We start from the raw sequence: 288,358 nt of genomic DNA on the forward strand, positions 1-288,358 counted from the left end.
TGTGCTAATTGGTCTGTTGGTCTGTCTATCATGATGTGTGTGTTGTGATGTGTGTTTGAATATCATGACAGTCATCTGACCTATTATTTCCCTCTGGGGCTTGGTATCACATTTTGGGTGCAATCTCCTGCGGCTGCCTGGATGGGGATTCTTGGCGGGCAGGGGAACTTGATTTAGCAGGAGGCAAAATATCAGTTTCCTGGCAGCTGGATGAACTCTGCAATTAAGTTAGAACATAGAACATTACAGCACAGTACAGGCCCTTCGGCCCTCGATGTTACACCGACCTGCGAAACCACTCTAAAGCCCATCTACACTATTCCCTTATTGTCCATTCCTATCCAATGACCATTTGAATGTCCTTAGTGTTGGCGAGTCCACTACTGTTGCAGGCAGGGCATTCCACGCCCTTACTACTCTCTGAGTAAAGAACCTACCTCTGACATCTGTCTTATATCTATCTCCCCTCAATTTAAAGCTATGTCCCCTCGTGCTAGACATCACCATCCGAGGAAAAAGGCTCTCACTGTCCACCTTATCCAATCCTCTGATCATCTTGCATGCCTCAATTAAGTCACCTCTTAACCTTCTTCTCTCTAACGAAAACAGCCTCAAGTCCCTCAGCCTTTCCTCATCAGACCTTCCCTCCATACAAGGCAACATTCTGGTAAATCTCCTCTGCACCCTTTCCAATGCTTCCACATAATGCGGCAACCAGAAGTGCACGCAATACTCCAAATGCGGCCGCACCAGAGTTTTGTACAGCTGCAACATGACCTCATGGCTCCGAAACTCAATCCCTCTACCAATAAAAGCTAACACACTGTACGCCTCCTTAACAACCCTCTCAACCTTGGTGGCAACGTTCAGGGATCTATGTACATGGACACCAAGATCTCTCTGCTCATCCACACTGCCAAGAATCTTACCATTAGCCCAGTACTCTGTCTTCCTGTTATTCCTTCCAAAATGAATCACCTCACACTTTTCTGCATTAAACTCCATTTGCCACTTCTCAGCCCAGCGCTGCAGCTTATCTATGTCCCTCTGTAACTTGTAACATCCTTCCGCACTGTCCACAACTCCACCGTCATCTGCAAATTTACTCACTCATCCTTCTACGCCCTCCTCCAGGTCACTTATAAAAATGACAATCAGCAGTGGCCCCAAAACAGATCCTTGTGCTGCACCACTAGTAACTGGACTCCAGTCTGAACATTTCCCATCAACCACCACCCTTTGTCTTCTTCTAGCTAGCCAATTTCTGATCCAAACTGCTGAATCACCCTGAATCCCATGCCTCTGTATTTTCTGCAGTAGCCTACCATGGGGAACCTTATCAAACGCTTTACTGAAATCAATATACACCACATCAACTGCTTTACCCTCATCTATCTGTTTGGTCACCTTCTCAAAGAACTCAATAAGGTTTGTGAGGCACGACCTATCCTTCACAAAACCGTGTTGACTATCTCTAATCAAATTATTCCTTTCCAGATGATTATACATCCTATCTCTTGTAAACCTTTCCAAGATTTTGCCCACAACAGACGTAAGGCTCACTGGTCTATAGTTACCAGGGTTGTCTCTGCTCCCCTTCTTGAACAAGGGGACAACATTTGCTATCCTCCAGTCTTCTGGCACTATTCCTGTAGACAAAGATGACTTAAAGATCAAAGCCAAAGGCTCAGCAATCTCCTCCCTAGCTTCCCAGAGAATCCTAGGATAAATCCCATCTGGCCCAGGGGACTTATCTATTTTCACACTTTCTAGAATTGCTAACACCTCCTCCTTATGAACCTCAAGCCCTTCTAGTCTAGTAGCCTGAATCTCAGTATTCTCCTCGACAACATTGTCTTTTTCCTGTGTGAATACTGATGAAAAATATTCATTTAGCACCTCTCCTATCTCCTCGGACTCCAAGCACAACTTCCTGCTACTGTCCTTGACTGGCCCTACTCTTACCCTAGTCATTCATTTATTCCTGACATATCTATAGAAAGCTTTTGGGTTATCCTTGATCCTATCTGCGAAAGACTTCTCATGTCCCCTCCTGGCTTTTCTTAGCTCTCTCTTTAGGTCCTTCCTAGCTAACTTGTAACTCTCGAGCGCCTTAACTGAACCTTCATGTCTCATCTTTATATAAGCCTCCTTCTTCCTCTTGACAAGCGTTTCAAATGCTTTAGTAAACCACAGTTCCCTTGCTCGACCACTTCCTCCCTGCCTGACAGGTACATACTTATCAAGGACACGCAGTAGCTGTTCCTTGAACAAGCTCCACATTTCCATTGTGCCCATCCCCTGCAGTTTTCCTCTCCATCCGATGCATCCTAAGTCATGCCTCATCGCATCATAATTGCCTTTCCCTCAGATATAACTCTTGCCCTGCGGTATATACCTATCCCTTTCCATCACTAAAGTAAGCGTAATCGAATTGTGGTCACTATCACCGAAGTGCTCACCTACCTCCAAATCTAACATCTGTCCTGGTTCATTATCCAGTACCAAATCCAATATGGCCTTGCCTCTCGTTGGCCTATCTACATACTGTTTCAAGAAACCCTCCTGCACACATTGGACAAAAACGGACCCATCTAAAGTACTCGAACCATAGCGTTTCCAGTCAATATTTGGAAAGTTAAAGTTCCCCCATAACAACTACCCTGTTGCTTTCGCTCCTATCCAGAATCATCTTTGCAATCCTTTCCTCTACATCTGTGGAACGTTTCGGAGGCCTATAGAAAACCCCGAACAGGGTGACCTCTCCTTTCCAGTTTCTAACCTCAGCCCATACTACCTCAGTAGACGAGTCCTCATCAAACGTCCTTTCTGCCACCGTAATACTGTCCTTGACCAACAATGCCACCCCTCCCCCTCTTTTACCACCTTCCCAAGTTGTCGGAACTCTAAAGGCGAGTCGAGCTTCCTGATGTTGTATGCTCTTTTGAATGCATTTGCATCTCATGCATGCTTGTTAAAAGGCCACCTCACCAGAATTAAATGCTCCCTCCCAATTAAGTTCTCCACAAGCAAGAAACCCATGGGTTCAGATTCGCGTACCTGGTGAGGGAGCCTTCTTCCTGGACTTTGGAGTGAGCAGCTGCTGCTTTGTTCTTCTTGAGTACCACTTGTAAATGTCAGCCTCTACAGGTTCATAGCTGCTGCAAAACGGCGTCGCAAGTGGACAGGGTGGTGAAGCAAGCATTCAGCATGCTTGGTTTCATTGGCCAGAACATTGAATACAGGAGTTGGGATGTCTTGCTGAAGTTGTACAAGGCACTAGTAAGGCACACTTGGAATACTGTGCACAGTTCTGTTCACTATTAAACGAGAAAGAGTGCAGAAAAGATTTACTAGGATGCTACCGAGACTTGATGGTTTCAGTTATAAGGAGAGGCTGGATAGATTGGGACTTTTTTCCCTGGAGTGTAGGAGGCTTTGGGGTGATCTGATAGAGGTCTAGAAAATAGTGAGCGGCATAGATAAGGTTGATAGTCGATATCTTTTCCCAAAAGGTAGGGGAGTCTAAAACGAGAGGGCATAGGTTTAACGTGAGAGGGGAGAGATACAAAAGAGACCAGAGGGGAAACTTCTTCACACAGAGGGTGGTGAGCATCTGAAACAAGCCGAAGGGCCGCTGCCGGCCGCTGCGAGTTGGCGCATGCGCTGGACTGCCAGCGTGATCTGGTGCATGCGCAGGGGGTTTTCTTCTCCGCGCCGTCCATCGTGGAGCCTTACAGAGGCCGGCGCTGAGGGAAAGAGTGCCCCCATGGCACCGGCCCGCCCGCAGAACGGTGGGCCCCGATCGTGGGTCAGGCCACCGTGGGCCCCCCCTCCCCCCGAGGACCCCGCTAACCGCCCTCCCAAGCCAGATCCCGCCGTGATGGACCATGCCCATTTCACGCCGGTGGGACTGGCCGAAAATGGGCGGCCGCTCGACCCATCCGGGCCCGGAGAATTGCCAGGGGGGCCGATGCCAACGGCCTCCGACCGGGGCGGCGTGATCCCCACCCCCGCCTGAAAACCGGCGCTGGAGAATTCGGCAGCCGATGGCGGGGCGGGATTCTCGCCGCCCCCCCCCCCCCCGGCGATTCTCCCACCTGGCGGGGGGCCGGAGAATCCCGCCCTGTGATTCCAAATAAACCTGTTGGACTTTAACCTGATGTTGTAAGACTTCTTACTCTATCCTTGATAAGGTGATGAAGAAGGCAAAAAATTCTCCATGTGAGATCTCCCAAAGACTGAAGTCAACTGCACACAAACTTCTCACCCTACACTCAATCTCTCTTACAATCAATGGCAATTTGCCTGTTGCCTCACTTGCAGCCTTCACTTGCATGTTTGCTCAATATTAAATTAGAACAAGGACAGCCAGGAACAATTGGACATCCATCCAGCAGCGGGAGTGTTGAATAAGGAAAGATTGAGAAGTCTGGATCTGAATTCCCTAGAATTCACTCAGTTCCAGTCAAAAGATGATGATGGCAGCATGCAGAGCTGCTCCTGACCAAGTTTCTTGATGCTGCGAATAAGATGTGGGGCAGCGTGTTTATCCAAGGAGGTCAGAGAACCAGCAGCAGGATCAGCAATGCTGCCTGGGAGGCAGCTGCAGTGAGTGCGGGCAGCTTGACCAAGAGGACCGCCCACCAATGTCAGAAGAAGACGAACAATCCCCAACCAGCTGCATGAATACGTTACCACCTCCTGGCATCAGTTCTGCCTGCCACCCCTCAAATTCACAAACCCCGCCCTCCTCCCCTCATTAATCGACTGGCTGACACCTCCCACCCTCCCACCCTCCGATTCAAGCTTGTTCCTCAGAACCCCCTGGCCCCCATCAGCACAACCCCTTCATGTCTAGTGCGCTGCCACACATGCACCCTGCTATAGACCTCCCTGACCCATCAAGCATACAGCTCACAATGTTCCCGCAGGAAAAGATAGCCCATAATAAGAGGGAAAGGCTGAAGATGGGGGGAGGAGTCCCAGAGATACGAGTTCTCGCCCCCATGAGGAATGGGCTCTGGAGATCACGGGGTTGCCCAAGGAGAGAGCAGTAACCGACAGCGAGCCTGCGTGTGAGAGGTGATAACCCACTGCCCCTTCACCCAGATGACCTGTCTCAATTGAATTGTTGATGCCCCACAAAATTAACCTATCCCTTTTAATGATCACATGCCCATTGTCTTACAGGCTTTCCATCTGAGGAGGCTGGACCTTCAAGAGTCATAACCACCTCCCCTCCCTCCCCGCCCCACCACCACCCAAGAGACCTCCTCGGAGGAGAGTTCCGAGGATAACAGCTGTCACCAGCACAGAGACACACACCTCAGTGGACGACATTAGGAGACGCTCGGAGACACTATGTGGTGAGCACCAAACAGTTGCTGATGCACATTAGATGGAGATAGAAACATCCAAGGGAGACAGCACTCTGAGATCCCAGGACATAGCTGGGTCCCAGCCAGATGTCGAGCCACTGGACAAGGATTACCTTGAGTCGATACAGATGATAGGCCAGAGCCATGAGATTCCGGTGGGAATTTCAGCAATGTTCCAGTGACTGCAAGGCCGATAGGACAGTTCCAAAGCTTTCAGATGCAGGAGATGGTGCCGGCAATTTGTGGCACCTAGTCCAATACTGCTAGGGTGGCGACCGCAGTGGAAAACCTGGAGCACGAAGTACGCGTCTTCATAGAATCATAGAATTTACAGTGCAGAAGGAGGCCATTTGGCCCATCGAGTCTGCACCGGCTCTTTGAAAGACCACCCTACCCAAGCCCACACCTCCACCCTATCCCTACAACCCAGTTACCCCACCCAACACTAAGGGCAATTTTGGACACTAAGGACAATTTATCATGGCCAATCCACCTAACCTGCACATCTTTGGACTGTGGGAGGAAACCGGAGCACCTGGAGTAAACCCACGCACACACGTGGTGATCTGAGAACGTGCAAACTCCGCACAGACAGTGACCCAAGCCAGGAATCGAACCTGGGACCCTGGGGCTGTGAAGCAATTGTGCTAACCACCATGCTACCGTGCTGCCCACATCTTGAGTGATGGTGTCCAAGACATGATCAGATGACCATGGCTGAGGGCTTCAACATCATGTCCCAGTCACCGAGGGATATGTCCCAGATGCAGGTGGATATTGCCAAGGCACTCCAGCGTGGCCAAGTCACTGAGCCCATCGCTGACGGTGCCGGCACTATTGTGCCTCCAGATGACTAAGAACCTGCTGGAGCTCACTCCAGCCACCCCTCCATTCCATGGAGTCACCCAGCATGCTACCGGCACCCCTAGGGAGGAGGAAGCATTGGAGCCCAACCTGGGACCTCCCACCAAGGAAATTACAATGACCTCCAGCACTTCTGAATCCCCCCCTCCTGACACTGACGCATCTCAAGCGCAGCGGGCAGAACAGGGTGGTATGATGACGCCTGTAACACCAGTAAGTCTGCCGGGGCCCAACGGCTCTAGGCCCTCCAAAGGGCATCCAACAAGGACCCCAAAGGCCACAGGACGTGAAAAGCAGCAGGCTGACTCCACCTCTGATGTGCATCCTGGGGACACACCTAGATGAAGCAGTACACCACAAAAGATCAAAAAGAGTGAGGAGATTTGAGTGGCTGGCCACTGGCGAGGTCACTGTCTGTAGCTCAGGAGAATGGAAATATGTCACAGTAAAATGTTCACTGTTAAAACATTTCACAACTGATACATGTGAATCCTCTGTCACTTTAATCTTTCCAGTGGACCTGCTTGCACCCCTATCCCCCCCCCCACCCCCTCACTCCCTGGCACAGTGGCCTAAGATCAAAAGACCCCAATGCGGACTCCGTCATGAGGATGTGTGTGAAAGACAGGACTCGGACTTTATCAGATCCTGAGGAGCACCAGTGCTTTCCTCACAGTGAGTGATCGTCACTCTCCTGCCTTGTATAGTGACCCGCTGGCAGTGCCAATACAGGCCCATCACCCTGGAGTGATGTTACAGACTCTTGGAGGGGGGACACAGTGGTTGGGGGGAGGGGAGGAGTTGGGGGGGGGGTAGCGGAGGAGTTGGGGGGAAGAATTGTGGGGTGGAGATGGGGTGGGGAGGTGTTGAGATGACGGGCACAGCCTGGTCCTAGGTGATTCTGGAGATGATGAGGGTCTCCCTGGTCCTCCTGGCATTTTGTATCCCCGTTGCAGACTATCCTCAATCGGAAAACTCAGGCACCAGTCAACAGCCATTTCTCCTGACCAGGACTGCAAAAGGATGCAGTATAATTGTGTAGAACCTGTCAAACAACATGTGATTAGACCATCACCTTTGACACCCATACCAGTGTTTGAGGAACCATTTAGTCGGGAATTGGTAGACTGCGTAGGACCATTGCCTAAAATGAAGGCAGGGTATCAGTACATTGTTACCATCATGGTTATGACAACCTGATTTCTGGAAGCCATACCTTGAAGAGAATCCTGAACTAATAATAAGAATAATCGCTTATTGTCACAAGTAGGCTTCAATGAAGTTACTGTGAAAAGCCCCTAGTCGCCCCATCCAGCGCCTGTTCGGGGAGGCTGGTACGGAAATTGAACCCGCGCTGCTGCCTTGTTCTGCATTACAAGCCAGCTGTTTAGCCCACTGTGCTAAACACGCCCCAGGACTCTTAAGTCTCTTTGTGCTTCTGATTTCCAAAGCCGTTCCCTATTTAGAAAATAGACAAAGCCTCTTCTTCGTACTAAGTGCATTACCTCACACTTTAACACATTGTATTCCATCTGTCACTTCTTTGCCCACTCTCCTAGCCTGTCCAGGTCCTTCTGCAGCCTCTCTGCTTCCTCAACACTACCTGTCCCTCTACATACCTTGTAACATCTGCAAACTTAACAATGCCGTCAGTTCTTTCTTCCAGATCATTCATGTACATCATGAATAGCTGTGGTCCCAACACTGACTCCACGGAACACCACTAGTCACCAGCTGATTCTGGCTAGGCAAGTTCTTGACTAATAAAGCCTTATGTTCGCTCGCTCTCGCTGCCTCTCTGTGGATTGAACGTCTTTTTTGCCCACAAGTCTAGAATGTTCCAAGTCAGTTCGGAATGTCAGTGAGCAGGTGTTAATTTGTGACAGTGCTGTGTACTGTGCCCTAGCCCCTAATGCAATCCTAGGTGCTGCATCCGTGCCCACTTAACAGGTGTCTACTTTCTGACCTTACTTGCCCTAATGCTCCTTCTAGGTGGTCAGCCAGACGGTACATCGGAAGTGGAGGTGGCCTGCTGCGTAAACCACTGTGTGACGTGGGTCCCCTATGGTTACCATCTTCTGAAGCGACCGAGCCTAGATGGGCCTGGCAGTCTTCCGGGTGACACAGGGGTGTGGTGCCACCCTGTTCTTCCCACTGCCCATCGGATGCATCAGGGATAGTTGGTGGTGGATTCAGAGGTGCTGTGGTGCTCCGGCACCTCCCTTCAGGTGTCACCGACATGGATTCCATCACCTCCTCCTCCCTCGGAGTGCCTGATGGCCCCCGGGCTACTCCATTGGACAGGGGTTGGGGCCGGAGCAAGCTCCGGGGGCTCCTCAGCCACCTGGCACTGCCAGCCCTGGAGGGCCACTCTTAACTTGACCAGGGTCTCCACGCTCACGGCCATGGAGCACAGGGACTGTGCCACATCCCTCTGGGACTGTGCCAAGTCGCTCAGGGACCGTGTGGGGGTGGTGAGGGGAGGGGGTGACTCAAATGCCACAGGGACATTGCAACGCATTGGGGGCTCACTTCGTTGTCTCATGCCAACATCCGAATCCTAGACTACAGACTCAACTATCCCGCCGACCAGGTCCGATGTCCTCTACTCCGCATCTTCGTGGCTGGAATGAGAGTGCGTTGGAGAGTGGAGTGAATATTTGCAGCTGCAACTTGTCAGGCTCTCCAGTGGCTATCCTGACCACTGGGAATCCAATGCTGGCACGTGGTGCTAGTGCTGTACCATTAACGCGTCCTGAATTGCTCCGGGACCGGCGCTGCCATCAGTGCCGTGGAACATCCGTCATTCAGTCCCGGAATCGGCCCTTAGTCTCCCAAACGGAGAACCAGCCCAAGTTCTTTCATTCTCTTCTGCTTCCCTAGCCCCTCATTTACTCACCACCTCTCCCTACCCCCTCAGTGCTCGATGCTTTATATCAGTTGCTCTCCCAAAATCCTTTCTTCATTCCTCCACTAACACCTTTCACTTACCACCATTCAGCGACTGCGTTGCAGATGGCGTGGATCTGGGCACAGCGAGTGAATCACGCGAGAACCCCAAGTCAGGCTCCACGCTGGGCGCTGGGCTGATAGAGAATCACCCAACTCACTCTGCTGGCGTGGTCTCGCCCTCACTGGGTGTGATTGGCCATGTCTGCTTTCCACAAATGTGGGCCAGGCATAACGGCACCTCAGGTGGTCTCGCAGACCATTAGAGACCCAGGTTGGTCAGGGACAGGGAAGAGTGGTACCCTGGCACCCCCCCTGGCACTAAGGCACCTTTGCATACCCAGCCTAGACCCTGGGTGGCACTGCCAAGGCAACATGGCATAGCCAGTGTGCCATGCTCAGGGTGCCCAGGTAACAGGTTGTTACTGCCAGGGTTCGGACTTGGTGGGGAGAGGCTCCCAGGGGTCTTGACAAGTTTGGAGGTTGTGAAGGGGAGGCCCAAGAGTGGGGGGGAAGGAGACTTGAAAGGGGGAGGGTGTAGAGATTAAGGCCGTGGTTCAAAATGGCACCCCAATCTGTGAGGAGCCGGTAATCGAATAAAATGTGTCCTCGGTGTGGAGAAACCCCCAGAGACCCAAAAATCCAGCAAAGTGCCAGTGAATAGCAAGGTGAATCTTGGCTCTGCGGCCCCAAGAAACTCCCTGCCAAGTCCGCTGAATGGCTCCCTCTTATTCTCCCTGAATTATCCTGCAATACATCCCACTTCCTCAGTCTCCTAAACTACTCCCAAATCATCACAAAGTCAATACTCCCCCTCAAACACTTACAACCAACAACATCATATTCCCTTCATATCTTGCAAACACTAGATTCTCACCACCTCAGATTTCCCACGAGCAAGATGATGGGAGGTCCAATTACAATTAATGGGTTTATGTCAGGAATCCAGCCCTCATGTTTCAGACATCGCATTTCAAAGTACTTAATAATAGGGAGAAAAACAATTCCCTGCTGGTGTTTCAATCAAACAAGAGTGAAGCAATAACAGTGATGAACAGGACAAAGAGATTTACAAATAACTACCAATTTCTACAAGCCTCCCTCAGCATTTAACCTTGAATTGACCTCATAATGTGCCCATTTAGACCACTTTCTTACAGAATCTACTGCAGCAATAATTGTCTGCACCATGAGAATTTCACAAGAACTGATTTAGAAGCCCTTTATCACTAACCACTTGCTTTACCGTTACTTCATTTGGCCTCTTGTCACTACGTCACTGCCAAACCTCTGAAATGATTTTGACATTTTTCAGGCAGTGTTTGGAGCCGATTACCCCTTTCCAGCAGCGAAGAGGCAGATGTGATTTTGAGGCCTGCTCTTCAGTTGAATTTAGCAGGTGTGGTCCGAGTGTCAAACAGATGTCCACATGAAGTTCGCCGCTCTTTAGCTTCATGAAAGACAGCCGGCTGGGAGACTGGCAGAGACCTCAAGGTAAGCTTCTAGAAGGCGGGGATTTGACGCCAATTTTGGGCGATGCCAAGCGGCCAGTTGTCCAAGTATTTTTCTGAAACCCACAGGAGTGTGGAAAAGTGGAGCGGCATGGGGCGCAGTGGATAGCACTGGGACTGCGGCGCTGAGGACCCGGGTTTGAATCCCGGCCCTGGGTCGCTGTCCGTGTGGAGTTTGCACATTCTCCCCGTGTCTGCGTGGGTTTCACACCCCAAAACCCAAAGATGGGCAGGTTAGGTGGATTGCCTTGCTAAATTATCCCTTAATTGGAAAAAAATATATAATTGGGTACACTAAATTTTAAAAAAAAAGGAATGTGGGAAAGTGGCTGGCCTCTTATTTCAGTCAGGTGCTTCAGCCTTTTTTTTTCTCCCAATGTCAAATTTTACATAGATACATAGAAAATAGGAGCAGGGGGAGGCCATTCAGCCCTTCGAGCCTGCTCCGCCATTCATCATGGCTGATCATCAAGTTCAACACCCTGATCCTGTCTTCCCCCCATATCCCTTGATCCCTTTAGCCCCAAGAGCTGTATCTAATTATTTCTTGAAACTTCACAGTGTTTTGGCCCCAACTACTTTCTGTGGTAGCGAATTCCACAGATTCACCATTCTCAGGGTTGTCGTGTTGGGTGCTCTGCTACACAGACGAACCAACACGGTTGCAGATGGTACAACTCTGTTTTATTACTAACAATAACAACATTTGTAAACTGGCTACTGTGGTTCGTTCATTACCCTCTAACCTGTGGACCTAGCCCTAACACTATGTTGGAGAGGCACTCAGCACATGGTGAATGTCTGAGTGGCTTGCTGTGAGCTCTGTGCCCTGAGCTGTCTCCTGCTGGAATGAGCGGGAAGTGTCGTGTTCCCCGTTTTATAGTGTGTATGCTCTTGCTTGTGATTGGCTGTGATGCTGTGTGTGTATTGATTGGTCCGTTGATCTGTCCATCAGTATGTATGATGTGGAGATGCCGGCGTTGGACTGGGGTGAGCACAGTACGAAGTCTTACAACACCAGGTTAAAGTCCAACAGGTTTGTTTCGATGTCACTAGCTTTCGGAGCGCTGCTCCTTCCTCAGGTGAATGAAGAGGTCTCCTCTTCTCATCAGTATGTATGTATGTTTGCACCATGATGTTTATCTGAATATCATGACAAAGGAATTTCTCCTCAATGTGATGTTCCTTGTGGAGTCCCTCAAGGTGACTAAAAGCCATAGTGATGACAAAGGACTTCAAGCTATGTAATTCAAACAAGTATTTACATTACTTTAAGTAATTCACACACCTTCCTAAGTAACAGCTAAGAAAAGAACAGTTTTAAATCTATGCTACAGAAATCTATAATGTCTCTCTAATACAACTAACACCCTATTTCAACTCTTCACTAACACCTTCTCCAACACCTTCTCCCAGAGAAGGAGGCACACTGGGCGGGATTCTCTGATCCTGAGGCTAAGTGTCGCGTTTCCCAATGGCGTCAACATGGCCTCAGCATCAGCAATTCTGGCCCCTACAGGGGAGCAGCACAGCACTGGAGCGACCCACGCCGCTCCAGCTGCCGATCCCGGTGTCAACCGGGCGCCGCAGGGTCCGCGCATGCGCAGTGGCACCGGCGCCAATGCACACATGCGCAGTGGCACCCTTCTCCGCACCGGCCCCCGAGGCAACATGGTTTATGGCTACGGGCCGGCGCAGAAGAAAGGAGGTCCCCAGCCCGAGAGACCTGGACATAATAAACCTACCTCCTGTACTATGATATTTGAGTCGCACGTGAGCTCATAGTATTAATAGCCGATATCACATCTGAGTATAACTATTAAACAGTAAAATGAGTCAGGTTTTGCAATATGTAAACTTGGCATACCTGCCTTTCTGGCTTCTGAACACTAGGTGATGTTGTTACACTTCATATTCCTACGTTTGCACTTCCTGATCTGAAGTATCTTTTCCCTGGTTTGCAAACTTTTATTTTTACTTTCTTACTTCTGCAAATTGATTCTAATTTTCTGTACCATTTGCTCAGTCATTTGCCATATCCTCTACTCCCCATTGCCTCCAACATTTGTTCTCTCTGGTGTTATCTGCAGCTATTCTAATGTCCTACCTATTGGTCCTGCTTTAGCACACACCAGGCTCTGCATCCTGCCAATGCAGCCTAGCTCATTCACTAACTGCTCGCTTAGTCGAGCTGACAAAACCAACTTTTACCCCTTTAAAGTGCCTGTGACATATCTGCTGACTTTCAGGAGAATTGACCGGTAAAACTTAATTTTTAATAACTAAAAAATTAAAATATTATAGTCACTTGACATGATTTTGGAAAACAATCCCCAGAAACGGACCTATCTTTTCAAGATAGGTCTTTGAACACTTGCTTTGCTAACCACAGACAGGCACTGAATTTTCCAATTTGTATGCTAATTACTGCGCTGGCCGCAATGGTGAGTTTTCATGGCGTGTCATTTATGACAGAGCTTATTAAACATTCGAGCATGGGAAACAAACCAGATCGCTGGCAGATTGGCCTGCCACACCATGACCTCACAGCCACCTCCCCAGGATGCCATTTGAAAAGCACATTCGCGCACACCTATATCACTCTATGCAATCTGGTTAAGATTGGGGCTGATGTGTACTCCCAGCTCATCTGCTTTCAGGAACGATAAAGGTCTGGTGTAGAAGGAGAGATCATAGAATTTACAGTGCAGAAGGAGGCCATTCGGCCCATCGAGAGATGTTGAAACAGGTAAAGAAGGTAGAGTGGAATTCCCTAATGTACTCTCCAATGGGTCAGCTATGAGTCCATTCTCATATGCGATCCTGTGTGCCAATTGCATTTGAGTTTTTAAAATTCTTTCATGGGATGTGTCGCTGGGAGAGGCCATCCTTTATTGCCCATCCCTAATTGCCCTTGAGGGGCATTTAAGAGGCAACCACATCGCTTTGGATCTGGAGTAAGCCAGACCAGGTAAGGATGGTAAGGACTGTCATGATATTCAGGTGAACATCATAGCACATACATACATACATAATGATGGACAGATCAACGGACCAATCAACACACACAACACGGCAGCCAATCACAGACAAGAGCATACACAGTACAAAACAGGGAACACGACACTTCCTGGGCACTCGAGCAGGAGACGGCTCAGGTCACAGACCTCATTGCCAGCCACTCAGACATTCACCATGTGCTGAGTACCAGAGTTTACTATGTTAATAGTTGATTGAAATAAAACTGCGTTGTACCATTCGCAACCGTGTTGGTTCGTCTGTGTATCAGAGTACCCAACACTTCAAGGACGGCAGATTTCCTTCCCTAAAGGACATTAGTGAACAACAATCAATAATGGTGCCATGAGCATCATTAGACTTTTTATTCCAGTGTTTTAAAATTCAAATTTCACCATCTGCCATGCTGGGTTGCCAGAGCATTGGCGGGTGCCTCTGGATTACTAGTCTAGTGACAATACCACTGCGCCACTGCCACCCCTTCCCCGTGCACATGTGACAGGCTCACCAATAATTGTGAGGACCTTTCCACATCAATGTGCCGAGGCTATGCCCTTCTCAACCACCTTATGTTCATGCTAATAATGCCTACATCCGTGAGAGTGTATTCCCTTTCATTTCTCCTTCCAGCAGCTGGAAGGCTCTATTCACAGTGTAGCGATGCAGTGCTCTGTGTAGCTTGACCTCAACACTCACCAAGGTCAGTGATGGTGTTTGCAAATGGTAAGATGTTGCACTCAGTGGAGTCTTAGTGCAAGCCGTGGAAGTGCATATGGTGGATTGAACCTATGCTGAGGAAAGTCTTTGGGTAGAAGTGAGGATATAGTGAGTGTGACGTGCGCTTTTTATTATCAATTAAATTCATGATGGTTTCATGATATTTGAACCTTCTGCAGATCCCCAGGGACAGCCATGATGGCGGACTGTAATTGCTGAAGAGGAGGTATTGAAATGTGTCATAGTCACACAGTCATGCAGTACTGAGCAGGCCTTTCAGCCCATCAGGTCTGTACTGACAAAAGCACACTAAATCTACACTAATCCTACTTTCCAGCACTTGCTTGTCACATAGTCTTGAATGTTATGACATTCCAAATGCTCATCCATGTACTTTTTAAAGGTTGTGAGGTTTCCCTCCTCTATTACCCTCCCAGGCAGTGCATTCCAGACTCCCACCACCCTCTGGGTGAAAAATGCTTTCCTCAAATCTCCTGCCCCTCACCTTATATTAAGTCCCCTCGTTATTGACCCTTCAACTAAGGGGAACAGCTGCTTCCTATCTAGCCTGCCCATACCCCTCATAATCCTATAGACTTCAATCAGGTTCCCCCTCGGCCTTCTCTGCTCTAAAGAAAACAACCTGAGTCTATCCAGTCTCTCTTCATAGCTCAAATGTTCCATCCCAGGCACTATCCTGCTGAATATCTTCTGCACCCTCTCCAGTGCAATCACATCCTTCCTATAGGGAGGTGACCAGAACTGCACACAGTACTCCAGCTGAGGCCTAATCAAAGTTTGTACAGCTCTTTCATAACTTCCTGATCTTTTAATCTATGTCACGACTGATAAAGGCAAGTCTCTTGTATGCCTTCTTAACTGCCCTATTAACTTGTCCAGTCGCCTTCAGGGATCTGTCGACAAGCACCCAAGATCTTCCTGTTCGTTTGAGCTTCCTCGTGTCTTGACATTCATTGAGTACTCCCTTCTCTTGTTATTCCTTCCAAAGTGTATCACCTCTCACCTTTCAGGGTTAAATTCCATGGCACTGATCTACCCATCTGACCAATCCATTTATATCTTCCTGCAGACCTTCTTCCTCACTATTGACCACTATGCCAATCTTCTTGTCATCCACAAACTTACTTATCATCCCCCCCCATATTCTCATCTATATTTTTTATATATATCACTTTAGCACAGTGGTTAGCACTGCTGCCTCACAACACCAGGGACCCGGGTTCGATTCCGGCCTTGGGTGACTGTGGAGGTTGCACATTTTCCCCTATCTGTGTGGGCTTCCTCCGGGTCCAAAAATGTGCAGATTAGGTGGATTGGCCAGGATCAATGTGCTGGGTTACGGGGATAGGGCAGGGACGTGGGTCTAGGTAGGGTGCTGTTTCGGAGGGTTGATTCAGACTCGATGGGTCAAATGATCTCCTTCTGCACTGTAGGGATTCTATGATCACAAACTATAAGGGACCTAGAACTGATCCCTGTGGTATGCTGCTGGATATTAATGTGGCAGGCAACCTTTACAGACCCGTCATCCTCAGGTGTTTCCCATCCATCAAAAGGTGAGGATGAAGGCAGGCAAGAATCCCTAATTGTGAGTCTCAGGTGTCAATGAGAACAAGGAGAGATGGAGGATGTAGACATGTCTAAATAGTTCCACGGAAACATGAATTTCATCCTTGGCAGTCTTGGCCTGAGTAATGCATATCAGTCGGATCCTTGAAGTGACAGAGAGAGTTGCACAGATACTGCTGTTGGATCTTATGGAGCAGCGTGGTGCCATTCGAGGCATGAAATGATGAGTTCACCAAGGATAGTAGGCCAGCTGCTGCTTATTATGGGTGGCATTGCGGCCGGGATGCATTAAGAGATGGTGGAAAAGGCAGCGTCTGTCTCCAGGACAATCTAATCCAGCTGGCACCCATGTCAAGAAGCACATCTCCCGAGGTCTCACCATTCTTCACAGCTTCAGAACTATGTGAGCCTCATGTATAAGCACTCACAATCGGAGTGAAGTGAGAGGCTGAAAAGGAATAGCCGCGATGGTGTTCATGTGGGCCTATGATAGTTGACACTAGTCCAAGAGGATAATCACTATTGTTCATCCTCCTCCTCCTGGAACCTGGTGGCTATGAGGAACTCTGCATGCCTACCTCATCTGGCCCTTGCTATGGCCACTTTGCCTGTAACCTCAGCTTCCTCAGCATTACCACCCTCACCCCCTTCATTGTTCTCCTCATCGGAGGAGACCTACAGCTCTTCCATCTCGGCATCTGGCAGCTCCTCCTTCCTCTTTACACCGCCAGTTTGTGAAGCATGCATCAAGCCACAGTGATCTGTAATGCCCTCTGGGGACGTGCTGCTGTGACCCGCCAGGTATGTCCAGCCATTGGAGTCGCATTTTTACAATGCTTGTGCTGTGCTCTTCCATTATTCAGTAGTGGCATGACCATTATTATACCTTCTCTCTGAGGCAGTTTGTGGCCTCCAGATGGACATCGTCAGCCATGATCTTTGCGGGTAACACTTGCCCCTGAAGATCCAACCCTGGATGATGTGTTAACCAGTGAAGATATCCGCAATTTGCAATCTGCTTAAGATATAGGAATTGTGGAAAGTTTCCGGGAAACCTTGCACAAATCCCCAGGATGTGCTTGTTGTGGTTGCACATCAGCTGCACATTTAGCGTGTGGAAGCCCATCCTATTGATGTATTGGAGTGATTGCTGTCAGGAAGACCATGGAGCCATGTGAGTGCAGTCGATGCTACCCTGCACCTGTGGAAAGCAGAAAGTGCTTGATCTGTCGCAAAGTGCACATATTTGTGGGCCTTGGCAAAGAGAACATCTGTTACCAACTGGATGCACAGAATCACAGAACAATACAGTGCAGAAGAGGCCCTTCATCCCACTGAGTCTGCACCGACACATGAAAAATACCTGGCCTACCTACCTAATCTCATTTGCCAGCACTTGATCCTTTGCCTTGAATGTTCTTCTGTGCCAACTTGTCAGACCCTCCTCGGTATAAAGTATCCCAAAGGGCTTTATTTTCACTCTGGTGAGGCAGGATTGAGTCCAACCTGATGAGCCTGATGACCCAAAGAAATAAATGGTGACAAATTCTTCCTCTTGTACCACATCACAAATTAATCAGCAGGCCATTGCAACATTAAGAAAACAATTTAAAAGCAAACCCGGCAGATTTGAGGGTGCAATGCATATGCAATCATTACCTTATCATCCCAGGTGACATTTTCAAATTGATGGGCATCTCTGACAGGACTGGGCTTCTGTCTCCATGCACCCTTGACCCCAGAAAACTGTATGTGCCCTGGGATCATTGGCATGCTGGAGGTAGTTTCTCTGGTCTCCACTGGGGAATTATTTCACTGTCACAGATACACAGCAGCTGCCAAGCTACCTGACAAGTGACATTTTTTTCTGAAACGGATTTCTTCTGCTGAGTGGAACCTGGGCATGGTTGTGTTCAGAGATTACTTGCACAGATTTCTTCATGATTGTTCCTTTTGAGACAGCATGCCACCCGTGACAATATTTCACCCCGATGCCAATATTTCGCCCACGACGCTGGCTTCACGAAAACTGAGCACACGTGCCCCTTTCCTCTGGGGTCTGGTAGTGTGCTCAGTGTCAATCACCTATCCAAACTATTCCAACCAGTGGATACAGGACAGGTGTCCAAGTTGTCAGGATGGTTACCATCCTCCTTGCTTTCATCCTACTCGAGATCAGCTTTTTAGTTTACGTCATGTTGAGGGTCATATCCTGGTCCTTGCATAAATAAAGTGGTGCACAGGAAGCCATCCTAACAGCTTCGGTATGTCAGCTTGGAAGTTTAAGCTAAAACTTTGGAGAGGTTAAAGTGTTTAAAAATTATTTTTGTGGAGGGAGAGAGCAAATCTGATATTAGGCAGAAAATACCTGTCCATTCAAGACCCCAATTTTTTACACACCAGCCATTGAACAATGGCCATCGAGGCTTAATGACTGTCCCTGTGTGAGGTTTGAACTGGACAAATGGCGCCACACGAAATGGGGAATCTTACCAGAATTTGGTGAAGTCTCAGGATTTCACAGAAAGCTGGTGTGGAACTCTTCACTTACACACATCAGTTTTCTCTCCAGATCTTGACCCAGTGAGTGGGCGTGGTTTACGCTATCACTCTGGCGGGGCAAAGACTCTTAGAGCAAGGAATTGGCTCCACACAGATCGGGGCCCCATCTTTAAAGGGCGCCCCGACCAGTGCTGCCATGGGAACCAGGCCACAAGCAATCCAAAGATTTCTTACTGCTCTTCCATCTCCTAATATTGTGCATCAGGGCGGCTGTCGTTCTCACCCCCATCTTCGGCTTTCATACCCGGCAAACCACTCCCTCCCTGCCCACATTCACTCCTGGGAACATCCCTCTAATCCCAGGGGCTATACTTACCTCGGCGCCCCCAGAGGGATCCCCTCGAGAGTCTCAGGCCTGGCCCAACCTTTTGCAAAGATGTGGCGAGGGGGCATCATATGGTTGGAGAGGGGCATCTAATGACATTTAAATGAAGTGCAATTTATTCAGATGAGGTTCACGCCTTTTGTGAGCCTGAATCTCGTGACGCCGCCAACGAGGAGTGGGGAACATTGGGAATTGCGATTTTTTTCCGACGAGGGCGTTTCCGATTCTCGGAAGATTTTCCACCAATCCCACAAGCAAATACAAATGATCAGGTAAATTTGAATTAAGTGACTTCAGGATAAAGTATAAACATAATCGATTGGCATTTATCACCGCAGAAAATATTCACACCTGTGTTGTGGGTTCCCTCTCTGGTCGATGATGCTGATGGAATTCTCATCACCTCCGTCACCCTCTCTGCATTAAATATCTTGGGCTGAATTCTCCGCCGTTGGGATGCTCCATTTTGCCGGCAGCCTGGGGTTTCCCCACGGCGTGGGGCTGCCCCACAATGGAAAACCCCATTGACCAGCCGGTGGGATGGAGAATCCCGAAGGTGCGTTGAACCAGAAATCTGACGCGGCGGGATGGAGAATCCCACCCCTTGTTTGTAGACATATTTAAAGCCATATTTAAAAATCAGGGGAATTAGGGGCTGGATTCTACGATTCTGAGGCTGTGTCCCCACGTTGGCGTGGAAACGGTGGCGTTCTACGACAGAACAAAATGTCACAAAATGGCCACCGATCCTGCGTTTGGCTGGGGGCTAGTATGCCGGCAGTGTAGAGCACCCGGCTCTCGCTGCCGATACGGCCCAGAGAATTGCCGGGTGTGTGGCCGCGCATGCGCACGACGGCAGCCTGCGCCGTGCAACCTGGCGGCCGCCGCTCGCGGACCCGGAGCGCGGAATAGTCCCCCCTTCGGCCGGCTTGCACGTCCTGGACCTCCCCTTCCCCCCACAGTGCCCCCAGCTCCTGATGAAGTCCCCCTTCCGCCCGTGGATCGGCCCTCCCCCGACTGTGGCGGCGCTGGACTGAGTCCGCAGCCGTCACGCCGAGTTCCCAATGGATGAGACCACGTCCCGACAACGTCGGGAACTCAGCCGGTCAGGGGCGGAGCATCGGGCAGTGTCCTGAGACCGTCAATATGTGGTGCGGCGTACTCTCCGAGTATGCTGCTTTGGAGGGGGCGGAGCATCGCGAAAGTGGCGCCGCCCCCGATTTGGTCGGGAACTTTGATTCTCCAGCCGATCGCTGATCGCGATTTCGGCGTGGGCGACCGGAGAATCCAGCCGTAGATGTCGGCAAACAAGGACAGCTGAGATTCAGAAGACAATTTTCTGTTTTAATGTTATCATAGAAAATATGTTGTTGATTTCTATTTCTGCAGCTTAGCAATGACTGAGGAGACAAGCTGAACATTTCTCTTTTAAAAGCAGCCTTATGGTTTCATAATGTTAATTCGCTATTTAAAAAAAATGCGCTCCCAGCACTTTAGCATTCTTTTGAATTGATTCTCCCTGCCCTCCAGCACTTCATCCAACTAGCCATTCATCATAAGTAAGCACGGAATCCAAGAATTTGCAGGCTATTTTTATCAGTGACCAAATGACCACAGAGAAATAGTAAAAATTGCTGAGACAAAACATGATTTGTGTTCTTTGTGCGAAAGATCTGGCTATTCGGGGTTAAATCAGTGCAGGTTTCCTCCCAATCACGGTCCAGTTACCCATGTTGGAAAGGCCCTGGAATGCGCCAGGCAGAATGTAATGTCTTACCATCACCCACTGACGAGCTTCACACAGGAGAGCATTCACACAGTGCCTAAAACCCATGAAACCGTCACAGGAAGTGTGCTAATATCCTCAGGGAACAAGAGTAAACTGGATAAACAAAACAGTTAATGCTATAATGGCAGTGTGTGAAGGACGGGCTGAGCCTCTGAATAAAGTATCAGGTAGCTGACAGCGATAATGGGCCTGTTTTATTAAGATTCCTACACACCTTCAATCGCCATGAAGCATTGCGTCATGATGTAGGGTTGAAGGAGTTGCGTCTCTACACAGTGACATGCTCTAATTGTGAGCAAAGCCACAATAAATAGAATATGAAAGGTAAGACTGTTCATATATAAAATATGGATGATCTGACAATATAAATATACCATGAATATTAACTTGGGCAAATCAGGCATTGTTTTAGTATTCAGTAAACTAGTTTTCAGTTGCCATAATGTTTCATGTTTTGCTTGGGTTTTGACAAAACACTGAAAAGTACACAGCAAGGTGGTTCAAACTGCATAGGGAATAGAGCCCAGGAGCAGCACACCTTTTACTCTCATGCCTTATTTCAAATTATGCTAATCTATCACAAGGAATTTTAACAAGGGGAAAATGTTATTGGGCTCCTCTATTTTTCATGACTCAATCCCCACCACTTTTTCATCATATCGCTCAATAACATCTCGCTCCAAAATTACAAGCGTGATTTGGCGGCCTCGTCGCACCTGACATGCTGCTTGAGATTTACGATACTGAAAGTGCCTCGCGAGATTAAACTGAATCTCCCGAGACATCACGATCCGGATCTCGCCCTCACTGGGCATGATCCGGATGGACATATTTAAATGCGCCATTAGACTCATTCAAATATGTGTTTGTGGGATTCTCCCGGTGCCTGGGACCTAATGGCCGCACCTGGAAGGCCTCATCAGGGTGCCGTTTAGTACTGGTTTCCACAAACATGGACTGGTCATAATGGAACCTGAGGGGGCGGTTTCCAGGCCATTAATGATGCCCAGATGGTCGGGGACAAGGCAGGGTGGCACCCTGGCACTTCCTCTGGCACCCAAGTCCCTTAGCACTGCTTGCCTGGCAACCTTGGCAGTGCACCTTGGTATCCTGACACTACCAGGGTGGCAGTGCCAGCGATCGGGCCCGGGAGGGCCTACACAAGTAGAGGGAGTTCCCGGCGGCCTTCCCAAGGTTGGGGAGGGGCCAAGGGGGGGGGGGGGTTAAAAATGGGGGAAGGAGGAAGGCGGAAGGGAAGGGGATGAAAATCGGGGCAGCCAGCCACAATGGTGCCCTGATATGCGAGGAGCCTTTCCTTCTGGGCTTGCCAGCAGGAAGTGCGGCCTCGGAGGAGAGAAAGTCCCCGAAGCCAATAAAAAAATGGGAAGTGCCGCAGGGTTTCTCAGCTCAGCAGCCCGACATCCAAGTCATTCCTTGGATCCATTGATTCTGTTAACAATAGTGCCATTATCTTATCATTTATTCCATAGCCCTCTTACTCTGAGTAAATATTGTTCGTCTGCCCTCCTTATCGGGGATATGAGGGAAGGCGGGATCAGGCTTTTGAGTTGGATGATCAGCATGATCATAATGAATTGTGGAGGGGGCTCGAAGAGCTGAATGCTCGCAACCCTCTCCTTTTTTCTATGGCGGCGATTTGACCATCACATTGCGCCCAGTGCCGATCAGGGTGCACCGGTTAATTAGCGGGAAAGGCCAAAATCAAGATTCGCTTTGGGAATGAATCAGTTTGCAATCTAATAGGACTCTTCTCCATGACGAGTTCTGGATCTCTCCCAAATAATTAACTCAAATTTGCATTCATTTCCATCTCATTAGCGAGATTGAAGCCGAATGCAACAGCCTCCTGGGAATTAATTGGCTCCCCAACAAGAAATCACGTGGGCGCCATTTAATATACGTTTTTAAATAGGTGAAGCTGGCACAGTGGCTGTTGAGGGGAAGTGAGGAGGTGCGTAGCAATTTCCATTGTCCGGCATGCAGCTTGAGGGCTGCTGCCCCAGTGCTCAGGCGGGGGTACGCTTCAGATGGGTTGGGCTTGTTTGAGGGGCTGAAGTGTTGCAGGTCAGAGGTCACTCATGGACCTGGGGGGGGGTGGGTTAAGGGCCATCTGTTAGGCTTTCAAGCCATCTTGAAATATTAAATATTAAATATTGTGCATGCCATAACAGGGGCAACTACAGCTGCTGCCTATCTATCCACCAAGCACTTCCAGCACAGAGCCCTGCTCATGGTTCTATGCTGAAGACTCTAACTCCCTTTGTCTGTGAGCAGCCTCTAGCTTCACAGTCAATGAGGAATTGATCTTGCCAGTTGTGAGAGCTTCCAAAGAGCTCAAGTGTCTCTTCATGGGCACATGCCATGTCTCAGACGATGTTTAGTGTATCGCATTTCAATCAAACTTTGTTGCCTGACCATGCCTGAAAACTAGAAGTGTCAGCACCATAGAGGCAGCAATCAACAATGACACGCTCAAGAGCTGGGCTTCAACACTGTGGATCCTCTCATGACCAAAGGGTAATTATGTAGTCAGGGTGTGCACCTGAGCCTGGTCGCCCTGATGTTCCCTGCAGCAGTCTGGGGTCTGGCATCCAGGGGCCCCTGATGTGCCCAGGGGTGAGTGTGTGCAGAGCGAGGTTCTCCAGCACAACTGGCTCGGTGGATGGCACTCTGAGAGAAGGTGGGACATGCAAGGGTGGAGAAGGCTTGGGGGTTTGATGGTCATGGGGTGGAAGCCCTAACTGACTGTCAGTCTCTCTCCTCCTCCAATTCCTCACAGATATAACAATATGGCTGGTGTTATCAGTCCCGCAGAACCTGACGTCGTGGTGCTGGTAGCAGCCAGGTGGTCAGATGCCAGAGAAGGCAGCTACGACGACGCAGGCTGGGGGCGGCACCCAATGTGCAGGGAGCTGCCGCACACCTTGAAGACCCGGCTGCCCATCAGGCCGAGGAGGAACCCCGAGAAGGGGCCAGCGATGGCCCAAGGTGTACAGGCATTGTTGGTCTTTTGATGGGATGATGGACGGCATATGCCGCAGGGGACTCCATCTCAATAAAGAGACAGTGCAGCTGAACCCTCACGGACGCAGCACCCCATGGAGGAGGAGGACACCCACTGCTGATGCTGTGAAGGTCACCACAGCCTGAACCTTTATGCAACTGGATCATTGCAGTGATCGAGTAGGAACTTGTGCAACATATCACAAGCTACAGTCCACAAGTGCAGCCGTGAGGTCACAGATGCTCTGTAAGTCTAAATGTGAAGGGAATCAGCTTGCAAGTGATCATAGATGCCGATGTCCTAACCTGGAACATTTCAGACCTCCTGACTGGATCAGGCAATTACACAAGTTGCACAGTCATAGCTCCACCCCGGCCCTCTGGCAATTTATTCTAGGCTCCCAACGACATTCTCTGCAAAGAAATTTTTCCTAACTCCTTTTTTCCAACCCTTCAATGACAACTTAGATTGATGTCTCCCTGATAGTTGACTCTATTCACCGTATCAAAACCTTTCCGAGTTTATGAAATTTCATCTTATCCACCTTTGTTCCAGTCGAAGTGGGCCCCAATATGAAACTCTCCTTATAGCTGTGGTTTCTCTGGCATCACCTTGGTGTAATACTTCAGGTGAATGTAGCAATAAAGTGGATGAGTTGGGCATGGCAGCTGAAGTTTCAGCCATTGTTGATCAAAGGTTGTGCACGCAGTAGCCCAGGGATGGAGCCATATGTCGGGGGTCTGCTTTAAAAAGAAGCGCGATCCAGTGACAGAACTCCTGAGTACGCAGTGGAGATGGCCTCCACAAATATGCTATGAATGGAAACTAAGTTTTAAAAGTCCACTACCTACATATAAAACTTAAAGGAAATTTGAAGTCATGATGCAAATCCTGTCAAAATGCTTCCAGTTTCTAGACCATGTCCTGGAGCACGTAACAGATCAGGCAAGATTTTCAGAAACAAGATTGTAAGTGAAGGTGGTAAAAATAACCTTGGCTTCTGGAATGGTAAGACTACTCCCATAATACTGTAGGTGTGGTGAACCACTGTAATAGGAGATGTAAGGTAGGACCTGCACTACAGGTTCGCCGGTAGCTCCTGCCGGCTGGCTCCGCACACGCAGAACTGTATAAATATGCATGACCTCCAGTGCCCTGCCATTTCGCCAGCTGCAGCAGGAGGCCACGCATCTGTAATAAAGCCACAGTTGTACCCAACTTTAGTCTTTGTGCAATTGATCGTGCATCAATTTATTACAGTCAGATTTTCAACAGAATGAATATCAGAATTAAGCCCGATTGCCTGCAGCTGGATCCGCACTCGCCCGACGCCAGAAAAGACTTTACTCACTGGCTAGCATGTTTTGAGGCTTACATCAACGCGGCGGACCCCAACCCAACGGAGGCTCAGAAGATACATGTCCTGTACTCCAGACTGAGCTCCAGTGTGTTTCCGTTGATTGAAGATGCCACGAATTACACAAAAGCAATGGAACTCCTCAAAGAACACTACGCGCAGAAGACGAACATGCTCTTCACCAGGCATGTACTTGCCATCCGCTCAGAACTACCTGGTGAGTCCATCGAAGACTTCTGCCGGGCACTAATTCCACTTGTCCGGGACTGTGACTGTCAGGCTGTCACGGCCGCCGAACACTCGAATCTCCTCCTGCGCGATGCCTTCGTGACAGGGATTGTGTCGGACCGCATCCGAGAACGATTACTGGAAGGGGCCACGCTCGAACTGGCGGAGATGAAAACCTTGGTGCTCTCCATGACGGTCACATCCTGTAACGTACAATCATACCTCTCCCGCCACGCTGCCCACCCTTCTACTCCTTCCTACCCCTTCTGGACCCCACCAATGACCTCCACAGCCAGGGCCCTGCCTTCCCAATACGCCTGCGCCGCACGCCACCCTGGGGGTCCCCGCTGCTACTTCTGCGGTCAGCAGAAGCACCCGCGCCAACACTGCCCGGCCCGCACTAATATTTGTAAAGCCTGCAGTAAAAAGGGCCACTTCGCGGCTGTGTGCCAGGCCCGCGCAGTCACTGCGATCGCGCCCGCTATCATCCTCTCCCCCACGCCAGACGCACAATGGGTGCCGCCATCTTGTTCCCCTTCGGCCACGTGCGCCTCATGGGCGCCGCCATTTTGTCCCGACTCCGCAATGTGCGCATCATGGGCGCCGCTATCTTGTCCCGACCCCGCAATGTGCGCACCATGGGCGCCGCCATCTTGTCCCCCACAGGGTCTCCGGACATCCCGACTTCGGAATCGCACACGCTCGCCACCCGAAGCATCCAATGGATACCCGCAGCTCGCTTCGATGACACTGGACCAATCTCGTCCGCACAACCTGGCCACCGCATCGACGACGGTTAAAATCAACGGCCACGCGACCTCGTGCCTGCTGGTGTCCGGGAGCACAGAAAGCTTTGTTCACCCAGATATGGTAAGGCGCTGCTCCCTCGCGGTCCACCCTGCCAATGAAAGGATCTCCCTAGCCTCCAGATCCCACTCCGTCCCGATCCGAGGCTTTTGTACAGTCACCCTCACGGTCCAGGGCGTAGAATTTTGTAACTTTCGCCTCTATGTCCTTCCTAATCTCTGCGCTGCACTCCTGTTGGGCCTGGACTTCCAGTGCAACCTTCAGAGCCTCACCCTCAAATTCGGCGGGCCTTTACCCCCGCTGACCGTTTGCGGCCTCGCGACACTCAAGGTCGATCCCCCTCGCTTTTTGCCAATCTAACTGTGGATTGCAAGCCCGTTGCCACTAGGAGAAGACGGTACATCACCCAGGACAAGACCTTCATCAGGTCCGAAGTCCAGCGGCTGCTTAAGGAGGGTATTATCGAGGCCAGCAACAGCCCCTGGAGAGCCCAAGTGGTAGTGGTTAAAACTGGGGAGAAACACAGGATGGTCGTGGACTACAGCCAGACCATCAATCGGTACACGCAGCTCAACGCGTACCCCCTCCCACGCATATTTGATACGGCCAATCAGATTGCGCAGTACAGGGTTCTCTCAACAATTGACCTGAAATCCGCCTACCACCAGCTCCCCATCCGGAAGTCGGACCGGCCATACACTGCCTTTGAGGCGGACGGTCACCTCTACCACTTCCTTAGGGTCCCTTTTGGTGTCACAAATGGGGTCTCGGTCTTCCAAAGAGCGATGGACCGAATGGTCGACCAGTGCGGTTTGCGGGCCACCTTTCCGTACTTAGATAATGTCACCATCTGCGGCCATGACCAGCAGGACCACGATGCCAACCTCGATAAATTCCTCCGCACTGCCACTCTTCTCAACCTGACCTACAACAAAGAAAAGTGTGTGTTCAACACGACCCGGTTAGTCATTCTCGGCTATCTGGTCCAAAACGGACATCTCGGGCCCGACCCCGAGCGCATGCGCCCCCTCATGGAACTTCCCCTCCCCCACTGCTCCAAGGCCCTCAAAGCTGCCTGGGGTTCTTTTCCTACTACGCTCAGTGAGTCCCAAACTATGCGGACAAGGCCCGCCCACTCATTCAGTCCATCCAATTCCCCCTTGCGGCCGAGGCACAACATACTTTCGCCCGCATCAGAACAGACATCGCCAAGGCCGGGATGCGCGCAGTGGACAAGTCACTGCCTTTCCAAGTAGAAAGCGACGCTTCAGACGTCGCCCTTGCTGCCACTCTAAACCAGGCAGGCAGACCCGTGGCATTCTTTTCCCGCATCCTTCATGCCTCTGAAATTCGACACTCATCCGTCGAAAAGGAGGCCCAAGCTATCGTTGAAGCTGTGCGGCATTGGAGGCTTTACCTGGCCGGTAAGAGGTTCACTCTCCTTACGGACCAACGGTCAGTAGTCCTCATGTTCAATAACACACAGCGGGGCAACATCAAAAATGATAAAATCTTGCGGTGGAGAATCGAGCTCTCCACCTATAATTACGAGATCTTGTATTGCCCCGGTAAACTCAGCGAGCCCCCAGACGCCCTCTCCCGAGGTACATGTGCCAGCGCACAAGTGGACCAACTCCGGGCCCTACACAACAACGTTTGTCACCCGGGAGTCACTCGATTGTACCATCTGGTCAAAGCTCGCAATCTGCCCTACTCCGTCGAGGAAGTAAGGACAGTCACCAGGGACTGCCAAGTCTGTGCAAGCCGCACTTCTACCGGCCGGATCGTGCGCGCCTGGTGAAGGCTTCCTGCCCCTTTGAACGCCTCAGCGTGGATTTCAAAGGGCCCCTCCCCTCCACCGACCGTAACACGTACATTCTCAGTGTGGTCGATGAGTACTTCAGATTCCCCTTCGCCATCCCATGCCCCGGTATGACGTCTGCCACCTTCACCAAGGCCCTCAGCACCATCTTCGCTCTGTTCGGTTTCCCCGCCTACATCCACAGTGACAGGGGATCCTCATTCATGAGCGATGAGCTGCGTCAGTTCCTGCTCAGCAGGAGTATAGCCTCCAACAGGATGACCAGCTACAACCCCCAGGGAAACGGGCAAGTAGAACGGGAGAATGGGACGGTTTGGAGGGCCATCCAGCTAGCCCTATGGTCCAGGAACCGCCCAGCCTCTCGCTGGCAGGAGGTCCTCCCTGACGCTCTGCACTCCATCTGATCACTATTGTGCACCGCCACTAATAACATACCCCATGAATATGTTTTTGCCTTCCCCAGGAAGTCCACATCCGGGGTGTCACTCCCGACTTGGCTCGCTGCTCCAGGACCGGTCCTTCTCCGTAGGCACGTCTGACTCCACAAGGCGGACCCCTTGGTGGACAGGGTTCACCTGCTCCACGCCAACCTTCAATATGCCTACGTTGAGTTCCCCGACGGCTGCCAAGATACCGTCTCACTCAGGGACCTGGCACCGTCAGGTTCCACCCCAACACCCCCGCCCCCCACCAATGCGCCCCCCCCCACCTCCCACAGAGCCGCCAATATTGACCCCACCAGACCACCCCCCCTCCCCTTTTCCGCACAAGAGGACGACGAGGACTTCGGCAGGCTCCCGGAGTTCCCCAATGACTGGCCAGCATCAGCACCGCCACCACCGCCATCGGTGCCACCTCCAGCACCTCCAGCACCGACTTCACCGCCACCGTTACGCCGCTCCCAACGAAGCACCAAAGCACCGGACCGGCTGAACCTTTGACAGACTCCGGACCGTCAACATGGACTTTTCTTTCCCTACCACTGTACATAATTGCACTAATTGTCTATAGTTTCACGTCACCCCCGCCGGACTCATTTTTAACAGGGGGTGAATGTGTTGAACCACTGTAATAGGAGATGTAAGGTAGGACCTGCACTACAGGTTCGCTGTTACCTCCTGGCTGGCTCCGCCCGCGGAGAACTGTATAAATATGTATGACTTCCAGTGCCCTACCATTTCGCCAGCTGCAGCAGGAAGCCACACATAGATCATAGAATCATAGAAGTTTACAGCATGGAAACAGGCCCTTCGGCCCAACCAGTCCATGCCGCCCAGATTTTACCATTAAGCTAGTCCCAGTTGCCCGCACTTGGCCCATAACCCTCTATACCCATCTTACCCATGTAACTATCTAAATGCTTTTTAAAAGACACAATTGTACCTGCCTCTACTACTACCTCTGGCAGCCCATTCCAGACACTCACTACCCTCTGAGTGAAGAAATTGCCCCTCTGGGCCCTTCTGAATCTCTCCCCTCTCACCTTAAACCTATGCCCTCTAGTTTTAGACTCCCCTACCTTTGGGAAAAGATGTTGACTATCTACCTTATCTATGCCCCTCATTATTTTATAGACCTCTATAAGTTCACCCCTAAGCCTCCTGCGCTCCAGGGAAAAAAGTCCCAGTCTATCCAGCCTCTCCTTATAACTCAAACCATCAAGTCCCAGCAACACCCTAGTAAATCTTTTCTGCACTCTTTCTAGTTTAATAATATCCTTTCTATAATAGGGTGACCAGAACTGCACACAGTATTCCAAGTGTGGCCGTACCAATGTCTTGTACAACTTCAACAAGGCGTCCCAACTCCTGTATTCAATGTTCTGACCAATGAAACCAAGCATGCCGAATGCCTTCTTCACCACCCTGTCCACCTGCGACTCCACCTTCAAGGAGCTATGAACCTGTACTCCTAGATCTCTTTGTTCTATAACTCTCCCCAACGCCATACCATTAACTGAGTAGGTCCTGGCCTGATTCGATCTGCCAAAATGCATCACTTCACATTTATCTAAATTAAACTCCATCTGCCATTCGTCGGCCCACTGGCCTAATTGATCAAGATCCCGTTGCAATCCTAGATAACCTTCTTCACTATCCACTGTGCCACCAATCTTGGTGTCATCTGCAAACTTACTAACCATGCCTCCTAAATTCTCATCCAAATCATTAATATAAATCACAAATAACAGTGGACCCAGCACCGATCCCTGAGGCACACCACTGGTCACAGGCCTCCAGTTTGAAAAACAACCCTCTACAACCACCCTCTGTCCTCTGTCGTCCAGCCAATTTTGAATCCAATTGGCAACCTCACCCTGGATCCCGTAAGCTTTAACCTTCTGCAACAACCTACCATGCGGTACCTTGTCAAAGGCTTTGCTAAAGTCCATGTAGACAACGTCTACTGCACTGCCCTCATCTACCTTCTTGGTCACCCCCTCAAAAAACTCAATCAAATTTGTGAGACATGATTTTCCACGCACAAAGCCATGCTGACTGCCCCGAATCAGTCCTTGCCTCTCTAAATGCTTGTAGATCCTGTCTCTCAGAATACCTTCTAGCAACTTACCTACTACAGACATTAGGCTCACCGGTCTGTAGTTCCCAGGCTTTTCCCTGCTGCCCTTCTTAAACAAGGGCACAACATTCGCCACTTTCCAATCTTCAGGCACCTCACCTGTGGCTGCCGATGATTCAAATTGGCTGCCGATGATTCAAATCTGACTGTAATAAAGCCACAGTTGTACCCAACTTTACTCTTTGTGCAATTGATCGTGCATCAGTAGGTCAGAGTTTATTGGACTGATTTGGTTTGCTTTCTTTATCATTATGGATGATGCTTTGAGGAGCAGCGGTAGCGTCCCTACCTCTGGACCAGAAGCCAGGTCCAACGCCAGGACTTATTGGAAGGAGCGTTCATAACGCCGTTCAACAGGTTGAACCACTTCCACTTTATTCCCCACAGGGAAAAAAGTACATGTGTGAAGATATATTAAAAGAAATTAACCCAACTGAGCCGGCGATTTGCCAGAGGTGGAAACGCATGGTTACATTGTTCCTTGAGGCAATAAAACATTGGTTGTATCCCACCAGCCTCCTCTGATGTCAGCGCGTGAGGGAATTAGCTGTCAGAAGAGGGTCACCTCACCCACAAAGTCAGCAATGTCGCAGGCACCCTCTGCGTTACACACTTACACTCAGAGCACCACGTAGAACACAGGGTTACGTTCCCTTGGAAGCAAAGTTGCAGGCACAAAGGATAGATACGGTGGTAAGAATGAAAACGAAAACCTTTTTTCTGTGAATATTAGTCAAGTTGGAATTTATCTATCGCCTGTGTGCTTTTTGAGTTGAAGCCGCAGATGCCCTTTTTATTGCATGAGAATTAATAGAATGGATGTTTCCCCAGGAGCTGTTGGAATTTAATGAAATTGGAGAGTATTGCAACACACTATAATGGGAGATCCACTAAATTAAGTTGCTGGAAGCAGTCTGCAATGAATTGCTGCATCATTTCTCTTGGCTGAGGGTAAAGGGGGAAAAAAACATTGCATTAGCACAGCTCAGTGAGCTGTGGCACCTCTGGCAAATCGCCGGCTCAGTTGGGTTAATTTATTTTAATATATCTTCACACATGTACTTTTTTCCCTGTGGGGAATAAAGTGGAAGTGGTTCAACCTGTTGAACCGCGTTATGAACGCTCCTTCCAATAAGTCCTGGCGTTGGACTTGAACCCGGTGCTTCTGGTCAGTGAGCTGTGCCAGTGAATCCTGGGAAATTAGACAGCAGCACATGCTCAGATTGTCTGCAATCCAGATTCAGTTCACATTGCATCTCAGCTGAAACCCAAGGTTTTCTGCAGATGAGAAGATCTTTAAAGTATTAAAAGATGGCAAAGACAGTCCAGTGGATAAATGCAATCAAGTTATTTTGATCCATGTGGTTTGTTTAATGTTTTACTTTGTTTAAACCCTTGGGTGCACATCCATTTCAGTGTCTGAGGAAAAACAGTGCATACATTTTCTTCAGAAAGTATTTTCAGCGATTTTTGGTGGGAAGGAAACTGCTAATACAGCACTTACTAATGACGAGGCTGTGAAATTATTTAATGTGAAGTAGTTTTATTGTAAATGTGGATATTGGTTGAGAGGTGACCTGATAGAGGTCTACAAGACTATGAGAGGCATGGATAGAGTGGATGGGCAGGCACTCTTTCCCAGGGCGGAGGGGTTAGTCACCAGGGGGCATAGGTTTAAGGTCCGTGGGGCAAAGTTTAGAGGAGATGTACGAGGCAGTTTTTTTACACAGCGGGTGGTGAGTGCCTGGAACGCGTTGTGGAAGCAGATACATTAACGGCATTCAAAAGGCCGATTCCGGGATCCCAGACCCACTGTCACGCTGTCTGATTATCTGGAGTGCTTTTGAAAGGTGTAGACTGGTTTGGGTCAAAAGCCTGCACTCTTGACCTGGCCGGCTCCATTGTGGAACTAGGCATATCCTACTCCTCTGTAATTTTCATGAAATAGGCCAGATTTTTTAAGTGTTGTGGTTCACGGTTCCTCAGTGAAGTTGTAAACTCTAATCTGCAGGAGAGGATATTTTAAAATGTGAGCTCCAAAAGGTTTTCCTCATGCCCCCTGTTACAACCTGCACGCAACAGGCATGCGGTTCATCCAGCTGGGGATGATTGTCCCCTTGTCCTGATTGGACCAGGAATTAACCAGCATTTGTACAATGGGTCGGCCTCTGTAGTAGCCGAGAGAAAGGATCCAGTAATGTGTAACTGGGCCCTATGTTTGTATCACTGAAAGCTGAATAAATATCTCCCTGTCAACTCGCGAGACTCCCCTTGTCATTACTATACTCCCATGTCAAAGTAATGCCACCCATTCACTCCCCATGCCCCCTCACGTCACTTATGCTAAGCTATGAGTACCCATCTCCCACACTCCCCATGGCCCTCGATGCCCCCATGCCAAGTTATGGCAGTCTACTCACCCTTATGGTGGTCTACACACCTTATGGTGGTCTATTCACCATATACTGTATAGAACCAAGAATCCTACAGTGGCAGTACGTCATTCATTCCATACTTTCCATTATGTTTCAAAAAAAGGTCATTTCACCACAGAACAATGTAAATGTCAGTAACCCAGATACTTTAAAATATCAGTAAGAGAAATGGCAAGCCCTTGAAGCTTTGTATAAATAAATATTGTGAAAATGACAGCAGAGATCAGAGAGCCAGAGCTGTCAATCAAGCTATGTTTTCCCTGGGGCTTAGGTTTCAACCAAGTGATGGATGCCTTCGCCAAGCACACATAATGCGGCATCATACATACATTGGTGAGATTACACCGAGGCCCCTTCTGCCTGCTTGGGTGGATGTAAAAGAATCCATAAACCATAAGACCATAAGACATAGGAGCAGAATTAGGCCACTCGGCCCATCAGGTCTGCTCCGCCATTCAATCATGGCTGATATTTTTCTCATCCCCATTCTCCTGCCTTCTCCCCATAACCCTCATCCCCTCATTAATCAAGAACCTCTCTATGTCTGTCTTAAAGAAACTCAGTGATTTAGCCTCCACAGCCTTCTGCGGCAAAATGTTCCCCAGATTCACCATCTTCTGGCTGAAGAAATTCCTCCTCATCTCTGTTTTAAAGGATCATCCCTTAATCTGAGATTGTGTCCTCTGGTTCTAGTTTTCCAACTAGTGGAAACATCCTCTCCACGTCCACTGTATCCAGGCTGCGCAGTATCCTGTAAGTTTCAATAAGATTCCCCCTCATCCTTCTAAACTCCAATGAGTACAGACCCAGAGTCCTCAACCATTCCCCATACAACAAGCTTTTCATTCCAGGAATCAGTCTTGTGAACTTCCTGTGGACCCATTCCAAGGTCAGCACATCCTTCCTTAGATATGGGGCCCAAAACTGCTCACAGTGACCAAATGGGGTCTGACTAGAGCCTTATACAGTCTTACTAGTACATCCCTGGTCTTGTATTCTAGCCCTCTCAACAGAGGGGAAATTAAGGCAATAAATGCTGGAGAGAGAAACAGAATGAATGTTTCGAGTCCGGTGTGGCTTTTGTTCAGAATAAATGCTGGCCTTGTCAGCAATGCCCACATTCCAAGGATGAATGAGAACCTTGTAATGAATGTAGAAATTTCAGATGTATTATATCCGACGTACTTGGTACAGTAAGGGTTAAAAGACAGGGTTAGTGCATGTGTGTGTGTGACTCCAGCAAACCTGCTTTAAAATAATCCTACTTTGAAAAGTTAGTAGCTGGGTGCAATTAAAACATCGTAATAAGCTTGGGAATATGGAATGTTGTTTTGATTACAGGGATTCTCTGTGGAGTTAATTAGATTTCACCTTGGTAAGATGATGCCATTACTGGGTGGAGCTAAGTCATCAGGCATTTTCCAGGGAAAGCAGGTCAGTGGCGTTCTATCTGAAGTTGTGACCAGAAGCCAAGCAGTTTCTCACTGCAGTTCAGTAAAAAGCTATGTCTGCAGACAGAAGAGTGATGTCGTTGGCAAGGTGACAGACCAGCCGATACAGCTTCGGAAGAAATACAGGCAGAGTTTTGGCATAGAACATAGAACGATACAGCGCAGTACAGGCCCTTCGGCCCACGATGTTGCACCGAAACAAAAGCCATCTAACCTACACTATGCCATTATCATCATTATGTTTATCCAATAAACTTTTAAATGCCCTCAATGTTGGCGAGTTCACTACTGTTGCAGGTAGGGCATTCCACGGCCTCACTACTCTTTGCGTAAAGAACCTACCTCTGACCTCTGTCCTATATCTATTACCCCTCAATTTAAAGCTATGTCCCCACGTGCCAGCCATTTCCATCCGCGGGAGAAGGCTCTCACTGTCCACCCTATCCAACCCCCTGATCATTTTGTATGCCTCTATTAAGTCTCCTCTTAACCTTCTTCTCTCCAACGAAAACAACCTCAAGTCCATCAGCCTTTCCTCACAAGATTTTCCCTCCATACCAGGCAACATCCTGGTAAATCTTCTCTGCACCCGCTCCAAAGCCTCCACGTCCTTCCTATAATGCGGTGACCAGAACTGTACGCAATACTCCAAATGCGGCCGTACCAGAGTTTTGTACAGCTGCAACATGACCTCCTGACTCCGGAACTCATTCCCTCTACCAATAAAGGCCAACACTCCATAGGCCTTCTTCACAACCCTATCAACCTGGGTGGCAACTTTCAGGAATCTATGTACATGGACACCTAGATCCCTCTGCTCATCCACACTTCCAAGAACTTTACCATTCGCCAAATATTTTGCATTCCTGTTATTCCTTCCAAAGTGAATCACCTCACACTTCTCTACATTAAACTCCATTTGCCACCTCTCAGCCCAGCTCTGCAGCTTATCTATATCCCTCTGTAACCTGCTACATCCTTCCACACTGTCGACAACACCACCGACTTTAGTATCGTCTGCAAATTTACTCACCCACCCTTCTGCGCCTTCCTCTAGGTCATTGATAAAAATGACAAACAGCAACGGCCCCAGAACAGATCCTTGTGGTACTCCACTTGTAACTGAACTCCATTCTGAACATTTCCCATCAACCACCACCCTCTGTCTTCTTTCAGCTAGCCAATTTCTGATCCACATCTCTAAATCACCCTCAATCCCCAGCCTCCGTATTTTCTGCAATAGCCTACCGTGGGGAACCTAATCAAATGCTTTGCTGAAATCCATATACACCACATCAACTGCTCTACCCTCGTCTACCTGTTCAGTCACCTTCTCAAAGAACTCGATAAGGTTTGTGAGGCATGACCTACCCTTCACAAAGCCATGCTGACTATCCCTGATCATATTATTCCTATCTAGATGATTACAAATCTTGTCTCTTATAATCCCCTCCAAGACTTTACCCACTACAGACGTGAGGCTCACCGGTCTATAGTTGCCGGAGTTGTCTCTGCTCTCCTTTTTGAACAAAGGGACCACATTTGCTATCCTCCAGTCCTCTGGCACTATTCCTGTCGTCAATGATGACATAAAAATCAAAGCCAAAGGTCCAGCAATCTCTTCCCTGGCCTCCCAGAGAATCCTAGGATAAATCCCATCAGGCCCCGGGGACTTATCTATTTTCAGCCTGTCCAGAATTGCCAACACCTCTTCCCTACGTACCTCAATGCCATCTATTCTAATAGCCTGGGTCTCAGCATTCTCCTCCACAACATTATCTTTTTCCGGAGTGAATACTGACGAAAAATATTCATTTAGTATCTCGCCTATCTCTTCAGACTCCACACACAACTTCCCATCCCTGTCCTTGACTGGTCCTACTCTTTCCCTAGTCATTCGCTTATTCCTGACATACCTATAGAAAGCTTTTGGGTTTTCCTTGATCCTACCTGCCAAGGAGTCAGATCTTGGGCGTGATTCTCCGTTGCCCGACGCTGATATCGTAATCGGCTTGATGGCGGAATCGGAGCCGGTGCCGGTTTGGCGCCAGTTTGCGAGTTTCCACCTCCTTCGAAATGGCATCATGGTGATGCGCGCCATGTGCAGTCGCAATACCGTTGGCACCTCATCAGCCGACCCACTCGCGATGCTCCATCCCCGATGGAGTTCCCGACGGTGCGGGACACGTGTCCTCACACAAATTGTGAACCCGACGCATCAGCTGTGTCCAGCGGCACCATATTTGGCCGGGATCCATGCCGCTGGCCTGGGAGGCTTCAGCGGGTTTGGGGGACTGGTGGGGGTGGCCAGGGGGTCGTGAATGGCGGGTCGGGTCAGCGCACGGCTGGCGCTATGTTGTACGGCGCGACTGCTGCAGGTCATCAGCCGTGTGCATACACAATCTGGGACCCGGCCATTCTCTGCCCGTTTCCTGCGGGAGTTTTGGTCGGTGCTGGTGCTAGCCTCTCACCGGTACCGGAATCGGTGAGGTGTTCGCGCTCATTTTTTTCAGTTAACGTCCCGTGGATTCTCCGTTCAAGCCGGCATTTAACTGCTGGAACGGAAAATCCCGCGCCTTGTCTTTAAAGCAGTGTCAAGAAATCTCTCTTTCTCAAAGAACATCTCAAAGCAAGTGCTCCTTATTGTCAGTGGTATTTAATGGTGGATTGAGAGTTGAGATAGTTTTTTTTCTTCTTGTTTGAATGGGAATAAAGATAGCAGTTAAGGGTATTGTATTCACTGTTTGAGTAGTATTCTTTAAGGGGTAATTGAAAGTTATCTTCTGGTGTGATGTTGAATATTTTAATACTGTGTTAGTAATAAAGTTTGTTCAATATACCATGTCCCTACAGCGAGGTATCCTTTCCTCACAGTCTTACAAAATTAAAATAAAATATTAGGGTTTCTGTCCAGTACCTTAGCCACTGTTGGGGTCCTGTTTGGGATCGTAATAAACTCTAACAAAGCATCATGAGACCAAATTGAAATGATTAGGATTTAATTGCCACATTATTGAAAGGCTATGTGATTATATATAATTATCTTTTTACAACTATATAAATATTATTAATACGGTAAGAAACCACAGTGGGCTACATTGAAAAGATAGGTAATAGTTTTGGCTGCCACACAATGTAAAGATTATTAAATATTATACAAGATATTCTCCATCACATTTTATTACGGGGGGGGGGGCTGGATGGGGGCAGTGGGCAGGGATTGAGCAATTTGGGGATCTCTTCATTCAGCAGAGTTTCCCAAGTCTGGAGGCTTTAGAGGAGGAGTTTGAGTTGCCGGATGGGAACAGGTTTCGGTACCTCCAGGTACGGGATTTTGTCCGCAGGCAGGTTCCAAGCTTTCCTCGCCTCCCCCTGAGGGGACTACAGGATAAGGTAATGCCAAAAACGGGAGTTGGGGAGGGGAGGGTCTCGGAAATATACAAGGAATTGATGGAGTGGGAAGGGGTCCCAATCGGGGAGGTGAAGAGAAAGTGGAAGAGTTGGGAGGGGAGTTGGAAGACGGACTATGGGAAAAGGCCTTGTGGTGAGTCAATTCATCCTCGTCGTGTGCCAGACTCAGTCTGATCCAGTTCAAGGTGGTCCATAAGACTCATGTGACTGTGGCCCGGATGAGTAGGTTTTTTGAGGAAGTGGAGGATAGATGCGGATGCTGTGGGGAAGTCCGGCGTATCATGTACATATGTTTGGGCGTGTCCGAAGTTGAGGGGAATCTGGCAGGGATTTGCGGACGTCATGTCAGAAGTCCTGGAAAGGAGGGTGACTCCGAGTCCAGAATTGCAATATTTTGGGTATCGGAAGATCCGGGGGCCCGGGAGGCCGATGTTCTGGCCTTCTCCTCCCTGGTGGCCCAGAGATGGATTTAGCTGGGATGGAGGGACTCGGAGCCTCCAAAGTTAGGAGTGTGGGTCAGCGACATGGCAGGGTTTCTCAGGCTGGAAAAGATTAAATTCGCCTTGAGAGGCTCGATTCAGGGATTCGCCCGGAGGTCATAGAATTTACAGTACAGAAGGAGGCCATTCAGCCCACCGAGTCTGCACCGGCTCTTGGAATGAGCACCCTACCCAAGGTCCACACCTCCACCCTATCCCCATAACCCAGTAACCCCACCCAACACTTAAGGGCAATTTTGGACACGAAGGGCAATTTTTTTTAGCATGGCCAATCCACCTAACCTGCACATCTTTGGACTGTGGGATGAAACCCACGCACACACGGGGAGGATGTGCAGACTCCGCACAGACAGTGACCCAATGCCGGAATCAAACCTGGGACCCTGGAGCTGTGAAGCAATTGTGCTATCCACAATGCTACCGTGGCAGCCGTTCATCGACCTCTTCAAGGAAAATTGAATGTCAGCAGCAAGGTGGTAGTGGAAAAGGGGGGGAAGTAAATGGGAGGCAAGGTAGTGTAAGACAAGGACAGGGAACTTTGTGTACGGGTAATTAGGAAGTAGGGCGGGGGTAGTAGGGGATATTATTTTTTATGTTTTTTGCTGTGTCGGTCCGCGCGATTGTTTAAGAAATGTTAAAGTGTTAAAACTGAGAAAATTACAAATACTTCGATAAAATATTTTCCAAAAAAATGATAATCTCCATCACTTTAAAAAGATTTAAAAAATTGTGACAGATGGAACTTAATGTTAGCAAGAATGAGGTTATCCAATTTGGACAAAAAAGGATAGAGCAGAGTACTTTCAAAATGGAAAAAGGTTAGGTACAATGGATATCCAATGAATTTTGGGGGTTCAGATGCATAGATCCTTAAAATTCCACAAACAAGAGCAGGAAATAATCAAAAAGGCGAATGGAATGCTAGCCTTTATATCCAGAGGATTGGAGTATAAAGCTGCAGCTATATAAAACCCTGCTTAGACCCCACTTGGAGTACTGTCAACAGTTCTGGGCACCACACCTTAGGAAGAGTATTTAAGTGCAATGTCTTCCTCGGAGCTCAGTGGTGAATCCTTTGGGTCACCAGCAACTCCTGTAGGTGGCACATCTGCAGGAGGTAGGCAAATGATCAGTACATGAAATCATCATGGTCACTGTATGCTTGGTGGGCTGAGGGGACAGTAGAAATCTGCTGCAGGGTGTGTCCTGCAATGGAGCTTCAATGAAATACTCCAATTCTCCCCCAGATTGGTCCTGACATTCGAAGCGCATCTTGAGCTGCCACATCGTCCTCTCCAACACCGCCGATGTGGAGGCATGAATCCTGTTGTCCCTCTCTGTGACCTCAGTTCTTGGATGACAAGATGGGGTCATCAGCTACCTTTATTCTTTGAATAGCCCTTGTCACCCAGGAGTCATCCATCCAATCATGCAGGAGCCATGAACAGCCTAGGTACCTGGGAGCACAAGATAAAAGAATTGTGTGAGCTCCCAAGGTAATGAGGACAAACTTGGAGAATCTGCTTCCTCTGATCACAGATGATCTGAACATTCATTGAATGGAACCCCTTTCTGCTACCAAAAGCTCCCGGTTCATCTGCTGGAACCTCGGTGGCCACGTGACTGAAAACTATTACACCCTGGATGTGGGGGAGAGGGGGGTTGGGGGGAGTGGTGGGGGTGTTCCCAGCCATCACTGTGAAGCCTCTGGCTCTCTCCATCTGGCTAGTAGTGGGTGAATGTGTGAACGTGGTCAAAGATAGCATCAATCATGAAATTGATGCAACTGTGTGCAACTGATTGAGACACACCGCACAGATTGCCCACTGAGCCTGGAAATGTACTGGAGGCATAGAAGCTGCAGGCGACTGTGACCTTCAAAGACACCAGTATGGTGCATCCGCCCACATGTTGGAGGTGATTTCCGGACCAGTCATGTGAAATATTTCTGTCACTGTATCCTCGGAGGGGGCAAAGTCTTATGAGGTACTGGACCTCGGATATCTAGGTAATTGAAATGCTGCCTTTACACTCTAGCCGCTGGGCAGTGGCATCTTTGAATGCAGGCCTGCCCACCTTGGCCAATCTGCACCAGCTGAGCCCGTGCTTCTCATCTTAATGGTCGCTGGGATGTTGCCTGCACAAATGTAAATTTTCATATGTAAATTTTTATGGTAAATGTAAATTTTTGAAATAGAAAATTGTAAGTTTCAACCCATTTAACCATCATTTATGAGCATCAGGCGCAGCATGGAACCTGCAATTGGGGAAGCTTTTCAATTTTTAATGTAACTTATACCTGCACCATGAAAATCCATCCCATGAAACAGAAAATGCAGACCGGGTCTCACTGAGGATAAATCTTTAAGAATGCTCACAGATTGCAATTGTACACTGGAAGAATTATTTGGATTGGATTGGATTTGTTTATTGTCACGTGAACAGACGTATGATGAAAAGCATTTTTCTGCGAGCAGCTCAACAGATTAAGTACATGGGAAGAAAAGGGAATAATAGAAAATACATAATAGGCAACACAAGGTCCACAATGTAACTACATAATGAAATGAAAATCACTTACTGTCACAAGTAGGCTTCAAACGAAGTTACTGTGAAAAGCCCCTAGTCGCCACATTCCAGCACCTGTTCGGGGAGGCTGTTATGGGATTGAACCATGCTACTGGCCTGCCTTGGTCTGCTTTCAAAGCCAGCGATTTAGCCCTGTGCAAAACATCAGATGAAGCATACAGGGGTGTAGTGTTAATCAGGTCAGTCCATAAGAGATTTGTTTAGGAGTCTGGTAACAGCGGGGAAGAAGCTGTTTTTGAGTCTGTTCGTGCGTGTTCAGAGACTTCTGTATCTCCTGCCCGATGGAAGAAGTTGTAAGAGTGAGTAAGCCGGGTGAGAGGGATCTTTGATTATGCTGCTCGCTTTCCCCAGGCAGCGGGAGGTGTAGATGGAGTTAATGGATGGAAGGCAGATTCGTGTGGTGGACTGGACGGTGTTCACGACTCTCTGAAGTTTCTTGCGGTCCTGGGCTGAGCAATTGCCAAACCCGGTGTGGTGAATGTATAGTACTAGTAATTCACCAGTGTATTAGTATCACGTTCTGCCATTGTGTTACAGCTATGTTATGTTGTTGACCTTGTGGGCTCCACCTGTGGGCCATTGTGTGGCTTCACCCACAGGGGGATATCTTGGGACATGTACGGGCTCTGCCCATGGCTCCTCCCCTTGAAAGGAAGTATAAAGAGCAGTTGACCTGTAGGTGGTTCACAGTATTGTACCAGTCGCAGGCAGGCACTGTTCTAAGCTGATTACTTCTACTCGTGTCTTTGAGTGAATTGATGGTCGCATCACCAGGCTGTGATGCAGCCAGATAGGATGCTTTCTATGGTGCACCTGTAAAGTTGTTAAGGGTTAATACGGACATGACAAGGCGCTGTTGTGCTTCCAGCACAACATACATTAAATAATAAAACATTTTATTTTCAGCTGCACTTAAATCTGGTCATATCGCTAAGTAATAACATGTTCATCTCACCCCCCCCCCCCCCCCCCCCCGCAAACCCCCTCCCGTCCCTTCAACCCCCTACCCTGAATTAGAGGAAGCTGAAATCCGAGAATTGAGGCATCGTCAGCCATTTGGATGCTGATTCATGAGGATGAAGGATTTCACGAACAAACATAAAAAGACCAAGTTGATTCGGGCGGAAAGAGGACATGCTGCATCTTCGCTCAATCAAGATACCACCAGATGTAAATTTAAGCACAAGTTCTAACATAATCAGACATTGCTGAGTTAAAAAAACCAGGATGACAACCAGAGACGGGAATTAGAGCTGATCCGCACACTCATTAGAGCTGCTGGCAAAACTACAAAATATTCCATTTGCAGCAGATTACTCTTCAAATTTGGTTGGTAAATATTGTCAGAGATAAAGATCTCAGAGCAGCTGTGACTGTTTCTCCTGGATAATCCACACATCATTAGGGGAAGCCAAAGGAAGATAAAACATTCAGGATTAGGTCATGAGGAAGAAACCTCTGAATACTGAAGTCAGATGAACTTGAAGAAGGGAACCAATTGCTAATCGCACAAATGTTTCCGCAACACAGTGGCATGGTCAAGGATGTTTGTTGGTGACATATTGCACCTTAACAGGAAGCATCAACCCTGTCTACATTTTCTTTTCCTCGCTGGCTCAGGGCACTCAGGCTTTCAATGGTGAGGCAATGGCGCAGTGGTATTGTCGCTGGACCAGTAAACCAGATACCCAGAGTAATGCTCTGGGGACCCGGTTCGAATCCCACCGTGGCAGTTGTTGAAATTTGAACTCAATATGAATCTGGAATTAAAATGTCTAATGCTGACCATGAAACCATTGTCCTTTAGGGAAAGAAATCTGCTGATCTGGCCTACATTCGACTCAAGACCCACAGCAAACTGGTTGACTTTTAAATGCCCTCAGCCCTCAGTTCAAGACCATTCGGGATGGGCAATAAATGCTGGCCCAGCCAGCGATGCAGACATCCCGCGGACGAATAGATCTAAAAATATGTGAGTTAACTCAGCTGCTCTGCAAGACTCTGTACCACACATTGAAGAGTACATACACCAAACCAGTGGAGGAAAAAGATTTTATTCAGCGACTATGTTCATGAATTTCTGTACTTGGGAATGCTTCCATCCCATTTCAAATTATCCATTTCCTGGTTGGTGCATATGTATGACAGAGCGTTATCTTCAAGATCCTCAGGCTCCATCAATTCACATTTGAGGCAGTTGTTATTTGACACAGCAGAGCTGTATGGTGATGGCTTACTTTCCTTGTGCTATTGGCGAACAGCAAATGAACAATGGCAGGCCTTCAAGACAAAGAAAGCTCAGTTACAAATTGCACAGATTCCAATAAGGAGGAGAGGTAGAGCAACCAAAACTGGAGCTTCCTGTTTTGCAAAGGAAATAAAGATTTTACCAAAAGGAAAATAGACTAATGACAACCAAAAACACCAGGTAGAACACAGAGAATGCAGGTGGAATTTGCAAAGCATACAAGAACAGCGAGAGAATATGAGAGCGGTTTGCAGGTGATAAGCAAGGAAACACAAAAATCTTTTCTACGCGTATAAAAAGTAACATTAAAGAAGGTGTGGTCAATTAGGAACAGAAAAGGAAATCTCGTTAAGGCAAAATACTATGATTGAGATACTGAATTTGAACGTCTTCACAAATGAAAAGTATGAAGCTAATTCATCGACATCAAGGACAGATATTGGATCAAAAATTTTAAAAATACATTAGAAGGAAAGTGCAAAATAGGCTGGCATCACTCCAAGTTAATCAGCCACTTGGTCCAGATGGGATGCTGCTGAGGAAAGCTCAGGGTGCAGATAGGGGAAGCTCTTGGCACAATCTTGAATCCTCCTTAGATATTGGACCCAGAGAATAGAAAATGTTACATCCCGATTCAAAAAATGGGAGGAGGATTAAACCTGGTAACTACAGATGAATCAGTCTAATATCAGTGATGATAAAACTAGGAGAGGGTATTGTCAAGGGCAAGATTTATTCTCGCTTGGAAATGCATGTGTTAATACGGAAAGCCAGAATGGATTTGTTAAAGACAAATTGTATGTAACTAAACTGAATGAGTTATTTAAAGAATTAACAGGGTCGATGAAGGTAGTATATCCTGTGAAAGTGAGCTTTCAAAAGACATTTGATAAAGTACTACAGAACATTACTACACTCAAAAAATAGAAATAGATGGAATTAAATAGACGTGGTAACTTGGGTATGTAACTGGCTAACGGATATGAGGCAGAGAGCATTAGTGGACTGTAACTTGAATAGAACTTTTCACAATATATATTAACAATTTGGAAGGAGGAATTGAAGGCACTGATGCTAAGTTTGCAGATGATACAAAGGTATGTAGAGGGAAAGGTAGTATTGAGGAACCAGGGGGGCTGCAGAAGAACTTGGACAGGCTAGGAGAGTGGGCAAAGAAGTGGCAGATTGAATACGATGTAGAAACGTGTACTTTGGGAGGAGGAATGGAAACATAGACTATTTCCTCAATGGGGAAATGCTTAGGAAATCAGAAGCACAAAGGGACTTGGGAGTCCTTGTTCAAGATTCTCTTAAGGATAAAGTGCAAGTTCAGTCGGCAGTTAGGAAGGGAAATGCAATGTTAGCATTCATGTTGAGAGGGCTAGAATACAAGAGGAGGGGATGTACTTCTGACGCTGTATAAGGCTCTGGTCAGACCCCATTTGGAGTATTGTGAGCAATTTTGGGCCCTATATCTCAGGAATGATGTGCTGGCCATGGAAAGGGTCAAGAGGAGGTTCAGAAGAATGATCCCTGGAATGAACAGCTTGTCATGTGAGGAGCAGTTGAGAACTCTGGATCTATACTTGATGGAGTTAAGAAGTATTATAACCTGCCTGCTTACCATTGGCTGGGGACTAATGACAATCCCACAATCCTGTGGGAGTATGAGCTTCCCCAATAAGGGGGGCAGAGAAACCATTAGTAAACTCCAAGTATAAATAAAGCTGGCCAGTTTGGAACCAGCAGGAAGGAGTGTGCAGCAAAGGAAGTTGCTGCTGCTGCAGTTATATATATATATATGTTATTGTAAATAAATGTTATTACTTTGTATCCTTAAAACTCGTGCTGGATTCTTCGTGGCCCTCACAAAACTGGCGACGAGGGTTAAAGTGAATAGCTGTCTACACTGCTGAAGCCCCCTCCCTGGATTTTTGTTGGGTACAGGTTGGAAGTTGTTTTCTGTTATACCATGCCTCTGTACGGACGTTTGGATGTTTTTGATGCTGCGCTGGAAAGCTGGAACCAGTACGCACAACGGATGCGTTACTATTTCCGGGCAAACAATATCACCGAAATCGAGCGCCAGGTGGTCATATTGCTCACTGCCTGCGGCCCGCATACGTTTGGGGTGATTAGGAGCCTTACGTACCCAGCTGCGCCGGACACCAAAACATTTGATGAACTTGTGAATAAGTGGGGCAACATTTTAACCCAACCCCGTCCACGATAGTCCAGCGTTACCGGTTTAATACCGCTGAGAGGACCCCTGGAGAATTCCTTGCCGACTTTTTATCCAGGCTACGCAGGATTGCGGAGTACTGTGACTACGGTGAGACCATGTCAGAAATGTTACGCGACCGTTTGGTTTGCGGTATTAACAATGCGGCCACCCAGAGAAAGTTGTTAGCTGAGCCAACATTGACTTTTCAACAGGCCATTCAAATAGTATTGTCCCGAGAGAGTGCAGAACTAGGAGTGCAGGAGCTACAGGGAATGGAAGTGCATGCCTTGGGGTGCAACCCCTTCCGTCTGAAAACGTCCCCCCGCACTCCTGCGGTACCTTGGGCGAGGCGACGTCCGGACCGACGCCAGTGGCCGTCGGACATTCCTCCCCGAAGGGAGCCTTCTCCAGAACCAATGGATGAGGAGCCATGTCCGTGTCAGACTTGTAGGCGCCGACCCTGTCGCGGACGCCGGTCCTGGGGGCGCCGTCGTTCTGACCGAAACTGGGACCAGCCCAGGGGCCGTACCTTCCATGTGGATGAACCTGCGGTAACTACTCCTGAGGACGTGGAGACGGAGGACGACTGACTGCAGCTGCATTGTGTGGCAGCTCCCCGTGTGGCCCCCATTAAGGTGACAGTATGGGTCAATGGTCACCCGCTTGAGATGGAGTTGGACACTGGCGCACCGGTCTCTGTGATCGCCCAGAGGACATTCGACCGCATCAAGCAGGGTATACAGACCCTTACATTAACCGACTCACAGGCCAGGTTGGTCACCTACACGGGGGAACCACTGGACATTGCAGGAACTACAATGACCCCTGTTGTTTATGGACGCCAGGAGGGGCGTTTCCCACTTATCATGGTGCGCGGCCACGGGCCCAGCCTGCTGGGTCAAGACTGGTTGCGCCATTTGTGGCTGCAATGGCAGCACATCCTCAAAACAGTTTCTGAAGGGTTGACTGAGGTGCTAGGATGATACCCAGATGTATTCCAGCCTGGTTTGGGGAAAATAAGAGGGGCCGTAGCCCGTATCCAAGTCGAACCAGGAGCCACGCCGCGCTATTTCCGGGCGCGCCCGGTGCCTTACGCCTTGCTCGAGAAGGTAGAAGGGGAGCTCACTCGTTTGGAGAGTTTGGGTATTATCAGGCCCGTCCGTTTTGCTGACTGGGCAGCACCAATTGTACCTGTAATGAAGCCAGATGCCACAGTTCGCTTGTGTGGCGACTATAAACTTACAGTGAATATGACTTCCCGACACAACCGATATCCAATGCCTCGCATAGAGGATCTCTACGCGAAGCTTGCAGGCGGACTCTCCTTCACAAAATTAGATATGAATCACGCCTACCTGCAGTTGGAGCTGGACATTGCCTCCCGACCATATGTAACGATTAATACACACCGGGGCCTGTATGAATATACATGGTTGCCCTTTGGAGTATCCTCTGCCTGCGCTATTTTTCAATGTGTTATGGAGGGCATTTTGAGAGGTTTACCACGTGTGGCTGTCTACCTAGATGACGTTTTGATTACAGGGACGTCGGAGCAGGAACATTTGGAAAATCTGGAGGCTGTCCTTAGACGCTTTTCGGAGGCTGGAGTCCGTTTACGTCGCACAAAGTGCGTATTTCAGGCAAAGGAAGTAGTCTACCTAGGTTATCGGGTGGACCGCGAAGGGTTGCACCCCGTCACAGAGAAGGTGCGTGCGATTCAACAGGCCCCCGCCTCGACTGACACTTCGCATCTTCGTTCTTTTCTCGGTCTCGTAAACTATTACGGGAAGTTCCTCCCCAATCTGGCAACTATGCTGGCCCCATTGCACCTTCTGCTAAAGAAAAATCACACCTGGGTTTGGGGTCAGCCGCAAGAAACTGCTTTCCGGCAGGTAAAGCAACAATTGTCGTCGTCTGGGTGACTAACCCACTATGATCCTGGAAAGACTTTGCTCGTCACATGTGATGCATCCCCGTATGGTATTGGGGCCGTCCTGTCCCACAAGATGGAGAACGGGGCCGAGCGACCGATAACTTTCACCTCCCGCACATTGACTGCAGCGGAGAAAAAGTACGCGCAGATCGAGAAGGAGGGCCTGGCAGTGGTTTTTGCGGTGAAACGCTTCCACCAGTACGTGTATGGCTGCCATTTCACTATCGTGACTGATCATAAGCCTCTGCTGGGACTTTTCAGGGAGGATAAGCCAATACCGCCCATGGCTTCCGCACGGATCCAGCGCTGGGCTTTGTTGCTTGCTGAATACGAGTATTCTCTGGAGCACAAACAAGGAACGCAGTTAGCAAATGCCGACGCACTGAGCCGATTGCCTTTACCGACCGCCCCCATGTCGACATCCACGACCGGTGAGGTGGTTGCAACCCTAAATTTTATGGGCACCTTGCCCGTCACGGCATCACAGATCCGTGAGTGGACCCAGACGGAGCCAGTCCTGTCAAAGGTTCGGCACATAGTCCTGTATGGTGGGCAGCATAGACAGCTCCCAGGCGAGTTGCGGGCATTTTCCTCCAAGCTGTCAGAATTCAGTGTGGAAGACGGCATCCTCTTGTGGGGGACGCGTGTGATTGTCCCGGAAAAAGGCCAGGAGCTGATACTAAGAGACTTGCACAATGGGCATCCAGGTGTGACCAAAATGAAAATGTTGGCCCGGAGTTATGTCTGGTGGCCAGGCCTCGACACCGATATTGAGAAGGTGGCCCAAAACTTCTCCATTTTCCAGGAGCATCAGAAGCTTCCGCCGGCCGCGCCCCTACATCACTGAGAATGGCCAGGGCGGCCTTGGGCACGCTTGCATGCAGATTTCGCAGGCCCTTTTCAAGGATCCATGTTCCTTCTATTAATTGACGCCCAGTCTAAATGGCTAGAGGTGCATAAGATGCAGGGGACAACGTCCTGCGCAACAATTGCATACAAAATGATCAGGGGGTTGGATAGGGTGGACAGTGAGAGCCTTCTCCCACGGATGGATATGGCTGGCACGAGGGGACATAACTTTAAACTGAGGGGTAATAGATATAGGACAGAGGTCAGAGGTAGGTTCTTTACGCAAAGAGTAGTGAGGCCGTGGAATGCCCTACCTGCTACAGTGGTGAACTCGCCAACATTGAGGGCATTTAAAAGTTTATTGGATAAACATATGGATGATAATGGCATAGTGTAGGTTGGATGGCTTTTGTTTCGGTGCAACATCGTGGGCCGAAGGGCCTGTACTGCGCTGTATTGTTCTATGTTCTATGTTCTAATTAAAACGATGCGTTTGTCTTTTAGTAGGCATGGCCTCCACAAAGTGCTGGTCATGGATAACGGCACTCCATTCACGAGTGAGGAGTTTGCGAGGTTCATGAAGATGAACGGCATCCGCCATATCCGCACTGCCCCTTACCACCCGGCTTCAAATGGGTTGGCAGAGCGCGCAGTGCAGACATTCAAAAGAGGCCTAAAGAAGCAGTCTTCCGGATCAATGGACACGAGACTGGCTCGCTTTTTGTTTACGTATAGGACCACCCCCCCATGCAGTGACTCGGGTAGCTCCCGCAGAAATCCTAATGGGCCGAAGACTTCGCACCCGCCTTAGTATGGTTTTCCCGGACATTGGTGCAAAAGTACGCCGCACACAAGAACGGCAGGGACAGGGATTTTCTCGGCATCGGCCGATTCGGCAGTTTGCGCCCGGTGACCCAGTGTTCGTTCGGAATTTTGCTGGTGGTGCCCAGTGGGTTTCTGGCGTAATCTTTCGCCAAACGGGTCCTATATCTTACCAAGTGCAAGCCCAGGGTCGTCTCCAGCACAAACATGTAGACCATGTTCGGTCCAGAAGATTATCCCCTCACCATATTCCCCCTTCCTCCATATCTCCTTCTCCCATATCCCCCTTCCCTCAAATCCCCCTTTCCTCCATATCCCCTTCCCCTATATCCCCCTTCCCCATATCCCCTTTCCCCCATATTCCATATCCCCATATCCCACCTTCCCCCATATCACCTATCCCCATATCCCCCTCACCCCATATCCCTTTCCCCCATATCCCCCTTTCCCCATATCCCTAGTTCCCCCATATCACCCTCCCAATATCACCCCTTCCCCATAACCCTCCTTCCACCATATCCCCCTTCCCCATATCCCCGTTCCCCATATCCTCCTTCCCCATATCCACTTCCATCTATATCCCCCTCCCCATATCCTCCTTCCCCCATATCCCCCCTTTCCCTATATTCCCTCTTCCCCGATATCCCCCTTCCCCATATCCCCCTCACCCTATATCCCCCAGATCCCCTTCCCCCACCCCCATATACCCCTTTCCCCATATCCCTTTCTCCCATATCCCCCCTACCCCATATCCCCAATAACCCCCTTCCACCATATCCCCTTCCATCTATGTCCCCCTCCCCATATCCCCCCTTTCCCTATATCTCCCCTTCCCCCATAATCCCCTTTCACCATATCCCCCTTCCCCCATATCCCCCTCCCCTTATATCCCCCATCCTCCATATCCCCCTTCCCCATATCCCCCCATCCTCCATATCCCCCTTCCCTTATATCCCCCTTCCCCATATACCCTTACCCCATATCCCCCTTACCCCATATCCCCCTCACCCCTTTCCCCCATATCCCCCCTTCCCCCATATCCATCCCTTCCCCAATAACCCCCCTTCCCCCATATCCCCATCCATCTATAGCGCCCCTTCCCCCATATCCCCTTCCCCATATCCCCTTCCCCATATTCCCGTTACCCCATATCCCCCCTCACCCCATATCCCCCTTCCCCATATCCATCCTTCCCCCATATCCCCCTTTTCCCCATTCTCCTCCTTCCACCATATCCCCCTCCCCATATCAATCCTTCCCCTATATCCCCCTTCCCCATATCCCTCCTTCCCCCATATCCACCTTCCCCCATATCCCCCTCACCCTATATCCCCCATCCCCATATCCCCTCCCCATATCCTCCTTCCCCATATCCACTTCCATCTATATCCAACCCTCCCCCATATCCCCTTCCCCATATCCATCCTTCCCCATATCCCCCTTTTCCCCGTTCCCCTCCTTCCGCCATATCCCCCTCCCCCATATCCCTCCTTCCCCCATATCCCCCTTCCCCATATCCCTCCTTCCCCATATCCCCCTCACCCCATATCCCCAGATCCCCTTCCCCATATCCCCCTTTCCACATATCACCTCTTCCCCAATAACCCCCCTTCCCCAATAACCCTCCTTCCCCCATATCCCCTTCCCCATATACCCCCTTCCCCCATATCCCCTTCCCCATATTCCCTTTACCCCATATCCCCCCTCACCCCATATCCCCCTTCCCCCATATCCCCCTCACCCCATATCCCCATCACCACATATCCCTTTCCCCATATCCCTCCTTCCCCGATATCCCCCTCCCTCTTATCCCTCCTTCCCCCATCCCCCATATTCCCATTACCCCATATCCCCCTCACCCCATTCCACCATATCCCCCTCACCCCATATCCCCCACTCCCTCCTTCCCCCAATTCCCTCCTCCCATATCCCCTTCCCCATATTCCCATTCCCCCATACCCCATATCCCCCCTCACCCCTTTCCCCCATATCCCCCCTTCCCCCATACCCATCCCTTCTCCAATAACCCCCCTTCCCCCATCCATCTATAGCCCCCCTTCCCCCATATCCCCTTCCCCATATCCCCTTCCCCATATTCCCGTTACCCCATATCCCCCTTACCCCATATCCATCCTTCCCCATATCCCCCTCACCCCATATCCCCCTTTTCCCCATTCCCCTCCTTCCACCATATCCCCCTCCCCATATCCCTCCTTCCCCCATATCCCCCTTCCCCATATCCCTCCTTCCCCCATATCCCCCTTCCCCCATATCCCCCCTCACCCTATATCCCCCATCCCCATATCCTCCTTCCCCATATCCACTTCCATCTATATCCACCCCTCCCCCATATCCCCTTCCCCCATATCCATCCTTTCCCATATCCCCCTTTTCCCCGTTCCCCTCCTTCCACCATATCCCCCTCCCCCATATCCCTCCTTCCCCATATCCCCTTCCCCATATCCCTCCTTCCCCATATCCCCCTCACCCCATATCCCCCAGATCCCCTTCCCCATATCCCCCTTTCCACATATCACCTCTTCCCCAATAACCCCCCTTCCCCTATGCCCCCCTTCCCCCATATCCCTTTCCCCATTGCCCCCATATCCCCCTTCCCCATATACCCCCTTCCCCCATATCCCCTTCCCCATATTCCCATTACCCCATATCCCCCCTCACCCCATATCCCCCTTCCCCATATCCCCCTCACCCCATATCCCCCATCACCACATATCCCTTTCCCCATATCCCCATCCTCCATATCCCTCCTTCCCCATATCCCCCTCCCCATATCCCTCCTTCCACCATCCCCCATATCCCCCTTCCCCATATTCCCATATCCCCCTCACCCCATTCCCCCATATCCCCCTCACCCCATATCCCCATTTCCTCCTTCCCCATTTCCCTCCTCCCATATCCCCCTTCCCCATATCCCTCTTCCCCCATATCCCCCCTCACCCCAGATCCCCCTCACCCCATATCCCTTTCCCCCATATCCCCTTTACCCCCTATCCCACGTATCCCCGTTCCCCATAACCCCCACCCCGATATCCCCCTTCCCCATATCCCCCTCACCCTATATCCCCCAGATCCCCTTCCCCCACCCCCATATCCCTCCTTCCCCATATCCCCCTTCCCCATATCCCTCCTTCCCCATATCCCCCTCACCCCATATCCCCCAGATCCCCTTCCCCAAATCCCCCTTTCCACATATCACCTCTTCCCCAATAACCCCCCTTCCCCTATGCCCTCCTTCCCCCATATCCCTTTCCCCATTTTCCCCATATACCCCTTCCCCATATACCCCCTTCCCCCATATCCCCTTCCCCATATTCCCATTACCCCATATCCCCCCTCACCCCATATCCCCCTCACCCCATAACCACATATCCCTTTCCCCATATCCCCATCCTCCATATCCCTCCTTCCCCCATATCCCCCTCCCCCATATCCCGCCTTCCCCCATCCCCCTTCCCCATATTCCCATTACCCCATATCCCCCTCACCCCATATCCCCCTCACCCCATATCCCCCTCACCCCATATCCCCAATTCCTCCTTCCCTATTTCCCTCCTCCCATATCCCCCTTCCCCATATCCCTCCTTCCCCCATATCCCCCCCACCCCATATCCCCCTCACCCCATATCCCCCTCACCCCATATCCCCAATTCCTCCTTCCCCATTTCCCTCCTCCCATATCCCCCTTCCCCATATCCCTCCTTCCCCCATATCCCCCCCACCCCATATCCCCCTTCCCCCATATCCCCCCTCACCCCATATCCCTTTCCCCCATATCCCCTTTACCCCCTATCCCCCGTATCCCCGTTCCCCATAACCCCCACCCCCATATCCCTCCTTCCCCCATTCCATTCCCCCATATCCCTCCTTCCCCCATATCCCCCTTCCCCCATATCCCTCCTTCCCCCATATCCCCCTATTCCGTTCCCCCATATCCCTCCTTCCCCCATATCCCTCCTTCCCCCATATCCCCCTTCTCCCCATTCCCCCACATCCTTCCTTCCCCCATATCCCCCTTTCTCATATCCCTCCTTCCCCCATATCCCCCCTCACCCCATATCCCCTTTCCTCCATATCCCCTTCCCCATATCCCCCCTCACCCCATATCCCTTTCCCCATATCCCCCTTCCCCCATATCCCCCCTCACTCCATATCCCCCTTTCCTCCATATCCCCTTCCCCATATCCCCCCTCACCCTATATCCCTTTCCCCCATATCCCCTTCCCCATATTCCCCTATTCCGTTCCCCCATATCCCCCTTCCCCATATCCCTCCTTCCCCCATATCACCCTTCTCCCCGTTCCCCCATATCCCCCGTTACCCCATATCCCCCCTCACCCCATATCCCCCTTCCCCCATATCCATCCTTCCCCCATATCCCCCTTTTCCCTGTTCCCCTCCTTCCACCATATCCCTCCTTCCCCCATATCCCCCTTCCCCATATCCCTCCTTCCCCCATATCCCCCTTCCCCCATATCCCCCCTCACCCTATATCCCCCATCCCCATATCCCCCTCCCCATATCCTTATTCCCCATATCCACTTCGATCTATATCCACCCCTCCCCATATCCCCTTCCCCCATATCCATCCTTCCCATATCCCCCTTTTCCCCGTTCCCCTCCTTCCACCATATCCCCCTCCCCCATATCCCTCCTTCCCCCATATCCCCCTCCCCCATATCCTTCCCCCATATTCCCATTACCCCATATCCCCCTCACCCCATATCCCCCAATCCCTCCTTCCCCCATTTCCCTCCTCCCATATCCCCTTCCCCATATTCCCATTCCCCCATACCCCCCTCACCCCTTTCCCACATATCCCCCCTTCCCCCATATCCATCCCTTCTCCAATAACCCCCTTCCCCCATCCATCTATAGCCCCCCTTCCCCCATATCCCCTTCCCCATATTCCCGTTACCCCATATCCCCCTTCCCCCATATCCATCCTTCCCCATATTCCCCTCACCCCATATCCCCTTTTCCCCGTTCCCCTCCTTCCACCATATCCCCCTCCCATATCCCTCCTTCCCCCATATCCCCCTTCCCCATATCCCTCCTTCCCCCATATCCCCCTTCCCCATATCCCCCCTCACCCTATATCCCCCATATCCTCCTTCCCCATATCCACTTCCATCTATATCCACCCCTCCCCCATATCCTCTTCCCCCATATCCATCCTTCCCCATATCTCCCTTTTCCCCGTTCCCCTCCTTCCACCATATCCCCCTCCCCCATATCCCTCCTTCCCCCATATCCCCTTCCCCATATCCCTCCTTCCCCATATCCCCCTCACCCCATATCCCCCAGATCCCCTTCCCCATATCCCCCTTTCCACATATCACCTCTTCCCCAATAACCCCCTTCCCCATATCCCTTTCCCCATTTCCCCCATACCCCTTCCCCATATACCCCCTTCCCCCATATCCCCTTCCCCATATTCCCATTACCCCATATCCCCCCTAACCCCATATCCCCCTTCCCCATATCCCCCTCACCCCATATCCCCCATCACCACATATCCCTTTCCCCATATCCCCATCCTCCATATCCCTCCTTCCCCATATCCCCCTCCCCCATATCCCTCCTTCCACCATCCCCCATATCCCCCTTCCCCATATTCCCATTACCCCATATCCCCCTCACCCCATATCCCCAATTCCTCCTTCCCCATTTCCCTCCTCCCATATCCTCCTTCCCCATATCCCTCCTTCCCCCATATCCCCCCTCACCCCATATCCCCCTTCCCCATATCCCCCCTCACCCCATATCCCGTTCCCCCATATCCCCTTTACCCCCTATCCCCGTTCCCCATAACCCTCCTTCCCCCATATCCCCCTATTCCGTTCCCCCATATCCGTCCTTCCCCCATATCCCCCTTCCCCATATCCCCCTATTCCGTTCCCCCATATCCCCCTTCCCCCATATCCCTCCTTCCCCCATATCCCCCTTCTCCCCGTTCCCCATATCCCTCCTTCCCCATATCCCTTTCCCCCATATCCCCCTCCCCTTCCATCCGTATCCCCCCTCCCCCCATATTCCCCTTCCCCCATATCCCTCCTTCCCCCATATCCCCCTCACCCCATATCCCCCAGATCCCCTTCCCCATTCCACATATCCCCTCTTACCCATATCTCCCTTCCCCAATCATCCCCCTTCCCCTATATCCCTTTCCCCATTTCCCCCCTCCCCCATATCCCCTTCCCCCATAATCCCTCCTTCCCCATAATCCCTTCCCCCATATCCTCCCTCACCCCATATCCCCTTCCCACATAACACCCATTCCCCCATATCCCCCCTTCCCCCATTTCACCCCTTCCCCCTTATCCCCATAGCCTCCCTTCTCCCACATCCCACCTTCCCCCATATCCCCCTTCCCCCAAATCCCCCCTTCCCCATATCCCCCTTCTCCACATGGGGAGGGGTTTATGGGGGAAGGGGGAACAGACCCGGTCCATCAGGCATACGATGCCCTCAGGACGTTCCAGGGCGGCCACGAGCCAGGGACAGACCCGGAGCACCAGGCGGATGCCGCCCACATCTAGTGCGGGTGCGGCGACGCTGGCGGATCACAACCAGCGACGAGGAGGGCATCCACAGGAACAGGCCTCCGTCGCAGCCGACCCAGGACACCGACGCACAGGACACCGACGCACAGGACACCGACGCACAGGACACCGACGCCCAGGACACTAACACACACGACACCCACATACAGTTGACGGATGGACTCCAGGGGACCCCGGACTTCGGGTCGGATGAGGAGCACGCCACTATGCCACTGCTATCTCCTATACCGTCCACCATCATAGAGACACTCACCTTGGTTGGCCACTTTAGTGATGAGGCATCTGGGACACTAACTGGTGCGCACAATACAGCCGTCCCGGTACAACAGGTGGAGGCAGGAGCAGCTGAGGGGCCGGGCGGTCGGAGGGCAGCCCAGCGCAGGTAACCATCTGCCGCCCAGATGGGTCCCGGGTTCCTGGAGTTACCACACCCACGCATAGACCCGATGCAGGCACGGACCAAGGGACGACCGAACGGGGTGACGGACGGCTAGCGGCAGCTGCAGACGAAGGTGGAGGAGTCCACCCGCATGCAGGAGCTGGTAGTGGTGCCGGTCATGCGTGCCACCCAGGCTGACACCGCATGGGTGGCGTCCGCGGTGGAGGCAATGGTGCGGCGGTGTCAGACATGGGTCGCAGTATGCAAGGTGTGGGGCTTTCCGTGCAGGCGGCGTCTGTGGCCCAGGTCATGGCTGCCCTCTCACAGGCAGCCCTGTGCCAGAGCCAGCAGCAGATTGCAGAGGCGCTCAACGCCGTGACCCAGTCTCAGAAGGCAATGGCCCAGTCTCTGCAGGCCATCGCTGAGGGCATCGGCGCCATTGCCCTAGGTGCTGGCTGGCGTCGCCCAGACACAGACAGGAATGGCCAACTCCCTGAGCTCCAGGGCTGCAAACTTGCAGACCCCTGTCGATACCAGCACGGGCCTCCAGGACTGGCAGCGCCAGGTGTCGGGGGGGGGGGGGGGCGTCGAGTGCTTGGTCCGTTCGCATCTCCGACCCATGTAGAGGCCTGGGGTCCATCGGGCACCCCGAGGGAGGAGGAGGTGCTGGGGCCCGTTGCGGGTCCCCCTGTAGAGTAGGTCCCAGAACACCGCGACACCTCAGACCCCCCCCCCCCCCCCCCTTCCGACCCAGGTGCATCTGGTGGGCAACGGGCAGGAAAGGCTGGCAGCTCGCCATCCCAGTTGCCCGAACCGCAGCCTGGCCCAGGAAACGGCCGCCGAAGGTGTCCCTAGTCACAGGGCAGGAATCACAGGAGTCCACCTCCAGTTCTGCTGTACCATCTGGGGAACCACCTAGACGTAGTCATAGGGCCCGTAAGGCCAGAAAATTAGACATTGAGTAAGTTGGCACGGGTGCAGGGCACAGATTAGTTCTGGGGCTAGGGCATGTGTATGAACTGCAAGGGCAGCACGGTAGCATTGTGGATAGCACAATTGCTTCACAGCTCCAGGGTCCCAGGTTCGATTCCGGCTTGGGTCACTGTCTGTGCGGAGTCTGCACATCCTCCCCGTGTGTGCGTGGGTTTCCTCCGGGTGCTCCGGTTTCCTCCCACAGTCCAAAGATGTGCAGGTTAGGTGGATTGACTATGCTAAATTGCCCTTAGTGTCCAAAATTGCCCATAGTGTTGGGTGGGGTTGCTGGGTTGTGAGGATAGTGTGGAGGAGCGGACCTTGGGTGGGGTGCTCTTTCCAAGAGCCGGTGCAGACTCGATGGGCCGAGTGGCCTTCTTCTGCACTGTAAATTCTATGAATCTATGAAACTGTCTGTTATTAAAATCACTTTCACACCTACAGAAGCTGCCTTTGTGCTCTGTCTGATGCGTGCGGGGGTGTGGTGTGAGGTGAGCGCCAGTGTGTGTGTGAGGGGTGATAGAACATCGGCCTCAGGTGAGTGTGCCCCCCCCCCCCACCCCCCCGGGTCGCCCTCGTCATCCCCCCGGGCAGAGGACGGGACCGTGCGCTGCAGTGTCACGGCTGCATGCAGGGATGGTCCGGGTGGAGGGTGGTACTGTGGCCATGGGTCAGACATTGTCCAACGTTGTAGAGCCCAGAGCTCATCGCAGGGCGGGTTGTCATCATCCTCCATGGCCTGTAATAGACACGTTTCCACCGGCGACCGTGTGAGCCCGGCCCGTTGTGCCTCAGGTGGATGTGCAATGGAGGGGTGGTTTGCCTGCGGGTGGGGTGAGGGTGGTTGGTGTTGGGTGGGTGGGGTGATTGGTGTTGGGTGGGTGGGGTAAGGATGATTGGTGTTGGGTGGGTGGGGTGAGGGTGGTAGGCTGGTGCCATGGTGTGCAGTCTGTGCCCATACTCGGCGTTCCCCACGCCCCCCCCAATCCGTGAACCGGGCGGCTATCAGCTTGTCCTGTGCCCGCTGGCCCAGCCGGTAACGGTGGGCAGCCTCCCATCCATGTCCACCCCGTCTGTCCTGACCATTGCCCCCATCCTCCTCATCTGGGGAGGTCTGCGCCTCGTCTTGCCGCTCCTCCCCTTCCCCCTCCTCTGCCTGCAGCACATCGCCCCTCTGCTGGGCTATGTTGTGCAGGACGCAGCAGACCACAACGATGCGGCCGACCGTCTCTGATGGGTACTGGAGGGCCCCTCCAGAGAGGTCCAGGCACCGGAAGCGCACCTTCAGCAGCCCAATGCACCTCTCTATCACATCCCTGGGCGCTGCATGGGCATCATTGTAACGGTTCTCTGCGTCGGTCTGTGGCCTCCGTATAGGCGTCATCAGCCACGACCGCAATGGGTAACCCCTGTCTCCCAGCAACCAGCCCCTCAGCCGAGGGGGGGAGGGCGTCCCTCGAACATGCTGGGGTTGAAAGATTGCGCCAATACGAATGAATCATGTACACTGCCCAGTACCGGGCGCAGATGTGCAGGATCCTCATGCGGTGGTCACAGACCACCTGTATGTTCATGAACACTTCCTATTCGTGAACACGGCCCTGTTATCCGCAGGTGGCTGCACGGCGACGTGCATCCCATCGATTGCCCCCGAGACCATTGGCATCCTGGCCACGGCAGCGAAGCCCGCTGCCCGGGCATTCTGGCTGGCCTGGCGCAGATAACTGGATGTAGCAGTCCGCAATGGCATATAGGGCGTCTGTCACTGCACGGATGCACCAATGCCTGCGAGATGCCGGACAGGTCTCCACTTGGCACCTGAAATGACCCCGTGGCGTAGAAGTTCAGGGCCTCCATAACCTTGACAGCCACGGGGAGAAGGTGTCCTCCCCCAGTGCCACGCGGTGCCAGGTTTGCCCTCAGGTGGCAGATAGAACAGTACAGCACACAACAGGCCCTTTGGCCCTCGATGTTGTGCCGAGCATTGTCCAAAACCAAGATCAAGCTATTCCACTCCCTGTCATTCTGGTGTGCTCCATGTCCCTATCCAATAACCACGTGAAAGTTCCTAAAGTGTCCGACTCCACTATCACAGCAGGCAGTCCATTCCACACCCGAACCACTCTCCGAGTAAAGAACCTACCTCGGACACCCCTCCTATATCTCCCACCCTGAATCTTATAGTTATGCCCCCTTGTAACAGCTACATCCACCCGAGGAAATAGGCTCTGAACGTGATGTGTGCCACGGTTGTCCGGCTCATCCGGAGTCTCCTCCTGCATGCCCAATCCGTGAGGTCCTGCGACAATGAGCGGGGCTGGCACACACGGGGCCGCATCGGGCGTCTCCATCGCCGTAGCACCACCACCGCCTCCTCCTCCTCCTGTCGTGCGGGCGGCCCTCCAGCCTGGGCGGCTGCCACCTGCCTCCCTGCGGCACGCTCCTCTGCGGCATCCTCCAAGCCTCCCGGGCACGCTCCTGCTCCAGCTCCCCCAGGGAAACATGTAGACGTGCGGCTCCCGCCACGGCAGCCAACATCGCTGGGTGATGACCAAACATAACGGCCAGCAGGACGACATGTCACCATTGCCAGCCAGGTACCATGGGCTGCATGGTCGCGACTGTTGCCAGCTGGCACATGGCCAGAAGGACACTCCCCCCCCCCGCCCTCCCCGGCACGCACTGTCCCCAAACCCACCCCCCCCTCCTCCCCGGCACGCACCCTCCACAACACCCCCCCCCCCCCTCTCCGCCCTGGCACGCACCCTCCCCAAACCACCCCCCCCTCTCCGCCCCGGCTCGCACCCTCCCCAAACCCCCCCTCTCCTCCCCGGCACGCACCCTCCCCAAACCCCCCCTTCCCTCCCCTCCCCAAACCCCTCCCCCCCTCCACGCACCCTCCCCAAACCCCCTCTCCTCCCCGGCACGTATCCTCCCCAAACCCCCCACTCCTCCCCGGCAAGCACCCTCCCTCCTCAACCCCCCCCCCCTCCTCCCCGCGCGCACCCTCCCCAAACCCCCCCCCTCCTCCCCGGCACGCACCCCCCCAACCCCCCCTCTCCTCCCCAACCCCCCCCTTCTCCTCCCCGGCACGCACCCTCCCCAACCCCCCCTCTCCTCCCCGGCACACACCCTCCCCAACCCCCCCCCCCTCCTCCCCGGCACACACCCTCCCCAACCCCCCCTCTCCTCCCCGGCACACACCCTCCCCAACCCCCCCCCCCCCTCCCCGGCACACACCCTCCCCAACACCCCCCCCTCCTCCCCGGCATGTACCCTCCCCAACCCCACACCTCTCCAGCACGCACCCTCTCCATTGCGCACCCTCCTCACCACCAGCCCCCCCCACCCCCTCTCCCAACAGCTCCTGCGATTCCCCCGCCCCCTGCGGCCGTGCCGTCACTTCTCCGGCGGCCGCCCCACGCCAACCCCTACCTTCCTGCTAGCCGGCGTCAACCATCATGACTGGTTGACGCCATTAAATAGGTGGTTTGATTTACGGCCCATCCGGCCCCTTAGCCCGTTGCGTCGCCCCGGTCCTCGCCATTCTCCGAGGCGTGCACACGATTCACGTCGACGGGATGTTTGGGAGGGCCGGAGAATATCGCGGGGCGGCCGGGTGGGATTTACACCGTCCCCCGGCGATTCTCTGACCCACCTGGCGGTTGAGCATAGTCTCTACACTATTTTATGAACTATTGAAAGAAGGTGGGCCGGAAGCTCTCGCCCGTCGGGGACACACATTTGGTGGGTCTGGAAGTGGGCTTGAAATTCCCAGTCACGGTTGTCTCCGGAGCATAATTTCACGACGGCTGGCCAATTAATAGGCATCCGCATGAAATGTGACCTGTGAAAGGCTGAGTGCTGCTGGGGAGGGTGAGGACCGATGCAATGTGCTCCCCCAGGGACAGCCGCTGTGGATCTGTATCAGGGAGCTGCTGACCCATGAAAAATAAAAAGTAGCGGAAAAATCTATGCAAAGAATATCTCGGCTACACATTCAAACATAAACCTCAGTCCCTAGGCACTGCTGAAACTTTTATTTCAGCTGGGAAAGTTTACCCTGCCCTGGATCGAGGTTGATGCTTAAACGTGTTGTCCACAGGGCCAATCGCCCCATCCATCGATCGTAAAGGCAGGTGGGTCACATGGAATAATCTTCAATTGGCCTTTAATGGGCTAAATTGCCTGCTTGATTGCCCATTGCTGCGCTTCTGACTCCTGCACATGCCTGCTGACTGAAATATTGCGTGGTTATGCTATGACGTCAGGATACGTGCCTAATGTTTTTTCACATGATGTCACATGTTTCATGGTCAGATACACATTCTCTGGAACACCGTGAAATTCTGACCATGCGGTTGCCTACTGCTTCTATTTTCTAAAGTATCTGAGAGTGATTGGCATTGTGGTTTCGCTTCTCCTGAAAAGCTGTATAAGAGTGCACTCATTAACAGTTTCAGATGATTTTATGGCTTGATTCATTATTAGTAAGTGCATGCCGGCCTAGATGCTGTGCTCATCCGTCATATACTCACTCTGCCAAGTGCCCACCCTACATCTGGGACCAATGCATAATGACATTGTCAAAACAGCTCTGGCTTTGTTGAATCATGCTATCTCTGATGTCCATCAAACTGATTTTCCTCCTGCATTTGTGAGTGTGTTCTGTACACAGTATTGCACATACTGAGGCCTTACTGTCCTCATTAGGTCATTGAGCCTTTTCTGGCATTGGGACCATTTCTTTCTGACCAGCTCAACACTGCTGACCTCCTTGGCCACCTCCTTCCAGAATGTGTGTCCAGCACAGCTTCCTCCTCTTGCCAGACGAAGGCATCAATCAGCTCCTCAAGTTGGTTGGAGACTACACGTTAGGAGGGCTCTGAGGGGCTCCTTGTCTTTGCCTTTCCCCTTGCTCTAATAGCGCAGACATCTCTGAAGGGAAGCATGGAACAACTAGCCAACTCTTCAATGCAAATAAGTGGGTAACCTGTTCAGGTTAAAAAAGAATGCCACCTCGGATTGGTACCAAGGTTTGAATCGTAGAATTTACAGTGCATAAGGCGGCCATTCAGCCCATCGAGTCTGCACCGGCCCTTGGAAAGAGCACCCTACCTAAGCCCATACCTCCACCCTATCCCTGTAACCACACTTAACCTTTTTTGTACACTAGGGGCAATTTAGATTAGTCAATCCACCTAACCTGCACATCTTTGGACTGTGGGAGGAAACCGGAGCACCGGAGGAAACCCACGCAGACACGGGGAGAAAGTGCAGACTCCGCACAGACAGTGACCCAAGCCAGGAATCGAATCTGGGACCCTGGAGCTGTGAAGCAATTGTGCTAACCAGTGTGCTACCGTGCTGCCCCAGAGCTCAAAAATAAAATGCGCTCACCTTTAGAAGCCTGCAAACCGTTCATTGACAAATTATCCTGCGGAGTTTGAAGCAACCCTCCATTTGCTGGGTCCCCTGACTGGCCCCCGGGCACACACAACAACCCGAGGCTGGTCATCTCACCTTCCAACACTGATTGGGCGGGTGATGGCTTCAGACCCTTGCCAGAAATTCACAAACCCCATTTGATATCTTATCAGGCACATTGCAAAGGCAGGCTGGGAGGGAACGAAGCCGGCAACTTCCAGGAGTGGAGCCTGCCTTCAGTGCCCCAGAGTATTATTCAGCCGAAGTCTTTAGTGAGCTGTGAGTTCAAGTTCAATTCTGGAGCGCTGGAAGGAATCAAATTTCACAGGCTGCAGGGGAGCAAAATGGTAAACTTTCTTTCACTGCATGGTGTTCTTCCCCCTTTAATAGCTGCTCCCAAACCCATGGGTTTCATACTTCACGTTGATTGATAAATGATTGCTAGATGTTATTTCTGGGGTGGTTTAAACCTGTTAGATCAGTGCTTTTCAAACTTTTTTTCCAGGGACCCATTTTTACCAACCGGCCAACCTTCGGGACTCACACCGGCCGACCTTCGCGACCAACGCCGGCCGACCTTCGCGGACCACGCCGGCTGACCTGCGCGACCCAGCATTTTCTCTTACCTTGTTTGCTGCTGACAAAAATGGAGGAAATGGTTTTGGGTCCCTTTGGCCCTCGTACACGCTCCTCCAATGGAACCGGTTGGATGAAGGTGAAGCCTTCCAGTGTCGGAAAGTATGTGGTCTCCATCTGTCCAAGGTTCTGCATTTTTTCCCTGTAAAGTTTTATCAAATATACCCCCCCCCCCGAACTTGTCAAAAAAAGCTGCGACCGTTTAAAAAAAAAAGTGGCCGCACTGCGCATGCGTGCCTGATCATTGGCGCACATGCGTATAGTTTTGCGCATGCGCACTGATGCACAATCAATTAATCTCGAGGCAAGGTGAGTCATAACTAATCGGCTTTAATGAGCTAGAACTGTACCCAGCAGCTTCGATACAGAAGGTGAAGGCTGCTGGGATGGCATTGGTTCTTATACTCCGCCTTTCAGGGCGGAGCTATGTACGTTAGCCAATGGTAGACTCCTAGGTCTAGCCAATGGGCATCCACCTCTCAGGTACTGCAATACCTGGTATTACCACACGCACCGATGAGCGGGTAAGGATGCGCAGTGCGGCCGCATTTTTTTTACATGTTGGCTGCCATATTGAAGGCCGCTTGCAGCAGGCGTTATTAACAGCCAGCTGCTGCGGCTGTTGCGCGCGGATTTGTGCGATCGGGAGCGCAGTGACGGACGGCTCCACGACCCTCCAGAAACCCGCCCCCCCACTCGCGGGTCGCACCCCCGGGTTTGACAATGCCTGTGTTAGATGTCTGTGTTACCTTCCCACTCCTTATCCTCAGTGGGTTCTGAAAGTGAATTTTTAGGTTTGAGTAGATTTGAATGATGAACCTTAGTGGGCAATCCCACACTAGCTGCAATTGAATGAACAAATGAATATTGCTTATTGTCACAAGTAGGCTTCAAATGAAAAGGCCCTAGTCTCCACATTCCGGCGCCTGTTCGGGGAGGCTGGTACGGTAGTTCCCACGTGCTGTTAATGAGTGCGGTTGTCTTAATATTGTCATAATATCCACTCATAAATGAGATGCAGACAGGCAGTGATTGACACACAGGATAACCAATGAACACACACGACACACATCAACCAATCACCAGACAGGACACCACCACTATAAAGCACACAGGGCATTAAGACTGTCCCTCTCTCTACAGGACACAGCTACTGAGATAGTTAGGGTGCACAAGCCAGTGAGCACTATCACCATGAGGTAGAGAGTTAGTCTGGTCAAGCCAGTCAGAGGTTATCAGTTAGATTGATAGAGTGTCAACTCACAGCAGACGATGTACAGCAATCAGGAAGTTCAATAAAACAGTGTTGGACCATCTCCTGTGTCAGAAGCCTGTTTCTAGTTTCACTTCATCCAGTTGCAGTCAACGTTGAACCAACTTACTTAATACATCATGGTACCAGAGTGCTATTAATCCTAACGAACCTATCTCGAGTGCATCTGCAACGACCAGCAAGCAGCCATCCAGCGGCATGGAAAGGATCCAGCCTTCTTCGCAACTCCGGATCTCCGGCAACCTCGGCGCCAACTGGAAAGCCTTCAAACAAAAGTTCCTCCTGTACATCGAGGCCTCCGATCTCGAGGCAGCATCGGATGCCAGAAAGATTGTGCTGTTCCTGTCGACTGCGGGGGATCACGCCATCCACATCTATAACTCGCTTACGTTTGCCGATGGCGAAGACAAGACAAAGTTCAAGACAGTTCTGCTGAAATTCGACAGCCACTGCGAAATTGAGGTGAATGAGAGCTTTGAACGGTACATCTTCCAACAGAGGCTTCAGGGTAAGGATGAACCTTTTCAATCCTTCTTGACCCATCTCCGCATCCTAGCGCAGTCATGTAATTATGACTCGACGACTGATTCCATGATCCTGGACCAGATGCTGATTCCAACGGACCCAGATGCTGACTGCTTCGAGTCTCCATATTGGGTGGGCATCATCACCACACGCGAGTTGGTCTCTACCGTGCCTTTCGATCCTCAGTGTGGATCCTGACGACGAGTGGTGTGCCGTCATCACAGTCATCCAGTCTCGCATCCGATTTAAATTGGACACTGGCGCGTCTGCAAACCTCACATCACAGTCGGGCCTCAACAGCATCCGACACCAACCTAGCATTCTTCCACCAGCCTGCCAGCTCCTTGACTACAACGGCAATGCCATAGCTGCCAGTGGGTCGTGTCAGCTAGCTGTCTCTCACAAGGCAATCATGGCGACGTTGAGATTCGAGATCGTCCGGCCTGACAAGGCATCCCTGCTCGGTGCTTGCGCATGCAAACTCCTAAATCTGGTACAGCGAGTTCATGCCATGTCCTCGACACCGGCGACGGCCTCGCCCAATGCGAATCTCCAGGCTGAGATAGACGACATTCTCACACAATACCACAGTATGTTTGATGGGATGGGCACGCTCCCATATCGCTACAAGATATTGCTCAAGCCTATTGCCACCCCAGTCATCCATGCACCACGCCGGGTGCCAGCTCCTCTCAAGGATCGTCTGAAAATGCAGCTACGAGAGCTCCAAGACAAGGGCATCATCTCAAAGGTCACGGAACCCACAGACTGGGTCAGCTCCATGGTCTGCATCAAGAAACCCTCTGGCGAACTCTGCATTTGCATTGATCCCAAAGACCTGAATCGCAACATCATGCGAGAGCACTACCCGATCCCGAAGCGAGAAGAATTGACCTGTGAGATGGCTCACGCCAAATTCGTTACCAAGCTGGACGCCTCCCGTGGCTTCTGGCAAATTCGGCTGAATGAGTCCAGTCGGAAATGAAATGAAATGAAAATCACTTATTGTCACAAGTAGGCTTCAAGTGAAGTTACTGTGAAGAGCCCCTAGTCGCCACATTCCGGCGCCTGTTCGGGGAGGCTATTACGGGAATCGAACCCTGCAGCTGACCTGCCTTGGTCTGCTTTAGCCCTGTGCTAAACAGCCCCTTGCATGTTTAACACTCCGTTCGGCAGGTATTGCTACAACTGCATGCCTTTTGGTATCATATCAGCTTCCGAAGTATTTCATTGCATAATGGAGCAAATGATGGAGGGCATCAAGGGGGTGCGAGTCTATGTGGACGATGTGATCATCTGGTCCACGACGCCCGAGAATCACATTGCTCGCCTCAAACGGGTTTTCCAGAGGATTCATGAAAATGGCCTCCAGCTCAACAGGGCCAAATGCTCGTTTGGGCGGTCGGCGATCAAGTTTTTAGGTGACCACATTTCACAGCAAGGTGTGCAACCTGATGCCGACAAGGTGCTGACAATCAATGCCAGGAAGACACCAGAGGACAAAAAGGTGGTCCTCCGCTTCCTCGGGATGGTACATTTTCTCAGAAAATTCATTCCCAACATGGCAACCCACACCACGGCCCTCCGGCATCTCGTTAAAAAGTCGACAGTGTTCCAGTGGCTTCCCGCACATCAAGCGGAGTGGCTTGAGCTGAAGGCGAAGCTCACCACAGCCCTAGTACTGGTGTTCTTTGATCCAACCAAGGATACCAAGATATCCACAGACGCAAGCCAGGACGGCATTGGGGCGGTGCTCCTCCAGCGAGACGGCCCTCGTCCTGGGCTCCAGTGACATATGCATCCAGGGCCATGACTCCGACCGAACAACGGTATGCCCAGATCGAAAAGGAGTGTCTGGGTCTCCTGACAGGAATAGTCAAGTTTCATGACTATGTATACGGTCTGCCGAAGTTCACGGTGGAAACAGACCACAGGCCTTTAGTCCACATAATCCAGAAGGATTTAAATGACATGACACCTCGGCTGCAGCGAATTCTTCTTCGTCTCTGCCGATATGACTTCGAACTCGTCTATACACTGGGCAAGGAGCTGATCATCGCGGATGCCCTATCTCGATCCATCACCATGCCGTGTGAACCGGGCGACTTCATTCGCCACATCGAGGCACACGTGCAGTTGTGTGCCAGCAGCCTCCCAGCCACTGATGAATGAGTTGTCCAGATACGTGAAGAAACTGCCAAAGATCTACTGCAGCGCATGATGCAACACCTTGCCCATGGCTGGCAAAAGGGGCAGTGCCCCCAGTTCTTCAACGTTAAGGACGAGTTAACGGTTGTCGAGGGGATCCTTCTTAAATTGGATAGAATCATCATTCCCCAAAGCATGCAAGCCATGGTGCTCAGACAGATCCACGAGGGCCACCTCGGGGTCGAAAAATGTCGATGCAGAGCTCGGCAGGCAGTTTACTGGCCTGGCATCAGACAGGACATTGCCACCACGGTCCTCAACTGCACAACATGCCAGAAGTTTCAACCAGCTCAGCCCAAGGAAACACTGCAATAGCTCGAGATCGTGACTTCTCCGTGGTCCAAGGTGGGAATAGACCTTTCACGCAAATGGGCGTGATTACATGCTCTTGGTCAACTACTTCTCCAGCTGGAAGTGGTGAAACTGTCGGACCTCACGTCCAAGTCGGTGATTAAAGCATGCAAAGAGACGTTTGCCAGGCACGGCATACCACTCACAGGCCCATGTTTCTACAGTCAAGAGTGGTCCGATATTGCACGATCCTACCACTTCAGTCACATCACATCCAGTCCCCATTACCCGCAATCAAACGGGAAGGCCGAAAAAGGGATCCATAGTGTCAAGTGGTTGCTGTGAAAGGCTGCAGACTCAGCCTCGGACTTCAACCTGGCGCTGTTGGCATACAGGGCAACCCCTCTGTCAGCTGGTTTGTCTCCGGCGCAGCTGCTCATGAACCGCAACCCGAGGACGACTGTTCCAGCCTCCATGTTCCAGACCGTGACCGCCTCACGGTGCTGCAGAAAGTGCAGCGATCCAGGGACCAGAGCAGATCATGTATGATGCTCATGCCAAGGATCTACCTGCGCTGGCTCCAGACGATGTTGTTCACGTCCAGTTGCCTGAGGGAGGTTGGTCAGCCCCAGCTATTGTTGTCAGGCAGGCTGCCCCCAGGTCCTTCGTTGTCCAAATGGCTGATGGCTCCATTCTACGGCGCAACAGGAGGGCGCTACAAAAAGTTGCCTGCCCACCGCCTGGCCGTACTTCTCTGCATGTCATCATGCCTCCTCCGGACATCTCGCACCACGAGGCTACCGATCTGGCACCGATCCTGCCTCTCCATGAGGCCACGAACATGGCAGCAATCATGCCTGTCCAAGTGCTGGCGACCCCACCTCCACCTCTGAGGCCATCGACAAGAATATGTCGCCCGCCACAAAGACTGAATCTATAGATTGGAACCCTGTAAATTTTGTTCAGTTTGCTCTGTATCTGCACGATAGACACCTTCCCATGTACATACGTTCATTCACTCAGCACTTGTATATAATCATGGATGTATATATATCGCAAATTTCCAAAATTTACTTCACAAAGGGAAGATGTCATAATATCCACTCATGTATATAATGAGATGCAGACAGGCAGTGATTGACACACAGGCTAACCAATGAATACACACGACGCAGAACAACCAATCACCAGACAGGACACCACCACTATAAAGCACACAGGGCATTAAGTCTCTCTCTCTCTCTCTACAGGACACAGCTACTGAGATAGTCAGGGTGCACAAGCCAGTGAGCACTATCACCATGAGATAGAGAGTTAGTCTGGTCAAGCCAGTAGGAGGTTATCAGTTCGATTGATAGAGTGTCAACTCACAGCAGACTATGTACAGCAATCAGGAAGTTCAATAAAACAGTGTTGGACCATCTTCTGTGTCAGAAGCCTGTTTCTAGTTTCACTGCATCCAGTTGCAGTCAACGTTGAACCAGCTTACTTAACACATCAATTATCTCCCCTTTTCCCTTTGTTTCAGGGATGGGTTCCCACAACCTGCTACACGTCCATTGAAACAGTTCGGCCGATGGTTTGTCTTTCTTCTGCTTTCTCCTTTGAGCTTTCTTCTGCTTCCTGTTCTGCCTTTTCACTATTATCCCATTTCCCATTGTTATCCAACTTTCTGTTCCTCCTGAATCTCTGGAGATGATTTGGCAAAGGTTTTTCTGCAATAAGGCATCTGTGGTTTAGCTCATCTGCCATGCTCGCAGCATCTCTCCCTCTAATTACTCTTTGTTCCTCAATAGTTTTTAAATATTTGTTCATGGGATGTGGTTTTTGCTGGCTAGGCCAGAATTTGTTGCCCATTTCCCTTGAGAAGGTAGTGGTGAGCTGCCTTCTTGAACCACTGCAGCCCATGTGGCGTAGGTACACCCACAGTGCTGTTAAGGATGAGACATTGTATTATTTAGGATGCTGTTTTATTACTCCAGTAAAATTATTTTGAGTATAGGCAGGATGGCGACACAGTGGTTCGCACTGCTGCCTCACAGCACCAGGGACCCGGGTTCAATTCCATCCCTGGGTGACTGTGGAGTTTGTATGTTCTCCCTGTGTCTGTGTGGGTTTCCTCCCACAGTCCAAAGATGTGAAAGTTAGGTGGATTAGACGACGCTAAATTGCCGCTTAATGTCCACCTTTGTACAGGGTAGGTGGATTAGCCATGATTGATACATGGGGTTATAGGGATAAGGTGGTGGAGTGGGCCTAGGTAGAGTACTCTCTCGGAGGGTCGGTACAGACCCAATGGGCTAAAAGGTCTCCTTGTGCACTGTGGGGATTCTATGATACTATGATTTTGTCTTTACAGGGTCCAATTTTAAAGATCTTATCCAGTAATCTCAAGCCTTGTGTTTCTCCCTCACAAACAAGTAGGTTTGGGCAGGCCGTGGTTCGGAATTTCTGGTGGGATGCCTCCGAGCTTGCATTTAAACCGGCAGTTTTCATTTGTTCGTCATGCAGAGCGCCCTCATCTGATCACATGGCACAAGCTTCATGAACCATTCCAACTAATTCACCCTGCAAGAGTAGAATCTGATTCCCTTTTGGCCATTTCAGTCTTTTTCTTTTGCAGTTCTCGCGAAGGGAATGAAGTAGGATTTGACTTCCTCTTCATTAAATTTGGGCACCAGCCATAAATCAAAACTTTGCTCTGAATCGGAATCCGAATTCCTGAGCACCCGCTGATGCGCGATCAATTGCACAAAGACGCAGATTGGGTACAACTATGGCTTTATTTCAGTCAGATGCGTGGCTGTGGTGAACCACTGTATTATGAGATGTAAGGTAGGACCTCCACTACAGGTTCGCCGGTAGCCCCTGCCGGTAGGCTCCGCCCACTAAGATCTGTATAAATATGCGTGACCTCCAGTGCCCTGCCATTTCGCCAGCTGCAGCAGGAGGCCATGCATCTGACTGCAATAAAGCCACAGTTGTACCCAATCTGCGTCTTTGTGCAATTGATTGCGCATCAGTAGCCTCCTGCTGCAGCTGGCGAAATGGCAGGGCAATGGAGGTCACGCATATTTATCCAGATCTTAGTGGGCGGAGCCAGCCGGCAGGAGCTACCGGCGAACCTGTAGTGCAGGTCCTACCTTACATCTCCTATTACAGTGGTTCACCACATTCACTCCCTGTTAAAAATGAATCCGGCGGGGGTGATGTGAAACTATATACACATACTGCAATTATGTACAGTGTTAAGAATGGGGAAAACAAGGAAGAAAAAAAAGAAAATTCCATGTTGACGGTCTGGAGTCCGTCCAAGGTTCAGACGATCCGGTGCTTTGGTGTTTCGTTGGGAGCGGCGTAACGGTGGCGGCGAAGTCGGTGCTGGCGGTGGTGGAGGTGGCACCGATGGTGGTGGTGGTGGTGCTGATGCTGGCCAGTCATCGGGGACCTCCGGGAGCGTGCCAAAATCCTCTTCGTCCTCTTGTGCGGGAAGGGGGGTGTAGGGGTTGGTCTGGTGGGGTCAATGTTGGCGGCGAGGTGGGAGCGCATGGGTGGGGGAGTGTGTTGGGGTGGAACCTGACGGTGCCAGGTCCCTGAGTGTGAACGTATCTTGGCGGCCGTCGGGGAACTCCACGTTGGCATATTGAGGGTTGGCATGGAGCAGGTGAATGTCGAGGAATAGACGCAATGGACGTCTCGGCACTCTACACCAGCATCCCCCATGACAACGGCATTGCTGCAACAGCCTCAGTACTCAACACCGACAACTGCCAATCTCCAGACGCAATTCTGCAACTCATCCGCTTCATTCTGGATCACAACGTCTTCACCTTCAACAACAAGTTCTTCATCCAGACGCATGGAACAGCCATGGGGACCAAATTTGCACCCCAATACGCCAACATCTTCATGCACAAGTTTGAACAGGACCTACTCACCGCACAGGACCTTCAACCGACGTTATACACCAGATAAATCAATGACATTTTTTTCCTTTGGATCCACGGCGAAGAATCACTGAAATGACTACACAATGACATTAATAAGTTCCATCCAACCATCAGACTCACCATGGACTACTCTCCAAAATCAGTTGCATTCTTGGACAAGCTCGGCTCCATCAAGGACGGTCACCTCAGCACTTTGATTTACCGCAAACCCACGGGTAACCTCACGATGCTCCACTTCTCCAGCTTCCACCCTAAACACATTAAAGAAGCCATCCCCTATGGACAAGCTCTCTGTATACACAGGATCTGCTCAGACGAGGAGGAGCGTAACAGACATCGGCAGACGTTGAAAGATGCCCTCGTACAAACGGGATATGGCACTCGAATCATCGATCGAAAGTTCCAACGCGCCACAGCGAAAAACCGCACCGACCTCCTCAGAAGACAAACATGGGACACAACCGACAGAGTACCCTTCGTCGTCCAGTACTTCCCCGGAGCGGAGAAACTACGACATCTTCTTCACAGCCTTCAACATGACATTGATGAAGATGAACATCTTACTAAGGTCATCCCCACACCCCTACGACTTGCCTTCAAACAACCGCGCAACCTCAAACCATTGTTTGCAGCAAACTACCCAGTCTTCAGAACAGTGACCACGACACCACACAACCCTGTCATGGCAATCTCTGCAAGATGTGCCAGATCATCGACATGGATACCACCATTACACGTGAGAATACCACCCACCAGGTACGCGGTATATACTCGTGCGACTCGGCCAACGTTGTCTACCTCATACGCTGCAGGAAAGGATGTCCCGAAGCGTGGTACATTGGCGAGACCATGCAGACGCTGCGACAACGAATGAACGGACATCACGCAACAATCACCAGGCAGGAATGTTCCCTTCCAGTCGGGGAACACTTTAGCAGTCAAGGGCATTCAGCCTCTGATCTCCGGGTAAGCGTTCTCCAAGGCGGCCTTCAGGACGCGCGACAACGCAGAATCGCCGAGCAGAAACCTATAGCCAGGTCCGCACACATGAGTGCGGCCTCAACCGGGACCTGAGATTCATGTCGCATTACATTCATCCCCCACCATCTGGCCTGCGAAATCCTACCAACTGTCCTGGCTTGATACAATTCACACCTCTTTAACCTGGGGTTACCCCATCTCTGGATCTGTAAAGATTTAATCACCTGCTAATGCTCGCATTCCTAGCATTGTTTGGCATCTTTGAATTTGTCTATATATGTGTTTCTGGAACAGACCTCTTCATTCACCTGAGGAAGGAGCAGCGCTCTGAAAGCTAGTGACATCGAAACAAACCTGTTGGACTTTAACCTGGTGTTGTAAGACTTCGTACTGTGCTCACCCCAGTCCAACGCCGGCATCTCCACATCGTAATTATAGGTGGAGAGCTCGAGTCACCACCGCAAGATTTTATCATTTTTGATCTTGCCCCGCTGTGTGTTATTGAACATGAAGACTACCGACTGTTGGTCAGTGAGGACAGTGAATCTCTTACCGGCCAGGTAATGCCTCCAATGCCGCACAGCTTCAACGATAGCTTGGGCCTCCTTTTCGACGGATGAGTGCCGAATTTCAGCGGCATGAAGGGTGCGGGAAAAGAATGCCACGGGTTTGCCTGCCTGGTTTAGAGTGGCGGCAAGAGTGACGTCTGAAGCGTCGCTTTCTACTTGAAAAGGCAGTAACTCGTCCACTGCGCGCATCCCGGCCTTGGCGATGTCTGCTCTGATGCGGGCAAAAGCGTGTTGTGCCTCAGCCGCGAGAGGGAATTGGTGGACTGAATGAGTGGGCGGGCCTTGTCCGCATAGTTTGGGACCCACTGGGCGTAGTAGGAAAAGAACCCCAGGCAGCGTTTGACAACCTTGGGGGAATGGGGGAGGGGAGGTTCCACGAGGGGGCGCATGCGGTCGGGGTCGGGCCCGAGAAGTCCGTTTTGGACCAGATAGCCGAGGATGGCTAACCGGGTCGTGCTGAACGCACACTTCTCTTTGTTGTAGGTCAGGTTGAGAAGAGTGGCAGTGCGGAGGAATTTATCGAGGTTGGCATAGTGGTCCTGCTGGTCATGGTTTATTGGATAAGCATATGGATGATAATGGCATAGTGTAGGTTAGATGGCTTTTGTTTCGGTGCAACATCGTGGGCCGAATGGCCTGTACTGCGCTGTATCGTTCTATGTTCTATGCTCTAATGCCGCAGATTATCTAAGGACAGAAAGATGGCCCGCAAACCATACTGGTCGCCCATTCGGTCCATTTCCCTTTGGAAGACCGAGACCCCGTTTATGATGCCAAAAGGGACCCTAAGGAAGTGATAGAGCCGACCGTCCGCCTCAAAGGCAGTGTATGGCCGGTCCGACTTCCGGATGGGGAGCTGGTGGTCGGCGGATTTCAGGTCAACTGTTGAGAAGACCCGGTACTGCGCAATCTGTTGACCATATCAGATATGCGTGGGAGGGGGTACGCGTTGAGCTGCGTGTACCGATTGATGGTCTGGCTGTAGCCCATGACCATCCTGTGTTTCTCCCCAGTTTTAACCACTACCACTTGGGCTCTCCAGGGGCTGTTGCTGGCCTCGATAATACCCTCCTTAAGCAGCCGCTGGACTTCGGACCTGATGAAGGTCTTGTCCTGGGTGCTGTACCGTCTGCTCCTGGTGGCAACGGGCTTGCAATCCGCAGTTAGATTGGCAAAGAGGGAAGGGGGGCCGCCTAATTTGAGGGTGAGGCTTTGGAGATTGCATTGGAAGTCCAGGCCCAACAAGAGTGCAGCGCAGAGATTGGGAAGGACCTAGAGGCGGAAGTTACTAACTTCTACGCCCTGGACAGTGAGGGTGACTGTACAGACGCCTCGGATCGGGACGGAGTGGGATCTGGAGGCTAGGGAGATCCTTTGATTGGCAGGATGGACCGCGAGAGAGCAGCGCTTTACCGTATCTGGGTGTACGAAGCTTTCGGTGCTCCCGGAGTCCAGCAGGCACGAGGTCACGTGGCTGTTGATTTTCACCATCGTCGACGCCGTGGCAATGTTGTGCGGGCGAGATTGGTCCAGCGTCATCGAAGCGAGCTACGGGTAGTCGTTGGATGCTTTGGATGGCGAGCGTGTGCGGTTCCGTTCTGGGACCCGGAGACCCTGTGGGGAACAAAATGGTGGCGCCCATGGTGCGCACATTGCGGGGTCGGGACAAGATGGCGGCGCCCATGGCCGAAGGGGGACAAGATGGCAGCACCCATTGGTCGCACATGGCCCCGGGAGCAGAAGATGGTGACTTCCATTGTGCATTTGGCGTGGGGGAGGTGCCGATAGCGGGCGCGATCCCAGCGACTGCGCGGGCCTGGCACACAGCCACGAAGTGGGCCTTCTTATTGCAGGATTTACAAACGGCAGTGCGGGCCGGGCAGTGTTGGCCGGGGTGCTTCTACTGACCGCAGAAATAGCAGCGGGGACCCCCGGGGTGTGCGGATCGGCATGCGGCGCAGGCGTATTGCGAAGGCAGGGCCCCAGCTGAGGAGGTCGTCGGCGGGGTCCAGGAGGGGTAGGAAGGGGTAGAAGGGTGGGCAGCACGGCGGGAGGGGTAAGACAGTACATTACGGGATGCAACCGTCATGGAGAGCGCCAAGGTTTGCGTCTCCGCTAGTTCGAGCGTGGCCCCTTCCAGTAATCATTCTCGGATGCGGTCCGTCGCAATCCCCGTCACAAAAGCATCGCTTGAGGAGATTAGCATGTTCAGCGGCCCTAACGGCCTGACAGTCACAGTCCCGGACAAATGGAATTACGGCTCCGCAGAAGTCTTCGATGGACTCACCAGGTAGTTGCAAGCGGGTGGCAAGTACATGCCTGGCGAAGAGCGTGTTCGTCTTCTGAGCATAGTGTTCTTTAAGGAGCGCCATTGCTTTCGCGTAATTCGAGGCGTCTTGGATCATCAGGAACACGCTGGAGCTCAGTCTGGAGTTCAGGACGTTTATCTTCTGAGCCTCCATTGGCGCGGGGTCCGCATCGTTGATGTAGGCCTCAAAACAGGCTAGTCAGTGAGTAAAGTCTTTTCTGGCGTCAGGCAAGTGCGGATCCAGCTGCAGGCGATCTGGTTTGATTCTGATATCCATTCTGTGGAAAAATCTGACTGCAATAAATTGATGCACAATCAATTGCACAAAGACGCAGATTGGGTACAACTGTGGCTTTATTGCAGTCAGATGCGTGGCCTCCTGCTGCAGCTGGCAAAATGGCAGGGCACTGGAGGTCACGCATATTTATACAGATCTTAGTGGGCGGAGCCAGCCAGCAGGGGCTACCGGCGAACCTGTAGTGCAGGTCCTACCTTACATCCCATAATACAGTGGTTCACCACACCCACACTGTTAAATTTCAGTTTCTCCTTTGTCAATTCAAACTGCCAAATCTCTCCCACTACAATTCCATCTCTCTCCTCTTTTTCATTTCTCTTTCCCGGTTTCTTTGATCTTTTTGTATTTGGAACTCCATTTCCCAGTTTCTCATGCCGATTTCCTCCTACATTTGTATTCCAGCTAGCTCTACTCTGTTATTTTCTGCTTGTTTTGATATCAAAGTGATGAGATAGAATTTGGATGGTTTCAGCTTTTCTTTCTTTGGGACTTGTGCCTACGCCCACCCCTGCTGCCTACAGCTCACAAGTGGTTGAATTGTTTTTGTTCATGGGAATGGGTGTCTCTGGCTGGGCCAGCATTTATTGCCCATCCCGGAGGGCATTAAAGAGTCAACCACATTGCTGTGGGTCTGGAGTCACAGATTTCCTTCCGTAATGGACATTAATGAACCAGGTGGGTTTTTACGACAATCGACAATGGTTTCTCCAATTAATAATCTTTTTTGTCACAAGTAGGCTTACATTATTTTGTGAGGGCTACAAAGAATCCAGCACGAGTTTGTAGAATAGAAAGAAATAACATTTATTTACAATTACATATATATAGAACAGCAGCAGTACACCCTTGCTGCTCACTCCTCTCTAGCTGGTTCCATACTGGCCAGGTCTATTTTTGCAGAGACCTGCTAATGATTTCTCCTCCCCCCTCATTGGGGAAGCTCATACTCCCTAAGGATTGTGGGATTGCCATTAGTTCCCAGCAAGTGGTAAACAGGCAGGTTATAACATATTAAGACTGCAATGAAGTTACTGTGAAAAGCCCCTAGTCGCCACATTCCGGCGCCTGTTCGGGTATCATAGAATCATAGAATTTACATTGTAGAAGGAGCCATTCGTCCCATCGAGCCTGCACCGGGCCTTGGAAAGAGCATCTTACCTAAGCCCACACCTCCACCCTATCCCCGTAACCTGACCTAACCTTTTTTGGACACCAAGGGCAATTTAGCATAGCCAATCCATCTTTGGACTGGTACACGGAGGGCGAATTCAAAATGGCCAATTCACCTAACAAGCACGTCTTTTGGGACTTGAGGGAGGAAACCGGAGCACCCGGAGGAAACCCACGCAGACACAGGGAGAACGTGCAGACCATGTCGCGCTCGAAACTTTCATTCACCTCTACGCTGCAGTGAGTGTCAAACTTGAGGAGGACCGTCTTGAACTTTGTTTTATTTTCATCATCCGCAAAGGTGAGAGAATTGTAAATGTGGATGGCATGGTCCCCGGCCGTGGATAGGAGGAGAGCAGTCTTCCTGATATCCGAGGCGTCCTCCCTGTCTGTGGCCTCAAGGAAGAGCTGGAAGCGTTGTTTGAATATCTTCCAGTTGGCCCCTAGGTTGCCGGCGATGCGGAGCGGCGGCGGCGGGCAGATGTTGTCCATGTTGCAGGATGACGGAATGCTGGCGGAAGGCAGATCACTTGCAGGTAGGTCTAAGAAGTGCTAATATCCCTCAACTCCTGGTATCATGTGGTGTTGGGCGCTCTGGATCCGTGGAACACATACAGGTCCCCAACACTTGAAATAGTGCAACACTATTTTATTGAGTCATTAACAGTTTAACATACTCTCACTGTGGGTTAACACGATACTAGCTTTAACTAAAGACCTTTGCCTTGTCCTAACCAGTCGATGCACTCAGCACATGGTGAATGTCTGTGCTGCAGGCTGTGAGCTCTGTGCTCCTAGCTAGCTGCTACTCAAATGAGCGGGAACTCTGATGCCCCCTGTCTTTATAGTGCATGTGCTCTAACTGGTGATTGGCTGCGGTGTTGTGTGTGTTGATTGGTCCCACGGTGTGTCTATCAGTGTGTGTGACTGCACCATGATATACTGGTGTATATTTTGACAAGGTGTTCTGGGTACATTTGAAGGCGGGGGCGGTTCTCCGATTCTGGGGAGGGTCGCTCCCCCATCCTAAGGGGGGGGTCGCCCCGATACTGGGGTGGGAGGGGGTCACCACAATGATAGTGTGGTGGGTGGTCAGGCCGGAGCCTGTGAAGGGGGTCGCGGCTGGTGCCACTGAAGGAGAGTGGGGACGGGCTGCACCGATACATGTGAGGGGGGGCAGCGATGCCTGTGAGGGGGGTGGAGTGCCCCGCTGTTTGCGAGGGGGATGCCCCGATATTAGCATTTTAAGGGCGGATGCCGTGATGCTGGGGGAGGGGGGTGGCGGGACCCAATGTCCATTGCGGGGGTGGGCTCGAATTGTACTTTGCGATTCGGCACCCTTTAAAAATGGCACCTGATCTCGCAGTCCCAGCTGTCCTGGCATTTTTAAGCCCTGCGCCATGCCGCAGGTCTGGCAGTTCCCCCTCCAGACTTCTCCTGCTCCCGGCGGTTATGGAACTCCATGAATCCTGCCCCGGCGCCAACACTAGTCTCCGGAATGGAGAATCCCGCCCATGGTCTTTAGCCTTGTGCGTAACCCGCTGCCTCGCAGGGTACACCACACCAAACCAACACCAACTTCTCCTTGCTAAAGGCCACCAGCATTCTTGCCAATTTTCCGCAATGTTCTGGTATATGCGGACACTGCTGCCTTCCCACCGCACTTCCTGATTCTCCTTGGCCCACCTTAGAACCCAATCCTTCGACCAATAGTTGTGAAAACACGTTATCACCACGTGCGTGGTTCATTTCCCCGTGGCTTCGCAAGAAGCGACCAGTGGGCCCGATCTAGCTCAATGAGGAGGGCCCTGATCTTCCTCCCCTGTCAGCTTCCTCAACTTCGACTCAAAGTATCCAATCGGCCTCGGATCCTCCACACCCTCAGATAGACCCATGAACCTCAGGTTCTGCTGCCTTTTCTATTCTCCAGTTCGTCAACCTTCGCTCTCAGGCCCTTATTTCTCTCCTCCACAGCTCAGCATCTAACGAGGCCAACTGATGACTGTTGTGATGTGCATCAATGTAAATGCATGTAGGCCAGCGAGACACTACAGGGAGCACTAGAAACATCCACACACGCACTCAGCCAATAGATCAGTTTGATAGGAGACGACCAATAGACATTCACTATAACAAGGAGGTGACACGACCACAGGGGGGCATTACACCACACACATGATCTGCCTCTTTCCAGTGGAGACAGTCAGTGAGTACAGACACAGAGTTGATTCAATATTATACCCACCACGTGGATTGCAGCAACTGGTTAGTCAGTCTGGGTAGCTATAGTAGGATTAACAGTAGTGTCGAACCCGAGTAATAGAAGTGTAAATAGTTTAATAAACTTGTTGAAGTTATCTCCACGTCTGAACCTTCCTTTGTCAAGTGCACCACAAGGGAGCCGCTTATGTTACACCTACAACATAACAAATCATGATACCAGGACTGGACTGTTTCAATCCACATAGCCATACCTCAGCGTACAGTGACAACCAGCAACGATACCCAGGCAAGATATTCGAGATCCGGGTTCCGCAGCAGCTCCAGTGTCACGGCGATCTCCACAAAAACTGGCGGGTATTCCGGCAAATGTTTGAACTCTTTCTGGTAGCAGCCGACCTAGAAGAAGTGGCTGATCCTGAAAAAACAGAGCTTCTCCTCACCATCGCCGGTGCCAGAGCAGAAGAAATCTTTAAAAAATTCAAGTTCACCAAGGGGCAAAACAGGAGCACCTTCCAGGCAGTCCGAGAACAAAGAACAAAGAAAAGTACATCACAGGAACAGGCCCTTCGGCCCTCCAAGCCCGTGCTGACCATGCTGCCCGACTAAACTACAATCTTCTACACTTCCTGGGTCCGTATCCCTCTATTCCCATCCTATTCATGGATGGGATGGGCCAAGATGCCCCTTAAATGTCACTATCGTCCCTGCTTCCACCACCTCCTCCGGTAGCGAGTTCCAGGCACCCACTACCCTCTGTGTAAAAAACTTGCGTCGTACATCTCCTCTAAACCTTGCCCCTCGCACCTTAAACCTATGCCCCCTAGTAATTGACCCCTCCTGGGCAAATTCGGCAAATACTGTGAGGAAAACACACTCCAACCAGCAAGAAAAGGTAAGAGAAGCGCCAGTACTCATCTTGAGGCCGAAATCCTGGAGTAGAGAACAATCTTGGTCGGCGGCCATCTTTCTATAGGGACTGCACTTGCGCAGTTGCGCGAGAAGCGCACAGAACGTGAATGTCCGTATGCGCATGCGCGAGAAGCCGCGCATTCGCAATCACGAAAACGGCCCCCAGTAAAGGAACCATGATCTGTGCATGCACAATCGCTTCCTACGAGCTACGTCACATGCATCATGATGTCAGAGGCCCAGGACCACGCCCATTTAAAGGGGAAACGTCCCAAATCAAAGGAAAAATCTTTTAAAGCCGTAGAGCAACCTTCCTTCACCTGGAATGACAGCACAATGCCTCAAATTGAACCAGGAAATGAAATGAACCTCCGAAGAACCCTGCAACAAGCAGTTACCTACGCCCAAACCGATGATTCCGTCCTTGAATACTTCGATACCGACCGTTACATTTTCTCTGGACCTCACGAGCCCAATGCCAGCACCGACGCAAACAGTGATGATATGGTCCTAGAAGACAATGACTCAGACGAACCTTTCACCTTGGGAGGCTACCCCAGTACCAAATCCGAACCACAACTAGACGTGCTGGACATTGGCGACCCCCGTACTGAATCCGACGCAGACGCGGATTCGTTCTTCGGATTTGAGGATCTTCAGCCCAGCGAATATGACATCCCAACTCGTGAGTGCAGGATGATGCTGCAGCCTGAAACCGAGAGACAGCGAGCGGTACAAGCCCACAGAGAGCGGCCTGCTGCCACACAGAGCGTGGTCCACGCACCGCTCAGGGTTCCCGACTCTACGAAAGAAGACATGCAAGATTCCACACCGCAGTCCTTGCATGAACAAGAAGTGACTCCAGTATCACAAGCCTCCGCAACGAGCTCGTGGACAGCCTCCACGATAGAAGCAATGCAGGACTCCGACGCACAGTCATAGAATCATAGAATTTACAGTGCAGAAGGAGGCCATTCGGCCCGTCGAGTCTGCACCGGCTCATAGAAAGAGCACCCCACCCAAGGTCCACACCTCCACCCTATCCCCATAACCCAGTAACCTCACCCAACACTAAGGGCAATCCTTGCAGGAACAAGACCATGAGGGTCTAGCAACCTCCTCTGACCAACTAGCGGCAGACGATGCAAGTCTGCCATGCTCAAGTAAACAGCAAGAAGACTATGACAGTCTACCACGCTCCAGTGCACAGCAGGACGACCATGACGGTCTATCATGCTACAGTGAAGAACAAAGCAACGATGACAGTCCAAGCCCAAATGAAGGACAACGGCAAGACAATGACAGTCCACCCACATTGTTTGTACCACCAGATGAAGACTCTGAGAATTTACCCAAACCAAGTGAACAACAAATCAGCTACTGAGGATCTACCCATGGTATGTGAAACAAGTGACGACAGCATCCCACTTCCCATGCAAGATGTTCAATGTGACAGACCTCAGCTAGTGTGCACAGAGGCACTCGACGATCACTGTGAGACCACTGGTGACTCCGGTGACACCACGATACTTCCACCCTCATTCGCTCGAACCTCTCCACAAGTCAATGCATTCCTGCATGTTCCGACTCAGCTGACTCCAGTGAACCTGCTAAGACGCCGGACGGGGAGCATCAACAAACCAACACTGACTCAGTTAAAACAGACCAGACTTCAGATGGGGAGCAAACAAACGCCGACTCTGATTCACGTAAGCTGGACTTTACTTCAGACAGGGGGTGCCGCAACCTCAGTGATGGCATGCTCAGGGTGACAGCAGATGCCTCAACGACAGGAGATGGATCACTTGACAATTACACTGGGTCAGTAATAACAAGCTGCGGCTACAGTCCAAGAGGAATATACCAATATTCACCACAGCTATATCCACACATTTTTTCCACACCAGCAGTGCAGCCAATGACAGCTCATGCTGGACAAACCCAGTATTCAGGCATGCAGCATCCAGCAGTCTATGCAGCATATTCTCAAACAGGCCAGCACTACGGATTGCCCACTAATGGAATCAAGACCGAAGGAGGACTACCGCAAGCGCAATCTGCACTACAGACTGGATACCTTAGTTACAGCCCAGGATTTGCTGTACCCCAGCCTGGCCAGACGGCAAATTCCTATCAGATGCAAGGTTCTAGTTTCACACCATCACCAGGTATTTATGCGAGCAGCAATTCTGTTTCCAATTCGACAAGCTTCAACGGTTCTCAGCAGGATCACCCTTCCTGCACAGCATGTGGCCAGAACCAGTATGTACAGTCTTATCCCACTTCAGCATATGGCACATCCATGACCTCGAATGATACTGTTGATGGTACCTCTTCAACGTCAACACCTTATCAGCTACAAGATGCTATCCGACAGCACCATCACAAACATCGAAAAAGAAAGGGACTCCAAATCAGACAGCGAAGTGATTTGACCACTTGGTTCCTGTGGCACAGGGACGTTGATGGCGTTCATAACCAAGAGAGACTTTTGACCATGATGATTGATGGCTTATGGACTCACACGAATGATTTGGACTTATTGTTTAATCATTGTTCCCATGACTTGTATATACCTTAACCTATCTACCTGTTTTTTGTTCAATTTTCTCAAAATGTGCAGAAAATATGTAACATATAAAAAAGGGGGGATGTGGTGATGTGCATCAATGTAAATGCACGTAGGCTAGCTAGACACTAGAGGGAGCACCAGAAACATCACACACACACACACTCAGCCAATAGATCAGTTAGATAGGAGACGACCAATAGACATTCACGATACACAAGGAGGTGACACGACCACAGGGGGGCATTACACCAACCCATATGTAAAGGACACCACACACATGATCTGCCTCTTTCCAGTGGAGACAGTCAGTGAGTACAGACACAGGGTTGATTCAATATTATACCCACCACGTGGATTGCGGCAACTGGTTAGTCAGTCTGGGTAGCTATAGTAGGGTTAGCAGTAGTGTCAAACCCGAGTAATAGAAATGTAACTAGTTTAATAAACGTGTTGAAGTTATCTCCACGTCTGAACCTTCCTTTGTCAAGTGCACCACAAGGAAGCCGCTTATGTTACACCTAGAACATAACAAATCAATGACTATGTCGTGACAGCGTCTCCTCCACCCCCACCAGCATCTCGCCACGCTGCTGCACTGACTCCAACATCTTTTCCAACACCTCCTTTATCGGCACAAAGTCCTCGTTCACCAACCTTCTGAGGGTCTCCATCATTTCCCTCCCATTCCTGTCAAAATGCTTGCCGAACTGTTTGTCAAATTCGACAGCCATCACCTCGACCAACTCATCTATCGTGATGGGTGTGGCTCCGCTTCATGAACTTGACTGCGCCATCTTAGCTCCCCCTGGGCTCCGCACCTTGCTAGGCTCTTCCGAAGGACTACTGCTCCTACCTTTCTTCATAATCTTCTTGCTTGTGCCTTTGGATGACCACATAATCTGGAATGGGACAGGTCTGTTCATCAATTACCCCTGGGGACCGGGTAAAAAGAGCCAACCCCAATACTAACTTAATAACTAGGGAACGTTACCACTTTGCCAAGCAGGCCTGGCATTGCTCCCTGGCACAAGTTGGCACTGCTGATGCTTGATGGGGTGAGAGGGAGTGAGATCCCCTGATGCTGATGGTGGTTGGGGTGCGGGTGAGAGCCCTGATGTAAATGGTGATGGAGGAGAGGTGGGGGAAGGGGGAGGGGCGGAGAGTCCCTGATGCTTGTGTGAGAGGGGGTCACCATATCCATTGGGGGGTGTTTGGGAGAGGGGGTTAATGTTATTTCCTGTGCTGAACGGGGCGGCCTGTTTTCTGTGGAGCCTGCCTTGCCGACTCTACCAGGCCCTGCCCTGCCGAAATGATCAGCCTAAAAACTTTGGAGCTGGATTTCCACAGCTATTCGTGTGACACCGAAAGCTGAAGACAGTTTATGACTGACAAAAAGCTGACTGACTGATTATGCCCAGAAAAAATCCTGATCCACGTTTGCCAGAGGTAAAGAAGGAAATTGATGGGCAGCACGGTGGCACAGTGGATAGCACTGCTGCCTCACGGCGCCGAGATCCCAGGTTCGATCCTGGCTCTGGGTCATTGTCCATGTGGAGTTTGCACATTCTCCCCATGTTTGCGTGGGTTTCACCCCCCACAACCCAAAGATGTGCATGTTAGGTGGATTGGCCACACTAAAGTGCCCCTTAATTGGAATAAAAATGAACTGGGTACTCTAAATTTATTAAAACAAAAAAAGAAGAAGGAAATTGATTCAATGTTGAAGGAGAGGATTATTTCACCTGTCACAGAACTAACAAGCTTGGGCTTGGTGTTGATCCAGTGCCAAAACCCAATGGATCTATCAGAACTTGCATTGACCTTACCCAGCTGGAGCAAGCAGATGAACATGTAATTCACTCCAAGGTGTATGGATAAGAGCTCAGCAAATTTGGGAAAGAGGTCAATCTTCACAAAGTTAGATTCAAGCATTGTTTTTGGCAACTACTCCTCGATGACGAGCCGATGTTGCTCAAAACCTTCATTGCACGGGTTGGGAGGTTTTCTTTCAACATCATGTCAATGCCAGACGGTTTTCAGAGAACACCCTGGAAGGACTGGACCAGAGTTGCATGTCAGAAGGATGATGTCGTTATCCATGGATCCATTCAGATAGAACATGACACTGGAGTGCGGGCTGGCGGGCTGCACTGCACCTGCAGGAAAACGGACTTTTCTTTTTGTTTTTATAAATTTATAGTACCCAATTCATTTTTTTTCCAATTAAGGGCCAATCCACCTACCCTGCGCATCTTTGGGTTGTGGGAGTGAGACCCACGCAGGCACGGGGTGAATGTGCAAACTCCACACTGATAGTGACCCGGAGCTGGGATCGAATCCGGGTCCTTGACGCCATGAATCAGCGGTGCTAACCACAGCTACAATGTGCCGCCCAGGAAACAGAGTTGATACGGCAATTGAAGAGTTTCCAATTCCTTGCAATGTGATTGAGCTCCCGCAAGTTGATACAGTCGTGGACAAGAATGGAACCAAGAGATTTTCTAATAAAGTTAAAAGTTTCCTTATCTCAGTACACTTGCTAATTATCCTGAGCCCAGGAATATTATACATTTCTGCTGGTAATATCCCATAATTAGCTGACAGAATTTTATCAATGTAATAAACCTGATTCACTTCCAGTTACTCTTTTGATTACCACGTGGATTTATTGGGTGGAATTTTCAGCTTAATCCTTGCTGGATTACGAGTGGATCGGGAACCCATTGAAATCTCCAGGGGGTTTCAACAAGATTTTTTTAACTGAGGTACACCATTGACTTGTTTCCAGATTCCCTGACCAACCAGGGCAGGCAGTGCCACACACTGGATCTGTCAAAGGAACAATCTGTTTTGGCTGTTTTATGCCCTTAAGCCATTTTTTAAAAATCCACGCTGACAATGACCTTCCTGTTGGATGGTTTTGTTAACCAGCCTTTTACACGGTATTTTAACAAGCCCTTTCTTCAAATCCAGACAGACAACATCCACCGCACTTGTCTTGGCAACCTACTCAATTACTTAATCAAAAAAAAATCAATTTGATGAGTCAAGACCTTCCTTTTATAAGTCTATGTTGGCTCTCCTTAATTAACTCAAACCTCACCAAGTGTCTGTTGATTTTTTTCCTTGATTATTTTGTCCCTTTGATGCACTATCTATTCACTAGACCCCACTGGAATCTATGTCACGTCTCTATCCGTTCAGACTAGGCAACTGGTCTTGGGCAAAAATCTGGCAGATGGAGTTTAATGTGGATAAATGTGAGGTTGTCCATTTTGGCCAAAATAATAGTCAGCCAAATTATTATCTAAATGGAAAGCAGATTCAAAATGCGCCTGGGTGGCTTTGTGTGAATCTCAGAAAGTTTTGAAGCAGGTACAAAATGTAATAAGAAAGGCAAATGGAATGTTCACATTTATTGCAAAATGACGGGAGTATGAAAGTAGAGAAGCGTTGTTGTAATTGTATAGGGTGTTGGTGAGGCCACATCTGGAGTATTGTGTCCAGTTTTGGTCTCCTTATTTGAGGAAGGATGGGGTGGCGTTGGAATCAGCTCAGAGGAGGTTCACCAGATTGATTCCAGGGATGAAAGGTTGACGTGGGGCAGCACGGTAGCATAGTGGTTAGCATTATGGCTTCAAAGCTCCAGGGTCCCAGGTTTGATTCCCGCTTGGGTCACTGTCTGTGCGGAGTCTGTGCATTCTCCCTGTGTCTGCTTGGGTTTTCTCCGGGTGCTCCGGTTTCCTCCCACAGTCCAAATGTGCAGGTTAGGTGGATTGGCCATGCTAAATTGCCCTTAGGTTACATGGGGTTGCTGGGTTGTGGGGATAGGGTGGAGGTGTTGACCTTGGGTAGGGTGCTCTTTCCAGGAGGCGGTGCACTCGCTGGGCCGAATGGCCTCCTTCTGCACTGTAAATTCTATGATACCTATGACGTATGAGGAAAGATTAAACAGTTTGGGCTTATACTCGCTGGAGTTTAGAAGGCTGAGAAGGATTCTGATGAAGGTATATAAAATAGTAAAAGGGATTGATAAAGTAAATTTAGACCAAATGTTCCCCCTTGTGGGGAAATCTAGAACAAGAAGTCGCAGATATAGGTTGAGAGGCGGTAGATTTGAGATGAGGAGGCACTACTTCTCGCAGAGGGTTGTGAATTTGTGCAATTCGCTTCCCCATAGTGCGTTGGAATCCGAATCATTAAATGGTTTCAAGAGGGAGATAGATATATTTCTGGTAGAATATGGGTTAAAGGGGTATGGGGCGGTGGCTTTGAGACCAGGAAGAGATCAGCCATGATCTGATTGAATGGAGGAGCAGGCTCGAAGGACTGAATTACTTATTTGTGCTCCTAATTCTTATGTTCCTATGTCTTTGCAGAGGTCAGCTCGGTTGTGTGTGTCATTACCTCCAAACAGCAATTGATCGACCACATTCTGTTTCTCAGGACTTACATCAGAAAACACACGAGCACTGACGTACAAGGTTTTCTTCAGTCGCTAGATTGAAACTTTGGAAGTAATTGCAATTAATCATGAGGAATGGATCACAATTTTATTTCCACATTTGATAAGTACTGTCTTACCATTGTGAGCTACGACCTTACCATGGCTTACCATCCTCTATAATCCTCTCTTTTATAACACACCAAATCTCCTGAATTAAGTTCTGTCTAAGATGATCTTGTGCGATACCTGAGAGCTTTGTGAATTTTATCTGAGACCTCAGCATTGATGAAAGCAAATCTCCTTGAATGTAAAGCATTTAAATGTGCAGAAAGCATGGATCTAATTGCAATGTCTAAATTTAAATTTAAATTTAAATCTAAATTTAAATCCAATATAGAGGGATACAGCACAAGGAAGTGCTGAGGGTTTTGGCAAAGGTTGGTATCATTTAAAAAAATAAATTTAGAGTACCCAAGTATTTTTTTTCCAATTAAGGGGCAATTTAGCGTGGCCAATCCACCTAACCAGCACATCTTTTGGGTTGTGGGGGTGAAACCCACGCAGACATGTGTCGTCTTTTAAAATCTTTCCTACTTCAAGACTGTGAGAAAAAACAACTTTACACCTTGGTTTCGATAAAACTAACTTCGTCTTTATTGACCAAAAATCTGCATGCAGATGGCTACAGGTTAGAGAGAGAGAGAGAGCTGTTAAGGTAAACCTGCTCATTCTTTCTCAAGCTCGCAAAGACATGGAGAAAACGTTCAATATTTATACAAAAACTGTATCATTTTACAAAAACAGACCTTGTTCAAAAATGTCAATACAGTCATAACTTCTGATCAAACATGTTGTCATGGAAAGACCCTGACTCGGCTTATTTGCAGTAGTTTTTAGAGGAAATAAGACGTGGTCCTATTTTGTTTTTCACCTCTGCCCTCATGATGCCTTGACGCAAATGGACCTAGGTCATGAGGAAGTTGTGTTATTAGGACATTCTTAGATCGTGGCTTTGTTATCAGGTTTTAACAAGGTCAGGCACTATCTTCCCTCTTCTGGCCTTGTATGATACAATTATGTGGATTCTTAGCTTTGTCTAGTTTGTCAGGGTCTGATCTTGGCACTTACCTGACACAGCTGTCTTACACTTGGTTACATAAGTTGGCTATTTTTCCCATCATGCTATTGCTGAGTTTGTACACTTTCACACAGGGGGAGAATGTGTAAACTCCACACAAAAAGTGACCCAGGGCCGGGATTCGAACCCCGGTCCTCAGCGCCTAAGCAGCAGTGCAACCACTGCACCACCGTGCTGCCCTAAAGGTTGGTATCATGACCACTTGGAACAGGCTTGGAGGGTCGAAGGGCCTGTTCCTGTGTTGTATTATTGTTTGTTCTTTGTCCCTCTCGTGCAGGAGGACAATCGCACAGAACAAAAAGCAATTTGGGATTTCTCCTTTTGACCGATTGTTAGGGATGATATTCTCCAATCATATGTAATGAATTATTTGCACAAGCCATCCATGACAGGGTAGTTTCTACATGCAATAATGACAGAAAGCCCTGGGAAAACTCAGGTCTTCAAAGGGCAGCATGGTAGCATTGTGGTAGCACAATTGCTTCACAGCTCCAGGGTCCCAGGTTCAATTCCCGGCTTGGGTCACTGTCTGTGCGGCGTCTGCACGTTCTCCCCGTGTCTGCGTGGGTTTCCTCCGGGTGCTCCGGTTTCCTCCCATAGTCCAAAGATGTGCAGGTTAGGTGGATTGGCCATGCTAAATTGCCCTTAGTGTCCAAAATTGCCCTTAGTGTTGGGTGGGGTTACTGGGTAATGGGGCTAGGTGGGGTTACTGGGTAATGGAGATAGGGTGGAGGTGTGGGCTTGGGTAGGGTGCTCTTTCCAAGAGCCAGTGCAGACCCGATGGGCCGAATGGCCTCCTTCTGCACGGTAAATTCTATGATGATTCTATGATGAAAAAGAGTCATGTCTGATCTTGAAATGTTACGCGGAATTCTCTGGCCATGTCCACCCGGCCGGCGACTTGAAAATCCCGCTTGAGGTCAATGGAATTTCTTATGTATTGGATTGTAAGTATTTGGTGCGGTAAGGGCTAAAACCTGGGTTAGAGTGTGTTTGACTGCTGCAGTCTGGTTTAAAAAAATCTCAGTTTGAAAGGCAAATGTATTGTATTCACTGTATTGAGTAGTATTGTTTAAGCGGTAATTGTAAGTTATTTTCCAGTGCGATGTCAATGATTTTAATACTGTGTTAGTAATAAAGTTTGTTTTAATATACCATATCCCTATTTCTTTATGGAATCACTCCTGGAGGGAGGTATCTTTTCCTCACAGTCCTACAAAATTAAAGTAAAATATTAGGGTTTCTGTCGTGCATCCTAGCCACTGTTAGGATCTGGTAAGTCTGGTTAATCAAATAAATGTTACACAATATTTCAGTGATTACTACACTATTCCTCTCTCATTGCTGAAAGGACATTCATCTGCAGTATTTATCACTATGGCGTCCATGTCTTCACACATCTCGGAACTCATCATTGGCAAATTCCCATCTGTCACAAGCTGCGTTGATGTCCTAAGTCTGGTCCCTATTCATTTCTCCCTGATTTTGTGCAAATATTACTGTAGAAAGATTAAATCTAATGCCAGGTCGATAAAAATCTGGAATGAAAATGGTTCTGTCTTTATGCCACACCTTTAAAGCAATGGCAACCACCCAATCATCATGGCAACCATTACAATCACATAAAAGCAGGGTGAGCAAATTGTCCATTCAACTTTAACACAATTTATATTTTTCTCTACCTAATTCTTAGCACCTGATGACAAGTGTCAGTGGGTGAATTCTCCACCTCCCCGACAGCGAGCCATCACTGGCAGTGGGATTTTCCATTCTGCCGCTGGATAATGGGATTTCCTATTGTAGCCACGCCATGCTGCCAGGAAACCCATGGGCGGGGTTGCGCTGCCGGCGGAACGGAGAATTCCACCAGTGGAGGATTCACCCCCAGGTTTTGTTGAACAGATACAATGATGCCCCGACTGGGTAAACTGCAAATCTACTGATTTTCCAAAAATAATTGCCTTAATATGCTCCATGTCAAGTTTCATATGTGTCATTTGTATAGAAGCATAGGTATTCCAGTAGAGACTACATCAGTACTTACTCCAGTTATTCTGTATGGAATATCAAGGGAGATTAGGGATGGGCAATAAATGCTGACCTAGCCAGCGATGCCCGCTTTCCATGAAAGAATAAAATAAATTCCAATCCTCCTTCGTGACCTAAATGTGTTTTCATATTGTTTAACCTTGTCGATATTCAGTAATCAAGGAAATATTTAAACCAATTTGTTCCACATTCTTTGAAATGCAAGCATATTCTAGTGCTGTACAGTTAAACAAGTCAACAACTAAAACAATTATCACAGGGCGAAAGCTCCCTGCGTTCAGTAAAATGCGTTTGTGTCCATCATACTTTCATCCTGTTCCTCAGAATTCTCTTAACCATGGTCTCATTACGAGGGCCTTGCCTCTCTGCTCTGGGCAGTTCATCACCCAATAGTAATTCGAGTCATGCTTGAAGCACCTATTAATAATCAATAACCTTTATTAGTGTCACAAGTAGTGTCACATTAACACTGCAATGAGGTTACTGTGAAATGCCCCTAGTCGCCACACTCCGGCGCCGGTTCGGGTATACAGAGGGAGAATTCAGAATGTCCAATTCACCTAACAAGTACGTATTTTGGGACTTGTGGGAGGAAACTGGAGCACCCGGAGGAAACCCACGCACACACGGGGAGAATGCGAAGACTCCGCACAGACAGCGACCCAAGCCGGGAATCGAACCTAGGACCCTGGTGTTGTGAAGCAACAGTGATAACCACTCTGCTATCGTGCCGCCCATTAACCCTTCCTTCGGCAGTCCTGTGATTCATTAGTTTACTATTAGTGTTCCAGTTCTGTCTTCTGCTGTAATATCCAGATCTACTAAAGCTTCTTTCACCCTCAGTCTGCCACTCTTCAGTCCTTGGTTGTATTGACGCGTGGACTATTTTGTAATCTTGTTTTCTCACGGACAAAACTGGCATTTATACAGAACTACAATGTGGTAAAACATCCCAAAGCACTTCACAGGGGCAACATCAGACTGAATTTAACACTGAGCTACAGGGAAAGGTATCAGAGCAAAGCAAAATTTTCCACACGCTGGAAATCTGAAAGAGAGACTTAAAATGATGGGAAAACTTAGCAAATCAGGCAGCATCCATAGAAAGTGGAGGTTTGTGTTTCTGTCTGATGACCTGACAACAGAAATTCTTCCAGCTTTGCTGAAAGGCCTTGAAAGATTAATATGGATATCACTATCCAGTGGGTGCTGCCTAATCTGCTGAGCACTTCCAGCAAGCTCTGCTTTTGCTGAAGAGATATTAGCGCAGGTGACTAAAAGCTCAGTCAAAGATGTATAGGTAGCCACCAATGGTGGAGCAGTGGAAATCAGGAGACGGACAAAAGATACACAAGAAAATATATATATATATATATATATATACACGTACGATAGCTTACATACACGATAATAAATTACAATCTATTACAATGTTTACATTTACACATTTGCAGAAAACGTATCAGTGGGAAGTACCTTCACTCAAGGCAAAGGATTGCAGATTCTGAATGTCTTGAAAACTTAAGCATGCATTGAATGAAGTGATGAGGCAATGCTGCACTCCGCCGAGGGGCAGGCAGTGGCTTAGTGGTATTGTCACTGGGCGAGTAATCCAGAAAGAAGAACAGAGGATTCCGGAAACACTCAGCACGTCTGGCAGCATCTGAAGGGAGGGGGAACAGAGCCAATGCCTCGAGTCCACTTGGCACCCCATCAGAACCGAGAGGGAGAAATGTGCTGGATATTAAACTATAGCTGTGAGCGATTGCAACAAAATGTAGCAACTTTAAGAACATATGACAAATGTCCTGGTGTGTGTGGAGGGGAGGTCGGTGCTGGGGTCTGGTTCTTGCTCTGAGACAATAAATGCTTGGAATATTGTTTTATAAAGGCATTTAAGATTGAGGACAAAGGTCACAATCTACATTTTGAAATCTGGAAATGATTGAGCCCTCTATTTTTTTTGTGTCACAATAGAATGTCCCATTTGCTCCACTAAAGGCTGAAGATATAACTGTTTCCCCAGGAATATTTTCAAGGCAGTGAGCATTTTACTTAAGAGGTTCTTCCTCTCTCAGAACCGAACACCATTTAAAAACAGTGAACGCGGCCAAGAAGGTTGAGTATCAAATTGTAAATCATTCGAACATACGCCAATGGCAGGTGGCAGGAGTGAGAGACGTTCATGCTCAGCCTTGTGATGGAAAGAAATTGGGGCCTCGACTCTCATTATCCATAGCTCCAGATTACAACACGCATGTAAACGTTTATGTTGCCACAGCAACTTTGGCTCCTTGGCTAGCTCAATTGGCTGGATGGACTGCTTTTATCAGATGAGTGCCAACAGCACAGGGGGTTAATCCCCTATTCTGGCTGGGATAGGCTTGGACCTGCCTCCTTGCCCTACGTGTGATGTAGGTTATAGTGCTGTGGGTTGGACCTGCCTCCTTGCCCTACGTGTGATGTAGGTTATAGTGCTGTGGGTTGGACCTGCCTCCTTGCCCTACGTGTGATGTAGGTTATAGTGCTGTGGGTTGGACCTGCCTCTGGGCAGAGAACCAAAGACGATTTATCCAGTCATCAATAAATTAAATTTTGTCAATCTTTTGGACAACTTTTAAAGTTCATTATATATTCCTCTACAGCATGGTTCCCCAAACTTTTTAACCCGGAGAATCACGAGTGACCTCTCAAGTGCAGTAGAGAGCCCCAAACATTCTCATAATGTCCCCTTTTTGCTGCAAAATAGGTACAAAGGCAGAAATCAAATGAAACAGGTCTTTCCTAGTACAGATAATTAGGAATTAGGAAGCGGTGATCACCAATACATTCGCCAATTACATGGCCCCATCACATTAACCCCTGGCCAAGCCACCCTCTCGAGGCCCCTCAACATTAATCCCTGGAAGTAGCACCCACTTTGCGAGTGGAACTGCTATAAAGTTATTTTGATAAATAAATTGCAAGTCCCATCTTTTGTCATTTGTAATGAGTGATGATGCTGAAAGGATGACACACATATTGGAACACTCACCCCGTCTTTCACACACTCTATATACCCCCTCCCACATACCCCCTCCCCTCACACACTCCCCCTCCCACATACACCCTCCCCTCTCACACTCCCCCGCCCACATACACCCTCCCCCTCCCCTCTCACACTCCCCCTCCCACATACACCCTCCCCTCTCACACTCCCCCTCCCACATACCCCCTCCCCTCTCACACTCCCCCTCCCACATACCCACTCCCCCTCCCCTCACACACACTCCCCCTCCCCTCTCACACTCCCCCTCCCCTCACACACACTCCCCCTCCCCTCTCACACTCCCCCCTCCCACATACCCCCTCCCCCTCCCCTCTCACACTCCCCCTCCCACATACCCCCTCCCCCTCCCCTCTCACACACTCCCCCTCCCACATACCCCCTCCCCCTCCCCTCTCACACCCTCACCCTCCCCTCTCACACACTCCCCCTCCCCTCTCACACCCTCACCCTCCCCTCTCACACACTCCCCCTCCCATCACACACTCCCCCTCCCATCACACACCCTCACCCTCCCCTCTCACACTCCCCCTCCCCTCACACACACTCCCCCTCCCCTCTCACACTCCCCCCTCCCACATACACCCTCCCCTCCCCTCTCACACTCCCACTCCCACATACACCCTCCCCCTCCCCTCTCACACACTCCCCCTCCCACATACCCCCTCCCCCTCCCCTCTCACACACTCCCCCTCCCCTCTCACACCCTCACCCTCCCCTCTCACACCCTCCCCCTCCCATCACACACTCCCCCTCCCCTCTCACACCCTCACCCTCCCCTCTCACACTCCCCCTCCCCTCACACACACTCCCCCTCCCACATACCCCCTCCCCCTCCCCTCTCACACACTCCCCCTCCCTCTCACACACTCCCACTCCCCTCTCACACACTCCCACTCCCCTCTCACACACTCCCACTCCCCTCTCACACACTCCCACTCCCCTCTCACACACTCCCACTCCCCTCTCACACACTCCCACTCCCCTCTCACACACTCCCACTCCCCTCTCACACACTCCCACTCCCCTCTCACACACTCCCACTCCCCTCTCACACACTCCCACTCCCCTCTCACACACTCCCACTCCCCTCTCACACACTCCCACTCCCCTCTCACACACTCCCACTCCCCTCTCACACACTCCCACTCCCCTCTCACACACTCCCACTCCCCTCTCACACACTCCCACTCCCCTCTCACACACTCCCACTCCCCTCTCACACACTCCCACTCCCCTCTCACACACTCCCACTCCCCTCTCACACACTCCCACTCCCCTCACACACTCCCACTCCCCTCTCACACACTCCCACTCCCCTCTCACACACTCCCACTCCCCTCTCACACACTCCCACTCCCCTCTCACACACTCCCACTCCCCTCTCACACACCCCTCTCACACACTCACACTCCCCTCTCACACACTCACACTCCCCTCTCACACACTCACACTCCCCTCTCACACACTCACACTCCCCTCTCACACACTCACACTCCCCTCTCACACACTCACACTCCCCTCTCACACACTCACACTCCCCTCTCACACACTCACACTCTCCTCTCACACACTCACACTCCCCTCACACACACTCACACTCCCCTCACACACACTCACACTCCCCTCACACACTCACACTCCCCTCACGCACTCACCCTCCACCCTCACACTCACAGTCCCCTCTCACACACCCCTCTCACGCACTCACCCTCCCCTCTCACGCACTCACCCTCCCCTCTCACGCACTCACCCTCCCCTCTCACGCACTCACCCTCCCCTCTCACGCACTCACCCTCCTCTCCCACATACACACACACCCTCCCCTCTCACACATTCACCCTCCCCTCTCACACACTCACCCCCTCTCACACACTCACACTCCCCTCTCACACACTCACCCTCCCCTCTCACACACTCACCCTCCTCTCCCACATACACACTCACCCTCCCCTCTCACACACTGACCCTCCCCTCTCACACTCCCCCCTCCCACATACCCCCTCCCCCTCCCCTCTCACACTCCCCCTCCCACATACCCCCTCCCCCTCCCCTCTCACACACTCCCCCTCCCACATACCCCCTCCCCCTCCCCTCTCACACCCTCACCCTCCCCTCTCACACACTCCCCCTCCCCTCTCACACCCTCACCCTCCCCTCTCACACACTCCCCCTCCCATCACACACTCCCCCTCCCCTCTCACACCCTCACCCTCCCCTCTCACACTCCCCCTCCCCTCACACGCACTCCCCCTCCCCTCACACGCACTCCCCCTCCCCTCACACGCACTCCCCCTCCCCTCTCACGCACTCCCGCTCCCCTCTCACGCACTCCCCCTCCCCTCTCACGCACTCCCCCTCCCCTCTCACGCACTCCCCCTCCCCTCTCACGCACTCCCCCTCCCCTCTCACGCACTCCCCCTCCCCTCTCACGCACTCCCCCTCCCCTCTCACGCACTCCCCCTCCCCTCTCACGCACTCCCCCTCCCCTCTCACGCACTCCCACTCCCCTCTCACGCACTCACACTCCCCATTCACACACTCACACTCCCCTCTCACACACTCACACTCCCCTCTCACACACTCACACTCCCCTCTCACACACTCACACTCCCCTCTCACACACTCACACTCCCCTCTCACACACTCACACTCCCCTCTCACACACTCACACTCCCCTCTCACACACTCACACTCCCCTCTCACACACTCACACTCCCCTCTCACACACTCACACTCCCCTCTCACACACTCACACTCCCCTCTCACACACTCACACTCCCCTCTCACACACTCACACTCCCCCTCACACACTCACACTCCCCTCTCACACACTCACACTCCCCTCTCACACACTCACACTCCGCTCACACACTCACACTCCCCTCACACACTCACCCTCCACCCTCACACTCACACTCCCCTCTCACACACCCCTCTCACACACTCACACTCCCCTCTCACGCACTCACCCTCCCCTCTCACGCACTCACCCTCCCCTCTCACGCACTCACCCTCCCCTCTCACGCACTCACCCTCCCCTCTCACGCACTCACCCTCCTCTCCCACATACACACACACCCTCCCCTCTCACACTCTCCGCCTCCCCTCTCACACATTCACCCTCCCCCTCACACACTCACCCCCTCTCACACACTCACACTCCCCTCTCACACACTCACCCTCCCCTCTCACACACTCAACCTCCTCTCCCACATACACACTCACCCTCCCCTCTCACACACTGACCCTCCCCTCTCACACACTCCCCATCCCCTCTCACACATTCACCCTCCCCTCTCACACACTCACCCTCCCACATACACACTCCCCATCTCCTCTCACACAGTCTCACCTTCCTCGCACTCACACATTCAACCTCCTCTTTCACATCCTCACTCTCCCCTCACACACTCACCCTCCCCTCTCACACACTCACCCTCCCCTCACACTCACCCTCCCCTCTCACACACTCACCCTCCCCTCACACACTCACCCTCCCCTCTCACACACTCACCCTCCCCTCTCACACACTCACCCTCCCCTCTCACACACTCACCCTCCCCTCTCACACACTCACCCTCCCCTCTCACACACTCACCCTCCCCTCTCACACACTCCCCCTCCCCTCTCACACACTCCCCCTCCCCTCTCACACACTCCCCCTCCCCTCTCACACACTCCCCCTCCCCTCTCACACACTCACCCTCCCCTCACACACTCACCCTCCCCTCTCACACACTCCCCCTCCCCTCTCACACACTCCCCCTCCCCTCTCACACACTCCCCCTCCCCTCTCACACACTCCCCCTCCCCTCTCACACACTCCCCCTCCCCTCTCACACACTCCCCCTCCCCTCTCACACACTCCCCCTCCCCTCTCACACACTCCCCCTCCCCTCTCACACACTCCCCCTCCCCTCTCACACACTCCCCCTCCCCTCTCACACACTCCCCCTCCCCTCTCACACACTCCCCCTCCCCTCTCACACACTCCCCCTCCCCTCTCACACACTCCCCCTCCCCTCTCACACACTCCCCCTCCCTCTCACACACTCCCCCTCCCTCTCACACACTCACACTCCCCATTCACACACTCACACACCCCTCTCACACACTCACACTCCACTCTCACACACTCACACTCCCCTCTCACACACTCACACTCCCCTCTCACACACTCACACTCCCCTCTCACACACTCACACTCCCCTCTCACACACTCACACTCCCCTCTCACACACTCACACTGCCCTCTCACGCACTCACACTCCCCTCACACACTCACACTCCCCTCACACACTCACACTCCCCTCACACACTCACACTCCCCTCACACACTCACACTCCCCTCACACACTCACCCTCCACCCTCACACTCACACTCCCCTCTCACACACTCACACTCCCCTCTCACGCACTCACCCTCCCCTCTCACGCACTCACCCTCCCCTCTCACGCACTCACCCTCCTCTCCCACATACACACACACCCTCCCCTCTCACACTCTCCCCCTCCCCTCTCACACATTCACCCTCCCCTCTCACACACTCACCCCCTCTCACACTCCCCTCTCACACACTCACCCTCCCCTCTCACACACTCGCCCTCCTCTCCCACATACACACTCACCCTCCCCTCTCACACACTGACCCTCCCCTCTCACACACTCCCCATCCCCTCTCACACATTCACCCTCCCCTCTCACACACTCACCCTCCCACATACACACTCCCCATCTCCTCTCACACAGTCTCACCTTCCTCGCACTCTCACACACTCACCCTCCTCTTTCACATCCTCACTCTCCCCTCACACACTCCCCCTCCCCTCTCACACACTCCCCCTCCCCTCTCACACACTCCCCCTCCCCTCTCACACACTCCCCCTCCCCTCTCACACACTCCCCCTCCCCTCTCACACACTCCCCCTCCCCTCTCACACACTCCCCCTCCCCTCTCACACACTCCCCCTCCCCTCTCACACACTCCCCCTCCCCTCTCACACACTCCCCCTCCCCTCTCACACACTCCCCCTCCCCTCTCACACACTCCCCCTCCCCTCTCACACACTCCCCCTCCCCTCTCACACACTCCCCCTCCCCTCTCACACACTCCCCCTCCCCTCTCACACACTCCCCCTCCCCTCTCACACACTCCCCCTCCCCTCTCACACACTCCCCCTCCCCTCTCACACACTCCCCCTCCCCTCTCACACACTCACACTCCCCTCTCACACACTCCCCTCTCACACACTCACACACTCACACTCCCCTCACACACTCACACACTCACACTCCCCTCACACACTCACCCTCCACCCTCACACTCACACTCCCCTCTCACACACCCCTCTCACACACCCCTCTCACACACTCACCCTCCCCTCTCACGCACTCACCCTCCCCTCTCACGCACTCACCCTCCCCTCTCACGCACTCACCCTCCCCTCTCACGCACTCACCCTCCCCTCCCACATACACACACACCCTCCCCTCTCACACTCTCCCCCTCCCCTCTCACACATTCACCCTCCCCTCTCACACACTCACCCCCTCTCACACACTCACACTCCCCTCTCACACACTCACCCTCCCCTCTCACACACTCACCCTCCTCTCCCACATACACACTCATACTCCCCTCTCACACACTGACCCTCCCCTCTCACACACTCCCCATCCCCTCTCACACATTCACCCTCCCCTCTCACACACTCACCCTCCCACATACACACTCCCCATCTCGTCTCACACAGTCTCACCTTCCTCGCACTCTCACACACTCACCCTCCTCTTTCACATCCTCACTCTCCCCTCACACACTCACCCTCCCCTCTCACACACTCACCCTCCCCTCTCACACACTCACCCTCCCCTCACACTCACCCTCCCCTCTCACACACTCACCCTCCCCTCTCACACACTCACCCTCCCCTCTCACACTCACCCTCCCCTCACACACTCACCCTCCCCTCTCACACACTCCCCCTCCCCTCTCACACACTCCCCCTCCCCTCTCACACACTCCCCCTCCCCTCTCACACACTCCCCCTCCCCTCTCACACACTCCCCCTCCCCTCTCACACACTCCCCCTCCCCTCTCACACACTCCCCCTCCCCCCCCCTCCCCTCTCACACACTCCCCCTCCCCTCTCACACACTCCCCCTCCCCTCTCACACACTCCCCCTCCCCTCTCACACACTCCCCCTCCCCTCTCACACACTCCCCCTCCCCTCTCACACACTCCCCCTCCCCTCTCACACACTCCCCCTCCCCTCTCACACACTCCCCCTCCCTCTCACACACTCCCCCTCCCCTACTCACCCTCCCCTCTCACACACTCACCCTCCCCTCTCACACACTCACCCTCCCCTCTCACACACGCACCCTCCCCTCTCACACACTCACCCTCCCCTCTCACACACACATTCACCCTCCCCTCTCACACAAACATTCACCCTCCCCTCTCACACACACATTCACCCTCCCCTCTCACACACACATTCACCCTCCCCCTCACACACACAGTCACTCTCCCCTCTCACACACACATTCACCCTCCCCCCTCACACACACATTCACCCTCCCCTCTCACACACACATTCACCCTACCCTCTCACACACACATTCACCCTCCCCTCTCACACACACATTCACCCTCCCCTCTCACACACACATTCATCCTCCCCTCTCTCACACACATTCACCCTCCCCTCTCACACACTCACCCTCCCCTCTGACACACTCACCCTCCCCTCTCACACACTCACACTAACCTCTCCACACTCACACTAACCTCTCACACACTCACACTCCCCTCTCACACACTCACACTCCCCTCTCACACACTCACACTCCCCTCTCACACACTCACCCTCCTCTCCCACATACACACAGACCCTCCCCTCTCACACACTCCCCATCCCCTCTCACACATTCACCCTCCCCTCTCACACACTCACCCTCCCACATACACACTCCCCATCTCCTCTCACACACTCTCACCTTCCTCGCACTCTCACACACTCACCCTCCTCTCTCACATCCTCACCCTCCCCTCTCACACACTCACCCTCCCCTCTCACACACTCACCCTCCCCTCTCACACACTCACCCTCCCCTCTCACACACTCACCCTCCCCTCTCACACACTCACCCTCCCCTCTCACACACTCACCCTCCCCTCTCACACACACCCTCCCCTCTCACACTCCCCTCCCACATACCCACTCCCCCTCCCCTCACACACACTCCCCATCCCCTCTCACACTTCCCCTCCCCTCTCACACTCCCCCTCCCACATACCCCCTCCCCCTCCCCTCTCACACACTCCCCCTCCCCCTCCCCTCTCATATCCTCACCCTCCCCTCTCACACACTCCCCCTCCCCTCTCACACCCTCACCCTCCCCTCTCACACTCCCCCTCCCCTCACACACACTCCCCCTCCCCTCTCACACTCCCCCTCCCACATACCCCCTCCCCCTCCCCTCTCACACTCCCCCTCCCACATACCCCCTCCCACATACCCCCTCCCACATACCCCCTCCCCCTCCCCTCTCACACACTCCCCCTCCCTCTCACGCACTCCCCCTCCCTCTCACGCACTCCCCCTCCCTCTCACGCACTCCCCCTCCCTCTCACGCACTCCCCCTCCCTCTCACGCACTCCCCCTCCCTCTCACGCACTCCCCCTCCCTCTCACGCACTCCCCCTCCCTCTCACGCACTCCCCCTCCCTCTCACGCACTCCCACTCCACTCTCACACACTCACACTCCCCCTCTCACGCACTCACCCTCCCCTCTCACGCACTCACCCTCCCCTCTCACGCACTCACCCTCCTCTCCCACATACACACACACCCTCCCCTCTCACACTCTCCCCCTCCCCTCTCACACATTCACCCTCCCCTCTCACACACTCACCCCCTCTCACACACTCACACTCCCCTCTCACACACTCACCCTCCCCTCTCACACACTCACCCTCCTCTCCCACATACACACTCATACTCCCCTCTCACACACTGACCCTCCCCTCTCACACACTCCCCATCCCCTCTCACACATTCACCCTCCCCTCTCACACACTCACCCTCCCACATACACACTCCCCATCTCCTCTCACACAGTCTCACCTTCCTCGCACTCTCACACACTCACCCTCCTCTTTCACATCCTCACTCTCCCCTCACACACTCACCCTCCCCTCTCACACACTCACCCTCCCCTCTCACACACTCACCCTCCCCTCTCACACACTCACCCTCCCCTCACACTCACCCTCCCCTCTCACACACTCACCCTCCCCTCTCACACTCACCCTCCCCTCTCACACTCACCCTCCCCTCACACACTCCCCCTCCCCTCTCACACACTCCCCCTCCCCTCTCACACACTCCCCCTCCCCTCTCACACACTCCCCCTCCCCTCTCACACACTCCCCCTCCCCTCTCACACACTCCCCCTCCCCTCTCACACACTCCCCCTCCCCTCTCACACACTCCCCCTCCCCTCTCACACACTCCCCCTCCCCTCTCACACACTCCCCCTCCCCTCTCACACACTCCCCCTCCCCTCTCACACACTCCCCCCTCCCCTCTCACACACTCCCCCTCCCCTCTCACACACTCCCCCTCCCCTCTCACACACTCCCCCTCCCCTCTCACACACTCCCCCTCCCCTCTCACACACTCCCCCTCCCCTCTCACACACTCCCCCTCCCTCTCACACACTCCCCCTCCCCTACTCACCCTCCCCTCTCACACACTCACCCTCCCCTCTCACACACTCACCCTCCCCTCTCACACACGCACCCTCCCCTCTCACACACTCACCCTCCCCTCTCACACACACATTCACCCTCCCCTCTCACACAAACATTCACCCTCCCCTCTCACACACACATTCACCCTCCCCTCTCACACACACATTCACCCTCCCCCTCACACACACAGTCACTCTCCCCTCTCACACACACATTCACCCTCCCCCCTCACACACACATTCACCCTCCCCTCTCACACACACATTCACCCTACCCTCTCACACACACATTCACCCTCCCCTCTCACACACACATTCACCCTCCCCTCTCACACACACATTCATCCTCCCCTCTCTCACACACATTCACCCTCCCCTCTCACACACTCACCCTCCCCTCTGACACACTCACCCTCCCCTCTCACACACTCACACTAACCTCTCCACACTCACACTAACCTCTCCACACTCACACTAACCTCTCACACACTCACACTCCCCTCTCACACACTCACACTCCCCTCTCACACACTCACACTCCCCTCTCACACACTCACCCTCCTCTCCCACATACACACAGACCCTCCCCTCTCACACACTCCCCATCCCCTCTCACACATTCACCCTCCCCTCTCACACATTCACCCTCCCCTCTCACACACTCACCCTCCCACATACACACTCCCCATCTCCTCTCACACACTCTCACCTTCCTCGCACTCTCACACACTCACCCTCCTCTCTCACATCCTCACCCTCCCCTCTCACACACTCACCCTCCCCTCTCACACACTCACCCTCCCCTCTCACACACTCACCCTCCCCTCTCACACACACCCTCCCCTCTCACACTCCCCTCCCACATACCCACTCCCCCTCCCCTCACACACACTCCCCATCCCCTCTCACACTTCCCCTCCCCTCTCACACTCCCCCTCCCACATACCCCCTCCCCCTCCCCTCTCACACACTCCCCCTCCCCCTCCCCTCTCATATCCTCACCCTCCCCTCTCACACACTCCCCCTCCCCTCTCACACCCTCACCCTCCCCTCTCACACTCCCCCTCCCCTCACACACACTCCCCCTCCCCTCTCACACTCCCCCTCCCACATACCCCCTCCCCCTCCCCTCTCACACTCCCCCTCCCACATACCCCCTCCCCCTCCCCTCTCACGCACTCCCCCTCCCTCTCACGCACTCCCCCTCCCTCTCACGCACTCCCCCTCCCTCTCACGCACTCCCCCTCCCTCTCACGCACTCCCCCTCCCTCTCACGCACTCCCCCTCCCTCTCACGCACTCCCCCTCCACTCTCACACACTCACACTCCCCTCTCACACACTCACACTCCCCTCTCACACACTCACACTCCCCTCTCACACACTCACACTCCCCTCTCACACACTCACACTCCCCTCTCACACACTCACACTCCCCTCTCACACACTCACACTCCCCTCTCACACACTCACACTCCCCTCTCACACACTCACACTCCCCTCTCACACACTCACACTCCCCTCTCACACACTCACACTCCCCTCTCACACACTCACACTCCCCTCTCACACACTCACACTCCCCTCTCACACTCACACTCCCCTCACACACTCACCCTCCACCCTCACACACTCACCCTCCCCTCTCACACACTCACCCTCCCCTCTCACACACTCACCCTCCCCTCTCACACACTCACCCTCCCCTCTCACACACTCACCCTCCCCTCTCACACACTCACCCTCCCCTCTCACACACTCACCCTCCCCTCTCACACACTCACCCTCCCCTCTCACACACTCACCCTCCCCTCTCACACACTCACCCTCCCCTCTCACACACTCACCCTCCCTCTCACACACTCACCCTCCCCTCTCACACACTCACCCTCCCCTCTCACACACTCACCCTCCCCTCTCACACACTCACCCTCCCCTCTCACACACTCACCCTCCCCTCTCACACACTCACCCTCCCCTCTCACACACTCACCCTCCCCTCTCACACACTCACCCTCCCCTCTCACACACTCACCCTCCCCTCTCACACACTCACCCTCCCCTCTCACACACTCACCCTCCCCTCTCACACACTCCCCCTCCCCTCTCACACACTCCCCCTCCCCTCTCACACACTCCCCCCTCCCCTCTCACACACTCCCCCTCCCCTCTCACACACTCCCCCTCCCCTCTCACACACTCCCCCTCCCCTCTCACACACTCCCCCTCCCCTCTCACACACTCCCCCTCCCCTCTCACACACTCCCACTCCCCTCTCACACACTCCCCCTTCCCTCTCACACACTCCCCCTCCCCTCTCACACACTCCCCCTCCCCTCTCACACACTCCCCCTCCCCTCTCACACACTCCCCCTCCCCTCTCACACACTCCCCCTCCCCTCTCACACACTCCCCCTCCCCTCTCACACACTCCCCCTCCCTCTCACACACTCACCCTCCCCTCTCACACACTCACACTAACCTCTCCACACTCACACTAACCTCTCACACACTCACACTCCCCTCTCACACACTCACACTCCCCTCTCACACACTCACACTCCCCTCTCACACACTCACCCTCCTCTCCCACATACACACAGACCCTCCCCTCTCACACACTCCCCATCCCCTCTCACACATTCACCCTCCCCTCTCACACACTCACCCTCCCACATACACACTCCCCATCTCCTCTCACACACTCTCACCTTCCTCGCACTCTCACACACTCACCCTCCTCTCTCACATCCTCACCCTCCCCTCTCACACACTCACCCTCCCCTCTCACACACTCACCCTCCCCTCTCACACACTCACCCTCCCCTCTCACACACTCACCCTCCCCTCTCACACACTCACCCTCCCCTCTCACACACACCCTCCCCTCTCACACTCCCCTCCCACATACCCACTCCCCCTCCCCTCACACACACTCCCCATCCCCTCTCACACTTCCCCTCCCCTCTCACACTCCCCCTCCCACATACCCCCTCCCCCTCCCCTCTCACACACTCCCCCTCCCCCTCCCCTCTCATATCCTCACCCTCCCCTCTCACACACTCCCCCTCCCCTCTCACACCCTCACCCTCCCCTCTCACACTCCCCCTCCCCTCACACACACACCCCCTCCCCTCTCACACTCCCCCTCCCACATACCCCCTCCCCCTCCCCTCTCACACTCCCCCTCCCACATACCCCCTCCCACATACCCCCTCCCCCTCCCCTCTCACGCACTCCCCCTCCCTCTCACGCACTCCCCCTCCCTCTCACGCACTCCCCCTCCCTCTCACGCACTCCCCCTCCCTCTCACGCACTCCCCCTCCCTCTCACGCACTCCCCCTCCCTCTCACGCACTCCCCCTCCCTCTCACGCACTCCCACTCCACTCTCACACACTCACACTCCCCTCTCACGCACTCACTCTCCCCTCTCACGCACTCACCCTCCCCTCTCACGCACTCACCCTCCTCTCCCACATACACACACACCCTCCCCTCTCACACTCTCCCCCTCCCCTCTCACACATTCACCCTCCCCTCTCACACACTCACCCCCTCTCACACACTCACACTCCCCTCTCACACACTCACCCTCCCCTCTCACACACTCACCCTCCTCTCCCACATACACACTCATACTCCCCTCTCACACACTGACCCTCCCCTCTCACACACTCCCCATCCCCTCTCACACATTCACCCTCCCCTCTCACACACTCACCCTCCCACATACACACTCCCCATCTCCTCTCACACAGTCTCACCTTCCTCGCACTCTCACACACTCACCCTCCTCTTTCACATCCTCACTCTCCCCTCACACACTCACCCTCCCCTCTCACACACTCACCCTCCCCTCTCACACACTCACCCTCCCCTCACACTCACCCTCCCCTCTCACACACTCACCCTCCCCTCTCACACACTCACCCTCCCCTCTCACACTCACCCTCCCCTCACACACTCACCCTCCCCTCACACACACTCCCCCTCCCCTCTCACACACTCCCCCTCCCCTCTCACACACTCCCCCTCCCCTCTCACACACTCCCCCTCCCCTCTCACACACTCCCCCTCCCCTCTCACACACTCCCCCTCCCCTCTCACACACTCCCCCTCCCCTCTCACACACTCCCCCTCCCCTCTCACACACTCCCCCTCCCCTCTCACACACTCCCCCTCCCCTCTCACACACTCCCCCTCCCCTCTCACACACTCCCCCTCCCCTCTCACACACTCCCCCTCCCCTCTCACACACTCCCCCTCCCCTCTCACACACTCCCCCTCCCCTCTCACACACTCCCCCTCCCCTCTCACACACTCCCCCTCCCCTCTCACACACTCCCCCTCCCTCTCACACACTCCCCCTCCCCTACTCACCCTCCCCTCTCACACACTCACCCTCCCCTCTCACACACTCACCCTCCCCTCTCACACACGCACCCTCCCCTCTCACACACTCACCCTCCCCTCTCACACACACATTCACCCTCCCCTCTCACACACACATTCACCCTCCCCTCTCACACACACATTCACCCTCCCCTCTCACACACACATTCACCCTCCCCTCTCACACACACATTCACCCTCCCCCTCACACACACAGTCACTCTCCCCTCTCACACACACATTCACCCTCCCCCCTCACACACACATTCACCCTCCCCTCTCACACACACATTCACCCTACCCTCTCACACACACATTCACCCTCCCCTCTCACACACACATTCACCCTCCCCTCTCACACACACATTCATCCTCCCCTCTCTCACACACATTCACCCTCCCCTCTCACACACTCACCCTCCCCTCTGACACACTCACCCTCCCCTCTCACACACTCACACTAACCTCTCCACACTCACACTAACCTCTCACACACTCACACTCCCCTCTCACACACTCACACTCCCCTCTCACACACTCACACTCCCCTCTCACACACTCACCCTCCTCTCCCACATACACACAGACCCTCCCCTCTCACACACTCCCCATCCCCTCTCACACATTCACCCTCCCACATACACACTCCCCATCTCCTCTCACACACTCTCACCTTCCTCGCACTCTCACACACTCACCCTCCTCTCTCACATCCTCACCCTCCCCTCTCACACACTCACCCTCCCCTCTCACACACTCACCCTCCCCTCTCACACACTCACCCTCCCCTCTCACACACTCACCCTCCCCTCTCACACACACCCTCCCCTCTCACACTCCCCTCCCACATACCCACTCCCCCTCCCCTCACACACACTCCCCATCCCCTCTCACACTTCCCCTCCCCTCTCACACTCCCCCTCCCACATACCCCCTCCCCCTCCCCTCTCACACACTCCCCCTCCCCCTCCCCTCTCATATCCTCACCCTCCCCTCTCACACACTCCCCCTCCCCTCTCACACCCTCACCCTCCCCTCTCACACTCCCCCTCCCCTCACACACACTCCCCCTCCCCTCTCACACTCCCCCTCCCACATACCCCCTCCCCCTCCCCTCTCACACTCCCCCTCCCACATACCCCCTCCCCCTCCCCTCTCACACACTCCCCCTCCCTCTCACGCACTCCCCCTCCCTCTCACGCACTCCCCCTCCCTCTCACGCACTCCCCCTCCCTCTCACGCACTCCCCCTCCCTCTCACGCACTCCCCCTCCCTCTCACGCACTCCCCCTCCCTCTCACGCACTCCCCCTCCCTCTCACGCACTCCCACTCCCCTCTCACGCACTCACACTCCCCTCTCACGCACTCACACTCCCCTCTCACGCACTCACACTCCCCTCTCACACACTCACACTCCCCTCTCACACACTCACACTCCCCTCTCACACACTCACACTCCCCTCTCACACACTCACACTCCCCTCTCACACACTCACACTCCCCTCTCACACACTCACACTCCCCTCTCACACACTCACACTCCCCTCTCACACACTCACACTCCCCTCTCACACACTCACACTCCCCTCTCACACTCACACTCCCCTCACACACTCACCCTCCACCCTCACACACTCACCCTCCCCTCTCACACACTCACCCTCCCCTCTCACACACTCACCCTCCCCTCTCACACACTCACCCTCCCCTCTCACACACTCACCCTCCCCTCACACACACTCACCCTCCCCTCTCACACACTCACCCTCCCCTCTCACACACTCACCCTCCCCTCTCACACACTCACCCTCCCCTCTCACACACTCACCCTCCCCTCTCACACACTCACCCTCCCCTCTCACACACTCACCCTCCCCTCTCACACACTCACCCTCCCCTCTCACACACTCACCCTCCCCTCTCACACACTCACCCTCCCCTCTCACACACTCACCCTCCCCTCTCACACACTCACCCTCCCCTCTCACACACTCCCCCTCCCCTCTCACACACTCCCCCTCCCCTCTCACACACTCCCCCTCCCCTCTCACACACTCCCCCTCCCCTCTCACACACTCCCCCTCCCCTCTCACACACTCCCCCTCCCCTCTCACACACTCCCCCTCCCCTCTCACACACTCCCCCTCCCCTCTCACACACTCCCCCTCCCCTCTCACACACTCCCCCTCCCCTCTCACACACTCCCCCTCCCCTCTCACACACTCCCCCTCCCCTCTCACACACTCCCCCTCCCCTCTCACACACTCATCCTCCCCTCTCACACACTCCCCCTCCCTCTCACACACTCCCCCTCCCCTCTCACCCCCCCTGACACACTCACCCTCCCCTCTCACACACTCACCCTCCCCTCTCACACACACATTCACCCTCCCCTCTCACACACACATTCACCCTCCCCTCTCACACACACATTCACCCTCCCCCTCACACACACATTCACCCTCCCCTCTCACACACACATTCACCCTCCCCTCTCACACACACATTCACCCTCCCCTCTCACACACACATTCATCCTCCCCTCTCTCACACACATTCACCCTCCCCTCTCACACACTCACCCTCCCCTCTGACACACTCACCCTCCCCTCTCACACACTCACGCTAACCTCTCCACACTCACACTAACCTCTCACACACTCACACTCCCCTCTCACACACTTACACTCCCCTCTCACACACTCACACTCCCCTCTCACACACTCACACTCCCCTCTCACACACTCACACTCCCCTCTCACACACTCACACTCCCCTCTCACACACTCACACTCCCCTCTCACACACTCACCCTCCTCTCCCACATACACACTCACCCTCCCCTCTCACACACTGAGCCTACCCTCTCACACACTCCCCATCCCCTCTCACACATTCACCCCCCTCTCACACACTCACCCTCCCACATACACACTCCCCATCTCCTCTCACACACTCTCACCTTCCTCGCAGTCTCACACACTCACCCTCCTCTCTCACATCCTCACCCTCCCCTCTCACGCACTCACCCTCCCCTCTCACGCACTCACACTAACCTCTCACACACTCACACTAACCTCTCACACACTCATACTCGCCTCTCACACTCACACTCCCCTCTCACACACTCATACTCCCCTCTCACACACTCACACTCCCCTCTCACACACTCACACTCCCCTCTCACACACTCACACTCCCCTATCACACAGTCACACTCCCCTCTCACACACTCACCTCTCACACACTCACACTCCCCTATCACACACTCACACTCCCCTCTCACACACTCACACTCCCCTCACACACACACTCCCTTCTCACACTCCCTTCTCACACACTCCACTCTCACACACTCACACTCCCCTCTCACTTACTCACACTCCCCTCTCACGCACTCTCACTCCCCTCTCACGCACTCTCACTCCCCTCTCACGCACTCACCCTCCCCTCTCACGCACTCACCCTCCCCTCTCACGCACTCACCCTCCCCTCTCACGCACTCACCCTCCCCTCTCACGCACTCACACTCCCCTCTCACACACTCACACTCCCCTCTCCCCTCTCACACACTCACACTCCCCTCTCACACACTCACACTCCCCTCTCACACACTCACACTCCCCTCTCACACACTCACACTCCCCTCTCACACACTCACACTCCCCTCTCACACACTCACACTCCCCTCTCACACACTCACACTCCCCTCTCACACACTTGATGAATGTGATATAAAATAGTTAGTTTAAATATTAGTTACCATAATGTAGATGTAGGCCAGTTTCATTCTAGTCAGTTCACAAAAGACAACGCACAAATGATTTCAGAAAGCATGGCAAGGAAGGGGGAGTGGTGTCTGTAGAGGATAGGAAAAGGATGCTGGGTAACAAGAGGCCCAGGTTTAAGGAATGAGAAGTGAGCCAATGAGGATGTATGGCCAGGTCAGGAGGGGTATAGGATGACCTGTGGGAATTGTGTATGTGAAGCTTGATGTCATTTGCATGTATTTGTAGAGATTCCTTTGTGTCCAATAGCACTCGGTTCGGGAGAACACAGGAGGTAGCTTGTGTTCTTGGTTTTTGTTAAGCGAGTCAGCCTTGCAAGTTGGTTAAAAATAAATAATACTATGCCTACAAATCCATCTCGAGTTTTATTGAGGCCAGACTAACGAGTAAAGAATTCAATATTGTCACTCTCACCCTCCCCTCTCACACACTCACCCTCCCCTCTCACACACTCACCCTCCCCTCTCACACACTCACCCTCCCCTCTCACACACTCACCCTCCCCTCTCACACACTCACCCTCCCCTCTCACACACTCACCCTCCCCTCTCACACACTCACCCTCCCCTCTCACACACTCACCCTCCCCTCTCACACACTCACCCTCCCCTCTCACACACTCACCTTCCCCTCACACACTCACCCTCCCCTCACACACTCACCCTCCCCTCACACACTCACCCTCCCCTCACACACTCACCCTCCCCTCACACACTCACACTCCCCTCTCACACACTCACCCTCCTCTCTCACACACTCACCCTCCTCTCCCACATACACACTCACCCTCCTCTCTCACACACTGACCCTCCCCTCTCACACACTCCCCATCCCCTCTCACACATTCACCCTCCCCTCTCACACACTCACCTTCCCCTCACACACTCACCCTCCCCTCACACACTCACCCTCCCCTCACACACTCACCCCTCACACACTCACCCTCCCCTCACACACTCACCCTCCTCTCCCACATACACACTCACCCTCCCCTCTCACACACTGACCCTCCCCTCTCACACACTCCCCATCTCCTCTCACACACTCTCACCTTCCTCGCACTCTCACACACTCACCCTCCTCTCTCACATCCTCACCCTCCCCTCTCACACACTCACCCTCCCCTCTCACACACTCACCCTCCCCTCACACACTCATCCTCCCCTCACACACACACCCTCCCCTCTAACACACTCACCCTCCCCTCTCGCACACTCACCTTCCCCTCACACACTCACCCTCCCCTCACACACTCACCCTCCCCTCACACACTCACCCTCCCCTCACACACTCACCCTCCCCTCTCCCCTCTCACACACTCACCCTCCCCTCTCACACACTCACCCTCCCCTCTCGCACACTCACCCTCCCCTCTCGCACACTCACCCTCCCCTCTCGCACACTCACCCTCCCCTCTCGCACACTCACCCTCCCCTCTCGCACACTCACCCTCCCCTCTCGCACACTCACCCTCCCCTCTCGCACACTCACCCTCCCCTCTCGCACACTCACCCTCCCCTCTCGCACACTCACCCTCCCCTCTCGCACACTCACCCTCCCCTCTCGCACACTCACCCTCCCCTCTCGCACACTCACCCTCCCCTCTCGCACACTCACCCTCCCCTCTCGCACACTCACCCTCCCCTCTCGCACACTCACCCTCCCCTCTCGCACACTCACCCTCCCCTCTCGCACACTCACCCTCCCCTCTCGCACACTCACCCTCCCCTCTCGCACACTCACCCTCCCCTCTCGCACACTCACCCTCCCCTCTCGCACACTCACCCTCCCCTCTCGCACACTCACCCTCCCCTCTCGCACACTCACCCTCCCCTCTCGCACACTCACCCTCCCCTCTCGCACACTCACCCTCCCCTCTCGCACACTCACCCTCCCCTCTCGCACACTCACCCTCCCCTCTCGCACACTCACCCTCCCCTCTCGCACACTCACCCTCCCCTCTCGCACACTCACCCTCCCCTCTCGCACACTCACCCTCCCCTCTCGCACACTCACCCTCCCCTCTCGCACACTCACCCTCCCCTCTCGCACACTCACCCTCCCCTCTCGCACACTCACCCTCCCCTCTCGCACACTCACCCTCCCCTCTCGCACACTCACCCTCCCCTCTCGCACACTCACCCTCCCCTCTCGCACACTCACCCTCCCCTCTCGCACACTCACCCTCCCCTCTCGCACACTCACCCTCCCCTCTCGCACACTCACCCTCCCCTCTCGCACACTCACCCTCCCCTCTCGCACACTCACCCTCCCCTCTCGCACACTCACCCTCCCCTCTCGCACACTCACCCTCCCCTCTCGCACACTCACCCTCCCCTCTCGCACACTCACCCTCCCCTCTCGCACACTCACCCTCCCCTCTCGCACACTCACCCTCCCCTCTCGCACACTCACCCTCCCCTCTCGCACACTCACCCTCCCCTCTCGCACACTCACCCTCCCCTCTCGCACACTCACCCTCCCCTCTCGCACACTCACCCTCCCCTCTCGCACACTCACCCTCCCCTCTCGCACACTCACCCTCCCCTCTCGCACACTCACCCTCCCCTCTCGCACACTCACCCTCCCCTCTCGCACACTCACCCTCCCCTCTCGCACACTCACCCTCCCCTCTCGCACACTCACCCTCCCCTCTCGCACACTCACCCTCCCCTCTCGCACACTCACCCTCCCCTCTCGCACACTCACCCTCCCCTCTCGCACACTCACCCTCCCCTCTCACACACACACCCTCCCCTCTCACACACACACCCTCCCCTCTCACACACACACCCTCCCCTCTCACACACTCACCCTCCCCTCTCACACACTCACCCTCCCCTCTCACACACTCACCCTCCCCTCTCACACACTCACCCTCCCCTCTCACACACTCACCCTCCCCTCTCACACACTCACCCTCCCCTCTCACACACTCGCCCTCCCCTCTCACACACTCGCCCTCCACTCTCACACACTCGCCCTCCCCTCTCACACTCACCCTCCCCTCTCACACACCCTCCCCTCTCACATTCACCCTCCCCTCGCACACACAGACATTCACCCTCCCTCTCACACACACATTCACCCTCCCCTCTCACACACACATTCACCCTCCCCTCTCACACACACATTCACCCTCCCCTCTCACACACACATTCACCCTCCCCTCTCACACACACATACACCCTCCCCTCTCACACACACATTCATCCTCCCCTCTCTCACACACACTCACCCTCCCCTCTCACACACTCACCCTCCCCTCTCACACACTCACCCTCCACTCTCACACACACCTCTCACACACTCATACTCCCCTCTCACACTCACACTCCCCTCTCACACACTCACACTCCCCTCTCACACAGTCACACTCCCCTCTCACACAGTCACCTCTCACACACTCACACTCCCCTATCACACACTCACACTCCCCTCTCACACACTCTCACTCCCCTCACATACTCACACTCCCCTCTCACACACTCACACTCCCCTCTCACACACTCACACTCCCCTCTCACACACTCACACTCCCCTCTCACACACTCACACTCCCCTCTCACACACTCACACTCCCCTCTCACGCACTCACCCTCCCCTCTCACGCACTCACCCTCCCCTCTCACGCACTCACCCTCCCCTCTCACGCACTCACCCTCCCCTCTCACGCACACACCCTCCCCTCTCACACACACACCCTCCCCTCTCACACACTCACACTAACCTCTCACACACTCATACTCCCCTCTCACACTCACACTCCCCTCTCACACACTCACACTCCCCTCTCACACAGTCACACTCCCCTCTCACACACTCACCTCTCACACACTCACACTCCCCTATCACACACTCACACTCCCCTCTCACACACTCACACTCCCCTCTCACACACTCACACTCCCCTCACACACACACTCCCTTCTCACACTCCCTTCTCACACACTCCACTCTCACACACTCACACTCCCCTCTCACATACTCACACTCCCCTCTCACACACTCACACTCCCCTCTCACACACTCACCCTCCCCTCTCACGCACTCACCCTCCCCTCTCATGCACTCACCCTCCCCTCTCATGCACTCACCCTCCCCTCTCACACACTCACACTCCCCTCTCACACACTCACACTCCCCTCTCCCCTCCACACACTCACACTCCCCTCTCACACACTCACACTCCCCTCTCACACACTCACACTCCCCTCTCACACACTTGATGAATGTGATATAAAATAGTTAGTTTAAATATTAGTTACCATAATGTAGATGTAGGCCAGTTTCATTCTAGTCAGTTCACAAAAGACAACGCACAAATGATTTCAGAAAGCATGGCAAGGAAGGGGGAGTGGTGTCTGGTAGAGGATAGGAAAAGGATGCTGGGTAACAAGAGGCCCAGGTTTAAGGAATGAGAAGTGAGCCAATGAGGATGCATGGCCAGGTCAGGAGGGGTATAGGATGACCTGTGGGAATTGTGTATGTGAAGCTTGATGTCATTTGAATGTATTTGTAGAGATTCCTTTGTCTCCAATAGCACTCGGTTCGGGAGAACCCAGGAGGTAGCTTGTGTTCTTGGTTTTTGTTAAGCGAGTCAGCCTTGCAAGTTGGTTAAAAATAAATAATACTATGCCTACAAATCCATCTCGAGTTTTATTGAGGCCAGACTAACGAGTAAAGAATTCAATATTGTCACTCTCACCCTCCCCTCTCACACACTCACCCTCCCCTCTCACACACTCACCCTCCCCTCTCACACACTCACCCTCCCATCTCACACACTCACCCTCCCCTCTCACACACACTCACCTTTCTCTCGCACACACTCAACCCCCTCCCTCACACACGCTCTACACCCCCTCTCACGGATACCCACCCTCCTCTCTCACATACTTGCTCCTCTCACACTCACTCACTCCCTTTCTCACACTCCAAGGTCCACCTCGCTTCTGTTCTTCTATCTATGCTTCATGGGCCATTCCGAGTTCCACTCTGCATGCCCCCCTCCCCTCCAAGACCAGCTCTGCTCCACCCCGAGGCCTGCTCTGCTCCACCCCGAGGCCCGCTCTGCTCCACCCCGAGGCCCGCTCTGCTCCACCCCGAGGCCCGCTCTGCCCCACCCAGAAGCCCGCTCTGCTCCACCCTGAGGCCCGCTCTGCTCCACCCCGAGGCCCGCACTGCTCCACCCAGAGGCCCGCACTGCTCCACCCAGAGGCCCGCTCTGCTCCATCCCGAGGCCCGCTCTGCTCCACCCCGAGGCCCGTTCTGCTCCACCCAGAGGCCCGCTCTGCTCCACCCCGAGGCCCGCTCTGCTCCACCCCGAGGCCCGCTCTGCTCCACCCTGTGGCCCACTCTGCTCCACCCCGAGGCCCGCTCTGCTCCACCCCGAGGCCTGCTCTGCTCCACCCCGAGGCCCGCTCTGCTCCACCCAGAGGCCCGCTCTGCTCCACCCCGAGGCCCGCTCTGCTCCATCCTGAGGCCCGCTCTGCTCCACCCTGTGGCTCGTTCTGCTCCACCCCGAGGCCTACTCTGCTCCACCCCGAGACCCGCTCTACTCCAACGTGAGGTCCACTCTGCTCCACCCCGAGGCCCGCTCTGCTCCACCCTGAGGCCCTCTCTGCTCCACACCGAGGTCCGCTCTGCTCCACCCCGAGGTCCGCTCTGCTCCACCCTGAGGCCCGCTCTGCTCCACCCCAAGGCCTATTCTGCTCCACCCCGAGACCCGCTCTACTCCAACGTGAGGCCCACTCTGCTCCACCCCGAGGCCCACTCTGCTCCACCCAGAGGCCCTCTCTGCTCCACCCGGAGGCCCACTCTGCTCCAACGTGAGGCCCGCTCTACTCCCCTCCTCTCACTCACCGGCACATGGGCTCCAAGTTTCATTCTTCTGCCTACTCACATAACCCCTGATCTTCTTATTAATCAAAAACCTAGCTATCTCTGCCTTAAAGACACTCAGTGATTTGGCCTCCACAGCCTTCTGCGGCAAATAGTTCCACAGATTCACCACCCTCTGGCTGAAGAAATGTCTCCTCATCTCTGTTTTGAAGGATCGTCACTTCAGTCTGAGATGGTGTCCTCTGCTTCTAGTTTTTCCGACAAGTGGAAATATTCTCTCCATGTCCACTGTGTCCAGGCCTCACAGTATCCTGTAAGTTTCAATAAGGTTCCCCCTTATCCTTCTAAACTCCAACGAGTACAGACCCAGAGTCCTCAACCGTTCCTCATATGACAAGCTGTTCATTCCAGGGATCATTATTGTGAACCTCCTCTGGGCCCTTTCTGAGGCCAGCACATCCTTCCTTAGATATGGGGCCCAAAACTGCTCACAATACTCCAAATGGGGTTTGACCAGAGCCTTATACAGCCTCAGAAGTACATCCCTGGTCTTGTATTCTAGCCCTCTCGACATGAATGCTAGCACTGCATTTGCCTTCCTAACTGCCGACTGAACCTGCACATTAGCCTTAAGAGAATCGTGAACAAGGATTCCCAAGTCCCTTTGTGCTTCTGATTTCCTAAACATTTCCCCATTTAGAAAATAGTCTATGCCTCCATTTCTCCTTCCAAAGTGCATAACTTCACACTTTTCGACATTGTATTTCATCTGCCACTTCATTGCCCACTCTCCTAGCTTATCCAAATCCTTCTGCAGCTCCTTTGCTTCCTCAATACTACCTGTCCCTCTACAGATCTTTGTGTCATCTGCAAACTCAGCAAAGTGCCTTCAGTTCCTTCTTCCAGATCATTAATGTATATTGTAAAAAGCTGTGGTCCCAGCACAGACCCCTGAGGCACACCACTAGTCACCAGCTGCCATCCTGAAAAAGACCCATTTATCCCCACTCTCTGCCTTCTGCCAGTCAGCCAATCCTCAATCAATGCCAGCATCTTACCCTGAACACAATTAGCCTTTAACTTATTTGACAATCTCCTATGCAGCACCTTGTCAAAGGCCTTCTGGAAATCTAAATAAATCACATCCACGGTTCGCTTTTGTCTAACCTCCTTGTTACTTCCTCAAAGAATTCTAACAGATTTGTCAGACATGACCTCCCTTTGACAAAGCCGTGCTGGCTCAGACTTATTTTACCATGCACTTCCACGCAGAGTATGTGGAAGTGCATGGTATCGTCCGTATCTTTAATAACGGACTTTAAAATCTTACCAATGACCAATGACCAAAGTCAGGCTAACCGGCCTATTATTTCCTGTCTTCTGCCTCCCTCCCTTCTTAAACAGCGGTGTTACATTAGCCAGTCCTCTGGGACCCTTCCTGGCTCCAGTCATTCCTGAAAGATCATCATCAGTGTCTCCACAGTCTCTTGAGCTATTTCTTTTAGAGCCCCGGGGTATAGTCCATCTGGTCCAGGTGATTTATCCACCTTCAGACCTTTCAGTTTCCCCAGAACCTTCTCCTTAGTGATGGTCACTACACTCATCTCTGCCCCCTGGTTCTCCTGGAGCTCTAGCATCCCACTGGTGTCTTCCACCGTGAAAGTAACTATTCAGCCATTTCTTTGTTTCCTATTATTACTTCTCCAGCCACATTTTCTAGTGGTCCAATGTCTATTTTTGCCTCTCCCCTTTTATTTATAGATTATTTTATTTTTATTTTAAAAAAATGATTTTAAATTATTTTTCTTTTCCAATTAAGGGGCAATTTAGCATGGCCAATCCATCTAACCAACACATCTTTGGGTTGTGGGGGTGAAACCCATGCAGACATGGGGAGAATGTGCAAACTCCACACGGACAGTGACCCAGGGCCGGGATTTGAACCCGGGTCCTCTGCGCCACAGTCCCAGTGCTAACCACTGCACCACGTGCTGTTCTCCCCCTTTTATATATTGAACAAAAAACTCTTCCTATCCTCTTTTATATTACTAGCCAGTTTGCACTCATATTTCATCTTCTCCCTCTTATTGCTTTTTTAGTTGTCCTCTACTTGCTTTTAAAGGATTCCCAATCCTCTGGCTTCCCGCTAATACTCGCCATTTTGTATGATTTTTCTTTTGCTTTTATGCTGTCCTTGACTTCCCTCGTCAACCATGGATGCCTTGTCCTGCCCTTAGCATGTTCCCTCATATATACAAAGATAATATACTAGATATCATTACATAACATCCTGGCTCCCAGCATCACAGTTTGGAGATCCCCCAAAGATCCGCTGTGTAATCCCTCTTGGGCGCCTGGCAACTCTCCAGAAGCACTAATCTCCCCTGGACAATTGCGCTGGGCTGGAAATCCAAAGTGATTTAAGTCGCTAGCTTCATATGTGAAGGAAATCAGCTATTTCGGATAGGTAAAAGGCCATTTTCATGTAAATATTAAAGCCCAGTCATTAATACCCATTTTAAAATAAGGATTTCAGTATTCATAACCTTAGATCATGACAAAACACATAACTTAAACAGAGGTTTAAGATGTCTCGGATCGTGTTTTCGGGATCCTTAAGTGGGAGGGGGAGCAGCCTCAAGTCGAGGTCCACATAGGTACCAACGACATAGGTAGGAAAAGGGATAGGGATGTAAGGCAGGAATTCAGGCAGCTAGGGTGGAACTTAGATGTAGAACAGACAGAGTTATTATCTCTGGGTTATTACCCATGCCACGTGCTAGCGAGACGAGGAATAGAGAGGGAGAGCAGTTGAACACGTGGCTTCAGGGATGGTGCAGGAGGGAGGGTTTCAAATCCCTGGATAATTGGAGCTCATTCTGGGGTAGGTGGAACCTCTACAAATGGGATGGTCTACCCCTGAACCAGAGGTGTACCAATATACTGGGGGGGGGGGGGGAAATTTGCTAATGCTCTTCGGGAGATTTAAAATAATTCAGCAGGGGGTTGGGAACCTGAATTGTAGCTCCAGTATACAGGAGGTTGAGAGTAGTGAGGTCATGAGTAAGGTTTCAAGGTTGCAGTCGTGTACCGGCAGGCAGGAAGGTGGTTTAACGTGTGTCTATTTCAATGCCAGGAGCATCCGGAATAAGGTGGGTGAACTTGCGGCATGGGTTGGTACCTGGGATTTCGATGTTGTGGCCATTTCGGAGACATGGATAGAGCAGGGACAGGAATGGTTGTTGCAGGTGCCGGGGTTTAGATATTTCAGTAAGCTCAGTGAAGGTGGTAAAAGAGGGGGAAGGGTGGCATTGTTAGTCAAGGACAGTGTTACAGTGGCAGAAAGGACGTTTGATGAGGACGCGTCTACTGAGGTAGTATGGGCTTAGATTAGAAACAGGAAAGGCCTCCGAAAAGTTCCAGAGATGTAGAGGAAAGGATTGCAAAGATGATTCTGGATAGGTGCGAAAGTAACAGGGTAGTTGTTATGGGGGACTTTAACTTTCCAAATATTGACTGGAAACGCTATAGTTTGAGTAGTTTAGATTGGTCCGTTTTTGTCCAATGTTTGCAGGAGGGTTTCCTGACACAGTATGTAGATAGGCCAATGAGAGGCGAGGCCATATTGGATTTGGTACTGGGTAGTGAACCAGGACAGGTGTTAGATTTGGAGGTAGGTGAGCACTTTGGTGATAGTGACCACAATTCGATTATGTTTACTTTAGCGATGGAAAGGGATAGGTATATACCGCAGGGCAAGAGTTATATTTGGAGGAAAGGCAATTATGATGAGATGAGGCAAGACTTAGGATGCATCGGATGGGGAAGGAAACTGCAGGAGATGGGCACAATTGAAATGTGGAGCTTGTTCAAGGAACAGCTACTGCGTGTCCTTGATAAGTATGTACCTGTCAGGCAGGGAGGAAGTGGTCAAGCAAGGGAACCGAGGTTACTAAAGTTGTTGAATCACTTGTCAAGAGGAAGAAGGAGGCTTATGTAAAGATGAGACGTGAAGGTTCAGTTAGGGTGCTCGAGAGTTACAAGTTAGCTAGGAAGGACCTAAAGAGAGAGCTAAGAAGAGCCAGGAGGGGACATGAGAAGTCTTTGGCAGGTAGAATCAAGGCTAACCCTAAAGCGTTCTATAGATATGTCAGGAATAAAAGAATGACTAGGGTAGGAGTAGGGCCAGTCAAGGACAGTAGTGGGAAGTTGTGCGTGGAGTCCGAGGAGATAGGAGAGGTGCTAAATGAATATTTTTCGTCAGTATTCACACAGGAAAAAGACAATGTTGTTGAGGAGAATACTGAGATACAGGCTACTAGACTAGCAGGGCTTGAGGTTCATCAGGAGGAGGTGTTAGCAATTCTGGAAAGTGTGAAAATAGATAAATCCCCTGGGCCGGATGGGATTTATCCTAGATTCTCTGGGAAGCTAGGGAGGAGATTGCTGAGCCTTTGGCTTTGATCTTTATGTCATCATTGTCTACAGGAATAGTGCCAGAAGACTGGAGGATAGCAAATGTTCAAGAAGGGGAGTAGAGACAACCCCGGTAACTATAGACCAAATGGTACAGAGGAGATTTACCAGAATGTTGCCTGGTATGGAGGGAAGATCTTACATCTATTATGGGCAAAGTCTTGGAAAGGTTTATAAGAGATAGGATGTATAATCATCTGGAAAGGAATAATTTGATTAGAGATAGTTAACATGGTTTTGTGAAGGGTAGGTCATGCCTCACAAACCTTATTGAGTTCTTTGAGAAGGTGACCAAACAGGTGGACGAGGGTAAAGCAGTTGATGAGGTATATATGGATCTCAGTAAAGCGTTTGATAAGGTTCCCCATGGTAGGTTATTGCAGAAAATACGGAGACATGGGATTCAGGGTGATTTAGCAGTTTGGATCAGAAATTGGCTAGCTGGAAGAAGACAAAGGGTGGTGGTTGATGGGAAATGTTCAGACTGGAGTCCAGTTACTAGTGGTGTACCACAAGGATCTGTTTTGGGGCCACTGCTGTTTGTCATTTTTCTAAATGATCTGGAGGAGGGTGTAGAAGGATGGGTGAGTAGATTTGCAGATGACACTAAAGTCAGTGGAGGTGTAGACAGTGCAGAAGGATGCTACAAGTTACAGAGGGACATAGATAAGCTACAGAGCTGGGCTGAGAGGTGGCAAATGGAGTTTAATGCAGAAAAGTGTGAGGTGATTCATTTTGGAAGGAATAACAGGAAGACAGAGTACTGGGCTAATGGTAAGATTCTTGGTAGTGTGGATGAGCAGAGAGATCTCAGAGTCCATGTATATAGACCCCTGAAAGTTGCCACCCAGGTTGAGAGGGTTGTTAAGAAGGCGTAGGTTGTGTTAGCTTTTATTGGTAGAGGGATTGAGTTTCGGAACCATGAGGTCATGTTGCAGCTGTACAAAACTCTGGTGCGGCCGCATTTGGAGTATTGCGTGCAATTCTGGTCGCCGCATTATGGGAAGGATGTGGAAGGATTGGAAAGGGTACAGAGGAGATTTACCAGAATGTTGCCTGGTATGGAGGGAAGATCTTATGAGGGAAGGCTAAGGGACTTGAGGCTGCTTTCGTTAGAGAAAAGAAGGTTAAGAGGTGACTTAATTGAGGCATACAAGATAATCAGAGGATTAGATAGGGTGGACAGTGAGAGCCCTTTTCATCGGATGGTGATGTCTAGCACGAAGGGACATAGCTTTAAATTGAGGGGAGATAGAGGTAGGTTCTTTACTTAGAGGGTAGTAAGGGCGTGGAATGCCCTGCCTGCAACAGTAGTGGACTCGCCAACATTAAGGGCATTTAAATGGTCATTGGATAAACATATGGATGATAAGGGAATAGTGTAGATGGGCTTTAGAGTGGTTTCACAGGTTGGCGCAACAGCGAGGGCCGATGTTTTTTTTTGCGCTGTTATGTTCTATGCTCTAGGTACAAAGCTTGACACATTTAAGCACCATAGCAATATGAAGCCACCATTGTTCAGAATCTGGATAAAGTGAAAGTCAGCAGAAAACCAGTAAAAACCAGACTTGATTACAGCACAAAATCACATTCCATAGCACACACACAAATATTCAAACATGAAACATTTAAAACTTGTGTTGCACATTGAGGATTGACAGTTAACCATCAAATCAAATCAAATTAAATCAAACCATCAAAACTGGCTAGGTCATAGAAGGCCGAGAGTAGCAATGGAAGGGTGTTTTTCTGATTGGAGGCTGTGACTAGTGGTGTTCCGCAGGGATCAGTGCTGGGACCTTTGCTGTTTGTAGTATATACAAATGATTTGGAGGAAAATGTAACTGGTCTGATTGGTAAGTTTGCGGACGAGACAAAGGTTGGTGGAATTGCGGATAGCGATGAGGACTGTCAGAGGATACAGGAGGATTTAGATCGTTTGGGGACTTGGGCGGAGAGATAGCAGATGGAGTTTAATCCGGACAAATGTGAGGTAATGCATTTTGGAAGGTCTAATGCAGGTAGGGAATATACAGTGAATGGTAGAACCCTCAAGAGTATTGACAGAGAGATCTAGGTGTACAGGTCCACAGGTCACTGAAAGGGGCAACACAGGCGGAGAAGGTAGTCAAGAAGGCATACAGCATTCTTGCCTGTATTGGCCGGGGCATTGAGGATAAAAATTGGCAAGTTATGTTGCAGCTGTATAGAACCTTAGTTAGGCCACACTTGGAGTATAGTGTTCAATTCTGGTCGCCACACTACCAGAAGGATGTGGAGGCTTTAGAGAGGGTGCAGAAGAGATTTACCAGGATGTTGCCTGGTATGTAGGGCATTAGCTATGAGGAGTGGTTCAATAAACTCGGTTTGTTCTCACTGAAACGACGGAGGTTGTGGGGCGACCTGGTGGAGGTCTACAAAATTATGAGGGGCATAGACAGAGTGGACAGACTTTTCCCCAGGGTAGAGGGGTCAATTACTAGGGGGCATAGGTTTAAGGTGCGAGGGGCAAGGTTTAGAGGAGGTGTACGAGGCAAGTCTTTTTTACGCAGAGGGTAGAGGGTGCCTGGAACTCGCTGCCGGAGGAGGTGGTGGAAGCAGAGACGATAGTGAAATTTAAGGGACAGCTTGACAAATACATGAATAGGATGGGAATAGAGGGATACGGACCCAGGAAGTGTAGAAGATTTTAGTTTAGACTGGCAGCATGGTCGGCACAGGCATGGAGGGCCGAAGGGCCTGTTCCTGTGCTGTACATTTCTTTGTTTGTTCTTTGTTCAAATATATTTGAAACTCACCCAAACCAATTAGAACGACAGAGAGGTATGGATAGATGGCCTCAGACTGATAACATTTTCCTTAAACATGAGAGTTCAGACAGCCATTTCTTATCCAGGATCACTCTATACTTTGATCTAACTACTTGCTATCCATATTTTCGTATTTTCACTTTTCCACTTTAACTCTTGACGTTCGCGCAAGCTGTTCTACATTGAGTTTGAGCAAGAAACCATTTATGTATCATTTTTGAAAGTTAAAATTGTTTTATAAATTACTTCTCTTTAAGTCTTTTGCTGGCAAGGCTTTGTTGAGAATAGATTTAAGTTTCTCTCAATTGTAATCAGTAGAGGTCATAAAAGATTTTTACTTGCATCCGAGAAGTGTAACTCAAATTTCTACCGAGTTCTATAGTGTTGGCGAGACTGCACTTGAACCACATGATAGATCTCTACAGTATGGTTCTGCAGTTTTGCACTCATAGTTATTCTGAAATAGCTAGAACGAAAGAAAGCATTTCTAACTTCAGCGTAACTATTTGAAACACTCATTCTGCACAAGAAACCCCCACAATCCCCATCCATGGGACCCCCCCCAACTAAGCAGATCCCACCCCCCCACCACCACATTCCCCACCTAGCCACCCCACCTGAATGGGATTTCCCAGCAACCCTCGATCTGCCCTCCCGATACAAACAGTCCATAAGACCATAATATCATAAGACATAGGAGCAGAATTAGGCTACTTGGCCCATTGAGTCTGCTCCGCCATTCAATCATGGCTGATATTTTCTCATCCCCGTTTCCTACCTTCTCCCCATAACCCCTGATCCCCTTATTAATCAAGAACCTATCTATCTCTGTTTTAAAAACATTCAGTGATTTGACCTCCACAACCTTCTGCGGCAAAGAGTTCCACAGGTTCACCACCCTCTGGCTGAAGAAATTCCTCCTCATCTCTGTTTTAAAGGATCATCCCTCTATTCTGAGATTATGTACTCTGCTTCTAATTTTTCCCTCCCTTCCCAAGCCGAATGACCTCCCGCAAACCCAATTCCCCCCTACCTGAATGACCGTCCGACCCGACCCTTCAACCCACCATATGTCTGATCCAACCTACCACACACTCCTTCATGTCCGACCCAACCCTCCCACCCATATCTGACCCGAATCTCCCCCGACCTGGATATCATGAGGAGAGAAATTCACCTCCTGACTTCCAAAAGCTTTTTCTCTGTCTAAAAGGCCCAAGGCAGGAGTGTGATGGCATATTCTCCACTAGCCCGAATGAGTGCACTTCGCCAACACCCAAGAAGCTCCCAAAAGTCCAGGACAAAGCAGCCCACTTGACTGGCATCCCAACCACCATCTTCACTCAGTCCCTCCATCACCGATGCACAGTGGCAGCAATGTGTACCATCTAAAGATGCACTGCAGCACCGCAGCTAGGGTTCTTGGGCTGCACCTTCCAAACTTGTGACTTCTACCACCGAGAACTACAAGGGTCATAGGCGCAGGGAAACATCACCACTTACAACTTCCCCTCCAAGCCACACACCATGCTGACTTGGCTCTATTTTGATTAGAGATAGATAACAAATTCTGGCTATGCCAGTGACACCCACATCCCATGGAAGAATAAGAGAAATTCTTAGACTTTGAAGGATATTCGTACCCCAAACATCTACATTTGTTTTCTGCTATTTTTCACAATTGCAACTTGGGCTTGTGTAGGAGCGGTTTCAAGACCTGTGTATTGAGTCAGCTTCCATGTGGGCTTATTCCCTGTGGCTCAGCTCAGTACAGAGAGGAACAAACACGACAACCTGGACAAGATGGTTTATTTAATCAAGCTTGTTACGTGTACACGGAGAACAGACTGGATAGCGGCGAAGACCTGTTCTGCCGAACAAAGAACAGAACACAGTACTTATACAACGTTCAAAAATCAATAGCCCACCCCAGTTGGACGCGATCCAATCCCTGAAGCTGCTACTTTAAAAATTATCCAATAGAATTGCAAACAGTATTTAAACTTCACCCAACAGAATCGCAAACCGCTTGTGCTGACTGTTGGTGAGAAACAGAACAACAGAACCAGCACCCTGAATTGTTTCACAAAGAGTTGGGTGGGATTCTCCCGAATCCACCGATGGCAAACAAAAATGGCGCGAATCACTCCAGGGTTTGGCCAACCAGAAGTTGTAGAACCCTCCGCACTTCCGGGGGCTAGAATGGCGCTGGAGGGGTTCCGCCACGCCAACCGGCGCAGAAGGGCCGGCGAGAGTTAGCGTATGCGTAGACAGGCTACGGCGTATTCCTGCGCTTGCGCAGGGCGGGGGGGGTCTTCTCCGTGCCAGCCATGGAGCTCCTACAGAGCCGGCGCAGAAGGAAAGAATGCCCCCACGGCACAGGCCTGCCCGCAGATCGGTGGGCCCCGATCGTCACCGTGGGGGCCTCCCGGGGCCGGTTCCCCCCACTCCCGCCCCCTGAGGACTGCACCAGCCAGGTCCTGCCGTGTGGGACCATGTCCAATCCATGCCGGTGGGACTGGCCAGAAACCGACGGCCTCTCGGCCTATCGGGGCCCGGAGAATTGCCAGGGGGGCCACTGCCAATGGCCTCCGACCGGCGTGGCGTGAGCCCCGCCCCCGCCTGAAATCCGCCGCCGGAGAGTATGGCAGCCGACGGCGGAGCAGGGGGGGCGGGATTCACGCCGCCCCCGGGGATTCTCCGACCCGGCGGGGGGATTGGAGAATCCCGCTTGTGGGGCGGGATTCTCCGACCCCTCGCCAGGTCAGAGAATCGCCGGGGGCTGGCGTGAATCCCGCCCCCGCCGTTTGCTGAATTCTCCGGCACCGGATATTCGGCGGGGGCGGGAATCGCGCCGTGCCGGTTGGCGGGCCACGTCCCCCGCCGATTCTCCAGCCCGGATGGCCGAAGTCCTGCCGCTAAAATGCCTGTCCCGCCGGCGTGGATTAAACCACCTCTCTTACCGGCGGGACAAGGCGGTGCGGGCGGGCTCCGGGGTCCAGGGGGGGGCGCGGGGCGATCTGGCCCCGGGGGTGCCCCCACGGTGGCCTGGCCCGCGATCGGGGCCCACCGATCCGCAGGCGGGCCTGTGCCGTGGGGGCACTCTTTTCCTTCCGCCTTCGCCACGGTCTCCACCATGGCGGAGGCGGAAGAGACTCCCTCCACTGCGCATGCGCGGGGATGCAGTGAGCGGCCGCTGACTCTCCCGCGCATGCGCCGCCCGGCAATGTCAATTCCAGCGCCAGCTGGCGGGGCACCAAAGGCCTTTCCCGCCAGCTGGCGGGGCAGAAATCAGTCCGGCGCGGGCCTAGCCCCTCAAGGTTAGGGCTCGGCCCCTCAAGATGCGGAGGATTCCGCACCTTTGGGACGGCGCGATGCCGGAGACTGATTCGCGCCGTTTTTGGTGCCGGTCGGCGGATTCTCCGATTGCAGAGAATTTTGCCCCTGATGTCCTTTTTGCCAAGTTAGCTATCCTAAATCCCATTTGATTACTTATTACTGCTATGTCTAATACATGTTTAATGGTTAATAATGATTACTCAGTCCTATAATTCATCTCAATCCTTAATAAAAGAACTTATGTAAAACTACTCTAGTGGCAGGCTAACTATTCAGTTTTAAGAGATATCATCGCTGAACCCCATCTTCAGCTTGTCGGTCTGATCTTTTTAGCTTCCATCCTTCACATTCAGGTAACTATTCTTAGCCACGATGTTCTAATATAGAAAGCCAGTTGGCATAGGATAGAACTGGAGCCAATTTTTATATACTTTTATATTTATTTACATTCCAATTCTACGCATCCTAACCCAACAGGCATAGTTTTAGCCTGGTGTCTATTTTTATATTTCCCAATCAATAAATGAAAATGAAATGCAAATCGCTTACTGTCACAAGTAGGCTTCAAATGAAGTTACTGTGAAAAGCCCCTCGTCGCCAAATTCCGGCACCTGTTCGGGGAGGCTGGTATGGGAATTGAACCCGCGCTGCTGTCCTGCCTTGGTCTGCTTTAAAAGCCAGCCATTTAGCCCTGTGCTAAACCAGCCCCAATGCGACTCATGCCCATGCAATTAAATACAATATACAGTTAGACCTGATGGATGGAAAGGCTGTTAAAGTTGGACCATTTTCTCCTCTTGTTCCTGATTTCCCCACCAGAAGATATGATTTATCCAGACCTACTCAGTTAATCAATGACCGTGATATAGAATGGCAACAGTCAGTGCTTGCATACCAATCACCCACTGGAAATGAACTAATGTTTCTGTGAAAGACACCACAATCAATTCAGCTGGAACCGTACAGCTTAACAGTGAATCCCTTCGATCCTCACTGAAATCAAATAGCACGAGGGAAAGGGAACTATTTCCTGAAGCTTTCAGTTTGAGAGCTTTAAGGTGCAGCGGGTGAGTCAGCGACCTGGAAGATTGACAAAGGTAATTCTTCTCAATTCCCCGAAGAGTACTTAGAAGGCCTGGGTAACAAAACGTTTCCTGATACACTCTGGTGTCTCATTACAATATCGTTAAGAATGTCTTTAAATGCATTGTTCGTTTATTAAGATGGAGTTGTGCAAACAAGAGCTGATTGATTTTGAATATAATGAGGCTTTTGTCAAGTGATCTTTCATGCAAGAAGACTTGGCCACCCATCACCAAAAACCATCCAACAATTTTAGGACTGAGTAATCATTATTAACCATTAAACATGTATTTTTAGGACACAGCAGTAATAAGTGATGCAAGGGCCTGGGCAAAAGGATCACACTTGTTCGAGAAAATTGGGAAAAAATAAAAGCAAGTACTCAAAGTCTCTACGTTACATCATTGCTGACCTTGCTGGCATACAACCTCTTCCAATAAATAATAACCTCCTTGCTTATTGAAACAATTCAATCTTGTGCTGCATTATCTTGAGCTCATCCAGAATTCTGTTGCCCATATCCTACTCCTAGTAAGTCCCGTTCATCCCTGGCTCCCGATCCGACAATGCCATAGTTTTAAAATTCTCATCCTTGTTTTCAAATCCTGCCATGAGGCCCTGACTCTCGCTGTCTCTGCTGTAACCCAGATCTCTGTACACCGCCAAACCTGCCTCTTGTTCACCCCGATTACAATCACTCCAGCATCACCTACCAAGACTTCAGTTACCCAGGCCCCGAGCTCTGGAGTTCCTTCCTTATACCTCTTTGCCTTTCCACCACGCTTTTCTCCCTTAAGACATTCCTTAAACTCTGCCTCTTTGACCAAGCTTTTGGTTATCTGGCCTAATATCCCCTTCTCTGGCTATTAAACCCCTTTGGATGTTTTACGACATTAAAGGCGCTACATAAATGCAAGTTGTTGTTTCTCCTCTTGAGTTAGCTTCGATAAACATTATCCTGGTGCTGAGTCATTCTTTTTCCAACTGGCTCAACCGCAATCTTCATCGTCTGGTACCCCCCTACGTTCCTTGCATTTCAGCGTAACTGTTCCAAAAACCTGAACCTTCATGTCACAGAAGACTTCTTAAATCTGCAATCTCTAAGCTCCTGCAATTGAGGTGAACAATGCTCAAATTTAAATACTTACAGCTGCTGCACTTATCATCACTCGAGTCTGATTTAACCAACCGTGGAAAACAGGCCTTCCTGCATGCATAATTGTAACAGATAAAATTCAGTACTCCAAAACATGCCCTAGAAATTGCAACCCTCAGGTCAGGCTTTTCGATACAAAGCCCTTGCTCTGGGGAAATTAGTGGTATGGCAGACCATTACTGATAATTCTGTGTCAAGAACAATTCTGTAAATCGGTTTCCTCTTTTCTTCTTGTTGGTAGTGGAGGAAAAATTAGCAATCTCGCTCAGAGAGGTGATTGATACACGAAGTATAAAATATCTTCTCTCAATCTTTTCTCCAAAAAGAATAGCCCCAGCTTCTGCACTCTGGCTGCATATGTTCCGGGAGATGTTGACAGAAGCAATGTCACATAAAGCCGGGAGCATGGCGTGATCAGGTTCTAAGGCGGGGGACGAGAGAGGAAAACAAATCCCTCGAGTAAGTTTCCTAGTTTGAACATTCTTGTTTGTACAGAGTGGGCAATATATCCTGTTCGAACAGGAGGGGGTCAGTTCAAACAGCACACTTTTCCTCTAACCATCACTTGGTGACCACAATTCAGTAAGTTTTAAAGTACTGGTGGACAAGGATAAGAGTGGTCCGAGGATGAATGTGCTAAATTGGGGGAAGGCTAATTATAACAATATTAGGCGGGAACTGAAGAACATAGATTGGGGGCGGATGTTTGACGGCAAATCAACATCTGACATGTGGGAGGCTTTCAAGTGTCAGTTGAAAGGAATACAGGACCGGCATGTTCCTGTGAGGAAGAAAGATAAATACGGCAATTTTCGGGAACCTTGGATGACGAGTGATATTGTAGGCCTCGTCAAAAAGAAAAAGGAGGCATTTGTCAGGGCTAAAAGGCTGGGAACAGACGAAGCCTGTGTGGCATATAAGGAAAGTAGGAAGGAACTTAAGCAAGGAGTCAGGAGGGCTAGAAGGGGTCACGAAAAGTCATTGGCAAATAGGGTTAAGGAAAATCCCAAGGCTTTTTACACGTACATAAAAAGCAAGAGGGTCGCCAGGGAAAGGGTTGGCCCACTGAAGGATAGGCAAGGGAATCTATGTGTGGAGCCAGAGGAAATGGGCGAGGTACTAAATGAATACTTTGCATCAGTATTCACCAAAGAGAAGGAATTGGTAGATGTTGAGTCTGGAGAAGGGGGTGTAGATAGCCTGGGTCACATTGTGATCCAAAAAGACGAGGTGTTGGGTGTCTTAAAAAATATTAAGGTAGATAAGTCCCCAGGGCCTGATGGGATCTACCCCAGAATACTGAAGGAGGCTGGAGAGGAAATTGCTGAGGCCTTGACAGAAATCTTTGGATCCTCGCTGTCTTCAGGGGATGTCCCGGAGGACTGGAGAATAGCCAATGTTGTTCCTCTGTTTAAGAAGGGTAGCAAGGATAATCCCGGGAACTACAGGCCGGTGAGCCTTACTTCAGTGGTAGGGAAATTACTGGAGAGAATTCTTCGAGACAGGATCTACTCCCATTTGGAAGCAAATGGACGTATTAGTGAGAGGCAGCACGGTTTTGTGAAGGGGAGGTCGTGTCTCACTAACTTGATAGAGTTTTTCGAGGAGGTCACTAAGATGATTGATGCAGGTAGGGCAGTAGATGTTGTCTATATGGACTTCAGTAAGGCCTTTGACAAGGTCCCTCATGGTAGACTAGTACAAAAGGTGAAGTCACACGGGATCAGGGGTGAGCTGGCAAGGTGGATACAGAACTGGCTAGGCCATAGAAGGCAGAGAGTAGCAATGGAGGGATGCTTTTCTAATTGGAGGGCTGTGACCAGTGGTGTTCCACAGGGATCAGTGCTGGGACCTTTGCTCTTTGTAGTATATATAAATGATTTGGAGGAAAATGTAACTGGTCTGGTTAGTAAGTTTGCAGATGACACAAAGGTTGGTGGAATTGCGGATAGCGATGAGGACTGTCTGAGGATACAGCAGGATTTAGATTGTCTGGAGACTTGGGCGGAGAGATGGCAGATGGAGTTTAATCCGGACAAATGTGAGGTAATGCATTTTGGAAGGGCTAATGCAGGTAGGGAATATACAGTGAATGGTAGAACCCTCAAGAGTATTGAAAGTCAAAGAGATCTAGGAGTACAGGTCCACAGGTCATTGAAAGGGGCAACACAGGTGGAGAAGGTAGTCAAGAAGGCATACGGCATGCTTGCCTTCATTGGCCGGGGCATTGAGTATCAGAATTGGCAAGTCATGTTGCAGCTGTATAGAACCTTAGTTAGGCCACACTTGGAGTATAGTATTCAATTCTGGTTGCCACACTACCAGAAGGATGTGGAGGCTTTAGAGAGGGTGCAGAAGAGATTTACCAGAATGTTGCCTGGTATGGAGGGCATAAGCTATGAGGAGCGATTGAATAAACTCGGTTTGTTCTCACTGGAACGAAGGAGGTTGAGGGGAGACCTGATAGAGGTCTACAAAATTATGAGGGGCATAGACAGAGTGGATAGTCAGAGGCTTTTCCCCAGGGTAGAGGGGTCAATTACTAGGGGGCATAGGTTTAAGGTGAGAGGGGCAAGGTTTAGAGTAGATGTACGAGGCAAGTTTTTTACGCAGAGGGTAGTGGGTGCCTGGAACTCGCTTCCGGAGGAGGTAGTGGAAGCAGGGACGATAGTGACATTTAAGGGGCATCTTGACAAATATATGAATAGGATGGGAATAGAAGGATACAGACCCAGGAAGTGTAGAAGATTGTAGTTTAGTCGGGCAGCATGGTCGGCACGGGCTTGGAGGGCCGAAGGGCCTGTTCCTGTGCTGTACATTTCTTTGTTCTTTGTTTGTTCTTATCTGTCTGGAAGTGTTTTGAATGAGCTTTTCTTTAGAATAACAGAAGGCGTAGATTCCCAACCCCTCGATTTGTCCGTGATCCAATTGTATTAATAATCTCACAGTAAATTTAAGTTAGGATTAACTCAGTGGGTTAGTTTATGGTACACATTCAAATCCCACGAAAGTGTTAGCAACGCCCCTCTCCACAGTGAAACAGGAAATGTGTGGGGGATACAGCAAAGGAGGTTTTATAGTACACCGCTATGGGCAGCATGATGGCGCAGTGGTTAGCACTGCTGCCTCACGGCGCCAAGGACCTGGGTTTGATCCTGGCCCCAGGTCCCTACCCGTGTGAAGTTTGCCCATTCTCCCCATGACTGCGTGGGTCTCACCCCCACATCCCAAAGATGTGCAGGGTCGGTGGTACGGCCACACTATTTTGCCCCTGAATTGGAATTTTTTTTTAAAAAGTACGAGGGCCGCAGAGAAAATGAATATTGGTTCATGGAAGTTCCAGAGTCCCAAAGTCAAGGTCCAATTTGGAAAACTGCCACATAGACATTCGATGGTCGGCTGGCTGGAGATTGTATTGTAAGATTCACTTTTCGGGCGAAGTTGATGTTGCAATATGAAATCCGCACAAAGAGATTGCATCAGCTTTGAACACAATGATACAAAATCTTCCCGTTGAGTCAGGTAAATGGGCCAGTGGTCCCACCTGGACATAACTTGCTTCTGTGTGGCCTGCCAGTTGGATGTTAAACAGCAAGCTTAGAAAGGTAAAATGAAACTGCTCAAAAGGCCAGAGTCTTGTGTCATGTGACAAAGGATGTTTATCCAGAATCCGCGATTTGGTTTTCTTTCCAGGACTGATAATGTCTCCGCCATTATCGGTTGAAAGGGGAAGCGATGGCACAGTGGTATTGTCACTGGACCCAGAGTAATGCTCTGGAGTCCCAGGTTCGAATCCTACAACAGCAGATGTGGAATTTAAATTAAATTAATGTTTGGAATTAAAAGTCTAATGATGACCTTGAAACTATTGTCAATTGTTGTAAAAACCCATCTGGTTCACTAATGCCTCTTAGGGAAGGAAATCTGCCGTTCTTACATGGTCTGGCCTATATGGGACTCCAAATTCACTTAAATGCCCTCTGAAATGGCATAGCAAACCACTCAGGGTCATCCGGGATCGACCTGGGCACCAGGAAAACCCTGTTGAGCCTGCAAGGTCCACCTTACTAACATCTGGGGGCTTGTGCATCTTGTAACATCTCAGGAGAGCTCTCTCATAGACTAGTTGAGCAACAGCCTAACATGGATAACGCCACCGACATGACCATCACGATTCTTGGAGATGACTTGTTGATGGCATGAGGGAGTTGCCATGGAAGTCTTCAACATTGACTCTGGACCCCATGAAGTCTCAGGACATCAGATCAAACATGGGTAGTCCTGCTTATTACCATGTAACCCTCAGCTGATGAATCGGTACTCCCCCAGCGTTTGGGGGTGGCAAGGGCACAGAATATACTTTGGCTGAGGGACTTCAATGTCCTTCACCAAGAATGGCTTTGTGGTACCACCACAGACTGAGGTGGCTGGATCCCAAAGGACATAGCTGCTAGATTGGGACTGCAGCAGGTGGTGAGGGAATCAACAAGAGGGAACAACATACTTGACCTCATCCCCAACAACCTGCCCACCGTAGATGTATTTGCCCATGACCGTATCCGTACGACTGCCCACTATGTGGAGAAAAAGTCCCACCTTCACAATAAGGATACCCTCCGTCATGCTGTGTGGCACTATCACGGCGTTAAATGGGATAGACTTCGAACAGATCTAGCAACTCAAGACTGGGCATCCGTGAGAAGCTGTGGGCCATCAGCATCAGCAGAATTGTACTCAACCACAATCTGCACCCTCATGGCCCGGCATATCCCCCACTCTACCATTACCACCAAGCCAGGGGATCAACCCTGGTTCAGTTAAGAGTGCAGGGGGGGGGGGGGCATGCCACCAGCAACACTAGGCATAGCTAAAAATGAGGTGTTGACTTGGTGAAGCTACAAAACAGGACTACCTGTATGCCAAACAACACAAGCAGCAAGTAATAGACAGAATGAAGCAATTCCACAACCAACGGATCAGATTTAAGCTCTGCAGTCCTGCCACATACAGCCGTGAATAGTGGACAATTAAACAATTCACTTGAGGAGGATGCTGCACAAATATTCTCATCCTCCATGATGGAGGGGCCCAGCACATGTGTGCAAAAGACAAGGTTGAAGCAGTTGCAACAATCTTCAGCCAGAAGTGCCGAGTGACTAATCCATCTCTGTGTCCTTTGGAGGTCCTCAGCATTACAGATGTCAGTCTTGAGTCAATTCGATTCACTCCACGTGATATCACGAAATGGCTGAGGGCACTGGATATGACAAAGGCTATGGGCCCTGGCAACATTCTGGCAATAGCACTGAAGACTTTCTGCAACCCTAGCCAAGCTGTTCCAGTGTAGCTACAACACTGGTATCTACCCGGCAATGTGGAAAATTGCCCAGGTGTGCCCAGATGTGTACACAAGAAGCTAGACAAATCCAATCTTGCCAGTCACCACCCAATCAGTCTATCTCTATCATCTGTAAAGCGATGGAAGGGGTCATCAATAGCACTATGCAGTAGCACTTACTCGGCAATAACCTGCTCAGTTAGGGTTCTGCCAGGGTCACTCAGCTCCTGATTTGGTTCAAACATGGACAAAAGAGCTGGACTCCAGAGGTGAGGAGGGTGACTGCCCTTGACATCAAGGCAGCATTTGACCGAGTATGGCATCAAGGAACCCTAGCAAAACTGGAGTCAATGGGAATATGGGGAAAATCCCTCCGCTGGTTGGAGTCATACCTTGCACAAAGGAAGATGGTTGTGGTGGTTGGAGGACAATCATCTCAGCTCCAGGACATCACTGCTGCAATTCCTCAGGGTAGTGTCCTTGGCCCAACCATCTTCAGCTGCTTTATCAATGATCTCCCTTCCATCATAATGTCAGAAGTGGGGATGTTTGTGGATGTTCAGCACCATTTGTGACTCCTCAGATACTGAAGCAGTCCATGTCCAAATGTAGCAAGACCTGGACAATATCCAGGCTTGGGCTGACAAGTGGCAAGTAACATTTGCGCCACACAAGTGCCAGACAATGACCATTTGACCAACCTATTGGACAGGATTGGCCAGGTTCTCACAACAGAATCTGTTGGAGAGGACTGCTCAGGATAGTCCAGGCTAGGACAAAGCAGTGCTACTGTTAGCTTTGCACAGAGCTCCCGGGCCTCTGGTTAACGGCTTAAACAAGAAACTTAACTCAGAAGCAAAGCAATATAAAGATGATTTCTTGAGATATGGGGCAAAATTCTCCGTTATCGGCGGAAAGTCCGCCGATCGGCGCAAAAAACGGCGCAAATCCGACTTGCGTCACGTCGGAAAGATGGGTCGATAGTCTCCGGCCCGAAATGGGCTAGCAGCGACGTAATGGGATCCGCTCTTGCGCAGTGGTTCACGCCGTGCAGCGTCATACGCGCCGCACGGCGTGACGGCTCATAAGGCCGCGCTGCTCCCCCCCACCCGACCGGAACACCCGACCGCAACACCCGACTGGATGGCTGGCCGCCGCTTAGCCCTGAGGTTCGAGTCACGCGATGTGGAGGCGCTCCTGGACGCGGTGGAGCAGAGGAGGGACGCCCTGTATCCCGGGCACGGCCGCAGAGTTGCCCCACGCCACAGCTGGCGTCTGTGGAGGGAAGTGGCAGAAGCTGTCACCGCTGTGGCTCTGACACCACGGACAGGCACCCAGTGCCACAAGAAGGTGAACGACCTCGTCAGAGCAGGCAGGGTGAGCCTCCCCCAAATCCTCCCCTCCCCCATATCCCCCCTCCCCCATATCCCCCCCTCCCCCCCTCCCCCATATCCCCCCCACCCCCATATCCCCCCCTCCCCCATATCCCCAAGTGAATCCAGCCCTAACCTTAACCTCTGCAATGCACGCGCAACCGATGGCGTGCATTCATATACCTGCTTAACAGTGTTGCCTTTTACCCCTGCCACCCCCCGCCACAGGAGAAGCGTGCACACAACAATAGGGAGCATGTGAGGACTGGAGGAGGCCCCGCAGATGAGAGGCCACTGACCGAACACCAGGAAAGGGCCCTGGAACTGGCTGGTGGACCTGAGGACCGGGAGATTGCTGATGCAGAGGTCGGGGGCGTAGTAGCAAGTGAGCCATCGACAGCCCGTCCCCATATCCCCCCTCCCCTATATCCCCCTCCCCCGTATCACCTGATCACTGCCTGATGTCTAACCATGCATGCTTCATTGTGTATCGCAGGACCAAACGTCCAGGCACCCATCCCCGCAGATGCAGACCACCCGCAGGATGCCCCTCGGAGACCACAGGAGACGGAGAGACCCGCACCCTCCAGCATGCGACGCCCGCAGGATGCCCCTCGGAGGCCACAGGAGACGGAGAGACCCGGACCCTCCGGCATGCGACGCCCGCAGGATGCCCCTCGGAGACCACGGGAGACGGAGAGACCCGCACCCTCCAGCATGCGACGCCCGCAGGATGCCCCTCGCACACCACGGGAGACGGAGAGACCTGGAGCAACAGGGAGACGACACCCCCGTCACGTGCGGGAGCGACCACCCAGCGACGAGGGGGGCAGCCACAGGCCCCCGTCACATCCGAGCCAGGATACCACTACCCAGGACACCACTACCCGGGACACCACTACCCGGGACACCACTACCCGGGACACCACTACCCGGGACACCACTACCCGGGACAGCACTACCCAGGAGGACGAAATACTGGACAGTGACTCAGAGTGGATGGGTGAAGACGAACCCCCACCCCAAAGTGCCATGGACTCAGAGTGGGACGAAGAGCACGACACAACGCCACTGCTGTCACCAACACCCTCCACCATCGCAGAAACACTCACCTCGGTTGGGCACTTTAGTGATGAGGCGTCTGCTACACTCACTGGTGCGCACAACACAGCCGTCCCGGTACAGCAGGTGGAGGTAGGAGCAGCAGAGGGGCCGGGCGGTCGGAGGGCAGCCCAGCCCAAGCGAACATCTGCCGCCCAGATGGATCCCGGGTTCCTGCAGTTACCACACCCACACATAGATCCGATGCAACCACCGACACGGAGACAAGCGAAGAGGGTGACGGGCGGCTTGCGGCGGCTGCGGTCGCAGGTGGAGGAGTCCACCCGCGTCCAGGAGCTGGGAGTGGTGCCGGTCATGCGTGCCACCCAGGCCGACACCGCACGGGTGGCGTTCACGGTGGAGGCAATGGGTGCGACGGTGTCAGACATGGGGAACGGTTTGCGAGGCCTGGGGCTTTCCGTGCAGGCGGTGTCTGTGGTCCAGGAAATGGCTGCCCTCTCACAGGAGGCCATGAGCCAGTGCCAGCGCCAGATGGCAGAGGCGCTCAACGCCATAGCCCAGTCTCAGCAGGCCATGGCCCAGTCTCTGCAGGCCATGGCCCAGTCTCAGCAGGCCATGGCCCAGTCTCTGCAGGCCATGGCCCAGTCTCAGCAGGCCATCGCTGAGGGCATCGGCGCCAGTGGCCATGTGCGAGCCGGCGCCGCCCCAGGAAACGGCCGCCAAAGGGATCCAGTGTCAGAGGGCAGGAATCACAGGAGTCCACCTCCAGTTCTGCTGTACCGTCTGGGGAACCACGTAGACGTAGTCAAAGGGCCCGTAAGGCCAAACAATTAGACACTGAGTAAGTTGGCACTGTTGCAGGGCACAGATGAGTTTTAGGGGCTAGGGCACGTGCATGAACTCCTTTGGTTATTAAAGTCAATGTTACACCTACAGAAGCTGCCTTTGTGCTCTGTCCAAAGTGTGCGGGGGTGTCATGTACGTTGAGCGCAAGTGTGTGTGTGAGGGGTGGTCTTACCTCAGCCCCAGGTGAGTCTGCCCCCTTCCCCCTGGGCCGCCATCAACATCCCCCGGGCAGAGGACGGGACCATGCGCTGCAGTGTCACAGCCGCATGCAGGGATGGTCCGGGTGGATGGTGGTACTGTGGCCATGGGTCAGACATAGTCCAACGATGTAGAGCCAGGAGCTCACCGCAGGGCGGGTTGTCATCATCCTCCATGGCCTGCGATAGACACGCGCCCACCCACAACTGTGTGAGCCCGGCCCGTTGTGCCGCAGGTGGATCGGCAATGGGGGGGGGGGTGCATGCGGGTGGGGTGGGTGGGGTTGGGGAGGGGGGTGAGGGTGCTGGGTGGGTGGAGGGTGTGGGTGGTCGGCTGTTGCCATGGTGTGCGGTCTGTGGCCATACTACCCGATTCTACCCATCTAGTCAGTGAAGCGGGCGTCTATCAGTCTGTCCGGTGCCCGCTGGGCCAGCCGGTAATGGTGGACAGCCACCCGCCTGTGTCTACCCCGTCTGCCCTGACCATTACCCCCATCCCCCTCATCTGGGGAGGTCTGCGCCTCTTCCTGCTGCTCCTCCACTCCGCCCTCCTCTGCCTGCGGCACATCGCCCCTCTGCTGGGCTATGTTGTGCAGGACGCAGCACACCACAATGATGCGGCCGACCCTATCTGACCGATACTGGAGGGCGCCCCCAGAGAGGTCCAGGCACCTGAAATGCATCTTCAGCACGCCAAAGCACCTCTCTATCACTCCCCTTGTCGCTACATGGGCATCATTGTAGCGGTTTTTCCGCCTCATTGCGTGGCCTCCGTATAGGCGTCATCAGCCACGATCGCAATGGGTAGCCCCTGTCGCCCAGCAACCAGCCCCTCAGCCGGGGATGGCGTCCCTCGTACATGCCGGGGATGGATGACCGCGACAACACGAATGAGTCGTGTACACTGCCTGGGTGACGGGCGCAGACGTGCAGGATTATCATGCGGTGGTCGCAGACCACCTGTACGTTCATCGAATAGGTCCCCTTCCTATTAGTGAACACGGCCCAGTTATCTGCAGGTGGCCGCACGGCGACGTGCATCCCATCGATCGCGGCCCTGGACCATGGGGAACCCGGCCACGGCAGAGAAGCCCACGGCCCGGGCAGCTTGGCTGGCCCGGTCCACGGGGAAGCGGATGTAGCGGTGCGCCATGGCATATAGGGCATCTGTCACTGCCCGGATGCACCGGTGCACCGATGTCTGCGATATGCCGGACAGGTCCCCACTCGGTGCCTGGAATGACCCCGTTGCATAAAAGTTCACCGTAACCTTGACGGACACGGGGAGAGGGTGTCCCCCGCTAGTGCCCACGCGGTGACAGGTGTGCCAGCAGGTGGCAGATGTGTGCCACGGTTTCCCGGCTCATCTGGAGTCTCCTCCTGCATTCCCGGTCCGTGAGGTCCTGGTATGACTGCCTGGGCCGGTACACACGGGGCGGCCCTCGGGTGCCTCTGTTGCTGTGGGGCCGCGACGTCCTCCTCCCCCTCCTCGTTCTGTCGGTCAGGTGTCCCTCCAGCCTGGGCGGCTGCCGCCTGCCCCTCTGCAGCAGCCGGCGCCGCCTCTCTGGCACGCTCCTCCTCCTCCTCCTCCTCATCCAGGGCAACATAGACATGAGCGGCTGCCGCCACGGCGGCCAACATCGCTGGATGATCTGAAAACATGACGGCCTGGTGGGGGGAGGGGAACGACGACATGTCATCATTGCCCATATCCCCTCCTCCCCCCAGCCAGGTGGCATGGACCGCACGGGTCCAACTGTTGGAGGGCTGGCACCTGGCCAGGTGGACCAACTCACTTGCCCTCCCATCCCCCTCCCCAGCAGGGAACCCCCCCCAACCTCCACCCCCGGCACGGACCCCCCCCATCCCCCTCCCCGGCACGGACCCCCCCCCATCCCCATCCCCGGCACGGATCCCCCATCCCCCTCCCCGGCACGGACCCCCCCAACCTCCACCCCGGCACGGACCCCCCCATCCCCCTCCCCGGCACGGACCTCCCCCCACAACCTCCACCCCGGCACGGACCCCCCCATCCCCCTCCCCGGCACGGACCCCCCCAACCTCCACCCCGGCACGGACCCCCCCATCCCCCTCCCCGGCACGGACCCCCCCCCAACCTCCACCCCGGCACGGACCCCCTCCCGGCACTCCCCCGGAGCCCAGCCTATCCTAACCCACCCACCCCCCCCCCCCCCCCCCCCCCCCCCCCCCCGCAGCACACACACACACAAGCCGAGACACACCTCTCTTCACGCATTCAGACTGCGGCCACGCCATCGCCTGCCCAGAGCCAACCCCCTATGCCGTCACTCACCTCCACGCTGGTCGGCGTGAGCCTGGAGCACCGGGTCACGCCGATGAAAAGGAGGTTTAATTTACGTCGACGTGAACGGTCATCACGTCGACGGGACTTCGGCCCATCCGGAAGGGACAATATCGGCAGGCCAAAAATCGGCTGCCTTGCGCAGACCCGTGACATTCTCCGCGGCAGCGGCGACATTAACGCCCCGCCGACTTTTCTCCCTTTGGAGACTTCGGCAACCGGCGGGGGCGGGATTCACGGTGGCCAACGGCCATTCTCCGACCCTCTGGGGGGTCGGAGAATGACACCCATGGTTTTTGGCAATTGTGCCAGAGCAAATAAGGATGCAAAGACCATGGCCGGGATTCCTCCGATCCCCCGCCGGGTCGGAGAATCGTCGGGGCGGGGGGGGGGGGGGGGGGGGGGTGGGGGGGAGGTTGGCACCAGGCCGCTCCGACGATTCTCCGGCGGGATCGCCGCTGCGCTGGTCGGGAGCCGTTGAAAGAGGCCCCCCCCCCTGTGATTCTCCGGGCCTCGTCCTGCCGGCGTAGGTTATGTACGGTCCTACCCGGCGGGACGTCGGAGTTTCTCGGGGATCCGACTCCGGGGGCCCTCCACCGTGGCCTGGCCTGTGATCGGGGCCTACTGATCGGCGAGCGGGCTATTTCCGTGGGGGCCTATGTTCCTCTGTGTCGTGCTCCTGTAGGCCTCCGCCATATTGCCCGGCGCGGAGACGGGAACCCACGCGCATGCGCGAACTCGCCCCGGCCGCAGCGCGCATGCGCGGACCCACCAGCAGGCCGGGGCGCGTCGGCTGTTGCAAGCGGACACCACTCTGGCACCATATTAGCCCCCTGGGAAGGGGTGAATACCTGGGCCTGGAGGCCCGTTGACGATGGAGTGGCTCGCGCCGCTTTTGACGTCGGCGTCAGAACTTGGCTGCGGGATCGGAGAATCCCGGCTCACGAGGAGAAGTTTCAGATTTTGAAAGAAAAGTGGTGGGTGAAACCCCAGAGTCAGTTATTAACTTACAGCTGACTCCAAGGCAAAAGATTACGCTGACCTGTGATACCACATTAAAAAGACATGAGGCAAAAGACACATGACGCTGTCAGCATTCTGGAGGAGCAACTCCCCAGAGTATCCAGTGCTGAGTAAAACACTCATTTTGTTGTTATTTCCTGTCACGACGACCTACGTGGGTGAGGTTGGATTTTCTGTTTTCATACAGGTGAAGACAGCACAAAGGAACTGGCTGAAATCTACAGCTGCTGTGTGCATTGCCCTCTCCTCCTGTGAACCTGATTCAAGTGAGAGCAAACAGGCTCTCCATTCGCATCAAAGCGAATGTGTCGTGTCGCAAAAATCAATCAAAGTGGGTCGCGAATGGCGGCCAGTTGGCAAAAGTGGGTCCTGGGAAAAAAAGTTTGCAAAACACTACCTTCGGCATCATCTTCTAAACCATAACCACTACCATCTAGACGAACAAGGGCAGTAGAGACTTGGGAACACCATCAACCGACTTGGCATCATATCATCATTCCTTCACTTCATAATCCTGGAACTCCTTCCCTAACAGCACTGCGGGTGTACCTACACCACAAGGACTGCAGCGGTTCAGGAAGACAGCTCACCACCACCTTTTCAAGGGCAACTAGAGATGGGCAACAAATGTTGTCCAGCCAGTGATGCCCACATCCCTAAAAAAAGGTTTACCTTGTCCGGAAGCAAGTAAATGCTACCCATTCCTGCCTGGATTCAAGTCCCATGTAGATCTATATTTTCCATGCCCCAAAGCAAATTCCCATCAGGATCAGCTTTAACCCAAAAAATAAAGAGGGAGAAACTTCAGATTTACATCAATTCCCCAGTGACAGTCACAGGTTGAAACAATTGAAGCCACCCCACAGTGCGGTCTGCCCCAGGCTCTGCGAGAGGTCAATCAATTACCAATACTCTGAGGCTCGGTTGCCCTTGCAGCAGTTTTTGCTCCTAGTTTTCCCTCCTTTCCACAAGGTCAAGACTCAGCGCCGGCGGGAAATCAGGCAGCTCAGCGATATCTGTGAGCAAGTACGTATGCACGCCAGTTTACATTTAATGTTGTGATGCTGAAAATGTGGTTAAGATCATCATTTTTAATGGATGATGACTGCCCAGAATTCCTGCCCAAATGTCAAGCATCGATCATAGAATTTACAGTGCAAAAGGAGGCCATTCGGCCCATCGAGTCTGCACCAGCCCTTGGAAAGAGCTCCCTACTTAAGCCCACATCTCCACCCTATCCCCATAACCCCATCTCACCTTTTTGGACACTAAGGGCAATTTATCATGGCCAGTCCACCTAACCTGCACATCTTTGGACTGTGGGAGGAAACCGGAGCTCCCGGAGGAAACCCACGCTGACATGGGGAGAACGTGCAGACTCCGCACAGACGGTGACCCAAGCCAGGAATTGAACCTGGGATCCTGGAGCTGTGAAGCAATTGTGCTAACCACTGTGCTACCGTGCAGCCCTTGAAATATCATTTAAAAAATACCAAGGATTGGAAGAATCTTACCAGTGCCTCCACAATTTCCAATTTTACGTCCCTCAGTAACCTTATCAGTAACCGGATGCATCTCATCCGGTCATGGCTACTTATCAACTCTGAGTACAGCCAGCCTTTCTAACACCTCCTATTTATCCATTTTTAGCATATCCAGTATCTCAAGTACCTGCTCATTCACTATGAATGTGGGAGCAACCTCATCTTTGAGAAAGACAAAATGATTGAGTACTTCAGCCATGCCCTCTGCCTCCATGCTTAGATCCTCTAATTGGTCCATAATCCAGGGGCAGACTGGCGCACAGGATATCAAGAGATGTTCTGAGTACTCACACGAATGGTTCCAAGGTCTTGGGTAGGAGAGAGCACCGGACCTGCGAGGGAGAACTTGTACTGGGGAGCGTATAAAGACAGCCTGAGGGACAGCACTTACCTGCGGGAGGAGAGACCTCCGGGACAGCCTTCTCGAGGTTCGGGAGCTGTTCAAACATCGCGCTGGGATTCAAAAAGAAAATCAACAGTCACATCACAGGAAAGCGGTAGGCTGATTGGTTGATGAGTAACTGATGTTAGGGACTGTGTAATAATAGCTGCAACTGAAAAAGATAACAGTTAGTGAGCCAAGCTGAAATAATAAAGTGAGTTATTTATTTATTTATTTTTAAATTTAGAGTACCCAATTCATTTTTTTTCCAATTAAGGGGCAATTTAGAGTGGCCAATCCACCTATCCTGCACATCTTTGGGTTGTGGGGGTGAGACCCAGGCAAACACGAGGGGAATGTGCAAACTCCACACGGACAGTGACCCGGAGCCGGGATTGAACCTGGGACCTCAGCGACTTGAGGCAGCAATGCTGACCACTGTGCCACCATGCCACAAGTGAGTTATTTATAGTAGAAATCTAGTGCTAGGAAGTATATAGTTAACTGTAACTTATTTTTCTTTAGCAAGTATTTATTTTTAACTGAATTTATTAATTAGTTCTAGAAATGGCAGTTAGAGGGGTGAAATGCTTCACATGTGAGATGTGGGAGGTCCGTGAAGCTTCCCGCACTCTGGAAAACCACATCTGCAGGAAGTGCACCCAATTGCAGCTCCTCACACACCGCATGTAACAGTTGGAGCAGCAGTTGGATGCACTAAGGAGCATGCAGGGGGCGGAAGCGTCATTGGTAGGAGTTTTAGAGACATGGTTACACCCAATGTGCAGGACGATTGATGGGTAACCGCTACAAGGGGCAGGCAGTCAGTGCAGGAATACCCTGTGACTTTCCCCCTCTCTCACGAGTAAACCGTTTTGGATACTGTTCGGGGAGATGGCCTATCAGGGAAAAACAGCAGCAGCAGCCAGAGCAGTGGCACCACAGCTGTCTCTGTTGTTAAGTAGGGAGGGACAAAGCGCAGAAGAGCAAAAGCTATCAGGGACTCTATAGTCAGAGGCACAGATAGGCGCTTCTGTGGATGTGAAAGAGACTCCGGGATGGTATGTAACCTCCCTGGTGCCATGGTCCAGGATGTCTCTGAATGGGCAGGGGGCATTCTGAAGGGGAAAGGTTACAGCCAGAGGTTGTGGTACATATTAATATTAATTACATAGGCAGAAGAGTGACGAGGTCCTGCATCTGGAGTTCAGGGAGTTAGGCAGTAAGCGAAAGAGCAGGACCTCTAGGGTTGTAATCTCAGGATTACTCCCTGTGCCACGTGCCAGTGAGGTTAGAAATAGAAGATGGTACAGCTAAACACATGGCTAAACAGCTGGTGTAGGAGGGAGGGTTTCAGATAACTGGACCATTGGGATCTTTTCCAGGGCAGGCAGGACCTGTACAAGAAGGATAGGTTGCATCTAAACTGGAGGGGCATAACTATCCTGGCCGTAAGCACAGCAATGTGGTTGCCTCTTAGCTGCCCTCAGAAATGTTCAGTCAAGGGCAATTAGGGATGGGCAACAAATGCTGGCTTTGCCAGCGATGCCCACGTCCCGTGAATGAAGAAAGGAAATAAAAGGTCCGTTACTGTATTGTACACTTACATGTCCCTCATGCATGCCGCCTTTCTTTACTAAGCCCTTTCGTTAACATGAAATGAAAATCGCTTATTGTCACGAGTAGGCTTCAATGAAGTTACTGTGAAAAGCCCCTAGTCGCCACATTCCGGCGCCTGTTCGGGGAGGCTGGTACGGGAATTGAACCGTGCTGCTGGCCTGCCTTGGTCTGCTTTAAAAGCCAGCGATTTAGCTCAGTGAGCTTAAACCAGCCCATAGTTAGCATAATATCGTTCTTCATCTGTGCAATTGTCTTATCGAGGTCAGCAGATGAAAATGCTCATCCATGCTTCCAATCAGCCAAAAATCAGAACACTCCCTTACCCAGATTTCACCAGCAGCTTGACATTTCTTTCCACATTACCCAATATATCAGAATCTTACATTGACTAAATTATTCAAAATTATGCCTCGTTTTTCAGCATTTTTCAAATTCATGCTTTCACACCAACCAACAACAATTCTGACCCTGATTAGTTCACCTTTTAATTGCCATAATCACAGTTGTCTGCAAGTCTATACAGATCATTTATAAATGTATCAATACTTTCCCCTTGCCTTCGGGTAGATATGTTAAATTTAACCCGCTCAACAATATTATTTTTTTGCAGATTGAAGTATCAAGTGATTTTGTTACTTCATTGTAGTAGCTTTTTCTTCATCAATCCCTTAGCTGATGAGGATATCATCTGATCAGGCACCCACTGTTACCTACAGTGTACTGACCTACTCCCTGCGAGGTTCAATGTGCTGCGGTATCTGATAAACCTTCAGTGCCAATCCAGCCACGTACTTGCTCGGTTAAGGCCTGCTACCTGCTCGAACCTTTCTGGGAATAGTATGGAATTTCCCATACTTGTTCTTTCACTTACTACCACCATGTAATAATCTTGGTCTCTTTGTGCGAACACAACATTTACAGAGCCTGTTGAGATAAGGAAAATGTTGGGCGTGATTTGACGGAAATGAAACAGAGTCCCGTTTCGGGCACATTTAGCCGGTGTTTCCTGGTGCTTGGAGTACCAAGAATGACCCTGCTATTAGAACATAGAACATACAGTGCAGAAGGAGGCCATTCGGCCCATCGAGTTTGCACCGACCCACTTAAGCCCTCACGTCCACCCTATCCCCGTAACCCAATAACCCCTCCTAACCTTTTTGGTCACTAAGGGCAATTTGTCATGGCCAATCCACCTAACATGCACGTCTTTGGATTGTGGGATGAAACCGGAGCACCCGGAGGAAAATCATGCAGACACAGGGAGAACGTGCAGACTCCGCACAGACGGTGACCCAGCGGGGAATCGAACCTGGGACCCTGGCAGTGAAGCCACAGTGCTATCCACTTGTGCTACCGTGCTGCTATTGGACAGGACTCTGCTTCTTTTCCAGGCCTCAGCTAAGAAAGCCCTGCCGAGGCTATCACATAGGCTCATTTCCTGCACTAACAAGCTCAGATCCCCAGTGTAGGAAGAGATCAGGATGTAATTTCTAAGTGGCCCCCCAAACTCTGAACCCCGCAACATGGCTTTTGGATCACTCCAATGCCCCAACCTACCAATTAGGGGATCGTTGAGCCCCCCCGCAATCCACCTCATAAGGGCAGGGCACCTCTGGGCCTGATCCCCGGCACATACAAGATGGTACCCAGACACCTTGGCACTCCCAGCCTGGCAATGCCCCTGCCAGCCTGGCAGTGCCACGGGAACCCTGGGATTACCAGGGTGGCATCCAGATGGTACTTCCAGGCTGGCACAGTTCCTGGGTGGCATCAAGTGTGTCAGGGGTATCACCCTGCCCAGAGCCTGACCACCCAGGGGCCCCAATTGCCTGGGAGACCCCCCACAAGTGCCAGTACATCTGGTTCACATTTGTGAAAACGAGTGCTAACTGGTGCCCGCGCAGGGTCTCCGAGACGAGGCCTGTGGTAACTCTGGCATGAACATATTTAAGTGAGCTGAACTGCACACTTAAATATGCAATTCTGGATCCAACCCACAATGACCGGGATCTCGTCAGATCTCGCGAGGCTGGTAAATTTCGTAAGAGGCCTCCCGCGAGACTTACCAACCTCAATCCGTCCAGAATCTGGGCCGACAAGGCCGACAGATCATGACATTAAACCTATAGGGACATCTCTAACAGTAACAATGTCTGAAACCCAAGGTTGTACAAGAGAGAGCAAGATCATGAGATATTGTATCACTCCCTGTGAAGGTGTATACTTTGTCTCATTGGCATATCATGCAATTAGCATTAACCCCTTATGCGATAAAATGAGAGGTAAGAATATCTGTAACCCAAGACTGAAACCAAACTAATCCCATGCTTCTTTCCATGTTAAGGGCAGGGGTGAGCATAGTCACAATCACACTAAAATGTAGCGATTGGACAATACGCCTGAAACAGCATATTGACTTTTTCAATAGCCATTCCTTTTTGTTATTCAGGTCTGGTGAAGACGTTATGAGTAATAGCACACACCTTTCCTTCAATATCATGTATTCGGTAAGTAATTCTCTGTGGAAAAGAATTGTTTGATGTGGCAACAATATTTCTCAGCTTCTGCTCACAGCAGCTAGACGGGTTGTCTACATTTTCCTCTGCAGATTTAATAAAGACAGTTCAATTTATGGCCATGTCCTTGCATTGTATCCCCACAGGGTCATGATTTACTGACGATTCTTTCCCTTTCTGTCAGAGATGAAGGTTGTTGGAACAAGTTCTGTTTGAGGCTGGATTGCTGGCCAAAGAGGCGCCAATCCCTTTTGACCTTTGAGAGATTCTCCTGAGGTGAAGCCTTGGCACAGGGCCCTGCACGTAAATGTTTTATTTTCCTGGGGAGCCATGAGTTTGTTTTTCTTGCAGGCATGGAGACAGCAGATATATTGCACAAAAAGTGAAAAAGGCATAAAATGTGTGGCTGGCAGGGCCCCGGAGTGCTTCACGCAGCTTCAGCTGCAGATACGGGCCCCCGCACTTCTGTTTGCAAGTCCGCGCATGCGCACGGCTGCGGCCTTCAGCGGCTGCACCGAACCCGATGGCGGGCTCAGCCGGCAGACCTGGACCAACAAACAAGGTCCCAATGATCTGCCCCGCGCCGTTCCATCTAACTTGCTGAATCGCCGCCCCGGCCGCCCATAAGGCGCCCCCCCCCCCCCTCTGTACCGGGGGTGGGATTCTCTCATCCCGCGGCAGAGTGTCCACGCCGTCGTAAATGCCGTCGCGTTTTAAGACGGTATGAACGGGCCACTCCCAGGACTAATTCTGGCCCCTACAGGGAGCCAGCACGGCACTGGAGTGGTTCACGCTGCTCCAGCTGCCAATCCCGGCGTGAACTGTTCGCCCCAGGATCTGCGCATGCGCTGTGGCGCCGGCGCCAACGCGCGCATGTGCGGTGGCCTTCAACACGCTGGCCCCGACGTAACATGGCGCAGGACTACAGTGGCCGGCGCATAGGAAAAGAGGCCGGGGGACAGAGAGGCCGGCCCGCCGATCGGTGGCCCTGATCGCGGGCCAGGCTGCATTGGAGGCCCCCCACCGTGGTTCGAGCCCCCCTCCACAGGCCTCCACCCGACCCTTGCACGCAGAGTTCCCACCGGCTGTGAGCAGGTGTAGACGGCGCCGGCGGGACTCAGCGTTTTAACTGCGGCCGCTCGGCCCATACGGGCCGGTGAATCGGCGGGCCAGCAGCGTAGAGGACTGCCGCCGCGCGAACCACGCAGGCGCCAATGACGCCGATTCTCCGCAAGCTTCGGGGCAGCGTGGCCCGGTCGCAGGGATTCTCCGGCCCGGCCCAGGGCCCAGAGCCTGACCTCCAATCCGAAGGGAACTCCCACCCCGACTTTCACCTCGGTCGGGGCTTTTGTACTGCACAGGCCCCCCTCGTTAAGGGGAAGCCCCGCCCCATTACCGGGGAAGTCCATACTCAGCAGAGGTCACGGGGAACCTGATGGTCCACATCCCTTGACCTCTGTGAGGGTTGTGAGACTATGTATGAGTCTAAACATTACGTAAAGGATGTCAGCGCTAGACCCAATGCTGTCCTCAATCCAAGCCATGTAGTCTAACAAGAGTTACATGTAATTAGGGATTCACACTAGGGAGACAATATTAGGATTTCCGGTCCTTCTCCTAACACCACATAATATAGTTATAAAAACGTTTCATTGGGGAAACGTGTCTATTTTTATGTGGCAGTCTTAAACAAACTGTTTGTGCTTAAATCAAACTTTATTCTTTGTAAATGGAAAAAAAACTAATACTTCTTAACCTGAATGTAATTTGGTTCTTCCCACATGCTAGTGCTTCCTGATGCTTGATTTTCTCGCTCATGTGAGAAAGCAAGAGGGTGGCCAGGGAAAGGATTGGACCACTTAACGACAGTGGGGAGAATCTATGTGTTGAGCCAGAGGAAATGGGCGAGGTACTAAATGAGTACTTTGCATGAGTGTTCACCAAAGAAAAGGACATTGTGTAAGATGATTCTTGGGTAGGGTGTGTGGACAGTCTGGATCATGTTGGCATCGAAAAGGAGAAGGTATTGGGTGTTTTAAAATACATTAAGTTAGATAAATCTCCTGGGCCGGATGGGATTTACTCCATTATACTGAGGAAAGCAAGGGTGGAAATTTCTGGGGCCTTGACTGACATCTTTGTATCTCCATTGGCTACAGGTGAGATTCCAGAGGACTGGAGAATTGCTCATGTGGTACCGCTGTTTAAGAAAGGTAGCAGGGATAATCCTGGAAACTAAAGACTGTTTGAGGCTGGATTGAGATTCACGTCAGTGCCTGGTAGATTATTGGAGAGAATTCTCAGGGATAAGATTTATACCCATTTGGAAACTAATGGACTCATTAGAGATAGACAGTGTGGTTTTGTGAAGGGGAGGTCGTGCCTCACCAACTTGATTGAGTTTTTTGAAGAGGTGACAAAGATGATTGATGAGGGAAAGGTGGTGGATGTTGTTTACACGGACTTCAGTAAAGCCTTTGATAAGGTGCCTCGTGGCAGACTGGTACAAAAGGTGAAGTCACACGGGATCTATTTTTTCTGAATGGAAGGTTGTGACTGTAGCGCACAAAGACTCCGAGAGATGAATAGAGTGAAGTCGATGAGGCTTTATTAAGCGTGACTGTTCCCCCGCAGTTCAGTAGTAGACTGCCTGCGGGGGAGGACTCCTGGTACTTATACTCCGCTTTCAGGGCGGAGCTAGAGGTCTACGTCCAACCAGGACCCGGGATCTGTCAGCCAATTACATCACGGCTTCACAGTCCCACATGACCCCTAATGCATACTACCACATTCACCCCTTGTTAAAAATGAACCCGGCGGGGTGATGCTTCGCATGGTGGTAAGGGTTTACAAGGCTGGTCCTGGGAGGAAAACTTTCGCATGTTATTACAGTATGTACAAGGTTTTTTTTTGTTTCGAACTATTTACAGTAATCGTCAGGAAAAGACAAAATGTTCTCGTTAAAAGTCCACATATTGTACTGTTAGATCGACGCCACGAGTCGGTCGGGCGGTCTGGTCGTCCGTGTCGATCGCCTCGGCCCCGGTGGTGGTGGTGGTGCTTGTTCCGGTGTTGCCGTCTCCGGGAGCCTTACGGTTTCAGCTTGGGCTTTATTCCTGGTCGGGCCTGGGAGGAGGACCGATCCTCCTGGGAAGGGGGCGGTCGCGGGGTGCGGCGGTGGCAGGAAGGGGGGGGGGGGTTGGGTGATTGGTGTCGGAGGGATGTGTGTGTTGCCGGCGGGCGGCAGAACTCGCAGGGAGACCATGTCCTGTCGGCCGTCGGGGTACTCCACGTAAGCGTACTGCGGGTTCGTGTGAAGGAGGTGAACCCTTTCGACCAACGGGTCCGACTTGTGCGCCCGCACATGTTTTCGGAGCAAGATGGGTCCTGGGGCCGCCAGCCAGGTCGGCAGCGACGTTCCAGAGGAGGACTTCCTGGGGAAGACAAGGAGGCGCTCATGAGGCGTTTGGTTAGTGCTAGTACACAGTAGTGACCGGATGGAGTGGAGGGCGTCCGGGAAGACCTCCTGCCACCGTGAAACTGGGAGGTCCCTGGACCGTAGGGCCAGTAGGACGGTCTTCCAGACCGTGCCGTTCTCCCTCTCTACTTGCCCGTTCCCCCGGGGGTTGTAGCTGGTCGTCCTGCTCGAGGCTATACCGTTGCTGAGCAGGAACTGGCGCAGCTCGTCACTCATGAAGGAGGACCCCCTGTCGCTGTGGACGTATGCGGGGCAACCGAACAGTGTGAATATGGTGTTCAGGGCTTTAATGACTGTGGCCGCGGTCATGTCAGAGCAGGGGATGGCGAATGGGAAGCGCGAGTACTCGTCCACCACATTAAGGAAGTATATGTTGCGGTCGGTGGAGGGGAGGGGTCCTTTGAAATCCAGACTAAGGCGTTCAAAGGGGCGGGAAGCCTTAATCAGGTGCGCACCATACGGCCTGAAAAAATGCGGTTTGCACTCTGCGCAGATGTGGCAGTTCCTTAGGACCTCCTCTAAAGAGTATGGGAGATTGCGGGACTTAATAAAGTGGTTGATCCGAGTGACCCCCGGGTGGCAGAGGTCCTCGTGGAGGGTTTGGAGGCGGTTAATTTGTGCGTTGGCACATGTGCCGCGGGATAGGGCATCGGACGGCTCGTTCAGCTTTCCGGGACGATCTCGTAGTTGAAGGTGGAGAGCTCGATCCTCCACCTTAAGATCTTGTCGTTTTTGATTTTGCCCCGCTGTGCATTATCGAACATGAAGGCTACCGACCGTTGGTCAGTGAGGAGAGTGAATCTCCTGCCGGCCAGTGTCCAATGTCGCACAGCTTCCACTATGGCTTTGGCTTCCTTTACCACTGAGGAGTGGCGGATTTCTGAAGCGTGGAGGGTTCGGGAGAAAAAGGCCACGGGTCTGCCCGCTTGGTTAAGGGCAGCCGCTAGAGCTACATCGGAGGCGTCGCTCTCGACCTGGAAGGGGAGGGACTCGTCAATGGCGCACATCGTGGCCTTTGCGATATCCGCTTTGATGCGGCTGAAGGCCTGGCAAGCCTCTGTCGACAGAGGGAAGGTCGTGGTCTGTATTAGGGGGCGGGCCTTGTCTGCGTACTGGGGGACCCACTGGGCGTAGTATGAAAAGAACCCCAGGCAGCGTTTTAGGGCTTTTGAGCAGTGCGGGAGGGGAAATTCCATGAGGGCGCGCATACGTTCGGGGTCGGGGCCTATTATCCCATTGCGCACTACGTAGCCCAGGATGGCTAGCTGGTTTGTGCTAAAGACGCACTTGTCCTCGTTGTACGTGAGGTTCAAGGCTTTAGCGGTCTGGAGGAATTTTTGGAGGTTGGCGTCGTGGTCCTGCTGATCGTGGCCGCAGATGGTTACATTGTCGAGATACGGGAACGTGGCCCGTAACCCATGTTGATCAACCATTCGGTCCATCTCTCGTTGGAAGACCGAGACCCCGTTTGTGATGCCAAATGGGACCCTTAGGAAATGGTATAATCGCCCGTCTGCCTCGAAGGCTGTGTACTTGCGGTCACTTGGGCGGATGGGGAGCTGATGGTAGGCGGACTTGAGGTCCTAGTGGAGAAGACCTTATATTGGGCAATCCGATTGACCATGTCGGATATGCGGGGGAGAGGGTACGCGTCTAGTTGTGTGTACCTGTTGATGGTCTGGCTATAGTCTATGACCATCCTTTGCTTCTCCCCTGTCTTTACTACTACCACCTGTGCTCTCCAGGGACTATTGCTGGCCTGGATTATGCCTTCCTTTAGTAGCCGCTGGACTTCGGACCGAATGAAGATCCGGTCCTGGGCGCTGTATCGTCTGCACCTAGTGGCGACGGGTTTGCAATCCGGGGTGAGGTTTGCAAACAAGGATGGGGGTTGCACCTTGAGGGTTGCGAGGCCGCAGATAGTGAGTGGGGGTATTGGGCCGCCGAATTTGAAGGTTAGGCTCTGTAGATTGCACTGGAAGTCTAATCCCAGTAATGTGGGGGCGCAGAGTTGGGGAAGGACGTAGAGCCTGTAGTTTTTGAACTCCCTCCCTTTCACCGTTAGGGTAACTATGCAGAAGCCTTTGATCTGTACGGAGTGGGATCCTGCAGCTAGGGAAATCTTTTGTGCGCTGTGACGGATGGTCAAAGAACAGCGTCTTACCGTGTCGGGGTGGATAAATCTCTCCGTGCTCCCGGAGTCGACTAGGCATGGTGTCTCGTGCCCGTTTATCAGCACCATTGTCGTCGTCGTCTGGAGCGTCCGGGGCCGAGCTTGGTCCAGCGTCATTGAAGCCAGACGTGGTTGTAATGGTTGAGCGTCTTCTTCGAACCCCGTGGAGCCGTCGACACTGGGGTCCGTTGTTGCCGTCCAAGATGGCGTCGGGGGTGAACAAGATGGCTGCCCCCATGCGTCGCACAGGTCTGGGGTGGTCCAAGATGGCGGCGCCCTTCCTCCCCTCATGGTGGCCGGGACCCAAAATGGTGGGTCGCACATGGGGCGCTGGGGGGGTTGGGGAGCGTTAGGAACACGCAGGACTCCCTCTTCTCTGGGGACAGCGGTGGCCGGGACCCAAAGTGGTAGCGCCGGTGGGTCATACATGGGGCGCGGGGGGGGAGGGGGGTTGGGGAGCGTAAGCGGCGTGCAGGGCTCCCTGTTCTCCGGGGAGAGCGGTGGTCGGGACCCAGAGTGGTTGCGCCTGCGGGTCGCACATGGGGCGCTGGGGGGGGTTGGGGAGCGTAAACGGCGTGCAGGGCTCCCTGTTCTCCCGGGACAGCGGCGACCTCGCGGGACCGGCACACAGCCGCAAAATGGCCCTTTTTCCCGCAGCTCTTACAAATCGCTGCGCGGGCTGGGCAGCGCTGCCGGGGGTGTTTCGCCTGGCCGCAGAAATAGCAGCGGGCTCCCCCGGTGCGACTTGGCGTTTGGACCGCGCAAGCCTGTGGGGTGTCCGGGGGGGGGGGGGGTGGGTTTGTCGCGACGGGTGCGTACGGAGCCCAATGGGCTGCCGCGCGGTCGGGGCCGCAGGCGCGGGTATTTCGCGCGGCCACGTCTAGGGAGGCTGCTAGGGCCCGTGCCTCTGAGAGTCCTAGCGACTCTTTTTCTAGAAGTCTTTGACGGATTTGGGAGGAGTTCATACCTGCCACAAAAGCATTGCACATTAACATGTCCGTGTGTTCATTTGCGTTCACCGGCGGGCAGCTGCAGGCTCGTCCCAAAATTAGTAGCGCGGCGTAGAATTCATCTATCGATTCTCCGGGACTTTGCCGTCTCGTTGCGAGTTGATAGCGAGCGTAGATCTGGTTTACTGGGCGAACATAGAGACTTTTTAGTGCTGCGAACGCCGTCTGGAAATCCTCTGCGTCTTCGATGAGAGAGAAAATCTCCGTGCTTAACCTCGAGTGCAGGACCTGTAGTTTTTGGTCTTCTGTGACCCGGCCGGTGGCCGTTCTGAGGTAGGCCTCGAAACAAGTCTGCCAGTGCTTGAAAGCTGCTGCTGCGTTCACTGCATGGGGGCTGATCCTCAGGCATTCCGGGATGATCCTGAGCTCCATAGTCCTTTAGGCACGCTTAATAAATTGTAGCGCACAAAGACTCCGAGAGACGAATAGAGTGAAGTCGATGAGGCTTTATTAAGCGTGACTGTTCCCCCGCAGTTCAGTAGTAGACTGCCTGCGGGGGAGGACTCCTGGTACGAAGGCGGAGCTAGAGGTCAACGTCCAACCAGGACCCGGGATCTGTCAGCCAATGACATCACGGCTTCACAGTCCCACATGACCCCTAATGCATACTACCACAGTGACTAGTGGTGTTCCACAGAGATCTGTGCTGGGGCCTCTGTTATTTGTAGTATACATAAACGATTTGGAGGAAAATGTAGCCGGTCTGATTAGTAAGTTCATGGATGACACCAAGCTTGGTGGAGTGGAAGATAGTGTTGAGGATTGTCAGAGGATACAGCAGGACTCCGGTGGAGGGAATGGGGAGGTCATGCAGATTCTTGGAGACTTTGGAGACTTTTCGGGGTGTAAGCTGAATGTTGGAAAAAGCGAGCTTTTTGTGACACATGCGAGGGGCCAGGAAAAGAGATTGGGAGAGCTACTGCTCAAGATGGTGGAGAGGAGCTTTCGTTACTTGGGCATCCAGGTGGCTAAGAGCTGGGGGGTCTTGCACAAGCTCAATTTAGCTCGGCTGGTGGATCAGATGGAGTGGGACTTTAGGAGGTGGGACATGCTGCCTGGCGGGCAGGGTGCAGTCCGTAAAGATGACGGTCCTCCCTAGATTCTTGTTTGTCTTCCAGTGCCTGCCCATTCTCATCCCCAAGTCCTTTTTCAAGTGGGTAAATAGGAGTATTACGGGACTTGTGTGGGCAAACAAGACCCCGCGGATTAAGAGACTGTTCTTGGAGCGCAGTCGGGGTGGGGAGAGGGGGAGGGGTTTGGGGCAGGGGGGGGGGGTTGGCGCTGCCGAACTTTTGCAGCTATTATTGGGCAGCGAATGTATCTATGAATTCGGAAGTGGGTAATGGATGGAGAGGGGGCGGCGTGGAAATGGTTGGAAGCGCCGTCTTGTGAAGATACTAGCTTGGGGGCACTGATAACGGCACCGCTGCCACTTCCGCCGACGCGGTATACCACGAGCCCAGTGGTGGTGGCGACATTGAGTATCTGAGGGCAGTGGAGATGGCACAGGGGGGAGGTAGGGGCCTCAGGCTGGACCCCGATACGGAACAATCACATGTTCATTCCAGGTAGAATAGACGGTGGGTTCCTAAGCTGGCACAGGGCGGGTATCAAAAGGATGGGGGACTTGTTTATCGATGGGACTTTTGCTAGTCTGAGGGCGCTGGAGGAGAAATTTGGGTTGCCCCCGGGGAATACTTTTAGGTACATGCAGGTTCAGGCATTCGTGAAAAAGCAGGTGGGGGAATTTCCATTGCTACCTGCTTGGGGGATACAGGACAGGGACGTCTCGGGCGTGTAGGTAGGGGACGGCAAGGTATTGGACATATACCAGGAGCTGCAGGAGGCGGAGGTGGCCTCGGTGGAAGAGCTGAAGGGCAAGTGGGAGGAGGAGCTGGGCGAGGAGCTAGATGAGGGCCTGTGGGCTGACGCCCTGGGCAGGGTCAATTCCTCCTCATCTTGCGCCAGGCTTAGCCTGATTCAGTTTAAGGTGGTGCACCGGGTGCATATGATTGTGGCGAGAATGAGTAAGTTCTTTGGGGTGAAGGACAGGTGTGTGCGGTGCTCAGGAAGCCCAGCAAATCACATCCATATGTTCTGGACATGCCCGGCACTTACAGGATTTTGGAAAGTAGCGAAGGCTATGTTGACTGACTTCATTTGTAAAGGGCAGATGCCCCACCTTGTTTTGTTAAATTGTTAATTTGTTGAATGGTTAAGTTGTTTTTTGTTTTATTGCTATGTTTTCTTTTCATTGTTTTTCTTTTGTAGTGGCTTGTAAAAATTATTGAAATTTTTGAATAAAAACAAATTTAAAAAAAAGAGCATACAGCAGGACATAGGTAGGTTGGAGACTTGGGCAGAGAAATGGCAAATGGAGTTTAATCCAGGCAATTGTGAGGTAATGCATTGTGGTTGGTCTAACATAGAGGAATATAGAAAGTCAGAGAGATCTGGGCATGCAAGGTCCACAGATCTTTGAAAGTGGCAACACAAGTGGACAAGGTAGACAAGAAAGCATACGAATGCCTGCCTTCATTGGACGGGGCATAAAAACTGGCAAGTTATGCTACAGTTGTATAGAGCCTTGGTAAGGCCGCACTTGGAATATTGCGCACAATTCTGGTCACCACATTACCAGAAGGATGTAGAGGATTTGGAGAGGATGCTGAGGAGGTTTACCAGGATGTTGCCTGGTCTGGAGAGTGTTGGCTACATGGAGAAGCTGAATAGACTTGGACTGTTTTCATTCGGAAGACGGAGGTTGAAGGGTGACCTTATAGATGTCTACAGGATTATGAAGAGCCTGGATAGAGTGGATGGGCAGGCACTCTTTCCCTTGGTGGAGGGGTCAGTCACCAGGGGGCATAGGTTTAAGGTCTGTGGGGCAAAGTTTAGAGGAGATGTGCGGGGCAGGTTTTTTACACAGAGGGTGGTGAGTGCCTGGAGCGCGTTGCCAGGGGAGGTTGTGGAAGCAGATACATTAACGGCTATCAAAAGGCATCTTGACAAACACATGGATAGGATGGGTATAGAGGAATACGGCACTAGGAAGTGCTGAGGGTTTGGCCAAGGGTGGTATCATGACTGGTACAGGTTTGGAGGGGCAAAGGGCCTGTTCCTGTGCTGTATTGTTCTTTGTTCTATAAAGTAGATTCGAATATGGACCAGTGGCTTCAAGTAATTTGCTTCCAAAACCCAAATTAATCCAAATGTGATTCGCGAATGAACATCCCATCACTGGTCTACATTCACATTCAAAAAATAAACATTCAAATAAACTCCTGTGCCCATATTTTAATTGATGTGAAAATATAGCACTGCTTTTCCAAAGGGAATTCTTTGTGGAGAGATACAGGTTCAGAACGGTTGGTGTGGCTGATGGTGGAGAGTGTATGGTGGCCCAGGTGTTTTGAGGTTATCCAATGTACTGTGAGGATAAGGTCAAAGACTGACTGAAGGAGAGCCAGACATTTAACACCTTGGATCAGGAGCCTGACCAAAGAGTGTAGGGGGAGGAAGAGGAGGAGATAAAAAAAACCTAATGTGGTCGTTGCAGGGGATTCAGTGATTAGGGAGACAGATTACAAGCTTTGTAAGCAGGATTCAAGGAATGGTACATCACCCATGTGGTATCAAAGTGAGGGGCACCTTGAATCATTTTTGAAGGATATTGGAGAAGGAGGGGATGATTCAGTCATTGCATTCCACGTTGAGATGAAGAAGGTAGTCCCCTACCTGGGGAGCTTGTACTTCATGTGTCCCATGGGGAAATCAGTGATTGCTTCCCCGTGGTCCTCGTAGGGGCAATAACAAATTTAACTATGTTAAAGCATGTATGTGTTAAACTTTTAAATTAGTTTAATACTTTTATAACTTTTTGTCAAAATTCTGTGGAAATCTGTCCCTCGGGCAACAACACCATTCGGTTTCTCTCTCCCTTCTGCCCCAACTACCCTTCACCTCCCTGCACATTCCCCGCCCACATTCGCCCCCACATTTACCCCCCCGCAAAACTCACCACATTCCTCTGCATATTGCCTCTCCACATTTTCCACTTCTCAACATTCCCCTTTTCCCACATTTCACCCCCCCCCACCCTGACATTCTCCCTATTTCCCCTCCCGCACATCCCCCCCACCGCACATTTCACCTGCCCTCCCCCCTCCGCCCCGGCCACCGCAACCCCTGCCCTCAATTTCCTGTACTGTTTTTAGTGCTGTGTCGAACATCAGCGGGATTGTGAATTTTGGAGGCTGGAAAGCTGGAGGTTGGATGGGGATGGAGCTGGGGAAGAGGAACCAGAGATTTAGGAGCCAGGGGAACCATGAGGGGCATTTTTATTGCCAACTGCAGCAGTTTACAGCAATGAAGCCTTCGCCTACCCTGCCTGGCTGTTTGACTTTTCACTCACTTTTGTGCCAGTATTAATGAGGTTTAATGGAGGTCCTGGCCAGTTGTGGGTAAACAGAAAAAAATCTCGAATGAATGGTCCCTTTAAACATCAAAACAGTGGGACAATTCTCCCAAAGTCCAAAGACGTGCAGGTTAGGTGGATTGGCCATTTAAAATTGCCCCTTGGTGTCCAAATATCTGGGGCGAGATTCTCCGCCCCGCTGTGCCACATTTCTGCCCCGACCGGCCGGTGGGATTAGAACAAGAACAAAGAAAAGAGAAAAGTACAGCACAGGAACAGGCCCTTCGGCCCTCCAAGCCCGTGCTGACCATGCTGCCGTCGAAACTAAAATCTTCTATACCTCCGGGGTCCGTATTCCTCCATTCTCATCCTATTCATGTATTTGTCAAGATGCCTCTTAAACGTCACTATCGTCCCTGCTTCCACCACCTCCTCCGGTAGCGAGTTCCAGGCACCCACTACCCTCTGTGTAAAAAAACTTGCCTCGTACATCTCCTCTAAACCTTGCCCCTCGCACCTTAAACTTATGCCCCCTAATTGACCCCTCTATCCTGGGAAAAAGTCTCTGACTGTCCACTCTGTCTATGTCCCTCATAATTTTGTAGACCTCTATCAGGTCGCCTCTCAACCTCCGTCGTTCCAGTGAGAACAAACCGAGTTTATTCAACCGCTCCTCATAGCTAGTGCCCTCCATACCAGGCAACATCCTGGTAAATCTCTTCTGCACTGTCTCTAAAGCCTCCACATCCTTCTGGTAGTGTGGCGACCAGAATTGAACACTATACTCCAAGTGTGGCCTAACTAAGGTTCTATACAGCTGCAACATGACTTGCCAATTTTTACACTCATGCCCTGGCCAATGAAGGCAAGCATGCCGTATGCCTTCTTGACTACCTTCTCCACCTGTCTTGCCCCTTTCAGTGACCTGTGGACCTGTACACCTAGATCTCTCTGACTTTCAATACTCTTGAGGGTCAATACTCTACCATTCACTGTATATTCCCTACCTGCATTAGACCTTCCAAAATGCATTCCCTCACATTTGTCCGGATTAATCTCCATCTGCCATCTCGCCGCCAAGTCTCCAAACGATCTAAATCCTGCTGTATCCTCTGACAGTCCTCATCGCTATCTGCAATTCCACCAACCTTTGTGTCGTCCGGAAACTTACTAATCAGACCAGTTACATTTTTCTCCAAATCATTTATATATACTATGACCAGCAAAGGTCCCAGCACTGATCCCTGCAGAACACCACTAGTCACAGCCCTCCAATCAGAAAAGCACCCTTCCATTGCTACTCTCTGCCTTCTATGACCTAGCCAGTTCTGTATCCATCTTGCCAGCTCACCTCTGATCCCGTGTGACTTCACCTTTTGTACCAGTATGCCACAAGAGACCTTGTCAAGGGCCTTACTGAAGTCCATATAGACAACATCCAATGCCGTACCTGCATCAATCATCTTTGTGACCTCCTCAAAAAACTCTATCAAGTTAGTGAGACACAACCTCCCCTTCACAAAACCATGCTGCCTCTCGCTAATACGACTACTTGCTTCCAAATGGGAGTAGATCCTGTTTCGAAGAATCCTCTCCAGTAATTTCCCTACCACTGACCTAAAGCTCACTGGCCTGTAGTTCCGTGGATTATCCTTGCTACTCTTCTTAAACAAAGGAACAACATTGGCTATTCTCATTGGCTATTCTCCAGTCCTCTGGGACATCACCTGAAGACAGTGAGGAGTCAAAGATTTCTGTCAAGGCCTCAGCAATTTTCTCTCTTGCCTCTTTCAGTATTCTGGGGTATATCCCATCAGGCCCTGGGGACTTATCCACCGTAATATTTTTTAAGACACCCAACACCTCGTCTTTTTGGATCTCAATGTGACCAGGCTATCTACACACCCTTCTCCCGACTCAACACCCACCAATTTCTTCTCTTTGATGAATACTGATGCAAATTATTCATTTAGTACCTCGCCCATTTCCTCTGGCTCCACACATAAATTCCCTCCCCTGTCCTTCAGTGAGCCAACCCTTTCTCTGGCTGCCTTCTTGCTTTTTATGTAAGTGTAAAAAGCCTTGGGATTTTCTATAACCCTATTTGCCAATGACTTTTCGTGACCCCTTCTAGCCCTCCTGATGCCTTGTTGAAGTATTCTCCGTTACACCGGCCGGTCAATGGGGGCAGCCCCACGCCGTCGGGAAACCCCCGGGCGCCGGCATAACGGAGAATCCGGTGGAGTATCCCGGCCGTGGGGTTTAGGTGGGGTTCGGGTGGGGCAGTGGGCTTGGGCAGGGTGCCTTTCGCAGAATAGATGGGCCGAATGGCATACTTCTGTACTGCAGAAATTCTATTCTATCCCATTCAGGCACACAGCAATTTCTAGATTGCAGAGTAAGTCATGTCCAGAAGTTGCGGTTCTGTGGCGCCCCTCCATAGAAGCGATATTGTCAGTGTTCGGCACTGTCAGGCTATGCTGCCAAATTGATGGCCATCAAATAATGATTCTATAAAAGTGACCCATTGCATGAAACCTAATTGTTATGTAGGGCCAGTCTTCTGTTGTAACTTCAGCACAGTGAGTGTTAAAACTGATGGACACTGAAAACCCTCAGGAAAGTGAATGTTGTAAATGTTATACCATTCGGGTTTGACATTTTGCTCTTGGTGAGATGCAGCGTTGGGTAACATTTTGAACCACTGATCCATAAAAACTGGTGTAGTGATTAATATTAGTCATCATTATCTCCTGCGCTGTCAGTGATTATGTCAGCATGGTGACTGTGATTAGCTACAAGTATGGGTGGTGAATTTTAGGAATTTTGAGACTATTTACGATGTGGTTATAGATCTGCTTCTTACACACCTCTGTGGGGACTGCAACAATGGCACAAAATGCAGAATTCAGAGAACAGCACTGGGAGCAGATCGCAGTGGTCAGTTTTAAACTGCCAGATCTTCAGAGGAGTCTGACATGTTCCGAAATATATTACAATTCTTCTCTTGGCATCTCTCAGACCAAGCACATCATGACCTTTGCATTCCCTGAAAGTTACATTAGGAATGAGGATTGTGCCTTCGGGAAACTACAAACAAAATGATCACAAGGATGGGTCAAAACGGAATCAAACATGATAGTTGCACAATCTTATCCGTCCTGCTCTTTAAAATGCAAAGATGACTTTGTGGGAGTTCTGATGCTATAACTTTTGTTCTGATGGGCAACTTTGGCAATTGAAAACCCAGGACGGGTGGTGGGGAATGAGCAGGACAGCGATGGGGACCATACGCTTGCCATGAAAATTCACCAGAAGCCCAAAGAACCTCCATAACAAATCTATTAATTCCACGTCACTTGAGATGAAAAGTATTTGTGGAGGTTAACTTTGGATTTAATTTATGTTTAATAATACTGGGCAGTACGCAGGAAAGATGGCAACTGTCCATTTATCTTCTGTTGTATGTATCACATTGCATTTCTGCCGTTCAGTTGAGCACGTGTAGCATGTCTGGTAAAACATAATGCAGGCGCAAAAATCTAAGCTGATACTCTACTCAGTACAGGGGGAGTGCTACACTGCTGGATGTTCTGACTTTTGGATGAGGTGTTAAACAGGGACCCCATCTGCCTGCTCGGATGGATGTAAAAGATCCCATGGCACTATTAGGAAAAAGAGCAGGATAGTTATGTCCTGGTGTGAGAGTCCTTCCTTTTGATTTCCCTTGATTCCCATTTCTTCTGTTTCATTCTATTATTTTTCATCTGCGGACTCATAATCGGAAAGCGCATTTAAGCAGTGGACTAAAACTGAGGCAGCCTGTTAGTCAGGACAGTGTGTTCCAGGATTTGTTTTGGGGAGGAGAATACTTAGGTACTCTAAGGTCGTCACTATGGTAATCTTAAGGACCAGCTTTGGAGGAGGTTGGTTCGATTGGCTGGCTGGCAACCTGTGGGTTGGCCAGGGACAGTGTTCTGGCTGACAACAGTCAGTGATTGGTTCCTGCAGGATGCTTCTGAGAGAGCTTGTCAGAAGTGATCTGACCTTGAACGAAGAAGAAGCTCTCTCTCCCTTCGCTGAAATAAAGGACTGTTTTATTGTCTGTCGCCATCTGGGATGGCCACTTCCCGATTAGAAAATGGACACTTTGCAAAGATTGCAGGGAAAATGGACAATGCTGAGAAAACAAGCAGGTTCAGAGCTTGTCTGTATATTGGAGCCGCAGCTCCCAGACAAGACCAAAACTGTAGGCCCATTAGCATACTAATGGCCCATCTCCAGGAACAAAAGAGTAACATTTGAGTAACCGATACGAAGGCAGACACCCCGGCGCCAGAGGAGACCGAAACAAAGCAGGCCAATGGCCACCTAGGACACACCCAGCCATCAGGGCACCCACCCCTTTTATTGGATGAAATCAATAGGAATGATCAAGAAACGGCCCAATTGATTGGGGCCAAGTTCAAGGCCTGCCCAAAAGAGTGCGAAGCCCCTTCGGGTAGAAGAAGAAGGTCCCGAGAGAGAATCGCTCTCTTGGACTTGGCTCTCACAGCGGAGAAACCCGTTCATCAGCTGCACCAGAAGCAAGTAAGTCCAAGGTCAACACTCCCTACCAGACGGACGACCTTAGTTGTTCCCCTTCACCACTTCAACTCCAGCAGCCTCATATCCGAACAACGGCCATTGTTCCTCTGACTGAGTGGGCGCCCGAAGCTAAGTATAGGCTTTAGCAGTAGTGATAGTTTAGTCTGTCGTATTTGTGCTGGAGTAGATATTACTGTGTGTAAACAAATAGTATTGACTTCGAACTAACTAACTGGTGTATCAAATCTTTGATCAGTATTCGGTTTTGAACCTTGTGGCGGTATCGAAAGATACCTGGCAACTCTAGAGCAAACAAAATTAGGATTAAGGAAGGTGACCATATTGACCGCCATATTCAGAGCCAACCAAAGAGAGCAACATGTCCTAAAAGCAGAGAGCGCCTGGCACATCTTTACTATACAGTTGAAACAATATTGAATCTACAAATAAGGTAGACAGCCTTGCCAGAGAAAACCCTCTCAAACTTAGAAGGAAGTAGCATCAAAGCAAAAGCTTGAACTGCTGAAAGACTTTAACTGAAAACCATAATAATGCATTGGAGATATTTTATCGTTTATACTTCATCATTTTTTCTTCCCCCTCCACCTCCCTTTGCTCTATGCTGTATGTTGTGTGTGTGTGTGTGTGTAGAGTGGGATATAAGAAGGGACATGACCTTGACTTGGGGAAACTGTGGTGATAACCAGTGATGTGTTAATGCCTGTACCCTTTCCTGTATATTCCAAGTACTTAATGAATACTTGTTGTTAACATACCAAACCTTCTATAACAGGCATATTCTCCAACCAACAACCCCAACATGGTGGTAGCTCCAGATCAAAAACCCTCATTCTCACAGAAATGATGAAGGACTGTATTAAAGGGTACTACAGCAGATTCTGAACTGAAGGAAGCTCCCATCTGAAGAGACAAACTCTGAGAAGATTTGCCCGGAAAAACTCCAGAGATAAAAGCCTGGAAGCTAAAGACAGAAGCTTGCTGCAGCATAAGACTCCAAACAATCTCCCTTGGGAGTGAAGCTTCAGCAGCAGAGCTCAGAGCAAGGGTGAGCTAAATCCTTTTCACTTCCAGGCTGCAGCCAGTCCTGAGGAGTCCCTGTGCGGGATTTTCCACGAACCGGCGGGGCGGCCACTCCGGCGCCAAGGAGTGGTGTGAACCACTCCGGTGTCGGGCCGCCCCAAATGTGTGGAATCCTCCACACCTTCAGGGGCTAGGCCGGCGCTGGTGTGTTTGGCGCCACGCCAGCCGGCGCAGAAGGGCTTGGTGCCACGCCAACCGGCGCTGAAGGGCTTCCGCCGGCCGACCAGCGTGTGCTGGCGTCATCCCAGCGCATGTGCAGGGAGGTTCTTCTCCGCACCGGCCATGGAGGAGGTTGACAGCGGCCGTTGCGGAGGGAAAGAGTGCCCCCACGGCACAGGCCCACCCGCGGATCAGTGGGCCCTGATCGCGGGCCAGGCCACCGTGGGGGCACCCCCCGGGTCCAGACCCCCCGCGCCCCTCCCGAGGACTCTGCAGGCCGCCCGTGGAGCCAGGTCCTGCCGGTAAGGACCTGTTGTGATTTACGCTGGCAGGACCGGCCGAAAACGGGCGGCCACTCGGCCCATTCCAGGCCGGAGAATCGCCGGGGGACCGCTGCCAATGGCCCCCGACCAGCGCGGCGCGATTCTGCCCCCGCCAAAACCCCGGCACCGGAAAATTTGGCAGCCGGCAGTCGCAGTGCTACATTGCTGATTAAGCGAATTTAGTAGACCGCCACCCCATGCAAACATTATGACCATTCTTCTTCCCGAAGCGTGCCGCTGTCATTTTGTAAAGCCCACCAATATTAGCAGGTGGGGAAATCCATTGTTTTGCAGTGAACTGTGATGCCAGTTTGGAATTCTGTAAGCTCTTAAAGCTCTATTCACACTTTTAATAATCTTCAACATGGATCACAGTCCAACCCCAAAGGGACTCACTCAAAATACCAGTTACAGAATTGGAGTCTTTGGAGGGAACAATTTTTAAAATCCAGCATTGCTTCCATTTTAAATAAGAAAACAGAAGTGGAACAAATAAACAGAATTCTTTACTCAATAGGGCCAATTGCAAATTACATCAAGTCACGACAGGATATTGATGTGTTATCCACCAAAACTGAGGAGATTTTAAAATCCTTTGACATTTATGTCAACTTGAGATCCAACAAAATATTGGAATAGCTGAATTCAATAAGAGAGTCCAACAGCCTAGAAAACCTGTCGATTCCTTTATAAATGATCTCTGCAGGATGGCAGTGGGGTGTGAATGTGGGGATGTAACGCCTGACCTCATCTCACAGAAAATTGTGCTCATAGAACATAGAACAATACAGCGCAGTACAGGCCCTTCGGCCCACGATGTTGCACCGAAACAAAAGCCATCTAACCTACACTATGCCATTATCATCCATATGTTTATCCAATAAACTTTTAAATGCCCTCAATGTTGGCGAGTTCACTACTGTAGCAGGTAGGGCATTCCACGGCCTCACTACTCTTTGCGTAAAGAACCTACCTCTGACCTCTGTCCTATATCTATTACCCCTCAGTTTAAAGTTATGTCCCCTCGTGCCAGCCATATCCATCCGCGGGAGAAGGCTCTCACTGTCCACCCTATCCAACCCCCTGATCATTTTGTATGCCTCTATTAAGTCTCCTCTTAACCTTCTTCTCTCCAACGAAAACAACCTCAAGTCCATCAGCCTTTCCTCATAAGATTTTCCCTCCATACCAGGCAACATCCTGGTAAATCTCCTCTGCACCCGCTCCAAAGCCTCCACGTCCTTCCTATAATGCGGTGACCTGAACTGTACGCAATACTCCAAATGCGGCCGTACCAGAGTTCTATACAGCTGCAACATGACCTCCTGACTCCAGAACTCAATTCCTCTACCAATAAAGGCCAACACTCCATAGGCCTTCTTCACCACCCTATCAACCTGGGTGGCAACTTTCAGGGATCTATGTACATGGACACCTAGATCCCTCTGCTCATCCACACTTTCAAGAACATTTCCATTAGCCAAATATTCCACATTCCTGTTATTCCTTCCAAAGTGAATCACCTCACACTTCTCTACATTAAACTCCATTTGCCACCTCTCAGCCCAGCTCTGCAGCTTATCTATATCCCTCTGTAACCTGCTACTTCCTCCCACACTATCGACAACACCACCGACTTTAGTATCGTCTGCAAATTTACTCACCCACCCTTCTGCGCCTTCCTCTAGGTCATTGATAAAAATGACAAACAGCAACGGCCCCAGAACAGATCCTTGTGGTACTCCACTTGTAACTTAACTCCATTCTGAACATTTCCCATCAACCACCACCCTCTGTCTTCTTTCAGCTAGCCAATTTCTGATCCACATCTCTAAATCTCCCTCAATCCCCAGCCTCCGTATTTTTTGCAATAGCCTACCGTGGGGAACCTTATCAAACGCTTTGCTGAAATCCATATACACCACATCAACTGCTCTACCCTCGTCTACCTGTTCAGTCACCTTCTCAAAGAACTCAATAAGGTTTGTGAGGCATGACCTACCCTTCACAAAGCCATGCTGACTATCCCTGATCATATTATTCCTATCTAGATGATTATAAATCTTGTCTCTTATAATCCCCTCCAAGACTTTACCCACTACAGACGTGAGGCTCACCGGTCTATAGTTGCCGGGTTGTCTCTGCTCCCCTTTTTGAACAAAGGGACCACATTTGCTGTCCTTCAGTCCTCTGGCACTATTCCTGTAGCCAATGATGACATAAAAATCAAAGCCAAAGGTCCAGCAATCTCTTCCCTGGCCTCCCAGAGAATCCTAGGATAAATCCCATCAGGTCCCGGGGGCTTATCTATTTTCAGCCTGTCCAGAATTGCCAACACCTCTTCCCTACGTACCTCAATGCCATCTATTCTATTAGCCTGGGGCTCAGCATTCTCCTCCACAACATTATCTTTTTCCTGAGTGAATATTGACGAAAAATATTCATTTAGTATCTCACCTATCTCTTCAGACTCCACACACAATTTCCCATCCCTGTCCTTGACTGGTCCTACTCTTTCCCTAGTCATTCGCTTATTCCTGACATACCTATAGAAAGCTTTTGGGTTTTCCTTGATCCTTCCTGCCAAATACTTCTCATGTCCCCTCCTTGCTCGTCTTAGCTCTCTCTTTAGATCCTTCCTCGCTACCTTGTAACTATCCATCGCCCCAACCGAAACTTCACACTTCATCTTCACATAGGCCTCCTTCTTCCTCTTAACAAGAGATTCCACTTCCTTGGTAAACCACGGTTCCCTCGCTCGACGCCTTCCTCCCTGTCTGACCGGTACATACTTATCAAGAACACGCAGTAGCTGATCCTTGAACAAGCCCCACTTATCCAGTGTGCCCAACACTTGCAGCCTACTTCTCCACCTTATCCCCCCCAAGTCACGTCTAATGGCATCATAATTGCCCTTCCACCAGCTATAACTCTTGCCCTGCGGTGTATACTTATCCCTTTCCATCATTAACGTAAACGTCACCGAATTGTGGTCACTGTCCCCAAAGTGCTCTCCTACCTCCAAATCCAACACCTGGCCTGGTTCATTACCCAAAACCAAATCCAACGTGGCCTCGCCTCTTGTTGGCCTGTCAACATATTGTTTCAGGAAACCCTCCTGCACACACTGTACAAAAAACGACCCATCTATTGTACTCGAACTATATCTTTTCCAGTCAATATTTGGAAAGTTAAAGTCTCCCATAATAACTACCCTGTTACTTTCGCTCATATCCAGAATCATCTTCGCCATCCTTTCCTCTACATCCCTAGAACTATTTGGAGGCCTATAAAAAACTCCCAACAGGGTGACCTCTCCTTTCCTGTTTCTAACTTCAGCCCATACTACCTCGGAAGAAGAGTCCCCATCTAGCATCCTCTCCGCCACCGTAATACTGCTCTTGACTAGCAGCGCCACACCTCCCCCTCTTTTGCCTCCTTCTCTGAGCTTACTAAAACACCTAAACCCCGGAACCTGCAACACCCATTCCTGTCCCTGCTCTATCCATGTCTCCGAAATGGCCACAACATCGAAGTCCCAGGTACCAACCCATGCTGCCAGTTCCCCTACCTTGTTTCGTATACTCCTGGCATTGAAGTAGACACACTTCAAACCACCTACCTGAACACTGGCCCCCTCCTGCGACGTCAAATCTGTGCTCCTGACCTCCATACTCTCATTCTCCCTTACCCTAAAACTACAATCCAGGTTCCCATGCCCCTGCTGCATTAGTCTTACCCTAAAGAAGGCACTCCAGGTAGTTAGACTGCCTGAGCTCAGTGAGCAACACAGGACAATCTGAAGGGGAGAGAATACAACATGGGACAGAAGCCTGCGCTCAGTCCTGCTTATCAGGCCACAAAGATGCAGCAACATTCTAATCTGGGAAAACAATCGCTGAAACTAGCTAGATGGATAAAGAACTGGCTGGGCAACAGGAGACAGAGAGTAGTGGTGGAAGGTAGTGTCTCAAAATGGAGAAAGGTGACTAGTGGTGTTCCACAGGGATCCGTGCTCGGACCACTGTTGTTTGTGATATACATAAATGATCTGGACGAAGGTAGAGGTGGTCTGATTAGCAAGTTTGCAGATGATACTAAGATTGGTGGAGTTGCCGATAGTGAGGAGGACTGTCAGAGAATACAGCAAAATATAGATAGATTGGAGAGTTGGGCAGAGAAATGGCAGATGGAGTTCAATCCAGGCAAATGTGAGGTGATGCATTTTGGAAGATCTAATTCAAGAGTTGACTATATGATCAATGGAAGAGTCTTGGAGAAAATTGATGTACAGAGAGATCTGGGAGTTCAGGTCCATTGTACCCTGAAGGTGGCAACGCAGGTCGATAGAGTGGTCAAGAAGACATACAACATGCTTGCCTTCATCGGACGGAGTGTTGAGTACAAGAGTCGGCAGGTCATGTTACAGTTGTATAGGACTTTGGTTAGGCCACATTTGGAATACTGCGTGCAGTTCTGGTCGCCACATTACCAGAAGGATGTGGATGCCTTAGAGAGGGTGCAGAGGAGATTCACCAGGATGTTGCCTGGTATGGAGGGTGCTAGCTATGAAGAAAGGTTGAGTAGATTAGGATTGTTTTCGTTCGAAAGACGGAGGTTGAGGGGGTACCTGATTGAGGTCTACAAAATTATGAGAGGTATGGACAGGGTGGATAGCAACAAGCTTTTTCCAAGAGTGGGGGTGTCAATTACAAGGGGTCATGATTTCAAAGTGAGAGGGGGAAAGTTTAAGGGAGATGTGCGGGGAAAGTTTTTTACGCAGAGGTTGGTGGGTGCCTGGAACGCTTTGCCAGCGGAGGTGGTAGAGGCGGGTACGATAGCATCATTTAAGATGCATCTAGACAGATATATGAACGGGCGGGGAACAGAGGGAAGTAGATCCTTGGAAAATAGAAGACAGGTTTAGATAAAGGATCTGGATTGGCACAGGCTGGGAGGGCCGAAGGGCCTGTTCCAGTGCTGTAATTTTCTTTGTTCTTTGTTCTTGTTCTTTGAAACGCCTAGCAGAGAGATCTTGCTAATGTTACAGTATGAAGTGCTTTCACGGGAGACATCAGTTTCATATGAGGACAGCCCAATGCTTTCACTGCAACAAACAAAGGCTCTTTGAAAAACTGCAAGCCAAAACCCCAGCACTGCCCAGATAACCCAAAGGTAATTCCCAGGTTTGACACCGGAAATCCAGAAGACACACACAAATGCTACTTGGATGAGATCAAAGATTGTGGTTCTTCTCTTTGGAATACTGTCATCCTGGTCAATGGTTGTCCAACAAATTGTAAATTAGATGCCAGGTGCCAGTCTGACAGTCTCTTCTAGTGAGGGATGCCCTGGATCACCCTGGATCTTCCCTAGATGGCGGAGGATGTAATGACAGCCAGAATAAAAGGTCCAGAGCAGTCAGACACTCAAGAGTATTCAGAATACCGGGCGGCACGGTAGCACAGTGGGTAGCATGGTTGCTTCACAGTGCCAGGGTCCAAGTTTCGATTCCCGCTTGGGTCACTGTCTGTGCGGAGTCTGCACGCTCTCCCCATGTCTGTGTGGGTTTCCTGCGGGTGCTGCGGTTTTCTTCCTCAAGTCCCGAAAGACGTGTTTGTTAGGTGAATTGGATATTCTGAATTCTCCCTCTGTGTACCCGAACAGGTGCCGGAGTGTGGCAACTAGGGGCTTTTCACAGTAACTTCATTGCAGTGTTAATGTAAGCCTACTTGTGACACTAATAAAGATTATTATTATTAGACTAGGATTCATTTTGATCTCGTTCTTCCTTTGTGGAGCAGGTTTATCCATTATTATTCCAGGTCCTGGAAAGTGCCTATCACCCACTTATCACCCATGAGATCACCCTGGCATATCCGGTGAAAGTGGTTCCAGAGAATGACCAGTCCGAGAAACCTCTACCTCCACCCACGATCTTGGTGCAGCTGGTCGACACATCAGCCACTGTGCCACACTGCAGCACCCGGACCGCATGCCACAACCACAAGGGGGTGCTGCAACTAGGTAGCAGTCCATCATCATCAACAACAAAAAGCAGAGGTGAGCATGCCACTCAAGCACAGGAATGCACTCCCTCAGCCTCGGAGGGCTCAGTGACAGCCCACTTGGAAAAGGAAGAAAGAAAATCAGCACCAAGGAGATGAATACAATTCTTGTCCAACGTGCAAGAAACAATCAAAACTAAGAGCAACCATGCATTGTCACCACATCAACCAAGTATGGTTCAACAAACGGCAATGGGTAAAAGAATGAAAGAATTCTCTAATGCCAGTGAGACCTCCAAACCAACAACAAGAACCTCAACCAACAGGACCTACCGCTCTCCCAACTGAACGGTGAATGAGATGTGCAAGGGTTATATGGCCTCCAGACCACCTGAAACTCTAGCAAAGGGCAGGTGATAGGATACTGAGAATGTTGTTAATTCTAATACTGCAGTAGCAATAATGTTCGAAGAGCATTGTTACAGACAGGAGGGAGAGGCAAAACTAGGGAGGCACAAATCTCTTGGGTTGTGGGGGTGAGACCCTTGGAGACACGGGGAGAATGTGCAAACTCCACACGGACAGTGACCCGGGGGGGGGGGGTTTGTCGCGATGGGGGTCCACGGAGCCCAAGGGGCTGCCGCGCGGTCGGGGCCGTAGGCGCGGGCGTTTTGCGAGGCCACATCTAGGGAAGCTGCAAGGGCCCGTGCCTCTGAGAGTCCGAGCGACTCTCTTTCTCAAAGTCTTTGGCGGATTTGGGGAGAGATCATACCTGCCACAAATGCATCGCGAATTAGCATGTCCGTGTGTTCGATCGCGTTCACCGGCGGGCAGCTGCAGCCCCGTCCCAAAATTAGCAGCGCGGCGTAGAATTCTTCTAGCGATTCTCCGGGACTTTGCCGTCTCGTCGCGAGTTGGTGGCGCGCGTAGACCTGGTTAACGGGCCGAACGTAGATGCCCTTCAGCAATGCGAGCGCCGTCGGGAAATCCTCTGCGTCTTCTATAAGACGGTAAATTTCCGGGCTTACCCTCGAATGCAGGACCTGCATTTTCTGGTCTTCTGTGATCCGGCCGGGGGCCGTTCGGAGGTAGCCTTCAAAGCATGCTTGCCAGTGTTTAAATACTGCTGCCGAGTTCGCTGCGTGGGGGCTGATCCGCAGGCATTCCGGGGCGATCCGGAGCTCCATAGTCTTTTAAGCTCGCTTAATAAATTGTAACGCACAATGACTTACGAGAGAGACGAGATGTGATGAAGTCGATTCAGGCTTTATTAAGCGAGACTTGTCCCCAGCAGCTCAGCAACAGAATGAAGCTGCGGGGAGAAGCTCGGGTTCTTATACTCCGCCTTCAGGGCGGAGCCAGGAGTCGGCAGCCAACCAGGACCCGGGATCTGTCAGCCAATAGCATCACGGCTTCACAGTCCCACATGACCCCTAATACATACCACCACATGGACCTGTTGGGCCCGCTGTTAGTTAGGACCTTCAATGAGGCAAGGGAGGGGGGGTTCTGCCCCCGATGATGTCCTGGGCACTGATCTCTTTGATCCTGAAGCGGGACAAGGATCCCCTGCAGTGTGGGTCTTACAGACCGATTTCCTTGCTAAATGTAGATGCCAAGGTGCTGGCGAACGTCTTAGCCATGAGGATTGAGGATTGTGTGCCGCAGATCATCCATGAAGACCAGACGGGGTTTGTGAAGGGGAGGCAGTTGAACGCGAATGTGCGGAGGCCTTTGAACGTTATCATGATGTCGACGAGGGAGGGGGAGGTGGAGATAGTGGTGGCAATGGACGCTGAGAAAGCCTTCGATAGGGTAGAGTGGGGGTACCAGTGGGAGGTGCTGAAGAGGTTCGGGTTTGGGGAGGGGTTTGTCAGGTGGGTTAGGCTGTTGTATGAGGTCCCGATGGCGAGTGTGGTCACAAACAGGAGGAGGTCCGAGTACTTTCGGTTGCACCGAGGGACGAGACATGGTTTCCCTTGTCCCCTCTGCTCTTCGCACTGGCGATTGAACCCTTGGCTATGGCACTGAGGGAGTCAAGGAACTGGAGGGGGTTGGTGCGGGGTGGGGAGGAGCATAGGGTGTCACTTTATGCGGACGACCTGCTGCTGTATGTGGCGGACCTGGTGGGAGGAATGCTGGAGGTAATGAGGATTTTTAGGGAATTCGGGGACTTTTCGGAGTACAAGCTCAACATGGGGAAGAGCGAGCTGTTCGTAGTTCATCCAGGGGACCAGGAGAGGGGGATTGGCGAGCTCCCACTAAAAAGGGCGGAGAGGAGCTTCAGGTATTTGGGGATCCAGGTGGCCAGGAGCTGGGGGCCCTGCATAGGCTTAACTTTACAAGGCTGGTGGAGCAAATGGAGGAGCAGTTGCCGCTGTCCTTGGCGGGTAGGGTGTAGTCAATCAAAATGATTGTGCTCCGAATGTTTTTGTTCTTGTTCCAGTGCCTCCCCGTGTTTATCCCGAAGGCTTTTTTCAGGCGGGTTAACAGGAGTATAATGGGGTTTGTGTGGGCGCGAGGGTCTCCGAGGGTGAGAAGAGTGTTCCTGGAGTGGAGTAGAGACGGCGGGGGGACTGGCGCTGCCCAACCTCTGTGGGTACTACTGGGCCGCCAATGCGACGATGGTGCGCAAGTGGGTGATGGAGGGGGAGGGGGCTGCATGGAAGAGGTTGGAGTGGGTCTTGTGTGGGTACGAGTCTGGGAGCGCTGGCAACGGCACCGCTGCCGCTCCCTCCAAGGAAGTATACCATGAGCCCGGTGGGGGTGGCTGCCCTCAAAATTTGGGGGCAGTGGAGGCGGCACAGGGGGGAAGTTGGGGCCTCGGCGTGGACCCCATTACGGAGGAACCACTGGTTCGCCCCAGGAAGAACAGTGGAGGGTTTGCGGGGTGGCAGGGGGCAGGGATACCAAAGTTGGGGGACATGTTTGTGGACGGGAAGTTCGCGAGCCTGGGTGAGTTGGAGGAGAAGTAGGGCTCCCCCCGGGGAACATCTTCAGGTACTTACAGGTAAGGGCGTTTGCCAGACGGCAGGTGGTGGAATTCCCGCAGCTACGGCCACACACAGTACAGGACAGGGTGCTCTTGGGGAGGGGGGTAGGAGGGAGTGGGGAAGATCTCGGAAACTTACCAGGTGATGCATGAGGTGGAGGAGGCCTCGGCGGTGGATGTAAAAGGTAAGTGGGAGGAGGAGTTGGGAGAGGAAATTGAGGATGGGACGTGGGCAGATGCCCTGGGGAGGGTGAACTCTTCCTCATCGTGTGCGAGGCTCAACCTCATACAGTTTAAGGTGCTGCACAGGGCACACATGACCGGGAATAGGATGAGCCGGTTTTTTTGGGGTGAGGACAGGTGTGTTAGGTGCTCAGGGAGCCCAGCAAACCACACCCATATGTTCTGGGCATGCCCAGCGCTGGAGGAATTTTGGAAGGGCGTAGCGAGTACGGTGTCGAGGGTGGTAGGATCCAGGGTCAAACCGGGCTGGGGGCTCGCAATATTTGGGGTGGCAGAGGAGTCGGGAGTGCAGGAGGCGAAAGAGGCCGGAATTCTGGCCTTTGCGTCCCTGGTAGCCCGGCGAAGGATTCTTCTTAAGTGGAAGGATGCGAGGCCCCCAAGCGTGGAATCCTGGATCAACGATATGGCAGGGTTTATTAAGTTGAAGAGGGTGAAATTCGGCTTGAGAGGTTCGGTACAAGGGTTCTATTGGCGGTGTCAACCGTTCTTAGACTTCCTGGCAGAACGATAGACATTGGTCAATGGCAGCAACAACTCGGGGCGGGGGGGGGGGTGGGGGTGTTATTTTATTTTTTTGTTTTTGTTATTTACACTGGAGGGTCTGAGGGGTTGTATATACTTGTAGTATTAAGTCGGGGTGTTAATGTTAATTTATTATTTATGCACAGTGGGGGGAGGGGGGTATCAATGTTTTTCTGGACTGTGTTTTGTACTTAACCCTTTTGGGTTCCTTTTTCATTTTGTTATTGATATTTTATGAAAACCTTTAATAAAAATTATTTAAAAAAAAAAAAGAAATGCTTGTATTTACATGGAACCCTGTTATGTTAGCAAAATGCTTTGAAGAATTTCACACAATAAATGTCTTCTCGCATCTCCAAATTTGCCTCGATAGAGTGGACATGGAGAGGATGTTTCCATGAGTAGGAGAACCTAGAACCAGGAGACGCAATCTCAGACTAAAGGGACGATCCTTTAAAACAGAGATGAGGAGGGGCATGGTAGCACAGTGGTTAGCACAGTTGTTTCACAGCTCCAGGGTCCCAGATCGATTCCCGGCTTGGGTCACTGTCTGTGCGGAGTTTGCCCTTTCTCCGTGTGTGTGTGGGTTTCCTCCGGGTGCTCCGGTTTCCTCCCACAGTCCAAAGATGTGCAGTTTAGGTGGATTGGCCATGATAAATTACCTTAGTGTCCAAAAAGGATTGGGTGGGGTTACTGGGTTACAGGGACAGGATAGAGGTGTGGGCTTAGTTAGGGTGCTCTTTCCAAGAGCGGGTGCGGACTTGATGTGCCGAATGGCCTCCTTCTGCACTGTAAATTCTATGATTTTATGATTCTTCAGCCAGAGGATGGTGGATCTGTGGAACTCTTTGCCGCAGAAGCCTGTGGAGGCCAAATCACTGAGTGTCTTTCAGACAGAGACAGATAGGTTCTTGATTAATGAGGGGATCAGGGGCTTTGGGGAGAAGGCAGGAGAATGGAGATAAGAAAAATCTTCGCCATGATTGAATGCCGGAGCAGACTCGATGGGCTGAGTGGCCTAATTCTGCTCCTATGTCTTATGGTCTTATTCTTATGAGTTTCAGTAATTTTTAATTAGTAAATTTGTTGCAGTTTCTCTGTAGATTATTCTTGTCCCCACTGTTTTTTGTTCCCTCCAAGACAGTGGGCTTGACAGCTTACACCTGTTCTGTGTTTCCTCAAACATATACTTACTGGCACATTTCAGGATTTCCTTTGATGATTTATCCGCCAAAGAAAGTTAATTACTTTTCATTTTTTCCGAGATTTCTTTTAAAAGAGGCCGCCTGATTTGAAGGTGGTTGAATGAATAAAATGGGAGTCGCTTCCTCCAAAGCGAAACAATAGCAATTTGCTATCTTGCTCAAGCTATGAAAGAGCATGCTGTATCTGTTATGTTGAAAAGCCCTTTGAAGAGGGAGAAAAATAAAGGACAGAAGAGTAGATTTTATAACCAGGAAGGCTGCCAGGACAGTTTGCTGAATAGAAAAACTGTGAGAGACATTGTTGAGGGACAGTGGGCCGAACTGCCGGAGAATAATTAGAAAAACAATGGCCAGGGTTTTTAAATTGATGCCAGTCTGGATTCAAGTCGGGCAGGCATTACTTTGCCAGTGGGGTGATTAAATGTATTCCTGGAGGTTTCATCACATGACTCTCCAGCCATTAGCTAAGAACAAAGAACAAAGAAAATTACAGCACAGGAACAGGCCCTTCGGCCCTCCCAGCCTGCGCCGATCCAGATCCTTTATCTAAACCTGTCGCCTATTTTCCAAGGAACTACTTCCCTCTGTTCCCCGCCCGTTCATATATCTGTCTAGATGCATCTTAATTTATGCTATCGTGCCCGCCTCTACCACCTCCGCTGGCAAAGCGTTCCAGGCGCCCACCACCCTCTGCATAAAAAACCTTCCGCGCACATTTCCCTTAAACTTTCCCCCTCTCACCTTGAAATCATGACCCCTTATAATTGTGGCCAACACATCCATCCCTCTGACACATTGGGCACGATTCTATGTCCCCACGCCGGCGTAAAAACCGGCGCCAACCACTCCTTTCTGGAGGGCTAGGTTGCCGCTGGCGTGGTTCCCACAGCTCCAGCTGGTGCCGAACTTCCCGTGCGAGTTGTGCGTGCGCAGAACGGCCGGCGAATTTCCGCGCATGCAAGGAACAGCCGGCGTATTTCCGCGCATGCGTGGCGAACCTTCTCCATGCTGGCCACTGGGCAATATGGCGGAGCCCTACAGGGGCCCGTCGCAGAGTAAAGTAGGCCCCCACGGAACCAGCCCGCCGGTCGATCGATAGGCCCCGATCGCGAGCCAGGCCACCGTGGGGGCCGACCCCGGGGTCGATTCCCACCCGCCGCCCCCCCTCCAGAACGGCCCCCACACTTACCTTCCAGGTCCCGCCGTGTGGGAGGTGAGTATTCCACGCCGGCGGGACTCGGCCAAACCCGTCGGCCACTCGGCCCATGGGGGCCGGGGAATCGCCGGGGGGGGGCGCTGTCAACGGCACCTGACCGATGGGTCAGGAACCCCCCGGGCGCCTGAAAAACGGCGTCGGAGAATAGGGAAGCAGGCGTCGGGGCAGGATTCGCCCTTCCCCGGGGATTCTCCGACCTGGTGCAGGGTCGGAGAATCCCGGCCGCTGTGTTCCTAAGCCAACTGGAAAGCAAAAGGACTCCTAACCCAATAGGATGTTGCTTGACTGTCAGATATACAGACCTCCCCTGCCCCGTTGTCAATATTTTTATACCCGGTAAAGAGAAATTGTTGAGGAAAATGGCAAGAAAGACAGTTTTCTTTCATGTCCCGATGATTTTTCTCCAGGGTCACACACAGCGGTGTCCATGGAGACTGATCTTCAATTCCTGGAGGCTCCAGCCAGTCCTGGAGGGTTGGCAAACCCATCTGAACCCCCTGATGTGTTGCCGCCACCACCTCAATCCCAAATCTTTTTCAATGAGGTTTGTGGTCGGAATGGATGCTCGCCACTTCCCAGTGGACAGTCACTTCAACCAATCCGTGATGATACTGGAACCTATGAAGGTCCCGTTCAATAGCAAGTGAGATTTCCAGTTGGTACTGCAGGACATGCCCAGGCCTACATGGTGGGCTCAGAGTGGGAAGTGAGGTTTGTGGTTGGAGGAGGAGCTTGTGGATATTGTGTGGCGAGGGAACGATGGATCACACGAGGGACTGCTCATCAACCCATTGGGCAGCCATTGGAGTGGTTTTCCCTCCAGAATCATGGCCAGGCAGCTGGGGGGCATTTCAAATTGATAAAAGAAAACAACTGACCCCCCTCTTCAGAGGGCAGCACCATAGTCGAGGTGCTCTCTCTCCATTGTGAATCTGCAGTTTTCATCTTGACCTTCTCCACCTGTGTTGCCCGTTTCAGTGGTCCACAGCTCACTGAAAGGGGCAACATAGGTGGAGAAGGTAGTCAAGAAGGCATACAGAATGCTTGCCTTCATTAGGCCGGGCATTGAGTATGAAAATTGGCGAGTCATGTCGCAGCTGTACAGAACCTTAGTTAGGCCACACTTGGAGTATAGTGTTCAATTCTGGTCGCCACACCACCAGAAGGATGTGGAGACTTTAGTGAGGGTGCAGAAGAGATTTACCAAGAGGTTGCCTGGTGTGGAGGGCATTAGCTATGAGGAGAGGTTGAATAAACTCGATTTGTTCTCACTGGAACGACGAAGGTTGAAGGGCGACCTGATAGAGGTCTACAAAATTATGAGGGGCATAGACAGAGTGGATAGTCAGAGGCTTTTCCCGAGGGTAGAGGGGTCAATTACTAGGGGCATAGGTTTAAGGTGCGAGGGGCAAGGTATAGAGGAGATGTACGAGGCAAGTTTTTTTACACGGAGGGTAGTGGGTGCCTGGAACTCGCTGCCGGAGGTGGTGGAAGCAGGGACGCGAGTGACGTTTAAGGGGCATCTTGACAAATATATGAATAGGATGGGAATAGAGGGATACAGACCCCAGAAGTGCAGAAGATTTTAGTTTAGACGGGCAGCATGGTCGGCATAGGCTTGGAGGGCCTGTGGTGGCAGTACTGATGGGCCTCTTTCATGAGACAGCAAGCCCTCTCCTTGAAAGTAATAGGCCTGGCCCCTTAAATATCTGTGTGTGTGTGTGTGTCTGGAACCTGTTGCATGGGGACAGGACCCGAAGCTGAAGCAGCAACCAAGTCCCCAACCCAGGATTGAAAATCCCAGCCACCTTGCCTTAAATCAAGCAACCCACTAATGTCGGAGAGTGTTGTATATTCTTTATTTTATATCAGAGATGTGTACTCATTGAAATGTGTGACTTTAGTCAAAACTGCTCCAACGTCCATCCATTTGCCATGAAATAAACTGAATGATTCATGTCAAGTTTGGACTTAGCAAATGAACACAGGTTGAAGAAATAGGTGTGTAGCCGACATGAATATCCGGCACACATCACAAGAGGATGCTATTGTTACATCTCTGGTTTATGCAACTGTGCAAGTTGCATATGGGGCAGTTTGAATTAGTTCCCATTAAAGATGCTCAGACCTCTTAAGGACATGACAAAAGGTGCAGAATTCAAAATTGTCCTTATGGCAGACTTGACTGTGTAACCATTACCAAATACCCAAAGACTGAGAAGACTGTTTCTATTTACAGTGACTGCAAGACTGTTAACCCTCAAGCTAGTATATGGTGACATTATCATAGAATCCCTACAGAGCAGAAGGCGGCCATTTGGCCCGTCAGTTCTGTACCAGCCCTTGGAAAGAGCACTCCACTTAAGCCTACGCCTCCACCAAATTCCCGTAGCCCACCTTACCTTTTGGACACTAAGGGCAATTTATAGTGGCCAATCCTCCTAACCTGTACATCTTTGGACTGTGGGAGGAAACCGGAGCACCCGGAGGAAACCCACACAGACATGGGAAGAAAGTGCAAACTCCACACAGACAGTCACCCGAGTCCAGAATTGAACCTGGGTTCCTGGAGCTGTGAGGCAGCAGTGCTAACCACTGTGCCACCGTGCCACCCTTATTATTGCACCAATTTGAGACACTTTGTTTCAGCATCATCCCCGACCTCCGGGGCGATCTCCTTTAGCCGGAATATTATTGCAGTCATCACTTTGCTGCTAATCCTAAGGAGGGAGTGTGAGAGGGAGTGGGTGATTCAGTGAGTAAGAGTTTTGGACGGGATTGTTCAGTCCAGTAGCCACGCGCGTGTTCCTCGGCGGCGCACATTCGCCGGCAGCGGGATTCTCCGGTCCTACCACCTGCCAATGGGATTTCCCATTGTGGTCACCCCACACTGCTGGGAAACCCGTGGGCGTGGGTGTACTGACGGCGCAATGGAGAATCCCGCTGGTGGAGAATCCCGCTGTTCACCTTTGGTAGTTGGGTTCAAATGGAGTTTCAATTGAAGAAGGTCTCTTCTGACTGCTGATTCGATGTGTCTTATGGAAAGTCAGTTCTAAAATCCTCAATGCAGAACCTCCGGGCAAAGGCACACAACGCAAGCCTTCCTTAAGTGTCTGACGTGTGAAACAGTAAAAGGCCACACTAGTAAGGGGGGGCAGTTGGTGCATGTTGATGGGGCAAAGTATAAGGAGTAGTGTTTTGCTTGTACAATGTTTAAATCTCTTGAGGCCACTCTGAATAGCAATGCAGCATAGTCTAACTATCACAGCCTTAATATTTTGATAATTCTGTATCCCATCAATTGCAATGAAATGCCGTGGCTCTTAGCCTATTGAATGCTTTGATCTGTATTTTGATATTCTACTGAGGAGATTGAAAATCAACCGAATTTCTAGCGAGCACTTTATTCGTAAATGGTCATTCAACTGTAGAGGGCATTGCAGCTGAGCTTGATCCCACACCGCTGAGTGCCTATGTGCTTGCTTTTCAGTGCAGTGATGGTAATTAAGAGCAAGATTTTTCCACTGCTTCTTTTCCCACCCTTTCCTGTGGCTAGCAGAGCTCTTGGCAGCCTTTTCTCTCACCCCTTCCTCAGCTTCCAGCAAGCTGCAGCACACCGAGGTGGAAATATTGAACATCAGTGGAGCAAGCAAGGGATTTGTTTTGTGCAGAAGTGTGAGTAATGCAGGTTTGCACTATTTAATTTGAAAAGATCCCTGCTGTCCTAACCTTTGGTTTAGCAATACTCCTAATTTTCCCCGGAGATTGTACGAAGGGAAATTACATGGAAATCTGTCATGTCCAGGTTGTTCCATTAAAATGAAATTCTCTGCTGTCTCCCACATGCAGTGTATTAAGCTGCTTCCGTCTCTGTTCTTTGAGCGCCCACGTCATTTTTAAGTGTCACGTTGAGATCCCTGTGTAGCACAGTCTTAGTATCCCTTCAATTCCACCCATAAATGCTAGAGGACATGAAATGCCTTTCAACTCTGCGGTGGGTACAAAATTAATTTAGTTTCTGATGTGTTGGGTGCTCTGAATCCGTGGAACACATACAGGCCATCAACACTTAAAATAGTGCAACATTATTTTATTAAGTTAGAAACTGTTGAACATACTTTTACTGTGGGTTAACACAATGTTAGATTAAACTAAAGACCTATGCCTGTCCGAACCAGTCTATGCACTCAGCACATGGTGAAGATCTGTGCTGTAAGCTGTAAGCTCTGTCTTTCTGAGAGGCTGCATCCCGAATGAGCGGGAACTCTGATGCCCTCTGTCTTTATAGTGAGTGTGCTCTCACTGGTGATTGGCTGCGGTGTTGTGTGTGTTGATTGGTCCCACTGTGTGTCCATCAGTGTGTGTGTATCTGCACCATGATATACTGGTGTATATCATGAAATCCCCCCTTTTATAAAAAAATGTATGTGTGTGGCAATAAATAATGTGTGGTGAGAATGTTCCTAACTATGTGTGGGGTGTGAAGACATATTTACAGGATTACGTACATGAGAACTAAGCTATTTACATGGGAAGGAGCCTGGTGCAGAGAAGCAGTATGCAACAAGAGTAACGAGATCAACACTATATACAAATCAGGGAAACGATCAAACAAAGCAACAAAACAATTCAGAGAGTCCATAAATTTGAAAAGTTCATAAATTTAGTCTCTGAGGTGGGCGACGAATTCTGGTTGACCACCTCAAGGGTGGTTCGAGAGCCGCGGGTTCAGGAGTGGGCTGGACTGCGTCAAAGTCAGGGGGAGGCAGAGTGACAGGGAGCTCTGCATAGTCCATGGCAGGGTCGGCAGGAAGGTGAGGCGACACTGGATGATCACGTGGTGAGCGTGGAACGAGATGAAGGGCGCGTCGATTGCGGCGCAGAATAGAGCCATCCGGTAGACTAACCAGGAATGAGCAGGGGGCCACCTGCTGAAGGACAACAGCGGTTGCAGAGCAGCCCCCATCCGGAAGATGGACGCGGACGTTGTCATCTGGAGCCAGAGCAGGGAGATCAGCTGCACGGGAGTCATGAGCCACCTTGTGCTGTGCACGAGACAGCTGTATCCGGCGAAGGACCGGAACATGGTCGAGGTCTGGGACATGGATGGACGGCACCGTCGTCCTCAGGGTGCGACTCATGAGTAACTGGGCTGGCGAAAGGCCAGTGGACAGTGGGGCGGAGCGATCGGCAGCAAGGCGAGGTAGAAATCAGACTCAGCATCGGCAGCCTTGCATAGGAGCCGTTTGACGATATGTACTCCCTTCTCTGCTTTGCCGTTGGATTGGGGGTACAGGGGACTGGACATCACATGGGCAAAATTGTACAGCCTGGCAAAGTTGGACCATTCTTGGCTGGCGAAGCAGGGGCCATTGTCCACCATAACCGTGAGCGGAATGCCGTGTCGAGCAAAGGTTTCTTTACATGCACGAATGACTGCAGACGAGGTGAGGTCGTGCAACCGTATCACCTCTGGGCAATTCGAAGAGTAGTCCACGATCAGGACATAGTCTCTACCCAGCGCGTACGAATAAAGTGCTCGCTGGAAATTCAGTTGATTTTCACTGCACTGCAGTGAAAAGCAAGCACACGGGCACAGAGCGGTGTGGGATCAAGCTCAGGTGCGATGCCCTCTATAGTTGAATGACCATTTACGAATAAAGTGCTCACTAGAAATTCGGTTGATTTTCAATCTCCTCAGTAGAATATCAAAATACAGATTAAAGCATTCAATAGGCTAAGAGCCACGGCATTTCATTGCAATTGATGGGTTCCAGAATTATCAAAATATTAAGGCTGTGACAGTTAGACCATGCTGCATTGCTATTCACAGTGGCCTCAAGAGATTTAAACATTGTACAAGCAAAACACTACTCCTTGTACTTTGCCCCATCAACATGCACAGTTGAGCACTGTCTTGGCTATGTCCTCATTAATGCCGGGCCAGTACACTGCCTCTCGGGCCCGTTGGCGACACTTTTACACGCCAAGGTGGCCCTCGTTAATTGTTCCAGGACAAAATGGCGCATGCTATGCGGGATGACAATGCGGTCCAGTTTTAGAAGAACCCCGTCTACTACCGCCAGATCATCTCTGACATAGAATTGAGGGCATTGGCCCTTGAGCCACCCGTCCGTTAGGTGGCACATGACACGCTGTAGCAGGGGGTCAGCCACAGTCTCGCGGCGAATTTGACGTGGCGTTCATCCGAGGCAGGTAGATTGGAGGCCGCGAATGCCACATGGGCGTCAACCTGGCAGACAAATCCCGCTGGGTCACATGGAGTGTTGACTGCCCTGGAGAGAGCATCAGCAATGATGAGGTCCTTGCCTGGGGTGTATACCAGCTGGAAGTCTTATCGGCGGAGCTTGAGAAGAATACGCTGGAGGCGAGGCGTCATGTAGTTCAAATCTTTCTATATCATATTGACCAGCGGGCGATGTTCAGTCTCGACGGTGAATTGAGGAAGTCCGTAGACATAATCGTGAAACTTAACAACACCGGTCAGAAGGCCCAGGCACTCCTTTTCTATCTGCGCATAGCGCTGCTCCGTGGGGGTCATCGCACGAGACGCATATGCAACGGGGGCCCCTGATGAGGTCTCATCACGTTGACGAAGCACTGCCCCAATGCCGGATTTACTGGCATTGGTCGAAATTTTGGTCTCCTTTGCTGGATCAAACAAACTTAGACCGGGGCCGTGGCCAGTTTTGCCTTGTGTTCTCTCCGTTCGCGCTCGTGGGCAGGGAGCCATTGGAAGTCTGTCGTCTTCCTGACCAGGTTCCTGAGAGCCGTGGTATGAGAGACGAGGTTAGGGATGAATTTCCCTAAAATATTGACCATGCCCAGAAATCGGAGGACCGCCTTCTTGTCCTCTGGTGTTTTCATAGCTGTGATGGCAGCTACCTTGTCCGCATCTGGCTGCACACCCAATTGGGAGATGTGGTCCCCGAGGAACTTGAGTTCCGCCTGACCAAAAGAGCATTTGGCCCTCTTGAGGCGGAGGCCATGCTCATGTATACGTCTGAATACGCGCTGGAGGCGACTAACATGCTCCAAATGATTGTCATCGACACAGACGCGAACACCTTCAATACGTTCCATCATTTGTTCCATAATCCTATGGAACACTTCTGATGCAGAGATGATCCCAAACGGCATCCAGCTGTAACAATATCTTCCAAAGGGGGTGTTAAATGTGCAGAGTTTCCTGCTGGATTTATCGAGCTGAGTTTGCCAGAATCCTTTTGAGGCGTCGAGTTTGATAAAGAGATTGGCGCGAGCCATCTCACATGTGAGCTCTTCGTGCTTGGGAATTGGATAATGCTCCCTCATGATATTGCGATTTAGATCCTTGGGATCAATGTAAATTCTCAATTCGCCGGGAAGGCGTTTTTACACATACCATGGAACTGACTCAGTCGGTCGGTTCCGTGACTTTGGAAATCACTCCTTGGTTCTGGAGGTCCTGTAGCTGCTGCTTGAGGCGGTCTTTAAGGGGTGCTGGGACCCTGCGAGGTGCATGCATCACAGGTGTGGCATTCGGTTTTAATAAAATCCTGTAGGTGTACGGGAGCATGCCCATGCCCTCGAAGACGTCGTGGTACTGGTTGATAATGGCGTCGAGCTGCGCCCTGAAGTCAATGTCCTGAAAGACAGACGCGTCAGCAGGAGAGAGAGAGTGAACTCTCTGAACTAGGTTCAACAGCTTGCATGTCTGCGCGTCAAGCAGGGAGGCTTTCGAGGAGCCCATGATTTCAAAGGGAAGGATGGCTTTGCGTGACCTGTGCGTCACTTCAAGTTGGCATGAGCTGCTGGCAGCAATGGCATTACCATTATAGTCTAATAGCTGGCAGGCTGATGGCAGGATGGCTGGTTTGACACAAAGGCTTTGGAGGTCAGACCGCACAATGAGATTGGCGGAGGCACCAGTGTCCAGGCGGAATCGTATTTGGGACCGGTTGACCGTAAGGGTGACACACCACTCATCGTCCGGATCGATGCTGTATACCGATAGAGGCTGGATTCTTTGCTTCGGGGACACCCTGTTTTTTGTAATGATACCGTCTCGAAAAGGCGCCTTCAGGTCCTTGGTGTCAATATCGGGTAGCAGGTCCGAATCAGGCTCGGTGACCGTGGGTTGAATGGCCCGGACATTCCTGCGAGGCTGGCTGGAGCTACGAGAGTTGGCAGGCTGAGCTGATCTGCATAAAGCATAAAGCAGCATAGTGGCCAAATTTGCCACATCGCAGGCATCGTCGGGATTTGGCAGGACATTGCCGCTTTAAGTGGGCCGAACGTTGTAGCGTCAGTACGTTCGCTGCGCCACCGCACATGCGCGGTGCGGTCATACGTGGTGCGCGCCTGCGCAGTACATTCATCGACGTCGCCGTCCCCTCGTTCGGTGCGCACAGTGTGGGACTCAGCGAAAAGCACATGAAATGGCCGACCTCATCCAGGCTGATTGCTTGGACCCGTTCTGCCTCGTGGGGACTTTGCCGCACCGTTTCAGTCGCTTGGATGTGGGAATACTGTCTAGTGGCGTGTTCGTGTAGCACGCAGGTCTCGATGGCAATCGTTAGGGTGAGCTGCTTTACCTTGAGGAGCTGCTGGCGTAGGGGGTCCGACTAAACACCGAAAACGATCTGGTCGTGTATCATGGAGTCGGAGGTGGGCCCGTAATTACAGGACTGCGCAAGGATTCGGAGGTGGGTGAGAAAGGACTGGAAAGGTTCATCCTTACCCTGCAAACGCTGTTGGAATACATAGCGCTCAAAACTTTCATTCACCTCGATGTCGCAGTGACTGTCAAACTTAAGGAGGACCGTCTTGAATTTTGATTTATCTTCACCATCAGCAAAGGTGAGAGAATTGAAAATGTGCATGGCATGTTCCCCGGCCGTGGATAGGAAGTGAGCGATTTTCCTGGTGTCTGAGGCAACTTCCCGGTCTGTGGCTTCAAGGTAGAGCTGGAAGCGCTGTTTGAATATCTTCCAGTTGGCCCCCAGGTTACCGGTGATGCGGAGCGGCGGCGGCGGGCAGACGCTGTCCGTTTTGCAGGATGACGGAATGCTGGTGGAAGGCAGATCACTTGCAGGTAGGTCTAAGAAGTTCTAACATCCCTAAACTCCTGGTATCATGTTGTGTTGGGTGCTCTGGATCCGTGGAACACATACAGGCCACCAACACTTAAAATAATAGTTAGAAACTGTTGAACATACTTTCACTGTGGGTTAACACGATGTTAGATTAAACTAAAGACCTATGCCTGTCCTAACCAATCTATGCACTCAGCACATGGTGAAGATCTAAGCTGTAAGCTCTGTCCTTCTGAGAGGCTGCATCCCGAATGAGCGGGAACTCTGATGCCCCCTGTCTTTATAGTGAGTGTGCCCTCACTGGTGATTGGCTGCGGTGTTGTGTGTGTTGATTGGTCTTGCTGTGTGTCCACCAGCGTGTGTGTCTGCACCATGGTATACTGGTGTATATCATGACAGTTTCTATGGATCAAAGACAAGTGTTTCATTCCATCCTAAGTTGAATTAGACTCCGTTAGAAAATAAAGTTGAACTTTTGCACCCTCACAATTTTACTGATTTTTTTTTAAAAAGGGGATAAGGTGTCCTGACTGCAAAGCTCTATGGAGCTTTCATTTAATGTTGTCCAAATGCTCCCCAGTAGAATCATAGAAACTTACAGCACAGAAAGGTCCCTTGGCTCATCGTGCATGTACTGGCTCTGAGAGAGGGCAGTCACTCTTAGTCCCAGATCCCCCTGCTATTTTGTTTGTTAACCTGTGAGCTCCTTATGCCCAGGTCGAGTGTTCCAGATCCCGACAATTGAGTGAAAACGTTTCTCCTCATCTCCCCTCTTGTAAGTGATGTTATAAGTTTCAATCAGATCACCTCTCATTTTTCTACAATCTAGAGAATCCAGGCCCATGTTCCTCAATCTCTCCTCATTGAACAATGCCTCATACCTCTGTTGTACTCCCTCGATGGCAAATATGTCCTTTCTAGGGTAAGGAGACAAAAACTGTTCACAATACTCCACGTGCAGTCTAACTAAGGTTCTACACAATTGAACCAAAACATCTTTACTCCTCTATACAAATCCTCTTGCATTAAATACCATTCGCCTTCCTAATTGCCCGCTGTGTTGTATGTTAGCCCTCAGTGACTTATAAACAAGGACACCCAGATCTCTTTGGACAGCAACACTTCTCAATCTCTCACCACTTAAGAAATACTCTGCATCTCCATTCTTCCTACCAAATTGGTTAACCTCACACTTTGCACAATATATTCCACCTTACATGTTCTTGTCCACTCATGAAGCCTATCCAAATCCCCTTGAAGCCTCTTTGTATCCTTCTCACGACACACATTCTCACCAGCCCATCCGCAAACTTGGAAATTGTACATTTGGCCCCCACATCCAAATCACTGAAGAGATTAGCTGCGGGCCCAACAGCGATCCTTGTGGTACCCCCACTGATTACAGCCCACAACCATGAGAATGACTTGTTGACTCCTTTTTGTGACGGCCATGAAGAATCGAGCACCAGAGTCAAACAGAAAGTAACTTTATTTACAACAATGGCCAGCAATTCATTACTGGTTCCCTCTCTAGTCGGTACCACATTGACCAGCTCTATTGATACAGCTGCACTGCGAACGATGGCCCCACCCTCCCCTCATTGGAGGAGCTCATATTCCTCAAGGATCATGGGGGTAACCAATTGACCCCAGCCAATCGGATCCAGGCAGGTTATAACATTCCTACTCTCTACTTTCTGTCAGGGAATCAATCCTCAATCCATGTCACTGTATTGCCCTCAAGCCCATGTGCTCCATTTGAGGTGGGACAACCTTCCCACAGGTGTCTCACTTTCCTGCTCAAAAGGGTGGGTGAACATTGGAGCAAGGCACAAAGGAAGTGGGATCGGAGGGCACCAACGATTCCTGTCATTTTAACAACCCTCCTTCTTGTTTACCACCAGATGGGGCAGTTAGAATAAGGTCCATTTTCTCCGAGTATTATTAAAAATTAAAACTTTTCTCCTTTTAAGGTCCATTTTCTCCGAATCACGCTCTGCTTTGAGTGCAAATTTGTTCAGCTGAGCTCGGCTGCGACTACGTTCAAATCTTCTTTCACACACAACATTGAGCTGCCAATAAGAAAGCTTCTAATTGAGTAAATATCAGTACTGACACTTGTAATAGCTTTTAAACTCCTACCAATTATTATTTGTTAGAACTGGCCTTTGCAGTTGTTGGTTAGATTAGATATACATGGCATTTAAACAGTTTTAATTTTTAATAATACTCAGACGAGTTAAATGGCTGTCACATTCAATGCTGTTTTTTATTATTATCGGTTGTCCTGTGTTTTTAAATTTAACCTGATCTACTCTGGAGGGTAAACTTCAAAGATTCCATCAAATCAACATAGCTTTTTGAGATTTGTGGCTGAATCACTTTGCTTTCTCAGCCGGAAGACTGCACCTCAGTAATGCAACAATCTTCAATACTCGCACTGGAGTGCCAGCCTGGATTGTGTGCTCAATGTTTGACGTATAGCTTGTAAGCATAACCTGCTGACCGAGAGGCAAGAAAGCTATTAACTGAGCCAAATTATCACTAATGCATGCTACATCATAGATTATTGCAACAGGTTTGTCGGAGCTTCAGAAATTCAGCTGATGTAACGTGGTATTATTCATTAGAAAATGTCATTCCCTGAAGGGGTGTTGGTGTTGGGGTTTGAGTGACGGTGATTTGAACTGGGGATTTTCTTTTATTGGACAGTACATTGACGGAGTATGTCAGATATAACAAAGAACAAAGAAAAGTACAGCACAGGAACAGGCCCTTCGGCCCTCCAAAGAGAATTGGAGAATTCGACGAGGAGTTGGCATTAGCTTTAAATAACCTCACGGCATGCGGAGGGACAGGGAACGGAGGGACGGGGAGCGGAGGGACAGGGACAGGGAGCGGTGGGACGGGGACAGGGACAGGGAGCGGTGGGACAGGGACAGGGAGCGGTGGGATAGGGACAGGGACAGGGAGCGGTGGGACAGGGACAGGGAGCGGTGGGACAGGGACAGGGACAGGGAGCGGTGGGACAGGGACAGGGACAGGGAGCGGTGGGACAGGGACAGGGAGCGGTGGGACGGGGACAGGGAGCGGTGGGACGGGGACAGGGACAGGGAGCGGTGGGACGGGGACAGGGACAGGGAGCGGTGGGACAGGGACAGGGGGCGGTGGGACGGGGACAGGGACAGGGAGCGGTGGGACAGGGACAGGGAGCGGTGGGACGGGGACAGGGACGGGGAGCGGTGGGACGGGGACGGGGAGCGGTGGGACGGGGACAGGGACAGGGAGCGGTGGGACGGGGACAGGGACAGGGAGCGGTGGGACAGGGACGGGGAGCGGTGGGACGGGGACAGGGACAGGGAGCGATGGGACGGGGACAGGGACAGGGAGCGGTGGGACGGGGACGGGGAGCGGTGGGACGGGGACAGGGACAGGGAGCGGTGGGACAGGGACAGGGAGCAGTGGGACGGGGACAGGGACGGGGAGGGGTGGGACAGGGAGCGGTGGGACAGGGACAGGGACAGGGAGCGGTGGGACAGTGAGCGGTGGGACAGGGAGCGGTGGGACAGGGACGGGGAGCGGTGGGACAGGGACAGGGAGCGGTGGGACGGGGACAGGGACAGGGAGCGGTGGGACAGGGACAGGGAGCGGTGGGACAGGGACAGGGAGCGGTGGGACAGGGACAGGGAGCGGTGGGACAGGGAGCAGTGGGACAGGGACAGGGAGCGGTGGGACAGGGACAGGGACGGGGACAGGGAGCAGTGGGACAGGGACAGGGACGGGGACAGGGAGTGGTGGGACAGGGACAGGGAGCGGTGGGACAGGGACAGGGAGCGGTGGGACAGGGACAGGGAGCGGTGGGACAGGGCCAGGGAGCGGTGGGACAGGGCCAGGGAGCGGTGGGACAGGGACAGGGAGGGGGACAGGGAGCGGTGGGACGGGGACAGGGAGCGGTGGGACAGGGACGGGGACAGGGAGCGGTGGGACAGGGCCAGGGACGGGGAGCGGTGGGACGGGGACAGGGACGGGTACAGGGAGCGGTGGGACAGGGACAGGGACAGGGAGCGGTGGGACAGGGACGGGGACAGGGAGCGGTGGGACAGGGACAGGGAGCGGTGGGACTGGGACAGGGACGGGTACAGAGAGCGGTGGGACAGGGACAGGGAGCGGTGGGACAGGGACAGGTACGGGGAGCGGTGGGACAGGGACGGGGAGCGGTGGGACAGGGACGGGGAGCGGTGGGACAGGGACGGGGACGGGGAGCGGTGGGACAGGGACGGGGACAGGGAGCGGTGGGACAGGGACAGGGACGGGCACAGGGAGCGGTGGGACAGGGACAGGGAGCGGTGGGACAGGGACAGGGAGCGGTGGGACGGGGACAGGGACAGGGAGCGGTGGGACGGGGACGGGGAGCGGTGGGACGGGGACAGGGACAGGGAGCGGTGGGACAGGGACAGGGAGCAGTGGGACGGGGACAGGGACGGGGAGGGGTGGGACAGGGAGCGGTGGGACAGGGACAGGGACAGGGAGCGGTGGGACAGGGAGCGGTGGGACAGGGAGCGGTGGGACAGGGACGGGGAGCGGTGGGACAGGGACAGGGAGCGGTGGGACGGGGACAGGGACAGGGAGCGGTGGGACAGGGACAGGGAGCGGTGGGACAGGGACAGGGAGCGGTGGGACAGGGACAGGGAGCGGTGGGACAGGGACAGGGAGCGGTGGGACAGGGAGCAGTGGGACAGGGACAGGGAGCGGTGGGACAGGGACAGGGACGGGGACAGGGAGCAGTGGGACAGGGACAGGGACGGGGACAGGGAGTGGTGGGACAGGGACAGGGAGCGGTGGGACAGGGACAGGGAGCGGTGGGACAGGGCCAGGGAGCGGTGGGACAGGGCCAGGGAGCGGTGGGACAGGGCCAGGGAGCGGTGGGACAGGGACAGGGACGGGGACAGGGAGCGGTGGGACGGGGACAGGGAGCGGTGGGACAGGGACGGGGACAGGGAGCGGTGGGACAGGGCCAGGGACGGGGAGCGGTGGGACGGGGACAGGGACGGGTACAGGGAGCGGTGGGACAGGGACAGGGACAGGGAGCGGTGGGACAGGGACGGGGACAGGGAGCGGTGGGACAGGGACAGGGAGCGGTGGGACTGGGACAGGGACGGGTACAGAGAGCGGTGGGACAGGGACAGGGAGCGGTGGGACAGGGACAGGGACGGGGAGCGGTGGGACAGGGACAGGGACGGGGAGCGGTGGGACAGGGACGGGGAGCGGTGGGACAGGGACGGGGAGCGGTGGGACAGGGACGGGGACGGGGAGCGGTGGGACAGGGACGGGGACAGGGAGCGGTGGGACAGGGACAGGGACGGGGACAGGGAGCGGTGGGACAGGGACAGGGAGCGGTGGGACAGGGACAGGGAGCGGTGGGACAGGGACAGGGAGCGGTGGGACAGGGACAGGGACAGGGAGCGGTGGGACAGGGACAGGGACGGGGACAGGGAGCGGTGGGACAGGGACGGGGAGCGGTGGGACAGGGACGGGGAGCGGTGGGACAGGGAGCGGTGGGACAGGGACAGGGACGGGGACAGGGAGCGGTGGGACAGGGACAGGGAGCGGTGGGACGGGGACAGGGACAGGGAGCGGTGGGACAGGGACAGGGAGCGGTGGGACAGGGACAGGGAGCGGTGGGACAGGGACAGGGAGCGGTGGGACAGGGACAGGGACAGGGAGTGGTGGGACAGGGACAGGGACGGGGACGGGGACAGGGAGCGGTGGGACAGGGACAGGGAGCGGTGGGACAGGGACAGGGAGCGGTGGGACAGGGACGGGGACAGGGAGCGGTGGGACAGGGACAGGGAGCGGTGGGACGGGGAGCGGTGGGACGGGGACCGGTGGGACAGGGAATGGTGGGACAGGGACGGGGAGCGGTGGGACGGGGACCGGTGGGACAGGGAATGGTGGGACAGGGACGGGGAGCGGTGGGACGGGGACCGGTGGGACAGGGAATGGTGGGACAGGGACGGGGAGCGGTGGGACGGGGACCGGTGGGACAGGGAATGGTGGGACAGGGAACGGTGGGACGGGGAACGGTGGGACGGGGACGGGGAGCGGTGGGACGGGGAGCGGTGGAGATGCTGGAAAGATATAACTCTTGTCAGAGAAACGGAGGGCCCACCTCTGATTTTATTACAAATCTCAAGTTAATACCACAAGGCTGTGATTATGCTGATTTCAGAGACACTGTAATAATGCATCAATTAATTTCTGGACGATCTGATAAAAATTTGAGGGAAGCACTTTCACAAAATAAGTATCTAACTCTAGAAATCGCGATACAAAAATTCCTTGCTTATGAACAAAAACAAAATCAGTACTTTGAGTCACTACAAACACAGAATCATCATTTAGAAAACAAAATCGGTAAAAATGTCGTGAACACTCACCACGAGGCGGAGGCAGGGTTGAATTGGAGAAAGACGGAGGTTTTGAGCGGCAGCCATCTTGAGAAAGGAGCCGCACATGCTCAGTTGCGAAAATAGGGCACAGTACAGGAAACTCGTTGTGCATATCGGCAATCGAGTCCTACGCACGACGTCACGAGCGTTATGACGTCAGAGGTCCAGGACCACGCCCACTTAAAAGGGAAATGCACGAAAATGAACAAAAATAAATTTAAACCTGCAAAACTCAATTTCCTTGCCTCAGAAGACAGAACAATGCCCGAACTTACACCAGCAGTTGAAAATAACTTTCACAACACCCTGGAACAAGCAGTTAGCACCGCCCTAGAAGATGATATGGTCCTTGTAGACTACAAGTCAGACGAAGATTTCATCTTGGGAGATGGCTACCCCAGTACCAAATCCGAACTGCAACTAGAGGTGTTGTACCGTGTAGACCCCGACGATAAGTTCTTCGGATTGGGGAATCTTCAGCCCAGCATATATGACATCCCGACTCGTGAGTGCAGGATTATGCTGCGGCCTGACACCAACAAACAGAGAGTGGTCCATGCACCACGAAGGGTCCCAGCCTCCACACAAGATGATTTGTTCATTGAACATGAAGAGAACGATCACAACTCCGAAACAAAAAGCGATGATTTGTCCAACGAACAATACACACAATACAGACATGGCTGAGTTATTCAGAGATCCTGATCACAGCATCAGCAACATGGTTGAAAAGCTCAAAACGACTCTTAGAACATAGAACATAGAACAATACAGCGCAGTACAGGCCCTTCGGCCCACGATGTTGCACCGAAACAAAAGCCATCTAACCTACACTATGCCATTATCATCCATATGTTTATCCAATAAACCTTTAAATGCCCTCAATGTTGGCGAGTTCACTACTGTAGCAGGTAGGGCATTCCATGGCCTCACTACTCTTTGCGTAAAGAACCTACCTCTGACCTCTGTCCTATATCTATTACCCCTCAGTTTAAAGTTATGTCCCCTCGTGCCAGCCATATCCATCCGCGGGAGAAGGCTCTCATTGTCCACCCTATCCAACCCCCTGATCATTTTGTATGCCTCTATTAAGTCTCCTCTTAACCTTCTTCTCTCCAACGAAAACAACCTCAAGTCCATCAGCCTTTCCTCATAAGATTTTCCCTCCATACCAGGCAACATCCTGGTAAATCTCCTCTGCACCCGCTCCAAAGCCTCCACGTCCTTCCTATAATGCGGTGACCAGAACTGTACGCAATACTCCAAATGCGGCCGTACCAGAGCTCTGTACAGCTGCAACATGACCTCCCGACTCCGGAACTCAATCCCTCTACCAATAAAGGCCAACACTCCATAGGCCTTCTTCACAACCCTATCAACCTGGGTGGCAACTTTCAGGGATCTATGTACATGGACACCTAGATCCCTCTGCTCATCCACACTTTCAAGAACTTTACCATTAGCCAAATATTCCGCATTCCTGTTATTCCTTCCAAAGTGAATCACCTCACACTTCTCTACATTAAACTCCATTTGCCACCTCTCAGCCCAGCTCTGCAGCTTATCTATATCCCTCTGTAACCTGCTACATCCTTCCACACTATCGACAACACCACCGACTTTAGTATCGTCTGCAAATTTACTCACCCACCCTTCTGCGCCTTCCTCTAGGTCATTGATAAAAATGACAAACAGCAACGGCCCCAGAACAGATCCTTGTGGTACTCCACTTGTGACTGTACTCCATTCTGAACATTTCCCATCAACCACCACCCTCTGTCTTCTTTCAGCTAGCCAATTTCTGATCGACATCTCTAAATCACCCTCAATCCCCAGCCTCCGTATTTTTTGCAATAGCCTACCGTGGGGAACCTTATCAAACGCTTTGCTGAAATCCATATACACCACATCAACTGCTCTACCCTCGTCTACCTGTTCAGTCACCTTCTCAAAGAACTCAATAAGGTTTGTGAGGCATGACCTACCCTTCACAAAGCCATGCTGACTATCCCTGATCATATTATTCCTATCTAAATGATTATAAATCTTGTCTCTTATAATCCCCTCCAAGACTTTACCCACTACAGACGTGAGGCTCACCGGTCTATAGTTGCCGGGTTGTCTCTGCTCCCCTTTTTGAACAAAGGGACCACATTTGCTGTCCTCCAGTCCTCTGGCACTATTCCTGTAGCCAATGATGACATAAAAATCAAAGCCAAAGGTCCAGCAATCTCTTCCCTGGCCTCCCATAGAATCCTAGGATAAATCCCATCAGGTCCCGGGGACTTATCTATTTTCAGCCTGTCCAGAATTGCCAACACCTCTTCCCTACGTACCTCAATGCCATCTATTCTATTAGCCTGGGGCTCAGCATTCTCCTCCACAACATTATCTTTTTCCTGAGTGAATACTGACGAAAAATATTCATTTAGTATCTCGCCTATCTCTTCAGACTCCACACACAATTTCCCATCCCTGTCCTTGACTGGTCCGACTCTTTCCCTAGTCATTCGCTTATTCCTGACATACCTATAGAAAGCTTTTGGGTTTTCCTTGATCCTTCCTGCCAAATACTTCTCATGTCCCCTCCTTGCTCGTCTTAGCTCTCTCTTTAGATCCTTCCTCGCTACCTTGTAACTATCCATCACCCCAACCGAAACTTCACACTTCATCTTCACATAGGCCTCCTTCTTCCTCTTAACAAGAGATTCCACTTCCTTGGTAAACCGCGGTTCCCTCGCTCGTCGCCTTCCTCCCTGTCTGACCGGTACATACTTATCAAGAACACGCAGTAGCTGATCCTTGAACAAGCCCCACTTATCCAGTGTGCCCAACACTTGCAGCCTACTTCTCCACCTTATCCCCCCCAAGTCACGTCTAATGGCATCATAATTGCCCTTCCCCCAGCTATAACTCTTGCCCTGCGGTGTATACTTATCCCTTTCCATCATTAACGTAAACGTCACCGAATTGTGGTCACTGTCCCCAAAGTGCTCTCCTACCTCCAAATCCAACACCTGGCCTGGTTCATTACCCAAAACCAAATCCAACGTGGCCTCGCCTCTTGTTGGCCTGTCAACATATTGTTTCAGGAAACCCTCCTGCACACACTGTACAAAAAACGACCCATCTATTGTACTCGAACTATATCTTTTCCAGTCAATATTTGGAAAGTTAAAGTCTCCCATAATAACTACCCTGTTACTTTCGCTCATATTCAGAATCATCTTCGCCATCCTTTCCTCTACATCCCTAGAACTATTAGGAGGCCTATAAAAAACTCTCAACAGGGTGACCTCTCCTTTCCTGTTTCTAACTTCAGCCCATACTACCTCGGAAGAAGAGTCCCCATCTAGCATCCTCTCCACCACCGTAATACTGCTCTTGACTAGCAGCGCCACACCTCCCCCTCTTTTGCCTCCTTCTCTGAGCTTACTAAAACACCTAAACCCCGGAACCTGCAACATCCATTCCTGTCCCTGCTCTATCCATGTCTCCGAAATGGCCACAACATCGAAGTCCCAGGTACCAACCCACGCTGCCAGTTCCCCTACCTTGTTTCGTATACTCCTGGCATTGAAGTAGACACACTTCAAACCACCTACCTGAACGCTGGCCCCCTCCTGCAACGTCAAATCTGTGCTCCTGACCTCTATACTCTCATTCTCCCTTACCCTAAGACTACAATCCAGGTTCCCATGCCCCTGCTGCATTAGTTTAAACCCCCCCAAAGAGCACTAACAAATCTCCCCCCCAGGATATTTGTGCCCCTCAGGTTCAGATGTAGACCATCCTGTCTGTAGAGGTCCCACCTTCCCCAGAAGGAGCCCCAGTTATTCAAAAATCTGAATCCCTCCCGCCTGCACCATCCCTGTAGCCACGTGTTTAAATACTCTCTCTCCCTATTCCTCATCTCACTGTCACGTGGCACGGGCAACAACCCAGAGATAACAACTCTGTTTGTTCTAGTTCTGAGCTTCCATCCTAGCTCCCTGAAAGCCTGCCTGACATCCTTGTCCCCTTTCCTACCTATGTCGTTGGTGCCAATGTGGACCACGACTTGGGGCTGCTCCCCCTCCCCCCTAAGGACCCGGAAAACACGATCCGAGACATCACGTACCCTTGCACCTGGGAGGCAACATACCAAACGTGAGTCTCTCACGCTCCCACAAAATCTCCTATCTGTGCCCCTGACTATAGAGTCCCCAATTACTAATGCTCTGCTCCTCTCCCCCCTTCCCTTCTGAGCAACAGGGACAGACTCCATGCCAGAGGCCCGTACCCCATGGCTTACCCCTGGTAAGTCGTCCCCCCCACAAGTATCCAAAGCGGTATACTTGTTTCTCAGGGGAACGACCGCAGGGGATCCCTGCACTGACTGTTTTTTCCCAGTCCCTCTTACAGTTACCCACCTATCTCCAATCTTTGGTGTAACTAATTCCCTGAAGCTGCTATCTATGACCCCTTCTGCCTCCCGAATGATCCGAAGTTCTTCCAACTCCAGCTCCAGTTCCCTAACTCGGTCTTGGAGGAGCTGGAGATGGCAGCACTTCCTGCAGGTAAAATCAGCAGGGACACTAACTGCATCCCTCACCTCAAACATCCTGCAGGAGGAACATTGCACTCCCTTCCCTGCCATTCCTCTAACTTTCTACCAAGATCTGGCTAACAACTAAATTAAATTTTTATAAAAAATAATAATAATATAATAAAATATGGTACTTACCTCAGACCAATGGGTTTTATTATTAGGTTAGAGGAGGAGGGCGGGTGGGAGACACTACACGTGTAGTGTCTCGGGTTTCCTCTCCACCAGAATTTATTGGTGAGGGTCTTCCCAGACGTCCGCGGGTCGACTTCCTGATCCCGCCTAAAAAACTAATTTAAAAAAAAAGAAAAATTCTCAGCTCCTGCTGAAATTGACTAACCAGCCAGCTGTTCTCACGCCGCCGAAATCGACTGGCCTGCCCCTGCAAAGACAAGTGCTTTTAAAGGTTGACTTACCTCCCAGCAACCTCCTTCCGCAGTGCTCCCGCTGAAACTGACTCACCAGCTGTTCTCCCGCCGCCGAAATCGACTGGCCTGCCCCTGCAAAGACAAGTGCTTTTAAAGGTTGACTTACCTCCCAGCAACCTCCTTCCGCAATGCTCCCGCTGAAACTGACTCACCAGCTGATTCTCCCGCCGAAATCGACTGGCCTGCCCCTGCAAAGACAAGTGCTTTTAAAGGACAGACTTACCTCCCAGCAGCCACTTCCGCAATGCTCCCGCTGAAACTGACTCACCAGCTGTTCTCCCGCGGAAATCGACTTCTCATGGTAGATGAATCCAATACCATGGTGCCATGGCAGATCGTCGGTACATTGGATGACAGCAATACCCAAGACAAAGACAACGCCACACAGAGAGCACAGAACGACTCCATTGAGAGAGCACAGATCGACTCTACAGCGAGAACACTGCACGACTCTACAGCGAGAACACTGAACGACTCCACAAAGAGAGCGATGACAGACTCCACAGAGAGAGCGATGGCAGACTCCACAGAGAGAGCGATGACAGACTCCACAGAGAGAGCGATGGCAGACTCCACAGAGAGAGCGGTGACAGACTCCACAGAGAGAGCGATGACAAAGTCCACAGAGAGAGCGATGAAGGACTCCACAGAGAGAGCGATGACAGACTCCACAGAGAGAGCAATGACAGACTCCACAGAGAGAGCGATGAAGGACTCCACAGAGTGAGCGATGACAAAGTCCACACAGAGAGCGATGAAGGACTCCACAGAGACAGCAATGAAGGAGTCCACAAAGAGAGCGACGCAAGCCTCCACAAAGAGAGTGACGCAAGCCTCCACAGACAGCTCGGTGACAGACTCAAAAATGGAAGGAAGGAAATATTCCATAGCGAACGCCATGCATGTACAAGGCCATGACGATCTATCAAGCTTATTTGAGCCACCAGAAGAAGACACTGAATGTCTACCCACTGTATGTGAGACAAGTGACGAAGAAATCACAATTCCCATACAGGATGCGCAGGATCACAGCGAGACTGACACATCTCAGCTCGTCTGCACAGAAGCACTCAATAATCAGAGGACGGCCACCCATGAGTCCAGTCCCCGTCAATTGAAATCTTGATGATTTTGACTCCAGAAGAGGGGCACCAAGAGTTCAGAGAGACCACGTTAATAGAAATCTTTAAGGTTTTGACTCCAGGAAAGGAGCACAAAGAGATCACAGATGATTCAAATGAACCTGAAATGACTCCAAAAGAGGAGCACCAAGAAATCAATGATGATTCAAGTGAACCAGAAAGGACTCTTGAAGAGGAGTACCAAGTAAGCAAAGAAGAGGAATCAAATTCACCACAAATGACTGATGTCACCAACATCAATGCAACATCAGATCATTCTCACAATTCTCAAGAAGAAATGCTCAATGTAGCAGATACCACAAAGGAAACTGACACCAATAACTGTGACAATGACTCAAATCATCCACATGGAACACTCATTGAGCGCAACAAGAACAACAAAAACCACAAGAGGCACAGCAGAAACAAGAACAACAGCAACACCAAAAACACATTGCAGCGCAACAAGAATGACAAAAGCAACAAGAAGCATCCCAGAAACAACAAGCATGACAAGAACAAGAACAAGAATAAAAGCGAAAACAATGAAAACAGAATCAACAAGCGCGACAAAAAGAGGAACAAGAATGACAACAACAAGAATGACAACAAAAACAACAAAGACAGAAACGACAGAAACAACAATGAAACAACGATCTGTACAACATGGTACAACTCTTCATGTGAAGGACAATGCCACAGTACACTGCAAAACAATGACAAGACTACAAACATGCCATGGCATGATAAAGAATCTCACAAATTCACATCTGCTCCAGAACAAACAATCAAAACAGCTTTCACGAATGATGACATACAGAATCAATATCACAAACACAGGAAAAAGTCGAGGTCAGACAATGGTGCGACACAGAATCGCTACCCACAATCAAATGGAACAGGGGAAAAAGGTGTCCACATCATTAAACGACTCATCAGCAAGGCAGCCGAGTCATGTTCCGACATCAACCTAGCTCTGTTATCGTACCGAGCAACCCCATTGAGCTCGGGACTGTCGCCAGCGCAAATGCTCTTCGGCAGAGACATCCGGACAACCCTACCGACAAAGCAATTCCGAGACCCCGGCAACACACCGGTTCTCGACGACATGCGGGCACTATGCTCCAAACTAAAACTATACTACGATCAACATGCGATCCCACTCAAGCCACTGACAATAGGTGATGCCATCAGAATCAGGGACCCAGAAGCCAGATGGTCTGAGTCAGCAAAGGTGATCAGGCAGGAGGCACCGCAGTCCTACATTGTCAAATCGTCTGCGGGAGTACTTTTTCGCCGTAACCGCTGGAATATATCAGAGATTTGACCTACGACGCCAGTATTTCCCACACTGGACTTCACCGAGTCCATTTGTCCACAGGACGTTCCTCACCACACAACACCAGACAGTACTCTTGATGACATCAAACCATCATCCCTACTACCACCGTTAAGACGCTCCAGCAGAAGCCGTAAGGCACCCGACCGGCTAGATTTGTAACGACAGCTCAACACACGCACAAGACGAATATGGACATTTCTCACGATGGACTCACAACACTGTTAATTGTTTCTGTATTACTTTATCATTTTCACAGTGTGCAGATTTGCTTATTCTCTTGTTCTGTACAGTTTTCTTGAGGCCAGTCTAGAAAACATGTCAAATAAAAGATGTAGTGATCTGTACATCTGTACATACATCTGCACATACACCAGGCACTACAGCACAGATGTAACAGCCACAGCAACACTAGAGGGCAGCATCAGAGACGGGTATAAAGGATCCAGCCCAAGGGAGGATCTGCCTCTTTCAGAAGCACAGAGCTAGTGAGCAGCAGCAGACAGAGACAGCTCAGCATAGGCAGTTTACCTTAGCTTCATTGGTCATACCTCTTGACTGTATTATATCTAGTTAAGCTCTGGAAACAGAACAAACCCATTGAATAAAGTATTTGTGTTAACTGGAAGTCGACAATCTGTATTCAGACTTAGAGAATAACATACCTTTGCCTGTCTGTGTGCCCTGTGCTATCCGAATGGCTGCAGCATTTCCGGTGACTTTCAGAGTAGCATTTCCTGAGATGGTTTGCTGTAAATAGCAGCATCCCAGTAAGGTAGCAGCAGCCTGGGATGGCTGACAGGCAGCTGGAAGGGCTGGTGGGAAGATGAATGTTGCCTTCCTGAGAAAGGAGAGCAGGTTTAGCTGGCAGCTGTGGTTGAAGAGAATCTGTCCTGGGAGACAGTGAGTAAGAGATGGCAAGTTAGTCTTATCCTGCACTGAGTGTCCTGGTGGTGGAGGTGGAAAGAGGGCGAGGAATTCTGTATATGCAGTGGGGCAGGAAGCCCTTCAGATACATGATTAAGCAGCAGTGGAAGCAGATAGCTAGGGAGGTCAACGTCAGGAGTCATACAAACAAATGAACATATGAATTAGGAGCAGTAGCATGTGATTCGGCCCCTGCCAACTCTCAGTAATCCGAGTCTTTGGTCGGGGGCGAGATTGCTGTTCTGCTCTGGCACTATGCAAGCCTCTCGGCACACATAAATCTACAGCTATAATGGCTGTTTTTCCTGCAATGGAAGTTGCATCATTGGCCATCAGATGCTGCATCGTGGTCCAGTCCTCAAGTGTGTGGACACAGTTGGGCACCACCTCCAAGGTGGAAAGGGTGGGCCCAATGCTTTGTACCAAGCCTTGTGCCAAATTGGTACATAACTCTTCAAGGGTCCTTCTGGCTTTCTGACAGGCTTCCCAATGCCCCATAGCATCACCATCAGCATTTTTCTGTAACCTGCTCATCAAAGTCCTTATCTGAGTCTTCTGCAGCAGAACCTATGTGTAACCTGCCTGCTGGTGAGCTGGCATCGTACTATCTTTGCCTCTCACCTGGCTCTAAGCCAATGATTCCCAGTGTCTCACCATGTGCAGATCCCGGGTGGGATTCTGTGATCCTGACGCTAAGTGTTGACGCCATCGTAAACGCCGTCGTGTCTCTCGACAGCATCAACATGCCCTCAGGAGCATGGCACTGGAGCGACCCGTGCCGCCCCAGCTCCCGATCCCGGCGTCAGATGGGCGCCGCGGGTCTGTGCATGCACGGTGGCACCAGCACCAATCCGCGCATGCACGGTGGCTTCCTTCTCTGTGCCGGCCCTGACGCAACATGGCACAGGGCTACAGGGGCCGGCTCGGAACAAAAGAGGCCCCCAGCCCGAGAGGCCGGCACACCGATCAGTAGGCTCCGACGCGGGCCAGTCCACAGCGGAGGGTCCCCCCCAGGGTCGGACCCCCCCCCCCCCCCACCAGGCCGCCCCCAGATCCACGGCGAGGTCCCGCCGGGTAAGAGCAGGTGTGAACGGCGCCGGCGGGACTCGGCTTTTTTGGCGTGGCCGCTCGGCCCATCCCAGGCGGAGAATTGCCGGGGGGGGGGAGGGCCCAGTAGAGAGGCCCCCACCCGGCGCCGCGCCGATCGCGCCAGCGCCAATGGCGGCGATTCTCCGCTCTCCGGAGAATCGGCGGACCGGTGTCGTGCGAATCGTGGCGATCCCACTGATTCTCCGGCCTGGCCTCGAGGTTGAGAGAATCCTGCCCCCTATCTCCAACCTATCTTCTGATAGAGGTACTATGTCAGTATCTAAGCTGGTGGCTGCGAGTGTGCGATCAAGAGAAGATGTGTCTTCATCATCACTCTCTTCCTGATGTTCCTTCACTGCCTCGCCTGTTATAGCTCTTGGGTATCTGAAAAGAATCAGGTACTGTAAGGCTGTGGTGAGGTAAGAGGTACATGCTTACACCAATGTAACTGCAACGAGGTTACTGTGAAAATCCCCCAGGTAGGTGAATACCAATGCCTTTGAAGGTTTCAGCCATTCCTCAGCAATGGGCATCCCAACATTGCCCTGCACCAGCTCCTTCATGGGAGTCAAGACACACAGGAATGTTTAGCTCCTCCTGCCATTGGCTGTGTAATAGCTTGCCCAGGAATGTGTCATTTACGTATCACACAATCGGTTTGGGTTATGTCACTGTCATGCGCCAAGAAGCTTGATTGAATAAAGATTTACAAATTGGATAAAACAACGATTAAAGAGTTGGATAAAAGAGAATTGATATGAGTGCGAGCTGCCTTGAAGGGTTTGACAGGCAAATTCGCTGAAGAGCAGGGTAAACAGATATTTACTAAGTGAAGTGAAAAACAATAAAGTATAGAATCGCAGGTGTTAAAACTACAGAAGGTAGGAGATCAAAGAGGTGACATAAGAATGCATGCCACACTGACATGCTAAAAGTATGACTTTGAAGGTTAATTGTTGAGATAGGATGAGAGAAATAGTGATTAATGACATATCAGTAGCAGGGTGAGGTCAGGGCTGCAGGAGAAGGACAGCTGATGAGCAACTATGATGATAGCCACACCCAGCTAGAAAGTGTTCTTGTCCCAGAAGCAGCATTCTATGCGAATAGCTGCTATTTGAAAACCTTAGAGCGTCTACGCTGGATCAGAAGAAGGTCTTCCCAAATAAAGATAACTTGTGTGTGGTAATTATTTTCCGGATTTGGCTCATGGAGTTAAACCATGTGTGATGCTGTTTTCGGACAAGGGTCATCCCCAGATTTTAAGAATGTAGATAGACATGGAACGGGGTTAATTTAAGGATGCTGTGTGTGTGTTTGTGTTCAGTCATTATTGTAGTTCAATGGATCTTTGATTTGTATCGTGGCCTTTTCTGCTGCTGTGTGTTTTTACAATTTAATAATGATTACAACAATACCGGACATTTGGATGATTACAACAATACTGGACCTTTCCTCACTGGTTTGTATATCTTTCTTCACCAAATTGCAAAATAAACAATTAAGAACCAGCGTTCCAAGTTATCCTCTGGGTTCTGGGATACCCTCGCCTCGAACACAAGTGGGGTTCTTAACACATGATTGAATAGCAGACAGTGTCACAAACTGTGGGATGTGGGTATGAAGCTTGCAGCAGTGCTCAATGTGCGAGGGTGAAGGTATGAATATTGGGAATGAGCCCTGATTGATAGATAAATGTTAATAAGTCAATGAGGGGGTGCGATGATTTGAGAAGTAGCTGATGCTACTGGTATAGTTGGTATATCTGAAGATGCATTCACTGACCTTGATCACTCATGTGGGGCCATTGAATTTCTTCCGGCATTGTATCAAGGTCCTTGGAGCTTGACTCGGAGATAGACGGAATGTAGAGTTGAGGCCACAACCAGATCAGCCAAGATATTATTAACTGGTGGAGCCTGCAAAGAGGCTAAATGGCCTACACCTAACTCATATGATCATATGTCTGTATGACTCCTGACATTGACCTCCCTTGTTATACAGCGCCACTGGTTTTTAGAAACATACACAGATAATAAAAGCAGGAGGAGGCCATTCAGCCCTTTGAGCCTGCTCCATCATTCATTATGATCATGGCTGATCATCACATTCAATACCCAGATCCCACCTGATGTGTTGGGTGTTCTGGATCCGTGGAACACATACAGGTCACCAACACTTAAAATAGTACAACACTATTTTATTAAGTTAGAAACTGTTGAACATACTTTCACTGTGGGTTAACGCGATGTTAGATTAAACTAAAGACCTATGCCTGTCCAAACCAGTCTATGCACTCAGCACATGGTGAAGATCTGTGCTGTAAGCTGTAAGCGCTGTCCTTCTGAGAGGCTGCATCCCGAATGAGCGGGAACTCTGGTGCCCCCTGTCTTTATAGTGCGTGTGCTCTAACTGGTGATTGGCTGCGGTGTTGTGTGTGTTGATTGGTCCCATTGTGTGTCCATCAGTGTGTGTATCTGCACCATGATATACTGGTGTATATTATGACATCCCCCTTTTATAAAGAAATGTATGTGTGTGGCAATAAATAATGTGTGGCGAGAATGTTCCTAACCACGTGTGGGGTGCGAAGACATATTTACAGGACTACGTAAATGAGAACTAAGCTATTTACATGGGAAGGTGCCTGGTGCAGAGAAGCAGTATGCAATAAGAGTAACGAGATCAACACTATATACAAACCAGGGAAACAATCAAACAAAGCAACGAAACAATTCAGAGAGTCTATAAATTCGAAAAGTTCATAAATTTAGTCTCTGAGGTGGGCGACGAATTCTGGTTGACCGCCTCAAGGGTGGGTCGAGAGCCGCCGGTTCAGGAGCGGGCTGGACTGTGTCAGAGTCAGGGGGATGCAGAGTGACAGGGAGCTCTGCATAGTCTGTGGCAGGGTCAGCAGGAGGGCAAGGCGACACTAGAGGATCACGTGGCGAGCGTGGAACGAGACGAAGGGCGCGCCGATTGCGGCGCAGAATAGAGCCATCCGGTAGACTAACCAGGAATGAGCGGGGGGGGGGCAACCTGCTGAAGGACAACAGCGGTTGCAGACCAGCCACCATCCGGAAGATGGACGCGGACGTTGTCATCTGGAGCCAGAACAGGGAGATCAGCTGCACGAGAGTCATGAGCCACCTTGTGCTGTGCTCGAGACAGCTGCATCCAGCGAAGGACAGGAACGTAGTCGAGGTCTGGGACATGGATGGACGGCACCGTTGTCCTCAGGGTGCGACTCATGAGTAACTGGGCTGGCGACAGGCCAGTGGATAGTGGGGTGGAGCGATCGGCAGCAAGGCGAGGTAGAAATCAGACCCAGTATCGGCAGCCTTGCTTAGGAGCCGTTTGACGATATGTACTCCCTTCTCTGCTTTGCCGTTGGATTGGGGGTACAGGGGACTGGACATCACATGGGCAAAATTGTACCGCCTGGCAAAGTTGGACCATTCTTGGCTGGCGAAGCAGGGGCCATTGTCTGACATAACCGTGAGCGGGGTGCCGTGTCGAGCAAAGGTTTCTTTGCATGCACGAATGACTGCAGACGAGGTGAGGTCGTGCAACCGTATCACCTCCGGGTAAATCGCAAAGTAGTCCATGATCAGGACATAGTCTCTACCCAGCGCGTGGAACAGGTCGATGCCCTCCTTAGTCCATGGTGACGTGACCAACTCATGGGGCTGCAGGGTCTCACGTGGTTGGGCCGGCTGGAAACGCTGACAAGTGGGGCAGTTGAGCACTCTGTTGGCTATGTCCTCATTAATGCCGGGCCAGTACACTGCCTCTCGGGCCCGTCGGTGGCACTTTTCCACGCCAAGGTGGCCCTCGTGTAGTTGTTCCAGGACAAGCTGGCGCATGCTATGCGGGATGACAATGCGGTCCAGTTTTAGAAGAACCCAGTCTACTACCGCCAGATCATCTCTGACATTATAGAATTGAGGGCATTGGCCCTTGAGCCACCCATCAGGTGGCGCATGACATGCTGTAGCAAGGGTTCAGCCGCCATCTCGCGGCAAATTTGGATGAGGGGTACATCCGTGGCAGGTATTCTACATGGGCGTCAACCTCGCAGACAAATTCCGCTGGGTCACATGGAATGTTGACTGCCCTGGAGAGAGCGTCAGCAATGATGAGGTCCTTGCCTGGGGTGTATACCAGCTGGAAGTCATATCGCCGGAGCTTGAGAAGAATATGCTAGAGGCGAGGCGTCATGTCGTTCAAGTCTTTCTGTATTATATTGACCAGCCGGCGATGGTCGGTCTCGACGGTGAATTGAGGAAGTCCGTAGACATAATCGTGAAACTTAACAACACCGGTCAGAAGGCCCAGGCACTCCGTGGGGGTCATCGCACGAGACGCATATGCAACGGGAGCCCATGATGAGGCCTCATCACGTTGAATGAGCACTGCCCCAATGCCGGATTTACTGGCATTGGTCGAAATTTGGTCTCCTTTGCTGGATCAAAGAAAGCTAAGACCAGGGCAATGGTCAGTTTTGCCTTGAGTTCTCTCCATTCGCGCTCGTGGGCAGGGAGCCATTGGAAGTCTGTCGTCTTCCTGACCAGGTTCCTGAGAGCCGTGGTATGAGAGGCGAGGTTAGGGATGAATTTCCCTAAAAAATTGACCATGTCCAGAAATCGGAGGATCGCCTTCTTGTTCTTTGGTGTTTTTATAGCTGTGATGGCAGCTACCTTGTCCACATCTGGCTGCACACCCAATTGGGAGATGTGGTCCCCGAGGAACTTGAGTTCCATCTGACCAAAAGAGCATTTGGCCCTCTTGAGGCGGAGGCCATGCTCATGTATACGTCTGAATACGCGCTGGAGGCGACTAACATGCTCCTGCGGGGTGGTGGACCAAATGATTATGTCATCGCCATGGACGCGAACACCTTCAATACCTTCCGAGATGATCCCAAACGGCATCCTGTTTGGTGTGTTGGGTGTTCTGGATCACATACAGGTCACCAACACTTGAAGTAGTGCAACACTATTTTATTAAAAGGTTAACTATTTAAACATACTTGAAATGTGGATAAATACGATACCAGCTTTAACTAAAGACCTTTGCCTTATCCTAATCAGTTGATGCACTCAGCACATGGTGAATGTCTGTGTTGCAGGCTGTGAGCTCTGTGCTCCTAGCTAGCTGCTACTCGAATGAGCGGGAATTCTGATGTCCCCTGTCTATATAGTGAGTGTGCTCTCACTGGTGATTGGCTGCGGTGTTGTGTGTGTTGATTGGTCCCACTGTGTGTCCATCAGTGTGTGTCTGCACCATGATATACTGGTGTATATTATGACACTGTTGCAACAATATCATCCAAAGGGGATGTTAAATGTGCAGAGTTTCCTGCTGGATTTATCGAGCAGGATTTTCCAGAATCCATTTGAGGCGTCGAGTTTGGTAAAGAGCTTGGCGCGAGCCATCTCACATGTGAGCCCTTCGCGCTTGGGAATTGGAAAGTGCTCTCTCATAATATTGCAATTTAGATCCTTGGGATCAATGCAAATTCTCAATTTGGCGGAAGGCTTTTTTACACAGACCATGGAACTGACCCAGTCGGTCGGTTCTGTGACTTTGGAAATCACTCCTTGGTTCTGGAGGTCCTGTAGCTGCTGCTTGAGGCGGTCCTTAAGGGGTGCTGGGACCCTGCGAGGTGAGTGCATCACAGGTGTGGCATTCGGTTTTAATAAAATCCTGTAGGTGTACGGGAGCGTGCCAATGCCCTCGAAGACGTTGTGGTACTGGTTGATAATGGCGTCGAGCTGCGCCCTGAAGTCAGTGTCCTGAAAGGCAGACGCGTCAGCAGGAGAGAGAGAGTGAACTCTCTGAACTAGGTTCAACAGCTTGCATGCCTGCGCGTCAAGCAGGGAGGCTTTCGAGGAGCCCACGATTTCAAAAGGAAGGATGGCTTTGCGTGACCTGTGCGTCACTTCAAGTTGGCATGAGCCGCTGGCAGCAATGGCTTTGCCATTATAATCTAATAGCTGGCAGGCTGATGGCAGGATGGCTGGTTTAACACAAAGGCTTTGGAGGTCAGACCGCACAATGAGATTGGCGGAGGCACCAGTGTCCAGGCGGAATCGTATTTGGGACCGGTTGACCCTAAGGGTGGCACACCACTCATCGTCTGGATCAATGCTGTATACCGATAGAGGCTGAATTCTTTGCTTCGGGGACACCCTGATTTTTGTAATGATACCGACTCAAAAAGGCGCCTTCGGGTCCTCCGTGTCAACATCGGGTAGCAGGTCCGAATCAGGCTCGGTAACCGTGGGTTGAATGGCCCGGACATTCCTGCGAGGCTGGCTGGAGTGACGAGAGTTGGCAGGCTGAGCTGATCTGCATAAAACAGCATAGTGGCCAAGTTTGCCACATCGCAGGCATCGTCGGGATTTGGCAGGACATTGCCGCTTTAAGTGGGCGGAGCCACAGTTGCCGCACGTTGTAGCATCAGTACGTTCGCTGCGCCACCGCGCATGCGCGGTGCGGTCGTACGTGGTGCGCGCCTGCGCAGTACGTTCGTCGACGTCACTGTCCCCTCGTTTGGTGTGCACAAGCGCAGGAGTCCGCGAAAAGCGCGCGAAATGGCTGCCCTCATCCAGGCTGAGGCCCTGGAGTTGCTCGATTGCTTGGACCCGTTCTGCCTCGTGGGGACCTTGCCGCGCCGTTTCAGCCGCTTGGATGTGGGAATACCGACTAGTGGCGTGTTCATGTAGCACGCAGGTCTCGATGGCGGTCGCTAGGGTGAGCTGCTTTACCTTGAGGAGCTGCTGGCATAGGGGGTCCGACTGAACACCAAAAACGATCTGGTCGCATATCATGGAGTCGGAGGTGGGCCCGTAATTACAGGACTGCGCAAGGATGCGGAGGTGGGTGAGAAAGGACTGGAAAGGTTCATCCTTACCCTGCAAACGCTGTTGGAATACATAGCGCTCGAAACTTTCATTCACCTCGATGTCGCAGTGACTGTCAAACTTAAGGAGGACCGTCTTGAATTTTGATTTATCTTCACCATCAGCAAAGGTGGGAGAATTGAAAATATGGATGGCATGTTCCCCGGCCGTGGATAGGAAGAGAGCGATCTTCCTGGTGTCTGAGGCAGCTTCCCGGTCTGTGGCTTCAAGGTAGAGCTGGAAGCGTTGTTTGAATATATTCCAGTTGGCCCCCAGGTTACCGGTGATGCGGAGTGGCGGCGGCGGGCGGACGCTGTCCATTTTGCAGGATGGCTGTATGCTGGTGGAAGGCAGATCACTTGCAGGTAGGTCTAAGAAGTTCTAACATCCCTCAACTACTGGTACCATGATGTGTTGGGTGCTCTGGATCTGTGGAACACATACAGGCCACCAACACTTAAAATAGTACAACACTATTTTATTAAGTTAGAAACTGTTGAACATACTTTCACTGTGGGTTAACACGATGTGAGATTAAACTAAAGACCTATGCCTGTCCTAACCAGTCTATGCACTCAGCACATGGTGAAGATCTGTGCTGTAAGCTATAAGCTCTGTCCTTCTGAGAGGCTGCATCCCGAATGAGCGGGAACTCTGATGCCCTCTGTCTTTATAGTGAGTGTGCTCTAACTGGTGATTGGCTGCGGTGTTGTGTGTGTTGATTGGTCTTGCTGTGTGTCATCAGTGTGTGTGTCTGCACCATGGTATACTGGTGTATATTGTGACACCACCTTTCCCCCATACCATAGGATCATAGAATCCCTACCCTGCAGAAGAAGGCCTTACGACCCATCGAGTTTGCAATTATCCACTCCGCCCCATACCCGTAATCCTGTAATCTAATTTACACATCCCTGGACAATTTAGCATGATCATTCCAACTAACCTGTACATCTTTCGACTGTGGGAGGAAACCGGAGCACCCGGAGGAAACACACGCAGGTACGAGGAGAATGTGAAAATGCCACACAGTCATCCAACGCCAGAATTGAACCTGGGCCTCTGATGCTGTGAAGCAGCAGTGCTAACCACTGTTCCACTGACCTCCCTTGATCCCTTTCGCCCCAAGAGCTGTATCTAATTCCTTCTTGAAATTACACAACATTTTGGCCTCAACTACTTTCTGCGGTAGTTAACTCCACAGATTCACCACTCTCTAGGTGAAGAAATGTCTCCTCACCTCAGTCCTAAAAGGTTACCGCTTATCCTCAAACTATGAGCCCTAGTTCCACAGTGTAGACTAGTTTTAAGAGGATACATCTGCTGCTGATACATCCAGCCAATGTGCAATACAGTGAGTTCTCGCTGGACGTGGAGATCATTCAAGTAATCAGGCATCAGCAAATGCGCCACAGCTAATAGACATGGGCTAATTGCACACCACGATCCCTGTGCCCATTATCTTTTGGCAGGGGGTGACCAAGTTAATCCTCATCAAATCCAGTCCTGGAATTTATTGATCAGTTAACCCTGGGGTTTTTTCTCTGACAACAATGGAATAGTTGCCCTATCTGGAAAGCTGCTGAAGGCAGCGTTTAACTTGTTTATACATATCAGAAGAGTTTGTACACTGAGTGCTCTATATTACCTTTCTTTGGTAATATTTTGCTTGTGAAAGTGTGAGGTAATGCTCTTTGGAAGGTCCAATGCATGTAGGAATTACACAGTAAATGGTGGAACTCTTGCGAGTATTGACAGGCAGAAAGATCTGGACGTGCATGTCCACCGATCACTGAAAGTGGCAGTGCGTGTGGATAAGGTCGTCAAGAAGGCATACGGTATGCTGGCCTTCATCGGTCGGGGCATTGAATATAAAAATTGGCAAGTCATGTTGCAGCTGTACAGGACCTTAGTTAGGCCTCATTTGGAATATTGTGCACAATTCTGGTCACCACACTACCAGAAGGATGTGGATGCTTTGGAGAGGGTACAGAAGCAGTTTACCAGGATGTTGCCTGGTATGGAGGGCATTAGCTGTGAGGAGAAGTTAGATAAACTTGGTCTGTTCTCACTGGAACGACGGGTGGCGACCTGATAGAGGTCTACAAGATTATGAGTGGCATGGACAGAGTGGATACTCAGATGCTCTTTCCTAGGGCAGGAGTGTCAAGTACTAGGGGACATAGGTTTAAAGTGCCTGGGGAAAATTTTAGAACAGATGTGAGATGCAAGTTTTTTACACAAGAGGGTGGTAAATATATGGAACGCGCTGCCTGGGGAGGTGGTGGGAGCAGGTACAATAGCGGCATTTAAGGGGCATTTAGATAGTCAGCATGGCTTTGTGAAGGGGAGGTCATGCCTCACAAACCTGATCGAGTTCTTTGAGAAGGTGACTGAACAGGTAGACGAGGGTAGAGCAGATGATGTGGTGTATATGGATTTCAGTAAAGCGTTTGATAAGGTTCCCCACGGTAGGCTATTGCAGAAAATACGGAGGCTGGGGATTGAGGGTGATTTAGAGATGTGGATCAGAAATTGGCTAGCTGAAAGAAGACAGAGAGTGGTGGTTGATGGGAAATGTTCAGAATGGAGTTCAGTTACAAGTGGCGTACCACAAGGATCTGTTCTGGGGCCGTTGCTGTTTGTCATTTTTATCAATGAACTAGAGGAGGGCGCAGAAGGGTGGGTGAGTAAATTTGCAGACGACACTAAAGTCGGTGGTGTTGTCGACAGTGCGGAAGGATGTTGCAGGTTACCGAGGGACATAGATAAGCTGCAGAGCTGGGCTGAGAGGTGGCAAATGGAGTTTAATGTAGAGAAGTGTGAGGTGACTCACTTTGGAAGGAATAACAGGAATGCGGAATATTTGGCTAATGGTAAAATTCGTGCAAGTGTGGATGAGCAGAGGGATCTCGGTGTCCATGTACATAGATCCCTGAAAGTTGCCACCCAGGTTGATAGGGTTGTGAAGAAGGCCTATGGTGTGTTGGCCTTTATTGGTAGAGGGATTGAGTTCCGGAGTCATGAGGTCATGTTGCAGCTGTACAATACTCTGGTACGGCCGCATTTGGAGTATTGCGTACAGTTCTGGTCACCTCATTATAGGAAGGACGTGGAAGCTTTGGAACGGGTGCAGAGGAGATTTACCAGGATGTTGCCTGGTATGGAGGGAAAATCTTATGAGGAAAGGCTGATGGACTTGAAGTTGTTTTCGTTAGAGAGAAGAAGGTGAAGAGGAGACTTAATAGAGGCATACAAAATGATCAGAGGGTTAGATAGGGTGGACAGTGAGAGTCTTCTCCCGTGGATGGAAATGGCTAGCACGAGGGGACATAGCCTTAAACTGAGGGGTAATAGATATTGGACAGAGGTCAGAGGTAGGTTCTTTACGCAAATAGTGGTGAGGCCGTGGAATGCCCTACCTGCAATAGTAGTGAACTCGCCAACATTGAGGGCATTTAAAAGTTTAGTGGATAAGCATATGGATGATAATGGCATAGTGTAGGTTAGATGGCTTTTGTTTTTTGACTTCCGTGGGCTGAAGGGCCTGTACTGCGCTGTATCGTTCTATCTATTCTATCTATAGACAAATATATGAATAGGGTGGGAATGGAAGGATATGGACTCCGTAAGAGCATACCGTTTTAGTTTATGCAGGTATCATGGGCGGCGCAGGTTTGGAGGGCCGAAGGGCTTGTTCCTGTGCTTTATTGTTCTTTGTTCTTTGCTCTTTTGAAAGTGAGAAAATGTTAATGCAGGGCAGCAGAACATTTTCACTTTGCACCTAATGTCAGTAATGTAGCAATGCAAGTCGACCATTCAGCTCCTCAACACCCCCACCCCCCCATTATTCTATTAAATCATGGTTAATCTTTACCTGAACTTCATTTGATCCCTGTCTTGAAAATTCCAATTGACCAGCAGCACGGCTTTTTTTGAAGACATCCAGATTGCTATCAGCTTTTACCTGAAACAGTGCTTCTTTATTTCACTGCTGAATGGCTTGGCTCTTATTTGAAGGCTGCTTGGGCCCCCCTGTTCTCGAATCCCACAGCACATGAAATCACATCTCCCTTCTATGCTTTATTGAATTCACTCATCATTTTAAACACCTCAATGAGGTCTAAACCAAAGACAATGCGAGGCATACTTGTTGTCACAATTGAACTCTTTCAACCCTGGCTTCATTCTTGGTGAACCCGCACCGTGTAGCTCCTTCTGACGTGCGGTGCCCAAAGCAGAGAAGCAGCACTCCAGATGGGGTCCGACTAAATGTCAGTACAGCTCCAGCCTGTTCTATTCCACAGCTGATCTGTTCTTCAACCCCATTTTCCTGTCTTCTCTCTATATTGCCCTTCAATCAAAATCGCTGAAATATTCCAAGGACAAGTTTACCATGTCGAAATGCAGCACAGTTCCTCTCCACGGACTCATAGAATCATAGAATCCTTACAGTGCAGAAGGAGGCCATTCAACCCATCGGGTCTTCACCAACCCTTTGAAAATTCACCCTACCAAGGTGCACTATCCCCTTAACTCCACCTAGGGCCAATTTAGCATGGCCGATCCACCTAACCTGCACATCTTTGGACTGTGGGAGGAAACCGGAGCAACCCATGCAGCCTCCACACAGTCACCCAAGGTCGGAATTGAACCCGTGTTTCTGGTACTGTGAGGCAGCAGTGCTAACGACTGTGCCACCGTGCTGCCCTCTACAAGTGCTGGTCATATCTCATTACCTTTCCCCAATGGCCAGTTTCCACCTGGGTTGCTAGACATTGAGTGCAACTGGCTATTCATCAATCAAGGACACCATGGCTAAGTCCTATCCCGTATTCTCTGATGGGTACCTTTTCAAATAGGAGTCACTGGATACTGACCAGGGGAGTATATTTATTGACTGCATCACGGAGATGAAGACCCTGAAGGCCAGTATAATGCAATTGTACTAAAGTGGGTTAAAAATGCCAAAAGAAACATGATCCAAGAGGTGAATAGGAAGGAGTGAACAAGACCTTGAATTTGCTTCTGTAAGTCTGCGTGTAGAAAATCAATTTGACCATGTACGTTATTGAAATATACTTTGCAGAGTGAAAAACGCAGTGTGCTTGCCTCTTCATTGAAATTGCTAATGCAGTTCTAGTGTTTCATCTAACAATTGGATACTCGGAGATGGCCAGGACCTTAAAAAAAGATATTCTCTACTCTTGTTAGCTGGTGAATGACGAGCTGTTAAATTGACTTGTCAGTTCACTGTGAAGGTGGGGGATTGCATGTGGTGACTTTAATTGACTGGCAACCTACAGTGTACATGGAACAAATAAACCTAACAGGGTGTCCATTGGGAGATATCTGGCTAGCTGAGAGGGGAAGGGCCAGGAGCATTATTTAATGGGCAGACATACAAACAAGTAGCAATGGGAACAGTGTTAAACTTTACTTCCAGTTTTACAGGTTGTTTTGCTGCCCGAATATCTCTCCCAGCCAGTTTGGCTATCGTAACCATTCCTACTGGATTTACAAAAGGGAGAATATGTTCTTGTGGCAGCCATTAAACATTGTTTTATTAATTAGGCATTCAAGGTCATCCAGGCAGGCTAGCTGATATCGTTTCCTTCATGTGCTTGAGTTTAGTTTTATACTGTTGCTGTTTTCAAACTTGTCAGGCTGTTGGCTTCTGTGAATTATATTGTTTAGTCTTTTTTAAAATAAATTTAAAGTATCCAATTAATTTTTTTCCAATTAAAGGCCAATTTAGCGTGGCCAATTCACCAACCCTGCACATCTTTGGTTTGTGGGGGTGATTCCCATGCAGACACGGGGAGAATGTGCAAACTCCACACGGACAGTGACCCGGATTGAACCCGGGTCCTTGGCGCTGTGAGGCAGCAATGCTAACCACTGTGCCACCGTGATGCCACTGTGACACTCTTTGCAAGGTCCAAGAACGAATAGGATTTTGTACGGTTCCAATCTCAACAAAAACCCATTGAAAACCCGAATGAATAAATAAATTCAGAAGTAAGGGAGCTCCCATTTCACAAGGTGTAGAAATTAGGGGGGATTTTGTGGAGGCAATGGGGACCTCGGACATTGACTAGAGAACCAGCAAGACCCACCCCCACCCTCTGCCTGCACGCCTCTTCAAGGGAAGGCTTGATGCATCATGTGTAGCTCAAGCACTTGGCTAGCGGTAGGTCTTCCTTGAGAGCCAGGACCACAGGGGTGGAAGTCCTGCCAGCTCATCAGAGGCAGGTACGTCTTCTGTACTGAGGTGGTGTAGGCTGCTGCTGACACCACATCAATCCAAGGCGTCAGATCGAGGAGGGTTGCAGACACAGTCGTGTGATGGTGGGAAGAGTGTCATTAGATAGGGGTCCGGGTGAGGGGTGTCAGCAGAAAGGGGAGGGGTAACTCTTACCTTCCCAATGCTATCAGGCACTGAGTGCCATTGAATCAAACTCACCAGGGTCTGATTGTTGTATTCCTCACTTGAGAAGCCCCCGCCTGCTGCTGAGTAAATACCTGCAGGAGCAAGGTGAGGCCTTCAATGAATTGCCGACTTAAGGGCCTCACGGGGGGTGGACGGGAAGGCTGACAAGAGGCCTTGCTGCCATGGACTTGATCGGAGTGGAGGTGGGAAGGTGGCAATGTTTTTCACCCCACAACCCCCCACTGAGTCCCCTCCCACTTGATTAAATGCCCCTCCATCACCAAATTCACCGAGGAGAGGACACAGGATTCTGCCTGAGGTGAGAAAAATAGATTGGTTTGACTTTTCAGCTGATGTTAATGGCCCACTCAGAACCAGGAGGCTACAAGCCAAAACTGTTAGTATTATACAGTGTTTACCAAAATAATTCTGGAATACTTCTGTAAAGTGACTCTGCTTTGTGGGCAGCACGGTAGCATTGTGGTTAGCACAATTGCTTCACAGATCCAGGGTCCCAGGTTCGATTCCCGGCTTGGGTCACTGTCTGTGAGGAGTCTGCACGTTCCGTGTGTGCGTGGGTTTCCTCCGGGTGCTCCGGTTTCCTCCCACAGTCCAAAGATGTGCAGGTTAGGTGGATTGGCCATGATAAATTGCCCTTAGTGTCCAAAATTTGCCCTTAGTGTTGGGTGGGGTTACTGGGTTATGGGGATAGGGTGGAGGTGTTGACCATGGGTAGGGTGCTCTATCCAAGAGCCGGTGCAGACTCGATGGGCCGAATGGCCTCCTTCTGCACTGTAAATTCTATGATTCTATGATTCTATGCTTTTCAAATGCCCTTATATATTACAAATCCAAACTATGCACTGAACATCATGATTTCCTTTTGAAAAAAAAAACTTGCATCCATTTCCAAATTGTACATGTGTACTGATGATTTTTAGCCCTATCTCACCACCACCTTTCTCAACACTCTGCTGCCTCTGAGATTTTGAGTCTTAACTACCAGTCCTAAAGGGACAAAGATTTCCACCAAATAAGTGTGGTGAAGTCCAGAGTTGTGGGCTGGAATTCTCCAGTTATTGCGATTCAATTTTCCCGCCAGCAACGCAGCCCCTCCAACAGGTTTTGCGGCATGGGGTGGTTACAATGGGAAATCCCATTGATAATCGGCGGGAAAATCGAATCCCGCCGCTAGTGAACAGCGCGCGGCCGAGAGTGTTTCTCGTGGGTTGCTTCTGCACAATTGCCTTTGGCTACAATTCTACTCACTGGTCAAAATAATTGCCTTTATTGTTGGGTGGGGTTACTGGATTATGGGGATAGGGTGGAGGTGTTGACCTAGGGTAGGGTGCTCTTTCCAAGAGCCGGTGCAGACTTGATGGGCCGAATGGCCTCCTTCTGCTCTGTAAATTCTATGATAAATCTATGGTCACTGCCGTCAGCCCTGCTCCAGGTTACAGTTTGAGTCCGTGATGCCTCAGTACAACCCAAACAGAAGCCTAGCTTCTATACTACGTCCTTTCCATCACCCATACCACTTGCCTCCAGCTCCGTAACATTGCTGTCCGTGTGCCTGCCTTAGCACAACGGCAGCGTGAAAATATAACAGACACAAGTGCTGTACAATACACAGCTCATTGCTTCCCCGTCTGCTCCCCACCATCTCTCAATCACAGTGCTTGTTCTAACCAGGGTTCTCATTCATTCATCAGACCGAACACTGCACTGTATAGCGATTGACAAACGCTTGGGTTTGTGGGGATTATCGTGACCTCCCCTCGCAATCCTGCGCACAGACTGTATAATTATCCTCAACAATTCTATTCAATCCTCTCACTGGGCAGTAAAAACTGTACAGGTGGGTCTACTGCAACAGTCCCGAGTTGCAGATACCCCTTATTAAATCTGTGGGCCGTAACTTCAGCTTCCATTATCACCGGATGTTGGGATAGGCTAACATTTGGCAGTGTCTTTTGCTTTCTAGTGAGACACAAATCGCACAGCCAGGTGAACTCTGAAAATCGTGCAAAATGCAGGAAAAAACGGAGAGAAAGTGTCAGGGGAGCAGAGAAATAGATTAGAGAAATATATTAATGTCACGTAACTGCCCCCTGCAGTCTGGCTGATACCTGCAGCTCTCCCAAGTTAGTCACTCGTTTGTGTTTCTGGTGCATGTCTCTATCTGCAGTGTGGAGGTTGCAGATGGGTACCTCAGCCAAGGCTTGTCCGCTGCTGACAGTCCTCAATGTGGGTTGCTTCTGCGCAAATTCAGCCTTCCCACTCCATCCTAGTCCACAAATCACCAGATGAACAATGCAGAGGCCCAGGCTAATGCTCTGGGGACAGGGGTTCAAATCCCACCCCTGCAGATGGTAGAATTTAAATTCAATTCCTACAATCTGGAATAATGATGGCCATGTCAGCCATCATTGATTGTTTTAAAAATCCACCTGGTTCACAAAAGTTCTTTTGGGAAGGAAATCTGGCCTGGTCTGGCCTACATGTGACTCCAGACCCACAGCAATGTGGCTGACTTTTGACTTCCCTCTGAAATGGCCCAGTAGTTCAAGGGAAATTAAGGGATGTGTCTATATGAGTTATAATGATACAAAGGCACCAATCACTCATAAGATATACACATTATGGGATAATTTATTAAGGCCAGGTACATGTGAACTGAAATATAAGGATAGAAAGCTTGAAGACATCAGAGTGCTGAAGGCAAAACTAAAACTGAAATGCATGGCACACTTCTGTTACGTAATATACTTATGTAATATATATATTATTCTTTGAACCAGCTGAGTTGATGAAATAAACAATTGTCTTCTTTTAAAGATGAACTAATTTAATGAGTAATATAAATAATATTTGTGAGTCCTTTGTACTTAATACTCAACTAATAAAATAAATAAAATACAGTAAAGATAACAAACTAACTATACAATGTAATAATGAAATAACTTATAACTTCTCTCTCTAGCTATTCTATGTCTTGTCTTTTCACTCTCCTGAAGCACACTCTCAGAAAGAGTGGGAAAGTCTTTCTTAAAACATCTGATAGTGAGACATCTAGTGTTGAATTGACTGTACTACATTTATATACATTGATCATGTATATTAATATATAGAGATCACTACAATGTCCAGTGATACAATGCAGCAATCCTTAAAGATAAATTACAACATTCCCATTTCTTTGTAAAGGCATTTTCACCTGTTTCAAAGAAGTATAACTGTTCACAAGACACGTTCATGCTTAATTATCATTACAGAACTTTATAGGACTGTGAATCCATAAGTCTCCAAAGACATAGAGGTAGCCTACAGGTACGCTCAGATATTGTAATGTTAACCTCGTCTAGAGGTTTCTTTAGTTGCTCAGAGTGGTCTGTTGGATTGTCGTTCATGGATGTTGTTCCTGATTTCATTCGGGATGTTGCCGTCGATGCAATGTAGCTGAGGAACTGGAATGTGGCTGAGGAACTAGAATGGATCTGATTTGTCCTTAATTATGTCTCACTGTTGCGCCTTTGGTGTGTGTAATGACTCCATGGGACCTTGATTCCAAGCAAATCATTGTCACATCAGCTAGTTCCTACATACCTGGATACAAACCTGCTGTCCCAACTGCAAACATGCCAATTCTGAATCTGCATTTTTATCATACATGTTAGTAACTGTTTCTTGCAGTTTTAAAAGTTGCTCTCTAGCTTCTAAGTGAGATGAATGGGTAAGAGAAGGTACACACATGCCTGCATACTCATAAGGGATTTTATTAATACGTTGCGGGTTCATTTATCAAGACTAGTCACATGGAATCAAAAGAGTTGTAAAGTTTGGAAACATCAGAGCTGTGTGTGTGCGCTCTGCTCAAAGCAAAAGTGAAACTAAAACTAGATCACTTGGTACACTCCCTTTCGAGTGATTAGCTCAGTGGGCTAGACAGCTGGTTTGTAATGCAGAACAAGGGGCCAGAATGTGGCGACTAGGGGCTTTTCACAGTAACTTCATACTTATGACAGTAAAAGATTATTATTATTATATCATGCTGCAATCCCTTAAACATTGCAACAGGATGGGCAACAAATCCGACCTTTCCAGCAATGCCACATCCCATCTAAAATGATTTCCTGAACCAGGAGCCAATTTGAGTCCTTGTCCCAGTGAGTGGGAATGAAAGTGTGTGTGTTTGTGCATGTGTGTGCTTCATTTACTCTATAAAAATGGTGGACGCTTAAATATGGGATGAAGAGGTTAAAGCTGAGCAAACAAGCTGACTCTTTGCTGTCTGCTGCACAAGCAAACTGCTGCCTTTTCTCCAGGAATCATGCATGCTGGACATGCCTTGCATTCAATTTTAATCAGGTCAGACAAGCTAATTTACTCTCTCCTATTAGAGACTTCTCTCCCTGGATGCTGCCCAAATTCCCAGAGCATATCATCCACTTCCTTATCATCTGACTCGGCTGTCTGTCAGTCATGGTGCTGACTTAAAGACTTGCGAGGAGGGATGGGATTTGTACTAATATTTGAATTCAGTTGAAATCAGCTACATGCAGATCAAGCGCTGCTCTGTTAGCGATGATTATTATGCAGGGGATGATCAGTTTGCCAGTAGAGTATTTGGGCAGGATTCTCTCAGCCCACACTGGTTGGTGGAGGGGGGTGGGGGGGGCTCAGACCCCGAAGGGGCCTCCACCGTGGCCTGGCCTGCGATCGGGGGCCCACCGATCGGCGGGCTGGCCTCTCCTGGTGGGGGCCTCTTTAGCTCTGCACCGGCCCCTGTAACCCTACGCTATGTTGCGTCGGGGCTGGCGCAGAGAAGGAAGCTATTGTCATAATATACACCAGTATATCATGGTGCAGACACACACTGATGGACACATAGTGGGACCAATCAACACATGCAACACCGCAGCCAATCACCAGTGAGAGCACACGCACTATAAAGACAGGGGGCATCAGGATTCCCGCTCATTCGAGTTGCAGCTAGCTAGGAGGACAGAGCTCACAGCGTGCAACACAGACGTTCACCATGTGTTGAGTGCAGTGACTGGTTAGGACAAGGCAAAGGTCTTTAGTTAAAGCTAGTATCGATCGTATTAACCCACAGTCTAAGTATGTTTAAACAGTTAATGATTCAATAAAATAGTGTTGCACTATTTCAAGTGTTGGTGACCTGTATGTGATCCAGAACACCCAACACAACATGATACCAGGAGTTGAGGGATATTAGCACTTCTTAGACCTACCTGCAAGTGATCTGCCTTCCGCCAGCATTCCGTCATCCTGCAACATGGACAACATCACCCCGATGCCGCCGCTCCGCATCGCCGGCAACCTCGGGGCCAACTGGAAGATTTTCAAACAGCGCTTCCAGCTCTTCCTCGAAGCCACAGACAGGGAGGGTGCCTCGGACACCAGAAAGATTGCTCTTCTCCTCTCCACGGCCGGGGACCATGCCATCCACATCTTCAACTCTCTCAACTTTGCAGATGACGAAGATAAGATGAAGTTCAAGATGGTCCGCCTCAAGTTTGACACTCACTGCAGCGTAGAGGTGAATGAAAGTTTCGAGCGCTATGTATTCCAAGAGCGTTTGCAGGGTAAGGATGAACCTTTCCAATCCTTTCTCACGCACCTCCGCATCCTTGCGCAGTCCTGCAGCTACGGGCCCACCTCCGACTCCATGATCCGTGACCAGATCGTTTTCGGTGTTCAGTCGGACCCCCTATGCCAGCAGCTCCTCAAAGTAAAGCAACTCACCCTAGCGACCGCCATCGAGACTTGTGTCTGACATGAAAATGCCCCGAGACGGGATTCCCATATACAAGCGGCTGAAACGGCGCGGCAAGGTCCCCACGAGGCAGAACGGGTCCAAGTGATTGAGCACCTCCAGGGCCACAACCTGGATGAGGGCGGTCATTTCGCCCGCTTCTCACGGACTCCCGCGCTTGTACGCACCAAACGAGGGGACGGCGACATGGAGGAACGCCGCGCACCACACACGACCACACCGCGCATGCCCGGTGGTGCTGCGAACGTGCGGCAACTGTGGCTCAGCCCACTTAAAGTGGCAATGCCCCGCAAAATCTCGACAATGCCTACGATGTGGAAGACTTGGCCACTATGCTGCCTTCTGTCGAGCAGCTCAGCCTGCCAACTCCCATCGCTTCAGCCGGCCTCGCAGGAATTTTCGGGCAATTCAACCCACGGTCACCGAGTCCGATGCGGATCTCCCACACAGCAGTGACACCGAGGACCTTAAGGCACCTTTTCGAGTCGGTGTCGTAACGAAAAACAGGCTGTCCCCGAAGCAAAGACACCAGCCGCTGTCAGTATACAGCATCGATCCAGACGATGAGTGGTGTGCCACCCTGACGGTCAACCGGTCCCAAATACGATTCCGCCTGGACACTGGTGCCTCTGCCAATCTCATGGCGTGGTATGCTTTCCAAAGCCTTTGTGTCAAACCAGCCATCCTTCCATCGGCCTGCCAGCTATTGGACTACAATGGCAACATCATTCCTGCTACCGGCTCGTGCCAACTTGAAGTGACGTACAAGTCACGGAAAGCCATCCTTCCTTTCGAGATTGTGGGCTCCTCGAAGGACTCCCTGCTTGGCGCACAGGCGTGCAAGCTGTTGAACCTCGTTCAAAGAGTTAATTCTCTCTCTCCTGATGACACGTCTGCCTTCCAGGACGCTGACTTCAGGGCGCAACTCAACACCATCATCGACCAGCACCGCGATGTCTTTGAAGGCATGGGCATGCTCCCTTTGGCAGATATTGTTACAACAGGATGCCGTTTGGGATCATATCGGCTTCAGAAGTGTTCCACAGGATCATGGAACAAATGATGGGAGGCATTGAAGGTGTTCGCGTCTATGTCGATGACATAATCATTTGGTCCACCACCCCGCAGGAGCATGTCAGTCTCCTCCAGCCCATATTCAAACGCATACGTGAGCAGGGCCTCCGCCTCAACAGGGCCAAATGCTCTTTTGGTCAGACGGAACTCAAGTTCCTCGAGGACCACATCTCCCAGTTGGGTGTGCGGCCGGATGCGGACAAGGTGGCTGCTATCACAGCCATGAAAACGGCAGAGGACAAGAAGGCGGTCCTCCGATTTCTGGGCATGGTCAACTTCCGAGGGAAGTTCATCCCTATCCTCGCCTCTCATACCACGGCTCTCAGGAACCTGGTCAGGAAGACAACAGACTTCCAATGGCTTCCTGCCCACGGGTGCGAATGGAGAGAACTCAAAACCAAACTCACCACTTGTCTTAGCTTTTTTTGATCCAGCGAAAGAGACAAAAATTTCGACCGATGCCAGCCAGTCTGGCATTGGGGCAGTGCTCCTGTAACGCGATGAGGCCTCATCATGGGCCCCCATTGCATATGCGTCACGCATCATGACCCCCACGGAACAGTGCTACGCGCAAATAGAAAAGGAGTGCCTGGGCCTTTTGACCGGTGTCGTCAAGTTTCATGATTATGTGTACGGCCATCCCCAATTCACCATCGAGACCGACCATCGCCTGCTGGTCAATATAATACAGAAAGACTTGAATGACATGACGCCTCGCCTCCAGCATATTCTGCTCAAGCTCCGGTGATACGACTTCCAGCTGGTATACACCCCGGGCAAAGACCTAATCATTGCCGATGCTCTCTCCAGGGCAATCAACACTCCGTGTGACCCAGTGGGATTCGTCTGCCAGGTTGACGTCCATGTGGCCTTCGTGGCCTCCAATCTACCTGCCACAGATGAACGCCTTGTCCAAATTCGCGAGACAGCGGCTGACCCTTTGCTACAGCGTATCATGTGCCACCTAACAGACGGGTGGCTCAAGGGCCAATGCCCGCAGTTCTACAACATCAGAGATGATCTGGCGGTAGTCGATGGTGTTCTCCTGAAGCTGGACCGCATTGTCATCCCACACAGCACGCGCCAGCTCATCTTGGAACAGCTACACGAGGGCCATCTTGGTGTGGAAAAGTGCCGCCGACGGGCTCGAGAGGCTGTGAACTGGCCCGGCATCAATGACGACATCGCCAACACAGTGCTCAACTGCCCCACCTGTCAGCGGTTCCAGCCGGTACAACCACGTGAGACCCTACAGCCCCATGAGTTGGTCACGTCCCCTTGGTCCAAGGTCAGCATCGACCTGTTCCACGCGCTGGGCAGGGACTATGTCCTGATTGTAGACTATTTTTCAAACTACCCGGAGGTGGTACGTTTGCACGACATCACATCGTCTGCAGTCATCCGTGCCTGTAAGGACACCTTTGCTCGGCACGGCATCCCACTCACTGTGATGTCGGACAATGGCCCCTGCTTCGCAAGCCAGGAATGGTCCAACTTTGCCAGGAGGTACAACTTTGTGCATGTGACATCCAGTCCCCTGTACCCCCAATCCAATGGCAAAGCGGAGAAGGGCGTCCAGATCGTCAAACGGCTCCTCTGCAAGGCTGCCGATACTGGGTCCGATTTCTACCTCGCCCTGCTGGCCTATCGCTCGGCCCACTGGCCACTGGCCTGTCGCCAGCCCAGCTGCTCATGTGTCGCACCCTGAGAACGACGGTGCCGTCCATTCACGTCCCAGACCTCGACCACGTTCCGGTCCTTCAGCGAATGCAACTGTCTCGTGCACAGCACAAGGCGGCTCATGACTCCCGTGCAGCTGATCTCCCTGCTCTGGCTCCAGATGACGATGTCCGTATCCATCTTCTAGATGGTGGCTGGTCTGCAACCGCTGTGGTTCTTCAGCAGGTGGCTCCCCACTCGTTCCTGGTTCGTCTACCAGATGGCTCCATTCTGCGCCGCAATCGACGTGCCCTTCGCCTCGTTCCGCGCTCGTTACGTGATCCTCCACTATTGCCATGCCCTCCTGTTGACCATGACCTGGACTATGCAGAGATTCCGGTCACTCTGCATCCTCCTCACTCTGACGCAGTCCAGCCCGCTCCCGAATCACCCTTGAGGTGGTCAACCAGAATTCGTCGCATGCCTCAGAGACTTGATTTGTGAACTTTGCACCAATGGACTCTCTGGTCTGTTCTGTTCTTCCGTTTAATCGTTCAAGTGGTTTGTATATAGTGTACATCTCGTTATTTGTGTGACACACTGTTATTTTTCTGCACCAGGCACCTTCCCATGTAAATAGCTTAGTTTTATGAATTGAATGAAATGAAATGAAATGAAAATCGCTAATTGTCACAAGTAGGCTTCAATGAAGTTACTGTGAAAAGCCCCTAGTCGCCACATTCCGGCACCTGTTCGGGGAGGCTGTTACGGGAATTGAACCATGCTGCTGGCCTGCCTTGGTCTGCTTTCAAAGCCAGCGATTTAGCCCTGTGCTAAACAGCCCCTATTTTATGTACATAGTCCTGTAAATATTTTGCACACACTTAGCCAGGAACATTCACCACACACTATTTATTGTCACACAGTGACATTTTTTAATATAAAAGGGGGGGATGTCATAATATATACCAGTCTATCATGGTGCGGACACACACTGATAGACACACAGTGGGACCAATTAACATACACAACACCGTAGCTAATCACCAGTGAGAGCACACACACTATAAAGACAGGGGACATCAGAGTTCCTGCTCATTCGAGCAGCAGCTAGCTAGGAGCACAGAGCTCACAGCCTGCAACACAGACATTCACCATGTGCTGAGTGCATCGACTGGTTAGGACAAGGCAAAGGAATTTAGTTAAAGCTGGTATCATATTAACCCACAGTCTGAGTATGTTTAAACAGTTAATGATTCAATAAAATAGTGTTGCACTATTTCAAGTGTTGGTGACCTGTATGTGATCCAGAACACCCAACACATCAGCTATCGCGCATGTGCGCCGGTCACAGTGCACATTCGCGCCAGTCGCAACGCGCATGCACAGACTCGCGGCGCCCAGTTGATGCCGGTATCGGCAGCTGGAGCAGCGTGGGTCGCTCCTGTGCCGTGCTGGCCTCCTGTAGGGCAGAGGATCGCTACACTTAGCGGTCCGATGACGTCGCCGTTAAACTCTCCAGTTTTTACGACGGCATCAACACTCTGCCGTCAGATGGGAGAATCCCGCCCTTTATTTTGGTCGGGTAACCGTCAGCGAGTCCTTTAGCATCAAGTGTTGTCTTGGACGCTCAACAGCGGTTTGGTTGAGTTGCCCCAGTGAACTAGCCGGCATGGTGCGGAAAAGCTGAACATTATAGACCAAGGATTGTCCAGTTCCAATTCCTGTTTGGTGCTGAATTAACTGATCTCCGCTTCAATAGGCCTTGTCCCTCAGTTAGGAAGCCTCCGGTCAAGGAGAGGCCCCTTATCCACAAGGGGATTCACTCATGTGTACATTCAAAGAAATGATATAACCGCTCAGAGCCATACCTCACAGACAGTGTCTCGGACACCACCATCACCATTCCTGAGTATGTCCTGTCTCACCGGCCGGACAGACCCAGTAGTGGTGGCGGCACAAGGGTATACAGTCGGGAGGGAGTTGCTCTGGGAGTCCTCAACATCGACTCTGGACCCAATGAGGTCTCATAGCTTCAGGTTAAACATGGGCAAGGAAACCTCTGCTGATTACTACGTACCAGCCACCATCAGCTGATGAATCAGTACTCCTCCATGTTGAACACCACTTGGAGGAAGTACTGAGGGTGGCAAGTGCACAGGTCCTCTGGGTGGGGGACTTCAATGTCCATCACCAAGAGTGGCTCGGTAGCACCATCACAGACTGAGCTGGCCGGGTCCTAAAGGACATGGCTGCTAGACTGGGACTGCAGCAGGTGGTGAGGGAACCAACAAGAGGGAAAAGCCTCATCCTCACCAACTTGCCTACTGTAGATGCATCTGTCTATGACAGTATTGGTAGCAATCACCACCACACAGTCCTTGTGCGGAGACAAAGTCCCACCTAGAAGCACAAGAGCAGCAGATACCTGGGAAACCCGACAGCTGAAGGTTCCCCTCCAAGTCACTCACCACCCTGACTTTCCTTCACTGTAGCTGTGTCAAGATCATGGAACCCTCCTTAACAGCACTGTGGGTGTACCTAAACCTCAGGGACTGCAGCAGTTTAAGCCGGCAACTCACCACCACCTTTTGAAGGGCAACTAGGGATGGGCAATATATGCTGGCCTAGCCAGCGATGCCCTCATCCCATAAATGAATGAAAAATTTGACACCACATGAGGCCATTTCTCTTGTGTTCACATTGGTTGGCAAGGAACCGACCAGCCTAATCCCACTTTCCAGATCTTGGTTGTCACAAATGGAGGATTTAGGAATAGTGAATTATCACTACTGGGCAATTAAAAGGTTAAAAGCCTGCAGTTAGTGTGTTTGACTGCCGTGGTCATATTTTCTAAAACAAATTGGGCCGGATTCTTCATTGACTGACACCGAAAACGCGAAACGCGTTTGGGCAGATGGGACGGTAATTGGCTGGGTTGGATTTGTCCTGTTTCGTGTGTACAGGACACACCTGGGTATGTCCACAGTGCTGGGTAGATGCCAGTGTTCTAGATGTACTGGAACAGCTTGGTGAGGTGTGCGGCAAGTTCTGCAGCAAAGGTTTTCAGGACCATTGCTGGAATATTGTCAGGGCCATAGCACTTGCAGTATCCTGTGCCTTCAGCCATTTCTTGATATCACGTGGAATCATAGAACCATAGAATTTACAGTGCAGAAGGCCATTCGGCCCATCGAGTCTGCACCGGCCCTTACAAAGAGCACCCTACTGAAGCCCACGTATCTCTCCTAACCCCGTAACCCAGTAACTCCCACTTCACATTTTTTGGACACAATGGGTAATTTAGCGTGGCCAATCCACCTAACCCGCACATCTTTGGACTGTGGGAGGAAACCGGAGCACCCGGAGGAAACCCACGCACACACGGGGAGAACATGCAGACTCCGCACAGACAGTGACCCAAGCCGGGAATCGAACTTGGGACCCTGGAGCTGTGAAGCAATTATGCTAACCACTATGCTACCGTGCTGCCCAAAGGTTAGGTGGGGTTACTGGGTTATAGGGATAGAGTGGAAGTGTGGGGTTCAATAGGGTGCTCTTTCCTAGGGCCGGTGCAGACTCGATGGGCTGAATGGCCTCCTTCTGCACTGCAAATACTATGGTCTATGGTAATATGACTCATAGCCTTGTCGGTTGCAGCATTTCCAAGCACTTTTGAAATGCTCCGAAGGTTTCAGGGCTCGACCACCCTTTCAGGCGGTGAGTTTCCGATTCCATCACACTCTGGTGAAGTCAATTTCCTGGGAATACCAACAAAACCTCTTATTCTAAATCCAACGCTAAACTCAGGGGGATAGAACCTTCAGATTCACATTGCCTAGACCCCTCATGAGTTTATACAATTAAACTATCTCTTCCCTCAGCTTTCTCTGTTCCAAAGTAAACAACGCCAGCCTATTGCTTTTCTTCTAACTAAAATTCTCCACTGCAGGCAACATCCTCGTAAATCTCCTCTGTAATCTCTTTAATCTAATCACATCTTTCTGGTAGTGCAGTGGCCAGAACGGCACATAGGGGGCGGAATCTTACCATATTTTTCCAAGTATCGGTTCCGGTGAGGAAACTAGAAGGAATTCTGCCAAATTGCACGGAATATTGAGCCTCTTTTTTTAAAAAAATGTTTCTACCCATGTGAATCACAACATGCTGGTGATGGCCTGTTGCTGCTTCCCTCTCCCCGGGACAACTTCATCTCTGCAATCAGTGGGTCGCTCTATATAAACGCTTCCCCAGCACTTGTTCCTGATTCAGTCAGGAGGGGGGTTTTGTGAGGGCCACGAAGAATCCAGCACCAGTTTCAAGGATACAAAGAAATAACATTTATTTACAATAACATGTATATACACAACAGCAGCAACTTTGCTTGCTGCTTACTACTTCCTGCTGGTTCCAAACTGGCCAGCTTTATTTATACAGGGAGTCTGCTAATGATTTCTCCGCCCCCCTCATTGGGGAAGCTCATACTCCCACAGGATTGTGGGATTGTCATTAGTCCCCAGCCAATAGTAAGCAGGCAGGTTATAACGGGGTGGGGGGGGGGGGTGACCTTCTTTGTGTGGCTCAGGTATGTCTGCCTCCTCCAGTCTCCCGCTGCACTCCTACACTCTCCCTTCACATCTCTGAGGTCATCTCTCAACCCACTACCTCATGTGTTGCCAACACCAATCATGGGGCCCTCCCAACCGCCACCCCCCCCGACTCCCAATGTTTCAACCCCCCCCTTCTCCCCTGTTGCCAACCTGCTCCTGACATTCCTGTACCCATCCATGACAGATTCATTCACCATCTGAACTGGCAGGGCCCACGACAGCACAGTCCCCATCTGTCTCATTACGGGACGAACTGGAGTATAACCAGTGTGAGTGGGCACAGTCTGCTGGAGTCAGGCCCGAGTTCAGATGACTCATGCGATTTGTGGAAAGAGGCCTTGAAATGGCTGGCGAGGTGCAGGGCTGCACCTGCGCAGGGGGAGAAGTGGGGACAGCACGGTAGCATAGTGGTTAGCACAATTGCTTCACAGCTCCATGGTCCCAGGTTCGATTCCTGGCTTGGGTCACTGTCTGTGCGGAGTTTGCACGTTCTCCTCGTGTGTGCGTGGGTTTCGTCCGGGTGCTCCGGTTTCCTCCCACAGTTCAAAGATGTGCAGGTTAGCTGGATTGGCCATGCTAAATTGCCCCTAAGTGTCCAAAATTGCCCTTAGTGTTGGGTGGGTTACTGGGTTATGGGGATAGGGTGGAGGTGTGGGCTTGCATAGGGTGCTCTTTCCAAGAGTCGGTGCAGTCTCGATGGGCCGAATGGCCTCCTTCTGCACTGTAAATTCTATGATTCTAGCAGACAAAAGTGAAAACCCTCAAGGCACGCAGTTATTCCTCAAACCTCACATCAGTAAACTTTCTGCTATCTGCGCAGTCTGCCTCTGTGATGCGCTAATGCCATCTCAATTCCCTTGACCAGCCCAGACCATCCTCACACACTCTGGATGCTACAGACCCGAGCAAGACTGAGACAAGCACCCAGGAGGCATTACAGCTGACACTGTACCATCCAACAGTGCAGATACTCACCTTGGGGGGATTCGTTAGTAGGCAGGCTTCTCTGCACTCACTCATAAACACCTGTCTTCGGAGTGTCCCTTTTAGAAAAGATTTTGTCTTATCACATGGCTTCAGTGATGTTGTTTTGTCGGGGGGGGGGGGGGCGGTGGGGGGGAGCTGAGCTGTGGCTGTGAGGTTTTTGGTTTCATTTTCAGTTTGATTGCTGTGGACTACAGACAGAGTAAAGAAGTGTTTTGGCCTGTCTCTCTCTATTTTCATTTTAAATATCTGTTCCAGTAAAAATCACCTTGGTGGTGGCTTTGGATTATATAATTGCTTTCCGGAAGGAGGTGAATCTGCTGGTTGAAAATTGGACCAGAATTTCAGTAACAAGACCAGTCTTAGTCAAGTCAGAATGCAGTGTGGTGGGCCACGCCCTTGAAAAGGGGGTTTTGGTTTGTGGGATTTTATTTTTGAATTGGAACAGTTAAGGGGGAATTCATTAAGTGTGATACATCGATTACTGTAGCTGTGTGGTGTCTTTATGTTTGTTATTGATAAAATTCTTGCTGTGTGTTTATATATAGATGTTAACTGAGTTCTTAGAATAAAGCTTGCTTTGATTAAAGTGTTTAGGAAGACTGATGAATCTTTCCTGAAGGGAAGACTCTTGTGCTCATCCTAGCCAAATTCAACATGAAGGTTGTAGGTCAGGTGGACTTCATAATATAGTTTGGAGTTTCTAAACCCTGGCCCATAACACACCCCACAGCTGAGGAACCAAAGCAGACGGAGGTAGGGACTTCCCAGGGATCCGGCACTCAGAAAGATGCCAGTGCCCAGGACTCTGCTGAGCTCCAGGCCGCTGACTTGCCCCTGGGTACGGTTGTCCCAGAGCTGCAGGAACGTGGGGCCGCAAAGGCAGAGTCGCGAGTACCAGGAAAGGATGTCAGCATCCTTCCTCAGACAGCAGGGCTGACTGGAGGAGACCCGTCGCCTTCTGTCCGAGTAGATGGTGCCATCACTCCAACGCAATGAGGGTGCCCTCTGCAGTGGAGACATTGGTGCCCGATGTGCACTCCATGGCGGGGTATGCCCGTTCCATGGTTCAGCTCATGGCTTCCATGGTTGAGGGAATGAGCTCCAGCTCCATGGTGCAGGCACTGGTGGGAATTCACAAGTTTTAGCGCCAGAGGACGGTGGGGCCTCTGGATCTCACTCCAGTGGCCCCTCGATTCCATGCAAGAGGCAAGCACCCCCGCCCCCCCCCCTCCCTCCCCCACCCACCCCTGGCACCCAAGGGTTTGAGGATCAGCAGGAGAAAAGCCCAGGGCCTTCCAGGGGGCCCTGAGAGTGCCCAACCCATCAGACCCCCCACCCTGTGAGCGATGCACCACCAGCCCCACACACCAGGGCGAGCAGCAAAACAACACTCGTGAAGCCTGAAAGCTGGCCTGGGCACTCAAGCTGCCACTCGGAGGAGGGAGGAGAGAAGGATAGTGGCTGGTTCATCTGAATGCCTTGTTGCAGGGGAGGTAGGAAGTCAGTTGCTCTGCTGCGGGTGCTTCGGGAGGAAGGGTGGCGGCCCGAATCAAATGCAACGTGCTGGAGGTTTGGAGGACTGATTTACCATCTGATGCTGCTTTTGGTTGGACTGCTGACTGTTTACAGTTTCTATGTTTGGAAGCCATGTGTTGTTCCTGCTTCTGTGGCCTGGACCGGGGGCTGGCTGAAGCACGTGAACGGACATTGCGACTACAGAAGGAGGACGGTAGTGGCTCACCTCAAATGAACACCTCGGAAGCCGTAATGACGCATCCTTGAAGGCTGTTGGCCGCGTCCGTCTAATAATGACTCTTCCTGGTTTAATGTTTGCTGATATGTTTGTTATTGTATTGGTGCTGGTTTATTTGTCTACTGTCTGTCAGTTCACTGTCTTTCTGCCCGTTTATTGATTTCTTTCGGTGCATGCTAATGATGCTGGTGGGGTGGGGGATACTCCCCCTCCTTCTTCCGTTATACCTCGTGTCAGCGAGACCTTTTCCGGTGAGTTGGGCTGCTCGTTGTCATGCGCACGTTCTCTGACAGGCACGCACGCGCAGTCATTCGCGCATCTGCTCTTTATGCAGCCACACTATTACGCCGATGTGCATGCATTACCTTCATCGCATACTTTCCCGTACACGTACTGAGCACCCTTCCACCGATCTGGGTCTCTGTGGCCGGGGGCTGGGGGTGGGTGGGTGCGGGGGAAGGGGGGGGGGGCACTGTCTCTGCAGCTGGTGACGTTGTTACTTGTCTAGTGATATGCTCTGTGCGGTTTGGTTTCTAATGTACCGGGATTATTTGGGGCTGAATTCTGCCCCTCTTGAGAGGGGTGGGCTGTTCTTTCTCTCTCTCTCCTCCGCCGTGCTCCGTGTTGGAGTGGCCTATCCTGGTGGGTTGAGCCGGTGTGTCTTTCCGCTGCTGTAGGTCGGTGGGGGGGGGGCCGGGGGGGGGGGGCGGGTGAGGTGGTAACTGTGTTCTGGGGTGCCATGTGTTTGGTGTCCTTGTTGTGCTGTCTTCTGTATTTTGATAATGTTAATAAACTAAAATACGTCCTCTTGTGGCAGGCGTGGCACCCATGACTCATGGGAAGACTGAAATTAGCCTGTCAACCTCATCCTTAGATGGCACTCTCATTGCCCCAACACACATGGGCTGCAGGCTGTGTGTTTCTCTGAGCCCATGCTGCCTCTGTCTGTAAACATGTCTCTGGATCTGGTGTGTTATTCTGTCTGCTGGCTGTCTTTTTCCAGACGTTGGAGCCTGGACTACAACGAGGACGAACAATGCTACGACCTGTTGGATGGAGGGGAAGAGGAACTTGTTGCCTGCTACCAATTGCTAGCAGGGGAGAGAGAGGAAAGAGCTTGCCTGTCTGCAGCTGCCATGCCTGGGACTTATATTTGTTACTGGCCGCCTTTCTGCTTATCGGCTTGGAGTGGAGCGAGGAGCGGATTTGAGTGGCCTGCTGCTAGGCTGAAGGTGGAGGAGAATGGGCTCACTTTCGCAATTTTGGACTGGATGGTGTCTGGAGACCGGATGCCAGAACAGAGAGCAGCCGGGCGGTGGCCCAATTTACTGATGTTGGTTATGTTTTATTGTTGGTGGATTGTATGGTTATTATTGTATTTTTGTTGTATTTTGTTTTTTTGTTGTGCCTTGCGGCTGGGTGCTCGCCAATTAAGGCACTCCTGCTTCTGTACTCTGGGGGTTCAGGGATCCCTCCCGGTGCATGTGAGGGGGAGGGTCTCTCTCTCCCTCCCTCTATCCCTCCCTCTCCCTCTCTCCTGAACTGTGTGCTGCCTGTCCTTTTCCAGACGATTGTGCTGTGTGCAGGAGCCTCTGCACCGACATGGGGATGTTGCTGGAGCTGGGTGAGGGGAGTGTGCGCTGGCTTGAGTGCTGGCTGTTGTTCTATTTATTTATCTTGGTGAACCACAAGCCTTTCCCTTATATTGATTAAATTACCACACAACTAGTTAGTTAGTTCAAAAGATGGTTTATTTACATACACAAGAGTTATCTCACCATGCAAACACAATATCTACTGTGAGTTAAACTACACCTATCAGCTACAATAACCTACACTTAACTACGGCACTGTGCAAATGGATAAAGGCCTTTATCTGGATTTCACTTGGCTGGTTCGAAGAAAGTGGCTCTGTCTCAGCTGGGCTCACCCGCCAGGTAGCGATCGTTGGTCTTGAACTTAGCTGGCTGTTCCTACTGCAATTGGGTGGCACAGGCCAGATCCAAGAGAGACAGAACACATGGCTGTGCTCGCTTTTATCCCTCTGAGATTTTGCGCTCTTTGGGGCGGTCCTTAACCTTGGACCCAATAGTTCGACAGAGCTCTGATCACTCTCTTCGATTTCGGCCAATAATGGGGGGGATGCCTTGGTGGCTGGGCGGGTCCTTAGCGGTCATTGACCTTGGCAGTTGTGCTTTCTGAGTAAGGGGAGTGGCGCCGATCAGTCTGTGGCTGTACCGGTTGCTTGACTGGAGTTCTATTGTCCTGGGAAAATGGGCCATTAAAATGTAAACGAGCAGGAGTTTCGGTCAGGTCTGGTTACCTGTGTTTTAGATACACACAGGCTGTGTATCTGTCTGAGTCCTGGGTCGGCCATAATTCCCATGGTCCTTTGCAGGTGGCCATATTAGATGGCTACATGGCGGCTTTGCCTTGTATTTAATTGATTGTTGGGTTTCTTGTGGTTTCTCTGTAATTTGTCTTGTTTTCTTTTGTAAAGTGAGTTTTCACTCTTTCTCTTCACCATGCCCTGCATCAGTGTGTCCTTTTTTGGTGGTCTGTGCTGCTCGTTTGGGCGCCTTTCCACCGATGTGGGGCTACCGTTGGGGCCAGGTGGAGGTAGTGGTGGGTTGTACAAAGAAACAAAGAACAGGCAGCACAGGAACAGCCCATTTGGCCCTCCAAACCTGCGCTGATCACGTGTCCTATCCAGACCAAACGCCTTTATCCTTCTATACCCCGTCTGTTCATGTATCTATCCAGATAAGTCTAAAAGGTCGCTAACGTATCTGCCTCAACCACCTCACTTGGCAGTGCATTCCAGGCCACCACCACCCTCTGTGTAAAAAACTTCCCCCGCACATCTCCAATGAACCTTTCCCCCCTCACCTTGAACTTGTGCCCCCTTGTAATTTTCAATTCCGTCCTGGGGAAAAGCCTCCAATTGTTCACCCTATCATACTCCGAATAATTTTATGAACTTCTCACAGGTCGCCCCTCAGCCTCCGTCTCTCTAGGGAGAACAGTCCCAGTTTATGGGCAGTCAGTCCCCATGGAAGAATAATCCTGCCAAGTGCTGGCTTGAGAGGTGCTTTGTTTTTGGTGTCTTGTGAATGCTTTTACCGATTCTTTTGTATTCTAGAGTTGGCAATAAACTGAAAATACCACATGGACTTCAGGCTGTGTTCAGTGGACGCCGGTATTTTTGCTTTACAACGGCCTGGAGGCTTGGTCTTCTGTTTGTTCCTGTTTCTTTGCTCCTGTTTCTACTTCTGGTTGTTTGCTGCCTACCTGACTGACTGGCTGGAGGAAAGGAAGGAAGGTCGGTCCCTGCTGCCTGGAAGAGGGGAATGTTTGTCTGCATTCCCGCTTGGGGGAAGAATGCTTGTTTCACAGCCTGCCTGTCTGCCTTGACGAAGACAGAGAGTGAGGGGGGGAGTGCTGCCTACAGTGCCGAAGGAGGTCATTCGGCCCGTCGAGTCTGCACTGACCATTCGGGAGGCTACCCTACTTAGGCCCAATCCCCGGCCTATTTCTGAAACCCCATCCTAAGGGGTAATTGAGCATGACCAAACCACCTAACCTGCACTTTGACAATGGGAGGAAACCGGAACACCCGGAGGAAACCCACACAGACACGGGGAGAAATGGAAACTCCGCACAGGCAGTCATCCAAGGCAGGAATTGAACCCGGGTACCTGGAGCTGTGAGGCAGTAGTGGTAACCACTGTGCCACCGTGCCGCCCGCAGAGATGTTCTACATGGTTAAATTGCACATACTGTTTGAGCTCAAACATGAAAAATGGATACCTGAACATAGTGTCAGAGGGCAGTCAGTCCTCATGGAAGAAAAACCCTGCCAAGAGCTAGCCGCGTCAGGTGAAGGGAAGGAGAGGCATTTGTTGGAAAGATAAAGCTCAAACAAGCATTTTAATGATTTTATTTATGAAGCAGGGAAAACACTATCTGTTTTGCCCTAATAATGTGCCTTCGCCCTCCAACTCCGACAAGCACATTGTGGCACTTAGGTTTCCCACGCCTGCAGTGCTTGCAGCTGCTCTGACGCACTCTGCCAATTTAGTGCCAATTAGTGCTGAGTAGTGTTGCGATGTGGACAAGTGCCCACTAAGACTGGCCCAAACGTGTTGATACAGGCCTATGGTTTTGATGCAGCTCTTGCGATTTGCTTGCTGATAACTTGGATGGAGCTGAAGCAGGAATCATGATTGCAGTTGGGAGCATTTTATTACCACATGCATCAGTTTGGGACAGTTCATACCTCTCTAAGTTTTCTGCCTTGTGCTGTACTGTGAGCCTCTCTGTGAGGAGGGAAGCTACGGGCATAATTTGGGACAGCAAATGAGCTTTCCTGGTAGCACAGTGGTTGGCACTGTTGTTTCACAGCTCCAGGGTCCCAGGTTCGATTCCCGGCTTGTGTCACTGTCTGTGCGGAGTCTGCACTTCTCCCGGTGAATGCGTGGGTTTCCTCCGGGTGCTCCGGTTTCCTCTCGCAGTCCCGAGCGATTCACGCCGGCGGGACTGGCCAAAAATGGACCAAAAATCGGGGCCTGGAGAATTGCCGGGGGGGCCGTCGACCGGCATGGCGTGAATCCCGCCCCCACCCGAAAAATAGCGCCGGAGAATACGGCAGCCACGTCGGGGCGGCGGGGCGGCATTTGCGCCGCCCCCGGCGATTCCCCGACCCGACAGGGGGATCGCAGAATCCCGCTCCTTAACTTTGATGATGATGAACACTCAAATTCGTCCAGTGATAACAAATAATTTATTGAGTAACTAATCAATTAACTTGTGAGTTTGATTCTTTAATACTTTTACTAGCTATAAAATTAACAAGATGGAATTAGATTAAACTATGAATCTTATACTTGCACTCTGAGCTAACTCCACACTTTTGTCCTCTAGTCACAACACACCCAAAGAGAGCTGGAAAACAGATTGAGCTTGTATTTATACCCCCTGTTAGGGTTGGCCTCTAGTGATCATCTGACTGTACTGACTACACATTAACCCTTTATGTATATACATATACAGAGATCACTACAGCATGGACTTAATTAGGGTGCTCTTTCCAAGGGTCGGTGCAGACTCGATGGGCCGAATGGCCTCCTTCTGCACTGTAAATTCTATGATTCTATTGAGTTCAGATAAAAATGGTTGGTGTAAATTTAGGATTGAGATTTATAATCAAAAAGGAATGACACATGCCAAAGCTATTTTAAGAAATTCAGGCCCTGTCTGGGTGGTGGGCACTCCAGTTACCTTTCCTGTTCCTCTCGAGCAGGCACTTTATAATTAGGCCTTTTGAACAACACACACAAATTAACAACTCAACTCCCAGTGAATATGGGGCTGAGGCACATTGATGAGTTGAGTGGAGGGAGTTTTATCTTGCCTTGGGCCTTGCAATGCTTGACTGGGGGAGTACTTGGTGCTGGCTTCAGTACATTCCCAGCCTCAACACCCCTCGATAAAACGCTAAATTTACAGAAGGAAAGAAATTACCATTGACTTTAAAAGCTCCTGTTATTTTATTTTCATCTCTCTACTGAGATTGATTTTTGAATAATGTGCGTGCTGACAACATTATAGCAGAATTGATTCAATGGACCTGCTGTGTCTGACACTGCGAAAGCAATGCATTAGTATTCATAGTTGAAGCAGAAGAACTGCTAGGTTAACAACTGCATGTCCGCTGATATTAATTTAGCTCTTGTCACTTTGTCAGACTCTGTAACTCCTGCAAGATGGTACCTCCTCTTTCTACATCGGTGTTGAATGTTTTAAACCACAGGAGCCGTCTGAAGGAAATAGCTGAAGAATGATGTTACAGCTGCTGGTCACTGCAGGCATAATTTCCCTTGAATATATTGACAGCAATCTCCTTTTTATCTTCATTAACAAAATACAGACGTGGATACATTCTGAATGTTAACCCTTGTGTGTCAACTGTGTGGTAGCTCGAGGCAATGCCATGAATGACGAGGTGTTTATTGGCCACTAACGAGGGTACAGAGACTATTATATAGGTGTTAACACCCTGGTTCCTGGATTCACTCTGACCACAACCCTGCTTCCTGGGATCCAGGCTGATCCCTCACTGGTCAGGGTTCACACGCTCCCACACGATAGGCCCCGGCCTAGATACATGGACCACGAGAGCACGCCCCTTAGAGGGACTACTCTACCACATCCCTCTCTCCCTTCAGTCTCTCAAATAACGTATGTTAACTGGATTTATACAATGATTATATACAATGTAAGACTGAGGAGTGCAAGGGAAGAGAGTCCAAACAGTCTATCAGAGCAGGGGATTTCCTTGGTCTTGTGGACCGTCTTAATCCCCCGACTGGCTCCTCCAATTCGGAGGTAACGACATTGTCACTCTCAGCAGAATGTTCCTGAATGTCCACCAACCCCTCAGGGTTTTTCCCTGCAGCTCATCCTGAATCAACAATGGGGCCTCGTCGAGACTTCTGGATCCCCTTTCTTCCAGCTTCACCACAGGGGTCTTGTAGTGGCTGCCAGTTCCTACTGTTCCGAGATTGGGGTTATGGTCCCCTGGCTTCTATTGTGGTCCAAGTGTTTACGCAGTCATAGAATCATAAAATTTACAGTGCAGGAGGAGGCCATTGGGCCCTTCAAGTCTGAACCCGCCCTTGCAAAGAGCACCCTACTTAAGAAGATGCCTCCACCCTATCCCCGTAACCCAGTCACCCCACCTAACCTTTTGACAAAGGGGCAATTTATCATGGCAAATCCACCTAACCTGCATATCTTTGGACTGTGGTAGGAAACCGGAGCACCCGGAGAAAACCCACGCAGACACTGCGAGAAAGTGCAAACTGTAATATAGGTGTTAACACTTTACTCCCTGGGACCCGAGTCACCTAAGGCCGGAATTGAACCCAGGTCCCTAGAGCTGCGAGGCAGCAGTGCTAACCACTGTGCCACCGTGCCACCCTGTTAGTATTCATTAATGAAGCAGAAGAACTGCTAGGTTAATAACCACATGCCCACTGATATTAATTTAGTTCATGTCACTTTGTCAAACTCTGTAACTCCTGCAAGATGGTACCTCCTCTTCCTCTGTTGCTGTCTTACCATGCAAGTCCACTACATATGAAACAGTCCCTGTCTTGGGCACTATCTGGCCTGGTAATCATTGTGGGCCAGAAGCAAAGTTTCTGACAAGGACCAGGTCAGCTACTTGGAAATACCTGTCCCTTTTTCGAGAAGTGTGCTTTTTCCTCTGGGAGGCCTGTCATGCTTCCACCCTCCACGTCAAATTTTGGAAGAGCAAATCCAACCGGGTCCTTAAACAACGGCCCATCAGTAGTTCTGCCGGTGTGATGTCTGTAGTAGCACATCTTTGGACTGTGGGAGGAAACCGGAGCACCCTGAGGAAACCCGGTGGGGGTGGGGAGGGATAGTATTGGAGAACAAAAGAAAGTTGCCCAACCCAAGATGTAGTGGTCTGCCTGACTGCTTCTTCATAGCTGCCTTGAAAGTTTGCACAGCTCGCTCCACTAACCCGTTTGCAACAGGGTGATAGGGGGCTGTTCTGATGTGGCGAATGCCATTCTTTCTAACAAAATGTTGAAAGTCCTCACTGTTATGACAGCCCACTACTGGTAGCATGTTATATGTTCCTTGTATTGTTCTCCAAGATAGCCAAAGTTGTAGTGTTGACAAAGAACATATAGCTATATGTTTAAATCATAACTAGTTTTTTTTACACTAAAATTGGTTTGCACACTCTACTGAGTAACAGTTAACAAAATAATAGTATTGAATCTATGATACAGTAATTAATTATCTCTCTAATATGTAACCTACACTCTAACTCAACTTCACACTATCCTTCTGCATCAACTTCCCCAACAGCTTCTCCCAGACTGCCGAGAGACACAGTCTTTTATAAGGCCATCTAGTGTTGATATACATGAACATCATCTTGTTCCCCGGAGCGGAGAAACTACGTCATCTTCTTCACAGCCTTCAACACGTCATTGATGACGATGAACATCTTGCCAAGGTCATCCCCACACCCCCACTACTTGCCTTCAAACAACCGCGCAACCTCAAACGAACCATTGTTTGCAGCAAACTACCCAGTCTTCAGAACAGTGACCACGACACCACACAACCCTGTCATGGCAATCTCTGCAAGATGTGCCAGATCATCGACATGGATACCACTATTACACGTGAGAACACCACCCACCAGGTACGCAGTACATACTCGTGCGACTCGGCCAACGTTGTCTACCTCATACGCTGCAGGAAAGGATGTCCCGAAGCGTGGTACATTGGCGAGACCATGCAGACGCTGCGACAACGAATGAACGGACATCGCGCAACAATCACCAGGCAGGAATGTTCCCTTCCAGTCGGGGAACACTTCAGCAGTCAAGGGCATTCAGCCTATGATCTCCGGGTAAGCGTTCTCCAAGGCGGCCTTCAGGACCCGCGACAACGCAGAATCGCCGAGCAGAAACTTATAGCCAAGTTCCGCACACATGAGTGCGGCCTCAACCGGGACCTGGGATTCATGTCACATTACATTCATCCCCCACCATCTGGCCTGCGAAATCCTACCAACTGTCCTGGCTTGATACAATTCACACCTCTTTAACCTGGGGTTACCCCATCTCTGGATCTGTAAAGATTTAATCACCTGCTAATGCTCGCATTCCTAGCATTGTTTGGCACCTTTGAATTTGTCTATATATGTGTTTCTGGATCAGACCTCTTCATTCACCTGAGGAAGGAGCAGCGCTCCGAAAGCTAGTGACATCGAAACAAACCTGTTGGACTTTAACCTGGTGTTGTAAGACTTCGTACTGTGCTCACCCCAGTCCAACGCCGGCATCTCCACATCATGGCTACCAACGACACCGCAAACTGCCGGCTCAAAGTGGAGAGGATCTCCAGGAAGATCGCGCATATAGACACTGACATTAAGTTTCTACAAAGATGCAAGAAAGCAGACAAGATCCCGAAAGGGCTACAGATCACAAACCCACTCAAGTCGACCTACAACACAGACTTCGCTGAGAGACTCTGCCGTCGCACCTCTCTCACACTCCTCAACCACCTCGTCCGCCAGCTCTACAGCAGACGACGCAACCTGGAAACCAAGATAGAGGCCATATTCTCAACTTGCGCTCAGGATGCAGCAGACCAGCTGCGGAACACCGCCAAACAGATGAGACAACAATACTATGCCACCTATATGCATACCAAGAACAGAAAGCTTGAGAAACTTGGCATTACCACCGGCAGCAACCAAGCCACCCCCGGTGTCACAGTAGAAAACAATACAGGGAAATCTATTGTCAACTTGTCAGACTACACCCTTCAACCAGACGAAATCGAAGTCCTCAGCAGAGGGCTCAATTTCTGCACCACCACCAAAATGGACCCCATCAGTCTCGCGGCAGACACGGAGGAATTCATCAGGCGAATGAGGCTCCGGGAATTCTTCCACAGACCCCAAGAGGCCAACAGCGAACCCAAGCAGACTACCAATGAACCGGAACAGCAGACCGAGAGATCTGCAGTGCGGCAACCGAAGAGGAAAGAGTCGAAATGGACCCCTCCGGAAGGCCGCTGCCTTAGACTCGACATGTATGCTCAAGCCGTCAGGAGTCGCGTCAATGCCAGATTCATCAGTCGCATTCACAAGAAAGCCCCGAACGTCACCCAAGCACAACGCAATGCCATCCGCGCTCTCAAGACCAACCGCAGCATCGTCATCAAACCAGCAGTACACTGTCGTACTGAACAGAACGGACTACTGCAAAGAAGTATACCGACAACTGAACAACCAAGAACACTACAGACAGTTACCCGCAGATCCGACCAAGGAACACATCCGCCAACTTAACAGACTGATCAAGACCTTGGACCCAGATCTTCAGAGCACCCTACGTGCTCTCATCCCACGTACTCCCCGCATTGGAGATCTCTACTGCCTCCCGAAAATACATAAGGCCAACACACCAGGCCGCCCTATCGTTTCAGGCAATGGGACCCTGTGTGAGAACCTCTCTGGCTACATCGAGGGCATCTTGAAACCCATCGTACAAGGTACACCCAGCTTCTGTCGCGACACGACGGACTTCCTACAGAAACTCAGCACCCATGGACCAGTTGAACCAGGAACATTCCTCGTCACAATGGACGTCTCGGCACTCTACACCAGCATCCCCCATGACGACGGCATTGCTGCAACAGCCTCAGTACTCAACACCGACAACTGCCAATCTCCAGACGCAATTCTGCAACTCATCCGCTTCATTCTGGATCACAACGTCTTCACTTTCGACAACAAGTTCTTCATCCAGACGCACGGAACAGCCATGGGGACCAAATTCGCACCCCAATACGCCAACATCTTCATGCACAAGTTTGAACAGGACCTACTCACCGCACAGGACCTTCAACCGACGTTATACACCAGATACATCGATGACATTTTTTTCCTTTGGACCCACGGCGAAGAATCACTGAAACGACTACACGATGACATTAAAAAGTTCCATCCAACCATCAGACTCACCATGGACTACTCTCCAAAATCAGTTGCATTCTTGGACACACTCGTCTCCATCAAGGACGGTCACCTCAGCACTTCGCTTTACCGCAAACCCACGGATAACCTCATGATGCTCCACTTCTCCAGCTTCCACCCTAAACACATTAAAGAAGCCATCCCCTATGGACAAGCGCTCCGTATACACAGGATCTGCTCAGACGAGGAGGAGCGTAACAGACATCTACAGACGTTGAAAGATGCCCTCGTACGAACAGGATGTGGCACTCGACTCATCGATCGACAGTTCCAACGCGGCACAGCGAAAAACCGGACCGACCTCCTCAGAAGACAAACATGGGACACAACCGACAAAATACCCTTCGTCGTCCAGTATTTCCCCGGAGCGGAGAAACTACGTCATCTTCTTCACAGCCTTCAACACGTCATTGATGACGATGAACATCTTGCCAAGGTCATCCCCACACCCCCACTACTTGCCTTCAAACAACCGCGCAACCTCAAACGAACCATTGTTTGCAGCAAACTACCCAGTCTTCAGAACAGTGACCACGACACCACACAACCCTGTCATGGCAATCTCTGCAAGATGTGCCAGATCATCGACATGGATACCACTATTACACGTGAGAACACCACCACCAGGTACGCGGTACATACTCGTGCGACTCGGCCAACGTTGTCTACCTCATACGCTGCAGGAAAGGATGTCCCGAAGCGTGGTACATTGGCGAGACCACGCAGACGCTGCGACAACGAATGAACGGACATCGCGCAACAATCACCAGGCAGGAATGTTCCCTTCCAGTCGGGGAACACTTCAGCAGTCAAGGGCATTCAGCCTCTGATCTCCGGGTAAGCGTTCTCCAAGGCGGCCTTCAGGACCCGCGACAACGCAGAATCGCCGAGCAGAAACTTATAGCCAAGTTCCGCACACATGAGTGCGGCCTCAACCGGGACCTGGGATTCATGTCACATTGCATTCATCCCCCACCATCTGGCCTGCGAAATCCTACCAACTGTCCTGGCTTGATACAATTCACACCTCTTTAACCTGGGGTTACCCCATCTCTGGATCTGTAAAGATTTAATCACCTGCTAATGCTCGCATTCCTAGCATTGTTTGGCACCTTTGAATTTGTCTATATATGTGTTTCTGGATCAGACCTCTTCATTCACCTGAGGAAGGAGCAGCGCTCCGAAAGCTAGTGACATCGAAACAAACCTGTTGGACTTTAACCTGGTGTTGTAAGACTTCGTACTGTGCTCACCCCAGTCCAACGCCGGCATCTCCACATCATCATCTTGTTAACCTTTACTCTCAAAGAACAAAGGAATGTACAGCACAGGAACAGGCCCTTCGGCCCTCCAAGCCCGTGCCGACCATGCTGCCCGACTAAACTACAATCTTCTACACTTCCTGGGTCCGTATCCTTCTATTCCCATCCTATTCATGTATTTGTCAAGATGCCCCTTAAATGTCACTATCATCCCTGCTTCCACCACCTCCTCGAGGTGTTGGGTGTCTTAAAAAATATTAAGGTAGATAAGTCCCCAGGGCCTGATGGGATCTACCCCAGAATACTGAAGGAAGCTGGAGAGGAAATTGCTGAGGCCTTGACAGAAATCTTTGGATCCTCACTGTCTTCAGGGGATGTCCCGGAGGACTGGAGAATAGCCAATGTTGTTCCTCTGTTTAAGAAGGGTAGCAAGGATAATCCAGGGAACTACAGGCCGGTGAGCCTTACTTCAGTGGTAGGGAAATTACTGGAGAGAATTCTTCGAGACAGGATCTACTCCCATTTGGAAGCAAATGGACGTATTAGTGAGAGGCAGCATGGTTTTGTGAAGGGGAGGTCGTGTCTCACTAACTTGATAGAGTTTTTCAAGGAGGTCACTAAGATGATTGATGCAGATAGGGCAGTGGATGTTGTCTATCTGGACTTCAGTAAGGCCTTTGACAAGGTCCCTCATGGTAGACCAGTACAAAAGGTGAAGTCACACGGGATCAGGGGTGAGCTGGCAAGGTGGATACAGAACTGGCTCGGTCATAGAAGGCAGAGAGTAGCAATGGAAGGATGCTTTTCTAATTGGAGGGCTGTGACTAGTGGTGTTCCGCAGGGATCAGTGCTGGGACCTTTGCTGTTCATAGTATATATAAATGATTTGGAGGAAAATATAACTGGTCTGTTTAGTAAGTTTGCAGACGACACAAAGGTTGGTGGAATTGCGGATAGCGATGAGGACCGTCAGAGGATACAGCAGGATTTAGATTGTTTGGAGACTTGGGCGGAGAGATGGCAGATGGAGTTTAATCCGGACAAATTTGAGGTATGCATTTTGGAAGGTCTAATGCAGGTAGGGAATATACAGTGAATGGTAGAACCCTCAAGAGTATTGACAGTCAGAGAGATCTAGGTGTACAGGTCCACAGGATAGTGAAAGGGGCAACACAAGTGGAGAAGGGAGTCAAGAAGGCACACGGCATGCTTGCCTTCATTGGCCGGGGCATTGAGTATAAGAATTGGCAAGTCATGTTGCAGCTGTATAGAACCTTAGTTAGGCCACACTTGGAGTATAGTGTTCAATTCTGGTCGCCACACTACCAGAAGGATGTGGAGGCTTTAGAGAGGGTGCAGAAGAGATTTACCAGAATGTTGCCTGGTATGGAGGGCATTAGCTATGAGGAGCGGTTGAATAAACTCGGTTTCTTCTCACTGGAACGAAGGAGGTTGAGGGGCGACCTGATAGAGGTATACAAAATTATGAGGGGCATAGACAGAGTGGATAGTCAGAGGCTTTTCCCCAGGGTAGAGGGGTCAATTACTAGGGGGCATAGGTTTAAGGTGAGAGGGGCAAGGTTTAGAGTAGGTGTACGAGGCAAGTTTTTTACACAGAGGGTAGTGGGTGCCTGGAACTCGCTGCCGGAGGAGGTGGTGGAAGCAGGGATGATAGTGACATTTAAGGGGCATCTTGTCAAATACATGAATAGGATGGGAATAGAGGGATACGGAACCAAGAAGTGCAGAAGATTGTAGTTTAGTTGGGCAGCATTGTCGGCACGGGTTTGGAGGGCCGAAGGGTGAGTTCCTGTGCTGTATTTTTCTTTGTTCTTTGTGTACCTGGTGTATGCTGAAAGGTGTAGTCATACGCCACCAGCAACAAGAGCCAACATTGTACCCTGGCAGATGTAATTGATGGTATCGGCTTATCCTCACGACGGAGCCTCAGCAGGGGTTTGTGCTCCGTAATTATTGTAAAACGTCAGCCGCAAACATGCTGGTAAAATTCTTTGACACCGTAGATTACGCAAGGCCTTCCTTCCCAATTTTCACTCAGCATCAGAAAGCGTTCTTGAAGTGAAGGCAATTGGCCTCTGTCATGTGAGAGTACCTTTAAGAAATGGATGTTTATCAAAAAGCTGTAGTGGATGTACCTTTAAGAAATGGGGTTTATCAAATAGCTGCAGTGATGTCAGAGTGTGGGTGGAGCTGGGCTGTCTGTCTCTTTTACTTTCGCTGTGGGCTGTCAGCACAGGGTATGTTTAGTTTTGCTTTGCAGATCGGGAGCTGCATCCAGCAAAACCAGGTGTAATTCTGATTCCTTTCTGCATGAAAGGAATGTCTTCAAATCACTTGCTAGTTTAAAAGTGATAACTGCTCTCAGTAGAGAATTTAAACCTGATGTCTGTGTTGAAGAGGGTATTTGTCTTGTGGATGTTGCAAGGAAAGATTAAGAGTTACTTATAAAATATTGTATCATAGATTATCATAGAATTTACAGTGCAGAAGGAGGCCATCCAGCCCATCGAGTCTGCACCGGCTCTTGGAAAGAGCAGCCTACCCAATGTCAACACCTCCACTCTATCCCCATAACCCAGAAACCCCACCCAACACTAAGGACAATTTTGGACACGAAGGGCAATTTATCATGGCCAATCCACCTAACCTGCACATCTTTGGACTGTGGGAGGAAACCGGAGAACCCGGAGGAAACCCACGCACACACGGGGAGGATGTGCAGACTCCGCACAGACAGTGACCCAAGCCAGAATCGAACCTGGGACCCTGGAGCTGTGAAGCAATTGTGCTATCCACAATGCTACCGTGCTGCCCAATCTGTGGGGATTATTGGTGTTGATAGTTGTTAAGATGTTTACTGTGGGTTTATAAAGTGTTAATTGAATTTCATAGAATAAACATGGTTTTTGTTTGAAAATACTCTTAGTTCTCTGTTGCATCACACCTGTAAAGTGGGCCCTTGTGTTCCCCATAACCAAAATCTATTTAAAGTTATGGGTCAAGTGAACTCCATGAAACATTTTGGGGTTGCCTAAACCCTGGCCCATAATACCTCTCTGAGCCATCCTCCATTGTATGAGACTGATCTTCCCTTATCCCATATGGTGCTGCATCGCAGGTCAGAAAGGTAGTTTTTTCAGGTGCAAAATGAACCAGTCGGCTTGAGGACTGTACGATCTGATTGACATGTTGAAAGGGTTGACTTCGTGGTTCCTTCCAATGCCATGGTTTTTCCTCAAGAGTATGTGCAAAACCACTGTCGTTGCGAGATTAAAACAACTATAATAGTTTACTGCCTCTAAAAAGGACTTTAATTCTGCCATGTTCTTAGGTACAGGGACTTCTCTTGTGGCTCTTACCTCGTCTTAAAGTGGGTGCAGGCCTGTAGAATCCCCTTTGAACCTTAGGTAAGTGACCTCACTATGCGTGCTAAAGGTTGCAAACTTTCAGGAATCTTCATCCAGTTCCAGTTGCGAGTAAGTATGACTTAGGTTGAGTTTGGTGTCTGTGAGGCCTGCCATGAACTTCGGGTAAAGGTCTTCAGTTTGTGGAATTGTGTATTTATCTACTTGGTCTGCCTAGTTGATTGTTAGCTTGTAGTCCCCGCATATCCTAATGGAACTGTCTGGCTTTGATACAGAGCAATGTGGTCTGCCCATTCTGAAAGCTACGTGGGTGTGATGATTCCAGTTTTTCCAGATGTTTAAGTTAGGCTTCTTGGTGTAAGGCACAAGGGACCAGTCCTGCTCTAAAAAACCTGGATGTTGAGTTTGGGTTGATCTAAATCTTGGTCTAATTTCCAACCAATTCAACTTAATTTGGCGCAACCAATCCCGCCCCATCAGGCTTGATCGATGTCCCTCGACAATGACCATTGGTAACGGGGCATCTTGTTGCTGATATACTGGAGTCACGTTGTTCCCAACGATTTTAGGTTCTCCCACGTATATGCTGGCAACCTGGTTGCTGTCTCACTCAAATGCAAGGCCGAACACTTGCTTGAAGATATTTAAAAATTTGTTCATCTACAACCGTGGCCGACTCCCCGGTGTTGACCTCCATCTTTGGTGGTCTTCCATTTACTGTAAGGACTATCTCAATTGGAGCTATTTACTCACTCTTACAATGTTTAATCTGTTCATTTCAGGTTCTTCATCTGAATTCTTCTACATTTCGGTCACTGGTGCAGGTTTTTTTTAAAATTGGTATGTTCTGAAGGGTTTGACAACATACCTGGATATGACCCTTTCTATTGCACCAAAAATAAACCCTCTGCAGTGGCATGATTCCTGGGGGTGAATTCCTGCACACCGACCCCTGGTCTGACGGCCCAATATCTTTACTGGCCACTGACGATGATCCTGTTCCTGGGACCATGGCTGAATTTCCACTGTGCCTATCGACCTGGCTGCATGCCTGCAGCCGTACCACCCCACAGCTGGTTCACCTCTCCCTCAAGCTCTGACGTGCCCTCTCAGCGCACTTGGTCGCTTGGGTGATCGCAATCGCCCTGTCTAGGATAATCTTTGTTTCAGTCATAAAATTCTTTTGCACACTTACGTTGTTAATGCCACATACTAAACGGTCCCGCAGCTTGTCATCAAATGCTGCACTGAACCTGGTGCATTTGGCTGAATCTGATAATAAAGGTAGAGTTTGTCTCTCCTTGGTTCCTGACAGCCGAATTGAACTTGTATCGCTGTAGTATGATCGAGGGTCTGGGGTTGAAATGCTCCCAGACCAGGTTCACAAACTGGTCAAATGACTTTGTGTCAGGAGCCTCTGGGGGCATCAAATTTCTTAAGTTTGTAGGTTGTTGGCCCACAAACTGTTAATAGGATAGCTTTCTGTTTATCCTCCCCCGCTATTCAATTTGCCGTGAAGAAGTAAAGGAGCCGTTCAATATACTGGCTCCAGTCTTCGGCCCCCTGATCGAATCCGTCTAACTTCCCAATCATGGGCATTTTCCTGTTCTCATCAATGCTTCCCAACTCTATGTCTTGGAGGCTTTCCTTCCCCCCTTTAATTCACCGACTGCGGGTTTTCAATCAGTCTGGTTTATACTGTCGCCGATGTTGTGGCTCGAGGCAATATCAGATAGAACCAAGTGTTTTTTGGCAACCAACAAGGGTGACTTATGGACAGGCACAGAGTTTCTAATGTAGGTATTAACACTCCGGCTCTCGTATTCACTCTGACCAGAACCTTGCTCCCCAGGACTCACGCTAGTCTCTCATTGGTCTACGTTTGCGAGCTCCCGCGTGATAGGACATGAGCCAGTCGCATGGACTGTGAAGGAATTCCGCTTATAGGGACCATGCTGACACAAACTGAAAATTAATTTTGGCTCTTTGCTCCTTGGAAAAACTGTCATTGAAATCGATTGTTTTTAAATTTTGGGAGGTTTTTCAATCAAGGTTGTTCTGTTAAAGATTTGGGGCTGGATTCGCCGGACCCCGCACCGAAATCACAGCTGGCGCCGGGGCGGAGAATCTAGTTTGACGCTGAAATCGGGCCCCGCGCCGATTCGGCAATTCTCCGGGCACCGAAAAGCGGCGTCACCGGGGAGTCGCCGTGCCACCAGAGGCCCACTCCGCCATCCTCCGCTCTCGACCGGCCGAAGTCCCGAAGGCGTGGAACTAATCTGGTATTGCCGATCGGGGTACTTGCGTGGCAGCTGTGGATTCAGTCTGCAGCCGCCCTGGTCGGGGGCGGGACGGTCAGAGGCCAGGGGAGGCCTTATAGGCGGCCGGGGAGTGATTGTGCGGGGTTTGAGGGTCAGGTGCGCGGCTGATTGGGGATTCTCTTTCTTGGGTTTGGCTCTGTGGTCCGAGTCCGCCATGGAGCACGGCGCGGTGGCTGGAGGCCGGCGCGGTGGCTGGAGGCCGGCGCGGTGGCTGGAGGCCGGCGCGGTGGCTGGAGGCCGGCGCGGTGGCTGGAGGCCGCCGCTGTGCGCGTGAGAGGCCTCTGACCTGGAAGTGCGGTGCCCGTATCTGCAGCAAAAGTTGCAAGATTCACTCCGGGTTCCTCCTAGCCCCCTGCAAGGCTTGGAATTCATAGTAAGAAGTCTCACAGCACCAGGTTAAAATCTAACAAGTTTGTTTAGAATCACTAGCTTTCGGAGCGCTGCTCCTTCCTCAGGTGAAGGAAGAGGTAGATTCCAGAAACATGTATATAGAGAAAGTCAAAGACGCAAGGCGATTCTTTGAATGCGAGCATTTGCAGGTAATTAAGTCTTTACAGATCCAGAGAGAGGGGTAATCCCAGGTTAAAGAGGTGTGAATTTTCTCAAGACAGGACAGTTGGTAGGATTTCGGTCCGTTTCATTCTGGATCACAACGTCTTCACCTTCGGCCAGACCCACGGAACAGCCATGGGGACCAAATTCACACCTCAATATGCCAACACCATAATGCACAAGTAAAAGAGTGAAAAAAAAATCCTACCAACTGTCCTGTCTTTCGACAATTCACACCTCTTTAACCTGGGATTACCCCTCTCTCTGGATCTGTAAAGACTTAACTACCTGCAAATGCACAAATTCAAAGTATCGTCTTGCATCTTTGACTTTGTCTATGTATATGTTTCTGCAACATACCTCTTCATTCACTGAGGAAGGAGCAGTGCTCTGAAAGCTAGTGATTTGAAACAAACCTGTTGGACTTTAACCTGGTGTTGTAAGACTTCTTACTGTGCTTACCCCAGTCCAATGCCGGCATCTCCGCATCATGAATTCATAGAACACAGAACATAGAACAGCACAGTACAGGCCCTTCAGCCCACAATGTTGTGCTGACCATTTATCCTAATCTAAGATCAACCTGACCTACACCCCTTCAATTTACTGCTGTCCATGTGCCTGTCCAAGAGTCGCTTAAATGTCCCTAATGACTCTGACTCCACCACCTCTGCTGGCAGTGCATTCCACACACACACCACTCTCTGTGTAAAGAACCAACCTCTGACATCTCCCCTATACCTTCCTCCAATCACCTTAAAATTATGTCCCCTCGTGACAGCCATTTTTGCCTTGAGGAAAGGACTCTGGCTATCCACTCTATCCATGCCTCTCATCACCTTGTATCAAGTCACCTCTCTTCCTTCTTCGCTCCAGCAAGAAAAGCCCTAGCTCCCTCAACCTTCCTTCATAAGACCTGCCCTCCAGTCCAGGCAGTATCCTGGTAAATCTCCTCTGTCCCCTCTCCAAAGCATCCACATCCTTCCTATAATGAGGCGACCAGAACTGGACACAATTTTCCAAGTGTGGTCTAACTAGAGTTTTATAAAGCTGCAGCAAAACCTCGTGGCCCTTAAACTCAATCCCCCTGTTAATGAAAACCAACACACCATGCACCTTCTTAACAACCCTATCAACCTGTGTGGCAACTTTGAGAGATCTATGTACGTGGACCCCAAGATCCCTCTGTTCCTCCACACTTCCAAGAATCCTACCTTTTACCCGGTATTCAGCATTCATATTCGACGTCCCTAAAATAATCTTTTCACATTTATCTAGGTTGAACTCCATCTGCCACTTCTAAGCCCAGCTCTGCATCTTGTCAATGTCCTGTTGTAATCTGCAACAGGCCTCAACACTATCTACAACACCAACCTTTGTGTCATCGGCAAACTTATTAATCCACCCTTCCACTTACTCATCCAAGTCATTTATAAAAACCACAAAGAGCAGAGGTCCCAGAACAGATCCCTGTGAGACACCACTGGTCACCCATCTCCAGGCGGAAAACTTTCCATCCACTACCACTCACTGTCTTCTTTCAGCCAGCCAATTCTGTATCCAGACAGCCAAATTTCCTGTATCCCATGCCCCTGACTTTCTGAATGAGCCTACCATGGGGAACCTTATCAAATGCCTTACTGAAATCCATATACACCACATCCACTGCCCGACCTTTATCAATGTTTTTTGTCACATCCTCAAAGAATTCAACGAGGCTTGTGAGGCATGACCTGCCCCTTGTTGCTAACTTTTGGTTGGCTCTTAAATGTTGCTCATTGTGTCTTTACTTAATTTGCTCTGTTTCTATAACCTTTGCTCTAGAGTCGCCAGGCATCTTTATGATACCGTCAACAGGGGCTGTTTAGCACAGGGGCTGTTTAGCACAGGGGCTGTTTAGCACAGGGGCTGTTTAGCACAGGGGCTGTTTAGCACAGGGGCTAAATTGCTGGCTTTGAAAACAGACCAAGGAAGGCTAGCACCAGGGTTCAATTCCCGTAACAGCCTCCCCGAACAGGCGCCGGAATGTGGAGACTAGGGGCTTTTCACAGTAACTTCATTTTAAGCCTACTTGTGACAATAAGCGATTTTCATTTCATTTCATTTCAATTGGTTCGTGTCTCCCCGTTCTGCCAAGTCACAATGTCCAGTAACTTAGAAGGTCTTCCCCTTTAATCTACTAGAGTTCTCAGTTCAACTGTCAGCAGTTGATTTCTTCTCCCAGCCTTGCCACTGCAAATCTTAAGTATATGTAGGATTCTTCTCTTCAGCTAGTAGATAGGTTTTCCCAAGCATTCTGCCTGGTAGTTGACAGAAAAAGACATCCTTTTCCCTCTGCAGTTTACAACAACTATTGTTCTCACTCACTGTGTGTGTGTTCAGAAATTATCCAGTCAGACTGCCTGGGAGCCTGGACGTTTACACTGGACAGGCAACTATCTCTCTCTTTGAGTTCAGGTGTGAAATGTGGCATGTTGTTCAGTAAGACTTAACCTGAGCTCCCTGTCTCTATGGTAACCATCACCTGGCCTATTACTGGGCAAAGTCCAGCAGTGTACGGTGCGATGGCATGGTAGCACAGTGGTTAGCACTGTTGCTTCACATCTCCAGGGTTCCGGGTTCAATTCCGGCCTTGGGCAACTGTGCGGAGTTTGCACCTTCTCCCCGAGTCTGCCTGGGTTGCCTCCGGGTACTCCGGTTTCCTCCCACAAGTCCAGGTTCAAGTTCAAGTACTGATCAATAACTCACTGCACCAGTTAGTAAGTTTCAAATCAAAACACATTTATTATACACAGTCAATCACTACTCATGCATGAAACTCTACTTACTAGACTATCTATAACACTAAAAGGCCTATACTTAGCTTTGGAACTGGCCCACCAGGTCATGGGCACAAATGGCCTTTCGTTCGATTCTGAGTCTGCAGGATTCAAAAGCTGGTATGGACTTGTAGCTAGGAGCGCCTATCTCGTAGCGAGCGTTGACTGGAGACTTACTTGGTTGGTGCGGCAGCTGGGCAGGTCACTATCAAGGGTTAAATCGTGTTGCTGAGTGACCCTGCCAAGAAGGACAAATTGAACTTGGGGACTCTACTTTATAGTCCCCAGGGGTTTCCTGCCCTTCGGGGCGGACCCCGTATCTGGTTCCAAGTGATTGGACTAGGTTCCGATCACTTGGATCAATTTCTCCAATACTGGAGTTGTTCCCTGATCGCTGGGCGGTCCCCGAGTGTCCGTTGGCCTTCCTTTGTCTTGGCTCCTGCTGGCGCCGAGGAGTCTGGCTTGGCCTTATTCACCTTACATGTTTCAATTGTTCCCGGGGATCGCTCATTAATATGCAGATGGCTGTTGGTTTCAGTGCTGTCTGGGTTTCTGCAAGTTTTAATACACAGGAAACCTTGCACCTGCTAGTTTTTCCTGGCTTGACTGAATTTCCCTGCATTCTTTGCGGATCTCCATTTTAAGTCGGGAAGTGGCCAACCCAGGTGGCTACGCCCTCACAAAGCCATGCTGACTATCTTTAATCAAACTATGTTTCTCTAAATAATCATAAATCCTATCTCTCAGAATCCTTTCCAGTATTTTTCTCACCGCAGACGTAAGACTGACTGGTCTGTAATTCCCAGGGATTTCCCTATTCACTTTCTTGAACAGGGGAACAACATTCACCTTCCTCCAATCATCCGGTACTACTCCAGTCTCACTTTTTCCCAGGATTTTCAGGAGTAAAACTCCAGGGTTTTGACGCTGGTGTGGGGAAATCGTTCCAATAATGGAGAATCCAGCCCCCGAGCTGTAAAAACCAAATCAGACCTCATTGCAAATTGAGGTTGACGGATCACAGCTCCTTTTTATCAGTGAGGTAGCCCATTGAAATTGGCTTGCCATCAGCTCAATCTTACAATGGCAGCTTGCAGATCTGGGGTAGCATTGCTTATGGTGGATCCAGTATTAATTGCATCAATTGACGTATGACATAGGTATATATGAGGAAGGGTATCGATTGGATGGTTACTTGAGCACATTTAAAGAGACACTGCTTCGAAAAAAAGAGAGACATTTATTTTCACAGATTATGAGTCAAGCTACGAGGGTTATACCTGTAATGCTTCACCCTGTGAATAAATCTATACCAAGTAAAGATTAGATCTGGTCTCTTCTTTCATCCACTGGCTAGCAAGAATATAATGTCCAGAATTTGGTGGGATTTCAACAGCACCTCAAGGCCTTTGAAACATTCTGTGTCAAATTAGTATTGGATGGATGATAGCGAATTGGCAATTTTGGTCTACACTTCACGACAGCACCGAACATTGGACTTTCACCCATCTTGTGCTGTCGCCCAAAGTCAATTTCACCCCCATTGAAGAAGCTGAGACCTTCAAGAAAAAGAAGTAATCGGGATATTAAATAAAAACAGAAAAGGCAATTTGGGTTCTAGAACTTTCAGAAAGTTGTTATAAATGCAAGGCTTTAAAAGATGGTTGTTTTATAAGATGGTTATGTTTAAATTGCCTCTTTTAATTTCGAGGATCACAAAATCCCCAAGAAAAGGGTGATGGTGTGTGGTTGTAATAACAATAATCTTTATTAGTGTCACAAGTAGGCTTACATTAACACTGCAATGAAGTTACTGTGAAAATCCCCAAGCCGCTACACTCTGGAGCCTGTTCGGGCACACTGATGGAGAATTCAGAATGTCCAAATCACCTAACAAGCAGGTCTTTCGGGACTTGTGGGAGGAAACCGGAGTACCCGGAGGCAACCCAGGCAGACTCGGGGATAAGGTGCAAACTCCACACAGTTGCCCAAGGCCGGAATTGAACCCGGAACCCTGGAGCTGTGAAGCAACAGCGCTAACCACTGTGCTACCGTGCCATCGCACCGTACACTGCTGGACTTTGCCCAGTAATAGGCTAGGTGATGGTTACCAGAGGGACAGGGAGCTCAGGTTAGGTCTTACTGAACAACATGCCACATTTCACACCTGAACTCAAAGAGAGAGATAGTTGCCTGTCCAGTGTAAACGTCCAGGCTCCCAGGCAGTCTGACTGGATAATTTCTGAACACACACACAGTGAGTGAGAACAATAGTTGTTGTAAACTGCAGAGAGAAAAGGATGTCCTTTTCTGTCAACTACCAGGCAGAATACTTGGGAAAACCTATCTACTAGCTGAAGAGAAGAATCCTACATATACTTAAGATTTGCAGTGGCAAGGCTGGGAGAAGAAATCAACTGCTGACAGTTGAATTGAGAACTCTAGAAAATTAAAGGGGAAGACCTTCTAAGTTGCTGGACATTGTGACTTGGCAGAACGGGGAGACACGAACCAATTGAAATGAGATGAAAAGAAAATCGCTTATTGTCACAAGTAGGCTTCAAATGAAGTTACTGTGAAAAGTCCCTAGTCGCCACATTCCGCCGCCTGTTCAGGGAGGCTGGTACGGGAATCGAACCGTGCTGCTGGCCTGCCTTGCTCTGCTTTCAAAGCCAGCGATTTAGCCCGAGTGGCTTTAGACTGTTTCCTGAAAAGACTGCAATTCTGTGGATAGTGTGCTGTACAGAATGTATGCGGCATGGGGTTATCGATCATGCAAAGAGATGAATAAGAATTATATTTTCTGTAGTTTGGAGTATCAGTTGCCTACCAATTAATATTTATTTGTATTACTTTCAGTTCATTTGTTGCAGTAGAAGTCTAAAAACATGAAATCTTGTTGGTCACTGGAATTTGAAAGCCCTTGTTTAAAATGATCAATCTCTATGGGGATCGTGACAAAGGGTAATAATCAGAGAATGAAAGCATTTTACGTTGGTTAAATTTTCAGAAAAAAGTTTAATTTTGATGCTAAATAATTTATCTGTTAAGGAAGGTAAATGTCCTATTTCTTTATATCAGAGAGAGAAAAAAAATGTGATTTATTTAAAATTATACACACCAAGGAAAATTACATTTTAAAACAAACAAGGTTTTTTGAGTGAAATAGTTAGGAAGGAAAAATAAGGAGGGAAGAAAGGGGGAGGATTAGGTGGCCTGTTCATTTTTGATTCTCTGGTGGACACCCATTCCCTCTCTTCCTGCATACTCATTACTATCCACAGATCTATCAACTGGCAGATGCCAGCTACTGCTAACATTCTGAAACCTGGAGCTCAAGCTGCCGCAACTGATGACACTTTCTGCACAAGTCTTTTTCCAGGGAATGGGAAGCACCTTGGACTTCTCTCATAGCACAGGATGCACATTCCATATCAGAGTTTGAGAGAAACTACATGGAGAGGAAATCCCGAGCCATCAACTTGTCTAAAACTCAATAGTCTGAGGTATCCTGTCCTATTTGCAGCAGAACCTTCTGGGTGCTGATCAATCTTAGCCGTCAACAGAACCTCACCAATGATCACACATAGCCATGTTTGCCTCAAAAAATAAACAGAGGGCGGCACGGTGGCGCAGTGGTTAGCACTGCTGCCTACGGCACTGAGGACCCAGGTTCGATCCTGGCTCTGGGTCACTGTCCGTCGGGAGTTTGCACGTTCTCCCTGTGTCTACGTGGGTTTCACCCCCACAACCCAAAGATGTGTTGGGTAGGTGGATTGGCCACGCTAAATTGCCCCTTAATTGGAAAAAAATAATTGGATACTCTAAATTAAAAAAAAGCAGGAGATAATACTAATAATTTTTATGTAAACAATATTTCCCTGGTAATTTACTTTTTGCTAATTATTTATATATAACCTTCTTAATTCTTTCTTAAAACACTTTTAAATAGCAATCTGGGGTGGCACAGTGGTTAGCTGTTACCACATCGCGCCAGGTAGCAGGGTTCAATTCTGGCCTTGGGTGACTGTCTGTGTGGAGTTTGCACGTTCTCCCCGTGTCTGCGTGGGTTTCCTCCGGCTGCTCCGGTTTCCCCCCACAGTCCAAAGATGTGCGGGTTAGGCGGATTGACCATGGTAAAATTGCCCCTTGGTGTCCGGGGATGTGCAGGTTAGGTTATGGGGTTATGGCGATAGTGGATGGGGGAGTGGACATGGGTCGAGTGCAATTTTGAAGGGTTGGTGCAGACTCACTGGGCTGAATGGCCTCCATCTGCACTGTTGGGATTCTATGAATCTGGATTCATCTGATCTATATTATTTTCTATTTACACAATCCAACCGGGCCCTTATTGACTAAACCTCAAACCTCTCTTTCCTGATATCTCACTGCTTCAACATTGGTTAAAAACATTTGACACCTGGGATAATTACGTTAATGATATTCAAAATGAGGATATTCTAGCTGATTGGCTTCAGCACCTTCGCCTTAAGTAGTACGCAACGTGACATAGCCACAATCCTTCATCGTAGCGGCTTGTGTACTTTAAAGGGATGTTTTATCTCCCTTTAAAATACTGTTTCTTCAGCTTTCTCGGCATGAAAGCCCAGCTCGCAGCCAAGTAGGTAGGCAGTCCTCCTGCTGATCTGTTTCCTTTTCAATTAAGTTCTGTGATACATCTCCAGAGCCTATAATAATAGATTAAAGCATATGTTTGAACCTTGTACATAACTCATTAGAGAGCTGTAGGCACCTCATCTTAAAAAAATGTTTTACAGAAGATAGGTTTTGGTCAACAACTGGGATTATTCCTAAACGTCCAAATTCTGAGGCTTCGTTAGGGTAGATGGGACTTTTAAAGTTTGAATATATTTGAGATTGGGACAAAAGGTACATTATGAAGGTCCATCAGTGAGTCAATATTTTAGGAGATCTATGATATTTTGTTTCTAACTTGCAAGGAAGTCCTCAATGCTCGTTCTTGTGTTTTAAGCCAGTCGAACATTATTAATGTATTAGATTGTGCATGTGGTTCAGTACACATAAGAAAGGGAGCAGAGTGTCTTGCAGACAGTGCTGGAGTTTGAGCTTGTTGTTTGATATTCTGTAACGGCCCAGTTGCAGCATGACACACTTGGAGTGGAGGGGGAGGAATTCAAAGAACAAAGAACAAAGAAATGTACAGCCCTCCAAGCCCGTGCCGACCATGCTGCCCGACTAAACTACAATCTTCTACACTTCCTGGGTCCGTATCCCTCTATTCCCATCCTATTCATGTATTTGTCAAGATGCCCCTTAAATGTCACTATCGTCCCTGCTTCCACCATCTCCTCCGGCAGCGAGTTCCAGGCACGCACTACCCTCTGTGTAAAAGACTTGCCTCGTACATCTACTCTAAACCTTGCCCCTCTCACCTTAAACCTATGCCCCCTAGTAATTGACCCCTCTACCCTGGGGAAAAGCCTCTGACTATCCACTCTGTCTATGTCCCTCATTATTTTGTAGACCTCTATCAGGTCGCCCCTCAACCTCCGTCATTCCAGTGAGAACAAGCCGAGTTTATTCAACCGCTCCTCATAGCTAATGCCCTCCATACCAGGCAACATTCTGGTAAATCTCTTCTGCACCCTCTCTAAAGCCTTCACATCCTTCTGGTAGTGTGGCGACCAGAATTGAACACTATACTCCAAGTGTGGCCTAACTAAGGTTCTATACAGCTGCAACATGACTTGCCAATTCTTATACTCAATGCCCCGGCCAATGAAGGCAAGCATGCCATATGCCTTCTTGACTACCTTCTCCACCTGTGTTGCCCCTTTCAATGACCTGTGGACCTGTACTCCTAGATCTCTTTGACTTTCAATACTCTTGAGGGTTCTACCATTCACTGTATATTCCCTACCTGCATTAGACCTTCCAAAATGCATTACCTCACTTTTGTCCGGATTAAACTCCATCTGCCATCTCTCCGCCCAAGTCTCCAAACAATCTAAATCCTGCTGTATCCTCTGACAGTCATCATCGCTATCCGCAATTCCACCAACCTTTGTGTCGTCTGCAAACTTACTAATCAGACCAGTTATATTTTCCTCCAAATAATTTATATATACTACAAAGAGCAAAGGTCCCAGCACTGATCCCTGTGGAACACCACTGGTCACAGCCCTCCAATTAGAAAAGCATCCTTCCATTGCTACTCTCTGCCTTCTATGACCTAGCCAGTTCTGTATCCACCTTGCCAGCTCACCCCTGATCCCGTGTGACATCACCCTTTGTACTAGTCTACCATGAGGGACCTTGTCAAAGGCCTTACTGAAGTCCATATAGACAACATCCACTGCCCTACCTGCATCAATCATCTTTGTGACCTCCTCGAAAAACTCTATCAAGTTAGTGAGACACGACCTCCCCTTCACAAAACCATGCTGCCTCTCACTAATACGTCCATTTGCTTCCAAATGGGAGTAGATCCTGTCTCGAAGAATTCTCTCCAGTAATTTCCCTACCACTAAAGTAAAGCTCACCGGCCTGTAGGTTCAGTCATGTCCATATCCGTCTTTGGCCGCTGGGATTGCAATGCGTGATTACAAAGAACAAAGAACAATACATCTCAGGAACAGGCCCTTCAGCCCTCCAAGCCTGTACCGGTCATGATACCAATCTTGGCCAAAACACTTCCTTGTGCCGTATCCCTCTATACCCATCCTATCCATGTATTTGGCAAGATGCCTTTTGAATGCTGTTAATGTATCTGCTTCCACAACCTGCCCTGGCAACACATTCCAGGCACTCACCACACTCTGTGTAAAAAACCTGTCCCGCACATCTCCTCTAAACATTGCTCCATGGACCTTAAAGCTATGCCTGCTGGTGACTGACCCCTCTACCCGAGGAAAGAGTGCCTGCCCATCCACTCTAGCCATGCCTCTCATAATCTTGTAGACCTCTAACAGGTCGTGCAGAAGACATTTGCAAGGATGTTGCCTGGTATGGAGGGCATTGGCTATGAGGAGCGGTTGAATAAACTCTGTTTTTTCTCCCTGAAACAACGGAGGTTCAGGGGCGACCTGAAAATTATGAGGGGCATAGACAGAGTGGATAGTCAGAGACTTTTTCCCAGAGTAGAGGGGTCAATTACTAGGGGCATAGGTTTAAGGTGCAAGGGGCAAGGTTTAGAGGAGATGTATGAGGTAAGTTTTTTACACAGAGGGTAGAGAGTGCCTGGAACATGCTACCGGAGGAGGTGGTGGAAGCAGGGACGATAGTGACGTTTAAGGGGCATCTTTACAAATACATGAATAGGATGGTGTTGTGAAAATCATAATAAAGACAAATTCCTCGAGGTTCGACTTAAGGAAATTTATTTACACAAATATACTGTGGAGAGAGAGTGTTTCAGCTGCAAAGCCAAGGCACTGCACTCTGAGTTATGCAGTCAAAAACCATTATATTTATAGGTTGAAATAAACAACTTTGAAGAGATAAAGCTTGGGAACATATGCAAGAGGAAATATGAATGTTTTGCCCTTGGTTTAAAAACAATTCGAGTACGCATTTTGTTGTCCTTCGGAAGAACAACTTATTATCATAATAATGCAGGCTACAAAATACTAAGCATTATTTAGTTTACATTACTTGACCTACTTATTTTCGCTCAAAAGCAGTGTTAAAATATAGTTAATATTCCCAGCATGCTTCGAAATTGGTAACTCATTAACTTCCCTTCCACAGATGGGAATAGAGGGATATGGATCACGGAAGTGTAGAAGATTTTCGTTTAGACGGGCAGGATGGTCGGCGCAGGGTTGGAGGGCCGAAGGGCCTGTTCCTGTGCTGTACTTTTCTTTGTTCTTTGTTCTATCAGGTCCCAATCCTGATCCCATTGAGCATGCTTCCCGCTCCTCATATGATTGTGATGTGAGATGCAGAGCTAACTGGCTGCACGCTCAAGAGGAGGCCCTGCAGAATGGGTGGAAGTTGCAATGCGCATCTAGCCTCTTATGTCTCAAAGGGACTCTGCCCCGCTTAAATGATCGCTGCTGCAACTGTCTCAGCAAGGCCTGAATGCAAGATAGCAAATCAAGCAACAGCCCAGACAGGGAGAGAGAGAGGACTTGCGGCTTTTTGGATGTTGCACTAGAGGCCTTAGTGATAGAGATGTAACAGAGAGGAACTGCCATGTTTGCACAAAAGGGAGACCTTCTGGCACACCCAGAGAAGTGGCTGGGGTAAGTGGTCAGGGAGGTCAATTCCCAGAGTCTGGCCCTGAGGACCTGCCTATATTGCCGGTAGTTCAGTGATCTCACAGGTTTGACCTTCAAATGATGTCTCCCACCCAGCATACCGCCAACCTCTCACCCTGCAAAATACAACATACCCCCATCAAACACCCAGCATACTGCCAACATCTCACCCTGCAAAATACACCACAACCCCATCAAACACCCAGCATACCGCCAACCTCTCACCCTGCAAAATACACCACACCCCCATCAAACACCCAGCATACCGCCAACCTCTCACCCTACAAAATACACCACACCCCCATCAAACACCCAGCATACTGCCGACCTCTCACCCTGCAAAATACACCACACCCCCATCACCCACCCAGCATACCGCCGACCTCTCACCCTGCAAAATACACCACACCCCCATCAAACACCCAGCATAACGCCAACCTCTCACCCTGCAAAATACACCACACCCCCATCAAACACCCAGCATACCGCCAACCTCTCACCCTGCAAAATACACCACACCCCCATCTCCCACCCAGCATACCGCCAACTTCTCACCCTGCAAAATACACCACACCCCCATCTCCCACCCAGCATACCGCCAACCTCTCACCCTGCAAAATACACCACACCCCCATCAAACACCCAGCATACCGCCAACCTCTCACCCTGCAAAATACACCACACCCCCATCTCCCACCCAGCATACCGCCAACCTCTCACCCTGCAAAATACACCACACCCCCATCTCCCACCCAGCATACCGGCAACCTCTCACCCTGCAAAACACACCACACCCCCATCAAACACCCAGCATACCGTCAACCTCACACCCTGCAAAATACACCACACCCCCATCAAACACCCAGCATACCGCCGACCTCTCACCCTGCAAAACACACCACACCCCCATCAAACACCCAGCATACCGCCGACCTCTCACCCTGCAAAATCCACCACACCCCCCGTCTCCCACCCAGCATACCGCCAACCTCTCACCCTGCAAAATACAACACACACCCATTAAACACCCAGCATACTGCCGACCTCTCACCCTGCAAAATACACCACACCCCCATCAAACACCCAGCATACCGCCAACGTCTCACCCTGCAAAATACACCACACCCCCATCTCCCACCCAGCATACTGCCAACCTCTCACCCTGCAAAATACACCACACCCCCATCAAACACCCAGCATACCGCCGACATCTCACCCTGCAAAATACACCACACCCCCATCAAACACCCAGCATACTGCCAACCTCTCACCCTGCAAAATACACCACACCCCCATCAAACACCCAGCATACCGTCAACCTCACACCCTGCAAAATACACCACACCCCCATCAAACACCCAGCATACCACCAACCTCTCACCCTGCAAAACACACCACACCCCCATCAAACACCCAGCATACCACCAACCTCTCACCCTGCAAAATACACCACACCCCCATCAAACACCCAGCATACCGCCAAACTCTCACCCTGCAAAACACACCACACCCCCATCAAACACCCAGCATACTGCCAACCTCTCACCCTGCAAAACACACCACACCCCCATCAAACACCCAGCATACCGCCAACCTCTCACCCTGCAAAATACACCACACCCCCCATCAAACACCCAGCATACTGCCAACCTCTCACCCTGCAAAATACAGCACACCCCCATCAAACACCCAGCATACCGCCAACCTCTCACCCTGCAAAACACACCACACCCCCATCTCGCACCCAGCATACCGCCAACCTCTCACCCTGCAAAACACACCACACCCCCATCTCCGACCCAGCATACCGCCGACCTCTCACCCTGCAAAATACACCACACCCCCATCAAACACCCAGCATACTGCCAACCTCTCACCCTGCAAAACACACCACACCCCCATCAAACACCCAGCATACCGCCAACCTCTCACCCTGCAAAATACACCACACCCCCATCAAACACCCAGCATACCGCCAACCTCTCACCCTGCAAAATACACCACACCCCCATCTCCCACCCAGCATACCGCCGACCTCTCACCCTGCAAAATACACCACACCCCCATCAAACACCCAGCATACCGCCGACATCTCACCCTGCAAAATACACCACACCCCCATCAAACACCCAGCATACCGCCAACCTCTCACCCTGCAAAATACACCACACCCCCATCAAACACCCAGCATACAGCCAACCTCTCACCCTGCAAAATCCACCACACCCCCATCAAACACCCAGCATACCGCCAACCTCTCACCCTGCAAAACACACCACACCCCCATCTCCCACCCAGCATACCGCCGACCTCTCACCCTGCAAAATACACCACACCCCCATCAAACACCCAGCATACTGCCAACCTCTCACCCTGCAAAACACACCACACCCCCATCAAACACCCAGCATACCGCCAACCTCTCACCCTGCAAAATACACCACACCCCCATCAAACACCCAGCATACCGCCAACCTCTCACCCTGCAAAATACACCACACCCCCATCTCCCACCCAGCATACCGCCGACCTCTCACCCTGCAAAACACACCACACCCCCATCTCCCACCCAGCATACCGCCAACCTCTCACCCTGCAAAATACACCACACCCCCGTCACCCACCCAGCATACTGCCAACCTCTCACCCTGCAAAATACACCACACCCCCATCTCGCACCCAGCTTATCGCCAACCTCACACCCTGCAAAATACACCACACCCCCATCTCCCACCCAGCATACCACCAACCTCTCACCCTGCAAAATACATCACACCCCCATCAAACACCCAGCATACCGCCAACCTCTCACCCTGCAAAATACACCACACCCCCCATCAAACACCCAGCATACTGCCAACCTCTCACCCTGCAAAACACACCACACCCCCATCAAACACCCAGCATACTGCCAACCTCTCACCCTGCAAAACACACCACACCCCCATCAAACACCCAGCATACCGCCAACCTCTCACCCTGCAAAATATACCACACCCCCATCTCCCACCCAGCATACCGCCAACCTCTCACCCTGCAAAATACACCACCCCCCCATCTCCCACCCAGCATACCGCCAACCTCTCACCCTGCAAAACACACCACACCCCCATCAAACACCCAGCATACCGCCAACCTCTCACCCTGCAAAATATACCACACCCCCATCTCCCACCCAGCATACCGCCAACCTCTCACCCTGCAAAACACACCACACCCCCATCTCCCACCCAGCATACCGCCAACCTCTCACCCTGCAAAATACACCACACCCCCATCAAACACCCAGCATACCGCCAACCTCTCACCCTGCAAAACACACCACACCCCCATCTCCCACCCAGCATACCACCAACCTCTCACCCTGCAAAATACATCACACCCCCATCAAACACCCAGCATACCGCCAACCTCTCACCCTGCAAAATACACCACACCCCCATCAAACACCCAGCATACCGCCAACCTCTCACCCTGCAAAATATACCACACCCCCATCTCCCACCCAGCATACCGCCAACCTCTCACCCTGCAAAACACACCACACCCCCATCTCCCACCCAGCATACCGCCAACCTCTCACCCTGCAAAATACACCACACCCCCATCAAACACCCAGCATACCGCCAACCTCTCACCCTGCAAAACACACCACACCCCCATCTCCCACCCAGCATACCACCAACCTCTCACCCTGCAAAATACATCACACCCCCATCAAACAACCAGCATACCGCCAACCTCTCACCCTGCAAAATACACCACACCCCCATCAAACACCCAGCAGCAATCAGATGCAATCAGGATTCATACCATTCAGGCTGCCACATGTCATTCTGGTACAATGCCTAATCTACTTGTGAAAAACAGGGTGGTGAGGACGAATGTATGTGCCAAGCGCACATTACCAAAGAGTGGGAACTGCGAAACTCCTTCAATTCAACTCCTGTTTTCTTTTGTCATCTCAGTGATGTACCATTATTTCACTGCGAGACGATGAGAGTGAGTGAACATAGGCTGTATTACACAAGAACGTGCCTGCCTGAGATTGCTGTAATAACTGAGCGCCACCTCCAGGCGGCCGGTCAATATACCTTCCGGGGGGGCGGAGCCAGAGGCGGAGCCCACCAGGGTTCCAGTACACCACCTGGAAAAGGGATCATATACAGTACTCTACAGACAACTTATTCTGGTGAATACATTCACCACATTCAGCCCCTGTTAAAAAAATGAAGTCCAGCGGTGATGAAGTGGGGTCATCAAATGTTCAGTCTGTTTGGAGGCAGGGCTGTTCTATTGGACCTCCTCAGCCCTGGCGGTGCGGCGGGTGCTGCCGCCGTAGTCATTGACTCCGGGAGCGTGTCGTCTGGAGCTTCGGTCCGGCGTGTCGGCGACGGTTGAGGAGTAAGGGGGATGGCGGCAGGGGGGTGGTGGATAGCGGTAAGGGGAGTGTGGATGGCGGCAGCATAGGCGCGGGACAGTAAAGGAGCCCTGGGGGGGCGTAAAGGGTTGGGGGGGTGGCACATTGGCATGGGGTCCAGCAGGGGCCAGGTCCCGGAGGGAGACCGAATCTTGCTGTCCGTCTTGGTGGGGGACGTAGGCATAGTGGGGGTTGTCGTGCAGCAGCTGGACTCTCTCGACCAGGGGGTCGGTCTTATGGCTCCTTGTATGCTTCCGGAGAAGGACAGGCCCCGGAGTTGTCAGCCAGGATGGAAGCGAGACCCCGGAAATGGACTTCCTAGGGAAGACAAACAAACGGTCGTGAGGGGTTTAGTTCGTGGCTGTGCAGTGGAGCGATCTAATGGAGTGGAGTGCGTCGGGGAGGACCTCCTGCCATCGGGGAATCGGGAGACTTCTAGGCTGAAGGGCAAGAAGAACGGCCTTCCATAGCGTCGCGTTCCCCCTCTCCACCTGCCCGTTTCTCTGCGGGTTGTAGCTCGTAGTCCTGCTCGAGGCGATGCCCTTACCGAGCAGGTACTGACGCAGCTCATCGCTCATGAACGAGGTGCTCCGGTCACTGTGGACGTAGGCAGGGAAACCAAACAGGGTGAAGATGCTGGGCAGGGCCTTTATTACTGTGGCCGAGGTCAGGTCGGGGCAAGGGACAGCGAAAGGGAAGTGGGAGTACTCGTCAATGACGATCAGGAAGTACAGATTGCGGTTGGTGGACGGGAGTGGCCCCTTGGAGTCGATACTGAGGCGTTCAAAGGGCCGGGAGGCCTTTACCAGGTGGGCCTTGTCTGGCCGATAGAAGTCCGGTTTGCACTCCGCGCAGACTTGGCAATCCCTGGTCATGGCCCTGACCTCCTCGGTGGAGTAGGGCAGGTTGCGAGCTTTAATAAAGTGGATAAGCCGAGTGACCCCCGGGTGACAGAGGTCATTGTGGATAGCCCGAAGTCGGTCGTCTTGCGCGCTGGCGCATGTGCCGTGGGACAGTGCATCTGGGGGCTCGTTGAGCTCCCCAGGATGATACTTAATATCGTAAGTATTCCATCTCCAGCTCCTCCAAGACCGAGTTAGGGAACTGGAGCTGGAGTTGGAAGAACTTCGGATAATTCGGGACGCAGAGGGGGTCATAGATAGCAGCTTCAGGGAATTAGTTACACCAAAGATTGGAGATAGATGGGTAACTGTAAGAGGGACTGGGAAGAAGCAGTCAGTGCAGGGATCCCCTGCGGTCGTTCCCCTGAGAAACAAGTAAACCGCTTTGGATACTTGTGGGGGGGGGGGACTTACCAGGGGTAAGCCATGGGGTACGGGCCTCTGGCACGGAGTCTGTCCCTGTTGCTCAGAAGGGAAGGGGGGAGAGGAGCAGAGCATTAGTAATTGGGGACTTGATAGTCAGGGGCACAGATAGGAGATTTCGTGGGAGCGTGAGAGACTCACGTTTGGTATGTTGCCTCCCAGGTGCAAGGGTGCGTGATGTCTTGGATCGTGTTTTCCGGGTCCTTAGGGGGGAGGGGGAGCAGCCCCAAGTCGTGGTCCACATTGGCACTAACGACATAGGTAGGAAAGGGGACAAGGATGTCAGGCAGGCTTTCAGGCAGCTAGGATGGAAGCTCAGAACTAGAACAAACAGAGTTGTTATCTCTGGGTTGTTGCCCGTGCCACGTGATAGTGAGATGAGGAATAGGGAGAGAGAGCAATTAAACACGTGGCTACAGGGATGGTGCAGGCGGGAGGGATTCAGATTTCTGGATAACTGGGGCTCTTTCTGGGGAAGGTGGGACCTCTACAGACAGGTCTACATCTGAACCTGAGGGGCACAAATATCCTGGGGGGGAGATTTGTTAGTGCTCTTTGGGGGGGTTTAAACTTATGCAGCAGGGGCATGGGAACCTGGATTGTAGTTTTAGGGTAAGGGAGAATGAGAGTATAGAGGTCAGGAGCACAGATTTGACGTCGCAGGAGGGGGCCAGTGTTCAGGTAGGTGGTTTGAAGTGTGTCTACTTCAATGCCTGGAGTATACGAAATAAGGTAGGGGAACTGGCAGCATGGGTTGGTACCTGGGACTTCGATGTTGTGGCCATTTCGGAGACATGGATAGAGCAGGGACAGGAATGGATGTTGCATGGATGGGGTTTAGGTGTTTTAGTAAGCTCAGAGAAGGAGGCAAAAGAGGGGGAGGTGTGGCACTGCTAGTCAAGAGCAGTATTACGGTGGCGGAGAGGATGCTAGATGGGGACTCATCTTCCGAGGTAGTATGGGCTGAGGTTAGAAACATGAAAGTAGAGGTCACCCTGTTGGGAGTCTTCTATAGGCCTCCAAATAGTTCTAGGGATGTAGAGGAAAGGATGGCGAGGATGATCCTGGATAAGAGCGAAAGTAACAGAGTAGTTATTATGGGAGACTTTAACTTTCCAAATATTGACTGGAAAAGATATAGTTCGAGTACATTAGATGGGTCGTTTTTTGTACAGTGTGTGCAGGAGGGTTTCCTGACACAATATGTTGACAGGCCAACAAGAGGCGAGGCCACGTTGGATTTGGTTTTGGGTAATGAACCAGGCCAGGTGTTGGATTTGGAGGTAGGAGAGCACTTTGGGGACAGTGACCACAATTCGGTGACGTTTACGTTAATGATGGAAAGGGATAAGTATACACCGCAGGGCGAGAGTTATAGCTGGGGGAAGGGCAATTATGATGCCATTAGACGTGACTTGGGGGGGATAAGGTGGAGAAGTAGGCTGCAAGTGTTGGGCACACTGGATAAGTGGAGCTTGTTCAAGGATCAGCTACTGCGTGTTCTTGATATGTATGTACCGGTCAGGCAGGGAGGAAGGCGTCAAGCGAGGGAACCGTGGTTTACCAAAGAAGTGGAATCTCTTGTTAAGAGGAAGAAGGAGGCCTATGTGAAGATGAGGTGTGAAGTTTCAGTTGGGGCGATGGATAGTTACAAGGTAGCGAGGAAGGATCTAAAGAGAGAGCTAAGACGAGCAAGGAGGGGACATGAGAAGTATTTGGCAGGTAGGATCAAGGAAAACCAAAAGCTTTCAATAGGTATGTCAGGAATAAGCGAATGACTAGGGAAAGAGTAGGACCAGTCAAGGACAGGGTTGGGAAGTTGTGTGTGGAGTCTGAAGAGATAGGCGAGATACTAAATGAATATTTTTCGTCAGTATTCACTCAGGAAAAAGATAATGTTGTGGAGGAGAATGCTGAGCCCCAGGCTAATAGAATCAATGGCATTGAGGTACGTAGGGAAGCGGTGTTGGCAATTCTGGGCAGGCTGAAAATAGATAAGTCCCTGGGTCCTGATGGGATTTATCCTAGGATTCTCTGGGAGGCCAGGGAAGAGATTGCTGAACCTTTGGCTTTGATTTTTATGTCATCATTGGCTACAGGAATAGTGCCAGAGGACTGGAGGATAGCAAATGTGGTCCCTTTGTTCAAAAAGGGGAGCAGAGACAACCCGGCAACTATAGACCGGTGAGCCTCACGTCTGTAGTGGGTAAAGTCTTGGAGGGGATTATAAGAGACAAGATTTATAATCATATAGATAAGAATAATATGATCAGGGATAGTCAGCATGGCTAGGTCATGCCTCACAAACCTTATCGAGTTCTTTGAGAAGGTGACTGAACAGGTAGACGAGGGTAGAGCAGTGGATGTGGTGTATATGGATTTCAGCAAAGCGTTTGATAAGGTTCCCCACGGTAGGCTATTGCAGAAAATACGGAGGCTGGGGATTGAGGGTGATTTAGAGATGTGGATCAGAAATTGGCTAGCTGAAAGAAGACAGAGGGTGGTGGTTGATGGGAAATGTTCAGAATGGAGTTCAGTTACAAGTGGAGTACCACAAGGATCTGTTCTGGGGCAGTTGCTGTTTGTCATTTTTATCAATGACCTAGAGGAAGGCGCAGAAGGGTGGGTGAGTAAATTTGCAGATGATAATAAAGTCGGTGGTGTTGTCGATAGTGTGGAAGGATGTAGCAGGTGACAGAGGGATATAGATAAGCTGCAGAGCTGGGCTGAGAGGTGGCAAATGGAGTTTAATGTAGAGAAGTGTGAGGTGATTCACTTTGGAAGGAATAACAGGAATGCGGAATATTTGGCTAATGGTAAAGTTCTTGGAAGTGTGGATGAGCAGAGGGATCCAGGTGTCCATGTACATAGATCCCTGAAAGTTGCCACCCAGGTTGATAGGGTTGTGAAGAAGGCCTATGGAGTGTTGGCCTTTATTGGTAGAGGGATTGAGTTCCGGAGTCAGGAGGTCATGTTGCAGCTGTACAGAACTCTGGTACGGCCGCATTTGGAGTATTGCGTACAGTTCTGGTCACCGCATTATAGGAAGGACGTGGAGGCTTTGGAGCGGGTGCAGAGGAGATTTACCAGGATGTTGCCTGGTATGGAGGGAAAATCTTATGAGGAAAGGCTGATGGACTTGAGGCTGTTTTCGTTGGAGAGAAGATGGTTAAGAGGGGACTTAATAGAGGCATACAAAATGATCAGGGGGTTAGATATGGTGGACAGTGAGAGCCTTCTCCCGCGGATGGAAATGGCTGGCACGAGGGGACATAGCTTTAAACTGAGGGGTAATAGATATAGGACAGAGGTCAGAGGTAGGTTCTTTACGCAAAGAGTAGTGCGGCCGTGGAATGCCCTACCTGCTACAGTAGTGAACTCGCCAACATTGAGGGCATTTAAGAGTTTATTGGATAAACATATGGATGATAATGGCATAGTGTAGGTTAGATGGCTTTTGTTTTGGTGCAACACGTGGGCCGAAGGGCCTGTACTGCGCTGTATCGTTCTATGTTCTATGTTCTATGTAAGTATAGGTGGAGAGTTCGATTTTGTCGTTTTTAATTTTGCCCCGTTGTGCGTTGTCGAACATAACGGCAACCGACCGCTGGTTGGTGACGAGGGTGAACCTCCTACCGGCTAGGTCGTGTCTCCAATGCCGCACAGCTTCCACAATGGCTTGCGCTTCTCGACAGAGGATTGTCAAATCTCGGAGGCATGGAGGGTTCTAGAAAAGAAGGCTACTGGCCTGCCCGCCTGGTTGAGGGTGGCGTCCAGGGCGACGTCTGACGCATCGCTCTCTACCTGGAAAGGAATGTACTCGTCCACCGCATGCATCGCTGTTTTGGCAATATCTGCCTTGATGCGGCTGAAGGCCGCGCGGGCCTCAGCCGTCAGGGGGAATATAGTGGCCTTGAAAAGTAGGCGCGCTTTGTCCGCAAAGTTGGGGACCCACTGGGCGTAGTAGGAAAAGAGCCCCAGGCAGCATTTGAGGGCCTTGAGGCTGTGGGGAACGGGAAGTTCTATGAGGGGGCGCATGCGGCCGGGGTCGGGCCCTAGACCCCGTTTTCCACGACATAGCCGAGAATGGCTAGCCGGGTAGTGCGGAAAACGTGAGGTTGAGGGATTGGACGGCCTGGAGGAACCTCTGGAGGTTGGCGTCATGGTCTTGCTGATCATGGCCGCAGATGGTAACATTGTCCAAGTACGGGTATCTAGCCCGCAGCCCGTCCTGGTCCACCATTCGGTCCATCATTCTCTGGAAAACTGAGACCCCATTAATGGCGCCGAATGGGACCCTGAGGAAGTGGAAGAGTCGGCCGGCTGCTTCAAAGGCAGTGTAGTGGTGCTCTTCCGGGTGGATCGGGAGCTGGTGGTAGGCAGACTTCAGATCTACCGTGGAGAACACCCGGTACTGTGCGATCTGATTGACCATCTCCGCTATGCGGGAGAGGGGGTACGCATCAAATTGCGTGAACCGGTTTCTGGTCTGGATATAGTCCACAACCATCCGATTCTTCTCCCCGATCCTGACAACCACCACTTGTGCTCTCCAGGGGCTGTTGCTGGCCTCGATGACCCCCTCCCTCAAGAGTCGCTGGACCTCCAACTTGATAAAAATCATGTCTTGTACCTGGTGGCGACGGGCTTACAGTCAGGGGTGAGGTTCGCGAAGAGCGAAGGGGGGGTGACCTTAAGCGTCGTGAGGCTACATACAGTGAGGGGGGGTAGGGGTCCGCCGAACTTTAGCGTTAGGCTTCGGGCGTACTCAACGCCCTGTATCACGAGGTTCGCAACACAGTACCCCGGATCTGCACTGAATGTGATCCGGAAGCAAGGAGATTGTCTGGGACGCGGGGTAGATGTGGAGGGGGCAATGCCTTACCGTGTCGGGGTGGACAATGTTCTCTGTGCTCCCAGAGTCGAAAAGACAAGGGGTCTCGTGCCCGTTGACCCGGACGGCCATCATCAAGTTCTTCAGGTGTTTTGGCCGCGACTGGTTGAGGGTGACTGCACCGAGCTGCGGGTAGTCTGCGTGGTCGGAGATATCGTGGTCACAAGATGGCAGCCCCATCGGTCGCACGTGTCTGTTCGTGTTGAAGATGGCGGCCAATATGGCCGCCCCCACGAGTCACATGTGTCGGGCTGGGTTAAAGATGGCATCCCCCACGAGCTGCACTGGTCGAGGGTGACTGCACCGAGCTGCGGGTAGTCTGCATGGTCGTAGATATCGGAGTCGTAACATAGCGGCACCCACGGGTCGCACGTGTCGGGCTGGGTCGCAGATGGCAACCAAAATGGCAGCCCCCATCGGATGCACGTGTCTGTTGGTGCTGAAGTTGGCGGCCAATATGGCCGCCCCCACGAGTCGCACATGTCGGGCTGGGTTAAATATGGCGGCACCCACGAGCTGCACGAGGCGGATGACGCATCTGAAAGGGGCGGTACCGGCAGGCACGCAACGACATTGTGGGGTCTGCGGGCCTGTGAGTCCGTGGGTCGGGCCTGGTACGCTTTCGACTTCAGGGCTTTGGATCGGGCCAGACAGACCCTGGCAAAGTGTCCCTTTTTGCCACAGTCGCTGCATGTCGCGGTGCGGGCTGGGCAACGCTGCCGGGGGTGTTGTCTCTGATCGCAGAAGTAGCAAGGCGGTCCCCCAGGCGGAACGGGCAGCTGCGCGGCACTGGCCTGGAATGTCGTCGGGTCTGGTGAAGGCCGCGTCTGTGGTGCCCACGAGGGGTTCGCTGGGTCTGCCGGGAACGCGCTGAGGCTCTGGTAGGCCACCTCTAACGAGGAGGCTAGCTAAATCGTGTCCTGTAGGTCAGTGGCCCCGTTTTCTAGCAGCCGCTGCCGGATGTAGTAAGACCGGACCCCAGCCACGTAGGTGTCCCGGATCATCAGCTTCATGTCAGCCTTCACATCCCTGCAGTTGCAGTTGCGGGCGAGTAGGGTCAGGCTCTCCAGATACTCGTCCAGCGATTCCCCGGCACGTTGTCGGCGGGTAGTGAGGAGGTGCCGCGTGAACACTTTGTTCACGGGCTTCACGAACTGTCTCTTTAGAATCGCAACCGCTTCGTCATATGTGGCTGCGTCCTGAATCGTACCCGAGATTCGGTGGCTCACCCGGGCATGGAGGAGGCGCAGCTTGAGGGAGTCGGAGGGAGGCGTTGCAGAGGAGTCGAGGTAGGCCTCAAAACAGCGGAGCCAGTGGGAGAAGATTTTCTTAGCTTCTGCTGCTCGTGCGTCGGGTTCCAATTTATCAAGCTTCAGAGCGGCTTCCATCATGATGTCGTTGTGTAATAAATTGATGTACCATTAATCCACTGCTAGACGATGAGACTGAGAGAACATAGGCGTTATTACGCAAGAACTTGCCTGCCTGAGATCGCTGTAATAACTGAGCGCCACCCCCAGGGGGCCGGCCTTAATACCGCCCGTGGGGGTGGAGCCAGAGGCGGAGCCAGTACACTACATGGAAAAGGGATCATATTACAGTACTCTACAGACAATTTATTCTGGTGAATACATTCACCACACTCAGATTATTCATTGTGCAATGTGGGGAGAAAAGAAAGAGAATGGAATGGTCTTTGATCGTTCTGATTCAAACTGTAATCTCACATCATTAGAAATGGAAAAGGTGGCCATTTTTAAAGACCTGTTGCTTAAACATTTTGTAGATAAATGAACACAAGTTCCTGATCTAATTTTTTGATTTGCTTTAAATTGCTGTCAGCTGTATCTAATTGATGTTGCCCGTGAAAGGTTATGATTACAGCTGTGAACTAAGAATTGTCACAGCGTCTCACCACAAAGCAGTGGTTTCGTTTAATTGAGTTTGACTGTAAGACTAAAAAAGGAGTGAAGAATTATAGGTCCCGTGTGTTTTGAGGCATAAAGAGATGTGCCCTATCAACAGAGATGGGCAGGCATCTTATTATATTGACTGCCTGTAGCATTCATTAAAAACCTTTTGAGGCCAGAAGCACTTGCCTTTAACTTTTATGCTTATGGTGAGGGATGCTATTCATAGAATTTACAGTTTAGAAGGAGGCCATTCGGCCCATCGAGTCTGCACCGGCTCTTGGAAAGAGCACCCTACCCAAAGGTCAACACCTCCACCCTATCCCCATAACCCAGTAACCCCACCCAATACTAGGGGCAATTTTGGACACTAAGGGCAATTTATCATGGCCAATCCACCTAACCTGCACAGCTTTGGACTGTGGGAGGAAACCGGAGCACCCGGAGGAAACCCACGCACACACGGGGAGGATGTGCAAACTCCGCACAGCCAGTGACCCAAGCTGGAATCGAACCTGGGACCCTAGAGCTGTGAAGCAATTGTGCTATCCACAAGGCTACCGTGCTGCCCTGCTATTAGAACAAGAACAAAGAACAAAGAACAAAGAAATGTACAGCACAGGAACAGGCCCTTCGGCCTTCCAAGCCCGTGCCGACCATGTTGCCCGACTAAACTACAATCTTCTACACTTCCTGGGTCCGTATCCATCTATTCCCATCCTATTCATGTATTTGTCAAGATGCCCCTTAAATGTCACTATCGTCCCTGCTTCCACCACCTCCTCCGGTAGCGAGTTCCAGGCACCCACTACCCTCTGCGTAAAAAACTTGCCTCGTACATCTACTCTAAACCTTGCCCCTCTCACCTTAAACCTATGCCCCCTAGTAATTGAGCCCTCTACCCTGGGGAAAAGCCTCTGACTATCCACTCTGAATATGCCCCTCATAAGTTTGTAGACCTCTATCAGGTCGCCCCTCAACCTCCTTCGTTCCAGTGAGAACAAACCAAGTTTATTCAACCGCTCCTCATAGCTAATGCCCTCCATACCAGGCAACATTCTGGTAAATCTCTTCTGCACCCTCTCTAAAGCCTCCACATCCTTCTGGCAGTGTGGCGACCAGAATTGAACACTATACTCCAAGTGTGGCCTAACTAAGGTTCTATACAGCTGCAACATGACTTGCCAATTCTTATACTCAATGCCCCGGCCAATGAAGGCAAGCATGCCGTATGCCTTCTTGACTACCTTTTCCACCTGTGTTGCCCCTTTCAATGACCTGTGGACCTGTACTCCTAGATCTCTTTGACTTTCAATACTCTTGAGGGTTCTACCATTCACTGTATATTCCCTACCTGCATTAGACCTTCCAAAATGCAATACCTCACATTTGTCCGGATTAAACTCCATCTGCCATCTCTCCACCCAAGTCTCCAAATAATCTAAATCCTGCTGTATCCTCCGACAGTCCTCATTGCTATCCGCAATTCCACCAACCTTTGTGTCGTCTGCAAACTTACTAATCAGACCAGTTACATTTTCCTCCAAATCATTTATATATACTACAAAGAGCAAAGGTCCCAGCACTGATCCCTGTGGAACGCCACTGGTCACAGCCCTCCAATTAGAAAAGCATCCTTCCATTGCTACTCTCTGCCTTCTATGGCCTAGCCAGTTCTGTATCCACCTTGCCAGCTCACCCCTGATCCCGTGTGACTTCACCTTTTGTACTAGTCTACCATGAGGGACCTTGTCAAAGGCCTTACTGAAGTCCATATAGACAACATCCACTGCCCTACCTGCATCAATCATCTTAGTGACCTCCTCGAAAAGCTCTATCAAGTTAGTGAGACACGACCTTCCCTTCACAAAACCGTGCTGCCTCTCACTAATACGTCCATTTGCTTCCAAATGGGAGTAGATCCTGTCTCGAAGAATTCTCTCCAGTAATTTCCCTACCACTGAAGTAAGGCTCACCGGCCTGTAGTTCCCGGGATTATCCTTGCTACCCTTCTTAAACAGAGGAACTGTTGGAGACTGTTGGAGACTGAAACACATTTCCACTTGAAGAACTAAAAGTTGACTTTAAATAGCTGTGAGCAAATCCCATAATGGCCGCATATCTCATGAGAGGCCGAAAACAGGATTTGCGCCGGTGAGATTTCAGTTTGGGATCTTCCCCGCCATCCACTCCAATAACGTGATCAGTTTCATGCCCAGGAAGGGCAAGAGCCTGATTAGCACATAGTACTGACAGTTTATTCTAATTAGTGGGCTTGACGCTGCTACTTCCATCTTCAACGTGTCTCTCCCCACCCCAGCCGGCATGACATCACGACGGTGTGAACCACTACTGGCTATCAAAACCAGAAATCAGTTGTGATGACTGTCGTGTTGGGTGTTCCGATACACAAACGAACCAACACGGTTGTAGATGGTACAACTCTGTTTTATTATTCTGTACAATAATAACTATTAACTTCTGGCTGAGGTTCGTACTTCACCAGCTAACCTGTGGACCCAGCCCTAGCACTATCTTAGTGAGGCACTCAGCACATGGTGTATGTCTGAGCTGTGAGCTCTGTGCTCTGAGCTATCTCCTGGTAGACTGAGCGGGAACTGTGGTGTTCCCTGTTTTATAGTGCGTGTGCTCTCACTGGTGATTGGCTGCGATGTTGTGTGTGTGTTGGTTGGTCCGTCTACCTGTCCATCAGTGTGTGTGTGTGATTGCACCATGATATGTTAATGTGGATATCATGACATCCCCCTTTTCACAGGGATATGTGCCCATATGGTAATAAATATTGGTGTGTACTGAGTGCATCTGAGTATGTGTGTGCAATATTTACAACATGTACATGAGGCTAAACTGTATACAGAGGAAGGTGTGAGGTGCAACAGAACAACGAGGTTGTACCAATAACAGAACAAGTGCAATCAGCAAACGACGAGAGAGAAATCCTGGAACGACAAGAAAGAAACACGTTAACATTAATGCACAACAAATCAGTGAGTCCAATGTGCCAACAGGCTCATAAGTCAAGTCTATCAGGTGGGCGACGAATTCGGGTTGACCGCCTGAAGGGTGGGTCAGGATCCACCGGCTGAGGAATGGGCCTGGCCACGGGCGAGAGAGGAATAGGCAGAGTGGCAGGAAGCTCAACGAAGTCGACATCAGGGACAACAGGAGGGCGTGGCACCGGTGCATGATCACGTAGCGAGCGCGGAAGCAGCCGAAGGGCCCGCCGATTACGCCGGCGAATGGAGCCATCAGGCATGCGAATCAGGAACGAGCGGGGAGCCACACGGCGGAGAACCTCAGCGGTTGCCGACCAGCCACCCTCCGGTAGGTGTATGCGGACGTTGTCTCCAGACGCCAGGGCAGGAAGATCAGTTGCCCGAGCGTCATGTGCCACCTTCTGCTGAGCATGCTGCTGTCGCATCCTTTGCAGTACTGGAGCATGGTCGGGTTTAGGAACATGAATGGATGGCACAGTGGTCCTGAGGGTGCGACCCATCAACAGCGGGGCTGGCGAGAGGCCTGTGGACAGTGGGGCCGAGCGATAGGCCAGCAGGGCTCAACCAAAGTCAGATCTGGCATCAGCAGCCTTGCAGAGGAGCCGCTTCACGATATGGACGCCCTTTTCCGCCTTGCTATTCGACTGGGGATGCAAAGGGCTGGACATCACGTGTGTGAAGCTGTATGAAGCGGCAAAAGAAGGCCATTCTTGGCTCGCAAAACAGGGCCCATTGTCAGACATGACGGTGAGCGGAATTCCATGGCGAGCGAAGGTTTCTTTGCGTGCTCGGATGACAGCTGATGATGTCAAGTCGTGCAGGCATATGACCTCTGAATAATTGGAAAAATAGCCAATTATAATGACGTAGTCCCTGCCGAGCGCATGAAAGATGTCCACACCCACCTTTGCCCAGGGGGACATTACCAACTCATGGGGCTGATGTGTCTCAGGGGGTTGCGCCGGCTGAAACCTTTGGCAGGTGGGGCAGTTGAGCACCATGTTAGCGATGTCGTCGTTGATGCCCGGCCAGTACACAGCTTCTCGGGCCCTCCGCCTGCACTTTTCAACCCCGAGATGGCCTTCGTGCAATTGTTGGAGGACAAGCCGGTGCATGCTGTGTGGGATCACAATCCGGTCCAACTTTAGGAGGACACCATCAATGACGGCCAAGTCGTCCCGGACATTGTAGAATTGTGGGCACTGCCCCTTGAGCCACCCTTCCGTCATGTGGCACATCACACGCTGTAGAAGGGGGTCAGCCGCAGTCTCACGGCGAATGTGAGCCAGACGTGTGTCAGTAGCCGGCAGATTGGCCGATGTGAAGGCTACTTGTGCGTCGACCTGACAAACGAACCCCTCCGATTCGGGCGGTGTGCTCACTGCTCTGGACAGGTCATCCGCGATGATGAGGTCCTTTCCCGGGGTGTAGACAAGTTGGAAGTCGTACCTCCGGAGCTTGAGCAGAATGCGCTGGAGGCGAGGGGTCATATCGTTGAGGTCCTTCTGAATGATGGCGACCAGGGGGCGATGGTCGGTCTCCAAGGTGAACTGCGGAAGACCGTACACATAATCGTGGAAATTGTCGATGCCGGTTAACAAACCCAGGCACTCCTTTTCAATCTGCGCATAGCGCTGTTCTGTGGGGGTCATGGCCCGTGAGGCATAGGCGACCGGGGCCCATGATGCAGTGTCGTACCGTTGCAGGAGTACCGTCCCAATGCCGGACTGGCTGGCATCAGTCGAGATCTTTGTGTCCTGAGTGGTGTCGAAGAACGCCAATACCGGGGCGGTGGTGAGCTTGATCTTGAGCTCCTCCCATTCCTTCTGGTGTGCGGGCAGCCACCGGAATTCCGTTGTCTTCTTGACCAGGTGGCCAAGAGCCGTTGTGTGCGCGACCAGGTTGGGAATAAACTTCCCCAGGAAGTTGACCATCCCGAGGAAGCGTAACACTGCCTTCTTGTCTGCCGGCTGCGGCATGGCTGCAATAGCTGCCACTTTTTCAGCATCTGGCCGCACCCCTGACCGGGATATGTGGTCCCCCAGAAACTTTAGCTCAGTTTGGCCAAAAGAACACTTGGCTCGGTTGAGGCGCAGGCCGTGATCTCGTATCCATGCAAAGACACGCTGGAGACGACTGATGTGCTCCTGTGGACCAGATGATGACGTCATCAACATAGACTCGTACCCCTTCGATGCCCTCCATCATCTGTTCCATGATGCGATGAAACACCTCGGATGCCGAGATGATGCCAAACGGCATCCTATTGTAGCAGTATCTGCCAAAGGGAGTGTTGAAAGTGCACAGCTTCCTGCTGGACTGATCCAGCTGAATCTGCCAAAACCCCTTTGAGGCATCAAGTTTGGTGAAAACTTTAGCCCGGGCCATTTCGCTCGTGATCTCCTCCCGTTTGGGTATGGGGTAGTGTTCCCTCATGATGTTATTGTTCAGGTCTTTCGGGTCGATGCAGATCCGGAGATCGCCGGAGGGCTTTTTTACACACACCATGGAGCTGACCCATGGCGTTGGCTCCGTGACCCGGGAAAGCGCTCCTTGGTCCTGCAGGTCCTGCAGCTGCTGCTTGAGACGGTCCTTGAGTGGTGCTGGGACCCTACGAGGTGCGTGAATGACGGGTGGCGTCCGGTTTGAGCCGTATTCTGTAAGTGTAGGCCATGCCCTCGAAGACCTCTTGTTTGTGGGCGAGGAGCTAGTGGAGCTGCGCCTTAAAATCTGCATCCAGAAAATCGGACGTGCCTTCTGGAGACAGAGTGTGTACCCGCTGAACGAGGTGGAGGATCTTGCGCGCCTGTGCGCCTAACAGAGAGTCCTTTAAGGATCCAACTATCTCAAAAGACAGTGTGGCTGTATGTGAATTGTGTGCAACCTCGAGCTGGCAGGACCCCATGGCCGGGATAACGTTACCGTTGTAATCAACCAGCTGACAGTGGGATGGCCGAATCGGTGGTTTAACCTTCAAGGTGTGGAAGGTTGACCATGCAATGAGATTGGCGGAGGCACCAATGTCTAAGTGGAATGTGATTGGTGATCGGTTGACCGTTAGGGTGGCACACCATTCATCGCCCGGATTAATGCTGCGCACTGGCATCGGCTGGTGGGTCCTACTTGGGGACATCCGGTTCTTGTCTATTACTGCAACGCGGAAGGGTTCCCGGTCGACGGTATCACCGGTCTGCACGTCGTCAGGGTATGACTCGGTGTATGTGGGCTGAATGGCCCGCACGTCCCTGCGAGGCTGGCGGAATTGCGGAGGGTTGGCAGGTTGAGCTGCTCGACAGCAGGCAGCGAGCGGAAGCATTGTCGCGTTTTGGCTGGACATTGCCGCTTTAAGTGTGCGGATCCAGAGTTGCCGCACGTCGTGACGTCATGGCGTTTGTTGCGCCACCGCGCATGCGCGGCGCGGTCCTGCATAGAGCGCGCCTGTGCATCACGTCCCTCTGCGTCGACGTCCCCTCTTTTGGTGCGTACAAGCGCGGGAGGCCTCGGAAAGCGCGCAAAATGGCCGCCCTCGTCCGGGCCGGGAAGAACTCGATCGACTGGACCCGCTCAGCCTCGTGGGACCCCTGCCGTGCCAATTCGGCCGCCTGGAATTGGGAGTACCGGCTGGTCGCGTTTTCCTGGAGGACGCAGGTTTCGATGGCGGTGGCTAGGGTGAGGCACTTTATTTTGAGGAGCTGCTGGCGTCGGGTGTCCGAGGTGACCCTAAAAACTATCTGATCCCGAATCATGGAGTCGGAGGCGGCCTCATAGCCGCAGGACTGCGCGAGGATACGGAGGTGTGTCAAATAAGATTGAAAAGGCTCATCCTTACCCTGCAGGCGCTGCTGGAAGAGGTACCTCTCGAAACTCTCATTAACTTCCACGCTGAAGTGTTCCTCAAATTTTAGAAGGACCATCTTGTACTTCGGCTTGTCCTCGCCTTCCGCGAATGCCAGGGAGTTGTAGATGTGGATGGCGTGTTGCCCCGCCGTGGAGAGGAGGAGGGCGATCTTCCAGGTGTCCGATGCATTCTCCCTGTCTGTGGCTTCTAGGAAGAGTTGGAAGTGCTGTTTAAACAGCTTCCAGTTGACGTCGAGATTTCCAGCGATCCGGAGCGGCTGCGGCGGGCTGATGTTTTCCATGGAGCAGGATGGCGGAAGTCTGAAGAGGCGCAGGTAGGTCTCACAGTCGCTGGCGAGTTTCCAGACCTGGGATCATGTCGTGTTGGGTGTTCCGATACACAAATGAACCAACACGGTTGTCGATGGTACAACTCTGTTTTATTATTCTGAACAATAATAACTATTAACTTCTGGCTGTGGTTCGTACTTCACCAGCTAACCTGTGGACCCAGCCCTAGCACTATCTTAGTGAGGCACTCAGCACATGGTGTATGTCTGAGTGGCACGCTGTGAGCTCTGTGCTCTGAGCTATCTCCTGGTAGAATGAACGGGAACTGTGGTGTTCCCTGTTTTATAGTGCGTGTGCTCTCACTGGTGATTGGCTGCGATGTTGTGTGTGTGTTGGTTGGTCCAACTACCTGTCCATCAGTGTGTGTGTGTGATTGCACCATGATATGTTAATGTGGATATCATGACACTGGGGTTTACAGGTCTGTCACTGTATAACACTGGTGTACAGTACTTGTGGGGACGGGTCTGTTGCTGTAACACTGGGGTACAGTAGTGGTGGGGGTGGGTCTGTCCCTGGATAACACTGGGGTACAGTACTGGTGGGGACGGGTCTGTCACTGTATAACACTGGGGTACAGTACTGGTGGGGATGGGTCTGTCCCTGGATAACACTGGGGTACAGTATTGGTGGGGACGGGTCTGTTACTGTAACACTGGGCTACAGTAGTGGTGGGGATGGGTCTGTCCCTGGATAACACTGGGGTACAGTACTGGTGGGGACAGGTCTGTCACTGTATAACACTGGGGTACAGTACTGGTGGGGACGGGTCTGTCACTGTATAACACTGGGGTACAGTACTGGTGGGGACGGGTCTGTCTCTGAATAACACTGGGGTACAGTACTGGTGGGGACGGGTCTGTCACTGTATAACACTGTGATACTGTACTGGTGGTGACGGGTGTGTTATGTATGACACTGGGGTACAGAACTTGGCATGACGGGTGTGTCAATCTATAACACTGGGTTACATTATTGGCTGGGACAGGTCAGTTACTGTATCGCTGGAGTACAGTACTGGTGGGGACAGGTCTGTCACTGTATAAAACTGGTGTACAGTTCTCGTGGGGACTGGTCTGTTACTGTAACACTGGGATACAGTACTGGTGGGGACGGGTCTGTCACTGTGTAACACTGGGATACAGTACTGGTGGGGCCAGGTCTGTCGCTCTATAACACTGGAGTACAGTACTGGTGGGGACGGGTCTGTCACTGTATAACACTGGGGCACAGTACTGGTGGGGACGGGTCTGTCACTGTATAACACTGGGGCACAGTACTGGTGGGGACAGGTCTGTCACTGTATAACACTGGAGTACAGTACTGGTGGGGACAGGTCTGTGACTGTATAACACTGGGGTGCAGTACTGGTGGGGACGGGTCTGTCACTGTATAACACTGGGGTACTGTACTGGTGGGGACGGGTCTGTCACTGTCTAACTGGGGTACAGTACTGGTGGGGACAGGTCTGTCACTGTATAACACTGGGGTACAGTACTGGTGGGGACAAGTCTGTCACTGTATAACACTGGGGTGCAGTACTGGTGGGGACGGGTCTGTCACTGTATAGCACTGGGGTACTGTACTGGTGGGGACGGGTCTGTCACTGTCTAACTGGGGTACAGTACTGGTGGGGACAGGTCTGTCACTGTGTAACACTGGGGTACAGTACTGGTGGGGACAGGTCTGTCACTGTATATCACTGGGGTACTGTACTGGTGGGGACAGATCTGTCACTGGAGAACACTGGGGTACAGTACTGGAAAGGAAGGGGCTGTCACTGTATAACACTGGGGTAAAGTACTGGTGGTGATGGGTTTGGTGGTATGCATTAGGGGTCATGTGGGACTGTGAAACCGTGACGCTATTGGCTGACAGATCCCGGGTCCTGGTTGGCTGCCGACTCCTTGCTCCGCCCTGAAGGCGGAGTATAAGAACCCGAGCTTCTCCTCGCAGCTTCATTCTGTTGCTGAGCTGCTGGGGACAAGCATCGCTTAATAAAGCCTGAATCGACTTCATCACTTCTCGTCTCTCTCGTAAGTCATTGTGCGCTACAATTTATTAAGCGAGCTTAAAAGACTATGGAGCTCCGGATCGCCGCGGAATGCCTGCGGATCAGCCCCCCCACGCAGCGAACTCGGCAGCAGTATTTAAACACTGGCAAGCATGCTTTGAAGGCTACCTCGGAACGGCCCCCGGCCGGATCACAGAAGACCAGAAAATGCAGGTCCTGCATTCGAGGGTAAGCCCGGAAATTTACCCTCTCATAGAAGACGCAGAGTATTTCCCAACGGCGCTCGCATTGCTGAAGAACATCTACGTTCGGCCAGTTAACCAGGTCTACGCGCGCCACCAACTCGCGACGAGACGGCAAAGTCCCGGAGAACCGCTAGAGGAATTCTACGCCGCGCTGCTTATTTTGGGACGGGGCTGCAGCTGCCCGCCGGTGAACGCGATCGAACACATGGACATGCTAATTCGTGATGCATTTGTGGCAGGTATGAACTCTCCCCAAATCCGCCAAACACTTTTAGAAAGAGAGTCGCTAGGACTCTCAGAGGCATGGGCCCATGCAGCTTCCCTAGATGTGGCCTCGCAAAACGCCCGCACCTACGGCCCCGACCGCGCGGCAGCCCCTTGGGCTCTGTGGACCCCCGTCGCGCCAACCACCCCCCCTCGCAAGCTTGCGCGGTTAAAGCCATCCCGGGGGGGCCCGCTGCTATTTCTGCGGACAAGCGAAACACCCCCGGCAGCGTTGCCCGGCCCGCGCAGCTATTTGTAAAAGCTGCGGCAAGAAGGGCCATTACGCGGCAGTGTGCCGGTCCCGGGGGGTCGCCGCAATCCCCGGAGAAGAACGAGCCCAGCACATCCCAAACGCTCCCCAACCCCCCCCCAGCGCCCCATGTGCGACCCGCGGATGCTGCCATTTTGGGTCCCGGGCACCACCAGGGGAGGATGGGCGCCGCCATCTTGTGACCCCCCAGCCACGTGCGATTCATGTGGGCGGCCATTTTGTCCCCCCCCGACCACGTGCGATCCATGGGGCGGCCATTTTGTCCACCCCCGGCCGCGTGCGATTCATGGACGCCAACATCTTGGTTGACAACAAAGGACCCCAGCATCGACGGCTCCACGGGGTCCGAAGAAGAAGGCGCCGCGACACTACTACCACGACTGGCTTCGGTGACACTGGATCAATCGCGGCCCCGGACGCTCCAGACGACGACCACACGGTGCTGGTCAACGGATACGAGACGCCATGCCTGATCGACTCCGGGAGCACTGAAAGCTTTATTCACCCAGACACGGTAAGACGCTGTTTTCTGACCATCCATCCAAGCACGCAAAAGATTTCCCTAGCTGCAGGATCCCACTCCGTACAGATCAAAGGCTTCTGCATAGTGACCCTAATGGTGCAAGGGAGGGAGTTTAAAAACTACAGGCTCTACGTCCTTCCCCAACTCTGCGCACCCACATTACTGGGATTAGACTTCCAGTGCAATCTGCAGAGCCTAACTTTCAAATTCGGCGGCCCAATACCCCCACTCACTATCTGCGGCCTCGCAACCCTCAAGGTTGAGCCCCCATCCTTGTTTGCAAACCTCACCCCGGATTGCAAACCCGTCGCCACTAGGAGCAGACGGTACAGCGCCCAGGACCGGACATTCATTCGGTCTGAAGTCCAGCGGTTGCTGAAGGAAGGCATAATCCAGGCCAGCAATAGTCCCTGGAGAGCCCAGGTGGTAGTAGTAAAGACCGGGAGAAGCAAAGGATGGTCGTAGACTATAGTCAGACCATCAACAGGTACACGCAGCTAGATGCGTACCCTCTCCCCCGCATATCCGACATGGTCAATCGGATTGCCCAGTATAAGGTCTTCTCCACCGTGGACCTCAAGTCCGCATACCACCAGCTCCCCATCCGCCCAGGTGACCGCAAGTACACCGCCTTCGAGGCAGACGGGCGTCTATACCACTTCCTAAGGGTCCCATTTGGTGTCACAAACGGGGTCTCGGTCTTCCAATGGGAGATGGACCGAATGGTTGACCAGCACGGGTTGCAGGCCACGTTCCCGGATCTCGACAACGTAACCATCTGCGGCCACGATCAGCAGGACCACGACGCCAACCTCCAAAAGTTCCTCCAGACCGCTAACGCCCTGAACCTCACATATAACGAGGAAAAGTGCGTTTTTAGCACAAACCGGTTGGCCATCCTGGGATACGTAGTGCGCAATGAGATAATAGGCCCCGACCCCGAACGCATGCGCCCCCTTATGGAATTCCCCCTCCCCCACTGCTCCAAAGCCCTGAAACGTTGCCTGGGTTTCTTTTCATATTACGTCCAGTGGGTCCCCCAGTATGCAGACAAGGCCCGCCCCCTAATACAGACCACGACCTTCCCCCTGTCGACAGAGGCTCGCCAGGCCTTCAGGCGCATCAAAGCGGATATCGCAAAGGCCACGATGCGCGCCATCGACGAGTCCCTCCCCTTCCAGGTCGAGAGCGACGCATCCGACGTAGCTCTGGCGGCCACCCTTAACCAAGCGGGCAGACCCGTGGCCTTTTTCTCCCGGACCCTCCACGCCTCAGAAATCCGCCACTCCTCAGTGGAAAAGGAAGCCCAAGCCATAGTGGAAGCTGTGCGACATTGGAGGCATTACCTGGCCGGCAGGAGATTCACTCTCCTCACCGACCAACGGTCGGTAGCCTTCATGTTTGATAATGCACAGCGGGGCAAAATTAAAAATGACAAGATCTTAAGGTGGAGGATCGAGCTCTCCACCCTCAACTATGAGATCGTGTACCGTCCTGGAAAGCTGAACGAGCCGTCCGATGCCCTATCCCACGGCACATGTGCCAACGCACAAATAGACCGCCTCCAAGCCCTCCACGAGGACCTCTGCCACCCGGGGGTCACTCGATTCTACCATTTCGTAAAGTCCCGCAACCGCCCCTACTCTGTGGAGGATGTCCGTACAGTCACCAGGAACTGCCACATCTGCGCAGAGTGCAAACCGCACTTTTTCAGGCCGGATAGAGCACACCTGATCAAGGCTTCCCGCCCCTTTGAACGCCTCAGTTTGGATTTCAAAGGGCCCCTCCCCTCCACCGACCGCAACGCATACTTCCTGAACGTGGTGGACGAGTACTCCCGTTTCCCCTTCGCCATCCCCTGCCCCGACATGACAGCGGCCACAGTCATTAAAGCCCTTGGCACCATACTCACACTGTTCGGTTGCCCCGCATATATCCATAGCGACAGGGGGTCCTCCTTCATGAGTGACGAGCTGCGCCAGTTCCTGCTCAGCAAGGGCATAGCCTCGAGCAGGACGACCAGCTACAACCCCTGGGGGAACGGGCAAGTAGAGAGGGAGAACAGCACGGTCTGGAAGATCCAGGGATCTCCCAGTTTCCCGGTGGCAGGAGGTACTCCCGGATGCTCTCTACTCCATCCGATCGCTGCTGTGTACCACCACTAACCAAACGCCTCACGAGCGCCTCCTTGTCTTCCCCAGGAAGTCCTCCTCCGGAACGTCGCTGCCGACCTGGCTGGCGGCCCCAGGACCCATCTTGCTCCGGAAACATGTGCGGGCGCACAAATCGGACCCGTTGGCCGAGAGGGTTCACCTTCTCCACGCGAACCCGCAGGGGCGTACCCCGACGGCCGACAGGACACGGTCTCCCTGTGGGACCTGGCGCCCGCCGGCAACACACACACCCCCCCGACACCGATCATCCCCTCCCTGCCACCGGCGCACCCCGCGACCGCCCCCTTCCCGGGGGGATCGGTCCTCCTCTCGTACCCGCCCAGGAGTAAAACAGGAACAAACACCGGAACGCTCCCGGAGACGACAACGCCTGAACAAGCACCTGCACCACCACCGGGGCTGAGGCGATCGACGAGGAAGACCAGACCTCCCGCTCGACTCGTGGAATCCGCATGACACCAAGAATGTTGTTGTAACAAAAAAAATTTCTTTTACTAATATTGTAAATAGAACATAGAACATAGAACATAGAACGATACAGCGCAGTACAGGCCCTTCGGCCCACGATGTTGCACCGAAACAAAAGCCATCTAACCTACACTATGCCATTATCATCCATATGTTTATCCAATAAACTTTTAAATGCCCTCAATGTTGGCGAGGAATAGTGTTCACAAACTTGTACATAGCCCAGTGTAGGGCTAAAACTGTAATAACATGTCCGAAATTTCCCTTCCAGGGCCAGCCTTGTAAACCCCTACCACCATGCGAACCACCACCCCGCCGGGTTCCTTTTTAACAAGGGATGAATGTGGTGGTATGCATTAGGGGTCATGTGGGACTGTGAAGCCGTGATGCTATTGGCTGACAGATCCCGGGTCCTGGTTGGCTGCCGACTCCTGGCTCCGCCCTGAAGGCGGAGTATAAGGACCCGAGCTTCTCCCCGCAGCTTCATTCTGTTGCTGAGCTGCTGGGGACAAGCATCGCTTAATAAAGCCTGGATCGCCATCATCACTTCTCGTCTCTCTCGTAAGTCATTGTGCGCTACAATGGGTGTGTCACTGTATAACACTGGGGTACAGTACTGTGGTGAATGTATTATAGCAACCATACGGGGTATTGAGTACAAGAGTCGGCAGGTCATGTTACAGTTGTATAGGACTTTGGTGAGGCCACATTTGGAATACTGCGTGCAGTTCTGGTCGCCACATTACCAGAAGGATGTGAATGCTTTAGAGAGGGTGCAGAGGAGGTTCACCAGGATGTTGCCTGGTATGGAGGGTGCTAGCTATGAAGAAAGGTTGAGTAGATTAGGATTGTTTTCGTTGGAAAGACGGAGGTTGAGGGGGAACCTGATTGAGGTCTACAAAATTATGCGAGGTGTGGACAGTGTGGATAGCAACAAGCTTTTTCCAAGAGTGGGGTTGTCAATTACAAGGGGTCACGATTTCAAGGTGAGAGGGGGAAAGTTTAAGGGAGAGTGCGTGGAAAGTTTTTTACGCAGAGGGTGGTAGGTGCCTGGAACGCTTTGCCAGCGGAGGTGGTAGAGGCGGGCACGATAGCATCATTTCAGATGCATCTAGACAGATATATGAACGGGCGGGGAACAGAGGGAAGTAGATCCTTGGAAAATAGGCGACAGGTTTCGATAAAGGATCTGGATCGGCGCAGGCTGGGAGGGCCGAAGGGCCTTTTCCTGTGCTGTAATTTTCTTTGTTCTTTGTTTTTTGTATTCACCACTGTGTACTACATTGTATCATGCTGTTGCCCACGTGGGCTCCACCTATGGATTATTGTACTGTACTACACTGATTGTATCATGTTGGTGCCCTTGTGCGCTCTGTCCCCTTGAGGGGAGGTATAAAGAGCAGCTGCCCAGTAGGCAGTTCTCAGTGCAGAGCAGTCGCAGACAGGCACTGTTCTAGTTAATTAAAGCCTCTGTTCACTTCTATTCTCTGTCTCGAATGAATTGATGGTTGCATCAAGTACTGGTGGGGGCAGATCTGTCACTGTAAAACACTGGGGTACAGTACTTGTGGGGACGGGTGTGACACTCTATAACACTGGGGTACATTATTGGCTGGGACAGGTCTGTTACTGTAACACTGGAGTACAGTACTGGTGGAGACAGGTCTGTCACTGAATAAAACTGGTGTACAGTTCTCGTGGGGACTGGTCTGTTACTGTAACACTGGGATACATTACTGGTGGGGCCAGGTCTGTCGCTCTATAACACTGGAGTACCGTACTGATGGGGACAGGTCTGTGATTGTATAACACTGGGGTCCAGTACTGGTGGGGACGGGTCTGTCACTGTATAACACTGGGGTACTGTACTGGTGGGGACAGGTCTGTGATTGTATAACACTGGGGTCCAGTACTGGTGGGGACGCGTCTGTCACTGTATAACACTGGGGTACAGTACTGATGGGGACAGGTCTGTCACTGTATAACACTGGAGTACAGTACTGATGGGGACAGGTCTGTGATTGTATAACACTGGGGTCCAGTACTGGTGGGGACGGGTCTGTCACTGTATAACACTGGGGTCCAGTACTGGTGGGGACAGGTCTGTCACTGTATAACACTGGAGTACAGTACTGATGGGGACAGGTCTGTGATTGTATAACACTGGGATACAGTAATGGTGGGGACGGGTCTGTCACTGTATAACACTGGGGTACAGTACTGGTGGGTTCAGGTCTGTCACTGTATAACACTGGAGTACTGTACTGGTGGGGACGGGTCTGTCACTGTATAACACAGGGGTACAGTACTGGTGGGGACGGGTCTGTCACTGAAGAACACTGGGGTACAGTACTGATGGGGACGGGTCTGTCACTGTATAACACTGGAGTACAGTACTGGTGGGGACGGGTCTGTCACTGTATAACACTGGAGTACAGTACTGGGGGGACAGGTCTGTCACTGTATAACACTTTGGTACAGTACTGATGGGGACTGGTTTGTCACTGTTTAACACTGGGATACAGTACTGGTGGTGACAGGTCTGTCACTGTATAACACTGGGGTCCAGTACTGGTGGGGACGGGTCTGTCACTGTATAACACTGGGGTACAGTACTGGTGGGGACAGGTCTGTCACTGTGTAACACTGGGGTACAGTACTGGTGGGGACGGGTCTGTCACTGTATAACACTGGAGTACAGTACAGGTGGGGACAGGTCTGTCACTGTGTAACACTGGGGTACAGCACTGGTGGGGACGGGTCTGTCACTGTATAACCCTGGGGTACAGTACTGGTGGGGACAGGTCTGTCACTGTGTAACACTGGGGTACAGTACTGGTGGGGACGGGTCTGTCACTGTATAACACTGTGGTACAGTACTGATGGGGACTGGTTTGTCACTGTTTAACACTGGGATACAGTACTGGTGGGGACAGGTCTGTCACTGTAT

General features: G+C 51.2%; 1 long non-coding RNA gene across 1 annotated transcript; it reads right to left on the reverse strand.

Annotated features, from left to right (window-relative positions):
- Positions 1-42,949: 42,949 nt before the first annotated feature.
- On the reverse strand, positions 42,950-191,854 carry LOC140395906 (uncharacterized). Its single transcript, XR_011936384.1, has 3 exons — positions 191,788-191,854; positions 142,692-142,854; positions 42,950-43,191 (listed from the first exon to the last, which is right to left on the reverse strand). It is a non-coding gene; the product is annotated as an uncharacterized lncRNA (long non-coding RNA).
- Positions 191,855-288,358: the final 96,504 nt, after the last annotated feature.

This window comes from Scyliorhinus torazame, chromosome 19 (genome assembly GCF_047496885.1).
Source record: "Scyliorhinus torazame isolate Kashiwa2021f chromosome 19, sScyTor2.1, whole genome shotgun sequence".
NCBI lineage: Eukaryota > Metazoa > Chordata > Chondrichthyes > Carcharhiniformes > Scyliorhinidae > Scyliorhinus > Scyliorhinus torazame.